Raw genomic sequence first — 253988 nt, forward strand, 5'->3', positions numbered from 1 at the left:
AGCTGTGGCACTGGGATAAGAGATGTAAGCAGGCCACAAGGAGTGATGATGGCTCTTCTTTCCTGCCATAGCATGGCACAGAGAAAGGAACCCCCTGCCTATTCCAAGGAAGGTAAGAATGCCAAACCCTCGGCTTCTGCTTTTTACCTAGTCTCTTAGCAATTCCATTAACTGGGAGAGGACAAAAGATGCAAACGAAATAAAAGTAAGAGAACAAACATTTCAAGGCTCCAAGTGGCAAAACCACGCACCATTTCCCTTTTTGATATAACATGACATCTAGCCTGGAAGTTTCTACATAGATAAGACTTGGCTGCTTAAAAATAATGATGATGAAATGAAACTACTCTGTCCCCCCTTAGAATTCTTAAAAGCGAAGGATTTTTCTGTAACCGACAGCATTACAGCATCTTTGGGTCTTGCAGTAAAAGTGTGTTTTCCCCCACCCACAATTCCAAAGTGGCAGTTAATGAGAAAATAACCAACTTCATGTGGAGATGTATGAAAAAGGTACCTCATCCGGCAGGAAAGGGGAAATGCTTCAAGGTCACAGAAATGACGCAGTATATGTTATATATTACATAAAAATTGTGCCAAAATGTTTTTCCTCTTTTTTGATTGTAAAAATCTGCTCTCGGCGGGTTTCCCCCAGTTGTCTTTGTCAAAGAAGGGATTTCCCCCCATTTTTCCTTCCATGCTCCCATACCACACATGGGGCCAGAGCAGAGCTGAGTACCATATATCTATATATATTATATAGATATAGATATATTTAAAACCCAGACAGAAAAGTCCCTTGGTTTGTTTTTCCTTTTTTTCAAGTGAGTAAATCAATTCTCTGTTTTGTTTTTAGGATTTCATATTTACAGCATTTCAATGGGTATCACATCCCCCGCTTCCCAACCCGCCCGCCGCCCGCCCCAGAGATATGGTGTCTCTAGGTGAGACTGGTTGCTTCCCCAACTCTCCCAGGCTGAGAGTTGGTGAGAAAAGTCGGAGTTGTGCTTGAAGAGGGAGATTTGCTATTTCTTTTTCCTTTGGGTGGAAAAAAAAGTGCAGTCTGGGTTAGTGTTTTTGTTGCTGTTTTTGTTTGTTCTGTTTGTCATTTTTCTGAAGGACAATCCATCCAGTCTGGGGGGGCGGGGGAGAGTTCAACACTCCTACTTTCTCCCATGTAGTCCCAAATGTGTTCTGACGGCAGCCATATTTGCATTGCAGGATACTCCTGACGTTTGCGTCTTCGTGGGCAGGAATGAAACGGAAGGAAGGTGAGAGCAGTCTTGCATCACTTTCTAAATATTTGGAGCTGGAACTTAGCAGGCCGTGGGGGCGACTGGTGGAACTGAGTGGAACGGGAAGAGATGCTCCCTCCGCTGTCACCCCACCCCATCCCTCAGCACCTCTTACTTATTGTGCAATTTTATGTCAGGCTCGGTGGCCCTAAAGCAACTAGGAGGGGAAAGGCCACTATGTGTGGCCATACAAATGAAAAGAAATCTAAAGACAGCCACACCTCAGTGCTACTTCCTCCTTCCCCAGAAGCAACGGTGCTTTTCAAACATTCCTATGTGGGCTTTAATTTTTAAAAAAATAGAGAGAGAGGAAAGAATAAAAGCAAACCTTTCCTGCCAATTTGAAAGAGCTGAAGAACTTGATGCAAACCCTGTTGATAAACTGTGACAGTCAACAAATACTGGAAGGCAGGTTCTCAGCATAGCGTTATCTGAACAGCTCTTTCTTCTCCCCCCACCCTCATACCTTTCTCTGTCTTTTTTCTCTCTTTTTTGGCAACAGTTGAATCTAAACCCCGACTAGGCAGAGTGCCACATGGCCCTATTTGTCCCTCGTACTTTTCTGCAAAACAGGCCAATTAAGCTATGGGAAGGCGAGGGGTGGAGAGCAGGCTCTGAGCCAGGGCGCAGGGCAGGGCATTTCCCCAGGTGCCACAGTCTCTGAATGTGGAACCCTCATGGCTTTGATTTTCGTAACATTAAAAAAAGTCAACTTTTTAACTTTCCCACCCTAATTTCTTGGTTCATCCTCTGCCCCCCCCCAATTATCTAGAAGGTATTGTCAAAATAAGTCTGATCCTTTTGCCTAGATTCAGCTCTCTTTCCTCCATTGCATTTATTTGCCTGGAGAAGAAAAACGGACATAACCAGATAGGCCACATGCCAGTTTCTGTCTGGAAATCTAATTGGATGGAAGGAAAGATGGACAAAATGGCTGCCCCTCCCTTCTCCTCGGAGAAGCCCTCTGCCTCACTCAGCTCTTTCTTCCACCTTCCCTCCTCCATTCATTCCCCAGCCCTGTGCCATTCTCTTCTTCCCCACCCTTTCTTCCAGGAAAAAATTTAAATGTTCAGGTCACGGCAACAGTGCCGTATTGGGGTTTTTTTTGGGGGGGTGTTATGGTCCCTCAGTCCCTTCTCAGCCCCTCAGAGACTGGTCACCAGCTGCATTTGGCCATCTCCCTCCACTGCTGGGTTTTCTAAGCTTCCTGGGACCAAGTAGCCATCATTGCTGGGTCTCCGGACTTGGTAGTAGGCCTGGAGCTGGTTGCGCGGCACCAAGGCTGGCCGATTGGTATAGTAGATTTCATTGATGGCTTGGGCATGAGGAATCACTTCCCCAACTGCCTCAGGGCTGCTGTCCGGGTATGGGGAGTCCCTCAGGTTGGTCATACTGGTGTATAAAGAGTCCCTGTTGGGGGAAGGGGCTTGGCCATCGCCCCCCTCTGTCAGGTCAGCTGTGCAGCTCTCCGACTCCTCCAGGTCACTCTGGTAGAGGATGGATTGTGCCCTCTGAAGCAAGAGCGGCTCCTCTAAGGCCTTATACATGAGTTCAATTTCCATGTTCTCCTCATGGGTCAAGGAAGGGGCGTCAGGCACAATGGCGTCATCCTCATTGTTGGTACCCCCTCCCCCTGCAACTATGTTGGGAGGGGGAGGGGGCCCAGGGGGGTTGGAGGTCTCGGCAGAACCCCCTCCCCCCTTGACCACACCACTGCCTCCCCCTCTCAAGTTGTTATGCACCAACTCGGAGATGATCATTTTTTCAAAGGCGGCGGCATCACTCAGGTTGCGTCGGCAGTCGGCCATCTTGGTGCCATCGGTCGGGAAGTCGCCACTGCGGAGGGAGTAGCTGTTATTGAAGTTGCCATTGAGCGGGAGGGTGTCCATGCCACAGGCGTCTCGGCTGTTGTTCAGGGGGTGCTCTGTAAAGGTGGGCACATATATGGGTATTAGTGGGAGGAGGTGGGGGGGGGAGGTCATGAACAACTCATGCTTATGCCACAGAGCAGAAGCCATTACTTGAGAACTAAGTTCTACATGGGCAGATGGTCTGCTCAAGTGGTGTGTGTGTGTGCGCCGAGGAAAAGAGCGGATAAGAAGTGTGTGTATGAAATATGTAGGGTTGTTACATGGGGAGAACTGGCTTGTGTGTATGGGAAATGATGGCAGCAACAAAAATGGAGGTAGAAGCTAAGAGAGTTGAACCTGAAGCTGAGGCTGCATGAGTGGGTAATTTATTTAACTGAATTGAAAGGGTCAGTGCACATTTCAAGCAAGGCTTATTCGAGAGTTCCTATATTGACAAGGTACTCTCTAAGACTTGATTCACACAAATAATAATAACAACAACAACTGTGGGATGAGCTATTGTTTCGGTTTGCTACTATGTTATGTATTTTTGTGTTTTTATATTGTAAACCACCCCATAATCCTCTGATGAAGGGCGGTATAGAAATCTAATAAAAACGAAATAATAACAGTAACAAGGCAATGACCACGTGCATCAGAAATCCCCTTCATTCCTTTTTTTGGAATCCCAGGGAAGGGAGGCAGAGCCTTTTCCACCAGGGCCCAGTTCAGATCAAGAAGACGGGCTCCCAGCAATTGGCCACTAGCCGAGCTGCTCTTCAAGCTTTAGTTCTTCTCCAGGGAGCAGATGAAGGTGCCACAGCTATATACAGAATCCTAGCATTTGCCTTTGCCAGCAGGATAGCACAGCCAGCCAGAATGGGGCAGCGTTGTTTGTGCAGCTGCAGCTGCAGCAGCAGCAGCAGCAGCAGCAACAGCCCCTTATCTTCCTTCTCTTCTTGTCAGCACAGGGTTAGCCAGACAGTGCTCCTTTCTACTGGACTCGAAAACAAGCATAGGAGGACTCTGATGCACATGGTAAGATGGGGCTTGGGTCTGGGGTGCTTTGGGGTTTGTTTGTTTTAAAAAGAACATATAGAACTATTGTCCTTGAATAAGATGTATAATCTTTGGGGTACTCTTCTGTTAAATTTAATCTATTTTTTCCAACAAGCATCAGATTGCAGTTCACTTCTCTTTTTTATTGTCTAGTGTGGAAATAAGCGCAGGTTTCAACTACATGTGAGTTAGGTATGCATGTGTGAAAGTACTGACACTCGTGTGGGAAAGAGGAATGCGTGCTTACTGGTTTGTTGAGTAAGATAGCAAGAGTGCAACTAAGGCATAACCTCTAAGGTAACACGTTGGCATGGCTGCTGAGCCGCACACAGCCACATGCATAACAAGGAGCACACAAGTTATCTGATCTGCCAATGGAAGAAGCCTGCGGTCTCCCCCCAGCAAAGGGTGACCTCTGGAGCTGGAGGGACCATTTGTCAGAGATGGTACAGTCAGCCCATTAGAGCACGGGGTGCACACTAAGTTAAGGGCCCATGGTTTCAACCCAGCATGCAGGGATGGGAAGGTTGGGTATCGCTGAGCTCTGCAGATGCATTTAGCTCCATCTAGTGCCCACAGCCAGAATTGCGCAAACCATGCTGCACCACCACCCGCCGAGAAATGGGAACATGAGTTAAGGGAGGAGTTCCCTCCAAAAAGCCAGCACTCCTATTCTCCCTACACACCCACTACTCGGCTCACGTCTGTGCTGCACCCACCCCCAGCCTGCCAGTCAAACTAGCAATGAAGGAAACATTACTGCGAAATGGAACTGGAAAGGAGGGACGTACTGGACTCTCGGAAGCTCCCTGCAGGCAGCATCAGTTGGGAGAGGAAGAGAAAAGAGAGAAAGAGCATTATCCAGGTGGCTGGGGCCAGTAATGCAAAATAAGACATGGCCCAAATCCTCCCTGTGGGCATAGCTCAGCGGCACAGCACCAGCTGTTTACTCCCTGGCATCTCTAGGTAGGGCTGGGACCCTGGGGAGCCACGGCCAATCAGTGTAGATAATACTGAGCAAGAGGGACCAATGGTCTGTCTCAGTACAAGGCAGGCTCTTATGCACTGGGAGAGTAAAGGAGGAGCTCCTCCACTGCCAGTTCTCCTGACCCATTCCTCCCAGCGCTTGAGGCTTGAGGAATTACATTTTTCACCAGATTCAAAAGCAGAAATCTCAGGTGTTCTTTTTGCTTTCTACCTACCCCATCCCTCGCTTTCAATAAGGAAAATGTGGAGTTCTGGGCTTGTGTGTGCAAATGGAACCCTAATTCAGTCTGGGGCATCAATCTATAGGAGAAAGTATGCTGTCCTGGGTGACGACGCCCTTACCTGGGGAGTTGAAGACAGGTGGTGAGGCAGGGTTGAAGCCCACAGACTCAGCAATGAGTGTGTTGTAAGGACTGGTCCCGCCCCGTGTCTGCAGCACGGGGTTGGTCAGCAGGTGGTTCCCCATTGTGCCTGCAAAAAGTAGTATAGGAAAAGGTGTTAGCACCGTGGAGGTAGCAAGTGACTTGAGCCTCCACATCTGGGGTTGGGGGAAAGGCTGGAGATGGGGAGGAGACTGAGTAGCTTGGCTCCATCATGACCATGTGAGCAGAACTACATTGGAGGCCACCAGAGGTAGGCAAGGAGAAAAGGTGACTCACTGGGAGAAACTGATACAGAGTTTGGTAGGGATCTCTTTCATCTGCTTGGTTGTAGAGAGTGGGGTCGGGGAGCAGCTTTGTGACTGCTCAGTTAAGGGTGGGGCAGGACTCTGGCTCACAAAGGAGATGCAAGAAGTGATTAAAAATAAAGAGTGACTGCTCACCTCGATTAAGGGTGGGAGTGCTGTTGAGATCACCCGCCATAAAGCTGGACTCAGTTTGCTTCCTTACAGTATCATTCCACATTCTCCGGATTCGGCTCTGAAAAGACAGTCCCACTCTGGATTCAGTAGGGCAGCTAGACCCCCAGGGGTATTGTGGCCTAAAAATGTCCCAGCCTCTCCTGTTCTCCAGACCAGTAATAGCAGCACCCCCCAGTCCAGTCTGCCCAATGGTACCTGCGTCCCAGTGTAGTAACGGTTGTTGCTGCGGATGGCTGAGGTCTTGAGGGAGCCCAGTGTGGCCCCTGGCGGGCTCCGTAGGCAACAGGATGCATGTCGCAGGCATTTGCTGAATTCCCGGTGAACCTGGCGCATTGTAGGGAGGAGAGTCAAGGCAGGGGAAAAGACGTGAATGGTCTGGGCTGCAGCATGGTTATTCAGGCTGGTTCTGCCCTCTTAGCTAAGCCTTTTCATCACAATCTTTACCTTCACTAGGGCAGCAATGTTCCATGAATTAATTACTTAAATTTATGAGTTTAAAACATTTACTTAAAAAGGGTCACAATTAATCAGGCAGATATTTTCTAAAGATGCAAATGCTTATTAAAAACTGCAGGTGGCAAGCATCATCTTAAAGGGGCACTCTCCCCTTTCCTCTCACGCACAGGAGGGAATGATTCTTCTAAGATGATGCCTGCTATGATACATGGGTATGTTATTTACAAACAAAAAGACCCGTCTTCCTTCAGAAACTATTTTCTTTACTTCTATGCAAACTTAGTTGATTAATTAACTAATTAATGGACTAAAACTTGTTTAATTGACTCAGTGTTTCTTGTTTTTTAATCAGGCAATAGTCCTATGCAATTCCTTTCAATTTGGACCCAAAGTCCTTGCAGAGTCGATGGTTCTCTTCTCTTTAAGGCCCCTGCATCCCCAACATGCAAGCAAGGTCGACAGCTCTGCCCAATGACCCTGGTCTCCTAAATCCCTCAGCCAGCACCTTAGAATACCAGCTCCCATTGTTCTCTACAACTTTAAGTAAAAAGTGTTGTCCTTCACTTCTGGACTACAGATACTCACCTTTTTCTGCAGTGCACAATGAAACACAAAGATGAACATGCCCTGGAAAGCATTGAAGGTGGTGAAGAGATAGGCCATGACAACAGACTCCTTGTTGATGAAGAGGAGACCAAATGCCCAGGTGAGGCCCAGGAGAAAAAGGAGAGTGATTGCCCCGAGTGCCCAAGACCTGTAGAAGGAGACACTAGTGAGTTCAGGGAATTGGGAGTCCTCACCAGCGCAAAACTAGTCTCACATCTCCCTGCTGTTATGCTATAGATGCCTCTGTACAACTTCTGACACCAAAGAAACAGTCTACAGCGCAAGACATGAACCAAACAGAACTTGGTAAGACAATGTTAGGGGGATGGAGAGAGAAAGATGGGCATGTCAGTCAGCATGTGGGAGATTCTCCCATAGTTTGCTAGTGAGGGAGTTGTGTGTCTTAAGAATTACCAGCCAAATTGTTACTACAGACCTTCAGTTATTCTTGCCCCAGAAATGTTGACTAAACTGCCTCCTTTACACCTAACCTTTGTTGTTACCCAAGGCTTCCATTCACTGAATACAAACACAAATCACGGGACTTGTGTACTACCTGCCATTTCCTAACAACACCCCATAGTCCCAAATGTTAGTTTGGTAGTTGCTCGACCATTCGTTTATTTGTTTTTTGTTATCTCTCTCTTAAAGCTTCATAAGCACTTCCACACTTGAGTGTGCTCAGACTCTAAAGGGGCTTTTCAAAATGAAAGGCTGTGAAATGGCATGGCCATATATTTGTCGCTCGTCAGCCGTGAGATCAAAGGCACTCTCTAGTAGGTGCCCAAGAGACGGACGCTAGACATACTTCCAAGCAAACATGGTTAGGATTGGCTCAGGAGTATCCTCTTACTGTCAGTGCTCCCAATCTTTGCTCTTTGAGTGGAAAGAAGTGATCAGCTGTCTATTTGTCTTTTTCATCCAAAGTACAAAACTAAAACCACAAAGTGTTGCTGTGTTTATTTCTGACTGAGATTTGGCAACTAAAATAAACACAGAAAGAGAGCAGGAAGCAGGCTACAAAACCACACCAGCCTGTAAACAAATGCACCGGAACTCTTTGGTAAATTAACTAAAAAGAGCAGGAAAAGCAAGCATGTAAAAACTGGGCTGGTAGATAGAAGTAATGGCTATATTGCCAGAAACAGTGTTAATTAGCAAAATTAAGGCTGCAATCAAAAATATGGTTATTTTGAAATATAGCCAACTTAAATCAGTAAGGCTTACTCCATGTTTACATAGTTAGGGTATAATAAATTTTGTAAGAGGTAACCTGCAAATTAGGATCAAAATACATGTGGCTTGGAGTTCTGTTACTTTAATTTTTCTTTTTAACAAAGAGCAACCGTTTGTGTGCATGTGCATACAGAGGGCTGTGTGATTTGGATCAGGGCAATAGCACAGAGAAAGCATGGTCTACCCTTCCCCCCCCCCTTCCTTGGTTCCATGAGGTTCATACTTTCTTAGTTCAGTATTCATTCATGTTTGAGCTTCCCAGCTCTCTCTTTTTATTTTTTACTCCTCTGGATCCTTGAGAGGTTCATCAGCCTCCTCTGTCCACAGCACTTGCTCCAGCTACTTGGGTTAAGTATTGTTCTGGGTCAGTTGGGCAAGGTAAAGGTAGTTTATAAGGCTGTTAGGATTAACTGAACTGCATTTCTCTGCTTAGTAGACTTTAAGCTATGAGTATTTTTTTTACCTTAACTCAGCATTAACCAGGGTGTTCTCACCCCTCCCCACCTCTAGATTATTTTGTATGAATGAGAGTACGAAGATGTGAACTTGTGAGTAACACGTGGCTTTTGACAGACTGGCATTTGCAAGCTATTTGCAGCACTGAGCTTGACAAATTCCCTCAAAGTGTCAGAACTCTAACCTCATTTGCTGCTTGACTCAGACAGCTCCACTGTGCTGACTGAACGAAGCAGCCTCACTCTATTCATCTGAGAGGGGGACAATTCCTTTCCTGAATGTAAGGACACTCTCTTAAAATGAGAGGATGCTGGTTTCACAGGAGCCTTTGCAGCATGGTGGGTCGTGAGAAAGAGAAAGGAAAAGAAAGAAAGATCTACTCGACATAAAGATGGCCAGCAGTCCAAAGCCTTTGGTGAAGAGATCAAACAAGTGCTTCATAATGTTACCCAGTGCTGAGTGAGTCAACCCATATCCCAGCATTCTGAAAGGATCATATGAGCCCATAAAGCACTATGCTTTGACCTCTAGCCTGTTTACTCCCAGCTGTAGGTCAGGAGTGAGAGACTGCTGAGACAGACAGATGGGGTCCGCTATATTATGGTCTGGGCAAGAGGCTAGTCCCTTTAAAAGCCAAGTTGTCTGTTTTCTCTGCTCTGGCTTTGTCCCACTAAGCTGTTTTAGAAGAACCAAATACAAGGCACCACAGGAATCAGAAGGCACTGGAGGTGTGCTATTAAGGTAGGGAGAAGTTTGGATCTAAGCCAAAGGATCAAAAGGAATCGAAACATAAACTCACTTGATGTTGTCCAGTCGGCTGGAGTCAGGCTTGAGGACCGACGTGTTGCGGATCATCTTGTGCAGAGTGATCATGAGGAACACTAGGTTGATCTGGGGGGATGTGTACAGATGGATGTGAGCAGGGGAAATGGAGTCCTCTGCAAAAAAAGCCCCTCCCACTTTCCCCTGCTAGTGACTTTCCCCAGATGCAGGGGGAAGCTTTTGTTAGTGTCAGTGTCTGTGTGTGATGGGGAGGAATGAGCAACATGACATCCCAGGCTAGGACATGCCATTTTAGGATAGGAACTTAATCTTTGCAAATTTCTTCAGTGAGGGGCCTTAGAAATAAGTTTTGGGGTGTGAGGAATTAAAATCTGCTATTCTTTTTGTGATTGGACAACATTCAGCTTGGTAAGACTACACTTGATGAAGAAGCAAATAAACTGCTGTCAGAAAACCAAATAATTTCTATTTTACCTTCTGAAAATGTCAGGTAATGTAAATAATAATAATAATAATAATAATAATAATAATAATATACTGCAAGTACTTGGCAATCACTTTCAATGATTTCTACACAATTTTACACACATTCTACTTACCAAGAAAACCTAAATTATATTAATTCAACCAAAATGTATTTTAAATTCCCAAGTCATGTTGCAACTTTTAAGCACACCTCATATTTGAAATTTGAAAGCTGAAAACACACCCTACACCCAGGCACTCTTCTTAACTCTGGGAAGAAAAAGGGAGGTCTGATGATGGGTTGAGGAGTAGAGCAAGGACTCCGGTTCTTTCCTCAACTTTGGGACTCTGATTCTTTGACTGATAAGGAAAATCCTTGAGTGTCTATTCCCAAACAATCCCTAGTGACTCACCACAATGACAAAAGAGACGGGCCCAATGAAGCTCCAGATGAAGTAGTTATCAACTCGAAGCCAACATCTGCCAAAAGAGAGCAGGGAAGTGTCAGATGGAAGCAGGAAAAACACCTCAAGGCTTGATTGCCTGAGTGCATATTGGCACAAAATGACACTCACCCAGAAATGTGCTGTCAAAACCTTGCCTGTTCTTTGCTCATTCTTCTGCCCTGCCCCTCTGTCATAACATCCATTAAAGGACTTCTCATCCCGTATTTTTCAAGTCACCCAAACCCGCCTCTAATCTTGTTTTGCCAGTTCTGTTGCCAACCTTTTCAGCCTCATGGGCAAATTTGGGTTTCTGAGCGAGTACTGTGGGCACCATCCCCTCTGGCCACATCTTTCCTTACTCCCTTGGTTCAGCCTGCCCTGCCTCCCCCAAGAGAGAGAGAGGAAGTCTGAGTAAGTCAGCTATATTAGAAAATATAAGCCTGAAAAAGAGCATAGAACTAAAAGAGGAAGGGGGAGAGACTGTCACTCTTCCAACTTCCTACTATGTGCTTTTCAAGAGAGAAGAAGGTAATAATCCTCACCACCTCATGATCAAGGGGGCAGGGCAACTCAGAGGCTTCATGGGTGTCAGGGGAAGATTGCCAGTGTGCCCCTAAGTGTCACAATGGCAACCTCTACTGTGGCGCTCCCCCCCCCACAGTTAGTGTAGAGTTGTGTGTGCAGTGTACTAGCCTCACACACACACCCCCCAAAGTTATGCCTCAACCTCCTGTTTGTATCATTGCCATGCACCCTCCACTAACCTCTCCCTTCCATGTACTCACGCTTTCTCGGTGCCATAACTGCGGTAGTCAATGGCGGCAGCAATACCCACTACCAGGGCAGGGAAGCAATAGCCCCCCAAGTAGTAGTACTTCTTGCGGGAGTATTCACTCTCAAAAACCTCAACCAGCATGAGGTAAAGGTGGATGGCTTCCAGGCACATCCAGGAGAATGCTGCCAGGAAGAAGTAGTGCAGCAGCCCTGCAAAGATGGGGCAGGCAATCTGGGATGGAAGGGGAGAGACAGAAAAATTCCCATCAGCACAATGCCTCTTTTTGTAATGCATTTATTGAATGAATTTTAAATAATATCCTGTTTTTCTGATTGATAAAAAAAATTAGCACACAATACAGTTGTTGTTTTTAAAAGGCAGTGATGATTGGAAAAGGTGCTGCACTTTTAAAAGTTGTGTAGTGACCACAAGGGAAAAATGCCCACCCTTGTCCCCTGCAAAGGCACACAGTTTTGTCCCTGGGTCTGCAGCACCTCCTCTTGACAACTGGGCATGCCTGTGACACCTGGCTGTTCCCAGCAGCAGTGGTGACTTAAGCAGAGGGGAACAACTGTGTTAACTGTCCACTTCCCAGGTGCTGCTTCTGTCACGAAACAAGCACATGCCCATGCCTTGTAATCTGAGTCTACTCTAGAGTGAGACTGAAACTTCCTGCAGATATCCCATTCCTGTTACCCCCTCCCCTCTGTGGCTGCACTGACCTGGCAAAGTCAAATGTTCCCCAGTGGGATCTCCATCCTGTCCTATTGTACCACATGCCCCTTGCACCCAACTCCCTCCATGCAGAGGAATATGCCATGGTGATTTTGGTGTTGCTCTGAGGGGAGATTGCCACGCACCTCATACTGTGTCTTATCAATGCCGATGAGAAAGAGGAGTTCAGTGATGAAGAGATTTATGCAGAGGTTCTTGTGGATGGTGTTGCGGTCAGTCTGCAGCCCACGCAGGAAGCAGAAAGTGGAGATGCAAATGGCCAAGCAGACCAGGGAAATCACAATGCCCACCCACGTGATGACAGACAACAGCAGCTCATTGATGCGGCCCTGGTACTGAAAGGAAAAGCGGAATGAGGCTGGATGTGCACAGCTTTCCTCTCCTGTTATGTACTCTCCCCTGTTGTAGAGTTGAAATTTTAGGTTGACTGTAATACAGGTCGCACTTAATTTACTGTCCTCTGCCAATGGACTGTCTCCATCTGATAAATTGCCGCCCTCCAAGTAACTGTTAATCCAGTGCATCTTTATTACGAACAGGGAAAGAACCAACTCCCAGCGTTTCATGTAAGAATAATGACCACCCTGATTTTCTAGGTTACCCATATGTACAAGACGATACCGGGTGCATAATGAACTGGAAGGGGGACCTTGACAATGGCTGGGGATGGTGGCAGAAAACCAGTTCTCTCTGCCCCCCAACCATTCTGGAGCATCTTCCCTCACCCCCCATCAGTGGGAATGATATTCTTACAATTTCACGGTGTGCCATGAGCACAGCAAAGTTGGTGAGATGGCTGCATGCACAGGTGGTGTGGGTCTTGTTGGTCTCCACCAGCCGACAGCCCTGCGTGGACCAGTAACCCATCATGGAGCGCTCTGAGTAGTTCCAGAAAGAGCAATTGGCATTGAAGTGGTTCTTGTCCTATATGGAAAAAAATATGCCTGTAAGAATCGTCAATTATGTGGGGTGAAGCCAGAACAGTAGAGGGGCCCTAGGCTTTGAGAAGATGGGATACAGGAAAATGGTTCGCTCTGGAGAGAATGGGAGTGAATTGGTACACAATCAAAACATCAGTGTCAATGCACTTACAAAGCATAGAGTTTCCAATGTTGGGAGTATGAGTGCAGAAATGGGATACACACCACCAAGGGACATGCCCTAGGATGTGGCAAAAATGGGATGAGCACATTGGTTCCAGATGTCATGTAAGTCTCACCTCCAGGTGGGAGAGGGTAAAGATGACGGGGTCCATCAAGAAGACGCGGCTAGATTCCTTGTTGATGGAGGCAGCAATAACTTGTGAGTTGACAACAAGTGAGGGGCTAATTGAACCAACCTCACTACCCAGCTTGATGGTGGCATTCTCGGTAGAGAGGAAAAACCCCAAATTGTTGTAGAGAATGAAGACAACTTTGACCACTCCTGAAGAGAGAAGAAAGGGAATCAGGGTCATGATATTGGACCACAAAAAGAGGCAAATGTGGTTCTCATCACATTAGAGAAAAGGTCTTTGAGATGCTGGCTTCCCTTTCCCTCCCCGAATTTCATTCCCTGCTCACCATTACGACTGTTTTGCTTGATAGTGTTGGCTGACAGTTGGATGGAATTCCTGGTGGTATACTCATGTGGGAAAACAATATCTGGCACTTGGCCTTCTGTATTCAACACTGACACCTCCAGCACTGCAATGAGGAGGAAGAGCGAGATGAATACAAGCAGGAAACATAGGCACAATATTCTGAACAATTTTTAATTATCCTCTTTTTAATTTGATTCCCCCCACCCCAATAAGACAGAGCATATAACTTTCATGTTTCCTCATCTCTGGACTACCTGAGCAGACATGGAGCAAGCCCGTTTCAAATTATACATCTGTCCTCCAAATGCTCTGTGGACACCAAATTGCCATCCCTATTTTGTGGCTGCTAACACTATATTTGGCGATAGTGTTTCTTTTGTTTTGCCCACATCTCTATGGTGAAGTAATGTGATAAATGCAAAAATTCTGTGGAGGCATCTGTACCACGCCTGCCTGTTTCTTGCTTTGATTTGTTATTTCCACTCACTTATGAATTGCTGTTCTCATTCTTTGTCTAAATAGCCTGAGCTATTTTGGAATTTTATTGCTTGCACTGCTGCTCTGGGGTCACTTAATCCAAGCAGCAGTGACACACAGAAGAGGATTTTCAGAACACTAGGCTTTAATTTATTGTTTTAAGAGCTTTGGGTTAGGTTTCCTACCAGAAATGAAAGGCCTCCCCCCCCCCAAGAAGATGCTTGAGAAAGCTGTCATTTTATAGTGCTGTAGAACATGACTACTAGAATTATCCACACAAAAGAGAATTAGCTTGCACAATCATAATTGTCTAGATTCTTTGACAGTTCTGACCAAGCTAGTAACACCTGGTAGGATGCTCACTTGTAATAAAATGGTTTGGATGATTCTGTTGAAAGGTTTGGCAATAGTTGTACTAATGGATTCTGTCTCATTAGTGGTTATCCAAGGCATAAAACACGGGTGGGTTTTTCCTCCTTCAATAGTGCAGCCTAACGTGCTTAATTGGTTCCCTGATGTAATTTTATAGTTTTTGCCTCACCCTTACCTTCTGCCATAAGCAGTTCCTTCTTCTTGTGCAAGAGCCAAACAATTTAGAGTGAACATCAACAGATACTGACATGTATTATTAAGCAGTACAGTGCCTCTCAGTATGTGGGACTTTCAGTGTGTGCACAGCCATAGAAGAGAACTGCATTGGAAATCCAGCAGGAACAAGAGGCCCACACAAGACCGGTGCTTATATAAATGTGGGCAAGAAATGCACTAGGAATTAATGGGTGTGTGTGGGGAGGGCATCCATCTCTCCCTTGCATTACTCACCCATCTACTCTATCCCTTTTTGCCGCCCCTAATTCCAACCTTCTCTTCCCTCCATGTGCTCCAACTCCTCCTGCCCTGTTCTTCTCTACTTGCTTCAGCATCTCTAACTGCACCTCTTCACTCTGCTGCCCAGGAGAACTGTCTTCAATGTAGCACTAGGGGTATAGGGTTGGATTTCTTCAGTGAAGCTCTGCCATCTTGAAGGTTCTCCAGGTACAACAGTATGGTTTGGTGTTGTCACAGCAGGCAAGGAGAAAGGGATTGGGAATACATTGCTCTCCAGATGTTACACTACACAACAGATTTTCATGGTACATTTGCATGGTAGCAGTAGACGTGCTTTAAGGACAATCCCAGTGCTTATAAATAAGGGCTTTTTTCATTCTTAAATGACAGCTCTTCCCTTTACTACCAGTAGTTGATATTTCTCCCTCTCTACATTTAGAAGGCTCAGGCAGTGTGTCTGCTCCCATTCAATGCAAAATTTTGAAGCAAAATACTGGGGGTCTCTGAGTAGGGACCGCAGCCTCTCCTTGCCCCCCCCATCCCCTCTATTCCTTTCCTTCCCCTTTAGTTCTTCTATGTGAGCCCAGCATCAAAGACTTACCCACATTATTCTTGGCAGTGACAAAACGGGCTGGCTCTTTGACATTGTCAGCCAGTAGGAAGGCTCCCTCCTCCAGGATGTCAAGGAGCATTGTGGCTGTGTGCACCTGCTCTGTGGCATTCATGTCCTTCCATGACTCTAGAGCTTCAGGTCGCAGCAGGTTGTCCACCGTCTCCACCACAGCCTAGAATGACATAAAGCTATGAGAGAGGATGGAAGCACCCTTCCCTTCCTCTAGCTTCCCACTGTCTAATAAACCAGCTACAGATGCCTCCTCTCACAGAGAGAAAACATTCATGTGTCTTTGTGTGGTGGCATTGCTGTCACCACCTGAAAATTCTTTCCAGGCTGCTTTGAGTATAATTTTACAAGGAGTATTGGGATTTTTTAAAAAAACCAATTTTGTGCATGTATTTGTTACTCCTTTGTTGTATAGATATTAGACATTCTCCCTCCAAGCAGCCCTTCCGTTGTAAGGGGGTATGGTATTTTCCAAATATTCCATAGCTGGGGAAAAGCAATTCTTCCCCTGAACAGCACAGCCATTGCAATCAACTGCCTTTGGTAATGCAGTTATGTGTATTGCACAGGCACCTACTAGAAATTGCCTTTGTTGAGCTCAATGATGAGCAGAACAATCCCATATCTAAATGTCTATGCCATTTGTAACTGTTTTAGGTTGCTTTTCTCCCTTCACATTTTAGAGTCTGAACACTTCTCCATTGTATTATTTCTTCACTAGAGCATGTATTTATCGCCCATGTGCCCACAGAAATGCCCTGTCATTTCGTGCTTTCCCTTTTTAAAATGTAGCTGAATTTATTATGTACTTGATGACTATTTAGGGAAGTTATGGAAAACAGCTGAAATGATGAAGCTATCCAATTATAGCAGAGTAAAAGAAAACAACAAATGGATAGTACTGTTGAAAAACTGCTATTATTCGTACATTATTGGAACCAGAAATATAATGATAATGTACCATGATTTCCTTTAGTATTATGAGAGTTGTCTTTATGTGGTGTTCTTAGAGTAAAATAAAAAAATTAATATTGTTTTGTTATGTTCTTTGAATCTATGTGTCCCCGTCCCCCCCCCCCGCCTCCAGTTATGGAATGGGCATCTGTCATGATTTTTAAAGGAAGGTGGAGGTGGGTTTTTCCAGGGAAAGTGTTAGGACCATAAAATAAAAAAAATGCTCAGAAACAGAGCTTTAAAGTGCAGACCTGTGCCTAATAATACAGCACAAAAGGAAGTCTGGATGAACTCATACTCTAAAATGGCCCTTCATTGTGACAGCTCCCATGCATTAAAGAGGCGCAGATTGGGCCCATTGCTGTTGAGGTCCTGCGCCATCTGTGTTTGGGGAGTTTCCACTGGTTAATACCAGCCCACCCATCACCTGGACAGGGGCTCTGGGACATGCCTTGCCCATGAGGCTTCCCCATTGGAGCCAAACAGGTCTGGGCAGAGGGACAGCTCTGCTCCACTCAAGCATGTTTGACTGAGGACCTGGATTGCTCTGAGATTCAAAACTGTGAAAAACTTTGCTTCTTGGGCAGCAGCTCCTATCTGGGTTTCAACCACAGGACCTGTTAATCACACTCACCTTAATATAGTCCTTACATGTCCTTTCTCTCTTGTGCATCTGCAGGGTGATGCATCCATGCCCAAAGTGAGCAATGGTCCAGGTGGACAAAGAGAGAGAAAATGATTAGAACATAATTTCTGCAAGAAGGGTCCACAGGGATAGGTTCAATGGGGATCTTAAGCACATTTGCTCTGCATGAAGTCACCCATCAACAGGCAAAGAGATAACAAAGACATATCCTGAATGAAAGTGTGGATCCAAAGCAACATCTTATTGGACAATTAGATAAGATTTATTTACATTTACTAGAAAGACGGTTTGAGTGGCTGTTCAGCAGCAGCGTTTGGTGGACTGCACCTCAACAGTAGCCATTTTCAGCATAAGCGGAATAGTCTCACATCAGACTATTTATTAAGAAGTGCGTATAGGGAACTATGTTATTAGGATTGCATCACACAGCATAAAATAGGGCATCCATTACAGAACTAGAATATTTCACTAAGCTCAAAGATCTCAGCTTTCATTTCTAGCTCCCTGAATGCAGGTTCATGGTTTCTAGCTCCAACCCTTCACTCTCGCTGGCATCCTTCTGCCTCAACATGCATGGCTCCCAATGCCCAGAAGCACCAATTTTCCTTTACCACTCCTTGTCCCCCAACACCATGGTTGCCATATTTTTTCCTATCGGACTCTTGTACTTTTAACAGCTGCACAACAAGCAGAAATCCAACCAGTGACGCCTTCACCATGCATAAAGCTTTATGTGATAAATTTCTATCCCCCCTCCCAAGATCATTTTTTTTGCTTGATTTTTTTTGGGGGGGGGGGTCAGGCTCCCTGCCTGCCAGCCCTAGAACCACTATCTAAGCCAGTGGATTTCAACCAGTGTGCTGTGGCACCCTGGGGTGCCTTGAATGATGGTCAGGGATGTCGCAGGCAACATTGGCCTTTGCCCCTCTTTCCTTCCCTCCCTCCTCTGATACCCTCTTGTATATCTGCCTCTCAAAGTCTCGCACAGCTGTTTGTTGCAGCAGCCCTGGTTACAAGCTCCCCAGGTGAATGGTTCCTCTGGGGCTGGCCAGTGGAACTCAAAAAGGTTGGAAACCTCTGATCTAAGCCATTAAATTACTATGCACCTTGTTGTAGTTCTTGCCAGCTGACTCTCTCTCAATAGGGCGTAACGCTTGAAGTTGTGCATCCAGAATGTCGAGGAGCTGCTCCATTAGTTTGACAGAGGAGCTGACATCTCCGGCGTAGATGGCACCACGCGTATGCCGGGCTAGTTCACTGGCAATATTGGCTGCATTCTCTCCACTCTTGATCTGCCAAAGGAGGGGAAAGGAATGCAGACTGGCCTCAGTCAGGTAAAAGGAGTTGTGCATGCATGAAGCCCAAATGTGAACTGTCTGAGTGAAGACCACTGTAATGGGAAGGGGAAAGCAATACCTTCTGTGCCACTTGGTTGACCCAAGGACTTGTGCAGTTGCTGAGATCAGGCCCCCGTGGGTTCCAGTTTCCCTCCGAAGCAAGACACTGGAAGGAAGCAATACCTGTGCATGGGAAAGCAGGGGGAGAATTCAGTCAGCTTCCAGCTGCTTGGTTTTCCCCTTCCATCCCCACCCCCACCCTATCCTAACACTAGACCAGAGATTAAGGGTCTCGGAGAGCAATCATAACCTTAGTAGTGAATGAAGGGCTCTCTTCCTAGACAGCCCAGTTCTCACATCTAATATAGCAAGGAGTGCAGAGCAGGGATAAATGACTTAGTACTGTGGCAATAACAAGATGAGTTCTGTTAGCAGGGGATGGCAGGTCTAATTCATCCCACTGAAAACTGCCAGCTCTGAGTTCACATTGCAGAAAGTTGTGTGAATGAATTAAGTCATAGCAACAGTTCAAGCTGTCACACTTTCCTTGCGCTGAGTGCTGTGGGGTCACAAGCAATATCCTGTAAGCCCCATTTGCTCCTTGCACCATTGGCGAGAATACACTCCGCCGGAGTCCCGGCTTCTCCCATTTGAAACTGGGCACATCTTGATGCCTCTAGGACTCAAATGGAGCCAGCTTTAGAGTAAAGGCCTCATTACCTCGTGTGCCCTTAGGGCAAGGCCTTTCGACCAGCATGCCTTGCTGTGTGGCTGGCCACTGGACACGCCGCACCTCCTTGGCCTCACAGAAGAGCTCTGGAGAGACGTGCTGATTATTTGCTGGTGGACGCCGGGTGCTGGGCATTATGGCGGTGACTGGGTGAAGCTCTGTACCCTTCTGGTTTATGGCACCTATGGGGTGGGTGGTGAGGGGCACCTGCCGTGTTGTTGTTGTAGCAGCAGGTGAGACTGTGCTGGTGATGGTGGTGGGACGAACGGTGGTTGTAGTGCTGAGTGGTGTCGAGGTGACAGGGCCTGTGTGTAGAAAGGCAATTAGATTTCCACCCACATACAAAATATCCCCACAGGTTCAGCCATCACATGCTGTACACAGAGTAAAATTACCTTTTCTTATCCAAGGTAGAAAAACCAAAGAGTGGACTTACTATAAGGCAGGTTCCTATGCTCTTAGGTAGCATTGGTTTTTGATTTGCATTAAAGCAAAGGTCTCTAACAAGCTTGATAAGTCCCTACTAAATTCTTCACATCCCTGAAAGTATATATCTGTCAGGTCCTTCCTGAAGGGATGGGATACAAAGGGCTAAATCCTCACTTGCCATTTTAAATGTTAAAAGAAGTATTCATGAGCATGATGCTGAATGGCATTTCCTCAGGACCAAATATTTTTAATTAATCAAATGCTCAATTTCAATGGAATTGTTTCTATCTGGGAAGTTTAGCAAAATTCTGTTCACTCTGAAAGTAATCACCTTTTGTTCTTTCTCTTTAACCTGACCAGGATTGGTACCTTGGCCAAACTCTTAAATCTCCAGCTAAAGTAGAAGAAAAGGCAGATACAGGTTCTTCTAACTTTTCCATTCCAGAGCCCTGTTGTGCATACACACTCCAGCATCAGTTGTGCTTCCTGGCACAACTGGAGACCCATTTAAAGGGGGCAGGCAGCAGGTCTAAGGAGGTGGTGGGTGGCAGGAGCTTTCTTTTGCCTTTCTTTTGCTTCAACCCCAGGTTTAAAGGGCAACCTCTGGTGACCAAGGTAAAAGAAGGCTAGTTTACATTTCGCTCTTCCCCACCCCAGCCCTGCAAGTAACCTGTACAGTGGTGCCTCGCAAGATGAATTTAATTCGTTCTGTGAGTCAATTCGTTTTGCGAAAAATTCGTCTAGCGAATCCCTTAGGAAGGCATTGAATTTTTATTTTCTTTTGCCCATAGGAATGCATTAATTGAATTTCAATGCATTCCTATGGGGAAACAAATTTGTCTAGCGAGGCAACCTCCGCTCGAAAAATCTCTTCGTTAAATGAAAAATTCGTCTTACAGGGCATTCGTCTAGTGAGGCACCACTGTACATGCAAAGGTAACCTTATTCAAGTTTAACAGTTAGTGTTGCACTGGCAGCAGCTGTGCAATGGGGGCGAACAGAGAAACAAATTAGCTGCATATTGCACTAAACAAATCTGAATCTGCCACCGCACCTGGGCATGACTGATCTTGAGTTTCCTGTATTCAAAATAAGCACAGATTCCCCCCACCCCCTTCGGTCCAGCTTCAAGGAATTAGTTTTCGTAGACCCCAGGCTTCTGCCAAATATTGCACATCAGACAATCCATCTCTGTCAATTTAAACTCCACGTGATGCTAACTGTCAGAATTTCAGGCACACATTAATTCTTTTGGGGTCACAGAGAGTTTGAATTGAACTGAACAGATTCTCTGATGCTTACTGTATGACTGGAACTAAAATACCTGCTTGTGGCAAAATGGCAAAAATGAAATATATTTTCAAAAGCCAGCTTTGGAACTGAAGCCTTGCTTTGTAAGATGAACTTGCCATTATATAGTTAGATGTTTCCTGAAATGTGATGGATGGCAGAGTTATTGAACAGTAGAAGTTGGGAGAGACAATGGCTCAATAACTTGAGATTGCTCGCAGTGGTTAGCTCAAGTGAAAATGTATTACTCTTATGCAGTACATTTGGGATTGCCTATACATAATCTTTAGTATAATGTATATATTTTAAATATACATGTATTTAAGAAGTAATTTCAAGTGACTGCTGTATTTGCAGAAATGTACAATTAAAAATGGGCATTATGCAAATGAACACTGCTTTTTTTTGTCCCCTAATGTATTTGACAACCCAATGGAAAATAGGAGGAGAAGCCAAGGGCCCATGATTTCAAGTCAGTGACGATTTCTCTACCCCACCCCATGTTCAGGTGCAAGGATTATGTCTCACCAGTACTTGGGTCAGGTGGGCCAAACTCAAGTGAGTAGCGCAAGACAAAGTAGTTGTTCCACACATAAAGTTGGTTGTCACGGGGGTTGTAGTCAATGGAGGAGATGAACTGGTAGGGGTTTGGGAAGGTCAACGAGATGGGTTCCTCCCGGTTCATATTGGTGTTGAACGCATAGTCAACACGGTTACCAGCTGCTTCACTGTCATCGTCCACGTAAACTGTCCGCACCACATAGAGGACTCCACATACCATGAAGGCATTGGATGCTGAGCGTTTGTCATAGCCGGTCTCCCACGTGCCCTCAAAGCGTAGCGTGTAAGGATTCAGTTGGCTCACCACTAAACGACCATTGTTGCCTTCAGTGGCATAGATGACCCATAGCCCATTTTCATCCACTGCCAGGTCAATGTCAGTCTTGCCGCCCCAACGGTAGGGTGAGGTGTCATGGTAGTTGGCTGTGTTGATGACTGTCTCTCCACTCTTAATGCGCGTCCGCAGATCATACTTGATAATGTTGCGTGTCCGCTCCTTGTTGTAGAAGACTGCTCCATCGTATACCACAAAACCTGTGCCATCAACCCTGTTGGGCAGGCGGTAAGTGGTGGTGTGCCGGGCACCCACATAATCCTCCCACGAGGCATACTCTGTCAGTGTGTCTGTCCGGTATGGGATCCATGGCATGACGTATATTCTGTCTCCGGCTTGCAGGGGGTCCTTGCACCAGGCTCCAGACTGGTGTTCTGATTCATGGGCCGACGTAGGTTCCAGGATCTTGTGCAGTGTCCCCGGGCAAACGAATACTAGGGAGGGGATGTAAGGGAGGAAAGGGTGATTGGGTAAAAGGGGGGAAATCCAGAAAGAATGTGATAGAGCAAGAGGGGGGGGGAAGAAAGAGAGAGAAAGAGAAAGAGAGAAGAAAGGATAAATTTGTAAAAGGCTGTTGGCAGGAGAAGTGAAATCCGCGCTGAGTTTTGAGAGCAGCTGCAATCATGAGACTTTTATCTGTTATTGAGCAGAGACGGCTCAGTGACAAGTTAAATAAATACTGGGGGCAGGGGAGCATCAGAGGAAAGAAACAATTTCTCCGGATCAAATTAAAAAGGGAATTTAGGGGTTCCAAACCTTCCCTCCCTTCCTTTTGCTACATTCTCTGGCATTAAGCAGAGGATGTCAGATTGTTTCCCTGCAGAGATCTGAGTGGCAGCATCTGGGAAACCCATGAATCTGAGCAGTTGCTAAACTGACAATTCTAGCCCCTACTCTATGGCCACATGTTCTGCATCACCTTCTAGAAGTCAACACAGCAACAGTTTAACAGCTATGGGAAAGCAATTGGCACCAGCTAAACCCTGCATGATCTAAATCAGATGCTCTACATTGGAGCTATTGGGGCAATACCACCTAATGGTATGGAAATCAGATTTTCAAAAATGAAGGGCTCAGTATGGAGCTGTGAGGCTGTTTGTTGTATGGGATCCATAGAGTAGTGTATGCTTATCTGGTCTGAGGGGCTGGTGGAACCGAGTATTCTATGACATAGCTGCCAAGTTTTCGCTTTTCTCACGAGGAAGCCTATTCAGCATAAGGGAAAATCCCTGTAAAAAAGGGATAACTTGGCAGCTATGTTCTATGAGTCTCTCTAGAGGAGGGACATGTTTGTTGTTTACTCAACTGGACTCCTACAGAGTTTCTGTTCCACTTGGATCTAGAAGCAGCTGGGGTTGCTTGTCCTATGGAGCTCCTTTAGAGCTGCAAAGGAGTACCTTTAAGGCTGGTAAGATGATCCAAAAGCTATCCTGTTCCATGTTCAAAGGGAATTACTGTTTCACTGTGGATCAAGGCTAATTTATGCCAGCCGCCATGCAGCACTTAAATTCCAGTTGTGTTAGCACTGAGACAGATGGAAATTGGTCCCTATTTTTGCATCTGACTCTTATAGTTCTAATTTCTCTCAGGGATTTCTAATTCAATTTTAGAAACTTAAAGTGTTCTTGAAATAGCTGCTTCAACCCTTCCAACTTTCATGGAACGGATTAGACTTTTTTTTTTTTGCAACTTTAGAACAGCTTCGTGGGAATGCCTTCCCATGGGGGGTGGAGGTGGAAAAGGTGACGGGCTTTCCTCTACTGGTATCAAAACACTGTTCAACGGGACATTGGGGAATGAAAAACAAGCATAAGAAAGATCCAATGTTTGGCCAGTTAAAATCCCCCTGAATATGAAAGATTGGGTGTTTCCTCTTCCTGCTGAAAGAGACTATTTTTCAATCCCTGGGGACAGAGAGCTGTAGATTAGCTGAGGGACTGGCTCCCTTCTGAAAAGAAGAACTAAAGGTATTGTAGCAGAAGGATGAAGTAACCAACAGCTTCTGCTTCCCCCATATCCTGAGTGCCACTGGAGCAACTTATCAGCCAGGTTTGATTCACATCAGCAAAGGACATGAGACTAGTGCACATGGCAGGGGGTGGAAGGAGTGATGTGACAGTGGGAGGGAGACCTGGGCAGATGGGAAAGGAACACCCTCCCTTCCACCCACAACCACCCAGTTGGCAGCCTGGAATCTTGGGAAAAGCCGGGAGGAAAAAGTTTGAAAGGAAGACAAATCAGGCTAGGCATTCTGCAAGTGTCTGCCTCCGGTTAGCTGGAGCAAGGCTGGGAGGAAAAAAGCATTTAGTGGTGGAAGGAGCAGGTGGGGTGGGGTGAGGAGAGCAGCATCGTAGCAGAGAATTCACCTTGTCTATTACAGAACAGTGTCACTGAGCGGCCATAGAGGAGCCATAGGAGCCATCACACTAAATCCAGGCTGTGGGCTTTAAAAGGCTGCACAGTGTGCTTGTTAACCACACCTCATGATATAGAGGCCAGTAAATTGAGTTTGCTGTCATAGTACAAGGGCCAGCGGGGTGGGCTGGAACCTGATCCCAAGCAACCCAGTTTCTGCTGGGGGCTGGCTTACTGCTTCTGCATGTGGGATCAAATATACTTCGCACCGAAGTGTCAGCAGGGTTTTACTTGGGCCTTGTATCAACTCCAGAATGTCTGGGATATTCTGTGAATGCAGAAGTGAATTCTCTGCTCTGGCTTTACTAAATAACGCACAGTTGCTATGATGTGCCACATGACTCTGGACACAGCTTGCACTGAAGCTAATTTGGGTTGGGCATAATTTAGAGATTGGGCTGGGGTCAGTACCATCAAACCCTGTCACAACACACCTGGAAGTGGATGAGGTGTGCCAAGGGTTCCAAAATTAATGGCAAATCAGGACGGGAATTGTCTGGCACCAGCCATGGGGGAGGAGAACAGAACTTTTTGCAATGCCAAGCCCCCACGGAGCATTTATTAATAACCCCCCCCTGCTCTCCCAGATCCAGACAGAACCTTTATGCTGCCATACCAGTACAAGTGGCCAGAGATGTGTTTCTCATCCACTTTTGCTTAAGTGAAGGGAGATGACAAGGCAAACTTGGGTCTCATGACTCTGGCACAATCTACACTACAGTTAAGCAAGCTTAAGTCCCATAGAAACCAGTGGGATTTATGTGGGCTTAAGTGTATGCTAGATTGCTCCCATTGTTTCCAATGGTCACAGTCCTTGGGTAACCTCAGAGGGAGAAAGCAGGGCTGAGTCAGCAACCTGAGGAGTTCACTCTTATTCACAGTGTTTTGGTCTCCATGGAGATGGCATGTTGCATCCTTCTTAGTAATAATAAATGACTGATTTATTATCATTGTCATTGTTGGAAAATTCTGCATTCTAACTTTCGTGGTGATGGGGGAGTACTGGCATATGGGAGGGATAAGAGATGATTCACAGAGATGGAGAATTGTTGGTCTAGAAGCCAGGAGTTCTTTGCTTCTAAACACCTTCTAACTAATGGACATTATTTGCCCTCCTGAGAGCTAGAGGCAGAACTCAGGAATCCTGGCTCAGAGACAGAAGTCCTTTGAGGCTTGCATTACACATTACAATTTTAGCGGTGCATCTTACAGATCCAAACTGAGTATCTGATAAAACCCTAACCTTTGAAAAGCTTGGGGGTCTTTTTTTTGTCCTCATATGTTCCACTATGGGGCCGTAATGCAAGGAGCTGCCTAGCCTTCCCTCCTTTAACTTGTTTTAAAGAATGCATGGATGAAATAGGCCAAGGAGAAAGGGTTGTAAATTGTCTTTCTCCCTTTAATTAGGAAGAAAGAGAGCTTATCAATCCTAGTATACTAGGTGTGCAGAGATCATCTATTTAGTCCCCTTGCATAAAACAGTACGGCTATCTGATATGGTCTGTGGTGCAGAGGGATGTAAAGTGATGGATGGGTTCACTAGTGAATGACAGTGAGTCAGGGGGAAGGGGAGCTGCCTAGCCTAAATGTTAATGACAAGGTCTGTTAAAGATCCCTGTAGTGTTTTCTGGTGTGACTCATCAGACAAGAACAGCTTAATGTGGAGCAGTTGGATTTTGTAGTGCTGCAAGGTGTCCCTTGTGTTAGCTATTTATCTCTGTCTAGTCCATAGTTCTCAAACTTTGTCATAGTGAGTCTCTTTTAAGTCAAAATCAAAAGCGTTCAAGACTCACTAAGTGGCCGTCTCAAAGGTTTTATTTTTATTGGCACCAGTCTCAAGCTGTAGCTCTTAAGACTGTGCCAGTGTCACTTCACAGTGGCTGGATGCACATGTCACTTTCATGTTTGTGACACCTGTATCTTTCCTCACACACAACCCCCCGGCCCCATTTCTGCACCTTTCCAAAGGCCACATTCCACAAGCCAATAACAGGGCAAAGTTCTTGGCTTTGGTGGCATTTGAGGCCAGAAGATGGTCTACACCTGGAGTGAAATACAGTACTGTTGAACAAGCTGCCCATGGGTGTGAAGGAAACTCCAGATCAATGCTGGGAAAAGAGAGGATTTCATGACCAAGTTGGTCAAAGTGGCTGGCCTGCTAACTTTATCACTCTCTTAGCATGACCCCTCATTTCTTTTCCTTCTGAAATGAAGGTCATTCCTTTTCCTTATTGGGAAGAGGAAGTGTTTGAATCCCCAGGTCAGTAGAGCTCCCCTCCCTATTTCCCGGGGGATCAAAGCTGCCACATGGCCAGGGACGCATCTTATATCATGCCCATACCCATCCAATTCTCCCTGCAAATTGATGGTCATGCTTCAGGGAAACAGCTCGGAACTGAAAAAGTCATCATCAAGCCAGGGTGTGGAGCCTGAACCTGTGAGCTCCGGTAGTCATGGTTTGCCAGTAAAAGATTTTTTAAAAATTGTCCAGTAGCACCTTAGAGACCAACCAAGTTTGTTCTGGGTATAAGCTGGGTATCTGAAGAAGTGTGCATGCACACGAAAGCTTATACCCAGAACAAACTTAGTTGGTCTCTAAGGTGCCACTGGACAATTTTTTAATTTTTTATTTATTTCGACTGCGTCAGACCAACACGGCTACCTACCTGAATCTAGAATCATGGTTTGTCAGTTTATTATTTCACTTCCTACAGCCCTCTATGGTTCTTTCTATCTAGTCTCACAGGCTTCTTTATCTATAGATATCCACCCGAGTGGCAAATACAGGGGGTGCAACCACCATCCTAGTAACCTAGATGTAGCTCACCTAAATACTGTGCCATGAATTGCAGAGTTTTCTCATTTCTCTCTCAAGGTCAAGCTGTCTATTGCTTTGGTTGGGAAGGAGCCGCATTAGAGTGAATAGGCTGTCTGGAGCCACTCTCTGATTAGCTTCCTCAAAGTGTACTCTTAGGACCAGTTAAGGACAGCAGTGGCAGTCTCCAGAATGGAAACAGCAATGTTTGCCATAATTCAATGCATGTGCCCAGAGGCTGCATATAGAGTTGCCAAAGGGTGAAGGCCTAGTCAGTGGACACCCAGGATGTGCTCATGGAGATGGATCCACATTCCTATTTCTGTAGATGCTTTCAGGAGCATGTGAACTTTATTTTAAATGGTACTATCTACCAGACTGCTGAAGCACTCAAGGTGGCTAGTGTTGTCTTATGGATTTGTATGTGTGTAGATGGCATTTGTTTGCTCCTGAATGTGTGTTAAATGCATCTGTGTTTGTGCTATCGTGTGCATGTGTTTAATCATATATCCCTATCTTTTTCTGAATGTAGAGCTATCAATATGTTCATGTGGACTTTTCTATGCATTACTTTCGGTTCCTTGGGTGACTGTTCCTGCTGTGTGATTTGTGTGTCTCTATTGCACACATACACCTCTGTGCTATTTTTATGTGCATGCCACCCTCTCTTGCCTAAGAATGATGAACTGAGGACAATGATGGGCAGGTGGATGGGGGCAAAATCCAAGAGATTTCAGCTTTCTAATCCTCCCTAACGCCTGCCTGCTCTGAACACCTTGCCTGACAATGTCGCTACAAAGCAGCTTCATGGAGTCTCACAGGTTCGGCTCAGCCCAGCTTCCCTTCTGGGTTGGTGGGGTGGGATGGATGACTCCTGGCAGCGGGGAGGAGAAACACACCATTAAAGAATGAAGCGCTGGCGAGGGGGGGACAGCACAAAGCGTTAACTGGTTCCGATCCCTCATGGATGGGGCAGTGTCGACTCAGCCTTCTAAGTCGGGATGGGGGCAACTGTGCTCTGGGGTTGGGGGAGAAGATGTCAGAAACAGAGAAGGAAACAATCAGTAAAAATCCACATCCAAAACCATGGAAACCTGTGGAAAAGAAAAGTATAAGTATATGCCTCCATCCCCAATCTTGGGAAAAAATTCCAAACCAATGCAGGGGGAAAAAATCAACAGTGCTTTTAGAACAAACTAAACAGAGAGAAAGAGAGAGAGAGAGCGAAAGAAAGAAAGAAAGAAAAAGAGAGAGACATGGGTTGGGTGGAATCAAGCCTGGCTTTTGAGTTTTACTACTTTGAAATTAATTAATTTGCTCGATTCCTAGCGCTAACCTGACAGCTTGTCCCTTGTTAAGACAGGCTCATTGCAGTTGTGAGTCCTGATACTTACATTAGGTATATAACCTCCAGATCTAGCCAAGACATTCAAATTAAAAATACATTGACTGATCCCCACTTCTTTCATGCACCACCCCCCATCTTCCCCCAATAACAGACAGATAGTCAATGATCATGACTGCAGCTTTCTTTAAAAAAAAACAGGCAGAAAAGGGGGGAAAGATCCACAAATAAAATCACCCAGGATTGAGCAGGAATTTAAAAAGAAAAGAAAAAGAAACAGTAAGCAAGAAAATTAAAAATTCCCACATCAAAGTGGTTAGTATATTGGTATAATTAATGTATATGTATTCTAGAAAATGTTATTTTCTATGGGTTTATCTGATTCTCACATTATCATGATAGTAGAGCAGAGAAAAAGAGTTAAGAAAAGAGAAACAGGCCCCTCAAGACATGTCAGAACATTAGGCCTACTTGGAGATTGGGGGTGTATGGAATGACTCAATTGAAAAATTAGCTGGGGGATTCTCTCCAAAGAACTGCCTAAGCTTAGGGTAAAATTCCCACTAAAAGATGGTTCACAAGTGGAATAACTGATGCTCAGTTTTATCCACACATTTGTTTCTCTTTGATTTTCAGACAGTAGTAGATAACAAAGCTACCCTGGTTAAAAGTGGCACCACTCAGCATGTACAATTGAATGGTCCTCACATAAAAGTGAGTCCACAAACAATAATGTATTAAATATGGTGAGAGGCTCAAAAGAGGACCCCTGCTCTATTCAATAACTGATAAAAAGGTGTTTTGTTCTGTGCCTTACACCCTGATCCTGAACACATAGCTTTGGGAGTGGTGCCCCACTGATTACAGTGTATAGGATCTAAGGTGTACATTTCCACTGCAATCTTACAGGCTGCTTAAAGCCAGAATGGCGCCTTGATAAAAATTAAAACATAGTTCTAAGTATGTAACTATCTCAAAAAATGTGGAGGAAGGCCTGGAAGTATCATTTGAAAGTCCCCAAAATTAAAAAAAATTTTTTAAAATAAAAACACACCCTCCCCATTGTTCTTCTGTACTGTGGCAAATTTTTATATGTAAATCCCATAAAATTTCGAGCATTTATTTTTTAAAAATCAGGAATTGGGATTAGAAAAAAAGAAAAAGAAAAAGAAAGAGAGAAGTTGTGGTTGAGGTAGGCCAAGGTACCCAGTTGGTTGCCATGGAAACACGAAGAAAGGAGCAGAGAGAATCAGTTGAATGATAAAAGATGCAGAGAACGGGTTGGAAAAAGTGTATTTCCCCTGAAGGAAGCAAAACCAGAGAGAGGACCCAGACATTAATGGTGCTTCCACTCCACATGTGAGCAAGGAAAAATGGAAAAGGTTTGGAAGGGCAGTTGTTAGATGGGTTACTTTATATCCTTTATTTGCTGAGTGTTGTTTAGTTATTGGAAGCTTTGTTTCTGGACAGGGAGGGGGATGCCAATTGGAATTAGTGAGACCAAAGAGAGAAGAGGTGGGAAAACCAAGGGGAGGGGAGGTGGGAGGTTAGGGGGAGGAGGATTGAGGAGAAAAGGTAAAGGAAGGTCACATTAAATATGGCCACAGAGAAAAAACAAGGTGCTGGGTTAGGGGTGGGGTCAGTGGTAATGTTGTTGTTTACCTTTCTGTTCCACTTCTACTTTATGCATCGGAAGGGAGAGAAGAAAAATATATTGAAAAAAAAAGGTGCAAGAAGGAAAAAAAGAGAAAAGAGATTAAATTGCTTTTGTTTCTCCCCGCACCCTAAAGAAACCATTTTTCTTTCTTTCTTAAACTGTAAATCTCCCCTCCCCTCCCCCCACCAGCCCAACAAACACCAGCCCCTCCCGCTTTGGAATCATTTCAAGGCAGAGAGCGTGTTGGGTTTGGTGGTGGTAGTTGTACTTTTTCATTTCTTTTTCGTCTGATCAGTTTGAGGTTTACAGTTTTTGGAGGGTTTTTTGTTGTTGTTTTTAATTTTGTGCTGGCGACATTGCCCTTCAGAAGAAAAGTCAGAAATCAAAACCACCAGAAAGGACGACAAAGGAACAAAACACAAAAGGGGGTTGGTTGCTGGCTCAAAGCATTTTGGCGGGGAGGAAGGTGGGGTTGGGGGAAAGGTAGGGTCAAGGAGAGCAAGCAGAAAAGGGAGAAAGGAAAAGAGCAAGAGTTTGAAAAGAAAAATATCCAAGAATACCATTTTTCCCCTAAGCAAGGCTGACCTATCATGACCATAAGTGCATTGCCTATCCAGCTCATTGCCACATCAATCAGCCCATTTATCTATCTGTAAATCCTCCCGTGCTTCTATTCCTTTGCTCCAACTCATAATTACTATATTCATAAATACACGTCCTTATCTCACTACCTTCTTTTACCCTAGTTTTACCCTTCCGCTGTTGATGTTACCCTTCTTTTACCCTTCTTTTACCCTTCCGCTGTTGATGTTAAAGCTGATGTATAAGGTTCTGCCTTAAACAGAGCCAGTCCAACACTGACTAGCAGCAGCTCTACAGGGCCACTAAGGGGGGGGGGGAGTCAATGTGAGGCCTAAAAACCAGGGACTTCAAGGACATATTCATAAAATTCCCATCTTCCCCGACCACTGGTCCTGTTAGCTAGGGATCATGGGAGTTGTAGGCCAAAACACCTGGAGGGCCGAAGTTTGGGGATGCCTGACCTAGAACTTTATGAATCCAGAACAAATAATGAACTCTGACCCAGCTGCTTTTACATGCAGATTATGTCCTCAATAAGATAGCTTTTCAAATCACATCGTCTTCTTCAAAAATAAAATATGCCACTACGTAAGACACTGGAAGTAGTCCTTTGCTTTGCTCTCTCTGAGTGTGTACAATTATTTATTTGGAACAAAATGAGTGTCTTTTCCTTTTCTATGACACTAGTCCTGTTCCAACACCTGTATCTTTACAACTATACAAATACCATGAAGACAAGCGGAGTGGGAGTCAATTTTCCTAATTCTTACAGCAATTTCCCCTACATCCCATTCAAATCCCAAATAGTGAAATCAACTAGAACATGTTGCAAAGTTTTTGGTCTAGTCAATTTTACCCCTAAGGTAAATTGTCCTTTTATTCTTTTTTAAAGGGCTAGATTAGTTCCCCCCCTTTATTATTAATTATTGTTGTGGGTGTTGTTATGGTTATCTTTATTATTTTATGGTACATTTTAAAGAGCTATAAAAATCTGCAAAGCTGATTTGACTAGGGACCGTGGTGAAGCACAAAAAACGACATATACAGCTCTGCAACACTGCCTACCGATGGGCGGGGTATAAATAATAAATTATTATTATTATCATGTCATATATGTGATTGGAAGGATCAGGATGCTTTCTATGAGCAAAAATCAAGCTTTGGTGGGACTAGACAGAGCTACTAGAACTGACCAAAAGTGGTAGAGACTGAGGGATGGACTGATTGATAATTTAAACAGCAGCTCTGCTGATCCCAGTAACTTTGAATTGTGTCCTCCACATTGTGTCATGGTAATACTGTAGGAACAAAATTTGGCAGAGGCACAAAAAAGGAGATGTTAGAAACAACATGTCTCCACTCTCTGCAGCAATTGTTACAATACAAAGTAAGAAGCAAAATTAAGGATGTGAAAGCATAGCGTTCCCAAACCTGTGCAGCTGCAGGCACAACAATCACACTAACCACAGTGATCTATGTCTCTGCAATCCAGGTTGTATGGAACAGCTGTGCATTGGTGTGTAGAATGGGTAACATGGGTTTCCTCCAGTAAGCTAGCCTGAGAAGGGGTATAAAAGTATGTCAGATGTAAATATGACTTTAGAAGAAGATTACAGAAATTCATAGAGGATAAAGAAATGGCTATTGGCCATCATAACTAAAATAAATCTCCAGGTTCAATGGTGGTGAGCCACCAAGTACAAGTTGCTAGGCAAAGAGCTGTTGCCTTCAAGCCCTTCTTATGGGCATTCTGGTAGCATCTGGCCTAAGTAGAAAATGCTTTAGGATGGTAGACTAAATGGAACATTGGTCTGGCCTGGACTTAACTAACCTGGCATACTAGCAGAAAGCAGCATAAGGGTTTCTGCTAGTGCAATAAGGCTTCCCTCCTCTCCTGTTTGATGTTTTATTGTATTTTTAATATTTTGTTGAAAGCCATCCAGTGGCTGGGGAAACCCAGCCAGATTGGCAGGGTATGCATGCATGCATGCATGTATGTATAAATCACTCATGAAATTTTGCGAAGAAAACTTCCTAACAATCAATTTTTCCAATACCAAAATAATCCCTTTTGGCAAGACAAAACCAAACCCATCATGGTACCTCGAGGGTCACACCATTGACCAATGCTCAGTTTTTAAATACTTGGGCATCACTTTTCACTATAGATTATCTTGGACAGCCCATTTAAACATGACCATCGGTGCTTTGGTTAAATTTTTCTTCGGAAATGGTGGACAACGGGTGGCGCCGACCAGAAAGATCTACATCAGCAAAGTACCCCCAATGCTGCTATACGTGGTGGAAATATGGGGCTGGAACATGAATGTATTTCAGCATCTGGAGTCTCTGCAAAATCTCCTAGCAAGAAAGATCTTAGGCCTCCCTAATGGGTCCATGGCCGCCCAATTGAGACTAGAATTGGGATTACCATCTATAGTAGCTAAAGCCCATACCAGATTAATTATCTATTACAAATCCCTTGCAGAAATTCAAAACTCCCGACTAGTTAAACAAGCTTTTACAGCCCTTACCGGCAGCAGTACCTGGTCTAAGGTCATGGAATTCATCTGTGACCGCTACTCCCTTCCAGACTTTGCTGCCCTGACCTCATGGGATAACGATAAAATCCGCAGTTGGATCCTAGCTAGGGGTGAAGCTTTCGATCTAGCACAATCTAAAGCAGCCAAACTCTCCACGTGGCTTCCCCACGTGAAGGCAGTTAGATCTCTGGCCCACTATCTGAGCAAATTGACAAACCCCACGCTAAGAAGGACCTTCACACTAGCTCGATTCCACGTCATCCCCACAGCATTCTTACATGGCGTTTTTTCCAACACACCATTGAACCTTCGACTCTGCCCATGCAATGAGAGAAAGATTGAGGACTATATACACTTTTTCTTTTACTGTCCTTTATATGCCTCAGTAAGATCCAGGCTTCTCTCTTTAATCCTGACGACCATCGCATGGGACATCGACCGCATGAAGTACTTATTGGTGGACGCCAACCCCTTGGTTTCACACGATGTGGTCATCTACATTTTACAGCCCCTGAAACTCAGGGCCACCTTTTCGGCTAACTTGCCCAACCCTAGTCCTATGTAAATTCCTGTTATACTCACAGTCAACACGCCTTGCTTTGTCTTTTACCTTACCAGCCGCACTCAGCTGGATTTTATATTTAATGTTGTAGTTGTATTTGTTGTATTCTATGTTGTTGTGCGACAGTTGCTTGTTTGATCTTTTATATGTGCTATGGCTATATGGCTAATGCAATAAACTTTTGATTGATTGATTGATTGTATGTATAAATAACCCCTCCATGCTTTCCCCCAATCTGCTCGGGGGGGGGGGCAGGAGAACCCTCAGGGCACCACATAAGCGCTTGCACTGATGAATGGTCAGAAAAGCACAGTGCTGAATTCCTCCCTATATTCCTTCAGGTCTCTGCTTATGCTCTTATGTAAGAAGATTATAGTGGAGCTCCTGCTGATTTGGGAAGGTGAAGTGTTAACAATAGTAGTACAAGTGGGCAGGATTGTTGGAGGCTGATTTAGAAGAGAATCATAGAATCCTAGTTGAAAATTTCCTCAGAATTCATGAAAAAAGCAAACTTTAATAAGATCAGAAAAATTGGCACACCCCAAGGAGGAAATGGAATGATTGCCCAGTGCACAAAAGAGCATTCCAATAAATTCCTTGTACATTAATACAAATTTTACTGTGTGCATACAATCCACCAACCAATCATCAGAGGTAAGCAAAATAATCAACATCCTCACTATTATTTTGCTATTGATAACTTCCTGTTATGGTTCATCGATGAGTCCCTCTTAGAACATTGAAGAAAACTCAGGATTTTATATATGGTGTTTTATATTGGAAACTTCAGGGAACACTGCATGGCCCCAGATGACTGGAAAAGAGATATAAAGAGGATAGACCATTTGACTCTCATGGTATCCTCAAACTCTGCCTCCTAATCCTCTTTTGAGGGTGTTGTGTGTATTCATTATGAAGGGTTAACCTCATCTTTCATTTGCAGGGAAGCAGAGGATTTCTCGCACTCAGGGTTACCATTAAATGATACCTAGCAGCTAAGAAATAAAATGTATTATTTAAAATACTTAAAATGTTTTAAATAAATTCGTGATTTGAGTATTCAGTTTCTGAAGGACTTTGTGACTTTGGTGACCTCTTAACATTAAAATGAATCCAGATAGAATATTTTTCTTGTCCGAGTCAGTGAGGCCCTGGAAAGTTAGAAAAGGGGTTGATGCCAGGAGTCAGAATAAACATACAAGTGATATCAGATTTGTGCTGACGTGTACATAATTTGGACTGAGTAAAGGAATGAAAAATTAAATAGACAAGCCGTTTTGTGGCTCAGAAGACCAGAACTTCATTTCATGATTTACCAGAGTGTCACCATATAACCATCATTTATGAGCATATGTGGAATTGAGCTTTCCATGTATGTAAAGGAGATAATGGCTCTGGATTGCTTTAGGGGGTATGTATGAAAATGAATCTTTATAAGACTATGATTTATTGAGATACTGAATCAAGCAGGGTCATGGATGTCAGAACAGGCTGTTTTCTGGACTAATTTGAAAACAGATTGTCCATGTCAGGCCTGTATAACATGAGGGCTTAGGAAACAAGTGGAAAATAAAAGAAAGGCCTGTTTAAAAAGAAAGGAATCCACTGCACTTCAGTTGATGTTTGGCTAGGTTTGTGGTCTCTTAAATCATCTAAGAGAAAATAGGTTTTAGAATCCTAACCTTCTTTAACTGGATGTCCCAGTTAAAGAATGGGGCCTGACCCACCATGCAAACCTAGGAGATGGGTGAAACAAGTTATGCACAAATTTAATCGAAGCAAAAAGAAAAGGGGGAAAATCATTCTACTGCATTTTTAAGCATTCTTCCCCCAAATGAATGAACAACTCTCTATATCTGGAATTAGCTGCATATAAAGCACACAAATTCATACAAATGAACAAACAGACCAGTCTCCTGTAGGCTGGGTGTCCACAAGAGGCTCTCTTCATTTATAATTGGGGGAAAACTGAGGTCCACATATGCATCTTGTCTTATGTGAGTTGCAGAATCAGTGACAAAACCCCAGACAGTTTGCTGGCCCTGTCAGCAAGAGAATTTTCAAGCTAGCTGGGCCCAGAGGCTGCTCTGTGAGAGCCACTTCCCAGCAGGCCATACGCCACCGTGGCTCCCTAGTTGGAAGCGTAGTCAGCAGAGGAGATGGAGGAGAAAGAGTGGGGAGGAAACCAAGGGAAGAGAGGGACCACATCCACAAAAGATGATGAATGTAGTCAAGGAAACAGGGCCACAGCAACATGGGCAGGGACAGTTAGGGCCTCCAATTATGCCAACACTGAAGGTGGGCAGAGGAAAAAATACTGAAGTTTGAATAAATGTTTATCATATAAACAAAGACAAAAACTCTTTAAATAGTCTAGTATTCATTGAGTGTCAAATTGTTGCCCATATATGTTTATGTAGCCACTTTGTAACACTCCCAAGGAAAGAGACTATGTCTTCCTTTTGAAATTTATTCCAACGCTTAGCTGCTCTACTGCCCTCCTTAAAACCATTCATTTTTTGCCTACCCACACTGGCAGTAGCAACTGCTATTTGACATCTTGAATTTAAATATTTGAAGACTATTAAGAATGTTCCATTTAATCTTTTCTTCTTGCGGCTCCTATATGCAACTCCTTCGCACTTCCTTATATCTTCCACTCTTTATTATTCTCCTTGGTTGCTGAACAGCTTCTCGTTTTTTCTCATCTTCCTTTCAAAGTAGCACCCAAAATGGAACACAGATTTCCTGCCGTAGCCTAATCAGTGCCAAACTACACTATGCCTCAGTATGGTTTTGCAGCACTAATGACTTGCTGTTTCCCCCTAGCTGGGCCCAGCGATGTCTATGGGCATCTCTATCTACACCTCTGTATTTAAACCAATTTCAAGCCTTTTCAAACTTCATGGCTTCCAACCAAGAAATCTTCAGAAATGCAGCTCTCCAAAATGATGGGGAGCTTCTAACAAGGCATTCTCAGGAACCTTATAAAATGATGACATTTCACAAAGTCGTTGTGAGAGAAGTCATGATGATTAAAACTGTTTAAGAATCTGATCCCAAACTAGTTTGCACTGGGCTAGACAGCAGCCAACAGTTTCCCCCTCTGACAGCTATATGAAAGGTTTTGCACTTTTGTATTGTTTTGAAGACCTGCAAAACCTGCCTGACTAGTGGCACAGGTGGACAAAAGAAATACAGTCATACCTCGGTTTAAGTACGCCTCGGTTTGAGTACTTTCAGTTTAAGTACTCTGTGGACCCGTCTGGAACGGATTAATCCACTTTCCATTACTTTCAATGGGAAAGTTCGCTTCAGGTTAAGTATGCTTCAGGTTAAGTACGGACTTTCAGAACCAATTAAACTCATACTTCGGGTTAAGTACGCTTCAGGTTGAGTACTCCGTGGACCCATCTGGAACGGATTAATCCACTTTCCATTACTTTCAATTGGAAAGTTCGCTTCAGGTTAAGTACGCTTCAGTTTAAGTACTCTGTGGACCGTCTGGAACGGATTAATCCACTTTCCATTACTTTCAGTCGGAAAGTTCGCTTCAGGTTAAGTACGCTTCAGCTTAAGTACAGACTTCCGGAACCAATTGTGTACTTAAACCGAGGTACCACTGTATGTGCACAACAGAGGAAGCAATAACTGTCTCAAACCACCCTGCCAGAGTCAGTGGTGGACAGTACTGATTGGCATAATTTCACCAAGGCTTCTCCCTCTACCCCTCAGGGAAGTTTTGCAATTAAAAACAAAACAAAACTGTGGTTTTTTTCAAGCAAGCCAAACACATACATGTGCTTATGGTACTTTTTTATTTAAAAAGTGGACGATCTGACTAAAGCATGACAAGAGGGTCAGGATACACCATTTGGCTTGATAGAATACATATATGTCTCTTATGCAAACTGAAAAATGAGGAGGAACCTAAGCTCACCTCAAGGATAAAGAACCTCCTATGAGGTTCCTATTATATCTTAGCTTCACCCTAAAAATGATCTGTCTGTTTCCAACCTCGTAGTGTATAAGTGCTGACAATGTGGACCTTTTCTAAATCTGTACAATCTAAATCTGCACAGCATGGATACAGTTAGTAAGATCTATTTAGGCTGCAGTCAGGCTTGGGGGACTGGCCCCCAAATATCTGTTTGGATCTTGGAGTTTCCATTCAAGCAATTTGGCTTGATAGAATACATATATGTCTCTTATGCAAACTGAAAAATGAGGAGGAACCTAAGCTCACCTCAAGGATAAAGAACCTCCTATGAGGTTCCTATTATATCTTAGCTTCACCCTAAAAATGATCTGTCTGTTTCCAACCTCGTAGTGTATAAGTGCTGACAATGTGGACCTTTTCTAAATCTGTACAATCTAAATCTGCACAGCATGGATACAGTTAGTAAGATCTATTTAGGCTGCAGTCAGGCTTGGGGGACTGGCCCCCAAATATCTGTTTGGATCTTGGAGTTTCCATTCAAGCACCTACACTCAGATTTATCAAGTGACTGGTCTGCCTATGTCCCCACTACTTTGCCTAATTTCCAGAAGTGTTTGCCTGGCAAAGCCCATTAAACTCCACTCACTCCTAGGAGAGAATCCAGGCACTAAAAGCAACCCTTTCCCAGTGTGAGTGGTGATACCCCTGGTAACAAGAACAACCCTGGCCTAAGAAAAAGCAAAGAGAGCAAGCAGCAGAAAACAGAGTGAAAGAAGAGAAGGGAAAGCTGGGGAAAGGAGCTGGCAGGAGAGAGGGGAGAGGGAGGTTGCATTTTGAAAAATATTGACACAATAATAACAATTCACTTTAAAAAAAATCCAAAACCAAAAATCAGACACATTAAATGAATAGTTTTGTTTTTCCACATGTCAGATTGGACCCTGAGGAAGGAAGATCAGTGTCTGGTTAGAGTGGAGGCAGCTGCAAAGGAAGGAAGCAAAAGGGTCTGGCAACATAGGCCCCTCCCCCTCTGTCATCCCTTTGTGATCCACCCCTCTCCCAGTGGGTCTCCAGCTTCCTGTGCTTTCCCCTTCCATCACCTGCCCCAGCCCTGACCCCCAATGACTACAGCACTGGATCAAACCACTCTCCTGCTTAAAGAAGCATGGTAGGGCAGCCAACAGGGAGCAGCAGAAACACAGAGGCAGAGTGAGGTATGACTGTAGCAAGAGCTGAGTTCAGGGCCTGCTACATATCCAGCACAAACCATTGTGGATGAAATGCCCAGCAGTGATACTTTTCAGTGAAAGAGGTCCAACCACAGTTGTCATGACTGCCACCCTGGTTCAGCATTAAAGCAGGATACATCCAGGATGGGTGATGCTTTCTCCTATCTGATGTGAGTTGCTAATTAAAGGTGAGAACTACTGCAAAATTCCTCCTCAGTTCAACCATTGCCAATCTGAGAATGGGCTAACTGTTTCCTGTTTCTGGCTCCATTTCACCTGCATACTGAAACCCAGGAGTCCTGACTCAGGGGCAGGGAGAGCATTTGATGTAACTAAGACTGATGTCAAATATTTACCAGTGTTGAGGAAATAATGTATTTCTTAATGTGTGGTAAAACTAGAAAGAAGGTTTCTGTCTCTTCTGGAGAAGAAAGAAGCTATGCAAATAAGCTGGAAAGAATGTAGCCTTAGTAGATTTGAATCAAAAGGATATAGGAGCACACTGTGAGCTTAACTATCCTATCACACTGACAGAAAAGCATTCTTATCTCAGCTATGCATATAATGAATAGTGAAAAAGATCCTGGATTATAAGTGAAGACACAATGGCTTTGCTCAGACATTTGTCCACAGTTTCATGGTTTACAAAGCTGTACACAAGCACTGTGAATGTGTCCTCCTTCTCCATCCTGGCTTATTAGCCTAGTTGTTTACTGAACATTAAGCCAGAGTTCCCTGTATTGGACATATCCGGGAATTACGGCTTAATGCAAGCCAGGATTCCCACACCAGAGCCATTACTTGAAGATACAAGGGTAGGGTAGGAGTGAGTGACAATAGCACCCATCCATAGATTCACAAACTATGGCTTATGAAACCATGGGTGAATGGCAGGATGTGACCAATGAAAGTTCTTATGAGTCTGGGAAAGAGGGTTTACATGTATAACTGCATATATATGAACAAATATAGCTGGGCATGTTAATACAGAGGATGCAAGCAAGCACAAACTCTGCTTACGTATCTGGCAATGTATACAAATGTCCTCCTGGCTTAGATCCAGAGATGTCTTGTTGAGAACAGAAAAGGCATTTCTGCTTGTGCAAGGCAGCCCTGTTAAATTCTTCTAATTTCCCCATCCACAACAATACTCCATCATGTACCTTTCCAGAAGGTCCCTCAGTCCTCAGGAGAAGCTTTTCAAGAGTTGAAAGGGGGGAGGGGGAAATGCCAAGAAAGCCACATTGCATGAGCGGTGTTTTGTTCACCTATGTTTGACTGCAACCATGTATATGTGCATGTGAGTAATATATGTACATGCACACATACATCCACACATGTATATATAACTGTGTGAGAGAGGAAGAGAGAGAATGCTCAGGTGCAGGAGTATGCTCACCTGCAAAACTAGTCAAACATGCAGACATGGAAGTCCATAACTTTTCATGTGGTTCTGGGGATCAGCATGTGCATGTCTATGGGAACATAAGAATGAGCTTGCCAATATGCTGATATGCATCCTGTACTGAGAAGGGCACCCTCAGTGTCAACAGCTCTGCCATAGTCAGTTACACTTCCAGCCATTTGCCATGATAGCTGATCCCAACATCCTCCATGCCATCCCTGCCTCCCCCTCCCCCCCAGACACTTTCACGATGCAGGTGATATCCTGGTCAGCCTTTTAGTGCCCTTTGCTGGTTTGGGGTATCCCCAGTGCTGTTAAACTGTGAGGGGTCAGGACTGGTTGCACCCTGAGATGAGTGTTGATTTGTTTCGAAGCCAACCTGGTAGCTAGAAGGAAAAGGGGCAGGAATGAAGGTTAAAAGGTTAAGAGGCCACGCCTGCCCTGCTCTGCTCCACTTCGTCTGTGAGGAGAAACCAAAGGGGCATTAGCGGAGAGGGGAAGGGGACACACCCTGTGAGGCTGACCCACCCACATGGACCCTAGACCCAGCGGAGAGTGTGCAAGACACCAAAGGCAAGGAACAAACCTCCCCAAAACTCCAAGCAACACAAGAGAAGGAAAGGAGGAGGGCATATGAGCTGCTGACCCAGGGAAGAGAGACACCACAAACCTAGCCCTTCAGTAGATTGCATTTAGGCTTACCAGATCAAAATACTATTGATAAGGGGTACCATCAATAAGGAGAAAGGGATTTCAGCTATGATTTGTGGGGCTGTTTGGAAATGGGGAGTAATCTTTTCGAATAAAGGCTGTAATTGTAAATAAGAGGCACCTTTGCAACCCCCCTAACATAGCAGTTTGCTAACATACGAAACCAGATTAGGGAGTGGCAGCCATAGCACCAGGCTTGTTCCATCAATAGGAATGAAGCAGATTGGCTCCAGGAGATAAAGGGCCTTCACCACATTAACAATTTTCCTGCTACTTGCACTCTGTAGTGACCAACTCCTTGCGTTCACCTCAGAAGCCAGAAAAATCAAATTCAGTGCTGCACTCAGTTTATGAACAGAAGACTTGAACAAACAAAATTCCCATATTGTTTTGAGAAAAATAATTGCATATCAACTGCTGTCTTCGGAGAGGGTTTCTTAGGATTGTCTCCCACCACATGCCATTTTCCTTCTTTCCAAGGAATAATGCTGGTGCTAAACTCCATTTCAGGTGCCTTGGTATGGATGCAGATGGGTTTGTGCTTAAAAACATGGGAACTGTGGCACAAGCACATTCAGAACGCACATGCCCACACTCAAAAAAAACATGCACACACTGAAGGACAGAGCCATCAATATCCCTGTGCTCATGAATTCATCCACACCATGTGAGCATTCATAAAGATACTTCTATAACAGAGGTGTACACACACACACGGAGAGAGAGAGAGTACATACAAGACCTACCCACAAACATTCGAAACATGAACTGTTGCCCTAGCCCCGTAATAATAGCCACAGCTTTTAGAATGCTGTGCTTTTTGTTGGGAAGAGATATCAACTCTGCTACCAACTGCCTGATGCAAAGGCTCACAGAACCACCCCAAAGCACATTTCAGGGCACTGAAACATGAATGTGTACACACACACAAGTGCTTGTGCATATGCACTGCACACAAGCATGAAGATGGCCATACATCTGAGTGTGCATACAAATACACTGTGCCATTCATATGGGTATACAGACCATATATGCACAGACGCAATGCATATATACCTGGACATGTTAAGTACTAATATACATACAGTATCTATTGTCCACATTTGATGCACTGAGTATGTACATATACTAAGGATGAGCCAAATGCTATAGAATCACACATATCCTCATCAATCACAAACAAGCAAGCATACAGTGCACACAAATAGCATGTATTTCAAGCACCGACACCTTGCATACACAATCATGTGGGGGTTCAAACACACTGCGATAATATCTCTCCTGAGGGTCTGTGCTACTGTGGAGGTTTTGTATTTCTCAAAATTTCAAGGATTTTGGTTGTTGTTGAGGAGAGATGCTGAAATAGTCCTGTTACTGGTGCAGCTACCCTGGCTAAAATCAGCATCAGGTGCTGAAATGGAGGAAGGTTATGGATGGTCCAGCTTGTGCCTTTTTGGGGTTCTCTTTCCTTAGGGCTCAGGTACAGAAAGAAAAGAAAGAGAAACTAAGGCAATGATCAGCCAAACATAGCGAGCTAGTGGCAGAACTGCAAACCAGGAATCATTTTGCCCAGTTATCAAGGTCCAAACCACTTGAATTAATTCTTTTCTCAGAACCCTGGCATTTTAGTCCACTTCTGCTCTAGCCATTGGAAACCCTTCTCCAGCACAACAGACAAAAATGTCAGGGTTCTCTGTTAGTTCCCAGTCTAGCTGGTGTCTCCTCTAACTGCATCCTATTCCCATGTCTGGGTGTGTATTAGGGGACCAGCCTGTGGAGTCTCTCTCCTTCCTGGGTCAGGTGGGAATCTTATTTGGAGCAATAACTGAAATAAGATGAAGCATCAGAGTTCAATGAGAAATGGACTCACTGTAGGGGACACAGTCATACTGGACCTCCAGGTACTTGTAGGTGCCAGGGCAAGGGTCTGGAAAAGCATCTGAGCCAGCCACTACGACACACTGTGTCCGATTATTGCACCTGAAAGAGAAGAAAGAAGGGCAGGTTGTTAAACTACTGACACAAACTGCAGTTTTAAAGGAAACCACTAGGTGGCACTGATTGATACTTAGTATTGCAAATACTGTACTTCCTAGAATCTTTGAAAAACTGCTGCACCACTATTTTCTTTGGGATGCAGATTATAATCTCAGGTATGAAGCTGATGCAAGCAGTGACCAGGCACAACTACTAGTCGGATAATCCAAATACACTGGCAGGAAGCCCTTTACTAACCCCATTCCAGGATTTGTTCACAGAAGACTTGCTGGATGTCAGACACAGCTCTGTGCCTGTGTTAGCTCTGGTTATGGGGCCAGAGACTGTCACCAACATTTGATTGTTGTGATACTGTATTGTATTATATTACAGTATCAGTATATATTAGTATCAGTATATTTTTTATTATATTGTATTATTTTTATAGTACTCTTTTAACCTAGGAACTTTTAACCTGACAGACTTATTTATGTGCAAACATGGCTCCTCAAATTCAAACTAAACTCACAACCTGCAGTTTTTGTACATGTCCATAACCTTATGGGTGTCTGCAGACACCAATGTGAGTGCTAACCATGTTCCTCTGTTTGTCTAAAGACGACATCAAATTCATTTTTGTTCAAGCGCCCAAGGTGACAACTCCCGTACAATCACTGAGGATTTACAGACCTTCGGACCTGGATGTGGTCTTGCAGCAGTGAGACGTGGTTAGGCCACTCCCTCCCCTGGCACCAGGTAATGGGTCTCTCCAGCCCAGTAACACCCCATCCTGGAAGAAAATCCTGTACTTGCACACCTCTGCGAGTCAATCCTTGGCTGTGTGGCGGGGGGGGGGGGAGGAGAGAATATTATAACCTGGCCCCTGCATAATCAGAAATCCCTATGTGGTGGTTATTTTTATATTCTCTTAGCATACTGACCCAGATCACAACTGGCAGTTTAAGCAGACAGTCCTCTCAACAGCCAGTTGCAGAATTGTTAGCCTCTCACCCTTGCTTAGGTCCAGAAGTAGAGCTAAGAAGCACTGCCCCCCATTTCCCACTTCGTTAGCTCCTGCCACCTGCTCTCCCTTGAAAGGCTGATGCAACAGGCAAGGGAGATTGGAAGGGGGACTCCCAGGGGCTGTCGGCTGCCAAAGCAACTGGAGCCCGTATCAACTCAGGCCCCTGGGGCAGGACAGCCACCACCTGCTTCACTGAAGCGGAGTTTGTCAGCAAAGTGGAATGGATGAGAGTTGAGGTGCTGGGGCTTCCAGCTCTGTATAGCCCCACCCAATAGCTAGTCACTTTCTCAGATGGTGCTGTGCAGAATGCCCATCCACTGCATAGCTTATCTTTGAGCTATGTGCTCAAAAAAAGTTGGGCTGCTGTGCTCCTTGCTGGGTCCCCGGGCTGTTGAGCTGTGAACGAAGCTATGGTTTGGCTTAGCATGTTATCTGAGCCCGGGCTCAGGGGTTGTCTCACTCCAGACAAACCAGGAGCTGCAACCAAGGTTTGCTCTTGAATTTGTGGCACGTGCTCGTGTTCATTCAGCACACTAAGCCAAACCATAACTTTGCTCACAGTAGCAAGAGGACTGGGAGAGGAGCCATAGTTTGGCTAAGCATTATGCGCAAACACCACCCATTATGTTTTGAATTCTTATATTTATTATTATTCATTTGCTACAATGCAAGCAACTTTGGGTACAATCTGGTAACAAAAAACAAAAAACAAATGAACACATTCTGTTGACAGGAAAGGAGAAGCAGGCAGTATTTGATGGGCAGGCAGGGAGGCTGAGGTTTGGGAAGTTAAGAGAGCCCTAAAGTACAATGGCTGAAGGATGAGGGAGACAAAGCAGGCAGTGGGCAGACAAGCAAGAATGGGAGAGAAACAGGTCAGGGGAGGCACACACAGAGACTAATGCAGGTAAGAGGCAGAGGAGATATAAAGGGAAAGGAAACGAACAAAGGAGAAAACTGCACCCAGGATTTAGAGATAGGCAAAACATCATACTGTTGGCAGGTTAAAAAATCAAAGGGAGGGAACATTGGAGACTGGGAAACTGTCAGGGAGGAAAGGCCAAAAAGCTCATGAGTGGGAGGTTTCATACATTGATCTGAACAAAACAGGTCCTATCTTGAAGGCTTATCCAAGCTACCGTATTTTTCACTCCATACAAAGGAGGGGAAACTGTGTGTGCGTCTTATGGAGTGAAGGCACTGGACAGCAGCGGGATCCCTCGGCTGCCGCTGTAGTCACAAGCAGAGGGATGCCTCTGCCACTAGAGCCATGGCTCCCGGCGGCAGCGGAGGACTGAGCAGGCCGAAAGCAGCCCTCCCAACCGCGGCTCTTGTGCCTGCCCCAGTGAGAGGCGGCGGTGGGACAAGCGCCCCGAAAGGGCTCCTTTCAGGGCGCTCGTCCCTATGCTGCCTCTGCTGCTGGCAAGTGCTGCATAGGAGCAGCGGTTGGGAGAGGCAGAGCTGGAGTCCAGGGCAGGTCACCTGGTGAGCTCTGAGTGGGATCAAACCTCCGTGGCATTTCTCGCTCCAGATAAATCCATGTCCTCAGAAATGACTACGGCACTCTGAGCATTCTCAGAGGCAGGGTTTGTTGTTTCATACATCTCTAATTCTTAAACCCCTCTCTGTAAATGGGGTGGGGAGCACAATCTGGGCTTCTTTGGAGAGCTAGCAGACTTGAACCAAAGAGTGGGGATTGCAGGGAAAGAGCAGATTTTGGCTAAACATCAAGGGGACTTTCCTAATGGGAAGAGCTCTCAGTCAGTGGGGCAGCCTTGCCTGAGGGGGTCGTGAGTGCTCCCTCTCCCTTCCTCTCCTTTGCTAGAGCTACTTAAGCAGAAACTGGGCAACCAGCCACCAGGGATGCCAAAGTCCAACTTGCACCCTGCGCTGAGGTGGGGGTCGGACTGGATGACCTCCCAGACCCCCTTCAGACTTTCACATTCTTTGATTCTACGTTCTGGGACTCAGCCACAGCAGTGGTGTGGTTGCCAGCACAAACTAAGCCCCTTTTTGAGATGCTGGGAATAGGCAGCAGGCGAGGAGGTATTGCAAAGGAAAGGTGTTTCCTCTGGCAGAAGGAACCTGCAGCCAGGTACTCCCCTGTCACCCCGTCCTCCGGAGGGGCAGCTTCGACACCCGGAGCCACTGGGAGTGAGAGGCTGGAGCGTGCTGCAATCCAGACATGCAAAAGGCACCGGGGGGGGGGGTCCAGAATAAGACACTGGGAGGTGTGTGGGGGTGGGGGGAGGCTGACACCAGTTTGAAGAAGGCACAGAGGCGGCAGCGATGGAGTGTGAAAGGTCAGCAGGAGGCAGACGCTCCACAGACAGTACTTGAAGGAGTACCCCCTCCAAAAAAGTGACCCCCCCAAATCCTTCCTCAGAATTATTTTTTTCTTGTTTTCCGCCTCTAAAAACTAGATGCGTCTTAGGGTCAGGTGCGTCTTATGGAGTGAAAAATGGTACATTTGTTTGGTGTTTGTCTAGCAGCACCTGTGACATCTACCTAACCTTCTTTTTAGCATTTACCTACTGTGCACCCAGCACCTTCATTAAAATATATAGTACCTTTGGCACCACTTAAAGGTTTTTGCAATCTTAAGCAGTAATATAAATACTTTGGGTTCATCTTTTGGCTCACAGAAAGTTCTGTCCATGAAACAGAAGACTATGAGTCCTCAAAAACAAGGAAACTTCAGCTGTCTAAACACCAATATTACATGGGCAACAGTGAACAAAAAATAAATGTTTTGTAAGCGTGGGTTGTGCTTATGGACAGTATCTGACATGAATGGCCATTATTACTCCTCAACTAACCGAATGTGTGATAGAATTTGAGGTAAGATTAGAGGAATGAAGCTAACCATTATCAAACCAATCCCAACTGGGAATTTTCACTTCTACTGCACTGCAAAGAGTGTATTCTCCTTAGCACTGGAAATGGCAGAAAAATTGCCTATTTAGTATGGCTCAGCTTCTGAAGAGAGAGAAAGTAAAATAATTGCGGCATAAGATGAACATGTTTATTATGTTTGGAGGCATCATGACTATAAAATAAGTCATCTTGCCATACCTGCACTGGATCAAAGTTTATGCTAACCTGCCTGAGCTGTCCTTGTTACCCGTTCTATAACTCTCCCTTCAAACTCTTAGCTGGCTTCATGGCAAATATCACATCAAAAACCTAGAGACTTGGCTAATTGTGCTAAAAAGATTTTAGCACACCTTTGGCCACACTCTTTTCTGCCACTTTCTCATTGTTTTACCCATATATTAATTACCGTATTTACTCGAGTCTAATGCGCCATTGAATCTAATGCACACCTCAATTTTCAGAACCTTGAAACAAAAAAAGTATTTGCTGGTGAATGTAAATGTTCCATCAAATCTAATGTGCACCTTAATTTTAGCAACATAATTTGGCCAAAAAAGGTGAGCATTGGATTCAAGTAAATATGGTACCGTAGTTCAATATCAACATAGAAACTTCAGAATGCTAGTAATTTAGGAACATGGCATCTACGCGATCAGATCTTCATTGTGTTAAACATAATTTGGGGGGGGTTCAACCTTTTTTTATATAATCATGCATTTATTCATTTTAAAAGTGTGCAAAGGCTTAAACCTGCTTAGAAGTCACACCCTCTGACCTGCAAGACCTTCCTACAAAAGTTCATCTAGCATGGACTGTACTACTTGTGACAGCACCCCTTGGACTTTGCCATTTCAGAATGCAGGGGGAGGAAAGGGGAAGAGGAACTGCAAGTTTGGTTGTTTCCCCACAACAAAAATTCCACACATGGAGAAGGATGGCACACTCAGGAAAATAATTCCAGGCCAGGCTTTTGCCTTATGCATTTATTTTCTATGTGAAAGGGTTTAAAAATCATAATAATGCTGGAGCATTCAAGCATGTAATTGCCAACCCACAATTTGAAGTGGTACAGCCTAGGAAGAAACATATCATATGGTAATTCTGAACAATTAGTTTGGTTTTGAATCTTAGCTGTATGGTCCCTGGTTGTGGTTGCTCCATAATTAGGGATAGCAAAAAGGTACATATTCAAATATTTTTCTTATTACTCCACTTGTTCCAAGGCACTGAAAGGAATTTATAGGACTAAGCCGGGCCTGGACAACTATTAGCCTGTCAAAGAAAACATGACTCCCCAGCCATACATGACAACCTATCAGGGAGGCTCATTAAATTTCCTGCTTTTGCTGCTTTCCTGGAAACAAAAGCTATAGGACTGACATACAAGCACCTTGTAGACCACAACAAATGGGCGGTTTATCTTGACATAAACTCTTGATATAAATTCTTAAGAAGAGCCCTGCTGGATCAGAGTAACAGTCCATCTAATCCAACATCCTGTTTCCTAGAGTGGCCAACTAGATGTCACTGGGAAGCTCACAAGCAGAACACAAGGACAACAAGTTGCTTTGGGGCTTCCCAAAGGTATCTTGTTGGCCATAGGGGGGAACAGCGCTGGTCTGGATGGAACAGTTGTCTGATCCATCAGGCATCATTTGTGGGCCTTGTTTCAGTCAGGGGTTAAAATGCCCTGGCTTCAGGTCTGCACCACCTATGAGTTCCTCACCACAACCTATGAGCCCCCCCCCCCCAAATTTACAACTCATTTGTTGACTTCAGCAGGTCTCCTCTGTGGTGTAAATGGACTGTAGATGGGTGTTTAGGCAGCAGATATAGCTGCTTAGCAGCAGAAACTCTGCTTGTATAATTAGTAGATAATATTTGGTAACAGAAATGAAAATCCAAACAGTATGTAAATACCTTGCTAATGGTATTGGTAACAAATTAAACATTGAATATTGTTTAAAACATTAGTGAGTTTTGCTGCTAAGGGCAATTAGATTTAGCTTGCATTTAAAAAATCTGCTAGCAATCCTCAAAGCTCTCGGGGATTCTTGATTGCCCACTGCTGCTGCTGTTGAAGAAACTCACCAATGGATTTTGATAGAAGCATAAAAGGAGAAATAGCTTAGCGAGCACCCAGTCACTAGCAAAAGTGAGTAGGAGTAAAGGAAGACACTCACCAGCCTACAGGGTCTCTGCCAATCTAGAAAGGTGAAGCGCTGTGTGAAAATAGGTGAGATGGAATTTTTGGAGTGGGATGTTCAAGATGCCACAGCTGCTTAAGTCTAATAATATAGGTGTGTGTGAGAGAGGCAGATGTTTCTGTGTAAGGCATACAGGTAAAAATCAATCCAGATACTGCACCAGAACTGGTGATTAATGTGGGGATAAAGAATCAAGCATCATAGTTCTTCATTCCAGAACAATGAAGACCAGTGTTTACTTTCTAAATACAGAGGCTCCAGGCATCAAGCTGCCTGAAAGCCAGGCCCATACTCCCAAATGTGTAGAGAGCACATGCTCAGAGTCACTGTTTTCCATGTTATAATGACTATATTTGCTCCACGGCTGAGCCCTGGCTCCAAAAACATGTTTTCTGGAACTGAACCCTAATGAAATATGGCTTAGATTAAGCCATGAAAAACCCTCTTTTGGAGAAAAACCTATGTATTAATTGACTGGTTTTGCAGACCAGTTTACCACATGCCCAGATGGTCAATATGCAATTCTGTGCAAAATGTTACACTAAGTGAGTGGCAAACCTGTGCGCAAGAGCAGTCACAACTTAATTCAAAGCAGGCTAAGCAAAACAAAAACCTTCTCGGTAGTGGCGCCCACCCACCAGAAGTCAAGGAAATAAACAACTATCTGACTTTTAGAAGACATCTGAAGGCAGACCTGTTTAGGGAAATTGTTAATGTTTGATATTTTATTGTGCTTTTAATTTTCTGTTGGGAGTCGCCCAACAGAATAATAATAATAATAATAATAATAATAATAATAATAGTAATAATAATAAGACATACCACTATGAAGCAAGCCCCCTAAAAGCATTGTATGAATCAGTACCTGAGAAATGTAGTGTGCTTTCACTAGCTCTAGTCTTTTGTTTTTGGCAAATGTCCCCAGCAAGTTTTTACAAGAGGGGAGGGGAAAATGAATTGATTCCATATCATGTCATTGTAGAATTATGTATTTATTGCAACTTCTAACCCCACCCCCTTCAAAGGTAACAATCTGGTTTATATTGCACCCTATTCTCTGTTATTCTTCTGTTTTACATACTTACCAAGTCTCTACATGCACATTTCCCATGGAGTTTGTCTGCTCCTGCACTTAGGCTGCAATCCCAGAGGGTCAGACAAGAGCACAACATCCACACTGCTTCCCCATTTTTGGAGGGTTTTTATGGGTGGCCTGCCAGAACTCCTAAACTGTATCCTAAATTCTCGGCTTAGAAAGCACTTTGATGGACTTGTGCAAGGAGCTGTTTTAAGGGACATGCATGTTTCTTTTGCATGTGCACTGGTAACAGTTTCCCTTAGGCAGGACCAACACATAAACCACAAATGGCTTCCTACTCAAAACGAGAAGCTAAGAATCGTACCATATGAAGGATGCACCTGTTGCTGCCCTGACAGAAGCAGCGTCCATATTTAGCAGAAATGCTCCACATGCAAGGTTTTTAAAAAACAACAACATGAGGACTTCAGTAAAACCGTGTAGAAGAAATAAAATTAAAGAGCTGATTCTCAAAGAGTTCCACAGCAAATGAGTCTACACTGAAGGCTACACTTACATACTTTGCAACCAGTTCTAAACCACGCTTTGTTTCTGTGGAGGCAAAATGAATGACAAATGCAGCCCAATTCGTTTCTCACTTGTCTCATGACAAGTTGCCCGCCTTGCATTTCAGCTGCATTAAACAGTCATGGAATCCACCGCAAACAGTGGCACCTCCTCGCTGGGGTGTCACAGCGGTAGAGTGCCTGAAAAACTGCCTGTAGATGCACTTAATTGTATTCTAAGTGCTTGAGTAACATTATTTACTATATCCTACTAACTAACAATAAATGAAATCATTTTTTAAATGGCTAGTGACAGTACTGCTATTAGAACTTTAAATAATTCAGGTAACCAATCCTGCTCAGCAGGGAAGTAAAATTCACAGGAGCGCATGGCGCACTAAGCAAAAGTGAGAGATGAATCCTATGGGTGGGATGGACTACCAAGGAACCAAGCCTGCCTTCTTTCAAGGTGACTTTAGCACAAAGTAACAACAGCAACCAGGGCAGTCTCGAGCAGGTCGCGCGCCCTGGCACTGAGGGGCGGAGATCGCTCCGGCACCCCCGCCCTCGCAGGGTGCAGCATGGCTTCTGTGCGCCCCGCACCACCGGGGCACTGCCCGGCGCCCCGCACCACCGGGACTCTACCTAGAGCCGGCCCTGACAACAACAACCCAACCTTTCCTGGGTGGTGCTTATTCAGCAAATGTATTTTTGCAGGGTTGGTTGAAGTGAAAGTATGATTCATGTTAAATCTCAGATATTATACTGCTTAACCAAAAGATTCTGGGGTAAGGGTTTCAACACTATTTCTTTCATGTTTGGAAAAAACTTCGCCTTTTGAATTCCTGTCCGTAACATAGCAGTAAATGGCCTGGAGACCAGCAAAATATGGCAACTCAGTTAGGTAAATGGTGCCTCTGTTTTAGTAGTATTTGGTAAGGGATAGAGAGAGAGATTTTCTAGACTCAGGGATGACCGCTGTGAAAAGGTTTGAAGAATACTCAGTCTAAGCCTCTCAGTTCTGTGACATAACATTAAGCTCAGGCTGTGACATGAATGATATATTGGGAAATACATTCCCTATGCATTACAGTGGATGTTAGTGTGGTTTGCACACACTAAGAAAAACTTTAGAAAAACACTCATCCAGTGGAGCAGAGCTGCTGGCATTACCCGCCTGACAGCAACATGGATGGTGCTTACTGGGAGGGATAAGGCAGCAGCGAGGCTAGGGTTGCATGGGCATACAGGCAGTGAATGTCGTACTCCTGCCAATGTACCCACATGGCCCTGATATGGCTGCTGTCTTATCCCTCCCCCCCCCCCAGCGGTAAAGGGGAGGCCACTGCTGTGGCTCTGCCCCACCAGGCAAGCTGCTTCTGGAAGTCTCAAGGGAGTTGTTGATGAGGAAAGAACGAACCAGACAGTAGACTACTGGATGGTAATCTGGGCCAGATGCAGATTGGGACAGCTAGTAATTAATTATTGTTGTTCTTATTAGTATTATTGTTTTATTGTTACAGGCCTTTATATCCTGCCCTTCCTCTGTTCAATCCGAAATGGCAGCTCAAAGGACGACATAATGGGTTAAGAAACTTACTGGAGCTCAGTGGCCACAACCCCATATTTTTTTAAAAAACAAACAAACCAAGAGTGACTTTGGAGGAACACAACAGGCCTGGGAGCAATTTGAAGGTGAAGGAAGTTAGAGAAAGGAAATGCCTCCTCAACCCCCCACTGAAATACAGAGTCTCTTACCTTTGGGACATGATTTTGAAGGCATCTGGAAGATAGCACTGGACATTCTCCATCTGGAAGGGATCAGCATCACAGATCTTGTCGTCCGTACGCCCATAGTTGGCATTTTCCACCATGATAACATCACTGCCTGGGCAGCGCAGCTCAATGGGGTAGCCCTCACATGCCAGTTCCCGCCGAACCAGACCAAAGGGTAAGCCAGCACGGCTTAGACCTGCTGAGATAGGAGATGAGAAGGTCAGGACTACAGGCTTATTATGCCACTCGATCAAGCAATTCCAGTTCATCTCCTGGTGGACTACTGCAATTTCCTACCAATCCTTAGGTATGCACAGCACACACCATGAGACTAAAGCATGGAAAGCAGGACTCCAGGGTTGTTTTTCCAACTCTGCAGTCCTGTACAAAGAGAACCTAGTAAATCAGGATTTCCTATTTTTCTGTTGCATTTTCAACACATGCTGCAAGACCTATAACATGTTTATCTACTTCTGAGTCTCTGTTTTCCACGTCAATCTTTGGAGAACAACAGCAGGGGTTCTGGTTTCCCTTCTACCTTCACTGTGGCATCTCTGGTGTATGTTTTTTATGTGGAAGAATGCTTGTCCGGACACAACCCAAGAAGAGGAGAGAGGGAGAGGGAGAGGGAGAGGGAGAGGAGAGAGAGAGAGAGAGAGAGAGAGAGCTGCCCCCCCCCCCCAATTTGCTGAGCTGAGCTGCATATTCAGAGTAAGCTCTACAGACTTAGGCAGATGTGCCTTTAAAAACCCAGACATGTTTTTCATAAAGCTCTTGGCTCCCTGCACCACCCGTGACCCACTTTAGAGACAGCAGCTGAGGAAAGGGTCTGGGAAATGTGCTGAGAAAAATTCTTTGCAATCCTTTTGAATCCTGCAAGGTTTTGCGAGACTGGAGAGGTGGAGATGGGAAGTAAACAAGGGGTGGGGGGAACCAACTGAGATCTGAACATGGATATTAGGGAGGTTTCTAGACAGATTCATGGTAGAGCTTTATTCTCCTTTCTATTATGGGAAGGATACTGCATGATTGCCGGGCTGAGAGCTCACACTCCTGGATCCCTCTGAACAAGGAAGAGGAGAACAAGGACAACTGGGATCCATCCGCACAGCCAGGGCCAGCCCACAACATTTTACTGCCTGAGGCAAAGCAGCAAATGCCCCACCCCCGCTAGTCAAGGGCATTTTGGCATCTGAGGCAGAAAATCCCACAAGCACATTTCCCCCTCCCCCTCCCTAGCAGTAAAAATAATAATATTATAATAATGCATTAAATAACTAACACTTTGCTGCCTTTTCATGACATCCCAAATCAGCAGCCTGAGACAGCCCCCCCTTCCCATTCTGTCTAATGGTAGAGTCAGTACTGTGGGTACAAATTAACCTATCCGTCTTTAGCAGTGCAAATCTAAGCATGTTTAACCAGAAGCAAATCCCACTGAACTCAATGGAAGTTACAGCACAATACTTTACATGCCCACCCAAGAGTTCAATGGAGCTTACTCCTAGGTAAGGAGATGCTAGATTGCAACCTTGGTCTGTGCATTTATTTAAGATTGCGGCCTAACAACACAATCCTCTACTCAGATGTAAACCCTGTTGAATTCAATTGAGCCTAAATTGTCTCATTTTTTAAAATAGTTGTTCTAACAGTTCAAGAGGATTCTCCTTCTCCTTTCCAACTAGCATAAAGACTGGGCTGCAGTGTGCTTGGTGTCTCCTCAGAAATCTCACACCTCACTAAAGAAAACACTCTTTCCACTCCTTCAATTAAAAATGATGCTATTCCCAAAGAAAGTTCCCTCAAGCCTCTTAACACACTGGCCATAGGAGGGGCAGGGCTTCATCTCACAGCTTTTCTACCTCAGTGTTGGCAGCTCCATGTTGGTGAAGTCAAGGCATGGATGGGGGCTTGTTTCCCTGGCAAATGCTCTTATAGGTCAATGCTCAAAAGCTCAGAGTGGTTAAATGAGCACAGCTGTGAGGGGAGTGACTGCAAAGGCGGTTGAAGGGAATCAGGAAGCTGCTCTGTGCTCTATCCTGGCCTCTCCTCATCGCCCACTTACATGGAGTGGGGCTTCCACATGCTCCGCCTCCTATGAAGGATCCTGCCCCATCCTGGACTAAGCTTTCTACTGTGGGAGGAGCAGCAGGAGTACCAGCAAGTGAGTTGGAGGGAATGGTAGGAAACAGAAAACTAGGTAGACAGAAAACAGGGGCAGCGAACCCAGTGGCAGGAGCGAGCAGGGGAAGACAAGTGGGGCATGTGTGCCAATCAACTGCCTTTGATGATTCGCCACCTGAGACAAATAAAAGTCTTGGGGCCAGGCTTCCCTACAGCTGGGTCTTTGAGACTGCATGCTACAAACATCAGTTTGGGAAGGACAGCTACCTGCAACGACTGCATTATGGTTTCCTACCCTAGTAGTATGTTCTCCAGCTACTACCCGTGTTTCTCACAAAATAAGACACCGTCTTATATTTATTTTTCCTCCAAAAAAAACACCACGGCTTATTTTCAGGGGGTGTCTTATTTTTTAATTAAGCTTTTTTATTTTTTATTAAGCTTTCAGAGAGTTTTGCTGGGTTGGGGCTCGGCGCGGCGCGCGCTGCTGCCCTTGCCGGGTCCCGCTCAGTCGGGGCTTTGCGCAGCACGCGCTGCAGAAGCGCCATGCAGATCTGCTCCCACCACTACCAGTACCCCAGTACGTCTTATTTTTGGGGTATGTTTTATATTATATTTTATTGCCTTGAGAAAATCGTGCCATGGTTTATTTTATAGGCATGTCTTATTTTGTGAGAAACACGGTACTAGCTGGAGCTGGCTGAAAATTGCATACTTAATGGCCTGCTGCTGCTTCTGCCCTCCTCCCCCCAACAGCTGCATTTCTCTATCTGCATGGCTCCCTCCTTATGCTAAACTGGGAAGAAATGCCCCCCTCATTTTCTAGAAGCATTGCCTGCAGTAGAAGCAGCAACACCACACCCCTCATTCACTATTAACCAAGGGGTTGAAGTAGCAGGGCCTGGAACCTGGCAGAAGGGCCAGGATGGCAGTGAAACAGCAGCCACATACCTGAACAGCATAGGTGTGAACTGGCAACTATGTTCAGGCTGTCTGGCATGCCTTTCAGGGCCAATGCCCTGAAACAAACGTTCCGTTTGGCCTGTGCTCCATTTGCTTTGACGTGTTCTTTCTGCCATTATAATCTGTGTGACATTGGGTAGCACATCAGCTTTGCCTCTCCCAAATGGGGACGGTGGGAAGGAGCGGATACACTGCTAGAAGAAAACTGCAAGGGGAGTCGCTCGGTTGTATGTGTGGGTACACTGTGGCCCCCCACATGGCGGCACCTAAGCCTTCCTTGCGGGCTTCACATAGCCTCTTAGCTTGTCGCAGCTAATCAGCCAAGAGACCTGTACCTTCAGCTGCAAAGGGCAGGAGTCAGAGCCCCTAGTGGGGAACATACATTAGTGGCACTCAGGGCTTTAAAGGCAGGCTAGAGAGGGGACTGGGAAGCAAGAATGTCATAGCTGCTCTTTGTGTAATTTTTCCTTCCCCCTTGCTGGGTTAATGGAAGGACCCTGTGGAGGGAGTCTGTAATTAAACCATTAGCTGAGTAACTAACTAGTAACAGCCCGAGTGCTGGTGGTTGTTTTAGGCGGTGTTGGTGGGGGAGCCCAGCAGACGACAGAAGGTACGAGCTGAGAGAGCAAGAAAGGGCAGCTGAGAGTGGATACATGAATGGAGGACAGTAAATGAAGAAGGGACAGCAGACCTTGGCAGTAAGTATTGTAGAAACCAAAATATGGCTGCCAAAAGCCATGGATTTCCCACACTGGCAGCCTCAGGATAGGCTCATGAACAAAGCCCCAAGAGTCTCCCAGCTGCATCTGGATGTGTTTGCAATGAGCTGGGGCTATGGCACCTATTTGGTTTCAGGGCAGACAGCTGGTTGCAGCTAATTGTAGGTGTGATCCGAGACTTTCCTAAACATATTGAGTAATTCACAGGGGCACAGTGTTGCGGGGAAAGCTTTGCTTACAGCTCCTTATTTTATTAGCTGCCACAGCTACCAACCTCTTGCTTCTTCTCAATAGGGTCTGAAGAGGACAATGACATTATATCCCCTCTATGCCCTTTCATCAGTTGTCGGTCTGTCTGCTCCTCCACACACCACTCCACTTTAGCAGCTGGGCAAAACTGGCTATTCTTGGGACTGAGGAGGTAAGTTTACTTTGGAAAGTACCAGGACAGATTCCTTGTATGTGGACAAACGAAGGAAGGGAACTGGGCAGAGGGGATGGTGGAGAAGCTGTAATTATCAGGGGTAAAATATTTAACACATAAAGCATAAACCTCCTACTCAGACTGAAGGAGATGCTCTTACAATGGGCAATTATCAGCTACTATGCCCACTGATTCTCAAAAGTGGATTACAGGAATCTTGCAAACAGGTATACCAGGCAGGCAGCACTGGGTGGCAGAAGCAATTGGGAATTTAGCAGGATAAAATGAGAAAAATAATGGGAATGAAAATATTTTTTCCCAATATGTTTCAGAATGACCAGCCCAGTGCTCCTCCTGGGGTACCAGTAGCCTCTTCATCCTGGCTCTAACCACATAAGCAGGCTGTCTACTGATGGGCATCATGATGGGAATTAGGCCCTCCCTACCCAAACTGTCAAGCTCAGCCATACAATGAACTATGGGTTAGTGCAGAAAACTGGCTTTGTTTAAAGCCACCCCCTGCCTATTGAAACCCATGTGGCTGATACTTTGAAGCTGGACCCAAGTGCTATGCAGTTGCCCTAGGAAGGGAACACAAAGGGGCCTGAGAGATGAAACGCCAGAAGCAGCAGCCACAGTAGTGCCTTGAAGTGGGAAGCATGGGACAGAAAAGCACTGATTAAAGAGAGGCCAGGTGCATTATGGGAGATTCACCAGTGACTTTGACTGCGAGAGTTTCCTCCTGAAAGAAGGGGGGAGATCAAACACTCCTCTCATACAGCAATCTCCAATAGTATGGCCAGGTATGATGTGGGCATGGGTAGAAAATGTGGGGATGAATATGAGGAACAGGAACCCTGGGTTGGATATTAAGTATACCAGTGTTCCCATGTTCTCTGCAGTCTTACAGTGCTTCAGAAAGATTTTTCTTTACGTTTATGATTCCAGTATTTAGTTACCTGTGCCTGGAAGGCTCAAGGTAGGTAGAAATTATGGATATACAGAGACCTCAAACTGAAGTGTTTTCATCTTTTGGGAAGATGGATAGATCAACAACAACAACAACAACAACAACAACAACAACAACAATGTGATCTTAAAGACTTCAAATGATCTTGGAAGAGCCTTAACAAATTGTGCCTATCATATGTAAAAGGCCACATTCTCTACGATGGGCATTAAGATTAAAAAATAATGGTTCCTTGAGTTCACCATCAAAAGGCTGAGGCTAGACAGCAAAGGCATGTAGAAAAGCAGACCCATAGCCTGTGAGTACAGTGGTACCTACAGTGGACGCTTCAGGTTACAGACTCTGCTAACCCAGAAATAGTACCTCGGGGTAAGAACTTTGCTTCAGGAAATTGTGCGGCAGTGGCACAGCGGCAGCAGGAGGCTCCATTAGCTAAAGTGGTACCTCAGGTTAAGAACAGTTTCAGGTTAAGAACGGCCCTCCAGAACAAATTAAGTTCTTAACCTGAGGTACCACTGTATTCCACATTTTGCTACTGCACTGTCCAGGCACAGATATTGGTGCTGAACTCAAATGCCAGCATGTTCACAATCTCCAAGTTACAGAGATCAAGAGCTATTTTAGCAGAGTCTACTCTCTCCAAACCCAGGGGTGGTAAGATAAATGCACACAGGCATGAATAAGGATGCTGAGTCTAAATCAAATCGTTGATTTATGTGTATGAGCTCCCACCACTGATAAACTTGTAACATTCAGGTTGAACAGAGACCCAAGAGCTTAGTATGATCTAGGATCCAGGCCACAGAACTATAGGCCTTAGTTACAGAAAACAAGGTCATTTCACTTCCCACAGTTCTCTTCATTTCTTGACTACATCCAAATGCACTGTAGTGCAAGGGTAGTTGGCAAAGGCAATTTATGTAAGTCATGAGGAGCAGAAGAAAAGAATGCAGAGCAAGCAAATATGTGCAAATTTGCACAATCCATATACAGTAGATCCTCATAGGATTCAGATTTTATTTGTGCATTTTTGCAAGCTTTTCTTTTTTTAAAAAAGCATAGGATATACGAAATTTTGGGCTCCCCCTCACAATTTTTTAAACTCTTCCCTGTACCTTTGTCACAGCATTAGTTTGAGCATCTTCAGAAAGACTACTTTACATTTCTTTGCATTTTTAAGCACTGTTTACATGTGCTGGGGCTTTGTGCATTTGAGTTTAAGGTGGCCTATGGTAGGATACATAGATTAGATGAGAGATTATGGGTATGGTCAAGTGCAATTCTCACATGAGTGCAGGTAGCTGTGCCTAAGTACAGCTGCCTTCTAGTGGGTACAATAGGCAGTACTCAATTGCCCATCTGCCTGTCAACCAAAAATCTCAGGACAAACCGAAAAGGATGCTGGCAGTTTTGTGTCTTCCCTTGGGATGCAGCCTGGTAGGCTAACAGTCTATGAAACCCCAGTGTTTTTCCTTGGGAAAGGAGATACTTTGATCTGAAAGACTACTGAAAGGCCAAAGCTAAGCACACCCTTTAATTTCATATCCAAATTGCCTCTCCTGCAAGAGACTCAAGACCTCCAACCAACACCATTTTCCTCCAAGTCAGATTCACCAAGACTAAAATTAGAATGTGGGACAGATGGTGCTGTATGGATCCGATTAAAAAAAAAAAATTCATCTCCTCATACCCCCCCCCAAAACCCCTTAGAGGTGGCAGAGTATTTGGGAGACATCTGCTCTCAAGGGGGTGGGGATAAGTCATAAGTTCCTGGATAATGTGTAAAACGTGCAGGGGAAAGCAAGAAAAGAATAATAGAATGAATTAGATGATAAGTAAACAAAAATTAACACAACAAGAGGGAAGAAGTAAAATATCGAGATCACGCACGGGTGAGGGGGAGATGTGGGAATTTATACTTTTATTTTCTAACTGTGTTGTTATTGTATACACAGTAAAGGGAAATTAAGAACAATGATGTATAGTTTAATACTAATTGGGGCAATTTGTGTAACAGATCAAGGTTAGAAAATGTATTTGGATCTTGAATTTGATTGTTGTATTTTTGTATGTGATAGTTGCATATGGTTTGTTTTTGTGGCTTTGAAATAATAATAATAATAATAATAATAATAATAATAATAATAATAATAGAAACTTTTGCAAGATTCAAAGAGTGATCCTGTACAATGATCCTGCAGGGCAAGGGGACAAGCCATCACTATGGTGGTGAAATGGCTGCTATACAATGGACTCACTCAGCCCTGGAGGGGGGAACACACAGATAGGAAACTATCCAAAATAGAAAAAACCAGAAAAATTTCCGGCATCCCATGAAACTGATTGGTTTGCAGGACAAAGACAAACTTCTTCACACAGTATGCCATCCAATTGTGGAATTTGTTGCCATAATATGTTATAATGCATTATAACTTTTTTTAAAAAAATAAAATGATATGTTGGTGTTGGGGGGGGGGTTGCAACTTGTCCCTTTTTAAAAGGCACATCTGTGATTGGAGCGTTCCATTCTCAAAGAAAATGATGAACATTCTGTTTTAAAAAATGAACTGACCACCTTCAATGCTAATTCACATGTAACCAGTCCCTGTTAACAAATTCTTCTTCCTCCTGGGCTGCACCTAGAGTCAACATTTCTTGTCCAGCAAAACTAAACAGGACAAGCTGAGGCTGACAAATTTATGCCAGGAATGCAACTATATACCTAAAGGGCTAAGAGGCATGTGGTTTCACTGCACGGAATGCTGTGGCTGGGTGTCCATGACCGAAAGATATATGGAATCGGAAAGCTGGAAAGGTAAAAAAAGGCTATCTAGTCCCAACATTCTGCCCAAATGCAGGAACTTCTATCTATGTGTCCTAGTCTCACTCCTATCATTCTGCTCTGAATAGTGTCCTACAAAGCAAAAGCTAGTGAACCCCACAGACCAGGGGTGGGGAACCTCCAGCCTGCAGGCAAAACGTGATCCTGCAAAGGTACAACTGGGAGCTTAAAGAAACTTCCTGATAGTTCCTTTGCTGGAGGTCATATCCCTCCCAACACTGCTCTGTGCAGCAGCTTCTTTCCACCTCCAACACCTGAGGTAGAAAGGAGAAGCACAAGGAGGCTTGCAAAGCATATGGCTAGCAACACCCCTTGCGCAGAGGTTCTCAATCTTCGGGTTTTGACAGGTGGCCTTTATATGATGTTATAATTATGTAATGTGATTGACAGGTGGGTTGCCCCTGTCAAAGTTGCCCCGCAAAGGCTCCCCACTCCTGTCACGAACCATGTGCTTGCAGAACAAATAGCTCATGACAATTCAAGCAAGTAAGCCAAGCTATGCACTGCACAATGCAAGGGAAAGGAAAGGAAAGGAAAGGAAAGGAAAGGAAGAAGTAATATACTTAGTATGTTACTAAGTAACTGGGGGAGGCTTTTGAAGATAGGAGTTATGTGGGGTATTGTTGAAGGAAATGAAGAAAATTGGGCTGGGAGTGGAAACTACAGATTATTTGGTCTGGGGAATTGACTTGCTTTGCCACCCCCAAGTGTTCTTGCTTTGTACTTGGACTTGGACTTGAAATTGGTGGCACTTGCTTTTGAGCAAACAGCATGGATAGGATAATGATGAATTTTATAATTATTTATTACTTTATGTACCACTTACAAGTCAAGATGGCTGCACCAGTAAGATGCATTCAGGATCAGGATGCACAAGTAATTGCTCATGGGTAAATGCAACAAAAAAGCAAAGTGCAGGGAGGGCAAAGCATGCAACCTCCCCACAGGACAGGCAGTAGCTTATGGCAAATATTTATTTATATCTTTAATTAAATTTTTTTACAGCCCTTCATCTGAAGATCACAGGGTGGTTCACAAGATAAAAATACAAAATGTAAACACAAAATACATAATAAAGCAAGAGCAAAACCGATCAATAACACCACTTCCACTTATATTTAGACTTGCCTCAGTTTGTGTTTTAGAGGCCCATATATTTGGCCCTCTGGAGGTAGACAGCTTAGTAGTGTGGATTATGTTTGATCCGTCTAATGATCAGAAATAAAATGTTCCCTAAAAGGCAATTCAGGTGATGTTCCAAGATACTATGACCCTTGACTTGGGAAAAGGGAGAGGCACTATTTGCCGAGATGCTGCTTATCAACATTTAGCAGCTGAACGTAAGACAGAGCAGACAGGTGAGTCACCTTAGGTGAGATGCATTGTATTTCATAAATTATGACAGATATTATGAAATCTGCATTTAATATGCATCTGAAATTTCAGTGACAGCTCTCCGACAAAAGCTGTAGCAGCTTCAGTTTATGTGTCAGGTGGTGAACCTTTTTCAGCCTGAGGGCTGCCTTCCTTTTTAGGCAACCTTCTGGGGAGAAACATGCCCACTGGTGGGCTGGGACACAGGCAAAAAGTGGGCAGAGCAAATGATGTGTCTCTTTAGCTATGTAGAGTAGGCCATATTCCAGCCACATAAAAGTCAGAGACTTCTATACCTCCCACATTACTCTCCATCCAGACAAGGAAGAGGCAATTTCACCTTTCAAGCATGCATTCCAGCCAGGAAAAGGCCCTCAAGGAGGATGCAGTGCAGGTGTGGCTTAAGGAGGGCCTGAGGCGAGTCTTGAGGGGCATAGAGATTGCTGGAGGGCCACATTCGACCCCCTGTTTTACATGGTTCCTAATTTTAACTTGTTCATATCATGTCCTATTCCAAAAGTTTAGGAAGAATCCGATCAAGATTCACAAGCACACCAAAATATAGCCAGTCATAATCCCAGGGTTCCTTCTGCACTTTCAGGGGCATGGCCCTCTACTTATTGGGAAGGTTTAACATGAAGCACTTTTTGGTTACGCACCAATATATATCTATGACAAGGCCAGGAATTGTAATTGCAAAGCACCGTACATTTCTAAATAAAGTACTTCTGTTTCCAGTACTTAATTAGAAAATATTTTGACATGCTCAACAGAAGCAGTTAAATACTGTTCTAAAAATTATCTTACTGCTTATTCTGGAAAAAAATATATAAAAGTTTTATTCCGGGAACTGCAGGATTGCTTACTTCTATTTTGTATCAAATGAGAGTTTCATTTTGTTTTCTCCTGTGGCCACAAGACAAAAGCTTATGACTGAATTAATCACAAGGCCTGGACTCACTCAGGAAGAAGTCTTGCCTTCCAAGGGCTGCCTCTCTTGAACTCCCCTTACCTTGGGTGGCTGAGGTGACAAGGACAGTGGTGATGCAGAGACTCCAGAGGGCATGGATGAGCCGGGCCATGCTGCACTCGATGCTGGAGCTGTCAGCAACCTGGAGCCACTCTGGTCATCCCAGAGTGGAGGACACAACAGCAGGCCTGGTGGAAGAAAGAAGAGGAGTCTTGAGTCCGGTTAGCAGCAGAAGCATTTTTTACCCCTTATTTTGCCCCCGGTAAAAGTAACAACTCTTTTGCATTCTCTTCCCTGCTCTAGGGCCCATACGTTGTTGCCCCAATCAGCCCACCACCACTCAGTGTATTTCCTAGGAAGCCCCTACATCTCAACACGTCTACCTATGCCCATACAATCATGGAAACCTTTTCTCTAGAAGCAGGGATTCTAACAGAAAGGGGCATAAGGTGCTGAAGTTGCCACTTCCACCACAAAGTTTAAATCATTTAACTTTTAAAGGAAGGGAATTATTTATATATCAGTTATTATCTGCCCTTCACTGTAAGGCCCCAGGACAGGAGACAACAGAATATACAGCTATAAAAACAAAAGTTTTTTCTATGAAAAGAATTACAAGTAAGTAAAACTGTTCCAGCCAAAACCAAAAGAGGTGGGTCCCACAAAACAAAATACTTTTAACTGTCAAAGGCCAGGGTAAAGAGGTTCATTTTGGCATGCAACAGGAGCTGCAAAACAGACCTGCCCAAAACTGTCTCCCTATTCCTGTTCTGCACTGTACCTTAAAACCCAGAGTCCTCCATACCCAGGCTCTGTTCAGGTACTCCCCTTACCCCCACTAATTTTAGTAGCTGGTACATGTGAAATCATCCTCCACTCTAATCCTACCCTACTTTTCTCAGAGCCCCACTTACCCTGCAGCTGCAGCCCACCTCTCTATGCTTGCAATGTCTGCAAAGCCATGCACACTTTCCCACATGAGCAAAAAAGATGTCCACTATGAACTGGGGCTCATTTAAACCACAATAACAGAGAGATGGAGACAGAAATATGATGTCCTTTCTGGAATCTTCCAAAGTGGTGGCTTCAAAAACTTTGTATTAAAGCCAGCCTTGCTGCAAAGGTTACACAAGCCTACATACAGTACAAACCTTTCAGTCCAAGAAGAGGAAGCACAAAGAGCTGCACAGGAACAGTAAAGAACCAATGGAAGTTTATGATTGCAACACGAGAGGGGTGGCCTATCTAGAGGGGGTATGTCTTGGGAAGGAGGTATGACTGGCTAGAGAGGGCCTGAGGTTCCTCACCTGGGCCTAAAACACTGGACCCAATGAGTGATCATTGGAGCCAGGGCAGGAGGAGGTTAATGGCCACTAGGCCCATCAGGGCAGTGTTTAAAGTGGGGGCACAATTCAAATCACCCTGACAGCTACACTTACATTCTTATTAGTTCAGGAAAATAACACTGCCTCATTAACCATAAAAAGGCATTTTTGTTACTTATTTTAACACAGTGTTTTCCAAGCCTATTCTCTTTCAACTTGTTTTGTCTTAGAACCCTATAGCCGTTCTTTTTGTGCCCAATAGTGCTTTCTTTTTCCTCTAGAACCCATAACATGACTTTGTCTCTGCCTGCCTGTCTGTCTCTCTGCAGCTCCCTCTCAAAGCTATGCTCAGTCCTCTTGTTCTCCAACCCAGAGATCTCTCTGCACTCCTTCTGAAAATTTGCATCCCTGGACAAAACAACAGTGCTTTCAGGAAGTGCCCCCCCCAGGGTACAAAGGCAACAGGTCTCTGCCTTGTTGTTTATCCAAAACATACTGTATATGGAATATGGAGGTATTATTATTACTTCTATTACTATTTGTTGGTCACTTTCCTCACAAAGGTGACACAAAGATGCTTACATTATAACTGTTGTTCATCTATTCTAGATTTTAGAAAATGGTTTGTCTGCCTGTTTGTTATCTTATGTGTTTGTTCACCTCTCGAGATATCATCGCTAAACTTGATACAAGAGTTCCCAAAAGGGGGTGAGGGCAGGTTTCATTGCCATTTGGACGCAACCGTTTTGAATCAAGATGATGGAACAAATTGTGACTTTGACATGGTTTTGCCCATTTTTTGGCTGCCTCTCAAGTTATCGTTACAAAACTTGGTATGATGGTTCCCAAGATGAGAGCGGCTATCTTCATCATAGTTTGGATGCCGGGTGCCATTTTGAATCAAGATGGTGGGAAACATGTGACTTGGGCATGAGTTCACCTGATTTTTGGTGTGATGGGTCCAAACTCAGAAATCACAGTACCCATTTTTAAATCACTTTTTTTTGGGGGGGGGTTTCTATCATCCTCCATAAACTAAATTCTTTTTAAAGAATGGCTAAATTCTTTTTAAAGCTACCTAAGATAATGACATCCATCACAGGTTAATTGAACAAACACTTCCTTTTATCTGTTCTGAATCTCCCGCCAATCAATTTCATTGGGTGACTCCCAAATTCAACTATGATGAGGAAACCTATTACTTTCTCCACACCATAATTTTCTAAGCTTCTATAAGGTCCCCCTTTGTCATCTTTTCTTCTTTTTTCTAAATGGAAAAAAAACCAAACAACCCCAGATACTTGAGCTATCATAGGAAAGAGGTTCTGATCCCTTGGTCATTTGGCTTTTCATTTTCAGTTTCATTATCTTTGTTTGAGATGAATGACCAGAACTAAGCACAGTATTTCAAGTTTGACAGTGCCACAGATTTAGACATTATGATACTTGCTGTTTTATTTTCACTTTTTTCCTTGTAATTTTAAATACGGAATTTGCCTTGTTCACAATTGGTGCAGCCTACGTTTATGTTTCTCTTTCCTGCAAAGTCACGGTTAGTTCATGTGTTGTAAAAGACTAGGGTTTTTTTAATCCCATTGTGCATAATTTTTCATTAACTTACATTGAATGTTACATGCCAATATCCATCCGCCCAGTTTAGAGACATCCTTTTAGATTCCCCACCCCCTCAGTCTGTCTGGGATCCTACCGTCCTGAATAATTTGGTATATTCCATGGTTGCTACCTCACCTGTGACTCCAGATAATTTTTGGAAAGTTGAAACCCCCCTTTTTTCTCCCTGCACCCCAAAGTACTCATTCTGCGCCATATCTGTAACTCCTTTTTTCACTGAGCATCTGTTGTTGTGTTTCTGTCAACTTCCCCTACTTTTCTACTCCTTGTTGAGTTTTGTTATAACAATATACAGTGCTAGCAATTCACACACTGAGGGAACATCAGATGCAGGCAGGCTGAGCCATGCATGACCTCAACATGATGGAAAAAGTGGTACCAATTCCATCATGTGGCTCTGAATCCAGGGAGAACAGCAACACAAAATATGATATGTGCATTCTCCCATCACCACCAGTGGTGAGCCTGCATAGGCCATGGTTGCTTCCATAGGCCTCAAACAGGCCTTTGGAATCTCCCCCAGGGCCACGTTCTGGCCTTGCGGCCTTATGTTCTGCAGGTCCCAACTCAATATAGAATGCAGTAACAGGCAATGGCAGCAAAGGCTTTAAACTTACTATGCACGGTTATATTTTCCCTCATAACTAGCACATAACCCAGTGGGATAAGCCAGCACTGGAGAGGACTGAGTATAGAGTGAGCCTAGCATGCATTATCCTTGGAAGTACTGAGGTCATGCTGAAATAAAGGAAGAAATGTTCATCACCCTCCACACTAATAAATTGGGGACAGAAATCAGAAGTCCCAGCTCACACTTTCTTGCATGAATACTGAACAGTGTTCCTCTTTCATCAAAGGCCGTGAGTCTCAATCTCATGTGAGGTGGATATTGCTCTGGCCACTAGTTTACACAAGTTGCCATGGAAACAGGCCTGAAATCCAGAGTGTGCCCACAGCCAGAAGGCCTTTCTGGTGTTGTTTCAGTCAAAGGGAAATATTAAAGCGACACTTGAGCAGTGCCTACCCAAGGCTCATATATTTCTCTTGGCCCGTACCCCTGGGACCTGAAATTTAATGTGTGGTGATAACAGAGGGCCTGAACCAGGCGTGTTCCAGCTCTGGGGGGAATGGCATATATAGAGATGTTTTGCTCCATTATTGGGCTGTCCTGTAGTCTCTATTCACCAAAAGAAGGGTGTAAACATGGGATTAAGTATTTTTGACACAGAAGAAACAACAACCCACTCCCCAGCCATAATCCCCATAGCCAAGCCTGATAACAGGCCCCTGCTGGCAGACAGATGCTCTGACAGCTGCTACTCGCCCCCCAGCTGAGCTGCAATGGGGCCTTTGCTGAATTAAACACAATAGCTTCTCCATCTTCTGACCCAGCCCCTGTGCTCTGACCTATAATGCCAATCTCATTTGTAGGTTAAGGACAAGGAAATGTCCACTCACAATGGCAATGGGTACACTGTATTGCCAAGCTAAGAAAAATATCCACTGCCTTGTACAGAAATTTTTGGTTTGCACAGCTTGACCTGAAAGAGGAACGTCATCTTGTAGGAGCGTCAGGGAAAAGGCTTGGGAACCAGAATTTAGAGAAGTGGGGATAGAAGCTGTCAGGACTCCTGGGGTTCTAGACACCAGACCCGGCCCATCCCAAGTTGTTTGCACACACCCTCTATGTTTTGAGTTCTGCACATGTGATATGAAAAAGCATGTCACTTTTCTAGAGGGAGCCACAATGAAGGACTCTGCATTTTTAATGGAATGCAAGGGAACAAGAAAACAAACGTGCTGTTTCCAGTGGTCCCTGCCTCCCATGCCCCCTGCTGTTGAATTCTCCCTAGTGCTGCAGATGGGTGCTTGCAATCACAGCAGGAGGAGTGTTTCCTCCTGAGCATTTTGACTCCTGAAAGTTTCCCCAACTTGGAAGGGGATGCTGACAGCTACTGCACAGAGGGAAGAGAGATACAGCTGTCCCACTCTTGGCTTCCTTGCCTGGTTCTCTGGCAACAAGACAGTGATTCCCCATGGAAGCTGAGGGCACAACATGAGCAAGCAGTTGTAAATTTCCTCATAGAATAAAAGAGTATGGCTTAGCTCAGAGCGGGACAAGAGATGGGGTGAAATAGGACCATATATTTCACAGCCAGGGAACACTGTGTCCTGAACAAGAGCCATTCTCTCCACGTTCCCTACACCGCCCAAATTTAATATGGGATGCAGGCAGAACAATGGCTGATGCAGAAATAATCCCCACTCCAGTGGCGCCTTCCATACTCCATTGCAGGGACTAATAACACCTTGGACTAATAAAACTGCAAATGGGTCTCCAGCCTGAGAACGCCTGCTATGGAGGGGCACAACTGAGTCTCAAGGAGGCAGGACCATACGAAAACAAGCATTCAACAACAACAGCAACAACAACTGTGCAAAATATACAATACAGATGCTCAAGCTAAACTTTTGCAGCACAATGTATTCTACTAAACCTTGCCCACAGGAAACTACATCTTTTTTAAATTGTGCAATGGATGGATGAGAGTGCCCACCACTCTCCCTATTTCCTAAAGCAAAGCAGTCTCTTGACTGAAGCCTCATATACTCATATATATATATATTTGTCTTACTCTGTAAGACTGGTAATACACCATGGGTAGGCACAATAGTTATAACCTGCATGGCAGAGTTGGCTAACTTTTGCACAAATTTTGGCAGTGGCAAAAAAGGGGGGAGACAATTAAAGCGGAGGAGGAAGCGGAGGAGGAGGAGGAGGAGGAGGAGGAGGAGGAGGAGGAGGAGGAGGAGGAGGAGAAGAAGAAGAAGAAGAAGAAGAAGAAGAAGAAGAAGAAGAAGAAGAAGAAGAAGAAGAAGAAGAAGAAGAAGAAGAAGAAGAAGAAGAGTAGTAGTTTGGATTTGGTGTCTCGCTTTATCACTACCCAAAGGAGTCTCAAAGCAGCTAACATTCTCCTTTCCCTTCCTCCCCCACAACAAACACTCTGTGAGGTGAGTGAGGCTGAGAGACTTCAGAGAAGTGTGACTAGCCCAAGGTCACCCAGCAACTGCATGTGGAGGAGCGGAGACACGAACCCGCTTCACCAGAACTCTGGTAGGCAGAGAAGATACAAACTGAACTACATATGAGGTGTGAGGGGGCCACACCAACCATTGGTGTGCAGCCTCCAGGAGGTTTGGTCACGGATGAATGTGGCCCTCAGGCTAAAAAAAGGTTAGCTGCAAGCCGTACAACAGTGTTTCTGTGAACAAAGAGGTTCACATACTATCAGTGTTGACAGAAGAGCACCATGTAACCATGCTTACTGGTATTTATTCCTGTAAAGGAGCGTGTCCACAACCAACTAGTGACTCTGATTGTCATCAGTATTCAATAACTGTTAGCATTCTTATGACCATGTACCATGTGGAGTTAGCACTTACCCGATTTACTACTCTGGAAAGAAGTATTATTGATCATCATGATGGCCACAATTTGTGCAGCACTTTTATTAAAGTGCAGAGCACTTTATAAACTTTTTTTTGTTCACTCCCATTTGAATATACAATCAATAAGGAAAATACCTGCAGCTGCATCTGATTCGTGCCTCTCTCAGGCCTGGTCCCCCTTTTCCCTACTTCACATCATCATTCCCTTGCTTCTTGCAACACAATACTCCCCAGCAATTGTGTCAGCACAAACTGATGGGAGAGATTATCCCCTGCAGAGCCTTTCATGTTAATTTCCTGCTTCACCATGCAAACTGACCCAAAGCATCCCAGCTTAAGCTAGAGATTTAACAAGCAGGCTGAAAGCTGCCCCCATGCTGCCCCTTCCCACTACTGAGAGAATGCTGTCCAACTCCAGCCTCAGCAGGGTCCCAAGTCTTTGTCCTGCAGCACTTCACCTTGTTTGCTCTGGGCTTTGTGAAGCAGGGCCAGGAGTATGCTTCCCCAGGCAGGGCTGTGTGCATTAAAGACACTTCAAAAACCCTCCCTAATTATGGATTTATCATCTCTCCACAAGGCTGCTCTCTCACTCTTCCTCTCTTGGGAAAAGACGCCGCTTCTTAAGAAACTGCCTAATTACATCTAAAACTGCCAAATTATTGCATTACCCCCAAGAGGGCGGCGATGTACATATCTCTGTAATGTACACCAGGGTGAGACAGCAGCCAGATGTAGGCCTGGAAGAGATTATTACACAAGGGAAGCAAAAGGGCATTTGTAGCGTGTCTGTAGCTGGTGCAGTGTGATCCAGTGACTGAACACTGGAGTTGGAACAAAAACAATGGGCCTTTAATTCTCAGCTTTGGGAGAGGAGTAGGGTCTGGATGGCGAAAGCAGAAAAAGGCTAGGTAGGAAGATGGACCCACGGATGCGATGCCTGTTTATTGCTGCATGGCCATTAGGGAAGCCTTCTCTCTCACCATCTTGCAGACAGGAGGCTCAAGCCATTTGCTTTCCATGATACAGCCCTTGCAAGGAAGTCCCTGGGAGGAGAGGGGGAAACCGTAGCTCAGTGACAGAGCACATGCTCCGCACATAGAAGGTCCCAATCCCAGGCAAAGAACAAAGTAAAGAGGACTAGGTAGCAGATGATCAAAAAGGCCTTTGACCGAGACCCCGGAGAGCTGCTGCCGTTCAAAGCAGACAACGCTGGCCTAGATGGGCAAATATACTGACATTTTAAAAGGCAGGGGCTTATGTTCATAAGCATGACTGAAATGCAGCAGCATGTGAAGAGACCTCTTTGCTTTCAAGTCTCAAGTTCTTAGGCAGCTCTGTAGGCAGCAAAGGGTCCCAGAACATGAATTCAGTTGGCCGGCCTCTCTCCAGCTTGGCTGGCAGCTTAACCTCAGCTACCATGTTTGGAGCACCTGTCTAGCCCAACACCTATTTCCACACAGGATTAGCATCCTCTCTTTTTACATCCCTTATCCAATCTAACTTCAGCGGAGGTATTTAAGCAGAGGCTGAACAGCCACCTGTCATGGATACTGTAGCAGCTTCCTGCACTGCAGGTCCTGTGCTGAGCAGTGGGTTGGAGTAGATGTCCTCCCCAGCTTCTTCCAGCACTATAATTCTATGTGACTTGGTGCCTCTGCAATCTAGTCAAGAGCCTACTGCTGACCACAAGCTGACCATCTGTTAGGTCAATTGCCCACGTGTCTAAATAAAAGGGTGGTGACAATGCACAACTGCTGGGTGGCTTCTCCACACTTTGCCTTGAGGCCAATCAATTTCCATTTTAATGAAAAATCTCCTAAGCAGGCCATGCTAGAGTCACAATATGGTGCAGTCAATGTCGAGGAGTTGAGTTGTGCTGCTTATCAGGAATAGATCCCAAGGCTCGTGATAGTTACCTTGCTGAAGCTAAGCAGCTCTTGAAATTGTTCAGTACTTTGGTGCCTGTGCACACTGCCTTGATGTATTCCATCATGGAAGAAAAGCAAGAGATAAATATCACACGCGCTAGCCATAGGTGCAATCACATTTCATTGCTCCAAACTGCAGCAATGACCCACAACCCAAGTAAAGAACTGCATTTCCCCAGCAACTTTGGAGCTGCAAGAAAATCTTCTTTCTTCTTTAGCGATTACTCATAGATGAATAACATTGTCTTCCATGAACAGTCATAACAGTGAGTCCATAACTGACTGAGGGGGCCAATTCTGGATCTACACGTCCTTCCACAGTGGGGACATAGGTTTCTGAGAGGGAGTTGATCATGGTGAGGGTTTGCCTTCCTCTTAGCTTGTTTCTCCCTTTCATCCTGAGTTCGTGCTTCTTCAAAGTCCATGTCAGCTTTGGTAAAGGCCGTTCTCCAATTGGAGCACTCGCAGGGCAGTGTTTCCCAATTGTTGGTGTTTATACAGTACTGTACTACATTTTTAAAGATTTGCCTTGAGGGAGTCTTTAAATCTCTTTTGTTGACCACCAGCATTAAGTTTGGAATAGAGTAGTTGCTTTGGAAGACGATAATCAGGCATCCAAAAAATATGACCAGTGCATTGAAGTTGATGTTGAAGAATCGTTGCTAGTGATCTTTTTTTTAATATAAATATTTTTATTAGATTTTATCAAACATTTAAGAAAAAACATCACAGATTAACATTTTAACAAAACAAACATAAAAAGATACAAAGCAATAAACAACAATAAACACATCCCATCTCATCTCATCTTTTAAGTCATTGTCTCTTTTACTTCCCCAACTCCCTTCTAACTGATTTTCATTTTAAAATCATCTATAACAGTTTCTAACTCATTGCCTTTAATTTTCATCATCATATTTTTCTTGAATTCCTCTTAACTTCCATCTTTTATTTAAAAACTCTCTTCTTCTACTTGTAATCTTTTACTTTTTTCCCTAATGCCTTAACTTCAATATTTCCCTAGATGTTCAGTCTTTTATTACTCAAAAATGGTTCCCTATATACTCTTTGAATTTTTTCCAGTCCTCCTCCATTCTCTCATCCGCTTGGTCTCGGAGTCTTCCTGTCAATTCTGCAAGTTCCATAAAGTCCAACATTTTCATTTGCCATTCTTGTACAGAGGGCAATTCTTCTTTCTTCCAATATTTCGCAATTAATATCCTCGCTGCTGTGGTGGCGTACATGAACAGAGTGACATCTTTCTTTGGGAGTTCTTCCCCAACTATACCAAGTAAAAAGTGCTAGTGATCTTTGCTTCTTCCAGTACACTGACATTTGTTCACCTGTCTTCCCAAGTGATATATAATTTTTTTTCAGAGACACCATTGATGGAATCTTTTGAGGAGTTGGAGATGGCGTCCATGTTTCACAAGCGTACAGTAAGATTAGTAGTACAATAGCTTTGTAAACAAGCATTTTGGTTTCCCTGCAAATGGAGCTGCAATAAAATGTATTATCCTTGAAAGAAAGGTGCTTCCCAGTAGGAAGATAGTTGCATTTTGTGTATCAAATGAACTACCACTGCACATTGGTTGTGGAATAAACTGATCAAAGTCCTACTTTCAACCTATTTATTCAAGCTGTAAACTATTTTGTGCACAGAATGGCTCAATTTTTAAAGCAAAACCTGGCAGTAGGGGATATCCGTGTTTTAAATATCAACCTGCTACCATAAAAGCAATGATACGTGGTGGCTCTATGGCTAGCATTGTTTTAGGACTATGCTTAGAAGCAGCAAGTTAACTCAGCTGTCATATTTGATTCTTCAAATGGCTGCATTACATGTTTCTAGATTGGGGAAAATGGGGAAAGATACAACAAACTAATTATTAAGCACCCTAAAGTCATTTGACAGGGGGACAATATTTTCCCCATTCTATCAAGTCCCACCTCCCTCTTATAGTCTACTTCAGGGGTGGCCACCTCCCAAGAGACTCTGATCTACTCACAGAGTTAATAACTGGGAGTGATCTACCCCCTTTTGGGGGGTTCAGGTCAAAGCTGTTGAGTTTTTTTAAGGAAGGGAAGCCCTGTTTTTTGGGGGGGTTAGGTCAAACTTGTTGAGCTTCTTTTAGGAGGGAGGGAGGCCCATTTCAGCTGTTTTTTAGAGAGGAGGAAAATTTTGGGTGAGCTTTTTTTAGGGGTGCCAGTGATCTAGCAGTGATCTACCACAGACATCCAGTGATCTACCTGTTGGACGTGCCTGGTCTACTTTAGAACAACAGCAACTCACAATGGCCCGAGCAAAGAGCTGCAAAAAAGAAAAGAAAAGAAAAAAGACAGTCCTCTGGAACGCTAACTGAGGCCAGCTCGAGTGCCTTTATTGGCATTCAGAGGTCTGGATTCCTCTTCCAAATACAAAGGTGCCCTGGCAACTCCTGGCATTAAGCTGCTTCCCCCAGTATGTCCTGTGCTTTGCATAAGGAGAATCACAGTTTTTATTAGGAGGAAATACAGAGCCCTCACGGACAGACAGCTGGCACAGAACTCGGGGTTTCTGCATTCTGTTTCCAGCTGCAGAAGAGAAACAGGAGAAACTGGTACAGTACGGAGGGTGTATTCCTGCTGCAATATGTGGCTATTTCCTCAGCTTGCAACTCATTCAATTCACCTCATCGTTCAGCATCTGAGGCCACTTTCCGAAATGACACCAGGGGCGTTTCAAGATGATTGAAACCCCCACATTTTATACTTACTGCTGCCAACAGCAGCTGGTGCAGAGGTGCGCTGGGAGGTAAGAGGCCACTGCGACTTGCGAGGACCCACCATCACATGCGAGATGCAAGGCTGCAGGGGTGGGGCAGCACTCCACATGCTTTACATAGTCATTCATTCATTATTTAAAACTATTTAAAAAATGTAAATAGCTGCCGACTGGGTAGCAGTGCTCTGCACCAGCTGCTGTCAGTGCCCATGACCAGCCTGGTTGCTCTTAGCCAGTCCGCAGTCCTGCACACTGTGACTTCGGCCTCCCCCTGACTCCACGGCCATCTTGTATCATCTCTTGCCAGAAAGAGCACTGGCTCCTCTCCCAGTGGAAGCCTCTACCTGACTCTTGCCTCCTGCCCAGCACATCACTGCGTTGGCCGGCACCAACACAAGTGCTATTGTTCCGGCAACAGCAGTGCTTTATCCACTCCAGACATAGTGTAGGTGGCAAGATAATTGTGGGGTCAGGAGAGGGAATCTCCCCCCCCCCCAAGCAAAGGGAGATACACGCTTCAGCACAGAATAGGGTGATTGACAACAAAATTAGGATTAAGACAAAGCTGTATTTCCAAATAGCAGGACATTGCAATAAAGGATAACATTGGTGGTCAGCACAAATTTGTGCTTTGCTTTTCAGGAGTAACAGAAAAGCTCCCAGGCCATAGGAGTAGTTGGAGAATGTTCAGCCTAAAGAATAATATATATATATATATATATATATATATATATATATATATATATATATATAATTTAAAAAAGGAAATAATTTCAGCTGTGAGGCAGAGTCAGGACACATGTCACAACCTGAACCCAGCAGGTGTCCATGATTTTCAGGCAACCTCATTCTGCACTAAGCTCACATAATGACTGCAGTGGATAGAACGCTGGGATGAGGACCAAGGAAGCCTAAGCTCGCATCTCCACTTAGCTATGAGGATAAAACTGTGGGGCAGGCATGTACTCAGCCCCAACTTCTTAGATGGGCAGGATTTGCACATCAAATTTGCAAATGACATCAAACTGGGAGCAGCAGCTTATGCTGCAGCAGAAGACAGAATCAGGATTCAAGATTACCTAAACAGATTGGAGAACTGGGCCCAAACTAACAAAATGAATTTTAATAGGGACAAATACAAGGTTCTTCACTTGTAAGGTTCTGCAAATGTAAGGTTCTGTGGTCGAAGTACACACACACACTTTTTATGTCTGCCAATTTGTCCAAACCAGCAAATTGAACTTGCCCTGCAAACCAGGATTGGAAATCAGGGGTTGATCCTGGTTTGCAGCAGGGAAAGGATAAGCGATAGTTTGATGATTCAGACAAAATGGCAAAAAAACCTCTAAAGCTTGTCTCAGCCTTGTGTTATCCATTAGGAAGGGGCACTTGGCAGAACAGGAAGGGGAAGTCACCATGGCATTGTTGGTGAGTGCTTTTGCGGATGGCTGTGGAGAAAATACAGCCGCTGTCTATATTTAAATAGATGAGCCTATGCAAATGAGCAGTGGCTGCAGATGCTCTCTCCTTCTTCCCCTCCCACAAGAGTAGTGACATTTTGTACTCCTATAGAGTCCCTTCAGGGCAGGGAAGGTTCCTAGGTTTGTTTTCCCCACATCACAAGGTACATTCTCCACCCTTTCTATGCAAAAGAAAATTAAAAAACCCGTTCATCTACTCATCTGTTAAGTTTGCATACTACAATGATCCCAGGCTGCCTCTGTGCATATCTGGTCTTCCTGTTCTAGACAAACTGAGCTCTTTTAATCACACTTATTTAAATCCTCTAAAACCCTTTAATCATTTTTGGCAACTTCTCTATATTTCCTCTCACTTGATTACAGTTTTCTCTCCCCCATATTGGGACCCTGGATTGTCCCCAGAGTCTCACTGATGGAGCATGTGCCTCTCACCTGATGGAAGGATATAAAGCTGCCTTTTTATCTCAAACTAGGGTGATTACTAGAAAAGTATCTCACCCCACTCCCAGCCCTTCATTCATTCCCTGAAAGCCAATTTTAACAAAATGTGTCTGGGGACAGATCTAGGAACAATATGGGTGCCTCCTGAATATTGAAGAGTATTGTGGCTTCAGAACAGTAAGACAGGAGCAAGGAATCTGTGGTTCTCTAGTTGCTGGACCACAAGTCCCATCGTCCCTGACCATTGACCATACCGAGCCAATGGAGGCCCTCTAACACCTGAAGGGCCTCGGGTTCCTCATCCCTGAAACAAGCAATTAAGGCAGGTTCCTACCAGATTCAGTGTTTACAAATTGTAATTGAGAAGCACAAAGCACAGAAGGGAATAGAAAGAAATGTGACAACCAAGGAGGAGGGCAGAGAGGAACCTAAAATCCACATTTGAAATCTATTGAGGGGAATCTTCACAGAAGCTTAGCTGAGGGGGGAAATACAGATCTGGAATGGCATTTGGGCTAGTCTGCACCAGGAATTAATTGGACTATCTCTCCAAGAGATAACCACACACACACCCAATTCAGAGAGATGTCCGTGTTGCTGAAAAACTCTAGCCTCTCTGCATTCTCTGCCACAGTGGAGACACGGTGACCCTAAGAAAGTGTTTTTGTCCTCGACTACCTGGATTGGGAGAACTTTGGGGCAGAGACTACCTTTGGTTCTGCATTTGCTCACTGCCTAGCACAGCAGGGCCCTGAGCACAAACAGGGTTGCTCTGTAATAGAAACAGTAATGTCACCATCATGCTGGGACTAATTCTCGCTCCTTCTGACTCTATTTGCACAGGGCTGTGCATGGATCAATATAAGCCAATGCACTTGCCAGCTGATAAATTATCCTCACACAGCTTAGAGCCACGGCTAAGGTGTAACCCTTTATCTACCTGGCATGTAGGTCTTAAATTGGATGCAGGTCATCAAGCCTTTAGCAAGGAGATAAGGCTTCAAAGTAAAGGCAGATCACAGTTGTCATCCACAGAGTACTGGGCTTCCTCAAGCTGTGCTTTCCATCCTTGCTGGATTTCATTGGGCAATACAAGGGAGCAAGAGGAAAACAAGCAGGCCAGAGCTTAGCTCTTAGTTGTTACCTGTCGACAGAATAGAGACACTGACATCAGGGTCATATGGATAAAGGTCTCCCCCCCCCACTCACTGCACAGGGACACACACGGGTGGCGCTGTGGGTTAAACCACAGAGCCTAGGGCTTGCCGATCAGAAGGTCAGCGGTTCGAATCCCCACGACGGGGTGAGCTCTCAAAGCACATAAAAGTGCAAGTAGATAAATAGGAACCGCTACAGTGGGAAGGTAAACGGCGTTTCCATGTGCTGCTCTGGTTTGCCAGCAGTGGCTTTGTCATGCTGGCCACATGACCTGGAAGCTGTACGCCGGCTCCCTCGGCCAATAACGAAAGATGAGTGCCACAACCCCAGAGTCAGTCACGACTGGACCTAATGGTCAGGGGTCCATTTACCTTTACTTTACCCACCCACTGCAATGTGTGTCAATGAGAGCTGTATGTTTATATTTTTACTAGGATTCCACAGAATGCGCAAGTATGTACACAATGTGTGCTCTTCTGCCTAACCTTGATCAGAGAGCAGAATCAACATGCATCTTGGTTAAAATCATCATTGTTCTGGAGGAAAGCTAGAAGATTTGATGCCAATGTGATTTGGGGGTGGGGGGAGCTTAGAAATCAGAATGCAAATAACAAGATTCCCTACATTCTTATGGTTTTAAGATTTCTTTTAAGATTACTTGGGCAAAGCACTCCATAGTATGGATCACCCTGAATCCCATTCTTGCATTTTGCCAGTCAACTGACAGACTGAAATACATGGGCAAAAGTGAAGTGTTCAGGCTGAGTCTTCTCTTGGACCATTCACGAATAATTATTGCTGGAATACACACACACTTACTGTGTCAGGCTAATGGTCTCTCTAGCTTCATTTTCATTCCTCATACTTAAACAGGTGTATAGCAGCAAATGGGGTTGCCAATAATCTGGTACAAGGGGTACTGATATACTGGACTCTCAGCCAACAGAAAGGTAAGACTCTGAGCTTTCTTTTTTTAAGGCAATTCTCTAGCCCTTCTAGAAAGAAAGTTAGGAAGCAAAATGTACAGGTAACCTTCTAAACAATTCTTGTGACATAAGCCAGCTTGGCTGCTCCTGCCAGTCAATGGTTTTAGCCAATGAGTGAAATCAGAACTGAGATTGACAAGTGAGTTGTTTGGACAGCAGGCCATAGGAATTCTTGGGATCCTCAAGAGCTACTGTTTTCCCCTCCCATTTACTGTAGTGCACTTTTCCCGTTTCATTCTTATTTTCAAGTAGTCCATGATATCTCCATAGTTTGCCCTTCCCCCCCCCCCAGCAACCAGGATGCATCTTTCCTGTGATGGGTTCGTCTGAGATCAAGTACTCCTTATAAGTTATTATCTGCAAATACTACTGCACAATAGGTGGGTGTGGGTATTAAAATAATAGCCCTTAAAGCCAGACATCCATTAAGGACTTAAAGCCAGACATCCATTAAGAATTCACTGTGCAGTTAACATACACAGAAGCTTCATGTTAGGTGGGGCTTGCTTCCAGGTACGTGGTTACAGAACTGCAGCCTAGGCTTTGGGTTGGCATTGGGGAAAGCCGGGTTCTTGTGACCTTAACAGCTGTGTGGCAGGCAGAAATTCAACAGCTTAAGACTTTTCTGCTATGGGAATATAATTATGGGGGAGAGCCTCCCCTATCCTCATTCTGCTTGTCAAGACATTTTATTATGTGCATGACCACTGATTTATTTTTGGACCCTCCACTCACCTGCAAAGGATAATACAAATTTGCATATGACACAGCACATGCAAATGTTATGCAAATCTTTTGTGTCCTCTCTTGTGAGTGGGTCAGAGGGCCCAATCCACATTCAGTGTACTGGTTCCAAAGAACCCAGCTGGCACCCCTGACAGCAAAGGATACTAACTGAATTGTTTAGTCCTTATCAATCAATGGCAGATTCTGACAGCCTAATGTTTAGGGTCAGCATCTGCAACAAAATGAGTGGCCTAACCATCGTAGTTAACAGCTGCTGATACCATCTTCCACAACTCTGTCTTGGCCCCTTTTTAACCAATTATACAATTGCCTGTCACCAGATCTGGTGGATAGATATTAAATGAAAAAGGAAACCACTCAGTTCCATGCATAATGTTGCATGTCGCCAAAATCTCCTATAAGCTTAGTTGTCTCTATTCTAAACAAAAGGGGTGTCCTTTAGCTTTCACTTCTTGGTGTGAGCATATATTTTTGTTGCTCTTGCCTGATTTATTCCCAATTCTGTTATACCCTTTTTCTTTCATTTTTTTAAAGCAGAGCGGCTGAGTTGCGCACCATCTCAAAATACTCCAATTCAGCAAGATACCGTAACCACATAGCACAGCAGGGACACATCTATACAGCTGATGCAGGCACAGATCCACATTTGGATGCATATTTTAAAATCTCCTGCAATGTTCAGTTGGGCCCCACTGGATGTGGAAAGGAATAGACATCCATATCCAGGATCACTAGGTTTTGAGTGAGGCTAATGGCCAGAGCTGGATCAGAGCAATAAGGATATTTTCTGCATTGTTTTCTAGCCCATTTTTTATTAACACAAGCCCTAACACTCTATTTCCCATTTTGTTTTTGTTTTTTTAAATAATTTTTATTAAGGGTTTTCGGTGGCAAAAATACATTGTGCAATGCTACCACGTTATGGAAATTATTCCAAGATCTATTCATTGAATACCGATAGCTCATTAAGAAGCCCAATAGGGTGGGAGATAATTTGTTCTTGTTGTTCCTAACTTTACACACTGGGACTCAAGACTTGTAAGGACCAAACTAGACATGAAATGAAGTTGCACTTCTCTTTCCCCTAATGGATTGGATTTATTTATTTATTTTAAAAAAGGAAGAGGTGCCTCTGAGGCTGTGATCAGGAGACAAAGGAGTTGGGAGAGAAAAAGAGAGAAAGAGAGTTGCTTAACCTTTTCCCTTCAGGCTCTATCGTATCAATTGTGGAGAAAACAAAGCCTAATGGAAGAGCAATTTATTCATTTGTCCAATATATTTATGAGGCGCCCTAGAAAATAACTTTTCTAGGCATCACAGAGGATTATAAAATGTAAGAATAACAACCTACAGCAGCCCAAAAACTCATGGTCACAGGTATTCTTTTTTAAAAAATTCTTCACAGGTAGGTCTTCACAGGTTCACTTCTAGGTTTGTGGTTATCAATATGGGGGACTATGACATCAAGAGAGTCCCCAACTGCCCCACATGGTTTCCTACATACACTCTATAACATCTGGGAGTGCTTTGGTTTATCTATCCCAGCACTCAATTATTTAATGCCTCTCTCCCTCCACACACCATGGATTCAAATCCCTCTTTAAAACATTCCTCTTCCATAGAAGTCATTAGCTCAGCCTTTCCCAAACTTCAGATGTTTTGGAGTACAATTTCCTGTCAGTGGCTGGGGCTGGAGGGCATCAGTATGGGGGAAGCCAGTGCTAGTTCATCCCTTTAGCTTTCATCTCCCAATAAAACTAACCCTAAGCAAGTGCAACCGCCCTTGCACGTTTCCTCCAGTTACGCTTGGCTCTGTCACTATCTCCTCCCACGGTTCTCACTCCCTTGGTTGAAATTTAGACGTGGTGGAGCAAGGACTGTGAACATTGATGGCTATGTTAACGTACATGGTGGACAAAGCTAGTCTGGCCTCGGTTTCTTCTTGCTCTGGTAACGTCCACATCAGATTTCTGCAATGTGTTGTATACGGGGATGCCTTTGAAGATTGCTTAGAAATGGCACTTAGTGCAGAATGCAATCGTCAGGTTAACAACAGGGACCGCAGAAGTTGTAAAAGCACCCCCCTGACTGATGATGCATTTCCAAGCTAAATTCAAAATCCTGGTTCTTACCTAGATTTATACGGCTTAGGGCAGGCATCCCCAAACTGCAGCCCTCCAGATGTTTTGGCCTACAACTCCCATGATCCCTAGCTAACAGGACCAGTGGTCAGGGATGATGGGAATTGTAGTCCAAAACATCTGGAGGGCCAAAGTTTGGGGATGCCTGGCTTAGGATATGGGGACCACATCAATCTGCCCACATGCTAATATCACATTTAGTGGCTCTTTTCTGGCTGACTCGCCTTCAGTGATTATTAGGAGGGGTCTGCTGGTGACCTAACAGGGAGAAGACCTTCTCGGTTGTGGTGCTTGCCTGGTAGTGGAGGCCAGTTCATTAGAGTCAACAGGGCACTGCCAGTTTCTTCCTCCAGTGTCAGGTTTGCCCTTGTAGAACTCAGCAGGGAGTGGGACAAAATGAGAATTTGTTGGCTCCACCTATGATTGGCTCCACCTACTGTTGCCTGCCCTGCCTTCTGCCCCACCAGTCTCAGTGGGCACAACTGTTTCCCGGGCATCAACTCTTATGTCTTTTTGGCACAAGTCAAAGATAACCCATGCCTTTGAACATCTCTGCTGAATTTGGCTTTTATCTGCTACGTGCTGCAGGTTTATGTTTTTTACAGCTCTGCAATTTTATTGTGGTTAGTTGTATTATTGATTTTATTCTTTTAATTGTTCTCACTTTGTAATCCACCCTGGAAGAGATAATGTGAAATGGTGGCAGACTGGCGAACACGTGCACCTACATGTACACTGGACCCAAAATCTTTAGGGGCAAGATTAAAGATTCCTTATGTGGCAATTTATATATAAACTGCCCCAGGTCTTGTACTGACAGGCAAATGACACTATTAGCCCTGCGATGTTTTCTTGAGAAATCAGAACCCAAAGTGTGGCTTCCTTGATCTTTGGAACCCATGCAATTAAACCTGGCTGCCAGAACTCTGATCCAGTCAATCTGCCCATCAGGCTTCTCTTTTGCCACTACTAGAGTTGCCTGACAGATGAAATGAGGAATGCACCTTAAACACTGAACTCGTTGAGATCCATCCAAAGTATTTAGGATTCATTCACTCTGACTACTCAGGGCCCTTAGGAATAGCTTGCTCGCTTCAGATGAAGCATTTTAAGAAACCAATTTACTGCAAAATAAGGATGCTGTTTACAAAAGAAGAAGTGGAATATGCTGGAGCAAAAGGAAAGCAAAGGGTCTGCAAAACACACACAAGGAAAATACAACTCCTAGTTTAACACTTAGATTGCATTATATTCCTAATCCTGAATTCAAACTAGTGTGCCCCCTCCAAATATTGTTGGGCTAAACTCCCAATACCCTGTAAGTAGTTTCTGCATGAATAAAGCCTTTAAACTCCAGAAACTGTAACTCATTATTCCAATCTAATTCACCCAGGCTGCAAGGTATGCTAACAAAATGGAGGCATGTTAATGAGTGGCTCTGATATTTAGAAACTGGGTGTATGTCTTGAAGGAGTGGATTCATAGTTTGGGGATACTCCTGCAGAGGTGGTTTTGATGTGTGATGTCTGGGGCCCAGCTATTTGTCAGAGTGCCCCCTCCCACATCTGCTTGCCCAGATCCTGGGGCCCTGCTCATTGTTCCTTGTTGTGGTGCCCCACCTGTGGAATTTTCTCCCTCAGGAAGATGACATTTTTGTTGGCATTCCATTGCCAAATAAAACACTATCTGTTCTCCTGGGCTTTTGGAGGAAACTAATTGAGATTTCAAAGACCCTGTCTTATTTGATGCTGCTCTGTTTCATGATGACTGGTTCTATTGCTGATTGTGTTTTAATTGTTGTTTATACTGTTTTCATATCATGTTGGAAACCACCTTGTGATCACTTGTATGATGGAGGGTGGTACAGATGAGACCAATAGTGGGACCAACAGTCAATAAAGCAGTCACTGCAAGTGCTGTAGAGGGAAATGAGGGGCAGATGGGCCCCATCAACCTGGAAAGGTAGCCCATCTGGGAGAAGAATGATGTTTTGTATGCCTCCTTCTGGCAATTCCTGCAGACAAGAGGGGTGATTCTGTCATCTGGGCAGCCCAGAACCTCCATATACACTGCCCTGGAGAACTATAGCAATTGTCTAAATAAATACCGTAAATACAATTTAGCTAAGCACAATTATGCACATTTGGAGAGCAATATGGCTTCCAAAAATATATAATCAGAGAAGACATACAGTTGTGCAACTCACACAGTAGTTTACACAGGTATAAACTTGTTTCCAGACAATGAGATCTCTCTCTGTGTGTTTTTTAAAGTTATTTGTGAAGTGACCCTAATTGGTTTGAGCATGAGTTTTTGTATGGGATAGAGGGCCTTTGACCGTCAATTACCATCTGTGCCCTCAAGCATGATGATTTATCACTATGCTCAGGGTTCATCAGCATGAATTATTCTGTCCCTGGGTAATTCATTTGCTCACATGCACAATGCTGATTCCTCTTGGAATCTAGACACACTCCCTGTGAAAGCAGGCTCCTTAGGGAAATTAAAAGGAGTGAAGGTTGCTTTATATGGTCACCCGATCAGATTGTCTGCCAAGGTGTGCATTGTGTGGTTCTTTTATGGACTTTGGTGACTCCCATGAACACGGAGGAATTCACACACTGTCGCTGTAGAGCAGATGATCTCTTGACTGTGAGATTTAGGGTGGCCACTTACTTATGCATTGCCAGAAAAGAGAAAATGCATCACCGAAGCATGACTTACATTAAATGTCCACAGGCTGGTTTCTATTGATGCAAACGCAAAACTAATTGCCATAATCTAAACAGAGACCCACATTTCACCATAGTGCAGGAGTTTGTGACCAGGTGACCTCAGTCTGCTACTCATGTCCTAACTGCTGATATGGCTCTTCGGAGCCCTGTTGCTCTCTCTTCTTAAGAGCTCTTTAAAATGGACTGCCCTCCAGACAGAGGATGCATTCAAAGAAAGGACTGCCAGTTCTTCAAATAGAGAAGTAAGGTAGGCCACCCAATGTGAGATGCTACGATGAGCGACCAGTTTCTTGTCAGGCTCGGAGTGCTCCTCCTTCTTCACCTATGGACTGCACTGGAGATAGAACCAAATCACTCCTCCAGTTCCTTGAAGTTGCAACAACCCCTTTAGTGTACGAAGATTTACTTAATTACACCAGTAGTGTAATTAACTGTATGTCATGATAGTTAGATCTTGCGTGCAATGCAGGAGGCATATCCAATCTATCCATATAGCTCCTCAAGGGCGTTTTTGATAAGCAGGCAGGCCCTGCCATAATTCCAATGTTTACACATGCTGACACCAAGAAGCGTGTATGTTTGTGTTTATACAAGCACAAACTGATAGGGCAGCCACATCAAGGATGGATACCTGTTGTGCTCAGCACGGCTGCTCTTCCATCTTTTGTTTAGAACAGGTGGGAAAATCTTGTCGAGGTGTTTTATTAGCTCGCAGATTTTGCAGCAAGAGAGCCAACAGGCTATGGCTTATGCCAGCAACACAGAAGGAATTTCTAAGAGGTACTAGGTGGAAAATGAGCCTACTTGAAATGAGGCTGCACTTTAAATTTTAATACTGTATTTTAATCTGTATTTTAATTAATTGTTTTTATGTTTTATTGTGGTTCTGTTGGTGTCAGCCGCCCTGAGCCCGGTTTTTGACTGGGGAGGGCGGGGTATAAATAAAAATTTATTATTATTATTATTATTATTATTTTGTTTCTGACTCAAGATTTCTGCCAGCCCTTCAGGGTCTTGCTTGTGATGACAGAAGAACTGCAAGGCTAGATGGCACCAGTGTAACAAACTCAGCAAGTTTGGATACGGACATTGTCCTGGAGTCATTGGTCCTGATCCAACACCATCTTAGGCACGCTTAAGCTCATTATATTCAGTGGGCTTAAACATGCCTAACCGAGTGTAGGATTTAGGCATTTGTACGACAGCAGTCAAGCTGATCCTGTCTTGGCACGTTGGGGAGAGAGATCATCGTTTATCCTCTAGAAACGCTATCTGCTCTGACATCAACTTTAACGATGGCTTGTTGCATACTCAACTTTAATACATAAATGTGTCCAGGTCCCCCCAAAATTATAGAAAAACCACCTGTATGCCAGGAAGACACCACTAACAAGGAGGAAAAGAGAACAAAAACCCCAGGTGCTTGAAAAGGGGATATTACAGGTTCTACGTCTTTCATAATGATCCTTCCTTGGGGGTAGGTTTTAAGTAGGAATTCTCACCAAGTACATAAACCACTACAGTAACTCATTTGGTAAATTAGTTGCTATAATGGTTTATGAACTTGGTGAGAATTGCTACTTAAAACCTACCCTCGAGGAAGGATCATTCTGAAATGCTTGGAGCCTGTAATAAACCTTTTTTTCCCAAACACCTGGAGTTTTCCCTCCTGTTTTCTCACCAAATTTATTTCCTGCCAAAACTATCTGCAGATTGTTTTTATTTTTACTGATGTGGAAACTACACTAGTAGTTTGTATGGAGATGTCTTCATTCAGCAGCCCATTCACACAGAGCGTTGTGATCACATGAGAGGCACTTGTTTGATTCTTGGTGCTGAGGAAAGACATGCTGGAACAAGGTCAAGCAAAGCCTTCAAAATGAGGTTGTTGTGGGAATACAGGCATGGTTTGAGCAGCCATGATATACTCCTGAAACTTCTTGTTGCACAGCTGGGTTGGCATCCGTTTGTCTCAGGGGACAATGAAGGAATGTGCCTTTGCGGGTACAGTCAAAGTGATGGAAGGTTGCAATGCCTGTTGTGGCTGTAGAGACCAATACAGATGAAGAGACAGATGAAGAGATCTGGTTCTGCTGCTGCAGATGTATCATGGTGTGTCTGCACTCCTGCATCTCTGCACTGCTTCCAGTAGTCATTCTTCTTCTGGTCACTGTTATGGATGCATGGCCTGTCTGCCTCTAGGTACTGCAATTGTCTGCAAGGCATTCCCACAAGGCATGGTTGATGTTGCCAGCCTTCACATGACATTTTCAGACGTCTTTGTAACACAGAGTTGGTCTGCCAATGGGCCTGGTGCCAGAAACCATCTCCCAGCAGAGCATGTCCTTGGGGACCCTGCAATCTTCCATCCTGCCGACATGACCAAGTCAGCATAGGTGTCACTGAGACAGGAGTGTGGACATGCACAATGCACCTTAAACAAAACGCCTGAGAAAAATTGCCTCCTGTGAATGCGGGCACAATAATATATGGTGTCAAGTAATTCTCCTTATGGTGCCCTTCAGATCTTGCTGGACTGCAGTTTCCATCATCCTTGACCATTGACCATGCTAGGTGGGACTGATGGGACCATGTTGGCCATCTTTGCCCTTGAGGCTATCGAACAGACATGAATATATTACTATGGTATTGCTCATACATGTCATAAGAATGGCCGTACACAGTATTAGGGGGTATGGTATTTTTTTCCTAAGTAGGGCAGATTTCAGTGAAGTCATATGGCAATATCCCAGAGATTCCCTCAGAGGAAGAAGGCATACTCTCTGTACAAAGAACAGAGGCACTTCTGTGAGGGGGGAGAATGGACCCTCCTTCCATATGAAGAAAGAGGACAGCAGTGAGGGTATCATTCCCCTGCTAGGGGCTTAAAAGTTGTTGAACCAGTGCTAACAGTTCATTTGAACAAACAGCTTAGACATCAAGAGAAAGATGCCTGACTGGCAATGGCCAAGGATTGGAACGCAAGTGTGCTGTTTGGTGTTGTTCACATCTCATTTTGACGGCTCCCTGGCACAATATATGCCAAACCTTAAGCACAGGTTTGGCATGCGCTGTGCAAATACAGCTATCAAAATGTGCTAATTCTAATTCTAGAACAAATAACATCTTCATTACAACAGCCCAGGAACAGTCTATGTGTATGAGGAGCACAAAAATAAAAAGATAGATGAGTGGGAAAGATGTAATCCCAGAAAGCAGGATGTGTAGCCAAGCTCCGGAGAAGGTTTGCCAACTCATAAGTGGATGTATTAATCTGGTCAGAAATAAGTGTAAAGTGCAGCATTTTAATGCTGGTAGTATCTTACACTGAGAACAACTGAAAGGGTGAGAATCACAGAGCAGCAATATGCAATTTTTGCAAGCCACGAGTGTCTAGAGCAGGCATCCCCAAACTTCGGCCCTCCAGATGTTTTGGACTACAATTCCCATCTTCCCCAACCACTGGTCCTGTTAGCTAGGGATCATGGGAGTTGTAGGCCAAAACATCTGGAGGGCCGCAGTTTGGGGATGCCTGGTCTAGAGGAATGGGGAGAGGAAAACATAGTGCAAAATATGGGCTTCTCCAATGGTTGGTCTTCATGTTTTCTTTTGATTGTGTGATAAAGGAAGAGCAGTAAATGAGATACTCATTTCATTTCATGGCCAAATAATGAAAGTGCAAGATGCGAAGTATGAACAGCCACATCAACAACGGAACTACAATCAAGTGCACAAAGAGGCTATATATACACAAACTCCACTATCCAGGTTATGGTTTGTTGTTTTTCTTGCTGATGGCAGCAGCTTGGGAGGCTGATGCAGTATCCCCCCTCAAAGAAACTGTAACTTGTTCTTAGAGAAGAACTACTGCTCCATAAGAATGGATTGCACAAAAAGCAAACAAATAAAAACATTGTCATGCAAGTACCTTGCTTTGATTCAATAGCACTTTCCATCTGCAGCTAAATCAGAGCTTCAGCTAAGCAATCTTGCTATTTTGTATTCTTCATATATGCTTGACTCTGTGTTCTGTTCCCTTTTCTCTTAAAAAAAAATCCATTTTTAAATATAAAAAAGGTTTGTTGTTTGTTACTCAGAAGCTTGGGCCTAAACCCAAATAAGACTCAAACTACCAGTACTTGGTTCTGTTTTACTTAAATAATAAGCCATTAGGAAGATGGACATTGGAGAGCCACAACATGTAAAATTAGAAGCCAGCCATGTAGTCTTCACCCTGCTTGCAGGTGCCATGTTTGCATCAACCAGCTATTCCTACCTGAAATTAAAATTACGCATGGGGCAATTGGGTAGCAGGTCCACAGACAGAGCTGGTGGTGTAAACAGTGGCTGCAGCTCCAGCGATGACTGAGATGACAGCAGAATTGCCGATTAGCTTACTGGCATGTTAAAAACCATCTCAAGGACTGGATCAGAGTGGGAGAGGCATAATCTGACTAAGCACAATGAGACCGAGAATCAGGATTTCCCCTGAACTTTCTGTAGGTGGGCAGGTGGGTTGGGGAAAATATTTGAGGGCTAGTGGAGAAGGGAGGCTGGATTCTTAGCCCTTGCATGGCGTGTGTGACTTATTTCTTTATATATTGCATTTATATCCCACCTTTTTCTCCAGGGAGCTCAAGATGCGTCGTCCCCACTTCCTCGTTTAGTCCCCACAACAACCCTGCGAGGTAGGCTGAGAGCCAGTGACTGGCTCAAGGTCACCCAGGGAGCTTCATGGCTAAGTGGGGATTTGAACCCTGGTTTCCCAGGTCCTAGTCAAAACTCTAACTGCTACACCACACTAGCTTGCATGTGTGTATGGCTTGCCCTTCTTGGAATGTGGATTTTTATTCTACCCCCAAGAAACTAACAAGGCATTTCCCTGATGATGAGAGATGCTTCTTTCACCCATAAGATGTTGTGAGTGTCCCAAAGGGTGCTTTTTAAAACTGCACTGAGGAGATCAGACCACTAGCATAGATCTGTCTTGACTCTGGTAATGCCAATTTCCAAGTGGCTCGTGGGGGGGGGGGCATAGGAATCATACACAAGCAAAGTTTGATCCTTTCTGGATTAGTGCTTTGGTGGGTTAGAGGAAGGATGGAAATTCTGGCTCTCAGGATTCTGACTACCCTCCTTGCGCGTTTTTGCCTGGCCTGCGTGTCCCCCGAACCCCAATAATGCATTTTGCGGTTCTGGATGGCGTGTACGCAGAAACTAGCCTACTCTAGAGGCAAAAGTGGGCAGAGCAATGGGCATAAATTTAACTTTGTATAAAGGTTAAATTTACACCCATTGCTCTGCTCACTTTTGCCTCTGGCCATGCCCAGCACTGAGATCTGGCCCCTGGAAGGTTGCCCAGGAGGGAATGTGACCCTTGGGCAGAGAACGGATTCTCCATCCCTGGGCCACAGCAACCAGAACCTTTGCAGATGCAGAGCAGTCCTTTCTCTAAGCCAGGGCCTATCCAGAGGCAAAGGCACGACTGGGAGAAAAGCAGGCTCCTCCAGCAAGCAATGCAAGTCCATATATAGCAGTTCGATCTGTAAGAGGTGTCCCTTCCACTCAAGGTTTGTTGTATTATTATTATTATTATTATTATTATTATTATTATTTCAATTAAGCTTCCTATTTGCTTCCATGGCCAATTCAAGGTGCTGGCTTTTACCTTTAGTTCATAGGAGCCAACTCCTAGGGGCTGAGGGGGTTTTACCCCCCCTCCCAATAAGATATTTGAGGGGGCCAGGCCCCCCAAAGGTTGATGGTCATTGCCATTCAAATGGAGCGTGTGCACCAACCACATCATGTGATCGATTATGCAAGGCGGGGCCTACCTGCCCCCCCAATATTTTATTCAAGTTGCCACCCCTGCTTCAGTGACCTGGGTTCAAGTTTTCTTAAGGACCGTCTCCTCCCATAGAAACCCACCTGTTCCCTCTGGCCTTCTGTTGAGGCCCTGCTTGGTATTCACCCGCCATCTGACGTGAAGTGAACCACAGCCTTTTCATCCATAGCTCCCAGCCTCTGGAGTAGAGATGGGTGACTTATGGCCCTCCAGATGCTGTGGGACTCCAACTCCCATGAGTCCCCGGCCAGCAGGGCCAACAGTCAGGAATGGTGGGAGTTATATACATTCCCCAACCCTTCTCTGGAGGTTCTTCCTCAGGAAGGTAATGTCACCTCATTGCTTCTCCTCTCCCTCTTATTGCATTTGAGGTGGGGCTCTTAGCCGGATTCTGATGCTGTTAAGTTTTTTTCTCCTCCTCCTCCTCCTCCTCCCATGCCTCCTTGCTGGTTTTTGGTATTTAAGCTCTTGCTGCTATCGTAGTTGTTGCTTTAATGTTAGTGGTTCAATTGTTGATTTTATGTTTATATCTGACTTTTAATTTTGTTAGTTCCCGTGAGTGCTTTTGTTAAAGGAGAAAGGCGGTGCAGAAGTGGTTTAAAATAAATAAAATATAACAAATGGCTGCCTCCCTGCAGCCAGCAGAATGGGATTTTGTTTAAAGGCAGCCCAGGAGATAAAAGTAATCTTGCCCACATGCATGGGAGCTGAGTGACTCACGGTCCCTCCGAGATACATGAAGGGCCCTTCCTGGCAGACATTTGCGTTGGGAAATTCACACACACTGAGATCCAGAAAGGGAATCTGGAGATTTAATTGCAGTCTGTGGGCAAGGTTTGAAGTCACCATTGTCTCGGTCTCTCTGCAAGCTCAGGCTGTGGTGTCATTGCAACAGTGTCTCACACTGGGATGGCTCCCCTCCTAGGTGGAAGCTTTGCAGCTCTGCTCTGCTACATAAGAATCAGGAAATTGTTTTGCTGTGTTCTTTTTAATCCACTGCTTCATAATGCCTGGTGTTGCTACTTTGCCCCTTGAGCTTTTCCTTTCCGCTTCTATTGTGTTAATTTTTAATGAGATTTTAGGTAGTAAATAAAGGACAAAAGAGAGGGATGGTCTCAAATCAATTAACCCCAGGCTTAAAAATGGCTCCAGCAGGTCAGGATTTAGGAGTGCCAGTATGGGAGCGAAGACGGCAGTGGCGCTGCAGGTAGAAATTGGGGGGCAGAGGCAGTAGGTGGTTAGGTGGGACTGGGCGGGGACAGGACAGGATGCTTGCAAAGTTTCAAAGTGAGGGTGAAGCTTATTGCTGTTTGCCTCTACCATTTCTTTCTATATGCCTTCTTTAGAGTCTCTGTACCTCTCTGCATAAACCCCCACATTTCTAGTCCTTATGCTGAAAACTGTCCAAGCCTCCACTTCTGTCCCTACTCACTCCCAATGTGCACTCTCTCTACAACCCCCAGATGTTTCCAAGCCCACTTAAACTCTTTTTCTCCTTTCCATTTCTACAAAAATGGAAGTCCGCCTCCTTTGTTGCTTCCAGCAGCGGACACCCAGACACCTCCAGGAGCTCTAGCTGAAGCTAGCAGAGAGGAGCACCACTGATGGAGGGCAGGTGATCTTCACTTTGACAGAGATCCAAGCTCTGTCTAAGCGAGTGGGAAGCTACTCCCAGTGGGTCTCCCACAGGCTTTTAAGTCTTGAAAGACAGTATTTCAGGGTAGGGCGCGGGCAGTGTTCAAAAATTAGCCAAACACAAGGCGCATTTTGCACCTGACTATCGGCCACTTGCAACCAAGTGAAGATGTCGCAGTGCCAAGGTGGCGCCTGTCATCTCCACCATCTGGAGATGCATGCCTGGGGATCCTTGGATCTGGACTGTTTTCACACACTAATACCACATGCTGTAGGAATAGGCCACACATATATGTGGACTTTCCCTGGATAGAGTGACTTTTCTTCTTTAAGTTCTCAAAATTCTTAACCCAGCTGAAGGTTGTCATCTGAACATTTGAAAAATAAGACTTTAGAGCAGGCATCCCCAAACTGCAGCCCTCCAGATGTTTTGGCCTACAACTCCCATGATCCCTAGCTAACAGGACCAGTGGTTGGGGAAGATGAGAATTGTAGTGGATGCCTGCTTTAGAGCTATCTTGCTCAAAAATGGCAACTCAGCATACTGTTTTGGCAATTGTAACCTTGGTTTAAAGAGCCATTTGGCACCCAGCTTATATATCTGAATTTCTAACACTGGCACTGAGGCCTTGGATCCAGGGGGATCCAGTGCCCTGTAGATCTCCTGAGGCCTTCTGCTGTGCTAGCCCTGGAGCTGGCAGAGTGTAAAATGGAAAATAAAACAACAACAACCCTGCCCCCATCTCCTTCTGTCCTGACTACCAAGAGCTAGCAGGTCTTAGGATGTGGCAGCGACTTCAGTACTCCTATCTTCTTTTGCCCTGGTTAGGATTGCTCTGTAATCCTAAGCACCCTTTACATGGGAGTAAACCCAACTGAATGACGTAGGGCAGGGCATAGGCAACCTTGGCTCTCCAGATGTTTTGGAACTACAACTCCCATGATCCCTGACCACTGGCACTGTTAGCTAGGGATCATGGGAGTTGTAGTTCCAAAACATCTGGAGAGCCAAGGTACTTCTGAGTATGCATGCCTAAGACCGTGGGATCAGTCATGAAGGGGATGGATAGCCCCTTAACTTAATGTAATGTTGTTAATCCCAAGCACCCAGTGCCCAAAGCTATACTCCCAAAGAACACTAGAAATAGTAATAGTAAATAATAATAATAATAATAATAATAATAATAATAACAACAACGCACAAGAAGTTTGGTTTAAATAGCATAGGTAATAGCTGTTGAAATAACCATCATTGGTGGATTTGTCTATATATTTTTTAAAAACAATCTAAGATAATGACCACCATCACATCTTGTGTAGTGGATTTCATAACTTAATTATGCACTGGGTGAAGTACTTCATTTTGTCTGTCCTAATATTTTGAGAGAGGGAGACGGGGGCTACTCTCTCCACACCATTCATAATTATATAATGTCAAGTCCATGCTCAGTCATCTTTTTTTTTATAAAAAAAGCAAAAACTAAAAAAAAAAACCAGACTCTTTAGCCTTTCCTCGGAGAAAGGGTATTCCAATGCATTGACTGATTTATTGAATTGCCACTTTCCCAGCTCTCTGTTATCCTTTTCAAGATGGAGTGACCAGAACTGCATATACTGTGGCAACACTTTATGTAGGGGAGCTGGGCGTCTTCCTGCCCACATTGCTTCCTTTACCAGAAACAGGCCTCCTCCACCTTCCCTTTTCCTCTTCATCAGTCCACTTCCCCAGCAATGCCTTTTACTCAACCGCCTTAAGACTCCTGCCGCTTGCACACTCCGGTGCCTCTCCTCTGTTTAACCCCCATTTCCGCAACAGGCCTATTGGGGCAGTCAGTCCCCTCAACAATTAGAATTGCATGAGGGAGAGCAGGGACAGAGTAGGGATGGCCCCTCCCCTTCCATGGATGCCCTGCTCCCTAGCCCTGCTGACCTCCATGCACTGGAAGCCAAAATTACACTGGGAGCATCCCCAAATGCAGCAAGGCTCTCCACTGCAGGCATCTGTCTTCCAATGTGTGGAGGGCAGCATAGCCAGGTGTGGGGACATGATAGAGGGGGGGGCAGCCAGCACATCCATGCTCTCTCCCTCATACAGTGTGAATCACATGGGGAGGGGAAAACTGAACACCTGAAAGAAGCTTATATATTTATAATATCCCTTACTTTTCTCTCGCATCCCACCATCCTGCCTCACGTAGGTTGTAAACGCAGATTACCTCAGCTCACTGAAGACACTTTAAAAAAAACGTTGTTCACTGGTAATAGCAGGAGGGTGCCAGAAACTAGGGGCTCAGGCTTAAAATAAGGCAAGGCCAGGTCTATTTCCTTGCACGTTTCAGTTCTGCAGCCTCTCCATTTTCTGTGGCACTCATGAAGGCTGATTCTCTGTTTGTTGGAACCACTGCCTGAAGGAGCGTTTCTCACTAACAGGTCGAAATGGAGCTGGGACACAACAGATGCTAAATTTCCTTGTCAGCCCGGTGGTACCATTGTTGTGGGTGATATGGTGCTACCGCAGATTAGTTCTTGCGCCAAGAAAATGCATTTGCTCATAGCTCATTTGCATGGAGGCACTAGAATCGTAAATCCACAGAAGACCTACAGCTCCCTGAAAGCTGGAACTGAGTGATCTGGCACTGTCTGGGAAAGGGGTGGCTGGGGGAAGGCAGGATGGGGGGATAGTATTCTCTTTGCTTGAAACATACTTTGCATACAGAGTGAGGGCCAGGTAGGAAGCAGCAGCATAATGCATTTCTTAAAGTGCTTGAGTCACTCTAGATACAATCGTGCTTACCATCATTTTTCTAGTTCTTATAATATCCTTGTTACAGAGCTCTCCAAGGGGAAGGGCCATAGTTCAATGCATGCAGAATGTCTGAAATCCTGGAGAGCTGCTGTCAGTCAGTACAGACAATATTGAGCTAGATCAGCCTTTCTCAGCCCCAGATGTCATTGGACTACAACTCCCTTCATCTCTAGCTAGCAGGACCAGTCGTCAAGGATGATGGGAGTTGTGGTCCAACATCATCTGGGGACCAAAGGTTAAGAAAGGCCAAGCTAGGTGGACCAGGCAGCTTCTTTTGTTCCTAAAAGACCTACATTGGCTCCCTACATTGGCTTCCAAGCACAACTCAAAGTGTTGGTGCTGACCTTTAAAGCCCTGAACAGCTTTGGCTCAGTATGCCTGAAGGAGCGTCCCTGCCCCCATCATTCAGCCTGGACGCTGAGGCGCAGCTCCGAAGGCCTTCTGGCAGTTCCCTTACTGCGGGAAATGAAGTTACGGGGAACCAGGCAAAGGGCCTTCTTGGTAGTCATGCCTGCCTTATGGAATGTCCTCCAGTCAGATGTCAAAGAGATAATTAGACAACCTTTCATAGACAACTGTATTGGTACACTTTTTAATGTGTGGTGTTCTGATGTGTTGTTGCTGGGGCAACCCAGTCAGATGGGTAGGGGAGGAGGAGGAGGAGGAGGAGGTGGTGGTGGTGGTTTCCCTCAGCTCAGCTGATGTTCTCCCAACCTTGCATACAGTCCTCCTTAAGCCTCAACACAGACCTTTCTACATTGTTAGGTTATTTCAAGGTCTGCTGTTCTTTGAGTGTGAGTCTGAGTCTGGGTTGACGGCACACTGTATTATTTCTTTGAGAGGAGGCTGAAGCCAAAGGGCTCTAGATTCTCAGCAGTGCATTGTATTCCTGTCATGCCTGGGAACATAGGGAAGGCCAAGTCCACCAGCTCTCGAGAGACACTAAAGAATGAAAAATACTTCCTGTGTCTGCCTGCTATGAGAAAGAACTCACAGAGTTCTCGCCGCTGATGCCCAGTTTACTGGAGCGCAGAGTACATGTGTGAGAGAGAGTCCTGCAGCAGGAAAGGTGTGATGGATGGCAAGGGCAAAATGTTCTGAGACAGAAAAAAGAGCAAAAATGTACAAATATTAATGACTGAAACAGGGGTGGCTAACCTGGGGCCCTCCAGGTGTGGTTGGAGAACAACTCCAATCATTCCTGACCCTTGGATGTGCTGGCAGGTTCCCCATCCCTGCAGCAGACCACAGAATGACAGGAGAGGAGCCACAAGCTCAGTGGTTACTATGCAGAAGGTTCAATCCTTTCCAAAGGGGGCAGGGACCATGTGAGCAGGGGGCAAGACCTATGCCTGAGACCCTGGAGATCTGTTGCCAATAGAATAAAACAATAGTATGCTAGATAAATAAACAGTCTGGCATGATATAAGGTAGCTCCCTATGTTCCTAGATTTAAAGAAACAAAAGCCTAGATCACGTTCCCTCGCCATAACCACCCAACCACCAGACCCTCACAAATAAGCCTACACACTCTGGATTGCTGTGCACCACTAGCAGAAACCAGGAACCCTGCAGGATGGATTGTGGAAATGCAAACAGGTCTGTGGGATCCAAGCGACTGAACCAGGCTATGTGCTGCAAGGAGAAGCAGCTTCTCTGGGCCCAACCCACAGGCCTGTCTTGCCTAGGAGAAGGCTTCTTCCTAACCACAAATATGACACGGTGAGTTAGTTCCCTGGAAACTTTGGGGAATTTCCTGAAAAAATGGCTCTAGTTCTACAATTGCAATGTTCAGGGAAAGAAGGGAGGCCCTGGGAAAAGGCATGAGCCGCACCTGAAGCAACAACTAGATGGCAACAAAATTTCGCAGCGCAGCCTTGCAAATAATTACAGAGAAGTTACTATTATATATTCACTGAGCCTTTCTTTCTTTTTTCTTAAGTCAAACAGGGCAAGCTCTTTAATCTCCCCACATAAGATAAACGATCCATTCCTGTAATCACAGCAATTGCTTACCTTTGCACTTTTTCTACTGTGAATTCATCCCTTCTCCTACATAGGTGATCAAGAAACAATATGCTGTATGTGGGCTTCACCCAGTGCCTTGTCGGAGGCCAGAAGACTCCCTTAAGCTATTCCTATTGGGCAGACCATGCCCAAATATAGCCAACTGATGCCAGCGCCCTCTTTGCAGCTGCAACACATTCGTGGCTCGGTTTTCCAACGCAGAGATTAATCAAGATGCATTTTGTTTTTACGTCCCCCCTGCCGCTGCATGCAAATATTTCGAACTGTAGGGCTTGCTCTCAAACCTTAAAATTAGCATCCATTACAATGCAGCTGCCACCCCTGAAGAGCCCCTGCTTTTCCCTTGGCAGTAACCAAACAGTATATTTCCTGATCTGACATTCCTCAAGATATCTGACATTCCTAACCATGCAGTTTCCATGGTGCCTTCCATTCTGCTCTGCCCAGTTGCCACCAGACAGTGTCAGGACACCCAGTCAGCCTCTGCATCATGGAGGGGCGATCAGACATGAACCTGAGCACAGCTTCCAAGCTCAGGGAGAGGCGATGTGCAGATGGAGAGTGGCAGGTGAACACAACAATCCCTTTGAAGAGGAAATAGCTGCCTCATGCACTATTTTTTTAAATGTGATAATATGGTGTTTCAAACAAGACACTTAAAATTTTAAAAGATGAAGATGGTGATCTCGTATATCACACAGGCACACTCATCAGCGAGCCAGGACTGGCTGCAGTTCCTTTACTTCTGAGTGTACATTCTGGCAAAGCTGGTGCTTCAATGGTGCAATGTGCTAAATAGTTCTTAAAACAGGGTCCAGAAAAGACTTACAGCATAATCTTATGAATGCTGATTGAAACGTTAAGTCCCTCTGAGTTTAATGGGGCTTTCTCCCCAAAGTAAGCATGTTTAAGACAGCAGCTCTAAAGTTAATTCCAGTGAGGTGCTGGAGACCAACTTGCACAAAAGCTCTGCTCATGAGCAATCGGTTTGCATGAGCAGTGCCATGCCTGAACCGAGATGAGATCGTTGACCCACCTTCTGTGAAATGGAGAATGGCAGCTTGAAATTTATCGGATAACAGAAGGAGGGGCACAGGATCTTGCATACCTTTGCTGGCATGACACACCAGCTCCAATGAGCAGACCACTCCCCGCAAGCAACGCTTTTGCAGAAAATGGCTCCCAACTTCTTGTTGAACCAGACATGAGAGACAAAACAAACCATTGGCAGCTCTGCCACATCACTGTTTCTGGATTGTACCATTTCAGGCGGCGAGTGAGGGATTGAGTAGAACCCCCCTCCCTGATGTAAATAAAACCTTGCTGTAAATGCTAAATTAATGTGTCCAAAGGAAGGCTAGAGCCTAACATGCTGAAAGGATGGGTGTTTCCATTTTGCTTTGTTCTTGGTTTTTACTCATTGTTGGGTGCTTTTTTGAGTATGTATATTCCACCCCTCCATTTGCTGTCTGAAGTGGTTCTGTCCATCTTGCCTCTTATGAAAGCCTACACAAGGGCAGCCAGTCATAGAAGTTACAGAAGAACTCAGGCTTCCTGAATGCATGAATGCCAGCCTTGAAAAACAAACTACCTAATGGCAATGAAGTCTCCCATCCATCTCTGGCTGACCCTTCCATAGAATCCATTACCACTTACTGCTGGGAATTAGGGCAAGATGGCACTTGATGCAGTAGCTGTTGGTGGGGTACAGCAGTGCTGTGGGATCGCTGCTACTCACCGGGATAGCATGGTGACGGTGAGGTCAGAGTGACACAGGTGCACCCAAGATGGCAATCCCAATGGTGTGCCCATGCTGCTCCTACCTCGCTGCCATTCTGATGTACCTCCACACCATTCCAGTAAGCAGCAGTGTGGCCACGGTTGGGAGGCCAACTCCACCCTACAAACCACCCTTGAGCTGATGGCAGTAGATCCACTTCTTAAAATACAGATTGCTGCCAAACACATGTAAAGTAAGAGGTGCGGGAGACATAGCTGCCAAGTTATCCCTTTTTTTAAGGGATTTTCCCTTATGCTGAATAGGCTTCCTCGCGAGAAAAGGGAAAACTTGGCAGCTATGGCGGGAGATGATCGTTTTGAGCTGAACAATGGCTCTGGGAGGTTAGGGGGCCCTCCAGAGCAGGGCATACGGAATTCCCATTACGCCAGCAGAACTACATGCATGGATATAGCCCTCGTGACTGGAAATGTGCTCTGCTTAGAGAAAAGCAGCAGGGGAGGGCTGCAGAGGGAAACAAGAATGGGAAGGAGTCAACACTACCCTCCCCCAGCTGCTCTTTCACTTAAAAAAACAACAACCCACATCCGCTCCCATCTCCTGAGAACTATATTTGAAGACACAGAAGCATAATTATGCCAGAATAAATCAGGTGTTAGTATGTATGATAGCATAAGGACACATTTGTGTGGATTATTTCCCCAGTGTGAGGGAGCCATCATAGGACTGTCAGTCTTTGGTGGGGGATCCTGGCTTGGCAACTTTGAAATTGTATTTTTAATGCCATGTATGCCTCATTATGGAGCTAAAAATAGTCCCATAATGAGAAACCAGTTGAGGCTAAGGAAAATATCCTATTTGTAACACCTTTGCTAACAGGCTGGGAAGGAGCCAAAATTACTCAATCCAAAAACCTGGAGGAAGAACCACCAATTTATTAGTAATCACTTCTATTTGACTGTAAGCATGTAGAGCACATTATTATTATTATTATTATTATTATTATTATTATTAGCTCATTCTCACAAAAACCATTTCATTTATTTACTTAAAATATTTCTGAATTGCTCTTCTCCCAAATTGATTCCAAAGTAGCATACAACAGGTGGCATATAACCATATGAGGGGTGTGTGCTTTTATTCCCAGTTTACTGGAACAGAGTTGACTGCATTGCAGGGGGTTGGACTAGGTGACTCTCTGTGTCCCTACCAAATCTACAGTTCTATGATTCTATGTGGCTAAGAGTAGATTGTCCAATGTTTCCCAGCTGGGTTCATGCTTAAAGCATTAAAAATGTCCCAAGCAACCCCAGGTCCAAACCTAGTCTCTGTTCAATAGACATCCATCAGACTTCTCCTTTCCAGGAGATTTTGGTCATGAAGGGACTTTAACACATAAATAACTCTTTATCTATCTGTCTAACTCTATATCTGTCTGTCTAGCTGTCTACCTGCACCACAATTTTAAAATTTTAAAATAATATTAATAACAAGATAAACAAACAGAGCTTTATTAATTTACTTTAAAATATGCATAACCTGCCTTTCAGTTTTAATTGGCAAGGAGGCTGTGGATAGATGACACTCATGCCCTGTATTGCCAGGCTCACCTAACTCAGCATTTACTATTACTCTGACCAACTGCAGCTTTCTACTCTTTTGCTACCTGAGATACTTTAACCAGGTATGTCAGAGACTGAACCTGGTACCTTCTATGCCAGGCATCCCCAAACTTCGGCCCTCCAGATTATTTGGACTACAATTCCCATCTTCCCCAACCACTGGTCCTGTTAGCTAGGGCTCAAGGGAGTTGTAGGCCAAAACATCTGGAGGGCCGCAGTTTGGGGATGCCTGTTCTATGCCCATCACATTAAACTATATTATTCCCACTATCTCAAAGACATGGCCCAGATGGCCATTACAACAGGGGATGATAACATGTGCCTCTAACTCCCATCCAACCCAATCAGTAAAGGCCAATGAACAGGGATGATGGCAGCTGTCAACATCTGGGGGTCCCACAGGTATCCCATCCCTGCCCCAGGACATCAGGTTGCAACAACAGGGGCTGTAGCCTGTGAGAGGGAAGGAAGGGAAGCAAACCAGCCCAATGAATCCCTTGTATAATATAATGGCTGTGTAAATTAACACAAGAACCTTGGACTTGGGCCAGTATCTTATGGGCAATCTTATGGGCAACCCACGCAAGCTTTCAAGCACTGGAGTTGTGTGCTACTGCTAGTCTGTCCCCACCAAGATTCTACTTCTGTGTCCAATACACAACCTTCAGGTGGAGATCAGAGGAAAGGCCTCCTGATACCCACAATCCCACTCCCCCATCTGCAGCCACCACTCCCACCCACCTTCCCCAACTCCCTCAGAGTATACCTACACGTACCCTGTAGTATTTCACAAAATATTCCTTGTTCTCCCACTAATGGCCAATTGCCTTAGTCCTACTCTGCCCTCTCATTACACATTGCTGGAGGTTTGCTTCTGCTTCCTATAGGGTGTGTTCATGGACTCTGCCGTAACCTGCCTTGCCCTGGTTTCTGAAGCAGGTGTGTTAGTAAAGTGACCAGAAATAAGTACTTCCTTTTTTAAAACAACAGCAACAACAAGAAGAATAATCTCACAATGGTTCTTTTGCCTGTGTTTATCATGGAATACCCAAAACTCAAACGCACTGAGCAACATTTACTCTCTTGGTATGAGATTAGACCAAAGAACAGAAGGGAAGCAGTGCAGAGGAATTTTGTGCATTGACTTCAATGAAGAGAAGAATCAAGATACATTGATCCCCACTCAGATATTTAATGTCTAGAGACACAGAGGAGGGAGCTGAGAGACCTAACAGGATTATGGTACCTGCATTCACACACTGACTTTTTTAAAGACATCACCAACATCTCTCTTGAAAGGGAAAATAAAGATTTATTTTTTTAAGAAGGTCAGAGTTTTACCAGGGAGAGGAGCTTGAAAACAGAATAAGGAGAGCTGGTGCACAGGCTTAGAAACCTACAATAACTTATTGGTCCAAGCTTACTTTTACCTGGTAACATAGCACTGGGGATGCTGTTAATGCTTGGATATGCCCACAAGACCTACAAATGTATTAAAGAAGCAAATTATTGACTACTCTTGTGTATTTGCATATTCATTTTGCCACTCTGCTTATAAAATCTAGCTAGATGTGTTTGCAAATTCCTCCCCCTGCTTCGCTTTTCAAAGAACCACCAAAATGAGGCTTCAGAAAGTATCATCCGATGATAGCTATCTTAGTGCTCTGCCAGCTGTGGGAGTATGCCCTATGAATGGTTTCTTTCAGCAAAGTGATTGATAGCTGTTTTGCCTTAGCTGTTATTAGGAATTTACATCTTTTCTTAGCATTGCTGCTACTTAGGAACCTTTTTAAAACACACACACACAAAATAAACTGCTTTGTTATTTCCGAGCTGTATTATCGAGTTAGCCTCTGGATACATGGGGGCTGCAACCAAAACTAGAAGAGGAATGTCCTCGTTTTGGAGAAAAGGTGAAAGAAGACTTCTGAAAAACAGTTGTTGGCTCAATTTCCTAGACAGAAAAAAATAGCTATTGTCTGTGCCGGTCAAGCTGCTTTAATGACCTGCCTGATTAGGCTGCACACACAATTCTGCCCTTTACGCAGACCCAGTGAGGCTTTTGAAGTACGCCACTGATGTGCAGACCTACAGTAGGAAAGAGCACTAGATAATTGTTCCATATGAAAGCAATGAAGCACTGGAAGAAGGAGAAACAAATCAGTGTCATCATTTAATACTGTAGAATCAGACTACCTCACCAGTGCAGTGTGTGCAAAACCCTCTAAGACTCTCGCCACGCATGTGTGGGAGTCGGCGAAAACAAGTAAGCATTGAAAAATGGCTGGCACAAATATAACCTTACCCATAGAACCTATCATTCTTTGGAAACACTTGTATAAAATTTCACTTCTCAATAAAGGCAACAGATTTCAGTGCTTCACTCTCAAATTCAAAGGCATTTTACCAGCAGGACTAAGCTTACTCCCACTGGGGTGTTAATTCTCATAATTTTGTCATCTGGTACTTTAGTGTTCAAGCCCCACTAGCTGTGGAGAAAAGCAGGAATACTGTCATTCTGAAGGCTCAGAAACAAGGGAACAGAAATAATCTGAACAGTTGCATGATGATTATTTTTTTAAGTGTGACTGCTTGGAGACCATAGCTCAGTGGCACAGCACAGGCTTTTTGTGTGCCTTAGGTCCCTGGCTCACCCCCTGGAAGGATCTCAAGTAGCAGTGCTGCGGAAGACCCCTGCCTAAGGCGTTGTGGAGTTACTGGCAGTCTGAGTAGAGCAGAAACAGCCCGTGTGATGCCCGCCATCTTCCTGGGAGGAGCATAGAGGGAAAAACACCATGCTACACCTGCAGCAGCACAACCCAACGTCGTCTCCTGCCCCAGTTGCAACAAAACATGTCTCTCCCGTATCTGTCTCTACAGCCACAGCAGGTGCTGTAATTCTCCAACTGCTTGACTTCAACCGTCAAAGGCACACTCCTCCGTTGTCTCCCAAGACAGATGAATGCTAACAAGGGGGCCTCCAAATGTGGTTGGGCTACAGCTCCCGTCATCCCTGACCACTAGCCATGTTGGCTGGGGCTCACAGGAGATGCAGTCCAACAATATCTGGAGCACATCGTCCCTAGAGCAGCAGGAGCTGGTGCGGTGCGGCAGAGAGGCGGAACTACCCTCCCAAGACCAGTGTCACTGCACCTCATTTGGATGGGGCTGGGGCAGCATGGATGCATTATGGGAGCAGCAGATTGTCTGGCCGCCACCGTGCCCCTTCCCCATCCAGGTAAGCTGTAGACACCTGTGTCAGGAGGGCAGCTCCACATATTTGCCTGCACCGCACTGGCCATTGCTGTTGTGGAGTACTACCGGTAAGTAGATGGGCAGATGGCCAAAGTCCCTATAAGGCAACTTCATGTGAGTGACACACTTGTGGTGAGTCGGGAGGTTGCATGTGGATCTTCTTTGGTCTGTGTGGCGTGTCAAGCTGTTCTTCGGTTTTTCTGTGGAAAGGAAATGGGAATCAGCACCTGCTTGAAGGAAACTGGTTGGGCGCAGGCCCTTCCTTCCTGTGTGTTATCCAGTCATTCCTGGGAGTGGCCCTTCCTCTCTCTCTCTCTCTATGACTCTACCTGTGGCAGGTGCTGGTGTTGACATGCTAGCAGTAGGGCCGCAGCATTTAATTGATTTAAAACTATTTTGATTGACTAAAAAGATGCCCTGATTAATCAGGCAAGTGGGGGGGTGTTTAAATTAAAAAAAAAACACGCAACCAACACATTTCTTTTTAATTGAATGTAATTATAAGACACGCAGGTGGGTAGCATCACACACACACATTTATATATATCATCCCCGTTCCCCATACAGGAAGGAAGCAGCAACTGACAGGACAATGGGAGGGACAAAGCAATGGGGAGCACAGCATGGTGACAGTGCAGCAACAGGAGTATTGGGTTGGCTAGACACCTGCACTAGGCCAAGCTACCCACTGCCTTGCCCTTCTCCTTCCCGGTAAGCTGCAGTGGCTTGCAGTGTTGAGAAGCCAGGAGAACAACACAGCCACACACCTGCACTGCGCCACCAGCCGTGAGTGCGTAAAGGAGTGCCTCTTTTAAAAAATGACACCTGATACGACATATACAGTACATATATGTCTAACAAGCACCGAGGATCTGCATTTTGTTTGTTTGCTTGCTTTGGGGCAATTCCTTTACTCACATGCAAATTTAACTGGTCAATCCGGGATTAATCAACTAATGTTTCCTTAAGCAGGCAACAGTCCTAGTATTTGGAGTAGAAGGGAAGAGGCATTTTGTTTATAGTCTTCACTCCTTGCCACCTCAAACCCCACAGGCAGGCAAAACGGATGCATGCAGCTGGCAGCTCTTCCAGGTAAGAGCCCCAAGGGGAGAGGGTTTTGGCTAGACTTACATTTACCTTGCTTTGAGCTTTAGGCCATTATTGTGACAAGGAGCAAGGGAAAGAACTATAGCTCAGTTGTAGAGTTCCTGCATGCAGAAGGTCCCAGGTTTGATCTCCGGGTAGGATGGGGAACATATTGTGCCTCAATCCCTGCAGAGCTGCTGCTGGTCAATGCGGACAGGACTCGCCTAGATGGATCAGAGGCCTGGTTTGGTACAAGGCAGCTTCCTATGTTCTACAAAGGTCTGGAATGGATTGATTTGGATTCCAAGCAGAAAGAAATCTGCCTAGTTTAGTGGCCATCTGCTGGAATGACACTACTGTACAGTATGTAGTGATCTGTGCCATAGAGGTGGTCCTCGATCTCCAAACCAGGGCAGATATAGCTGCCTGGGCACACATAGGGGCTATGAACACAACCTCAGAGACCAAGACAAGGCCTTTGCCACATTATCTCCCCTCCCTCCCCACCCAGGTCTTCTGGTTTGGGCCTTGTAGGACACTTCTGATCACCCTAATGTGACAGGGTAGGTGTCAGCTGCCATCGTAAGAGATTTACAGAGGTAATGATGGAACGGTTTCATGCTGGAAGAACAACCCACAGGTGGATGAGCTGCTTCATAAAGCAGACACATGTGTGTGCTCAGTATAAATTTGCCTTGCTCAGACTCCATTAATGCATGCCCTGACCACTGGGCACACCTTCAATTTCTCACAAATACCTTCATGTAAGCAACTAGACACGAAGTAAGTTTCTCTTATGCTCCTTTGTTTTTTTTATATATACAGCCCCCAAAGATACTAATATACTTCAGCCACACACCTGGTAAGTGCCTCTTTCCCTGTATCCATCTTCATGCAGCTTGTTACACTTAGGATCCTATCATAATCTTACACAGACACACATTTATACACCTTTGAGCTGACAATTTCTACTTCTCACAGCCATCCTTTAGGGAAAGAGCCACAGCTCAGTGGTAGAGCATCTGCTTGGAGAGCAGAAGGTTCATGGTTCAACCCCTGGCATCTCCAGGTAGGGATGGGATGGGAATGTTCCATATCTGAAACCCTGCAGAGCCACTGCCAGTCAGGGTAGTCAATAGTGAGGTAGGTGGATCAAGAGTCTGACTTGGTATAAGGCCGTTTCCTATGTTCTGATCAGCAACAGACATATAAAGAAGTTTGCATTCCTCACCCCCACCCCATACACACGCACACATCTCTTAAGCTGGCAAGTGCGCAAATTACCACATCACCCAGATATCATCACACGTGCACCCAAGCAGAGAAAACCAAATAGCAAGCATGCACACACAGAAATATCTCCAGATCAGACACAAACAATACAGGCGAGTGCATCCATTTTGAAATTAACTGAAGTGCTTGCAAAGTCTCTGTGTATTTTAATTTGTGAGCATGGTCACATGCCTGCCTGCCTTTGTATGTGGGAGGCCTGTGTCCGTCTAGCTCAGGCATCCCCAAACAGCGGCCCTCCAGATGTTTTGGCCTACAACTCCCATGATCCCTAGCTAACAGGACCAGCGATCGGGGAAGATGGGAACTGTAGTCCAAAACATCTGGAGGGCCAAAGTTTGGAGGTACCTGGTCTAGCTGAATCAGAACACTATTCATAGCATTACATGTGCTCACACATATTGAGTCACTGCTGTTCTTCGTAGAAGCTGAATTATTATTTGCCACGACCTACCTGTCCATAGGCCTGGCCACGGTGCCTGGTAGCAGACTTGCAGGCTCATGGAGCCAGTGGTCCCCAAGGAGCAACTTAGGAGATGCACAGGGCAAAGGAAATTAGATAGCCTGGCTGCATGGACTGTGAAATGAATCTTGTCCATCCCCCCGAGATCCCAGTGTCAGATTCCCACTCATCAGCACTTTCCTGTCAATGAAGGTCAGGACACAGCTGGGAGCTACGCCACCTCTAATGCATTGACCTGATCTGGGCACAGGGAAGCAATCAGAACAGAGGGAGAGGTGGCAGCTCTCCTCGCAGGTAATGGTTCCCTGCCCAAATCTTGGGCAACCATCTCCTATCCCAACTCCATCCGGCAGGCCAAATTGGGCATCATGTGAGGTATCCATGAGCAGGGAAACCTACTGAGCCTTTGGTTTGAAACTTAGAAGCAGCCATGGGGGGGCCCAGTTTGGCTTAGGGCTGCAGAACTGGAAGAGGCAACCCTTCCGCAATGCCAACTTAAATCGCTCCCTCTAAGACAAACAAAGAGGTATAATGCCTTAACAGCAATACCTTGAGCCATGGCACTCCAATTGTAACTGAGCTGCTTCCAAGTTACTTAGATCCAAAACACACTTCCCCAACTTTCTCCAATATAATTTTGAGAACTCTCACAACTCCTAGCCATCAAGGCCAATGGCCCTGCCATCTGGGGCTGATGGAAGCAGTAGTTTAAAAACAAGTGGAGGGCACCATGTTGGGGAAGGCTGATCTAAAAGAAAAACCTGCTCACAGATCCACGGGCAGCATGGCCCAGAATCACAGCCTTTTCATAGTGATGCCTTGGTCTCAGGGCTCCAAAGCTTGGACTACTGCAATGCGCTCTACGTGGGGCTACCTTTGAAGGTGACCCGGAAACTGCAATTAATCCAGAATGCGGCAGCTAGACTGGTGACTGGGAGTGGCCGCCGGGACCACATAACACCGGTCCTGAGAGATCTACACTGGCTCCCAGTATGTTTCTGAGCACAATTCAAAGTGTTGGTATTGACCTTTAAAGCCCTAAACAGCCTCGGTCCTGTATACCTGAAGGAGCGTCTCCACCCCCATTGTTCAGCCCGGGCACTGAGATCCAGCGCCGAGAGCCTTCTAGCGGTTCCCTCGTTGCGAGAACCAGGGAAACAGCGGAGGACCTTCTCAGTAGTGGCACCCGCCCTGTGGAATGCCCTCCCAGCAATAAGCAACTATTTTACTTTTAAAAGACAACTGAAGGCGGCCCTGTTTAGGGAAGTTTTTAATGTTTGATGCTGTATTGTTTTTAATATTCGGTTGGAAGCTGCCCAGTGTGGCTGTGGAAACCCAGCCAGATGGGCGGGGTATAAATAAATTATTATTATTATTATTATTATTATTATTATTATTATTATTAAGCAGCAAAAGTTATCCGATGCCACCCGGTCACATTCTCATGAAGGTTGCTTTGCTCTGAGGTCTGATGATGCATCTCCAGCCTAGCCTATAGCAATAACAGTGCTTCACATGCTTTCAAATGTTCAAAGGACTTTGGAGAGCATTATCTTGCACCAGCCCTATAAGGCAGGTCAGTATAGTTATCCACTTACTGCAGATGGGGCTGACAGGAGCAGGAGAGAGAGAATGGCTTGCCTAAGAACACCCTGCTGAGTTAATAGCAGGGGTGAGATTTGAACTGGGGGGCCTGCCAGTTCACCATTCAGGCATTTTACCCATCATGCTACACTGGCTTTTTGTGTGGGGACGAGGCTAACAAAGCCCCTGAGAAGACAATGGGAATAACCTGGCTCTCTGGAGCCATTTCCTTTGGGTAGTGAGAGTGCAGACAAATGTTAGACCCAGATACCCAGAATAAGCAGCCCTTTACATGCAAGGCGTCATCTCAGCAGGGTGAGGAGCAGGATTAGCCGCACGTGCATACAATTAAGACACGAGACTCTGACAGCGTGGCACTCCACTCCACTGGAGCAGACTCCCTCCTCCTAGCATGGGGGGGGGTCAAACCAGGAGCCCAGACTCCTACATGAAACAGCTTCCAGAGGTGTTTCTGAGGTTCCTAGACACTCCACTGTTTTCCAGAGAGAAAACAGCTAGTGTCAGGTGTAGCAACATGGAGAATGCACAGGAGAGAGAGAGAGAGAGAGAGAGAGAGAGAGAGAGAGAGAGAGAGAGAGAGAGAGAGAGAGAGAGAGAGAGAGAGAGAGAGAGAGAGAGAGAGAGAGAGAGAGACCCAGCTAGTAAAGATCACAGGACAGAAGGAGGCTGAATCTTTGTTAGAACTGTAAGGGCAGGGAATTATAGCCCAAAGTCTGGTAAGAGAGGAAGCATGCATGCACACACACACACACACACACACGGATGGGAGGGAGGGAGGGAGGCAAGAATCCAGGGTAAACCAAACCTTGAACCTCTCCAATGACTATGGATTCTGGATCCCACCTTGTTATATCTTCTCTGCCTCTCATTAATTCTTACTGGGGGGAAGATCCAATTAGTTTCCTTTCCTGGCTTCTAAATGATTTTTCATCCCTGTAATTAATGGGCAAGTCGGAGCGGAGCCGCATGGCAGGCAAATTGCCGGTTCAGGGGAGCGGGGGTAATTTTCTAGATATGATAATGAGGGTTGCTTTCTTGCTTTTAAATAACGAATTCATTATTGGGGTGGGGGTGGGGGTGGGGTAGCAATGGGGAAACATCCAGAGCTTTGGGTTCCTCTTCCTTTGTTGCTTGTTGAGGAGACTCTAATTAGTGAATGGTGCCATCATATCTGAAGGCACTGTAACCACAACTGCCCTGGCATATTTAGGTCAATGGTAAGATTCAAACTCTTTGCCCGCTAGCTAGCTTCAGGAGCTGCTGTACCAATTGCCAACAGCAGTAGGTTGTTTTCCAGTTCTGTGTCGCTCTACATTAATGCACAGTCACATGATTTGTAACTCTGGCCTATGGGGTACATGATGAAAAGGGGCAGAGAGAGTGTTATTCATTCTCTCATTCTCTCTCTCTCTCACACACACACAGCATTCCTAGCTTTGTGACAAATGTCCTTTTTTATGCTCAAGTAAAGACAACCACAGACTCATTCACAAGCCTAACTACAAACCTTGTTTACATCTCTCGGTAGTGGAAAGCTGCAAGCACTGGCCTGTTGTAACTATCGGAGCGTTTTCACTTGGGGGAGAGTTAGGGTCATTTATGATTTATGTAGCACCAAACCTCCTACCCTACCAACCCTTTTTAAAATAAAAATAAAAATAGCAGGTCTCTGCTGAAGCAGCTCACAATCTAACGAAGGCCCTTTTATCAGGAATTTCATGACACAGAACGTATGAGAATTTCCTTTGTTGCCACTGGCTTTCCAACCATGACTTTTGCCAGAGATGCACTTCTTGCTCACTGCTTTGTGTCAGAATGAAAAGGTGATAGTTGTTGGGCACTCTGATTCATCGAAAACCGGTTGGGGATTCAGGTGGGCGATTGGTAGCTATAAATGACCCAAGAGCCCATTGGCACACATTGTAGAGCATTGCTTGTAAACTTCATAGAGCATACAGCGTATTTTAATGATCTGAGATTGTGTTCCACGCTCTAGCCGTAACCGTGCACAAAAATCACCCCCCTGCCTTCTTTTATAATCCAGCTGACTTGGGGCCAGAAGCAGTTGCTTCTTTAACCTGCATAGCGCCTGGCCCCCAAAGAGCAGGAGTAAAGTGTCAATAAAGTGAAACGGAAGGTCAATACTGTTTGAAAGCTCTGCAATGGACAGAAGGAGACACTTTCATTTAAAGCTGCCCAGCATGCTTGGGGAGGATGGGCTGGCAGTCCAGCTAGGAAGGAGGAAGCCATGAGCCTTACATCATCCACAGGGCATCACAAGTGTGTGTGAAAGCTCTGCCATTCACTACCCAGCATCTTGCACAAGCTGTCCAAACAAATGCATGGCTAAAGTATCATGAGTCTGGCCTAAATATTATGTTAGCATTTGTAAGCTGCTTTGAGCAACTCCTTTGCGGTGGGGCAACAGCAGGGTATAATTTAATTTAAAAGTAACTGTTCGTGGATTGTTGCTATATGTGAGAAAGTAAATTACAGCAAAGCGTAACGCCCTCCAACCATCATCAGACTGGGAAGATTTAACTAACCCGGCTGCTTTCACTGAGCAGCCTGGGGGCTGCCTCTAAGCTACAACCCACAGCTGTTTCTCCCCTGTACACCCCTGTTCCTGAGACCCAGTGGCATAGCATGGGATGCCAGCACCCAGGGCAAGGAAAGTATTCTGCCCCCTAATTGCAGCCCCTAACTCCATGCTACTGGACGGAGCTGCGGAAGAGCAGCAGGACCTGCGTGTGCACCTCCTTGGGCTGGGGCTCCACCACAAAGCTTGCTGTCTACCCACCTCTCCCACTGGTGGGGGATGCTACACGGCCGAGGGATGTAAGAGCTCGCCCTCTTCCAGCTGCTGCTTGGCATGCTGCTCAGGTGAGGAATGCGGGATGGGGAGCACCTCCGGCTGGGATGGCAGTTGCAGAGGTGCACCCCCCCCCAAAAAAAATTGCATCCAGACACACACTATGCCTCTGCCGATACCCATTCTTTTCTCTCAACTTACAAAGGAACATAGGAAACTGCCTTATGCAGAGTCATACCATTGGTCCATCTAGCTCTGTATTGCCAACCTTGTATGGTAATGGCATTCCAGGAAGGTTTCCCTCCCAAGCCCTACCTGGAGGTGTTGGGGACTGAAGAGAGATCTTTTGCATGCAAAGCAGATACTCCACCTGTGAGCTACGGCACTTTCCAAAGTACCAAAAGGGGTTTAAGCCAGCAGATCGAGGGGTTTTGATCTATACACAGCCAGCTTAAAGAGGAGGCTTCTTTTCTGGGAGATTAAGGGGATGTGTGGTAGCAGATCACAACTCCTTGCTGAGCAAGAGAAAAGTGAAAAATCCCTCCCCCTTGCCTTTTCATTAAGAAGAATTTAGCTGTAACTGTCATCTATGGCCCAATTAAATATGTTCTTCATCCAAATTAGCCCTCAGACTTTCCTATCGCTGTGGAATATCACTTCACTGAAATATTACTTCATTGGTGAGTGGGCTGGAAGAGATGACATCTCTGCTTCTGCTTGTGCCTTGCAAAACAACATCAAAACTGGAGTTACGTGAAATACATTCAACAAACACACAAGACATAACTGGCTGTGCATTCACATAAATAATGCTCTTCTATATTTTTCACAATATCAAATATTTCTCTGGTACATAATCAACACATAAAGTTCAACGAAATAAACAGAAGTCCCAATAGATCAATTCATTCATAAAGTCCAAATATTTGCTAGTTTCTATTCCTCATATGTCTTTGTATATTCATAAAATCCAAAAAATCCAAATGGGAGCTTGCTACAGTTCCACAGAATCTTTACAAGGATTTCCAGAATAATAGACTGGCAGGCTTTAATGGTAGAATACATGCAATTGGCGAAAACAACAGGTAGAATAAGAGGTCATATGAAACAAGCAGTCAATAAGGATTGGGGAGCATTCAAAGAATATCTGAAAGAAACCCCGTTGGCTGAACTAGACTGAACCTTGTAAAATAGATTGTTAAATATAAGACTAAGTGATGGAAATATGTAAAGTATACACAAACTGTGCGAAAATATCAAGTTAATAGATAAAATACAGCAAGTTTAAATGGAAGCCATTTTTAAAATATGGTAAATAGAGTATAAGTTTGAAAATTACAGAATAATTCGTTTCTATGTTTGTCCTTTGTTATTTGTTATTGTGATGTGAAGTTTATGTTTGTAGCTGTGAAATATGTATGTATATGTTGTGTTTTATAAGTTTTAAATAATAAAGATATACATTTTAAAAGGGGTGGGGATTTCCGGAATAATGGCCTTGCTTTGCCCTCCTGGGCTTCGTCAGTTGTACATGTTCTAAATAATATAAATGAATACAATGTCGTATTTCAACACATTTTAACAAATAAGGATAATATAAACAATACGACATTGTATTCGTTGAACTTTTTGTGTTGATTATGTACGAGAGAAATATTTGATATTGTAAAAAATATAGAAGAGCATTATTTATGCGAATGCACAACTGGTTACATCTTGTCTACTTGTGCCTCAGCACGTGAATGATATTATTGACAGTAAGGGGGTGATCTTATTAAGAATGACAGGATCCCATTGAAAGTCAGGAACACATTGCAACAGACTCTTCCCAGAATTGCCCTCTCTGACATCCAGCCAAAGTCCAAGCAAGCTGGAAAATAGCTGCACATCTGCAGAGTTCCAGCCTTTTGCGACAGATACAGCCAAAGAGGCTGGCACTGTGGTCCAAGAGGCTAAATCAGTTTGCAAAACCCAAGCCTTGGAAAGTGTCCATCTCTGGAAAGGTTAACCCAAGGATGAGAAAACTGATATTGACTTCAAAATCTGCACCTCACACCAGGGAAACGACAATATTATGTAATTGGCTTGCTCAAACCCCAGTCTCAATTGGGGGGGGGCAGCTTCTGTTGTGTGCCAAAAGGCACCCTTTTTCAGGGTCGGCTCAACTGGCAAACCACTTAGGGGCAGAAACAGAAAGAGGCAGTACATCTTGGCACAGGACTGAGATGGGAAGAAGTGGTGTGAGAGCAATGTCTTAGACTGGCTTGACTCTATGTGAGCATGCAGTCCTGCAAGCACATGGCTTTCCATCCCTTTCCCCTGTTGCTGGGAGGAGTCAGAGGTACACATGTGGAAGCTTGAAGCTCTTACACTGCTAGCACCATTGCTTCCTCAAGGCTCACCTCCCCATTTATATGTTTGCAAACTTCAGATATGGAGGACATTAGTTCATTGTGTCCTTTGGTAAGGACTTTACAAGAAGCCCCTCCCACACAAACATACATATGCAACCAGAGTTACGTTTGCAAGTCTTTTTTGAAGACAAAAGGCTAGGATGACAAAGACCAAAAACTTTCCCTATCAGAAAAGGTCTGGCATCCTTTTGTAGTTTAAGACAGGGTGGATAAAAATCAATGATTTTTTTAAAAAAATCAAAAAAATCGGATTTTTTTGATTTAAATCGGATTTTTTTTATTTAAATCGATTTTTTTGATTTAAATTGGATTTTTTTAAATGAAATGCTTTTTGAGGAAAACATATTACCATCCAAAGGTTATTCCATCATGAAATAAAGATTAGTTTTTTAATTATGTAGTATAAGGTTGTATATGTTTAATTTTTGGGGTAAATAAATTCCATTAATCCATTCACCTCTTCCAGAGGTTTTTGTAAGATTATTGGGCAGTTTCTCTGCCTACAAGATATTATCACAGGTGCTTGGTTTACTTTTGCAGTTCTCAAAACTGAATTTGACTCAACAGAGATCACATGCCTCTTCTTCACAGCAAAAATGTTATAACATGAACAGAGTTGAGAAAAAGACCTTAATCCTATTGTTCTACAAACCTATGAATACAGAAGCAACCCCTTCAGTGCTAAGTTTCAAGAAGTTCAGTGAATAGAATAGAAACAATATTTTTCTGATTGTTTGGAGTGGACAGTAAGTTTTTCATGTGTAGGCTGGGCTGACAGTCTAAGTTTCTTAAAATATATATATTTTGTTTTTGTTTAGCCAAATTAGTTAACAAACATGGATGTTTGTTTAAGCAAATAACATTTGCTGAAATGTTATTGTTTCAGTTGAATAAATCTATTTAAATTGTTATTATTAAGGTAATGATTATTTTTCTCCTTCCTAAGTACAACAGTAAAGTTGTCCAAATATGAATGATTAACCTATTAAACTGGGGATAAAAAAACTAATATGAAAAGTTGTTATTCTAAAAATCTTCACCTACTTGCATAATAAAGTTATACCAGCAAGAATTAGTCTTTATGATTTAAATCAACTATGATTTAAATCAAGCCTTACTGACTAGTGATTTAAATCGTGATTTAAATCGTGATTTAAATCAGTTTGATTTAAATCAAATCCACCCTGGTTTAAGACCATGCCTCAAGACTGAAAACTCTCATTCAAAACAGGGAGCTGGACATAGCAAGATGGATGATTTATTCACCATCCCAGATGTGGGGAAACTTTGGCCGTCTATGTGTTGCTGAACTACAGCTCCCATCATCCACAGCCATGGGCTATGCTTGCTGGTGGGACTGATGGGAGTTGTTGCTCAGCAGCATTTGAAGGCTCAAAGGTTCCCAACACTTGCCCTAGACCAGGCATCCCCAAACTGCGGCCCTCCAGATGTTTGGGCCTACAACTCCCATGATCCCTAGCTAATAGGACCAGTGGTCAGGGAAGATGGGAATTGTAGTCCAAAACATCTGGAGGGACGGAGTTTGGGGGTGCCTGCCCTAGACTAACCTTCTCCACTCTTGAGGAGTAGCAGCAGCAGCAGCTCCCCAGGGCTTGCATATCAGGAGCTTCTTGATGCTTCTAACCAGAGATGCCGATGATTGAACCTGGGACCTGGATGCAAAGGATCACATGCTGACTTAAGGTCCCATCTCCATCTCCTCCTCTTCTAAATATCATACTAATGAAAAGAGAGAGCATTACTTGCCAAAGCAGCCTGTGATTTCTTGCAGCGCTCACACATTTGAGGTAGTTTGCAGCCACAGCCCAACATAGTGGAGTTAGGAGAAACCAACTGCAGAAATACGTTTCCCAGCAATCTTGCCATGATCAGAAGCTTGCTGTACGACAAAATTAGTGAAAACTCCAAGTTGAAGCTGGGTAGCTACTATAATTAAGAGTAGATCAAATAGTATGCTTGAAACAGAAACTATTGCTCTGGAGCAAATTCCTAACCACAGATAGCAGCTGGGGCAAGGGAGTTAAGAAGTCCTGAAAGCCAAGGCCGTTCTGTGGGAGGTTAGCAGTGGGGGGATGTAGAGGGGCTAGGAAAGCAAAGGACTCGGAGTCTCAAAAGGTTCTCTTCTCCGCTCTGCCTCTCTGAGCACATTCAGCCCTGTCTGCAAGGTGAGTTGGGATCCCCTGGTGACAGGCAAGCAGGAGCTAATTAATGCTCATTAATCCACAAGGCTCCTGCAGGGACCGGTCCTGGGAGCACTTAGTCAATGTTTACAGCTTGGCTTTACAGTTTTCAGTCAATGACCCTCTCAGTCTCACATGTGCGAGTGGAGTGAAATGTGTGTGTGTCACCTGCAGTCCTGGTGATTGGGAGGCGATGCTCTGTTCACTGACGGGCCAGCACTGAGGGGCAATGGGCAAGGAAGCCAAGGCTCCTGAGTCTTACGATCCATGATGCCATGTGGCACGGGAGTACTGTGGGGGGCAAGCTCCCCCATACAGCAAATGGCTTCATGGACAGGCCACTTTCAGGATGGCAGGTCGATCCCCCACCCCCGTTTCTCAAAAGTAGGCCTGCAGGAAAATAGTGCCTCTCTTGTTTACAGACTGGCAACTAATGGTGCCAGCTGTAAACTGTTGATCCATAGGTTAGGCCTTCCAGATGTGTTCTGGGCTACGGCTCCCAGCCTCCTATTCGCTGATGGGAGCCAGAGAGTCCAGCACAATCTGAGGAGCAAAACATTGGCAAACCCTGCAAAAAAAAAACCCCTACAGTTGCATCACAAGGTATCAAAGTGGTGAAGAGCAGAGTTTCCAGCTCTGTTGTTCTTGTTCCAACTTACACCCTTTTAGGACAAAAGAAAGTTTGTGTACATCACACAACAAGTGTGCTCTTCCTTGTTTTCCAGCCCCCAGCAGCAGGAAGGGAATGTGCTGCTTTGTCGGAAACTCAATTAGGACACTTCCCCCCCACCAAACGCTCTGAGACCCTGACCAAATTAAACTGGAGCTCTTCTCCCCAGCTTGGCTCCAACCAATTATCGCCATAATCACGTCTGCGCCCAGTTATCCTATCAATTAGCCGCAGCCTTTGCAGAGAAGCGGGTGGGAGGTATGGATGGGAAGATTGCTGAGGAAGAGAAAGGGATGGATTGGAAGGAAGGTGGAAAAGTTAGGTGGAGAGGGGGAAGAGAACGGAAAAAAATGGTAAATGAGAGGCAATTGTTTGTGCTTTTCAATAATTACCTATCAGATTGGCTTTACAATTGTCAGCATCAATGCTAAGATGCCACTAACATGCTGTGTGATTGGGGCAGGTATTTATACAAAAGAACCCATGCAACCCTGATGGGTATCTATCTGTCTTGGAGGAATATATACAGTACTGGCAACTTTTGTTCTCTGGTCAGACTCATTTGTATATTAAAATACAGAGATAGCCTAAACCTTTTAGAAGAACATGTTTCTTGAGTTAACTAACAACCAGAGTGCTGGATATAAGATTTTGAGCTAGGCAGAGCTCTTTTGGGGGCAGAGCTTTGACTCAAAGCAACAACAACAACAACAACAACAATAATAATAATAATAAAGAATTAAGTCACTTCTCTGAGCTGAGGTTGATGCAGTGGACTAGGGATGTAGTGTGGTGTAGTGGCTAGAGTGCTGGACTAGGAACAAGGAGACCCAGGTTCAAATCCTAACTCAGATGTCAAACTCACCTGGCCTGCCCTCTCTCCTCAGCCTAACTTAACTCTCAGAGTTGTAATGATAACACAGTATGGCAATGACCATATGTGCTGCTTGAAAGAAGGGCAGGGAATAAAAGCAGTAACGGTAAAGGGACCCCTGACCGTTAGGTCCAGTCACAGACGACTCTGGGGTTGTGGCGCTCATCTTGCTTTACTGGCCGAGGGAGCCAGCGTACAGCTTCTGGGTCATGTGGCCAGCATGACAAAGCCGCTTCTGGCGAACCAGAGCAGCGCATGGAAATGCCGCTTACCTTCCCGCCGGAGCGGTACCTATTTATCTACTTGCACTTGTAGTCTTCCCTAAAATAAAGGAATGGGTTGGCCTAATTCAGGAGTGGGTAACTTGAGGCCTGGGGGACATTTGCAGCCCTTAAGGCTTCTCCAGACAGACAGACAGACAGACAGACAGACAGACAGACAGACAGACAGACACACACACACACCATTCCCAGGCCACATCCTTCACTGGTCCTGCTCTGTGCCCTCCTTGACTGCTTTTGCCTGGCTGGCACCTTTCCTTTAACTGAGATAATGCCTGTTGCTTGCCTGGATAAAAATACTGTGAGAGATGGAGGGTATGTGTAGAAACCTCTAACTTTTGCATGGCTGGAATGTACCCTACAGTGCAAAAGCAAAAGTTGCATTTATTGCTCTGTGCACTTTTTATCTCCCTTCCTGCTGCTTTGGAGGAATGTGCCTTCCTACCACCTCCTTGGCATAAATAGAGGCTGTTAACTACAGCCTTGTGAGTAAGTCCAGAAGTTACTGGCCTGCAAAGAAACGCTTTTAGCCTGCTGTAGGCTGGCAAAGGAGGGATAGAGCTCCATCTCTCCTGCAACAGCCCACTGTATGACTGGGCTGTGCATGCGGGAGGGGGCTTCCATCCTCTTACTGCCCGCATGGTTTCTATCCAAGATGCAGAGGAGGGACAGAGTGCTCCATTCCTCCTCCGCTAACCAGCCTTACTCTTCTGCTTGCCTGCAATTCCTATGACTTTAAAAACATGGTTAATAAGATTACCAGCACACAACCTTCACAAGGTAGGTTACACATCCACTTACCGTTTTACCTGCAAATAAAATACTAAACATTTTTATAAGATGCCAATTTGGGGCGCAGTGGGATGATCAAGATATTGGCTCCTTTTTCCTAACACCTTATGTATTCCTATTTTTTATTTTTATTCTAATTTCAGTCCCTATTCATGAAGAGTTCTTAAAAGCTCACTCATTTTAAAAAATACAGATTCAGAAATATATCTTCCCTTCATCTAAGAAAGGGCCAGAGATACAGAGAAGAATTCTGGAATGTACAGTATCTTACTGCTATAAGAGAGTTTTCATTTAAAGATGGAAAGCTGCCTTCATATGCACACAGTTTAGCTACCGATGTTCAAGTGAGGCACATCTAAAGCAGTACTTCAACAACCATCATCCCAGACTACTGGTCATGCTAGCTGGGGCTGATGGGAGCTGGAGTTCAGCAAGGTCTGGTGGGCTGTTTACCTTCCCGCTGTAGTGGTTCCTATTTATCTACTTGCATTTTGACGTGCTTTCGAACTGCTAGGTTGGCAAGAGCTGGGACCAAGCAACGGGAGCTCACCCCGTCACAGAGATTCGAACCGCTGACCTTCTGATCAGTAAGCCCTAGGCTCAGTGGTTTAACCCACAGCACCACCTGGGTCCCCCCAGGTATATCTAAGGGTATAGTAAGTTTCTTTTTCATTACTCACCCACCATAAGACACTGAAGAAAATAAGGAGCAATGTGTTGAAAGACAACCCCTTAACCATGATATGAGCCCATTTGAGCTCCAAAGATTGGGTGTCATCCCAAGGCAGATTATGGAACAACGCCAAAGAGTTGGGAATGTGTCTCACTGTCTCAGGCCTATACCAAGACACTTAGCTGCCTGAGGCAAAGGGCAAGATGGCCTCCCCTATTCTACATACAGAAGTCAACCAGACTGGCAGTGGAATCTCACTGACAATGAGATAACATCCTCCACTGTACCTCAGGGCAGCAGACTAACTTATAGGGTGCAGGGAAGGCCACACCACACTCACAAATCTGTTGTGCCACACACACACCCAACTCCACTTGTGTCCATCACCTGAGGCAGCCACTCACTCTGCTTAATGACAAGGCTGACCTTGCACTTTCTTAATATGTCTGTAAGAATCAGTGTAACGGGGGGACTTGGGTAGGAAGTGCGGCTAGTGAGAAGTAAAGGAAAAGTGTGACTCTTTTAAATTATAGGCCAGTTAGCTCAATGCCTTCTCCTGGTGGAAATCATTAATAAAGGAAAAATTATTAAGCATATAGTCATGCTGGAGAAAAATCAGCATGGCTTCTGAAAAAGCTAATCCTGTTGCCACTACAGTATCTTTGTTGGGCTCTTGAGTTCAGATCCAACCCTACCATTAGCCAGTCTCAGACAGACAGTGAGTTTTTGCACTCTCTCCCCCCCCCCCAAAAAACCCCACCAATGAGTGACTGAGCTGCTGTCAGTCACAGTGCTGCTGAGCATGCAGCTCCAGGTGTAACTGAGCTGGACTGTCACCTCTCCCTTTCATTGTGTGGCTACAAGCTGCAACAGAGCTGGACTCAGCTAGGCTCAGCTGGCCTGGTCCCGTCCCCCCGCCCTTCAGGTCCAGGGCAAAAAGTCTCAAGTCTCACTCAAGCCAAGAGAGCGAGTGGCAAGGAGAAATTGGCTGCTGAGTGACTGTGAACAAACTGGAGTGGCTTCCTATCACTCAGAAAAAAGCTACCATAAGTTGATGCCATCGCCTCACTCTGCTTTCCTATCTGTTAGAAAAGATGAAAGGGTGGAGCAGCATGGCCCAACTCTCTTTTCCTCTGTGCCCTCAACCATTACCCAGTGATTTAAGAGAGTAAACATGCATAGGATTAGTCTGCAAGCCTGGGTAGAACAGACAATTTGAAATTTAAAGCATTCAGTTCTTAAAGGAAAGCTCTTTTAAGACAATTATCTATATTGCTCACTTATATAACACTGCAATCCTACCAAATCAACTTTGGGTTATATGTTTATTCCCCATGACTGTCTCACGCTTGGGGTTACCCAGTAAATTTGATGGACAACTAATTCTCCTTCATGTAACGCATCAGCTTATTGCAATTTTGTGCCACGTGATGAGGTGATATAGGAGGCTCATAGGATAGGGCTGATCCTGTGTCCAAACTTAGTACTGTACAGTGGTACCTTGGTTTAAGAACAGCCCTGTTGACGAACTACTCAGAATACGAACTCCACAAAACCGGAAGTGGTGTTCCGGTTAGCGAACTTTACCTCAGTCTACAAACGGAAGCCAAACAGTGGAAGGGCACCAGCGGCGGAAGGCCTCATTAGGGAAAGCGCACCTCAGTTTAAGAACAGCTTTGGGTTAAGAACGGACTTCCGGAACAGATAAGTTTGTACCGGTAAACCGAGGTACCACTGTAGTCGTGGAATAAGAGAAGTCCACTTAGGAACTGGCAACTGGGTAAAGAACAGGAAGCAGAAGGTAGGAATAGATTGTTATTTCCCACCATAGAATTGTGTAAGAAATAAGAGTCCCCCAAGGATCTATATTGGAGCTGGTGCTTTTCAACTTGTTCCTAAACGTTCTGAAGTTAGGAGTGAGCAGTGAGGTGGCCAAGTTTGCTGATGAAACCAAATCATTTAGGATGTGATTAGCTCCAAATGTTTCTCTCCAAAACAAGTGAATGGGCAATAACATGGCAAATGTGGTTCCATGTGAGTTAGTGTAAATGTGTTGTTGGGACGATACTGTGGCAAGAGATTTCCACCCAAAGTGGTGCGTAAATCCACTAAATAGATGGGACGAAAAGATATCCCTAATTTCCCACAGGAGGGAAAGCTGGACCAGGAGGCCTTTGTTCTGATCCAGGTGTCTCATGTTCATTATCACATTGTATTGATTTTCTAACACTTTATATCCCTCATTTCTTCCTTCAAGGTGGTATACATGTAGCTCCTCGGTGATCTCCCACCTAAGTACAGGCTAGACCCAGGCCTGCTTAGCTTCAGCAAGATGGGAGCCTCATCTGCCTTCAGACCATACCATGAGAGTCACAAGTTTGGTAGGCTTAATTCCTAATTGGCCTTATATTTAAATATCTCTTCTATTATGCTCCATTTCTTTGGTATGTCAGTGGGCCAACTGGCTGCAGTACAGTACTTCCTACAACAAGAAAGGTAGCTTCACCATACTGTCATACAGACTAGAAACAGCTTGTGACAGATAACAACTTTTGAGACCATCTCCAAGCATCCTCCAAAGCTTGGATCATCTTGGATCAGCAATGACCATAGGTACCATATCCCTCTATTCTGCTCCTCCTCCTCCTTTGAACGACTGCATCAAACCCTTTCTACAACTCCAGGGTGTCCATCACTATTCCCTCTCCCCTTCTTTTTGATGGAGATCCCAAAGCAAGCAGGAAGGACTGAATTTAGAATTCCACTCTAAATGTGTTTCACCCGTATCCTACAGTTCAGTCATCATTAGGGGCCTCCATCAGGCCAGTTTTGACTCGGCTGAACCAGGTGCATTTTTAAACTCAATATCACTGCTAGATGAGAAGCAATTTCACATTTGCATGCATGATAATCAACACATGCAAATAAGCAATAGTATAATTCTTTTCTTCTTCTTCTTAGAGCAGTAACAACATTAACTAATCATCCTTTTGCAGGAAGTTAACCTCTTGCTTGCCTGAAGAGATGCAAAGATACATAGGTATTGGCAGATCCGGTTTGCCAAAAGGGAAACTGACACCAAAAGCACATAGTGAAACTCTCTCATGCTCCTTGTATTTATGTGTGAATATCATTAATATGATAAAAAGTGTAAATATGGGATAGAAAGTGCTACAGAAGCCTTATTCATTTGAATGAAGATCCTAACCAACTTGTCAAGCAGTGAAGTGGAAGATCTAACTTAACCACTATCCTTTCCATGGCCAGCCATAAATATATTTAGTGGTACCTGACGCAGTGAAATGCATCGTTGTAGGAAGGTGATATAGACTCTCTCCGATTTCATTTATTTGTTGCATTTATATAGCAGCCCATCGATAAATATTCGCTGGGTGACTTACAAATCAATGTTAAAAATACAATATATAAGAATTAAAATTAACATTACAAAACAAAAGACGGGTTAAAAAAACTTTCATTGCAAAAGGCCCAGCACGAAACAGTTCAGATTCAAAATTCAATGAAAATCCTTGGGTGAATAAAAAGGTATTCTTCACCATAAAGAAGGCACCAGGTGAGCCTCTCTGAGAATATTCCATAGCTAGGGGGCTTTTGCTGAGGAGCTACTCTCCCTGACAGTCCCCCCTCCATTTAACTTGGTGGGGGCCCCCAGACTAGAGATACAAGGAGCATCTTGAGGTTCAGGTAGGCATTTATGAGTGTCTTCGAGAAGGCCCCCTCTTGATCTGAGGGGGCCATGGGTGAGAAACAGCTCAAGGGTGGCACCATGACCTCGCCACCACTTCTCCTTCCAGAAGACTTTTGCTGCAGTTCTGCTCCACCAGGGCAGGCAGCCATGGTCAAGAGCTGCCCCCACAATACTCTGAACAGCACCCCAAGCATTGCCGGCAGCTGCTTCCATTTAAATTTCCCACAATGCCCCCGACACGGTGTTACACTGGTAAATTGCAGGAAATTAAAATTGTTGACTCAAGCCTGCAAAAAAACAAAAATAAAAAGGTTTGGAATTGTTTTTGTTTTTGTGGAGTACAAAGGTCCATGGTGGGTCCTGCCAGGGCATGGGACTTCTCCAGCAGCTGCCTGAGGGTGCCAGAAGCCAACACCAGCCTTGCTGAAAGATCTGGGGTGGAGCACACTACCGCAATGGTTGAAAACTACGAGAGAAGGCTAAAAATGAAGACTATGAGAACAGATGATCTGGCTATGGATAGGTTGGTCTTAGATACTGTCTGGTGATAAGAGACAGGACAGGGGAGGAGAGGAGGATGAGGCTATCCCCTCCCTCCCATTTGGCTGCATCACCTCCAAGCAGATTGCCATCCCTTAATCATCCCAAGCATATTATTCTAATCCCCAAACACTTGCTGACACCGGGCAAAAGGAAAGACTCCTCTGCTGTGCTGATCACAGCAAAGTGCATGACAAGAGAGACAGTGTATACACGTGAGTGAGGGAGGGCATGTACACAGGCACATGTATGTTGAAGAGAACATGGGTGGAGTTGCACATTTATGTGTGTGCGTGTGCGCTCACACACAATCATGTAGGCATGCGTGTGAGCAGATGAGGAGTCACTAATATATTCAGTGCCACTGCAGAAGGCCCTCGGGGAAAATATCCCCACCCCCATGCTGAACACAAGACAGGTAGCGCAGCTTCAGAAATTGGCTGCAGACGCCCACACGCTCCCCAGCTAAATAATAATCATTAAAATAAAAACCTCTTATATATACAATCTAAGAAAAAAACCACCCACACATTGTAGGAACGGAGGAAGAGAAAATACTTTATTATTATTATTATTTGAATAATTGCTCCCTACCCCTCCCCTGCCTGCATCCCATGGTCTGTCTGCACAACAAGCCATCAAATGCCAGACTGCTGTCTCCATTCTCTTAGAAAGTCAAACTCCTTAACTCAAAGGAAACACTTGGTGGCTTGCAAATGGCTGACATCTCTGTAGGAATCTGCATCCCACATGATCAGGCATGGAAGGGAATTCTTCTTGTCACACCAGTCATTCTGGAGGGACACACACACACACACACACACAACCCCCTGGGCTTATAGGAGCTGCTGAGGTTTCTCAGGGAAGGTTGTGCCTATGCAGGGAGATGCTGATTTAGATTTGGTTGAAGAGCTCCCTGCTCAGAGGCATTTTTGTGCTGCTATGTCAGTTTCAGAAGATGGCCTTCTTTAAAAATAACAGGATACTGGCTCCGGGCAAATGCCACAGGCTCACGTAAGCAAAGGCCCTGTCACAGGGGCTGCAGCACAAAGGTGCTTGGCAAAAGGCTACACACCTCCGGCTGGCGTTCATCAGCACAGTTTCCATTCATTTAAGAGAGGCAATGCTGATTTATATCGGCCGGGGGGACCCAGCTGTATTGGCTCCTGAAAATGGGGCCAGGGTCCATTCACTGAGCTACAAAATGAACTACACCTACCACATACAGCACACTCCACAGCTGCAACAAAAATGGAGGCATGGTTTTAAGAAGCAGGAAGAGGGCAAAATGTATCCATAACAGATGGAGGAGGACACTTACTTCAGGCCTACATTTTTCTCACCCCCACCCACACGTATATATTCATATACTTGGGTTATGGAACTCCTCCCTACTAGAACAAAGGAAATCTTGGGGGAATCCATTTTTGGACCATATTACTAAAGTGAAAGAATCTGCTGCTTTCCAGATGGGAGTTAGCAAATAGGGGCTTTGGAAAGGACTTTTTCCCCACAATCCAAACACTATTTTCAATTCCAAAAAGAAACTGCACACCTCCAGGGGAAATAAATAGCATCCATGGAAACACCCTCCAGTGCTACAAAATTCAAGGGGGGGAATGAAATCTTCCTGGCCTCTGGATGCTAAGTTGGATGATTATCACTGGAAAGTATCTAAAAAAATATCATTTTTCATGTATTTATTGTTTGTCTCCAAAGTACATAGCACTTATTATCCACTAGATGCAGGATACATCCTAGCTGAATTGGAAAATTTATAATATGGGGCCATATATCCCCATCCGCCATGCAAACAACAGAATCCTGCATTTAGTGCCCTTTACACACAGCCCCCTGGACTCATTTGATAGAATGGGGCCTATGCCCAGCAAAGCACCTTCAAAAGTAGCTGCAGTACTTAGGGTACAATTAAGCCCTGGCAAATGCAGAAATTAAAATCATGCACGACACTCTGTGGTTTGTAAGGAGGGTGGGCATATGCTTGCGCATATTACAGGACAAAGGAGATTCACTCATCTTCCTCCATTAGATTTCTGGTGGGTAAAAAGTACTATGTGCTTTGTAGGCAGCTGATAAATACATGGGGCTTCCAAAAACCAGGGATGTGCTCCCAAAAACACTGTAAAGGTATAAACAATCTCCCTTCCTCTAATCATACTAGGATGTTTGTCGGCTGCTTTCAATGAGTTTGCGGATTTGAAAAGGGCTAGGATTATTACTTGAATTTCAGTTGCACCTAGATTATTTTTCCAATTGGTGCTATATTATCACAGCAAGAGACCATCTTTGATCTCAAGGAATATACATCCTGAGTAGAGGGGGAAAGAAGGAAAGGAAATATGACCAATTTTATATCAATTACAGATATTTTCTGACATAATGAGGCCCAACCTAAAATTTTGCCCCTCTAGCTTATCAGAATCACTGAACATGAATAACGGCAGGCACTGTAGAGCCTTACAGGCCCATGGCATGGAATTCATGGCTGGAACTACCCATCCCAATTCAGATTGGCATTCCTGCCCCAGAAGGTCTCCAGGTATATAGGACAAGCCATCAGCTCAGGACCGCAACACCTCAAGGACCACCCCTCCCCATATGAAACAACCCAGACCCTGTGATCATCATCTGAGGCCCTTCTTTGTGTACCCCCTCCATGAGAGGCCCAGAAGGTGGTAACATGAGAATGAGCTTTTTCTGCAGTGTCTCCCCATTTGTGGAATGTTCTTCCTAGGGAGGCTTGCCTGGCACTTTCATTACAAATCTTGAGATGCCAGGCAAAAATATTCCTCTTCTCCTAGGCCTTTGGCTAATTAAACAATTATGCCCCTTTAAATTGGGTGTGTGTGTTGTTTTGTTTGTTATTGTGGTATGTATGCTTGTATTAATATGATGTGTATTTTTGTGTTTTCATATTGTAATTTGGTCTGTGGTGAAGGGCAGTTAGAAATTAAAGAAATAACAAAAATAATATGATCCTACCTCTCTGTTCCATCACTTTCTCAAATAAGGCCAATGCAAGCAAGACATGAGTAAAGAGTAGCAGCTCAGCAGCCTAACATCCAAAGGAGGAGGTAAAAAACCAAACCCTGTTACTATTTGGGGGGCACCTAGAACGAAGGTCTCATTCCCACAAGAACATAAGAGAGTCCTGCTTCATCAGACCGAAGACCCATCTACTCCAGCTTCCTGTTGTCCCATAATAACCACAACAGCCCACTCCAGCTCCTAGTTTTCAGAGCATGCTGCCTCTGAACCTGCAATGACTGGTACCCATTAATATAGTTTTCCTCTTGATGCTCACTCAATGTTTGGGACTTTCTGAACAATGCTTGCAAAGTACTGCCCAAGCCTTTGTTCCAAAAACATGCCCCGTCACCCCACATACAACATCATACAGCTCAGGGTTTAACCAGTTTTTAATAATACAGGGTGAAGCTCTGGATCTTATGAAAAATGTAGTAACTTTTTCTCACCCCCACAGGGACTCCATACAGCCAATCGATTCACACTAGAGGGAAGAACTTCCAGGTTAGGAGTCACAACTCCCAGGTATACTTAAACCCCAATGCATCTAATGTTTGAAATTAAAGAGTGGCAACAGCAACAGCCTGCCTGTTAAGAAATTCCCAGGTGTTCTGGATTCCAAATCTCCGAAACCCAAACAAACATTCCACAATTTTCCTCAATATGTCTTCCGAGACAGACAGATGTCATCCAGCCTATGAAGCCTAGCCCATGATCTTTCTTGTTCCAGGAGGGTTTTAGAAGGGGTGTTTGTCTTTATTTGTTTTCCAGTATCTTTTCCCGAGTTTGTTATTTGTTTGTTTCTTGTTTTGCTACACAAATGTTCTGAAAGCTTCTAAAGCATCTCCTGAACTGCATTTCCTCTACTACCCTAGGAATGCTCAAACAGCAGTGAACTGGTGCCTCTCTTTACCAATATTCTCAGGGATTCAGCTGCATAGATATTTGATATACTGTACAATATGTTGTGAGACACTCTCAAACTGGAGACTTGCAGGTGGAGAATTGCAAGTAGCTTCTATCGGTCCAAGCAATGATTTCCCTGTTTTGTGAAGAGATGGTTAAAGCTGAGGAGCAGGACTGGAAACGGAGGAAGCTGCCTTATACTGAGACAGACCATTGGGGTGGGGGTTCATCTTGCTCAGTACTGTCTACACTGGATGGCAGGAGTTCTCTGGGGTTTTTCCGACCTGGAAATGCCACAGATTGAACCAGAGGCCTTCTGCTTGCAAGGCAGATGCTCTACCATTGAACTATGGCTCTACCCCAGGCAAAAGAAAAAAAGGGGGGGTTGGAAAATCAGAGCAGAATTAAAACCTTTAGCAGTGTGCTCAACAACCTTGTCTTTCTTCCTCCCCAAGTGCCAAAATGAGAGGGTTTCATCAAGCCAGGCCAACTTCTGTCTCCTGCTGGCAATTCCTTCCTTTCAACACAACCCTCATATTTTGTTATCCCCAAAGATGTTTTACAGCTCCTCGTTTGACTCACCTTTGCCAAGAGAGACAGCACTGTGAAGAGACATTCATAGGGTGTGGGGTGGGGGATATACCATTCACAATCACTGCTGAAAGCAGAAAGTAACCACAGGAAATTGGTCTGGGAGGGAGGGCCTTATGGACAATAAATTTGGGGAGAGGCAGAAAAGAGGGGAGGATGGAGCGATTACTAACAGGTTCTTTATCTGATCATCCATTCCCCCTTCATCCATCCATCTGTTCATCCTTCATCTCTTTCACCCTCCCCCACTTTCCACGTCTGTATCTGTCAATCTCTTCTCACTCGCCTTTTGCTAATCGTTCTGTGTCTACACACACACACAGAGAGAGACCCTTCTCGATCCATCTTATTTCCCAATGGGAAATAAATAAATAAATCTTTCCCCAGCCTGTTTATTTCCCAACTGAGGTAAGAGCTCCCAGCATCCTGTCATAATAAGGCTGGACCTGTTCACCTCCCTCCACCTTCCACCCCTTTGGAAGAATTTGAAATCTAACTGGGTTTGCAGCAATCATCAATCTAACCATTCTGCTTTTTCCACCATACTGGTTTTGGGAAATAATGCTAGTTTAAAAGAATCTAATCTCCTGTCCTTCTGAAATTGGAGGCAGCCTAGACCAGAAAGCTCTTGGCAGTCAAAAATGTGAATAACCAACACTTGTGGAGAATGGTTGAGGGGGGTGGGATGCTATAGGATTGTGGATGCAGTAAATTAAGAATATCATTTTCGTGTGCATGCACACGAAAGCTCATACCAAAATAAAAACTTAGTTGGTCTTTAAGGTGCTACTGAAGGAATTTTTTAATTAAGAATATCAGGTACATTTCTTCTTGATTATCTCCCTCCCCAAATTCTCTGCAAGCTCTTTCCTTCACATGGGTCAATGGGATTTGGGGAAGACATTATACAAGGTGCCCATTGATTCAGAGAACATCCTGACTAGAGGGAGCAGAATGAGATCAGGGGCCCCGGTGCCACAGAATCGGACTCCCAGACAAATTCCCAGCTCAGGGGATCCACTAGCCGCCCCGAAGGTGGGCTGCTTCCAGAAGGGCCTGGCCTGAGGTGAAGTAAGGGGCACATCAGCCCGCCCCCAGAGCGAGATGCTCGTCGGCTGCGGGGGCGGGGTGGGCATGGGGGGGATGGATGGCAAAGCCCAAGAGCAATCGCAGCAAGCCAATGCGCGCGCCCCCCCGCCTGATTAACCATTCCGCCTGCATCCTCCTCCCATCTTGAAATTGTACGTGGGAAAAAGGATATGCGCGCGCGCGCACGTGTGTGTATGTGTGTCCGCCACCTCCTCCGCCACCTCCTATAAAGCGTGTCTGTTACATAAAGACACGTATCAGGGAAATTTGGAGGAGGGGAAAAACATTACAGGGGACGGCAAAGGGGCAGCTACTACCGTACCATGAACCTGTCCTGGTTCCGGCTTTCTCCCCCTCCTCCTGCAGCAAAATTGACCGGAATGGAGGGGTGGGGAGGCAAGGATAAGAACAGAGACAAGATCTGGAGAAAAAGCCCTTCCCTCCTCTTTGTGCATTACGGTATTTGGAGGGTAATGGCTCTTTTTCTCAACCCCCCCAACTCCACCCCCGCCACATATATACAAAAGGCGTGCTGTGTGTGTGTGTGTGTAGCGGGGGGAGGAATACTGCAGTAACCGCGGCGAGGGGAAGGGAAGGGGTGTTTTTTTTAATTTTATTTTTGCAGATGGCTTTGTCTTGAGCAATACGCAGACCCAGCGGAGGACAAGCGGCCGCCTCATCCGTGGGCGGAAAAAGGACCCCCGCATTTGCAGAGCCTGTCCGATCACAAAATCCCCGGAGAAAATGCGGGGGGGGGGGGAGAGAGAGAGAGAGCGAGAGGAGGAGGAAATGGTCCCTTTCCTCCCAGCCTCGTAGTCCAGTCAGCATCATCCCCCCCCCTCCCCCGTCCAAGTCTCTGTAGCGCAAAGAAAGCCTGTCTGTGAGAAACGCTAACCAAACATCAGGTCCACTAACATAGACCCAAACCACCCGGGAGCGGGCAGATCTCAAGGCGAGGACAGCTCAGGTTTCCAAACAAATAATAAAAAAGATTGCACCTCCTACTTCCTCTCACACACCACCACCCCAATTTAAAATGAAACCTGTGCCAAAGCCACCAGCACCTCCCGCCTCTCAAATAAAGCCTCGCCATCAGTCCGATTTAGCCAGGTGTCCGAAGCCAACAAGGGTCATCGATGAGAAATCGGGGGTGGGGGTGGAGATAGGAAAAGCTCGCCAGCCCACCCACCCACCCCCCTGGCCACCAGCACGCCAACCCCACGCGCAATCCCCTGACAAGCCTCGTCTTTACCTTCTGCGATCCAGCCCCGTCGGGTTCCTCCATTCAGGGATCCCTAATCCATCCCGCCGCCAGGACGGCAGGGCTTGAGCCCCCTCAGGTATTCGGAAACACGAGGCTATCGGATGCCTGATGCGCGATCTCGATCTTCTTCCGATTGCTCCCCCTTGGGGCGTCGATTTCAGAGAAACGTGGAAAGGGGGGGCGCGCGCACACACCCCACACTCACACACAAAACACGACGCGTCCTGATCTCGGATTGTCTTGGAGGGACGGCGAGTTAAAGAGCAGGGACAAGGGGAGAGAGATGGGGCGTTCTGTTATAAATCAAGCGCCGTCCCTTTTTGTTGGCGTTTTTTGTGGGGTTTAATTTTTTTTTGTTTGCAGCCGCCCCCTCCCAAAATAGCAGAAGGGAGGGGGGAGGAGGAGGGAGGCAGTCAGAGAAGGGGCCAAATCAAAACCCTCCTTCCCCCGATAAGATGTCACTGGCGGACGCCTCCAGCAGGCGAACCGCCTCGCCTAGCAATGCGAAAGGAAGTCTTAAAATATATCCATCCGTGGAAAGCAGTCCGGGCATTTTGGAGACGGTGGAGGCAAACGAAGCGAGAGCCACCCCCACCCCCGATCTCTCTCTCTCTCTCTCTCTCTCTCTCTCTCTCTCTCTCTCTCTCTCACACACACACACACACACACACACACACAGGCGCGCGCGCGCTGGCGGCGGGGTGGGGGCTCCGTCTGCCTGATCGTCGCTCAGCTCCTCTCCTGCGCTTCCCCCGCCTCGGTGCACACAAACAGGCACACGCGCGCTCCCCGCCAACCCCGGGCGGTGAGGGGGGGGGGGAGACTCGGTGCTCCTCAGGAGGTCGGGCCGCGGGGCCTCGCCTTGCGCCCTTGAGCGTCCCAGCGGCCCCCGGTGCCTCTCCGCGGCGTGAGGGCTTCGGCTGTCTCGGCTGCCGCCGGATTCCCCTTCGCCAAAGGAACCGTTTGCTCTCCTCTGGCTGGGGCGCCCCCTCCCGGCAGACTCGCTCGGCAAAGGAAGGTGAAGGCGCGCAGAGGGGGCGCCTGGCTAGAGGCGCTCGGCGGCGGTGGCGGCGAGCCCCCTTCCTTAGTCCGGCGCCCTCGGCTAGATGCTGGGCCTCAGAGTCAGGAGCCTCCAGCGAGAACGCCCGGGGGGTGGCGGGAGAAGCTTGCTACTTTGCGCACCCGGGACCGGCAAGCGGCGGCGGCGGGCCAGCCAGTTCCACTCCGAGCTAGGGAAGGCAGGAACGGAAAAGCGGAGCGGGTTCCAGAAGGGACGGATACACCTGGGAGGCCGAGGGGAGGTGCACACGCACGCATCGCACAGGGAGGAAAATCTGGAGCGGAACCGAGGAGGGGGGATTCAGACGAGAAGGAACGATCTTGAGGAGATCCGGCCGGGAATGGCGCGGCGGGGAGGGGAGGAAGCCCGGAGAACAGGGCAAAGAAATGGGGGAACGGAGGGAAGGTCCGCTGCAGGGATGAGGAGGGATAAGCCCAGCCAGGCCAAAAACGCGGCACTGGAGAGGTGTGGAAACGGGAAGTGAGCGGGGGAAGGAGGGGAGGGGAAAGTGGACTTCTGCCTCGCGCTGCCGGCGAAGGGACCGTGGCTTAGGTCAGGTGTGAAGCAGCAGAGCCGGAGTGGGCTGGCACCGTGACACTGGACTTTCATGATTTAAAAGGCGGGGCGGGGAAAAGAGAGAGACGGACTTTCTCTTTAGGACTGGAGCCAGCCATGTGAATGCTAACTTCTACGGTAGCAGATCATAAGAACTGGGTTTACCCTGGCTAGACTTAGAGGACACTCTGGCAAATGTGCTTGGCAGGGAAGGTGGCAGGTTCAAAATATGGTCTGGGCTTGTTCCTTTACCTGGCTGAAACACCTAAGTAGGTAGCAAGAGAATGAAAGGCCTGTTCCGGATTCTAAGCTGTGAGACTCTTGAGTGAGAGACAGGGACAAAGGAAAACCCTCCGAATTGCTTTGTGCTGCAGTATTGCATGGCAGTTAGTGGAGGGTTGATGCATATTGTGCCTGCTTGTCAGCAGAACAGGAGCGCTGGCAGACCAAATGAATAATTCCATGTTCCACACTTTTCTCCAAGAATCCAAAGGTGTTTGGCCTAATGCTGGACTCACAGCTTCTTAATTCCTGCATAAAGGTATCACCACTGCAGAGACTTGTGACTTAGCTTGCCATTTTGTAATGCAGAATAGTTTTGGTGGTTGCTTGCATGTTTCGCAAGTCCATCCCTGATAGTCCCTCTATATCAGGGGAAAGGAATTTGTGGTCCCTCTAGAACCTTGTTGGATTTCATTTCCTGTCATTCCGGACTGTTGTCCATGCTGACTGGGGTTTATGGAAACTCGCATTAAACAATGCTTGTGGGGGCACTGACTCCCCAAACCTTAAGTCCTCTGGACAGAAATGGGAAGGTGCTATGTATCTCATAGTATGCAGAGAGTCCCAGAGTTCAATCCCTGGCATATTCAGTGCCATTTTGTATACATTGTTGATACCAAGTGACAAAACAAGATGCTCCCAGGAGCTCTCTGAGAAAGGTGAAGTTATTAACCTCTGAGTGTGAAGTGAGTGTCTTACCTGCCCTTTTATAAATTGCCTCTCTCAAGATAAAGCACAGATTTGAGAAACACGTAACTAGTAATTTTTGTGGGGAAATATGCTCCAGTCCAATTGATAGGCAGGAGCTATTGTATCTGCCATACCCAGCAGCAATTGCTTAGCTATCCCAGTTCTGCTTCCAGGACTACTTAAAATGGCAATGCTGACGAGTGAGTCCGCATCTGAGGCACATGCTCCACCACTGGGCATGTCTTACTTGCCATTTACTCCAGGAAAGCGCCTCGAGCCATTTTGGGTGGAGCAAATGCAGTGGTGGTAGGAGCAGCAATATTAGAAGAGGTGTGACTCACCAGATGTTGTTGGACTAGAACTCCCATCACCCCTGACCACTGCCCATGCTGTCTGGGGTTGAAAGGAGTTGAGAGTCCAACGCCGTCTAGAGGGCCCTAGGCTCCCCATCCCTGTATTAGTAAACAAAGCTACCACACTATGCCTTTTTATGTGGAAAGAAGTCTCACGGTGTATGTTCCCAGGTGTATCTCCGCAGGGTTGCAGAATTAGAAGCAAAGAAATGAAAAGGGCAAAGTGGTTTCCGAGGGCTAAGCGTCATCTCACATAAATGAGTTGTAAGAAATATTGTTATTTGTAACTAGAAGATGACAAAATAGGGAGAATTTTGAAATTAATACCACTATCCATTTCCCTGTCTTGTATAGTGCGACTCATTATCTTTCTCCCGCCCCCCCCCCCCACCAATATTGTTTAGAGGCATTTTACTTGTGTTTCTAATCAGGGCTTATCTGCTTTAGAAGTTTCAGCAAACCTCTACAAAGAAGTGGCATATGGAAGCTGAATCTGGTTTTCTGAGGCAGCTCTTTGTGTTTGTAAAACCCATTTAACCCAGCCCACATGCACTTGTCACACACACACACATACACACACACAGGCACAAAATCCTTCTTTAAACGTTCCATCCAATAGCACGAATAAATAAAAGATCAGACAGCCCATCTCTCTTACATGCTTTCCAAAACTAAAATGTTTGAAAACATTTATTATCTCCACTTTAAGACTACAATCTCATGCACATTTACTTGGGAATATGTCTACAGTAATTGAACTCACTATGATTTGCTTCTGAGTAAAGATGCACAGGACTGGGGCTGCCTGTATTTCCCTTGCCAACCTAAATGATTCCGTTTTTTATCATCGTTGTTCATTCCTACCAAGAGAAAACCAGACCATTTTTTCCCTCCTGCTTGCTGGAGGCAAAGTCCTTTTCTCTCTATGGTCCAGTGCTTACAAATCCGGTCCAGGTTTTCCCCTAAACCAATCCCCTTTTTGTGTCATTTGGATTCACCTTTTCAAGCTTTTCTCTGCTGCCACAAGGGTTAGAAATTCATTTTGTTTAAAAAATGAATCCAAGATGCTCACATAATACACTTTGTCCTCCAAAGATCTGGGCTAAGTCATGGTTATGTAGTCTTGGGGAATCAATTCTTCTATGCTAGTATTTCCCAGAATAAATACCAGGTTTGCTAAAGGAAGATGTAACACATCTGTAGTGTAATCTGGAGAAGGAAAGGAGAATGCACAACAGCTGTATGTGCAGTTACCTGGAAGACCCAGCAAATCCAGCCCTGCTACTACTTTGCCTAAGGAAGGAGCTATTGTGACATGTGCCACCAGTTTCAACTTACCTTTTTCCTCCCAAGATGTAGCTGGTGGCAGTTTCCAGGGGAAATTCACCAGTGGAATCCAGGTATTACTTCTATAGCCTTGTGAGGTTTCTGCTGAGGGTACACAGTGTATTCTGTAGTGGGAAGAGGGGACAGGAGCTTTATCGACAATCTACCCTGATCCTCAAAGGCTTTCCTATTTTGCAGATCGACAGGCAGAGTGCATTGATGATTAAGGCCAATGTGAGTAAATATGCCACAGCCTTTGAAGGGAATAAGTTATTGGCAGTACATATTGGCTGTGTGGTATCACTTTGCAGGCTATTGCAGTGGCTCAGCCAAGCAGATCACTCCTTAGAGTTGACATTGGTCCAGTCAGAGAGGAGCAAGAGTGTTTTGTCAACCCTGGATTGCAAAACACAAGGCCTCTCTAACCCTTGTCACACACCCATTCTCAGACTAATTCCTCCCTCCTCTCTGTCTCTTTCCCACCCCCTACATGCCTCTCTCCAGCTTCCAGGATTCTCTTTGGCTTTGGAGACAGCCTCTTCACACACATTCCTCAATCTAGGGCAGGAGTGGAGAAACATTTTGAGACCACCGGTCACATTCCCTTATGGGAGTTGCATGTTTATGGTGGGTGGAACCAGAGGTCTTCAAGGTCTGCTGGTGCAATGGGAATTTTTGTCCCTTCTCCTCCTCTCTCATGGCCCCCTCCAATTGGCTGGTGTGTGTGTGTCAGGGGAAAGCCCAGAAGAGCATGCGAGTTGGGGAGAGGGGAGATCATTTTGCCTGGCAAGCTGAAATGCTTGTGCTGACGGGACAATCTCCTGAGTGCTATGTTGAATTCCTCCCAGTGGCAAAAGTGGGCAGAACAATAGAAGGGGTCTTTGTAGGGTAGGTTAAATTCTGGGCCTGCAAAAGTCAGAGGTCTCTACATCTGGGCAAGCAAGAGGCAAATGATTCAAAAGCACATCCCAGTTAGACCAAAAGCACTCAATGAGGGCTTAGAGGAGGACTAGCTAGAGAGGCCTGGAGTATTTGGCCCCTAAGCCTGAGGTTCCCCACCCCTGTCCAAGGGGCGGGCTGCCTCTACAGATGCATAAGGCATGACCTCCGCCTTTCTGTCACAGCTGTTACCACTCAAGTTACTCAAAGAATGTTGTTACAAAAAGAACATATTGGATGAAGTTCAATGTTGCGTTCTTCCAATCTTTCCATCTGCACAAACATCTCTGCTTGCCAGATGGAATGATCCTATCTCTCTGCTCCCCTCGTGTGCAGTTCTGGGGTTCTCCCCCAGAACCAATGTTGGGGGGGGGGGATGCCTGGGAAAGAATAGAGGGGAAAGGGAAAGCCCTGTTTCCCAAGCGGAAGTCCTTGTGCAAGACATCCGCTGATGGGGCTCATTAGGAGAATCTTGCCCAATGTTTTTAAGAATAATGCCGAAGGATTGGGTGTCCTCCTTGCTTTTTAAACAAATATTTGGATTTCTCAACACTTCTACGTTCATTTCTCAAACTTAGTATCCTTCTGTTGATTGGTTTCTGCCCTTGGCTGCTGAACTTGAGCTTCTACTGAGGGGCCAAGCTGCTCTTCTGCCAAGTCCATGTTGTTGAACAACCCTCTAAACAAGTCTTCCAGCAATGTAAAACAGATGGATTAAATGAGCATTTTGATTATTTATTTAAGGCATTTATATAACACTTAATCATTAGCATTTCTAAGGAGTGTACATAAACCATGTGGAGAATAAAGCAGCAGGAATTCACCACAAAATCAAACTAAAAGCTGAAAACAAGCAAATATGCACATTAATTTTTTCCTTCACCAAATACCTCCAACTCCAGGAACAGCATCCCATAGTGTTGCTTAAGCGGGGTTATTTTTGCAGATCATTATCCCACTGTTTTCTCATGGACTTTTGAGAGGGCTCTTGGGGTGCATACATGTTCATTAACACTTTATTCATCCTTGAGGGGATGCGGGTGGCACTGGGGTCTAAACCACTGAGCCTCTTGGACCTACTGATTGGAAGGTTGGCAGTTTGAATTCACACGGGGTGAGATCCCATTGCTTTGTTCCAGCTTCTGCCAACCTAGCAGTTCAAAAGCACACCAGTGCAAGCAGATAAATAGGTACTGCTGCTGAGGGAAGGTAAACAATGTTTCCTTGCGCTCTGGCTTCTGTCACAGTGTTCCATTGCATCAGAAGTGGTTTAGTCATGCTGGCCACATGACCCGGAAAGCTGTCTGTGGACAAACTCTGACTCCCTTGGCCTGAAACAAGATGAGCACCACACCCCATAGGCACCTTTGACTGGACTTAACCATTAAGGGGTCCTTTACCTTTATACCTTTCATTAATCCTAGAATACAATACTGTACTAGTTTTCCATAAGCCACACCTTTGCTTAGCCTTTCCTTAACCTTTCCAACTATCAAACACTTGATGCAGGTTCCTCCTCAGTGCAATTTGAATGCTCAAACATGGATCAGAGTGTAAAGTTTAAAATGGTTAACTGGTGGGGCAAGTTTTAATTAGCAGAATGTGAGTTGAGAGCACAGGGGTGGGTGGGAGGGGGAGCACCTATGTAGGTTCTGCTGTTTTAGCACAACTTATAAAGAAAAAAATAAGAATCTCTTGGCTAACAAATTTATTATGGTATGATTTATTATGGTAATAAAACAGCCTGGATTGCAACCAGAGCATAGGTGGTGGAAATCTTGCTCTGAGACTGACTGAACACTGGTTAGAGCTCGTAACTGCACCATCATGTGACAGTGAGGATAGCAAATAAGACATACTTTGCTGCCTCTGTTGCATCCTTGAGGTGCTCTGGAGGTGGTTGTTCCTGGAAGACACGCCACTGGACCCTTGAAGGCGCACTGTGACACATATTTGTGTAAGAATTTGAAGGTACAGTGGCTCACCTTTGGAGCAATCTTGACCCCATGGCTTGGGCAGTTCCTAGCAAGGCATGCAATATCATATCTTTCCTTGTTATGTAGGATTGGTTTATGTGACCTGATATCATCAGAAAATGCTTGCAGTAAACGTGCTCTACTATTTGCTCTCCTGATGACTGTCCCTCCTGGCTAATTGAATGTAGCCATCAGGGTATTGTCAGTTTACCCTGGAGGGAGGTGATCCAGCTATGTGAATATATCAATCTGATCTACTGATTGGTGATGTATTTTGTATTTGTTGTATGACTGTAATTTTATTGTTGAACTGATACCATTCACTGCCATGACAATTTATTTTCTTAATCTTGAGGGTGCATAGAATGATTTATTTATTTATTTATTTATTTGCAAATAAAAACACATAAATAAATGTAAGCTTGTTCCACAATCTGCATGTTAGCCTTCTGGTTGTTTTTTGCTGCAGCGGACTCACATGGCTACCCCTCTGGAAATGTAAAGGGTGGGGGACGTAAATGATGACCTTTCCTTCTTGCAATCTTTGTTTATTCAATTGTTACCTCTCTCATGCTTCCATCAATATCTCAAAAACATCTGTATTGAGGTTTTTTGGTAATATGCACATTTATTTAAATTCGATCAATTAATTAACTGATCGGGTAAAGGTCTGATTATTGTAATGAACTAACAGTTCTCTAACAGGCTGACAGCCCTAATTATAAGTCTTAAAACACTGGAAAGTATTGATGTGGCACAGTGGCCTGCCTTAGAAATGTGGAGGCTGAAACGGTGCTGGTAAGCGATCCAGAAAAGGCTACTACACAGCAACAGTCTGGAAATTTCGGGAGAGAACATTCAGGTAGGAAATGAGCAAATGCACCACGTGAGATATGGTCTTATGAGACTAGTGCAATTCTTGCGTAATGGTGAAGGGCCAAACAGAAAGGGGGTCTCAAAGAAAGGGCATGAATCTAATAGCCAAGATTGTCTTATGAGCCTATGGAAGACCTGATGAGCACTATTTTCACATTCTTAATCTGAATGTTCGTTATGTGTGAATATTGCCTCCATTCTTATTTCATTGGTGTTATCACCAATGACATTCAATTAAGTCCCTGTGCAAGTGGAAATGAGTTCCACAAGCGCAATGGAACTTCTCCCACCCATGCCCCCCTCCCCCACCAATCTACTTTGGAAGGTGGGTGGAAATCCAAGCAGAAGAGGGAGGAATGGCAATTTCTGTTTCACTCATGGAAGTTCTTCCACGCATGCAATGATGCAATGATTTAGCTGGCTACAACATCAGATTTTCATAGTTGTTGAACCAAATATAAAAGTGTCATAATTACATTATCCCCACCTGAAAAAAAGAGAACTTGAGGACAGGAGGAGGATGGTGAATTGGAGGTCTCTACTTTTTCATCTGAGGCTAAAGGGGTTGTGCAAACCACATGGCTCCCGAAATATAGCCGGAGGGACCCTCAATGTGTGGCTTCAGTAACAGAATCAACTAGGACAGAAAGCAAAGATCTACTATTGTAATTAACTTAGATTAATCACCTGAAGAAATATGCCATTACAGTGTATCACAGCCTTGCTCATTGCCGTTGCCATTGCTGAGATCTGGCCAGTATAATTGTGACTTGAAAAGCTTGATTGTTGGCTACCAGGGGTGCCAACTTGAATAAAATATTGGGGGGACTCAGGTAAGCCCCATCCCACATAATCAATCACAAGACATGGCGTGCATGCACTATTTGAATTGCCATCCCTATTAAGGTGGGAGGGGGGAGCCCCAAATAATCTAAAAAGTTTTTAAAACATTCTAAGAACAGCTAAAAACTTGATCTCAGCCAGTGATGTCAAGGTTGCCAGGAACAGTGTCTTTCAGCCATCAAATGCCTGGATAAATAGTAATGTTTTTAAATTCCTCCTGAAAGTTAATAATGAGGGATACATACACACCCCACTAGGGAGAGCATTCTACAAATGGGGAACTGCCGCTGAAAAGTGAGTCATGGCCAACCAGGGCAGCCTCCAATGGCAGTGCCACCAACAAGGCCTCACCCGCTGATCACAGGGTTCGAGATGATTCATACTGGGGAAAACACTCTCTTACCAGTCTTGAGTGCTCATGAAGTGGATGGAGGCAGAGGAAAGGGCCAAAACTACAGGCAAAAGTGATTGCATTCCCAGTTGGGGTTTCTTTTGCATTGTGGTGCAGAAAGCTGTACAGGATATAAGTTATGTAGCAGGAACTCTCGGGTATAGATGGAGCTGTTTATGTTGGGTGGGTGACTGCCTCCCTATGAGCACGTAGAATCCCTCCAGGACTGGAAAAGCAATTCCTCTTTGGATGGAGTCCCAGGGGGTGTGCTGAAATGATGGAGTATTGAGTTTTTAATTGAGTATTCAGTTAGCCAGTTAATCGGTGGTGGTGGCAACAACAACAACTTGAACCAATTTCTGGAGAGGCAGACATATTGGTCTGTTGCAAAAAAAAAAAAATCAACAAACATTCTGGTGCCACCTAAAAGACTAACACTTTTATTATGGCACAAGCTTTAATGGACGAGAGTCCACTTCATCAGATGCATCTGATGTACTGGACTCTAGTCCACTAAATTGCATGTCATCATAAAACTGTTATTTGTTCAGGGCGGATTTCAGCATGGAGCTATGGCAATCGTTCTGTCAGTGCAAACATTTCAGCTTGCCAGACTGTTCAATCCTCCTCTTCTCTACGCTGTGTGTGGTTCTGGGGGTTCACCCTACCCCACCCCAGAGCCAATTTGGGGGGCACAAGCAGGGCGGGACAGAGGAGAGCAAGCTTTGTGCAAGCTTGTGCTAGTGGGAATTGCTAGTGGAATCCCACCTGAAGCAGACCCTCCAAGTGTCCCTATTTTCCAAGGACATACCTGATTTAGAGAAGCCATCAGAATTTCTGATTTGATCCCAGAATGTCCCACTTTTCCTTAGGACGCCCCTATTTTCATTGGATAAATATTGGAGGGTATGGAGTTATCTGAACCCCGATCCATCTGAAGGCAATCCTGTAAAATGAAGGTGTTTTTTTTTTAGTGTTTAATGTTTTGTTATGTTTTTATATATGCTGGAAGCTGCCCAGAGTGGCTGGGGCAACCCAGAAAGTTGTGTGAGGTATAAATAGTAAAATTATCATTATGGAATGGAATGTCACCATTTTCATAGAAAAAATGTTGGAGGGTATGCTGAAGGTGCCACAAAATACTTTTTGTTGAGCTTGAACCAGTTGACAGTAGCCATAGGAGCAGTAACTCAGCTCTATGGAGGGACTTTGCACACACCCCTCTTAAGTGTTGAAGGTGTCTTATCAGTTTTGAATCAGCACTATGAATATGGCTGGAGAACTGCATTTATGAGAATATTATGCCAATGCCCTGCATTCTGTCTATTGCTGTTTGACTTGTACTGCTGTTCTGCTAGTTTATAAGTCTGCCTGTAGCAGCTTATTTAGAGGATAGATTTGCTTGAAAGAGGTCAGGTGCATAGAAGCTAAAGTAAAGGCACACAGCCTAAAACTACATTCTCTAACACACTGTTGAAAGAGTGGTTTTCAGTAAGGCTGACCACATATTTATTGCCAATGACTGATGGACTTATCGCACCACTATACATTAACAAGGTCCATTAACAAGGAAATAAGTTTGGCATAACCAACTGATCAGGACCTTTATGTCCATATGGGTCCAGGGAACAGATATTTCTTTCTAGAAGAATGATCAGGTAAAAAAGGTAAAGGACCCCTGACAGTTAAGTCCAGTTATGAACGACTCTGCGGTTGTGGCACTCATCTCGCTTTATTGACCGAGGGAGCCATCGTTTTTCCAGGTCATGTGGCCAGCATGACTAAGCCACTTCTGGCAAAACCAGAGCAGCACACGGAAACACCGTTAACTTCCTGCCTATTCATCTACTTGCACTTTGATGTGCTTTCGAACTGCTAGGTTGGCAGGAGCAGAGACCAAACAACGGGAGCTCACCAAGCCCAAGGCTCAGTGGTTTACATCACAGTGCCACCCGCGAATGATCAGGTACTGTAACTCTAATTCCAGTTTTGCTTTGTTGTTGTTGTTGTTTAGTCGTTTAGTCGTGTCCGACTCTTCGTGACCCCATGGACCATAGCACGCCAGTTAACAGCTTGTCGATCAGAAGGTCAACGGTTCGAATCCCTGCGACGGGGTGAGCTCCCGTTGCTCGGTCCCTGCTCCTGCCAACCTAGCAGTTCGAAAGCACAAAGTGCAAGTAGATAAATAGGTTCCACTCCGGCAGGAAGGTAAACGGCGTTTCCGTGCACTGCTCTGGTTCACCAGAAGTGGCTTAGTCATGCTGGCCACATGACCCGGAAGCTGTATGCCGGTTCCCTCAGCCAGTAAAGTGAGATGAGCACCGCAACCCCAGAGTCATCCGCAACTGGACCTAATGGTCAGGGGTCCCTTTACCTTTACCTTACCAAGATGCTGTAATCCTACGTGCACTTACTTTGAAGTAATTTGCACTGAAATTAACACTGTTTGCTTCAAAGTAATCATGGATAGGATCAAGATGACTAGTCAAGAACTAGGTAGCCCTCTGTGCGCCATTAATTTATGGCAAATAAACCACTTTACCTCCCCCCCCTTCTTTCTAAATAAAGCTTAATTTTGTTCAACAGGGTTCCCCCTCCTATCCTACAGAAACATCGATACCCACAAAAGCTGCTGGGAACTATCATAGAATCATAGAGTTGGAAGAGACCACAAGGGCCATCCAGTCCAACCCCCTGCCAAGCAGGAAACACCATCAAAGCATTCCTGACAGATGGCTGTCAAGCCTCTGCTTAAAGACCTCCAAAGAAGGAGACTCCACCACACTCCTTGGCAGCAAATTCCACTGCTGAACAGCTCTTACTGTCAGGAAGTTCTTCCTAATGTTTAGGTGGAATTTTCTTTCTTGTAGTTTGAATCCGTTGCTCCGTGTCCGCTTCTCTGGAGCAGCAGAAAACAACCTTTCTCCCTCCTTTATATGACATCCTTTTATATATTTGAACATGGTTATCATATCACCCCTTAACCTTCTCTTCTCCAGGCTAAACATACCCAGCTCCCTAAGCCGTTCCTCATAAGGCATCGTTTCCAGGCCTTTGACCATTTTGGTTGCCCTCTTCTGGACACGTTCCAGCTTATCAGTATCCTTCTTGAACTGTGGTGCCCAGAACTGGACACAATACTCCAGGTGAGGTCTGACCAGAGCAGAATACAGTGGTACTATTACTTCCCTTGATCTAGATGCTATACTCCTATTGATGCAGCCCAGAATTGCATTGGCTTTTTTAGCTGCTGCATCACACTGCTGACTCATGTCAAGTTTGTGGTCAACCAAAACTCCTAGATCCTTTTCACATGTACTGCTCTCAAGCCAGGTGTCTCCCATCCTGTATTTGTGCCTTTCATTTTTTTGCCCAAGTGTAGTACTTTACATTTCTCCTTGTTAAAATTCATCTTGTTTGCTTCGGCCCAGTTGTCTAATCTGTTAAGGTCATTCTGAAGTGTGATCCTGTCCTCTGGGGTGTTAGCCACCCCTCCCAATTTGGTGTCATCTGCAAACTTGCTCAGGATTCCCTCAAGCCCATCATCCAAGTCATTGATAAAGATGTTGAACAAGACTGGGCCCAAGACAGAACCCTGTGGCACCCCACTAGTCACTACTCTCCAGGATGAGGAGGAGCCATTGATGAGCACCCTTTGGGTTCGGTCAGTAAGCCAGCTACAAATCCACTGAATGGTAGCATTGTCTAGCCCACATTTTACCAGCTTCTTTACAAGAATATCATGGGGCACCTTGTCAAAGGCCTTGCTGAAATCAAGATAGGCTACATCCACAGCGTTCCCTTCATCTACCAGGCTTGTAATTCTGTCAAAAAATGAGATCAGATTAGTCTGACATGACTTATTTTTCAGGAACCCATGCTAACTATGTTAGTTCTGAGCATAAATGAGGGTTTAACAGTATAGTTGGGATTCCACAAGAGCTGAACATGAGAGTCTGCATAACTCTTCATCACATTTACCCTTGACTGTTGTTGGAACCCCAGGATGCCTTTTCCTTCTGGTTTTAAATGGTTAAGAATGGACAAAACGGTTATCTAGTGTGAAAAGGCACCATGGAGAAGTCCTGTGAGTTTGCATGTGATGCACAAAGAGCAGACTCTGGTACCTTAACCTAGGCTTCCTCCTGCTCCTTCTACAGTGGTCATCTTCTGTTGCAAACCCGCGCTGGAATGCACAAGCCTCTCCCTGAATCTCACCCAAACACTTCATCAATGATAACGAACCCTCTAAAAATCAATGATAAAATGGGCCCACTGACCCTCCACCTGCCTCAGCAAAAATGTAGGCTTTGCAACATTCCTTATTAGAATGCACACTGAGCAATCCACTTGTTCCCGCTCCCTCCCTAACACATGCATAAAAATGCTTATTTCTAAAAAAATAATAATCCATTAATAGGCTTACAATGACAGAGTGACCCAGATACCTCTTCACCCTCCAATTCAGGATACAGCACACTTTTTGAGTCCACAGGGATGATCATCAATAAGCAGGACTACTCAGCTGCAACCGGGGCACATGCATGAGTCACTGCTTTATGCCAGATGCTCCTCCTGGCAGTGACCACATCCCTGGCCCCAGTTCACCATCTCTAAAAGAAAAAGTGCATGAGCAGACGAGCAGTCCTATCTGGAGCACACTAAACTGCACCCCAATCAGCAGTCCCCAGTATCCAGAAGGGGCTGCCATTTTGCCACATAGCAGCTGACAGGTTTGTGAGTTACCAGACATACTTTACTATATATGTGTGTGCACATGCTTCCTTCTGGGTTTGGGGGGGGGGGTATTTTTAGATTGAGAACACAGAATGTATAGTTTACAACTCAGCATGTCTAAATTCTCTCTCTTTCTCTCTCTCTCTCTCTCTCACTCACTCACTCACTCACTCACTCACTCACCCTCTCCTTCCTTGGAACAGAGAAGTGACAAAGTGAGGGCAACACATTGGACAGAACTGGCCAAAGTGGAAGCTCAAGTCCAAAGCATGGATTCAATAAGGCCCTTTGCAGTTTCCAGCGAAATGTGGGGTGTTTGACTTGGAACAGAAGGACATGCCTCCTTTCCCCCTTACCTCTGTTAATGTCTGAGGATCCCTTGAGTTGAAGCTGGCTAGGCAGGGTGTGGGAAGGAGAGATGCCCCCTGTTCCTTAAGTGCTGAGAGGCCTGGGGTTAAAAGTTAGGAATTTTAGGGAGTTCTGAGGTTGGTTTTGTTCTTTTGTTCCACCCAGACCTCAGTATTCCTTCCTGCCTTGTTCCCATTCCTGTCTTTCTCCAGAGTGGCCAATCAGAATTGACCTTTGTCCCCCCCCATCCGCCACCAACACCCTGAAGCAAATTAGCCACTGTATTAATTTCACAGGCAAAGATCTGCAAATACCTAATCAAGCCAGGTGCTTCGAAGTGCTGCAGTTGAGAGTTAGCTGGTGAGGCTCCATGAAGTCCATGCCATTCAGGGGGCTGGACAGAAATGAGCCTGTTCAGGTGCTTAAAGAATCTCTTAGTGGACCACAAGCAACAATGTGATGCAGCAGCAAAAAACTTATTGCTATTCTAGACTGCATCAACAGAATTATAGAGTCCAGATCAAGGGAAGTACTGAGCCTAGGGCTTGCTGATTGGAAGGTCGGCGGTTTGAATCCCTGCCAACCTAGCAGTTCGAAAGCACGTCAAAGTGCAAGTAGATAAATAGGTACCGCTGTGGCGGGAAGGTAAACGGCATTTCTGTGCGCTGCTCTGGTTTCGCCAGAAGCGGTTTAGTCTTGCTGGCCACATGACCCGGAAAACCTGTCTGCGGACAAACGTCCTCTCCCTCAACTAGTAAAGCAAGATGAGTGCCACAACCCCAGAGTCGTTTGCGACTGGACTTAACGGTCAGGGGTCCTTTACCTTTTTATTCTGCCTTAGTCAGAACACACTTGGAATATAGTGTCCAATTCTGGGCACCACAATTTAAGAAGGATGTTAACAAGCTGGAACATGTGCAGAGGAGAGCAACCAAGATTATCAAGGGTCTGGAAACTAAGTCTTATGAGGAGTGATTGAAGGAGCTGGGTATGTTTAGCCTGGAAAAGAGGAGACTGAGAGGAGATACAATAGCCATCTTCAAATATCTTAAGGGCTGTCACATGGAGGAGGGAGCATGCTTGTTCTCTTCTGCTCCGGAAGGTAGGACTTGAACCCATGGCTTCAAGTTACAAGAAATGAGATTCTGACTTAGCATTTGGAAAAACTTTCTGACAGTAAGAGCTGTTCAGCAGTGGAACAGACTCCCACAAGAGGTGGTGGACTCTTCTTCCTTGGAGGTTTTTAAGCAGAGGTCATCTGTCATGGATGCTTTAGCTGAGATTCCTGCATTGCAGGGGGTTGGACTAGTTGACCTTTGGGGGTCACTTCCAACTCTAAGATTCTAAGATTCTATGGTTCTATGTGAGGGGGCACACAAACCACATATAGGAGGTGCCTGAGCCTGGGAGCTCTGCCCCTAGCACCCCTGTGCAGACGACAACTACTACTACCACCACTACTACCCTGTTTCTCATATTTTAAGACATACCCATAAAATAAGCCATAGCAGGATTTTTAAGCATTCAAGGAATATAAGTCATACCCCGAAAATAAGACATAGTGATAGGCGCAGCAGCAATGCCGGCCGTGGCAGGAGGAGGAGGAAAAAAATAAGACATCCCTTGAAAATAAGCCATAGTGTGTTTTTTTGAGGAAAAAATAAATATAAGACATGTCTTATAATATGAGAAACACGGTACTACCATCACTACTACTATGATACTACTAGAATGATGCAGAGTTGTTAGTGAACACAAGGCTCACATATGCGATACATGTATTAAGAGTCTTCTAATAGCTACCACTGTAGCTCATGACAACGTGGAACAGAACTGGGTAACCTGAAGGTTGGGGAAATAAAGCACATAAATCTGGCTATGATAAAAAGGCCAGGAAAATCGAGTCTGGTCTCCAATAAACTCCTGCATAATGCTACTAAGGACAAATTGATAGTGGCACCTGGCAAGATAACTGAGCCAGTGGAATAATCCAGGTCATGCATTGTGCAGACAGAGAATGGACAGTTAGCTCATACCTGTCAGCACGTTCACTTTCTGCCGGAGAGTGTGGCATCTGTTATTTCCCCCTTTACTTTAATTTGAATCACATATGCAATTTAATCGTCTTTTTGTTGTTGTTCTGATTTGTTTAAAGTGCTTCAAGGTGGTCTTTTTTCACATTTTCTAAACAAGCTAGCCCTATGTTCATATTGTTCATGGGGAACATGCCTACCATAGAAATGCAACTTCCATGTTTAAGGACAGTACAGTACTCTGTATTTTTCCACTCTGTTACATCCAAGCAGGCTCACTGCATGGCCTTCCAGTTTCTCCTTTACTGCTGCGAATTGCTGGGGGAGTAGAAGCCTTGTGTGCTGCTGCTGCTGCTGCTGCTGTGCTCAGTAAGAACAAACAGAGACAGGGAACAAAGGGAAGAAAAATAGTGATAACTTGAAATTTGGGGTAGACAGACACCAGTAGGGTGAAGAAACAGAGAAGTGGAGGTGACAGAGAAAGTGCAAAATGGGAGGACAGACCAAGAGAGAGAAAAGGGAAAGTTAAGAGATATGGGGTGCAAAGTTATGGTGGTGATGCAGGGAGAGGAGAAAGCTATGGGGTGCAGATGAAAAGGAGGGTTCAGAAGAATCTATGCCTGGGATAACAGAAGGGATAGAGAGACTCTAACAGCACAAAGAGAGGAAATAATACTTAGGGTGTGTGCAGAGGAGAAGAAAGAGGGCAACAGAGACCTGGTGGCAAAAAGAACAGAGCAAAAATAAATAATATGCTATGACAGGCATCCCCAAACTGCGGCCCTCCAGATGTTTTGGCCTACAACTCCCATGATCCCTAACTACCAGGACCAGTAGTCGGGGAAGATGGGAATTGTAGTCCAAAACATCTGGAGGGTCGAAGTTTGGGGATGCCTGTGCTATGAGGTACAGAAAGAAATCTAAGGGACGCAGGTGGTGCTTTGGGTTAAACCACAGAGCCTAGGGCTTGCCAATCAGAAGGTCGGTGGTTTGAATCCCCACAATGGGGTGAGCTCCCGTTGCTTGGTCCCAGCTCCTGCCCACCTAGCAGTTTGAAAGCACGTCAAAGTGCAAGTAGATAAATAGGTACCGCTACAGCGGGAAGGTAAACGGCGTTTCCGTGCGCTGCTCTGGTTCGCCAGAAGCAGCTTAGTCATGGTGGCCACATGACCCGGAAGCTGTACGCCAGCTCCCTCAGCCAGTAATGCAAGATGAGTGCCACAACCCCAGAGTCGTCCGCGACTGGACCTAATGGTCAGGGGTCCCTTTACCTTTACCTTACAGAAAGAAATGGGCTTGGCAGTGGTGGTGGGGAGACAGAGAATAGGTTAAAAAGAAAACATTTAAAATGTAGCAAAAATAATTCCTGGCAATTACTGTGGCGATGTGGGCCCCTTGCGTTAATCAGGAAATGTCAATGTCTCCCTCGGAGTGATCTGGCTTGTATGCACCTGTTGAAGGCAGATACAGCAGGCAGGAGTCAGCAACTCCTCCCCTTCCTTTTCAGGGCTGCAAACTTTGTGCTGCTCCTTTGCCACTCTCTTGATAAAGGGAAAGAAAGGAGGAGTGCTGCCCAGAAGAGGGAGAGGGAAGGATGGGAGGAGGCTGACTGGCAGGCACCCCACTGCAAGTAGAGCCCCACATCCCCTGGCTTCGTGGGGGATTGTGAGAACTCCCAGAGTGACCCACTCGCCCAAACATTCTCTCTCATGATCTTCCAGAATGTGCTCACAGCAGCAGGAAGCTTGCCCTTGCTTTACCAGACCAATTTTTTTTTTTAAAAAAACTGCTCGGCAAATTGCAAAAAAAAAAAAAGGCTCATTGATTTCAACAGGAAAATGAAGCACATGCTCGGCATCAGTCTCCCTTTGAAGACACGAAAGTGCTTGACTTTGGTTGGATTGCATCCTCACTCTGTTTCTTGACCCTTCTTTTGTATCGGTGTGTAATGCAAGATGAAACTGTTTTTTAAAAAAGAACATATTGCAGCTATTTTTTAACTTCTTAGGTACAATGTAAGCTTGTGCTTATTTTAAATCTTCTGTTGCCTTTTGTTCATTGCATACAGTTGACATCCTTAATTCTTATGAAAAATGCACCATTTATTGAGATCAAGGTGTTTGTGGTGGTTGATTCTCTGTTTTAAACTCACCTGTAAAATCTGTCCTTTTCATAAGATGTTTCCTTATTTAAGGAAGCTGTTCAGTTTAGGCAAAAACCTCTTAACTTAAAACTAACACTTTTCATGTAACTAAAACTGTATCTTATCCTACCAGTTTCTAGACCTACTCTACAGAGGACGGTCCTCAGTTCTGAAGGGCTGTCAGGCGAAGGCCCTCTGAGTGGTCCTGTCCAAATCTGGTTTAGAGCTAGAGGGAGAGTATCAGGGAAGGACTTGATGCTGCCCATCCACAGTGAACACCTGAACAGCAGACTGAACAGCCAGACACAGGCCATGGCCTTCCCCCACGATGGTGAGATTTATTGTTTTTCTACTTAAACTGTAAGAATTATTTATAAATTTAAATCAATGCCTATAAATGACCAAATGTAAATTTGATGCAAACCTTTGCCCTCCTTTGCCCTCTTTTTTCACATGCCCTACACATCAGCATTTGAGCTTGACCACATGGCTACTGACGTCTCTGTTGGTTTTAAGGAAATAATTGGTTTTCTATAGGCTTCTTTGAAACTCCTCAGAAAGGTGGCAGCCCCACCTTGTGAGAAAGACAGCCTCTGCTTCCACTGATGGCAAGGCTGCCCTTTCTAAAAGGGATAGCTGGCACAGGTATCGCTGGTGTCAACTTTGAATCCCTCCCCACTCTACAATAATCATGTTATTTTCAAGATTTGAAAGGAGATTTTGGAAAAGGTGATATCCTGTATGCAAGTTCATCTTGCTCTATAAAAGTAGCAAACATCAACCACCCCAGCCCCTGTGCTCCACTCTGAAGAAGCTTTCCCCCTTATTCTCTTTCTTTCTTTCTTTCTTGTGCACTTTATGACCTACTTTTATTTTAGGATGGAGGCAAACAGGCTCCCCCCTCAGCAAGCTCTCCTGCATGCCCCAAGGGCCTTGTCTCCCTCCATGTTGTCAGAACTATTACCCACATAGGAAGCTGCCTTACACCATGTCAGACTATTTGTCCATTTAGTCCAGTATTCCCTCCAATTGGCAGCAGTTCTCCAGAGTCTCAAGCACAAGTCTTTCAAATTATCATTTGTATTTAGCGAAAGATAACCAAGGCAGACAAATAAGCCTCTGAGTTGCTGGATTCTTAGGACTTGTTGGGCAGGGTGAGGTGTTGTATGTAAGGTGCACAGCATTTATTTTGTGGCTGTAAGGCATCGCCCAGAGATTAATTTCCTTCCTTTGTGGTTTCATGACAACTGACTTCTACGTCGGGTTTCCCCCACTGCCATTAAAGTGCTCACTAAAGTGTTTTTGTTATAAGTGAGCATTTCCACAGCATGAATCAAACAATTAAAACTGAGTCCTCTGAGGGCAGGATGGATCCAGCAATAATATATCAATTTTTAAGAAAAAGATGTTCTTGGAATGAACTGGTTTGGTTTAGCAAAATTCACTGAATTAGCTCAAAATCTCTGAACTACACCTGAAAATAGTCCCCAGAATTGTCCAGTGCACTGAGCATGAATTAAGTTCATTGAATTATTTCTAGTTCATCGTCAAGTTCATTCTCTCGCATGTGTTTTTGACTTTGGAGGCCTTTAAGATTAAAGATAGTAATTGGTGGGGGGGGGGGAAACCAAACATTTCACATTCTGCTGTGTGTGTGTGCCTTGATGCTTCCTTAGTCTTAATTATAGACTTTAAACATGGTTTATACTTCAGCATAGTAGCTTGTAACATTCTGAAGTCTGGGTGCAGGGAGGGATGCGAAGAATCATTTGGAAGAATTTGAATCGAACTGCGAAGTGAATGTGAACTGAACCAGTTTATTTTATAAAGGAACAAAAGTGAACTGGAATTAGTTCCTTTTGGGACTTGTCAACCTTGAACTAGAACTAGTTCCTTTTTAAAATGAACTTCCCCAGTTCTGCAATGGATACACGAGGCTCAAGACCAAGCAAAAAGGGTAGTGGAGAGAGAGAGAGATCACTTCCCTTCTCATCTGTCCCACATGCCGTGATGGGAGTGGTTGTGCACCTTTATAGATCAGTAATGTGAGAAACCACATGGCGAATAATGGACTATGATTCACTTTAAGAGACATATTAGGGAAACACATTCGCCCTTAGTAGCTTATCATGTATTTTTCTCTCCAGTACTCTCAAATATACTGTTGTGAGCTCAGCTGGCTTGATCACTGTGAATGAGTGGTCAAGTCCTTGATAAAGGAATGTTAATGTTCTTTAATGATTGTGGATGGTCTCCTGAATAAGCAATTCCATTTCACAGGTGGGGTCTGAGAGGAGCTTTCTCTGCACCTCTCTACAGGCACTAGTGCAGCTTCCCACTGTTTCTCTGGATCTGCTGCCTATTTTTAGGCGTTTGATTGCTTCCAGTAGGTGCTGCTAATATTATTTGTAGATAAAACAAATATCACAAGGCAGCAGAAATCTCCTTTACTCTCTCATCCAAATGAAGTGGAATTCTTTCCACCTTATGCTGAATCCGACCAGGGTTTAAGGAGTCTTCCGTAGCCCTACCTAGAGATGGGAAGGAGACCTTCAGCACTCAAAGCATACCATTTATGATTCAGCTAGTATCTGGAGTGGATTTGAATTGATTTTATATGTGTGCTGTTGTTATTTTCAGCTATTTATATGGAAAGACCTACTTGCTTTTTTATTTTAAAGGTTGCTTTAACTGTTTTTATATATGTAACTGTTTTATATATACACCAATTATATTGTAAATCGCTTCAGGATGCGTCATGGGAAGGGACTCAAAAATGAAATAAATAAATAATAGCTTTGACCTTTCCTAAGTGAGATTGTAATAATACAATCACTTCCCTGGTCTATTCCCCACCCCCACCCCATCCGCCGCAATATATAGTTTAGAATATTTGTGGAGTAAAAGTTCCGCTCTCAGGCGGAAAAGGAGGGGGTGATATGTCATGGTTGCTTAATGTTAAGTTGCACTGGTTTCTCCCTCACGCCCACCTCCCCTGCATAGATTGAAACAGATCAGTAAAGATTAATTAGTAAAGATTTGCTTCCACCTCCTTAACTGAAATCGCAACTCCCTATTAGGATATGAAAACTTACTTTATGGCTTTGCGTTCGTGTTGCACCTACAAGGTGATGATGTGGAGGTACATGACATGGGATGCTTCAGGACGGGGGTGGGGGGAGGGCTTAAGTTGCAAATGAGACATTGAGGTATTGCAAATGCTTTGATGGCAGCAGACTTTTTTCACTTACTGAATTTCCTCTGGAGAGGGTAAATCCAGATTAAAGAGGGGGTGGCGGGGGTGGAATACAGGCTGGTGTCTTGATGTCAGTGACGTCATGTGTACACTGCAAAAACTAGCAGGCATGAGGAGTACTGATCCCACAATAAACATCTACCCAGAAGCACCCTAGGAAACATGCTCTGCAATATGACTGGGAGGCACATGTTGCCTTGTGACAGGTGTGCAGATGCATGTAGTACATGTAAATGTTGCATTGCTCAAAGATGCAGGATGGTGGGTAGGTGACATTCCATGGAGGTGCAATGTAGGTTAGATAGATAACATTACCCAGTTTCAGAAGAACGATCCTTGCTATTCTCCACCAGGTATATCTATGAACATTTCCCCCTTCCAATTGACTTTTATTTCATGAGGCAGAGAGTGTTATTTATTTTTATTTTGTTAAAAAAAACTGCTGATCTGTCTCCTTTTTGGTAATTGTTTTATATTGTTTAACAGAACTGTAATGTCATGTATGCGGCAAAGTGCCCTGTGTTATGGGGTTGTTGTTTTTTACACCAGGAGGATGAGATACAAATGTTTGAATAAAACGATATGGAAAAAAATTGCAAGGCTTTGCAGAAGAGTATATAGTTCAGGTATTGCCTTCTGCTTATGACTTTAATGAATTAATATCGCACACAGATGTACTGTTTGCAGAGAGCCAGAAATGCAGCCTTGCAGACCCTGCAGATTCGGGGAGGGGAGGCAAATCCATGAGAAGCAGCCTCTATTTCTTTTTAATTAAACTCTTCAATCAACCCCCCTTTTTTTCCTTTTCCCTACTCCCAAGGCTCTTCCATTAGTGTTTCCCTCCCTGCCTTACTAATGGCCTTGCAGGCCCTTCCCTGTTATAACTCTCCCTGCCGCCCCACCTCTGGGTTTTGCCACTCTCCCCTCCTACAACTGTATTTCCCAGCCCACGCTGCTCAGAGCATGATTTACGAGAAGGCAACGCCAATTCCAGTCTGGCAGGAGAGTCGGGTACCACATTGGCTGAGAGAATGGCGCCGGTGCCAGGCCAGGGGGGAGCCCAGAGGGTGCAGCTTCCCAGAAAGAAGGTCGAGTGTGGAGGGAGGGGGACTGGTTGGCCAAACGCAGTAGCACCAGCGGCAGCAGCAGCCACAAGCTCTGCAGGAGCAGAGAAAACTGAGCGATGGCATCAGGTCCAGCATTCCTTCCATCCCGCCCATCTGTCTGATACAGGAGCAGAAGGGGAATCCTGAATGCAAGCAAACAAACAGACAAAAACACGACAACAAGGCGGCAGGCAAGTTCCCTTCTGCCCTGAGTGCTTGTTTCTCTCCTGAAAGGCACTCTTAACATATAGGTGGTGCCTTGCACTGTTGAGCTGCTATGCCGTGACAGAGACACAGATTTCACAAGCTGCCCCCGTTTCTTCAGCGCCGTACTTAATTGCTCATTCACTCCCATGGAGACACATTTATCTTAAAGCATCAGTAGAGGCAAAAGATGCAGAGGGTGACAAACAGAGACTCCTCCTCTCTCGGCAAGCATAAAGGAGACATTGCAGAGCTGAGATTCGCGTCAGGGCTCCCTCCCTGTTGCTCTCATGTAGGATGATGCTCCCTCCAGCTCAGAGAACCGATGCCCCTGGGAATGCACTGCACGTCTGCACAAACACAGCCCACTGCAGGGCAGGAAACTGTCCATCCTTGAGACAAGGTTCTGCCACCTGTGGGCATGAGGAGGAGCTAGTGTGCCTTTCTCGGCTGAGAGCCCTTCATATTCTCTTGTTTCTCTCCTGCCTCTGGAGCTGCCCCGCTGCCTCACAATGCGTCCATCAATTGTATGCCACCAGAGGAAGCACAAAGGTAGGGCACAGCCAGTAGACACAGGTTCAAATCTCACCCACGCAGCCATGAAGCTCACAGCCTCTCAGATTAGCCTTCCTCACAGGTTTGTTGTGAATACAGAATTGGGGGTGAGAGTGGGAGGACCATGTGCATCCACCCTAGACTCCTTGGAGGAAAATGAAATAAAAATGTAATGCTCTATAAAGCACGGAGGGTTGGGAGGCATAACTCAGTGGCAGACAACTGCCTTTAAACATAGAAGGTCCCAGGTTTTATCCACAACATCTCCAGTTAAGGTGGGGAGATCTAAGACTTGGGGGCTGATTGTGGTTGCCCAGGCCTCTCTAACTGACTCTAACTCTCCCCCTTTCCCAGGACACTCCCCCTCTCCCCAGGCTGCACCCCCTCATTGCCCTGCTTCGGCACACTCCTTGGGTATTTTTGCCTGGCTGGAATGTGTCCTTGAATTCCGATCATGTCTCTTGCTTGCCTGGATGAAGGATAGAGGTGTGTAGAAACTAGCTTGCTGTACAGTATAATGGTCATTCCTCCACACACTTTTGCCCCTGGCCCTGCCCACCCCTGGCATGTGGCCTCTGGAAGGTTGCTCAGAAGGGAAGGCAGCTGCCCTCAGGCTGAGAAAGGTCCCTCATCCCTGAGTTAAAGGGAGCAGAACAGGAAAAAAGCCCTGCCTGAGGCAGCTGCCAGTAAGCAGGCAAGGAGAAGCAATGGCCTGGCTCACCATAGCCTGTTTCCTGCCTGTGTTTGAATACTAAGCCGACTAGAGATCAGGCATCTTTGAAAGCTGAAACCCATCCTGATTAGGGTTTGTTGGGATGCATGGCGGAGACTGCAAGCATGCTTAGGTCCCTCTCAGCCCAGTGGAAAGCCTGACTGGGAGCAATGAACCAGCACACCTGATCCTCAGGATTACAGAGGTCTGGACTGGATCCAAGACTCCCTCTGGTGACTCCTGCGTCTTTTAAGATGGCCAGTACTGTCTCCTTCACATGCAGGTCTACAGCTGCATTGCTGCTCCTCCTGGATATGGACATCTTGCACGCCTTCCCTTTTCCCTGCTGGCGCAGGTGATGAGTAGTACCTTCTGCAGAAAACTGCCCTCTCTCTCCCTCTCTCCCTCTCTCTCTCTCTCTCTCTCTCTCTCTCTCTCTCTCTCCCTCTCTCCCTCTCTCCCTCTCTTCGAAGGGCTCCCTGAACTAGGGCTATCCCTGATGGCTGAAGCCCAGGATGTCTCTCCAGGGATGCAATCCTGCTTTTTGCATTAATAATTTACACCATGTTGTTCAGCTAATAATGGCCTTTCCTTGTGATTAGCTCACTTAATGGGCTAAAATTGGCAAGAGAACAATGGGGCTTTAATCTTCCTGGGGAGCGTGGTGTGTGGGGGAGGTGGGAGGAGAAGGAATACATTTCCTAGATCTTCTGCACTTGTGGAATATCTTGTTGCCCCTGTCTCTGGCAAGAGGAGAGGGGCAAATGGGCTTGCAGGTGCCAGAGACCCCTCCTCCAAACATATCATCCTAAGCCTGTGTGTGTTCCAAGTCCTCTGGCTGTAGGAAAATGCCCTGCAATACAGTGGTACCTCGCAAGACGAATGCCCTGCAAGACGAATTTTTCGCAAGACGAATGCGTCTTGTGATCTGATAGTGACTCGCAAGACAAATTCATTTTGCGACAAATTCATCTTGCGAATCACGGTTTCCCATAGGAATGCATTGAAATTTAATTAATGCGTTCCTATGGGCAAAAAAAGAAATTTCAATGCATTCCTATGGGAAACTGCGATTCGCAAGACGAATTTTTCGCAAAACGAATTGACTCGCGGAACGGATTAAATTCGTCTTGCGAGGCACCACTGTATATTTCTCTGATTACAGGTATGAAGCATGAAGAGCTCCTGGCTAGGTTGTGGCATGCATTGCCCATACCTGCCTCCCATCCTTCTCAATCACTTCTCAATCAGCGTTTTGATACCACCCTCTACTGGCTCCTGGAAGGGGGGCAACATTTGTTTGCCAAAGGTATCTGGTGTGGCGACCGCCTTAAGAACCATAGGAGGAGGCAGTTGTTTCTTAGGGGGCCATTGCCACCTGGGGAAACTCGTTTCGGAGAGGCGGTGGCCACAATCATTTTGAAAGGGCAAGGCCTGCACTCCCTGGTAAACACAAATGCCGCCTGAAGTCCCGAGTGGCTTTGCATTGGCTTTATCCGTCAGTGTGTGCTTGAATTCCTGATCTCCACTTCCCGGTCTCTCTGTTCCTCTGACCTGCCTGTCTCTAGCTTCATTGCTACTCCCTGCTTTCTGCTCCGCTTGACAGACTCCTTGGCTGTGACCTTGGCTCTGCTTGACTCTGACTTTGGCTCCCCCTCTTGCATTGGTTTCTGTGTTTGAACTGTCTTCCTGGCTCCTGACCCTGTTTCTCTGCACAGTCCTCAAAGAGGATCACAGCGGACACACAATGGCACCAGCCCTGAATAGGAGTCCCAGGTCCCACTTTGATTAGACTATCTCGGCTCAGTTTTTTTCTCCTGAGGTGGGGGCAGAAACAAGAAGGCACCAGCCACCTGCCCACCCCAGAAGCTCCCTTCTCCTAAGCCAGGGGTGAGCAGACTTCAGCCGTTGATTTTGTACTACGTCCAAACAATGCTACAGTAGTGTAGCAGGCCAGGAGCAGATAGAATCATGGAATTGTAAAGTTGGAAGGGACCCCGAGGTTCATCTAGTCCAACCCCCTGCAATGCAGGAATGCGGTATGCAGCTGTCCCATATGGCGTTCAAACTTGCGACCTTGGTGTTATCAGCACCATGCTCTAACCAACAGAGCTGTAGAATTAAAGAATGGGGTGCCTCTGAGCCCAGACCAGGAAACTGTTTTTAGTACTAGAATTGAGCTCACAGTCTTTTCACATAAATATCCACTCCTGGTTCCCCTCCCCAAGCTTTATTTGCTTCAGCAGCCTAATTTAGGACACACACACACACACACATATTTATGTTGTTGCTAATCTACTGGAAATTACCCAGAGATCTGACACCAGTTGCTGGAAACTGCAGGAGGGGGAAGTCTGCTTGAGCTCAGGTTCCACTTGCTGGTTTCCCACAGGCATCTAGTTGGCCCCCATGAGAACCGAATGCTTAACTAGATGGGCCATTGGTCTGATCTGGCAGGTTCTTCTTGTGCTCTTAACTGTGTCCACCCCTGTTCTAAGCTACTAAACCCATTTCCTCATTTTCTGCTGTAACCAACTAACGCTATTTCCCTGCACAATGTCTTCCCTAATGCTATTGCCACAACTGTAGGCATGTTTGCCTGGTTGTATATCCCAAGGGTGGGAAAGAACTGGCCTGGGCAGTGGGGTGGCGGGGGTTGTAGTAAGTGGAAAGGAGAGGATACAAGCAAGAAATGCAAGGAAAGACACTCTCCTCCAGGTCCTGCTCCTCACCCTCCTTGAGTGCTTGTGCCTAGCTGAAATGTTTCCTTGAGCTCTTGCTTGCCTGCCTGGAGAAGTGGGGGTCTATTCGTTTATTAGCAATTTCTAGGATTGTATGGTTGGAATGTAGGCAATTGAACTACAATACTGTGCATTGAAAGCAAATCCAGTGCATATTTAAAACACGTTACTTTCCCCAAAGAATCCTGGAAACTGTAGTTTGTTAAGGATGCTGGGAGTTCTGTCTCTGTGAGGGCGGGGAACTACAGCTCCCAAGATGCTTCGTGGGAAGTACTGTGCTTTCAATGTGTGTTGGATGTGCTTCAAATGTTTGGTGTGGATCTGCCTAGTCACATCTGCTGCTTCACCCACTTTTGCTCCACACACACACACACACACACACACACACACACACACCACTGATACGCAGCTCCTGAAAGGTTGTCAATGAGGAAACAGCCTGTGGGCTGAACAACTTCCTCCACCTTGATACATCCCACTGAACTGAGAAGGATTGGGGAGGACTTACTTCTAACATGCTGAGAATTTAGTTGTAACTCTTTCTTTTTACATCACAAAAAGATCCCTTGCAGCATGAGGAGAGTGAGAGATTTTTGTGATATAAAAAGAGACTCTCCCCTCCCGCAGAGTCTCTCCCCCTACCTCTTACTTAACTGTAGATCCCAATCATGAACCCAGTGATTCAGTTGTCACTGTTACCTCTGCTAGCTGGCAGATAATTCTCACTGCCCCAGAGTCTAACGCTAGCACAACTGTAAATAAGTGAAGCAGTCTCCTCTTTTAAGTAACTTCTATGGTAAGTAACACAAGCTGAGAAAGCACTGTGTTTGTGCAAAACTCAGCAGACAATCCCATAATAACCTATTGAGGCCAGGACTCAATGGCCACTGTAATGGCAAACTATTTATGCTGGCTAAATAGTGATTTGAAGGAAGCTGAAAGGAGAGGACATAAGAAAGAAATGCACGGAGAAAACAGCTGCTTCAACTGCATGGCTGCAACAAGCCCCTCAGAAAACAGTATATTTGAGCTGATGCCTTACTGGTGGAGAAATATGGGATGTGTCTCCTTCCCCAGTACAGACAAACCCCAGTTCCAAAGTGGTTCAGATTACTTGCGCCACAAATCCATCTAGCCTCAAATAAATATTCTTTTGCCAGGGCAGTCTTGGAAGAAGCACCCTAAGCTCCACAGACTCAAAAGATGTAGTCCACCCATTTCTTCAAAGGTCTTTCCTTCAGCTCCAGCTTCATAGACTCCCATGGGCCAGACACGGCCCTCTCCTCTTCCCACTGCAGGGCCCTCCCTGATTTCAAGGGAACCGCAAACTCTTCCGAGACTCTGACCTACATTCTTTCATTCCAAGGACATCTTTGGAAGGCACCAGTGCACTTAGCTTTCACATCTCACATTACTTAGCACCAGGCGCCATCTTTCCTCATATCTCCAACACCCTTCTTAATTACTCTTCATACCATCATTTCTCATGGAAATCCATTTCTCTCAAGGCAAATGTGAAGGTGAAAGGTTACAAAGTATTGAAACAAAACTCCCATCCTCAAGGGGAGGGGAAAGAAGGTATTCCCCATCAGGTCTGACCTTCCTCCTCACTGAGTTTAACACAGAAACACACAAACACAAGCACTTTTTCTCAGAGTAAACTTAATTTTGAGATTTGGAGTCGGCAGGTTAAAATTAGCTCAGTTTGTTAATAAGTCCTGTACCTAGATTGCTAAAGGACTGAGGAAATGTGAATTCTTGAGGGAGAAACTATTCAGGCACCTCTTCCATTGATATATAAATATATAATATATTTGAATGGCATTTGTTGCCAGTTATTGGCACCACGATATTTACAGAAATGACCTTCCCATCTTTCCTTGATGAAACATTGCTTCGTGCTCAACATTATTGAAGTCCTGAAAGCAGGAATGGGACACATCTCCTTTGGATATGTCTCCAGGTAAACAGCAATTCACACAGATCTACAGTCAAGGAGGTCCATGCTGCTGCCAACTTCAACCTGGAGCTGTGGCAGCCACCTGTGAAGCCAGGATTGGAGCCAAGCAGCTGTCATTGCCTCTGGGTTATTGCTAAATAGATTCCTGCCAATGCTATGTACCCCATGCCCTTGTAACAAAGCCGCCTGGATTCCCTGCATTGCACAGCAGCTGCCTCTGCTTGATTAAGGCTTCCAGTGGCATATGCTGATAGGGGTGGTGGTAACCAGGGAAAGATCAAGCCAAGGAAGGTATGGCCGTCAACCCAACACAACTGGACTCTTCTGTTTTTAGGACATTGCCATTCATAGGTAGGTCTTTCCCACTCGATCTTGGCAGCCCAAGAGACCAGGCTAGTAGCTAAAGCCAAAGGGAGGCAGGAAAAGAACTAGCAGCCTATTATGGTCTTCCATCATAAGCAACAATGGTTTCACCACCAGTTATGAAAATGAACGGACCATTGTTACAGCTAAAAGAAACCCAACAGGGGGAGAAATGACAATAATGAAAGAAAGGAAACATTTGAATAGGAAGCAAATAACTCAAATGTGAATAAACTGAAAATCAATTGGAACACTGCTACCCAGCATAAATGTTTGAAAAGTACAAATTTGGGAATTGTGTTTCTTTTGTTGTTTAGAATTCAGATATTTTCAAATGAGCGGCATATACCATTCAAACTGCATATTTAATTATTCCCTAGAGTGAATCTGGTAACCTCTAGATTAGATTACTGCAATGCGTTATATGTAGGGCTCCCTCTGAAGATGGTTCGGAAACTTCAGCTGGTGCAGAATTCAGTGGCCAGCTTACTCATTGGGACAAGACAGTTTGAGGATATTACACTGATCCTGCTTAAATGGCTCAGGACCACCATACCTTAAGGACTGCCTCTGCCCATATATACTGACCTGGACCCTGTGATCATCATCTGAGGCTCTTGTTCATGTGCCTCCTCCATGAGAGGACTGGAGGATGGCAACACAAGAATGGGCCTTTTCTATGGTGCCTCCCCATTTGTGGAATGCTCTCCCCCTCGAGGACCGCCTGCCCGCAACTGCCTTCCATATATTTAGGTGCCAGGTGAAAAAGTTTTTCTATAACCAGCCCTTTGACTGATTACCATTTTCTGTCCTTTTAAATGTGTTTGTGGGAGGGGGCTATTGGTTTCTGTTTTATTATGTATTTTGTGTCCTCATTTTGTATTTTTATGTTGTAAACTGCCCTGTGATCTTTCAATTAAGGGTGGTATTTAAATTTAATAATAAAAATCAATTCCAGTTCCGCCAGAACTGTGCGGCTGGTCAGTTATGGAGGAGAAGCTGCTGGGTATTCTGGAAAAGAGACATGAAGAAGGAGATATTGTAGTTAATCTAAGAGAAGAATCTTCAGGCTATGAGCATTACTACACTACAAATATATATTGGCTTTGTATCAGTTGAATTATCAAGGCTTACCCCCCAAAGAATCCTGGGAACAGTAGTCTGGTGAGGGAGTGTAGTGGAGCACTTTTTATTTTTATTTTTTAATTATTATTTGTCTAGCTCTCTAGCCCCATCACAGAATACAGTTGCCTGACTTCCTTGGGGAGATGGAATGACTATTAGAGCAGTCAGTCTTTCTGTTTTCCAGACAGTTTTTCTGCTTTTATGATTAATTTTAATTGATTTTATCCACCATATACTTTTTGTATTTTTTTATGCTTAGAAACTTTGGTGATTAAATGGTATTTTAAGAGCTGAAATAAAATTAAAAACAAAGAGTGGCACAAGAAACAAGAAGCAGTGCTGGCCAGGAGCAGCTAAGAATTCTCTGAGCTCAAGGGTCTCTTTTGGACACTTGATTCCCTGTGCTGCTGTGTTCACAAAGGCATTGTAAGAAACCAGTGGCAGGCAGCTGAATGTCTTACTGAACAGAAGAGAAGAACATGAGCTGCTTTATTCTTAAGTGCCACCTCTCCTCAAAGTGGACTACTCAACTGAGTCTTCATCTAGGGTAGTTTCAGGCATTCTGATTCCCTGGAGACATTCTGACCTCATCGTTCCCCCTCAACACGACTCCTCCAGGCTGCTGTATCCCAGGATACCCATAACCGGTGCTCTTAGTTCCTGGTCTACTACCACCCATCACATCAGGAGCCAAAACAGGGCTGTAGCGTGGAGGAGCCTATATCCTCATGTGCCTCTCTGTTATAACAAGTAGTAAAAGCAGGCATCCCCAAACTGCGGCCCTCCAGATGTTTTGGCCTACAACTCCCATGATCCCTAGCTAACAGGACCAGTGGTCAGGGATGATGGGGATTGTAGTCCCCATCTCCCACAAGCTGCATCCAATGATCGTAGAACGACAGGAAAGCCCTGAATGTACGTAATTATGCCACATCACATGGTTATTTTTGAAGCATAATCAGAGAGTCTGGTTAAGCCAAGGGTGGGGAATCTGGCCCTCCCAACCCTTACTGGCCCCAGGCAGCATGGCCAAAACTCAGGGCTGGCAGGAGTTGTAGTGCAGTGGCATCTGGAGGGCCACTATTTTCCCATCCCTGGATTCAGCTACAGTCCTAGAGAAATAAATAATAATAATAATAATAATAATAATAATAATAATTTATTATTTATACCCTGCCCATCTGGCTGGGTTTCCCCAGCCACTCTAGAAGGCTTCCAACAGAAAATTAAATTACAGTAATCTATTAAACATTAAAAGGGACCCAGGTGGCGCTGTGGGTTAAACCACAGAGCCTAGGGCTTGCTGATCAGAAGGTCGGCGGTTTGAATCCCTGCGACGGGGTGAGCTCCCGTTGCTTGGTCCCAGCTCCTGCCAACCTAGCAGTTTGAAAGCACGTCAAAATGCAAGTAGATAAATAGGAACCGCTACAGCAGGAAGGTAAACGGCGTTTCCATGTGCTGCTCTGGTTTGCCAGAAGCGGCTTTGTCATGCTGGCCACATGACCTGGAAGCTATACGTCGGCTCCCTCGGCCAATAATGCGAGATGAGCGCACAACCCCAGAGTCAGTCACGACTGGACCTAATGGTCAGGGGTCCCTTTACCTTTTTATTAAACATTAAAAGCCTCTCTAAACAGGGCTGTCTTCAGATGTCTTCTAAAAGTCTGGTAGTTATTTTTCTCTTTGACATCAGATGGGAGGACGTTCCACAGGGTGGGCGCCACTCTGCCTGGTTCCCTGTAACTTGGCTTCTAGCAACAAGGGAACTGCCAGAAGGCCCTCGGTGCTGGACCTCAGTGTCCGGGCAGAACGATGGGGGTGGAGATGCTCCTTCAGGTATACTGGACCGAGGCCATTTAGGGCTTTAAAGGTCAGCACCAACACTTTGAATTGTGCTCAGAAACGAACTGGGAGCCAATGGAGATCTTTCAAGATATGTGGTCTGTTCTTTCCGTATACAGTGGTACCTCCGGTTACCTTCGTTTCCTGCTTGGCAGGGGTTTGGACTGAATGGCCCTTGTGGTCTCTTCCAACTCTATGATTCTATGATTCTACGAACTTAATTCGTTCCGGAGGCCCATTCTCAACCCAAAACCGCTCGTAACATGAGGCACACTTTTGCTAATGGCGCCTCCCGCTGCTGCTGCGCTGCCGGCACGCGACTTCTGCTCGCATCCTGGGGCAAAGTTCGCAACCGGGAGCATCTACTTCTGGGTTAGCGGAGCTCGTAACCTGCAGCGTTCGCAAGGGGGATGGTATATAACACGAGGTTCCACTGTAGCTGCCATCTTCCTAGTGCCACAGCTACAAAGTAGCCAGTTTGATTAGGGGGGGGGAGGATGCAAAAATTGGATAACTAACCTCATTGGAGAATATAAGTCAGGCAGGGACACAGGACACTTAGAAGGCTCATGTGTAACATGAATTTTGACAATAAAACTGGGAATGAAAGGAAATGATGAGCCATTAGACTGTATTATAATCCAGGGATGGGGCCCTCCAGATGTTGTTAGGCTGCAACTTCCATCATCCCTAATCGTTGGCCATGCTGACTGGGGCTGATGGGAACTGAAGTTCTACTACATCTGGAGACCACAGGTCCATGCCCCCCCTCTTGTGAACTAACACTTTTCATGGAGATCTGCTGAGGCTATGACAGCTGGTGATGGGTTTTTTTGTTTTTTGTTTTTTTCTTTAAAAAACAATCATTTCATAAAGGCTGAAGGAGAACTCAGGAACCCACAGCTGTTGTATCTAGAGGCACACCATTATGCATGGTGGCAAAAATAGTTTGGGAAGCTCAAGCTCATCAATTTCATTTTGAGATAATTTCACAAACAGGTGGCTCTGCTGACGAAAAGAAGACAGGACACCACTCAAGGCACCAGAATAAGCAACTGAGCGCTCCAACAACATCTATTAAGAGGCAGAAATACCAAGTTTAAAGGCCAAGTTTACACAAGCAGCTCTGCTATGGAATACATTGTTTGCAATGGCTGCAACTTGCTGATATGATGAACAGAGGCAGCCATGCGGAAGGCCCATGGCGCATACAGAACTCTATTTGCATTGAGTTTTAGCATGAAGTACAAATACTCAAGAGGTTAGAGAACTTGCGATAGTATGACATCATCACATATAGATATGGAACTATAATATTAATTATTGTATAAAGAAACAGTTGCCAATGTGGCACCTGTAGGAGCAGTGACATCCTTGACATCTTCCCCTGCTCTCAACAAAGCCCCTTGAGCCCCCTCACTCACTGCGATCTTGGTCGTGAGGGTGATTACCTTTTTTCTTCAAGAAGTACATAAGAACTGAAGGAAGAAGTTGGAAGAGTGATGCTCTTTCCTACTTCGTTTTTCACTTCCAGGGCCTTTTCAAGGCTGAGATGAATTCTGCTGGATCTTAGTTTTACACAGATTCCTTAGGAAAGTAAAGTGACAGGTGCACAGTTTCTTTCTGCGTCTTTGGGGTGAAGGCAGTTCTGGAGAAGGTGACCACAGTACTTGCTTACAAACCCCAAGGTGCCCAAGTGGCTAAAAATATAGAAATGCAGGTGAAATGGAGGATTGCTCAGGGAGAGAAAGGTGGGTTGCTTAGAAATCCAGTTCGTTATTTATTCATTTATTTATTTATTTAATAAAATGTATTGCACTGCTTGATTGTTAAAACAAAAACCTCAATGTGGTTTATAAGATAATGAATAATTGTTTGCAGAGGTGCAGCTATCTCTAGCCCAGACAAGAACGTAGGGGATGATACATTTTAAACACGAACAAAGTGCAAAAATGGTAGCTACTAGTGGTATCTGGCTGTGCTAGAAAGGCAGGATAAAGGAGTGTGGAGGTTTTGTAATGATTCTAAAACTGCCAGCTATTTTCAGGATGCAACCATCCCAGCAAAATCTAATTGGGTTGTGAAAAATGTAGAAAATGGGATCAGGAAACAGGATGCTTTTATTTCAAAGAGAAAGTCTGCGTTCTTTGGCACACAAAAAGAGCATTGCGTGCGAGTACTTCAACTTAATGTGCTGCTGTTGATGGACAAGGCCCCATAGCTCTGTGACAGAGTAATCGTTTTGCACACACAAGGCCCCAGTTTCAGCCTCAGCACCTTCAGTTCTGGTGGGGAGGAGGACCACAGGAACCTGGACTGGGGAAGCCCCTTTCTGCCTGAGACCTTTGAAATCCAGAGCCAGTTAGATGTTGTTTTTATTATGGGATTTTTTTTACGGCAGCAAACATCTTTTTAAAGACAACAACAACAACAACAACAACAACAACAACAACAACAACAACAACAACAGATAAACAATAAAGCAATCACAAAAGTGGCAATCAATAAAGTAGTACATCAAAGAAAGCAACTTTTTAAAAAAATCTCACTGAAGGGTGACTAATGGCTCACTGCAACAAAATGTCTTTCAGACTATAGTGCACCCCAAGTTCATACAGGCAGAGATGCCCACTCAACATCTGCATGTGTCTCCCAAACCAATTATCCCTCAGTGAATTGGCAGGGGAAAAAAGTGAAGACCAACAAAAACAGTGTTGTGCAGACCCTGAGGGGCAAGGTGTTCCAACAAGTAGTTGCTAGGTAGACCAAGAGTCTATCTCAGAATAAAGTGGATTCATATGGGTTGCTTGGCCTAGCGACTCATTCCTCAGTCTAGATAACTCTAAGCTCTTTAGGGTGTTTGCAATGCTCTCCTGTTGAGGTGAACTTAACATGCACCTGTGATGTTTGCATAATGCACACCTGGAAATAGATGGAAACCATCTGTTTTGCAGGATCAGACCGTCTTGAATTAGAATCCACATTAACTCCAGGCTTCTGCCCCCGTTGCTAGAAGCAACGGAGGGAATGAGCTGACCATAGCTCAGTGTCATCCTTTTGCCTTCACTCAAAGACAGCAGGAGCCCAGCAGGCCCCTTACAAGTCCAGGAACCCTAAATCCCCACCAGTCCCTGCTATGGCAACGGGAGGGCATGAAATCCATAGGTTTCAAAGAATCCTGAGCTTCAAAACCAAAGGTGTCGTTTTTGACCTTTAAAGGCTCTTCAAGACCTGGCATCCTCACACCTCTCAGGGTTCCACTCTCAGAGATTTTGAAGGTGGCAGGAAAACTCTGGGCCTTTCCCCAAATAGCTCCAAGGCTCTGGAAAGAATTGCAAGTGGAGGTGAGTCAGTATGCCTCCCTGTTAAGATTTAGAAAGCTCTTTGTATAGCTTATTTATTCAGGCAAGCTTTGGTGAATTGAACAGGTGAAAATGATCTAATAATGCTATCTGTGAGAAGGAGAGGAATTTGTGCTGCTAATGTTTTATGGTTGCCGTTGCTTTTGTTATGCTGTGTTATATCATCACCTATTTTATATTTTTGTAAGCCGCCTTTAGCATTTATGGACGGGCTTTGAATAGATATAGGTATATATTTTAATCACCCTGAGACCATACAGGTATCAAGAGAAATAAGGAGTCTTGCACATGCATCTAACATGTCATTCATGGAGTTTGTATTTGCATATTCATAAGCTTGTATATGCAACCTTGTGCACATGGCAAGCTTCTTTGCCTGGCAGCATCCTCTGTGTATATATGTACAAGGGAGCAGAGTTTGTTTCCATGTGCAGGAACGGTATGTGTGTCACGCCCTCAACCACCACACAAGAATGCATGGCTGTCGATGGCAGAGGCTCCCCTAGGAAATAGGAATTGGATTCTAATGATGTCAACATAGTATGAATAACATGAGACACAGGGAGGCAGGGAAAAAAGGGATGTGATACCCTGATGTGTCCCTCCCACCCCCACCCTGGCACCGTGACGACCGTTGCTAGGAAGCAGAGAAAATTTAATTTTGCAACATTAATCTGCCGTCTTGAGAGAACCTCCTTCTGGATCGGGAAGGAGGGAAGACAAAGGGGGGCAGTCATAGCGACAGCTAGGACACCGGGTCTGCAGTGATTCCTTCCAGTGCTAGAAATGTGGGGCTTCTGAGACTGCCTGGGTTCAAAACTAAACATTAACAGCTCACTCTTCTGGAGAAGTGTTGGGTTTTGTAGACTTAGAGGAGACGGCTGGGAAGTCTAGATTTCCCATCTCTAAGGAGGGGGGGGAGGGAGAGAGAGGGGGGGTCTAATGGTTAACACTAGGGGATTTGAATGCCAAGGGTCCTGGAATCTAACCATGGAAGCAGAGTCGGGTTTGTGTGGATAACCCATAGTAGACCCAGACATACTCCTCTGGTGCTCTCTTACCATCTTTTGAAAGACAGACAAGTCATAGCTCAGTGGTAGAACACACAGCTTGCATGCAGAACGTTCCAGGTTCAATCCTGGCATCTCCAGGTAGAGCTAGGAAAGCCCCCTGTCTGAAACCATTTAGAGCCGCTGCTGATCTGCATAGGCAATACTGAGCTAGTTGGACCACTGGACTTGCCTGGTATAATAAGGCAGCTGCCTATTTTTCCAAGACTGGGTCAGTCACAGTCTGAAGGACATTCATCACAAACCATGAAAAGCTCCTGTAGGGTCTGGGTTTAATTCCAACCACATGAGTCATTAAATCCTTCTATCTCCTAGTCAAGTGCCTTTAAGAGCACAGGATTCATAACTACTGTACATAAATACCCAGTGTGACCAGTGTTGACTGCAGGTCAAAATCAAAGATTTGCGCACTCAGGAAAGCTGAAGTCTGCAGGCTTGCTATAAGCAAAATACTTTATGCAAATTAAACAGCTTATGAACATTTGATTTACACAACTTTGGTTTCCAGCATACAGTTGTCGTTGGATCAAGACGCTAATTTTTTCAGCAGCAGCACTTGGTTCCAAGAAGAAGACGGGAGGGGAAGTTTGCACACATTTCAGACAGGTTTGGCACCACTTGGATTTAAAATGCACAGTAAAGAAAACATATTCATAGCTCCATAGTTTGCTGTCTCTCCTCCAAAAAGACAGAGGCATCCACATGGAGCAACCGACTCATAGATTGTGGTATGGAATCTGCATTGAGAAGGGGAAGGGGATGCATCACTCCACCATCACCTGCAAACATGTACTGTGTACTCTAAAGCTCACACACCCCAGGCAATTCCTTGGGGAAGGGCTATTTTCTATGCAAAACATCCCAGGCATCTTCAGGTAGGGCTGGGGGAGATTCTTGCCTGAAACCCTGGAGAACAGCAGACAATCAGTGCAGACAATGCTGAGCTGGAACTTGTTCTAAGGCACTAGATTCAGGTAGGTAGTCGTGTTGGTCTAACACAGTCATTTCCTCTAAGGCAGCTTCCTGTCGTCCTCCTAAATCCCTTCAACTGCCCCTTTAGGACACTTACAGATGTAATGTATTTTGTGAGTGACTGGCACTCTGAATCACAGCACTAGCCACCCATAAGCCACATGTTGAAGGTGCCAATCAGCACAAGTGACAAAGCTCACATCTAGCAAAAGGCCTACACATTAGTAAGCACCCAAGCCTGTGGCAGTATTGCTTCTAAGGAAGGCCCAGCTAGAGGCTGAAAGCCTTCTCAGGAAAGTCAGCTGACTGCTGGGGGTCACATCCACACCATACAAGTAAAGCAAGTAAACCCTGAGGTTTTCAGAAATATGGGAAGGGGGACTCATGCTTTCGAAAACATGACCAAGGGGGCAAAAAAACAGCATGGGATATTCAGCATCAGCTGGAAAACAAAAAGAGAAAATTTGGGCTTAGGGTGAGTGGGGGGAAGGCAATGAAATGTCCTGCTGAAGCTCCTCACATTTTATAGTATTACAACTGGCCGTGCCACATGTTGCTGTGGCTCAGTCTGTTAAATGGAGCCTCAGAGTCCCCCTTCAAACTCCCCTCACCCCCCTCATCCCTGTGATTGGGCCCACCCTGTCCCGACCCATGACCTATTCAGGCATCCCCCACGCCCCATGCAGGCAAGTCCCTACTTCCACTCAGCCTAGTGTGGAAAGCGGCCTAGTCTGCAAAGCCAACCCAAAATACTGTGGAGAGGGAAGCTTTCCTAGGTGCAGTACCAGTGTAGCCGTTGCTAGAGGGCGCTGTGTTGCAATTTCTCCTGTACTCCCAGCATGCACTTTCGTATGATTTGTGAGTTCTGAAACACGGGGTTTTGGGGGTTTTACGTGGCCCAGGTGTGACATCTGTCTACGCAACCTGTATAGGAACCTCCGCACAGTGGAATGGAACGTTGTGTCCAAATTTGAACGGAATCGGTCAAGCGGTTTCTGAGAAAGGTGTTGTGTCACCTACATGCACCTTTTACATTTTTATATACCGTGTTTCTCACATTTTAAGACGTGCCTATAAAATAAGCCATGGCACGATTTTCTCAAGGCAATAAAATATAAGGCATCCCCCCAAAATAAGACATGCTGGGGTACCGGTACTATACCGTGCTGGGAGCAGGTCCGGATGGCGCTTCCGTAAGGAACAGGAAAAGGAAGATGCCTGTCCTTGCCGGAAGCGTGAAGCTCAAATGGAGCGGGAGCCGGCAGAAGCTGCAGCATGCCCTGCGCCGAGCCCCGAAATGTGAGAAACACGGTATATAGATGGAGGAAGGTATGGTTGTCTGGAAACTTGAGCAGGAGCAGTCCTGCTGGGAGGTGAGGAGACACTTCAACAATTTATTTCAGGTCACCCTTGTTGTACCTAGAAGGCTTAGGGGAATGCCTTATTTCCACTCCGAGCTCTGTTGCTGCCTGCCTGGGGGTCTTTTTTTCCCTCTTTGCCTCAATTTCTTCATAGAAGAGTGCCCCTTCCCTTCTGTACTCTTGTTTGTCTGGCTTCTACTTCAGTGGGTGCTTTGAAACTCATTCACACCTGTCTCTGAAAAGCTCTGGAGGAAGCCAGGGAGACAGTCAATTCTTCCAGCTTTAGCTTTTTTTTAAAAAAAATTCCCTGGTAGAAAGAGGAAGTTCTGTCCCCTGCCGCCTGCTGGTGAAAGGCAAACAGCTGGTTTCAGTGGCACAATGGACCATTCACTGAGACGGCCTCAGCTTCTCAATTCTGAGCCGTTGTTCCCTGACCATTCCTTTCCTGTCCCTGACCTTCCTGCTTTGTTTGAGCCAAGGCAAGGGTCTGCCCCCACCTTGGCCCCAGAAAAGGAAGAATATGTGCATTTCCATCACCAAACGGGAGCCAGCAAAGGCAGGTGCACCCTTAGGTGTCAGCCAGAGAATCTGGATCCCTGTACACCTGAGCATGCTGCTGAGCCATGGCTAAGGTACAAACACTTGCTTGTTATTTGAGGGTTGCAAAGATTGATTTATTAGACAAGGCACACCACTGTGTTTCCATGGACTTAAAGGACCAGTCTGTTGTGGTAGGGCTCCAGGTGCTGATTCATTATTAGAGTGAAGCCGGAGGTTTTTCCCTTTGTTTTTGTAGTGTTGCATATGTCAAGACAGACTGTGTGCTAAGCACTGCCACAACAGTAATCATGAACCCCACAGAAAGCTAAATAAATTGTGCAGAGAGTCCTGTAGGATCATTGCACCTAGATGTAGTGTAGGGGATCTCCCATATAGCATGTGTAAACATTGTGTCATGTATCTGAGTGATTACCGTACTAAGGGCTGGTAAACAGAAAGAGGGTCCTGTTCTGGACTGAGTTTTATCAATTAATTTATTTATAGGCCACTTTGGGGGAGGACCCCTTCCAAGGCATAATATAGGAAAACAGACCATGTTATATAAATCTAGACCCATAAAAGGTATAGGCAGCATCCGCTGTTGCTTACAGGTGGTTTATGCTTGTAGGGTTAGGGCCAAGTTCCAGGAACCAGTGTGATACTGGACTGCTGGAGGTCAGAACCTATAAGGCCCATTCTAGAGGAGAAAGGCAACATAAAATATGAGGCCAAGAAGGAACTGAGTTCAGCAAGCGTGATGGGCACAAAGATAGAATACATTGTTTGCATGCAAATGATGCAAAAACTACATCCTGCACCAGACATGCTCCACACACACCTGGACTGCTTTTACCTGGCTGGAATGTGCCCTTGATCTGTGTGCTGGTGCCTCTTGCTTGCCTGGATGGAAGATAGAGAACCTGTGATCACAGGCCCACCATCCAGGTAAAGCACATTGTGTCCTGTCCCGTACCCTCCTCAACCCCCCCCCCCAATAAAAATCCTGGGGACAGAAGTTTGTCAAATGAGCTGACAGTTCTGTAGCTCTGTAAGGGGGTAAACTACAGTTCTCATGTGCTTTAAATGGACGGTGTGGGTGTGCACAGACACCTATGACCTTTCTATGGCTGAAAAGTAGCCTACTATAGAAGCTATAGAAAACCACATTCATTGCTCTGCCCACTTTTGCCTCTGCCTCCCCTCATGACTGGATGCACAGTAGCCCCTGCAAGGTTGCCCAGAAGGGAATGCAGCTCTCGGGCTGAAAAAAGGTTCCCTTGCCCCTCTTAGATATTCCTCACCTCCCAAGACTCTTACATTCTAAGGACCACATGGTCTGAGAACCCTGCAGTCCCCTATCCTATTTTGCTGTTCTTAGCAGCTGTTCTCCCCCTTGTATATTTGTGCATTTGGGTTTCCTTGCATCTGGTTAACACACTGCGCATTAGTCTTTGTTGAGCTTTTATTTTTGCCATTTTCAGCTCAGTTCTCCGCTTCATCAAGATCATCTGCGCAAGTCCACCCACACATTTGCAGTCTTTCCCAGTTTATTTATCTGCCACTGGTTTTAAGATGCTCAAGATGAACAATTCAGATGGGATGTTTCACCACCGCCAGGCTTCCATTTTGGCAAGAAAAGAACATACCAAATCCCCAGCAGAGACAATGGCCCTCCCATTCTTTTGGCTTTCCAATCAGCATTGTAACTAGAATAGAATGAGGGCTGAGAAGATAATTTCCGAGAAGTCCTGGGTGTGGTGTCCCTTCCACCCCCATCAGGACCTTGTAAGAGCAGAGTGGAAGACATCTCTGTAGAATCTCAACCACATACAGATTGGCCAACCACCCTAGAAAGAGCATGCATGCATCATCATGTTTCTTGCCCATCATAGGTTATATAAGGCAGCATAAGGAAGAACTTGCCCACACTTTGATCTCTTTGGCCTGGCTTTAAGTGGATTGTCACAAGCCTTGTGGCGATATATTAGTGGGAGTGGTCTGAGGGGAAGGAGGACGGGGGGGGGGAATGGGGACCTGCAGGAATTGGACCCCAGTGGGCTGGGGGGTGATGGTTCAGACCCCAGAAAGAAACCAAATGGACTGCCATTCATTCATGCATTTTATTTGTATGCCACTTTCCCACACAAATCATGTTCAAAGCAGCTTAGAACAAAGAAACAAGGCTGCATTTCAAGCAAACACTACAAAAACAATTTCATAATAACATAGCAAAACAAAAATATAGTAACTTTTTTTAAAAAAAACAAACAAACACACATTTCAATGCCTGCAGATTGATCAGACAGCAACTCCACCTCCAGTGCCAATAATGTGGAAATGATTGTGCTGATGCAAAGAGATTCAGCAAACCCAGCCTACTCAAAGCACTGCCCACTTGCTTGCCAGCCAGGTGAATGACTGTGCCCACCCTGCTCTTCAAAAGGAGAGCCTTAGGGCATGTCAAGTGTTGGGACAATGTCTTAGCTTGTGGTTTGCCATGTATCTTAACCTGACCGATGTGCTGTGTAACCTCTGTACCACAGTGTTCTATGCATGAAAACCTTTGGCAAAAACAGCATTGAGAGTCCAAGTACTGCGTCCACTAGTGATAGCCAGGATGGGGTGGTTTTTACCCACATGGAGCAATGCATTCAGTGCTGGGGAGCCTAAGGGGCTGGATTCTAGACTGCTTGATCCAATGAGCTGGCCGTGCTCAATCATTTCCCTGAAAGTCATGGTTCTTTCCTGCACTCTGGCTTTTTTTGCCACATCTCCTCCCTTTTGCAAAGTAGGAAAGAAAGAGCCCATACTGCCCCCTCCCCTCCCCTCCCAGTAAAGCAAGACCTTCATTCAAGCTAGGATTGATGGGCATGACCTCTCTAAACAAAGGAACCAGGATCACACCTGCTAGTAAATCAGAGGTGCAAGTCCAACTAAAATGTACCCTGAAATGTAAAAGTCAAACCTGTCTTTTGTAAAAGAAAATGATGGAATGAAAACAGGAACCAAAAGAACTGTAAGCAAGATACCAGCCACCTCCAGTGTTTCACTCATTCAAATGAGCTTTTTCTGTAAAAAGATGGAATATGCTTTTCTTCAGAAACAGAGCAGCTGGGTATGTATGTACAGTATGTGGTTAGGAACATAGGAAGCTACCTTATAGCAAGTGAGACAGTATGTCCAAATATCCCAGGATTGTCTGCTCTGACTGGCAGAGGTCCTCCAGAGTCTCAGAGCTTGCTTCCCACTCCTTTTTTTCTTTTTCTATTGGAGGGTGGGAGTTTCTCACCAACCACTAACAGATACAGGTTCCCTGCCACCTGAAGCACCTATATCCCTGGCACAATACTCAAATGGAGACACCTATCTTACTCCCTGCAGCACAGTGCCCCCTAGTGCCCCCTTCTGTTCTGCAACATCATCAAAGGCACGCCACAAATTGGGCTTTGAAATAAGAAAACACCAAAAAGGAATGAGGGTAGAGCCTGCATGGCAAGAAAGAGGTAAGAGATATATTGTGCTCCAAGCGCAATTGAGGAAAATGCAAGAATGCAAGCTGACATTTTGAAGAACATAACAGACGGTATCAGTATTGCCGCCGGCTCCTCCATCTTCTTGTTTTTCTCTTCCTCCACCCTTACAGGTTTTAACAATTTCCCTTTCTCTGTAATGCTGACCAACCAGGAGACCAGCACAAGCTGAACACCAGCATAATTTGGGTATGTGTGTTCAAATTCAAACCAGGTGTGCATTTGATCCTTGTGACAGTGGCCCACGAGGTTTGTATCTGATGCCTGCCCCTCCTTGCATTTTTCAAATGTATACAGGAAAGTGGCTAGAAAATAACTCAGGGGGCTAGTGAATGAGAGACCATGAAGTCCAGAGAAGTTTCCAGAGAACCTACAAAATGGATTTCACACTTCTAACAGGCCCTTCTGACATTTCAGAGGTGCCTCCCGCAGCTACTTCTGTTTTAAACAACAACACATGGTAAAAACATGTAGGATTTTCCCTAGCACACACTGTAGTGGCACATGTATACCTTGCTGTGCCAAATAACTATATAATAATAATACCAATTCAAGTATTTTATGCTTATGTAGCCAAAACATAATAATGATGCCCAAGAGAGAACAGCAGATTTGGGGGTAACATCAATATATGCACAAGTTAAAAAAGAAAACTGAAGGGAAAAATGCTAGGGAGGTGAACCCCTACTAAAGAGCCTCATAATGAATTTCTGATATGCAATTTTGGGAGACGGGGGGAAGAGAGAAAAAGCCCTGAGAACTGGATAAGAGGAGGAATAGAAGGGAATGTCTGCAATAGAAACACAGGTGTGTGTGTGTGTGAGTGTGTGGATGTGTGACAGAAAGAACTATATTGTTGTCTGGATAGGTCAGTTCCTGATTCACACTGACAAGCTATTTTTCAGTGTCCCCTGGGATGGAAGAGAAAGCTACCCAAAGGCATCAATGGAGAAATCAAATAATTTAATGTAACAGGGACCAGACCTTCTACTCCATCTCTTCCCCTCCAAAGAAAAAAAGAAATGAAAAGGATAAGAAGCACCAAATGGAGAGAGAAGACCCAAACATGTGCATGTTCACTGGGCATGGAATACTGAGTTGTGGGGAGAGAGAAATAAGGGGAGGGGAAGCCGAATGACTAGAACCTGAACAAAACCATTCCCCAGTGAAACATTTTGTTTATTATTATTATTATTATTATTATTATTATTGAGAAACTATAGCCCAGTTTTCAATCAAAAATATTCTCCAAGTGGGGCATCAATTATAAAATTAATATATGAATAAAACCCTAAGACTACCCAAGGACAGGAGCTGGCACTAAAACAATAATAAAACAAGAACATTTTGCTGCAGCCTCCCCCAATCTAAATCTAGATTTGAATCCTGACGCATCTTAATTTGACTAAGAAGAGGCCACCTATGGAGTTCTCTGCAATACAGCGTCCCCTGCCTTAGAGGTGTGGCACAACAGTTTCCTAGGGGGTAGCCAAGCCTTCCCCTGGTCTCCTCCTGTGCCAGACAAGACCAACAATGACTGAAAGAGGAGAGTGCCCCCTATTGAGCTTTTCTGCCCTGCATGGAGTCATCCCCATGCCCCTCTCTCCATTTCTATTTATACCAGCACCTGGGGAGGTTTCTAATCGGCTAGAAATCTGGTCTGCCTTCATTGTAATAACTTTAAACCAGGTTGCTTTTCTGTACCAATTACAGGTTAGTAAGGCTGGTTGCCACAGCAACAGCAGCTGTGAGCCCCCCCAAGGCGCCGCTCGATACCTTGATTCCTTTATAAAAGGGGGGGAAAGACAAAAAGGTGGGAAATATATATATAACCCTCTGCCTAGACTTAAAGGGCCAGAGGCAGCTAAGGCCTTGCTACTGTGGTAACCAAGATTGTGCAAGTGTGAAGCTAAAGAGGCTTACTTCTGGACTGGTTGGGACCTACACACACACACACACACACACACACACACACACACACTTCCACCTTTTGCTCTCTAGAAGAGCATCAGAAAGTACGAGTCTGAGGCTGGAACAAAAGGGAGCCAACACCTAATTGCTACTAGGGTTGCCAGCTTTTCAGCTGACTTCTGCAACTATGACTTTAACAGCAGCTTAACTTGCAGACAGTAACGAGTGATCATGTTTACCCTCGTGCCATGAAACAAACTTTTGCTTGCTTATTTATCTGCATCAAGTTGCTCTTAATGCACATAGCAGGCCAGGATGCTTTTTGTTAACCTCTGGTCACTTGGCAACTCTAATGCCTACTCAACATCCTCGTCAAACCCTCAAGCCACTTACTCCTGTTGGTGTTCCCTGAATTCTGCTGCCTCCCCAACAGCATGGTCCACCCACCTGTCTAGAAGGCAGGCAAACTGTTCCTCGATTCCTCCTCCTCAGTGCTGGGGAACCCTTTTCAGCTTGAGGGTTGCATTTCCTTGTGAGAAACCTTCCAATGGCCAGCAAAATGGGAATGGTAGGAGGGAAACATGGGCTGAACATTGGATGTGACTCTTACTTTATAGGCTAAATATTCCAGTCAGACAAAAACCAGCAACTGCATGCGCACACACCCTTTCCACCAGCCAAGCAAGAGGCATTCTCACAGTTCAAATATTCGTTCCAGCCAGGCAAAAGCACTTGAGGGACTGCAGTAGGGCCTGGGAGAGGTGTGGCTAGGAGAGAAGAGGTGGGGCCTAGGGAAAGTCTGAATGGGCAAGTAGAGAGTACCTGGTCTTCCAAGAAGGAAGAAGCAAAGGAAGGCACTTTATGGTTAGGAAGGAGTCATGCTCCCTGTTTATTACCGTATTTCTCCATTTTCCATCCACCACTTCCTGAGGTACAGGTAGGTAGCCGTGTTGGTCTGGGTCGAAGTAAAATAAAAAAATTCCTTCAGTAGCACCTTAAAGACCAACTAAGTTTTTATTTTGGTATGAGCTTTCGTGTGCATGCACACTTCTTCAGATGTACAGGTAGGTAACTGTGTTGGTCTGATGTAGTCAAACAAAAAAATTAAAAAAAATTCCTTTTTCCTGCAAGACCAATTGCAGTCGTTAACAGTCGTCAACAGGTTTACCACTCCTATCAGCCAATCACCCATTCCCACCACCCTTCTGAGCAATACCCCTCCCCACCCTCTGACTATACATAAGAGTCTGGTGACTTCTGTTTCAGTGTGCATGCAGAAGAAAGCTCATACCTATGACAAACTTAGTTGGTCTCTAAGGTGCTACTGGAAGGAATTTTTTTTTGTTTGTTTCCACTTCCTGAGGTGTGAGCTACTGTAAAGGGACAGTGCCTGCTTCCTTTCTCTCCTCAGCGCCTCTTGCCCCTAATGTGGGTGTAGCAGGCTCACCAGACTGTGCTGCCAGCACAAAACCTGCTCCAATGAATGCCACACGTGGCAGCTGCCTGACACTGGCATTTGCTCAGTGGATAGGGAGGGATTACAGCAGCCCAGCATTAGTTTTCCTAGCAGATGGCATTTATAAAAGCTATGGACTAAATGTGTGTGTGTGTGTGTGTGTGTGTGAGAGAGAGAGAGAGAGAGAGAGAGAGAGAGAGAGAGAGAGAGAGAGAGAGAGAGAGAGAGAGGGAGAAGGATAAAGCCCCAGGGCTATGATTGCAAGAAGGAGAATTTGCAAGAGCTGTGAGGGACTGTAACAGTACAGAACCAAAGATGTGCTGGTAAATCTAGGTGTGGAGGATGGGGAAAGTGTTGAAATTAAGGGGCACTGAAGAGGATCTGTTTCCTCTTTGTCCTACAACTAATTTCACAGCGAATAATCTCCTGCTATCTGGTGCCTGCCATCAAGGGGCTGGGGGTGGGGATCTGCTTCTGCTTCTGCCTAAGCCAAGGCCAACTTGTTCCTTAGCTAAGTACTCTTATGGCACTTGCTATAGTATGTGGGTGTCAAGAACAGGGGTCAGCAACCTTTTTCAGCCGTGGACTGGTCCACCATCCCTCATACCATGTGGTGGGCCGGACTATATTTTGAAGAAAAAAATGAACTATTCCTATGCCCCACAAATAACCCAGAGATGCATTTTAAATAAAAGGACACATTCTACTCAAAAACATGCTGATTCCCGGGCCAGATTTAGAAGGCGATTGGGCCGCATCCGGCCCACGGGCCTTAGGTTGCCTACCCCTGGTCAAGAACAAGCAGGGAAAGTCTCTGGGCAGATTAATTAATCTGGAGTAAAGAGTGTAATCCTGTCTGTGTGTCCCTGTGAGCTTTTTAGGGAAGTTCAAGGAGTCAAACAGGTCTTGGTGTTATTCTTTATTTTCTGGATGTATTTGAAGGCTGCCTCACAAAGCAGCTGCCACAGAAGAACAGATGCATTATACATCAGAGTGGAATACCTTATTTTAGATCTAGATAATAACATAAGGATGCCAATAAACAAATATAAACAACTCAGAATCATAAAGCCAGATGCCCAGGAAAACTATCTGGGAAAGACAGCATGGAAAACAAGAAATTTTGTAAGACTATACCATAGAGGCCAAGAATAATTCATTCATAAGGGAGTTCAATAACCATTGGACCCCCATCAAGATGGCCCTGTCCCTTATCTCTGCCAGCCAAATTGATCTTACAGACAGGCATACCAGCAGGACCTCAGAAGCTGATCTTAAAGTAGGATTATTCAGGGTCAATACTTGCTTTTTGGATTGGGTCTGGAAACACACTGGTGCAAAATTGTGTGTCACATGTTCTGACTTTCCAGCCCTCAGCAACATCCAGTACTTCAGCAAAAAAGAAAAAGGGGGGTGGGATCTACTTTCACAACCATATATTATGATTGAATGGAGCTTTGCATTTCCTGTTCCAGTAATGAGAATGTAAAACCTCATTTGGGTAGGTGTCCATTTGCTTGAAAGAGAGGTTCTGCTCTGCTTTCTGCCTCTCATTAACAACATACACACATGTGCAGAATAGTGTGAGAGGTTCTCAAAGGTGCTTCTTATCATGTAATGTGTGAAAGCACCTAGGTCCTAGGTAATTCATTGACTATCTGAGGATGGAACATCAGAGGACTGGGGATTAGGATTTGGAGGTAAAATCAACCAAGGGAGATTAGCAGCCCAAGGCTAGGAGAGCAGAGGTGAATGGCAGTAACCAATGGGCATTGGCAGCTATGTATGAGAGATTAGATCCCTGATGACAGAAAGTCTTATAAGGATTCACACAGATAGAGGGATAACTGGCAAACTGAACTGGAGAAAATGCTTGAGCTAGCAAGAAGCCCACTTGCTATAACTGCACATGATTAATTGGACTTGGATGATGTAGCTATCTATGGCACATGGTGCAGCAAATGCAGTTCCTGGTAATGACGCATGGAGGGAAATCGGAAGAATGTATTCTTGACAAGCTCATGTTGCTTAGGCAGTTCTAGAACAAGCAGGTTTTCCTGAAAGTGTCTGTCCCACGTTTCTTTGATGTCAGGAGTGCAGGGTTAGGGTGGGGGGTGCTTATGTGACTGATTCATAGCATCCAATCCTTGCATAGGCAGCACACACACATACACACACGGACCTCAATTCCCTAGTCATCTGCATTGCACAGTTTCAGAATAATGCAGACCTGTAATGGGGAAAGGAGATACACTCTCTCTGCATAACAAGGTACTGGCTCTTCTGCTCCTTCCTGTTTTGCACCAGAATATAAAAGTGGGCACTTTAGAACCTGTCAAACTATGAAATGAGAGGTGGCAGCAGAACTGAAACCTGCCTGGATAGTGTGATAGCTACTTTTTTCTGTCAAAGAAGTTTCCCTAGTTCCAAGAGAAAGGACTGCTCTAACCATCTCTCCCATCTATTTTCTTGCTGGAAGGGATGCAAAATGTGACCTACAAGGTGTGCACAATCCAAGCTGGTGGGATCGAACAAAGGAACAGAGTATGTATGAGCACCTAAGTCCGGGAATTTGTTTCCTGTTCTGGAACTGAGCCTCACACATTTCTTTCACATACACTTGGGTTTGCATTCCATTTCCTGTGCACTCATGGTGCTTCCAGTGCTGAGTTCTTAATGTTAATCTTATGTATTTTCTAAAATGCATATATATCCTGTACTTTGGTCTCTTGTTTCTCAAAACAGCTTTACACTGATTGGAGTCCTTAAGGAATTCCTAGTTCATCCCTAGCCAAGGTGTGAACACCTTTGCATAGGGTAAAGACATCTGTACCCCTCCATGTCCCCTGGTGTGTACACAAACAGAAAATAATTGAAGCCATGGCAATGTGAACAGCTATGGGGGTGGGGGGAGATGTGAAACACATCAGGGGGGAAAACAACTTCATGGTGCTCTAAAGCAATAATATAAACACACCCTCAGAAAGCCTTTGTGCTTCCCCTACCCCTGCAAGCCTTTTATAATAATAATATAATAATAATAATAATAATAATAATAATAATAATAATAATAATTTATTATTTATACCCCGCCCATCTGGCTGGGTTTCCCCAGCCACTCTGGGCGGCTTCCAACCAAATATTAAAAAAAACAATACAGCATCAAACATTAAAAACTTCCCTAAACAGGGCCACCTTCAGTTGTCTTTTAAAAGTAAAATAATTGCTTATTGCCTTGACATCTGCTGGGAGGGCGTTCCACAGGGCGGGTGCCACTACGGAGAAGGCCCTCTATCTGGTTCCCTTTTGGCTTCAGCAGCTTGTTTTTGTTTTTGTTTTGTTTGTTTTGGTTGGTGGAATGGACTCTCAGTGTGGTGCTACTATTGTTCAATAAGTGAGAGTCAGAAACTCTTGCTGATCTACTGCAAAGCACCCTGAAATCTACCAGTAGGTTTCCCTGGGTTAGAGTAGGCAGGGTTTGGAATCAAAACCAGATTTACTGTATCTTATTCTTAACTCACTACTCTGAATGGGAAATTGACTGCTCTCTGGGGCAGAGTGAGCAGATAGTGGACTCCCCCAACCCATCTGTCCCAGAAGACTCCCTCTGTTTTCTGGTCTTCAGCCTTTTCAATATTTCAAGCCTTCTATCTTTTAGGGGAACTTTCCACCATAGCTGTCAAGTTCTCCCATTTTTTAAGGGAAATTCCCTTATGCTGAATAGGCTTCCTCACGAGAAAATGGAAAACTTGACAGCTATGCTTTCCACACTGCTGCCTACAGGAGAACCTTTGGATATCACAGAGGATTCCAGGGTGTGTTCTAATCTAAGATGTACCCTCAGCTGGGAGTGAGCAAATCTTCCCATTTAGGTTTCTCTTTTTCTAATTATTCCAATCATAGTTCACCACATGTCTACAACTAAAAAAAAAATGTCATCCCTAAATTCCTCAGCATTTTTTAGAGTGCATTGCTCCTAATGTACACATTTTAGCATGCAATTTCCCCTAATAGAATGCATTTGTATGTGTCATTTTCATTAATATATGAATTTGTAGACACATTCCCCCCAATATACATGTCACTGGCCATTCTTACTGAGCTTCTTTCTTGGTCTGCGTGTGAACCAAATGCTGCCTTTCAATGAATTTTGTCTGTCATTACTGGACTTTCTCATTGAGGAACCAATAAGCTGCCCAGAAACTCGCAGGTCCCCAAAACAGTTAAAGCCACCAGACTAACAGATACATACTGGGCTGACAATATCACACCTGAAGTTGCAAAGCACAACCCCCTTTAATTTTTAGCCTTCTGCAAATATCTTTATTGCTTACTCACCTGGGTGGGGTAAAGAGAGGGCAAATAGGAAGGTTTGAAACTGACATTGTGAGCTGGATGGAGAGATGTCCAAAGTAAAATTCCTTGGCTCTCCTGGAGCTTAGCGGTTTAGTCTATAGAATTATTTGTGAATTGTTTCTATATGAGTGGTCAGGTTTCAGATGGGTGACATATGCATTGCAAAAAATAATAATATTCACAACAAAAATGGCTCCTGATCACCATTCAGTCCAGGTCGGGAGCGGGGAAGGAAGGAAAAGAATTTGTCAACAACGTTGTTGGTGTCCTGTGAATCTGTCCCAGTCCTTGAACAATCCAATCCTTGCCTCTATAGGCAGTGGCAATGTGTCCTCAATTTCCCTCTGTGCAGACACACTGCTCTGCTCGCTAACGCCTTGCTAGCTAAACCACACTGGAGTGGCATTTGTCTTGAGCCAGACAACTTCTGCATCATCTTGTCCCCTCTAGTCTTCCAATTTCCCTCCTGCCACCCTTGATTTCATACTGTGAGCTTTGTGGTGCAGGACCAAGTCTTGCCATTTCACTTTGTCGTGAGGCAAATGTTTGGGCAGAGCAGTGACTTGGTTCAGTCCAGAAAATGAAGAAATTGCCAGCATTGCCCCACTGCAGAACTTAACAAATCATTTTGCAAAGGAAGGAATGAAATAAGTAAACAAACATGCAGGCAGAGTAGGTTATTCCTTCTGTTTAAGTACTGTACTTAAATCCTTCCTGCTCTCCAACGAAGTGACTGATGGAATGAGAAGCACTGGCTAGGGCTGTTGGGATTTAGAGTCCAATAGCATGTGGCAGGTTCCCCACTCCTGCATAAACCATCCTCTTCTCACACACCTGCTTGACATAATACTTCAAAACAAAGTTCTAGGTGTGGGGATCTCTTTAACACATTCTGCAGTGAAGACTGATGCAAATAATTCAGTTGGCTTCCCTGCAATTTCCCCATCTTCCTTTAATATTCCTCTTACACCTTTATCTTCCAAGGATTCTATTGCCTCTAGCTGGTTTCCTGATCATTGTGTATTTAAATACATGTTTATTATTAGTTTAATTTGTTTAGCGATTTTCTTCCCTGATTTATTCTTGGCTTGCCTTGTCTTATCATAAATGATGTGCCAGAGCTTGGCTCTTTCAGTTCTCCCCTCTTTGGACAAGACTTCTCTTTAGTGGATATCTGGTTGCCTTTTACAGCCTCAGTGACTTTGTGTTTAACCATACTGGCATCCATTTGGACTTCAAGAAATGCTAATTAGGACAAATAATGATGGCATCTAACTGTCCTGGCTGCATATATATGGAGCATATTGGGGGGGGGGCATTTGTCTTCCCACCCACCCCAAATATGGCAGACCAGTGCAGCTCACATTAAAAACTAAGGCATTGTGGTAAAGTAACAACCCTTGGAGGGTGACAGATTCATCCCTGCTCTGAGAGTAGATACAATTCACAGATCACCACTCTCTGTAAGATTGGGTTCCCTTGCTTTCTATTATTGTTCCTTACCAGCATCTTCCATACCCAGAAGCAGAAGGCTCTGTAACATGATAATGCCACATATATCTGCATTGCTGAGGATTTTCCAGATCTGCTTTCTTTTGCTCTCTGATGAGACCTGTGACAGTTTGATGGGATCTTCTTGACGCTTGAGAGCACATGGGAGCACATTGTCAGGAACCATTCGGGCTGAGTTGTTAGCCCTTTTTTGGTCAACATAAACAGGAAAAGTCGCAAAAGGGCGAGCCCTTTGCCTGCTGTTGCATTGAACAAACATGTGCAATGGTGATTCTAACCCACATTAGTGACTGTGACAGCAGGGCAAGAAGGTGCCAGTTATTCTGGTTTAATTAATCTGAAGAGTGTTGTGCATTGATGAGCATGACCCAGATCCCCACCTTTTTACCCAATAGTGCCATCAGGGCAGGAAGGACTTTGGGGCAGAAGTCTAGGGCCAAGTTCAGCAGAATGAGGAGGGGAATGGTGCGTGTGCGTGTGTGTCCCCCAAATGTAGCAAAGCTGGATGACCACATTTTGAAATAAGTCCATTAAATCCAGGGTCTAAAATTATCTAACTATGTCACTCTTCCCCCACTACATACTTAATCTTCATGCTATATGGGGAGCCCCAGAGTGACTGAGCGAGTCTGTCTTGCCTTATGATTCTGCATATATGTGTGTGTGTGTGTGTGTCGGGTGGGGGGGGTGAGAGAGGGGAAAGGATTGGCTGCCTGCCACCCTTGCTGATAGATGGGGTGAGGGCCAGGTACAGCAGCTGCATGCTTGAACAGCTATGGGAGGTTTTCTCACACCAGCCCCACAAACCCGTCACTCAACCCATCGATCAGGTGCCAAGGGCGGGGGCTCGAGGGGCTTCAACTGAGCCTGGCAGGCCTCCTCTTTTTTTAAAAGCACTGAATAGTGGGAGTTGAATGCAGCCCCTTGGCCCTGACAGCTGTGCAGCTGGCAGCTTCATGAAGACATCACCAAGAGGGAAACACAGACAGACACCAGGGCAAGGCGGGATGAGGCATTCTGTTGCTGCTGCTGCCGCCTGTGTCTAGTCCCTTACTAGCTCCTCGTTGTTTCCCTCTGAACCAGGGAGATCCATACTCCTTGACAGAGCAGCATGCTGTGTAGCACTCTGTGCAATGATGTGAAGGGCATGGCTGCCTTTCTCAATGGATCATACTGTGAAACATCAGGGCCTTACTGAGTTATGGCTTGGTATGCTGAAGTTTCCTTCCTTCCTCATATCATTCAGGACCCCCTTCCACACATTCAATGAGTAAATCACCATTTAGGGTGAATGGGGCACTGCCCCATCATCCTCATCCAGCCTGTCTGAGGGGACTCTCAGTGTGTACTAGAATAATTGTAGGTACACCTGCACATACATCTTCCTGTGCAGGTGCTTAAGTGCATATCTAGGTGTAGGAAATTCAGCCCTTTCAGATGACCTCCTTATTGAGCATTTATCCTGATTTGGTTGCAGGAAGATTAGATGATGTTAGCCATTTAATGAGCATTCTTTCTGATTTGTGAAGAAGTTACATGTGTTGCATTAAAGCAAGTGATATCTCACACTTTCTTGTGCATTTCCCCATCACTTTCCTTAAGGCAAAAAGTCCAATTTGGAGGGGGGGCGGGTTCACTGTGCAAGACATCCCAAACAACTATAATTGCTTGACCTGAATTTGCTGGGATGTGATTAAACCCCACCCGAAAATAGCAACAGTCTGGAAGCGCCCAGGGTGTCAGAAAAGAAGGCATGTTGTCTTTGAGGATTTGGCACATCAATATCATTCATTCCCTCATATGGGCTGTGCCACCTGTGCAGAGATCACAGTTCTCTGCATCTGTCTTGTGGATGGGCAGGAGATTGGCGCAATCAATGCACGGTTGCTGGGTGGCTGCAAAGATTTCTGTGCACAAATGAGCCAAGGACTGAGGAGTGGCAAGTCCTTTGTAGACAGGACTTTAGAGTGCTAGGAAATGTTCGCACAACCATGCTGAGGTGAGCTTACAGTGGGAATCTTCTCCCTGCAGAGTACAGTAGTACTGTTAGATAATTAGGCTCTGCTTTTACTGTGTATGGCGGGGGGTGCTCGTGGGTGTGCTCTTTACATGTTAATGTGTATTTAAAATATGGAAAGCCAGCCCTGCTGCATTAGAGGGATCTCCTTGCTCAGTAACATTACTAGGTATTTAAGGGACTCAAGGCACAGGCCCATGAAACAAACTTGAATGAATTTGGATATGCTTTTTAATCTTTGTGTATGCCTCTAGGAAACTAAAAAGGTGGGAAGCTGGGGTCTCATGAGAACTGCACCCAGTTGCTTTTAAGCAAAGTAAAAATAAAAAGTTTTTAAAGGAGAGGAAGGGGCATGTCTGGGACCTGCTGCAAAATATTCCAGGCCCTCCCTAATAACAAGAACTTGCTGAATGGTACCTTGGATTTCTGCCACAAAATTCTGCATTGATGGCACCACTGATACCACAGCATAGCCTCTAAAGGTCCTTGTATGAAATTACAAAGCCCAAACAACTTATATCCAGGGTGCCTTAGGGACCACCTGAACCCTCATATCCCAGCTTGATCACTGAGATTATCTGTGGAAATGTCCCTGGTTGTCACCCAAGTTGGTGAAGCTTATCTGACATTGACACAAAACTGAGCTCTCTGTGTTATTGGCCAACTCCTATGGAATGCTTTTCAGCAGGCACATTCTGTTTGAGCCTTTGAACATTTGCTGAAAAATTTCCCTTGCCACCAAGCTTATGCAGACAATTAAGAAAAACATTTTCTGAAATATTCAGCTAGTGATCTGTTTTAATTTTTGTGTGGTTTTTATTGTACTATCATTGTTGTACATTACTTTGATAATTTATGAAACTGCAGTATACAAATACTTTTACAAATAAGTAAATGAAATCAATCACTGGTGTGAAGGACTCTGATGTCTCTCTCCCCAACCCCCTCTGCTACACACAAATAAGGACATTCTGTAGTTCTCTGGTAATTCCATCCCTACAGATTATTATATGATCCCCTCTATTCTCTTTGAAAACTCTTTATATAGTGGCTTGTTGATGACAGCAGGGGGAAGTGGACTTTCTGGGTTGTTAGCTCAGAAAATCCTCCCATAGAAAGGATGTGAGCCAGAGATCAGTGTTTGAAATCAACTCATATCAGATGCTGTCACTGGATTCCTACTATGCCCACTACTGGTCAGAAGTTGGAACTGAAGCAGTCATAGTCAGGTTTGACTTTCTGCAACCAAAGCTGGGAGAACAATGGGATTGACATACCGGTAGCTCGGAGTTCCTTCTTTCCTTGCACACTTTCACCAAGTTCTATTTTTTGCTTAACCGAAGAAAGCTCCATGGGTGACTGTGTACCACACCAAACCCTTCCACCCTCTGTGGGCTTCAGTTGCCACTCTGGCCACACACACACACTTCCAAGGATCAGTGCTTTTAACAGCTGTATCTCCGTGCCAGGAAAGCTGTGCTTGTTCCCCATCTGCCCAGCTGTTGATGGCACAGGATGTTTGCCAGGGGGAAAGATTGGACACCCCAACAACGGTTGCAAGCGGCGCCCCCTTGGCTCAGTGCCCAGTGGGAAACCTCTGATCTTATTCTCACAAGTTGCCAACCAGATGCCTGTGGGAAACCCACAAGCGGAATTTGAGCATGACAGCACTCCTGTCATTTCCAGCAACTGGTATTTGGAAGCATGGCTGCCTCTAACTGTTGGGGGAGAGCATAGCCATCACGGCTAGTAACCTTTAAAGGCCCTTTTCCTCCATGAATTGGTCTAATCCTCTTTTAAAGCCATCTAGGCTGGCAGCCAACATTGCCTCCTCCATTGTTCCAAAGTTTAACTATGTGCTGTGTGAAGATGTGCTTTCTTTTATCGGTCCTGAATCTTCTGACATTCAATCCCTCGATTTATTAAAACCAGGAGAGAAGATTTTTAAAAAGCTCTTTGCATAAAATATAGAGTAAGTCTTGGGACCTCAAAGGCCCTTAGAGGAGCAAAAGGGAGGAAGAGCTGGAAAATTCCAGCAGGAAAGCAGGCTGGCCCTAATATTCATCCATGATGGCCTGAGGCACTTCATCACTCACATATAGGACATCCAAGGCACTTTGCTCTGTTTTAACCAGAGAAAGCAAATTTCACTGTACTTGTAGGTCAGCTCTCCTAACCCACTGAGGATGGATGCAGGAGGTCAAGAGTGAAGGAAGGCCTAATGTTGCACAACAGTGAAAAGAAGCTTCTAGATTTCCAGGCTTCTTGCCTCTCGGCTTCCCCCCCAGAACTGGCGGAGCAACGCCGGACTCCTCCTGGCTCCTCCCTCGCCTCTCCCGCTCCAGCCTCTTTCCTTTCTATTGAGAGAGAGAGAGAGAGGCCGCTCTTCTCACATTCAACAAAACCAGATCCAATTGCGTTTCTCCCAAGGATATTTCCTTCTCTCCCCCCCCCCCGGTCAAACACACACACACACACACAACCGTCCCGCCCCCCCTCCACACACAAAAAAACCTGAGTTGCAATGAAATCATATCAAATCAAAAACGAAATTAAAGCCTGGCTAATACAGCGGTGACGGCAGCCCCAGGGTGGGCAAGTTTATTTATTTCTCTTTGGAAATGAATTTCAGCTCCTCTTCCCGCCTCCCCCCACCCCCTCCAGGAGGTGTCGTTCACTGTGTCTCATCCATCATCAGCAGGAGCATGACGGCTGGCGGGTGGTGTGTGGGCACACGCCAAGCCCAGGGGCTTTGGAGCTGCCTCCTCGTGTGTCGTCCCCCCTGCGCTCCCCACAGCTGTATTTCTGTCGCGGGGAGGGGCTGGGGAGGATGACAAACATTTCACCGAAACGGATGCAAAGGGCTGGATGCAAAGGGTGGAATTATTATATACCTTTCTTGCCCGTAATACAGTATATAGATTAGGATTAGGGGATGTAAATCGATGCAACTGTTTGCACCCCAAAGCTCGTGGCCAGGATCCGGGCAGGCGCTGCAAAAAGGGGAAGGAGTCTTCTTGACCCCTTTTGTGGTCCAATCCTCTCATGCAGCAGTCTCACAATTGCGCGTTTGCTAAGAGGTATTTGTGGGCGAGGAGGTGAGAGAGACAGCTATACTAACAAATGAATACCTCTTAAATAAAATTTAAAAATCAAGAAATAGGGCTCCTTCATTAGCAGTCAGAACAAGCACAATTCAACCAAAAATGTGTTTTCACCAAGTGTGAACAAGCCGGCTGTGAGGCGATTCTGACATAGCACTTTTCTTCCAGTTGACAAATACACATGAAAAACTTTACACAGACATGCTAAAAACTCCTATGGGTTATGCAGAGGCACAGGAAATGAAGGTTTTGCCTTAATGTTTTTAATTTTGATCATGCCATAACCCAGAGAAGTGTAGCTTCCCCCCCATCCATTACAGGCCAATATTTTTGATTTATTGTAAAATGCTTAGTACATGTTAAGTGCTCTCGAAACAATAAATGATGCTAAGGATGATGAACATATATCTGTGGAGAAATGTGTACGAACAACATTGTGTTTGAAGACAAAATCCACCATGGATTTCCCTAGCTCCCCCCAGGGAAAAAAAATCTTTGAGCAGGAGTGGGCAGAAATCCAAACAGACAATAGTCTTATCTTGATTACATCGTAATATAGATTGTTTTATTCTAATCTAGGTGTCTCTGATGTAATGTTTTTCCTCTGTGTGAGCTGTTACAATTTGAAAACATTGTACTAAAATTGGCCTTGTGTTTGCGGATGGATAATACGTATTTGTGTGCATATTGTTTTTCATTCCTGCTAAAGAGCTGCTTTCCCCATGCATACACTTGCCCTCCCCCTTCCTGCACTCCCAGCCTCTCATCCCCACCCTTGCCCACTCAATCGGTGTGCAGTTTGTGGTTACACCACTTGTTTATTGTTTGGTCTGTCCGCCGGACTGGGTTTCAGGAGGCTGTGATACCCGGCTGTGTGTGACAGAAAGTGATGGCGGCATATTGCAGTAATTGCATATGGTCTCATTAGGCAGTGCTGCTTGTGCACGCCAAGGTCTGATCGTGCCTCCCTCTTCAGACTTCTAGCGGGGGAAATGATGTGCTAAAGATTTTTCTACTTTCAGTTAGAAGCGGTCCTTGCAGCCTGAGGCTAGAGGCTTTGTAAAGAGGACTGGAAGGCTGACTTGCAGCACTGGGGCCTTCTTTATTCCCTTCCCAAATGCACGGGCAGCAATATTGTGGAGCTTTGAAGGGACTCTTATGCCCCATCCCTGAAGCTGCAGCACGCTGGTGGTACTTTATTTAGCAACCCATCTCCCCCCCCCCATGCCACAGTTCTGACCCATGCTTTTCAGCAGCCCTTTTGGAGATTAGAAATGACTAGAATTTGGCTGCACAACCAAAATCTTAAGGCCAGTTCAGACTCCCACTGGGCAGATGGAAACCTACCTGAAATGGCCATGATTATGATCAGCCCATTCTGTACAAGTGCCACCGTACACAGGATTGCATTATCACCATATCACTCATGTTAAAGCTTCCATGTAGGATAGCCTGCAATCGTACTGCTACAGGCATTTTACCATTGAGCATGACAGGCTGCTTTAGCATACAGTCTGCACCTCAACAACAACAAAACTGAATGGTTGATGCAGCTTGCTTTTTGTGGTTTGCACATATAAGGGGATCAGGGCTGTTCTCAGAGGTCAGCATCATCAGCCACCTGCTGAGACCCACTCACCACAAGGGGATCCATCCCCAGAAACTCCCAACCTTGCTACTGCTACTCCTTACTGTTGCTGCCTGATCACCTGCCCTCTCTCAGTGAGTGAGCAGTGCCAGGACCAAGGAGAAGGGGCAGCAGCCCCCACTCGCCTTACTCTTCCAATTGGATAGTGTGCAGATTGGATCTAGAGGAATATATGACAAGTCCTGCTGGATCAGGCCAAAAGTCCATCTAGACCAGTGGTTCTCTGAGCCACACTTTCAGAATAAAAAATTGCACACTGAATTTTTTATTGATACGAAATATGTTGGGAAAGAAAAAGAAGCAACTAGCAGTGCTTGATTTATAACACAGAACACAACTATTTTATAATATGTTCATGAGACATCCAGAAAGTATAAAACAACGTAGCTACAAAAGAACATAAATCATTCCCAAAATAGAATTAAAAACGAACCTCTTACGTGTGTACCTTAAGTATGTATACAAACTTAATAAGAGGTGTGAGCTTGCTTTTTCCGGGTGATCTCATTTATATTAGGTCTAATCATGGGCTTAGCCTGGATTTGGGTTGGGGGGGGGGCAGAACAGAGCTCTTTGTGACACGATTGGTCAGTTAGTAAAGTATATTTTTTATTTACAGTACTTGATTTTGGGGGAAAGCTGCTATTACTGTATCTGTTTTATTTTTAGCTGTTCTTATTGTATTTTGTACATCACCTTGAGACACGGATGGTAGGCAATTAATAAATCTTCATAATAATCCCTGGCATCTCCAGTTGGGTTGAGAAAGACTCCCTGCCTGCAGCCCTGCCAGTCAGTGTAGACAACACTGAGCCTAAACACTGAGGGGGCTTCCTCCTACGTTCCCTCTTCCACACAACTATTAAAAGCATTGCCCTAACACTTAAAGATTGGCCATCCTTGGAGTCCTGCGACAAACACTAATTATGTGCACTTATTTGTAAATTAGTATTGCTTGCTTGCACCCTTCCTACGTTTTTGACTGCAGAGTTATTTGCATGACTCCACCCTCACATCAACAACTTTTAATTCCCAGTCCCTCTGACCCCCAACAGTGCACACACCCTCCCATCATCTTGAATTTGCTGCATGCTAGGTAAAGCATTGCTCAGTAATATCTAGTTAGGGAAACAAAATCAGTGTGAAACCAAATATTATAGAAGGAGGAAAGGGGAAAGGGGACAAATGTTCATCCAGCCAAAGCCCCTCCTGGGAAGGGAAAGGGCATGACATTTTCCTTTAATGCCCTGGACGAAGGACATTTTTACAGAGCCCTTTCCTAGCGGCAAATGAGACTTTAGGTTAGGTTGGCTGGAATGCAGAAGGCAGAGGGGTTGTGCCTGAACAATGCATCATGCCCAAGGGTCGGATTTATGTGCTTTAACTGTCCAATCTCTCATTTTTTTGAGAATGCCTCATGCCCTGGTGATGTGGCTCAGCTGGCAGCCCAGGAGCCTCTGGGCTCTGAGGTTATGGGTTCAGATCATTCCTCAGGATGCTGGCTGATGCTAGAGTGGGCACCAGCAGCCCTTTCAATGGGATAGGCAGGAAAGTCTACTTGTGTTGCTGCGATCAGAATGTACAACTGCCCAGCTAATGAAGGGAATACAGCAGGGTTTCCTTGATTAACTGGGAGCAGATCACACAGGTCTCTTGCCTGCATCCAAATATACAAGATTGGGCTTTCTGGATGTCACTTGTTTCAAGAGATGAGATGGGTGAAATGCTGTAAAGGGCATGTCATTCTGAGAGGGTCATAAAAGGCTTGGTGGGTGGGAGATGCTGGAAGCCAGGTTTAAATAAACATGTCAGATAATATTATGCTATCAGTGTCAAAGTATAAACAGACAGATTCAAAAATGGGCAAAGTCTTCTCTGACTGAAGTTCAGCTCCCTGCACCCATAATCTATTGCAATGGTTTCCAGTCTGTCTGACATGGGACACACCTTCAACCCAGCTTGCAGTTTGGAAAACCCCCATTTAATTTACTGCTGCATTAGTGGTGGGGTTGATAGAAATGCTGTGTACCACCAACCCACCTTAGATGTTGACACAAACCACACTTGTGGATCCAAATCCACAACTGAAGGTCAGTATCTATAAATTCTAAGAAGGAATTCCAGGGATTCACTTCCCTCCCCCAAGTTCAGGAGTCACTAACTATTTTTGGATCAGTGGATACATTTGGGATTTTGATAAGGTGCAGTAGCACTTGCCAGAAAATGGCTGCCGTGGGGGTGCTACATAACATAAAATGGCTGCCACATTTAAAATAGCAGAAAACGAGACAGGGCCACAGAATGGTGTGGCCATGCCCTCCCATCAATATAAACAATATACCTATATCAGCTACCTCTGTGCCCTCTCAAAAGAGAATGTATTTTCACTTCTTATCAGAAGGGAGGAAGGGTATCTGGTCCTGTCATCCAATGAAATCTGGGCAAGTTTAAGGGGGTAAAATCAGTGTAGGAGAGGCTGAGCCAATGCAAATGGGAAATGGGCAGAAAAAGCAAACAGTCACTCATGCAGTCTGGAATTTGAGGGAAAATTTGCTGAGCTTTTTCATGGACACCTTAGGAGGCACTGGTAGGTACACTGGTGCCGGCATGTGTCATGCTGGTGATAGGTCACCAACAAAGGATAACTAGGAGGGATAGATTAAACTGGAAGAGGGTGCCAGCCAGGATTCCTGGGTTCACCCGTCTCTCAAAGGCTGGGAAAGAGGGGGCCAATATGGCAAACACATAGCCATTATGTCAGTAACAAGCCTATGGCACATGGCTCTGAGTGGTGAGGCTGCACAATGCCAGCATGGATGATTAGGATATAAAGGCTGTGTTAATCCCATTGAATCACAGACAGGGTAGCTGTCAGTGTGCAGGGGCCTGCTGAGTTAATGGGCTGCCAAGGAAGCCCCAGGCGCCAGCCTGTTCAGGAGGGCGGAGTGGAGAGAGGCAAATGCAGATGGATGGGCAAGGGGTGAAAAGAGTGGAGACAGAGGCAACCGTGGAGTGAGAGGAGGTGGGAGTGGGTGGGACACTGGGCTGTTGTAACCCTTCATTGCGGGTGATCTCATCCTGTTAGCAAGGAATTAGAACCCTCATTAATGCATCAATTAGACATATTAGCACAGGGGCTGGGGCTAAAAAACGCTGCCCTCCTGCTGTGCCATGTTATTAATCCCTTAGAGAAATGGCCTAGAGGGGACTCTCCTGCTGTTAGGGCATGCCCTGTCTCCCTCTGGTGACTGCCAGGAATTACCATCCCTGGCTTGCTGTGCATGCTCTCTCTCTCTCTCTCTCTCTCTCTCTCTCTCTCTCTCTCTCTCTCTCTCTCTCTCTCTCTCTCTCTTACACACACACACACACACACACACACACAGTACACTAAACCACCAATCCAAGGGTTATGACTTGAAGCCCTCTCTCTCCTCCACTCCCTACTTGACTATTGGTGATTTGTTTCCAAGATTTCATTTAGCTTGCTTCTGTTCTGAAAAGAAAAGGTCTGAAGGATTCCCCTTCTACATAATGTTTACCATATTTCCAGGTAATCTTAGATCTGGGAGATGGGCAAGGTAAGAGATTTCTAGGAGTGTTGAACCTTTTTTTCTGCCAAGGGTTGCATTTACTCTCTGTGTGTGTTTGCGCGTGCACAAGCAGTGGGAAAGGTAATCCCATCTCCTTCTCTCCTTCTGCCCCTCAGCAGGGTCAAAAACTATTTCACACATGACTTCATGCTTGGTTTTTCTGGGTAGATTTACACAACCATTTGTTTGTACCACGTGCGACTTTTTGCAGTCTAATGGAAAGATCTCAACCAGAACCACAAGGCGATTACAAGAAATCACTTGTGATGCAAACAAGTAGTTGTGTGAATCCACCCCAAAAACAACAACCGGTCAGTAGGTTAATCAATGTGTCAGTGCTCTTGGATTGTGAGTTTGTTTGTGTTAGCCTGATAGCCCACAGTCTACATGTGTGTTGTACTAGTAACAAAAAGGAGACCCACATGAATCTCTACTCAGAGACCAGTAGCGGAAGGAAAACCTCACATTGTCAATACACTGAGAGCCTGAAAATCATCTAGTATCTTGCATAGAATCTTGTCCATGGACAGAGAGAAGTAGGAGACCATCAGGGAATAGTGCAGGAGATCTAGAGAAATAGAAGGGTCAGTTCTGCTTTTGAAGGGCTACAGTGCATAGAGCAGAAAGTCCCAAATGGTCTTGAGGATTTCAGACTTACATCTGCTGGGCTATGGGAGAGAGCTCCGAAGGGAAAGAGGGGAGCCGAGTCCTGTTCTCTCCAAGTTCCTCCAATGGGGAAAATAAGCCAATCCTGGATAAATATTGCTTTTCCTGTTTGTCTCCTTCTCTCTTCACTGACTCCCTTCCCTACCCCGCTATATACAGGACTTAGCCAATCCTATAGCAGGCCACAGCCAATTGACCTCTTCTCAGAGAGTCACCCCTCTCAATTTTCCAGCCCACTAATCATGACTGTTCCAGATCAGCCAGGGCCCCAGACCTGTAACAATCAGCACTTGGCATGTGGCTGGTAGGGTGCTGCTCTGTAAAGAAGCAGTGAGGGGGGAGATTGGAGAAAGACTCCTGCCAGCTAATGCTGCCCAGATTCTTATGAAACGTTTGTCCTAGGAACCAGCCTTGACTGTGAATAGCTAACCGCCAGCAGATTCTGTGGGGTTGGAGGCAGCGGAGGAAGGGGAGAGAGTGGAGGAAATTGGTGACTCTGGTAGAGACTCCGTTGCTATTTCAGGGTAGGATTCAATCATATCCCAGTAAATTCAGCTTAAACAATGAAAGCTACTTCCCCAGAAGATTGGACTTTTAGCAATATGAACAGTGACAGGAAAATGCACTGGGAAGTGTGGCTTGACAGAACTTCATCTAACCCCTCTGCAATCAAATCAGAACAAATGCTCAATACATAACTGGTGTCATCTAACCTCCTTGCAAACAAACCAGGCTGGGTGCTCAATAAACAATTCATCTGGAAGCAACCTATGACTGGGCTCCAGGACAGGTGAAAAGGAGAAAACGGAAGAGGTGGGTGGAGAGCTGGGGGTGTCTAATGGTTCCAGGGAGAGCACCCCAAACCCAAGAGTTATGTATATCTGCTGGGAGCATCACCAAGCAGGGACGGAGGAAGGGGGTGTGATGAGTGCGGACCGCCCCGGGTGTCGCCACTGAGGGGGGTGTCAAAATGCTGGGCGGCACTCACCGCGGGGCCTGTAGTGCACCCGAGCCACGCATGTCTCCTGGGAGAGACGTGGCTTAGGCACGCGCAGGCTCCGTGCTGCCCAAACGGTCCACCCGCTGCCTCTCCCTCCCAGTTGTAGGGCAGCAGGGTGGGAGGAGGCAGGCAGACTCCAGAGGCCCCGCAGTGCGCCCCGCCCTTATGGGTGGCTCACCCCGCCCTCGCCCCACCCCTGGGCATGCCAAACCAGGCGCCTGAGCGGCTTTCTCCACCACTGTCACCAAGTGCAGACTCCTGGGTCTTAGACCCTCTCCTAATCGAGAGATAGCCCTCTCAGAGCTTGGGGCTTCAGCTTCATATCCCATCCTTCCCACTTAATACAGAGAGAGAGGGAGGGAGAAAGCTGATGCCGCAGTCTCTCTCCTCCCAATGCCTCCTTTGCGACTCCCTCTCTTCTATGCTCAGGGTAGCCCACTAGCCAGCTGTTGAGAGTGTCAGCTGTGTGTGAGGTCAGACAGAGGCCAGCCATGAGCCATGCTCCTTGCATCTGGGAGCAAGCACAACACTCGGAAGACGCAGCGTGGCGACACTGCAAACAAATGACTCTGATAGTGATGCAATGATCTCACTCTGTTCCTGGGCAATGTGTGCCGAGAACAGAGAAGGAGGGGCATCTGCCACAAGCAGCTTGACACGCAAGAGGGTGTATGCTCGTGTGTGTGTGTGTGTGTGTGTGTGTGTGTGTGTGTGTGTGTGTGAAGACAGGGAGTTTACAGACCCTGCCTCCTTTGCCTTGTGAACAATGCAGTTCTTCCATCCCCAGAGGGAGAGAGGGTCATGCCTCAAGGGGACAGATGGTTGCTGTGGGGGAGACTTGCCAAAGACCTTTCCTCCTTCCATCATGCCTGCAGGAGAGGCAGAGCTGACTCAGCCAGGGCTGCTCATCCCTAACCCGTGATGCGGCCCTGTCATTGCTCCAGCCCACTGCCAGGGGTAGGTAGAGATGAGCTCACCCTCACCTGTTTCAGAAGGGTTTGGCAAAGAATACTCCTATTAATAAGCTGTCAAACATTTTGCTTCTGTTTTGGATCTGCAAGTAACCCTTTTATGTCTGTTACTTCAAGAAAGACGAACTCAAGAGAAACTGTCTTTTGTTTACTGGCAGCTGCAAAAACACGAGATGCCAAAATACTGGAAAGAAACTCAGTTGTCCCTTATACATTTGCAGCTTGTAAAAATACAGGCTGTGGATGTTGTAATGAAGTTACATAGGCAGTTAGGCAATTAGAGTTTGGGAAAGGTTCTTTTAAAAAGTCAGATAGACAAGATACTATCAAATTATGTAAATCCTTGAGTGTTGTTTTAATCTTAAACTGTTCTTCACCTAAGCATTTATGTATGTAACAAAAATGAACAAAAAGTATAAAGCAAAGGGACCTGATACAATATGTAAACAGGTGTTTTTAATACAATAAAAGGGTAAGCAGGTGATTATTGCTAATATGAACTGCTGCCAAAGCATAGGGTGAGTCTGAAATCCTGTTGTCTCTGCCAAGAGTCCCAGGACAAGACAGGGCAGGACTGCCTGACAGCTCACCCTTAAATGGGGTCATCTCTTTAATATATTTTTTATTTGGGTCCCAGGCAAGCCACAGTCACAAGCGAGAAGGGGGAAGTATCTGTCCCTGTATCCCTTCCACCTACTTCATCAGAACGCTTTTCTGGACTGACAAAGGCCCTCCACCTTCCAGAATTCCACTAATTCTGGAATCAGCAAGAATCTGCAGCCAGCTTTGCATGAACAAATAAATCACTTTATTTTAAGGAAATCTTAGAGTCTGCTTTCCTCCTTTTCTGGTGTGTGTGTGTGTGTGTGTGTGTGTGCGTGCTAGGATGTTTGCAGATACAGTATACAAAATTTATGAGCCTGCTGTGGAAATGGGCTCCTTGCACTTGCTTCACACAGACAATATTTTTACCCAGACTGGGCTCAGAGAGGGACCTCTTACTCTAGTGTGGTCACAGAACTAGGAAGACAACAGTCGCACACAGTTCCCAGCTTCCGGCTTGATTTGGAATGTTCATTTTACACTTTGTAAAAGGTAAAAGTGCAAGACACCTGCCTGCCAGCGAATGGTGTGTGCGGTGTCTGCTGGATTTGGATTCTGTGGGGGAGCTTCAAAAGCCCTTTGAAGGGGCAATTTGCTAAAACCTGAGGTGTGTTTTGTGAGGAGCAATTTTTATTTTTGGTGGGAACAAGCACAATGTTTCCAGGTGTGTGCATGAGAGTGAGAGAGAAAGAGACAGAGAGGTTTGAAAGCACTAGTTAACCACCAAAAAACTCAAAGGACACATGAAGCATAGAGATAATTGTTGATGTTTCTTTAGGTAAGGGAAATACAGACTGATGGGGGAAAGGACTGCAACAGCCACTGGCCATTAAACTGTATGACCACAGACACAGTCATACAGGAGGACTCCCCTGCTCAGCGCCTGAAGGCCCCAGTCCTGCCACTCACCACCTGGCCTGGGCGGGGCCTGAGGCCTATAAGAACTGCTGCTGCTGCTGCTGCTGCCAGCCAGGAGGACTCCCCTGCTCAGCGCCTGAAGGCCCCAGTCCTGCCACTCACCACCTGGCCTGGGCGGGGCCTGAGGCCTATAAGAACTGCTGCTGCTGCTGCTGCCAGCCAGGAGGACTCCCCTGCTCAGCACCTGAAGGCCCCAGTCCTGCCACTCACCACCTGGCCTGGGCGGGGCCTGAGGCCTATAAGAACTGCTGCTGCTGCTGCTGCTGCCAGCCAGGAGGACTCCCCTGCTCAGCGCCTGAAGGCCCCAGTCCTGCCACTCACCACCTGGCCCAGGGCGGGGCCAAGGCCTATAAGAACTGCTGCTGCTGCTGCTGCCAGCCAGGAGGACTCCCCTGCTCAGCGCCTGAAGGCCCCAGTCCTGCCACTCACCACCTGGCCTGGGCGGGGCCTGAGGCCTATAAGAACTGCTGCTGCTGCTGCTGCCAGCCAGGAGGACTCCCCTGCTCAGCACCTGAAGGCCCCAGTCCTGCCACTCACCACCTGGCCTGGGCGGGGCCTGAGGCCTATAAGAACTGCTGCTGCTGCTGCTGCTGCCAGCCAGGAGGACTCCCCTGCTCAGCGCCTGAAGGCCCCAGTCCTGCCACTCACCACCTGGCCTGGGCGGGGCCTGAGGCCTATAAGAACTGCTGCTGCTGCTGCTGCCAGCCAGGAGGACTCCCCTGCTCAGCACCTGAAGGCCCCAGTCCTGCCACTCACCACCTGGCCCAGGGCAGGGCCTGATGGGCTTTATAAAGGACTGTTGCCGCCGCTGCTGCTGAGCAGAGAGGGCTCCATTTTGTTTTGTTTTGTTTGTTTAAATTCCTGTTATTTTTTACCTATGTTATTTAAACTGTATTAAGGATGTATTCTTAGTTTTAGATATTGATTTATGTTGAAATTGTTTTCTATTCGGTTGTGTATTTTTTGATGTGGTTTATGTATTGTTTGTGACTTTTGTAATTGTGCTATTGCTGTATTGTTTTGATATTCGACTGGAAGCCGCCCAGAGTGGCTGGGGGGACTCAGCCAGATGGGCGGGGTACAAATAAAAAATTATTATTAATATTATTATTATTATTACTCTGCCCCCGCATCTCTCATGGGCTCCTTTGGGTAGGATACAAATTGAATTAGTAATAATAGTAGTATTAAAGTTCTACACACCTGGCATTGGCAAGGAGAGTGACTCCCAGTTCAATTCAGTACCAGAAATGCCAGTAAGTCCTGTGTTGAAACTCTCCTCCACACTGAGGGCTGACAAGGAATTATAGTAAAATGCAATGGAGCAGTAGTTGCCAATTGGTGGCCCACATGGCTATTGCAAACTTGATCCTTTCTTGAGAGAAAGCAGGACATGTAATGTACATAGTGACTATGACAGCTACAGAAATTAGGCAGGTGCTCGTTCCTAAATAATTCTTACAGAGGTAATAAAATGTTGTTAACAAGACCAGAAGTTCACTATTGTCCATGAAACAGCACTAATGGTAAACACTTTTGCCCATTTTGTTGCACAATCTGACATTTGCTGGTACAAATTTGCTGGATGGACTTGGCTGATTATTTGGAAAGCACTAAGGTTTCTGAGATTTCCAAGAAGTATCTGTGATGAAAGACCAAGTTCTTTTCTCACTTCTTTGTCTCCGAACTTTGTTCCATTTTCTCTTTCAAAATGTCTGTAGCACATGTCACCAGCCAAATAACAGAGCCAGCACAGCATAGCAATCTAAATAGCATAGCATGGTTACTGGGCCATGTTAAAGATCTTGTTAACATATAAAGCCCTGAATAACTCAGAGCTGAAAGATCATCTGCCCCTGTATAGACCTGTAAGATCTCTTAGATCGTCTGGAGAACATACCATACCCTACAGAATATCATAGGATGGTGACCCGAAAACAGGCATTTTCTGGTATTGCCCCTGTATTATGGAATACCCTTCCCTCTGCCATATATATAAAGAAGCAACCATCAGTTTCTTCAACTGAAGATATTTTTACCTGGACTTTTCCTGACCCATAAGATCCAACCCTGTTTGATGTGTTTTAATGTCTTGAATTCCTCTTTTATTTGTTTTTATATGCCTTTTATACTGCTGCTTTATTTGCTTTAGGCTGTCTTTTTTGTTTGAATGATATTCAAACTAACTACCTGCGGCCTTTTAGAAGTGGGTGGGATGTTTTAATGTATTTATTTCCTCTTGGTTTTTAATGTATCTATGTGGGGATTATTGTCTGGTTGGTTGTCTGGTTTTAAGTCGCTTTGGGTTGCCCTAGGCAAGATAAGGTCACTAATTTTAACAACATATTGTACACTGCTTAGAGATTTTTAAAAATATTATGGAGTTTAAAAATGCTTTTGAACAAGCCAGCAAACAAATTAATAAATATAAACATAAGCAGTGGTTTGGGAAGAAAGTAAACACTTGAGTTTCCAGAGAGCTGAGAAGAGAGAGGAAGTATGTGTAGCTGAACAAACAGATGGGATATACCTGTTCGTCAAATTTTTTCGTGCTTGAGTTGACCAATCAATTAACTTTAGTCTTTGGAAAATAGTAAGTGCAGCATGTAAGGTCCATTTTCCTAATCTGATTGCCTTGCTCTAATTATTCCCTACGGCTACAAGCCAATGGACTGGTGAAATTGACTAACCCATAGGATCACTGGTGTAGTCCATTTCTCCCTAAAGGGTGCAGTTTCCCAAGAGAGGTCAACCAGAAACAACAGCCATTTCAGATCCAACGCTTAAACCAGGAAGCACCCACCAGCGAGGGTAGGGCTGCCAACCAGGAATATCAAACAATCAGCTGCTTCTTTTTTATCTTTTTCTTTTTTGTCTCTGGGCCCGCTGCCAGAATTTTTTGTGCAAAAGCCAGAAGTTTGGGTTCACTGCCAGAATATTTTGAATAAAAATCAGTAGGATTGCATTTAACGTGCATGCTTGAACGGAGTGACCCGAGTGTGAGCACTAAGGAGCTAGACAGCTGAGCTCAAGCCCAAGCATACCACTTCACATGACAGACGGCAGAACATATGAGTGTGCTTCCTCCATAACTGACCCCACAGACTCTCTGGAACAAAGCAGGACCGGGAGATAGTGGCATACCAAACAGCAACTTGGCAATGGCAGCTATAGGGAGTGCTGATGCACGTACTTCCCTACACAACTCTACCATGCAACACACACATGCTCAGCTCACTGTATCTGCTAGGGCAGGGTTGGGGAACTGCAGGCCTGGGAACCAATTATGGCCCTCCAGGTCTCTATTGGCCCTTGGAAGTCTCCCCAGGCCACACCTGGCTGTGTTTTTACCTGGCTGGAATATGTCTTGGGATATGCCTCTTGCTTGTCTGGATGGAGGAGAGAGAGGCCAACTGCACAGAGGTAAAATTTGCATTTGTGGCTCTGTCCACTTTTGCCTCTGGACCCACCTGCCATTGGCATGTAGAACCCAGAAGGTTGCCCAGAAGGAACTGTTGTTCTTGGGCTGCAAGTCTCTACTCCTTACTCTGAGGATGTTACAAGGTATCAGATGTTGGCAATCCTAAACAAAGGAGCTGTGCAGAGCAAGGGGGTTGTGAAGTAAAAAGTTGCCCAAAGGCCTCTGGGGGTACCCAGGTGTCCCAAACTCTTCAGAGGGGGAGGGGTGCCTGCCATGTTGGTGGCAAGGAAAAAATAGGTTGTATAAAAGGAGAATTCCCTGGATACCACGATCCAGATTTGTGGCAAGCACTATTTGGTGAGAGAACCCTAGCAAAATATGCAGCAAAGTAAAGCATGGATATATAGACTGTCAGGCATTTAAAATATGTCCTTCTAAGTTCCTTCCAAAGCTCCCCTCTTCACCTAGCATAGAAAAAGGCCACACGTTTGGTATGTTCAACATTGGTTTACTTACAAACTCTTCAAAAGGCAGGTTCATGTGCTTTTCCATACTACAGTCAGGTAACATAGGCAGTGAAACCTGGCTTAGTTACAGTGGTAAAGGTTCCTAAATTATTGGCATAGGAACACAAGAAAGCCTTGTTAGAGCCATGCGGTCTGAGCTTGGAGCAACCAGCTCAGACTTCTTTACATGCTGAGCTTCTCAGGTAGACCAAAGAGGAGTAACAATAGGTCTGATTATCTAGTTCCTCGGAAAGTGAGGTAAGTCCGGCAGGGCAGCTTACTCTATGGTCTTAACCCCTTCATACATTAATTTGACAAGCATGCTGGTTATACGAGGGTGGCTATCCCACACTGTGAATTTAAAAGGTGCCCAAAGGCCCCTGGGAGTACCCAGGTGCCCAAAACTTTGGCAGGGGTGTCTGCCAGATTGAAAACAGCATACAAAAATATCTTTTCTTCCCAATGCAAAATGAAAGCATGACCTTAGATGGACTTGGAGGCCCTGGGGACATGCCAGGGTTGAGGAGAACGGAAGAGACGCATAAGAAACTTGCATGCCTACTGAAAAATCTGAGTCCCAATCTCATGAGATACCTCTCCCCAATATTAGGCCAATAGCCCTGCCTAACGGGGAGGAGGAAGAGACAAGAATGTTTTTGCATGGCAGAAGATTGCAGAGAAGTTGCAAATAACCTTGCACCCCACCACCCCTTTATAGAAGGACATGCAGATAAGCACCGTCTTTTTGCTTCTTATTCTTTTTTAAAGCAGCAACTCTTAAAACCAACCCTCTCAGGACAGGGCATATATATTTTTAGAACTTTTTTATGGGCACTACCCAAGTGGACGACCCTCACAGTGAAATGTATACAGGCCTTCTACAACATCAGCTGAAGGCCAGCTTTTCCAAAGGACAGCTTGAAGCAGCGCCAAAAACCTACAAAACTGATTTGACCAAAGATCATGGAAGGACACACAAAAAATGAGCATGTGTGCCATGGGCAATGACACCTCTGCAACACCGCCTCCAGCTCTTTGAAAAGCTAGCTGCTACGCGCAGCCTCAGTCCTTTGTAGCTTGCTGTCCTCACTGCTGACTGCCAACAGCCTGACAACCCACCCTCAAAGTTCCTGGGGCCCACCATTTCGAAAACAGTGGGACTGACAGCAGTTTGGATTTGTGCTCCAAATGTGACTTTTGCAGGTTCCCTGCCAATCTGTTGTCTCCAGGTGACATTATGACATGCAGGACAGAATAGTGGGTCAGGGTGGGCAGGTGAGGATGGAGTGTATAGGCTAAAATGGTGCCAAAGTCAGGGGTGCCTGGATTTGTATTTAGGCAGAAGCATATTTGCTGATATATTGTCCTTTGCAGGGGTGAAGGAGGTAGGGATGGGCAAGGCTGGGTGGACATTGATGTATTTATTAAATTTATATCCCACCTTTCCTTCCAAAGGAGCTCAGGAGGGAAGCTTTTAATGTTTAATAGATTATTGTACTTTAATACTTCTGTTGGAAGCCGCCCAGAGTGGCTGGGGAAACCCAGCCAGATGGGCGGGGTATAAATAATAAATTATTATTATTATTATTAATTATTATTATTATTATTATTATTATTATTAAATACATACACAATGGGTTTTTGTTTAAAGGCGTTCTCAAACAGTAATAGTTTAAAACATGATTTCACCCATGAATTTCATCTCAGGCTTGCCACCGGGGCTGGATTTAGATGAAGAGAGGCCCTAGGCTACTCCACTTGTGAGGCCCCTCCCCATCCCCCACCCTCACAACTAGAAGAAAATGGCAGTGTTATCAACAAAAGTGAGTGAAGCCAAGGATGATGACGAGTATTTAAAATTCTGCAATTCACAATTTCTCCTCTAAAGGACATAAGATATGATTGTTAAATACCATGGTGATTTTTAAAAATGCATCAAATTAACACTGAAAAACTTTTGCAATAACCGAACTTTGTAAATTTTTTGTGGAATAAGCATTATTTTTTAGGAAAATGAAGTTGGACTGTTATTCTTTAAAAAACCGAACGCCTGGCCAGGGCAAAGGCCTCTTATATACCTGCTGGGATTGACAAGGCATCTGACCCTCACCTGAATCTCATAACTCTCCTGATAGGTCATTTGGTCTACAGAGCCACAGTGTGGAAATAAAGCAGCATTTCTCAACCGCTGTTCCGCGGCACACTAGAGACGCTGGCTGGTGTGCCGCGACGTGCGGCAACGAGAAGGGCGATTTGCATTGTCACGTGCCTGGCGGCCACCAATAAACACCACTGACCCGCCGGAAAGGAAGCCGGCCGGGTCACGATGCGGAGCGAGCGCAGCTCTCAACAGCCACCACCACGGGAGGGTGGTTTTAGACAAACTTAAAGAAGCTGGCTGGATGAGCTCAACCTGAAACTTGCTGAGCAAAGGATTGTGCTGGCAGAGAAATCAGCGGCTTGTGAAGCCTTATTACAGGAGATTGCAACCAACACAGCAATTGGCAAGTGTTTCTTACAGTCATAATTATATAGTCAATATAGGGCGGCACAGAGTTAAATTTTTTAACTTTTTTAATGGTGGTGTGCCTCGTGATTTTTTTCATGGAACAAGTGTGCCTTGGCCCAAAAAAGGTTGAGAAACACTGAAATAAAGGATGAGATTGCCCACCAGATACCAGGCACTCTGCTATTCAAATTAGGCCTCGGTGTTTTTGTTACAATCCCCTTCTCAATTAAGTCATCAATTTTAATCTAGAATTTAATTTCTCAAAACTTTCTTATTTGTTAATTTGAGCAAGTACACTACTGCTCTCACTTCATTACAAACAGTATTTCTACCTGTAACACACTTGATCAAACCTGCTCCTCTTCCTTTCACAGATATTTTGTTGCCATTTGCAACTGTAGCTGCCTCTGATTAGTTATCATTTAACTCTTTGGGGAAATAATTAGCATCACACGTCATGTGCATGGAAGTTGCCGAACCAATTAACCAGAAGGATTACTGTTAATAGCACCAGTTTTCTCTATAACTTGATATTGCTGGATAGTTTTGATGAACTGCAAAAGCATTTTTAGTTTGCTTTCGGTTGTCATCCTGGAACTTTTCTTTATTAGTGCCACTTTGTTTTGTATGATTGCTTGGTCTGAATTTTGGAGCTTTATAATTTAGGAAGACATAGGAAGAACTGGTTGGCAAGTCTTATCAGTCGATGTATGAGCAGATTTTATTTGCTGTTATTCTGGGGTTCTGGTGCACCAGGGCTTACACCACTGTAATAGAGCTGACCAGGATGCCAGAAGGGATACAATTTATGAGCTTTCTCCATTATCTGCACAGCAGGGTCTCATAGTTGCTGGGCCTGAGTTGCCCTGCCCTCACATGAAGTCTTGGGTTTGCAATTTTGGGAGAGGGCAGGCTGGCGAGGCCCCTTAGATTTAGAGGCCTGAGTTGCCCTGCCCTCACATGAAGTCTTGGGTTTGCAATTTTGAGAGATGGGAGGTTGCCTGCTGGGGAGCGGGCAGGCTGGCGAGGCCCCCTAGATTTACAGGCCCAAGTTGCCCTGCCTTCGCATGAAGTCTTGGGTTTGCAATTTTGGGAGAGGGGAGAATGCCCACTGGGGAGCGGGCTGGCGAGGCCCCCTAGATTTAGAGGCCCTAGGCTTCAGCCTACTTAGCCTACACATAAATCTGGCACTGCTTGCCAGGGTCAGTATTCTTCAGCCACCAAATGGTACACAGGAAAGTTTTCACATTCCTCCTGAAAGCTGATCATGATGGAGACGGATCCAACTCACTTAAGGAGGCATCCCACAACTGGGTACCACCACTGAAAAGACCCTGCCACCAACTGGACAGTCCCTGGTAGCAGCAGCACCAACATCAGCTCACCTGCTGACTGTAGAGACCAAAATGGCCGGTATTAGGAAAGGTCCTTTTTTATGTACTTGGGTCCCAAGCTATTAAAAAAATTATATGCTGGTACTAACACCTTGATTGGGTCAGTTAGCTCACTGGCAGGCTTTGCAGTGCTTTCAGGACTGGTGTCACATGGTCCCATTGGGCTGTCCCACTTAGCAGGCCATCTTCAAGGGCAGTTCCACATAGCGCACATTACAGTAGACTGGGTGGGAAGTCATTAGAGCATGGGCAACTGAAGTCAGGATATCCCAGTCCCAGGATGGCTGTAGATGGGGAACCAGCCTGAGCTGGGAAAAAGCACTCCAAGCCACAGGAGCTGCTTGAGACTCCAGTGACAAGTCCAACCCACCCTCACATTATTTACCACCCATCCAACTTCATGAATGGATTCCACCCTCTCAACAGCTCACTGTTCCACCTCTCACCAAGAGGTTGGGTTAGCCACATACACCCTCTCGCTGCAGTCAGGGACTGCTGAGACAGGCCTTGTCGGCCACTCTAGGAAGCCAAGCTCTTTGGGCAAAGCCAAACTGCCCTGAAAATGTACCACAAGTAGAGACTGTAGGCAATCAATAGATGTTAAAATTCACCACTCGATCTCTACCTGGGCAGATGATCCAAGCATCTCCTCTCTCTGCTGATGCTGGGGATAGGTGCATGCTCTGCAAAGCCAAAGAAGGGCAAGGGCTCAAGGGTGTGCATGCCAAAAGCTTGTGGCAACAGCTTCCATTTTCCTTTGTGCTTTGTTGCTTAGCAGCCTTGGCAGGTTTCGCCTCTTTCAAGGCTGCTTGTGAATTACTGTGTTAAAGATGGAAAAGCAGCAGAAGGAGAAAAGATCTGCATGCAAATTTGAATCTGGACCTGGAAGGAAATATAACTCTGTTTCTAGATCACAATCTATATCCAGCCACTGCTGGTCATTGGGGAGTTGGTGAATGTGGGGATGGGCTTGGCTTCTGGAGAGGGTAGCACTGGATGTTCCCGTAGTAGTTCTGGATTATATGATAATAACACTTCTGTATCTCTCATGCCATTTTAAAAGATATTGAAACAGGAAGTTCACTGTCCACCCACAATGCAACCACAAAGCAGTTCATGAGTTCCTGCTTCGGTTTGGGGTGCCTCAGACCATTCCCTATTTGCCTCTGACAAATGCACAATCTCTTCAAACCATTCACTTTGGTTTAATATCTGGGATTCATCCAAATCCACTACCCACCCATTGTATTAATTAACACATTTTTGTATAGTTTAGTTGTTACTGCTGATATACTTAGTCAGTTGTTGTTGTTGTTGTTATGTTATGTTTTTACTGTATACTGTAAATCACCCTGTGATCTTTGGATGAAGGGCAGTATATAAATTTAATAAATAATAATAATAGTTGGTATACAATTACTAACAGTGTTTGAAATAAAGCCAGTCCACTTCACTTTAAATGTGTTTTTGTGTGAGAGAATGTTACTAAAATGGTATGCTTAAACATATTACTATTCATTTCATATTTGAAATCATTATTTCCCCCCATTTCATTATATTAACATTATGTGTCCGGATCATACTTACTGGGGGTCCACTAACTGGGAATAGCTAGTGTCTATTTTGACACACAACTATTTTTTAAAAAGCAATTAGTTTGGTAGCTGTGCAGAGAGGATGCTATAAAGAGATGAAAGATTTGCCTTGAAATTTGGATTAAAAAATTAACTCTGGATTTTAATTTAGATTGTTCATCATTTAAGCCTATAATGGATCGTTCTTTGGATCATTGTCTGCATCCACATCCAAGAACTATTTCCACCCTGCTCCTCCTGTTCACAGAAGCTGTCACTGCAGGATGCAGTGGGTTGGCACTAAGAAACTGACAACCAATCTCTGCTTGCTTCTGGTACGCTAATCACACAGAGATAGTTACTAGTACCAAAACACTTACTTAGGCACCCATTCTGTTAGTACATTGGCTGCAAACACACCACACATTTAAAGCACATTTTCTACCCCACCACCATCCTAGGAAGTGGCTGGAGCAGGGAGTAAACCATAATAGTATTGCCATTATACACAAAAGCTCCTACTGTTGCTTTTAGACCAGTTCCAGCAGCTACTGGTTGACTGACTTCTGGCATGACTGCAATCATGATTTCATATGTGTGAAAATATGTCATGCAAATTGGCCATCCACAAAACTTGTTTGTAGCTCATTATGATGTACTTCTGTTCACGATGTTATTAATAACTTGCTTCTGTTAACTATACAAAAAACCCATGTTGACTATATAAGGGGAAAATTTTTCCCCTTCTGTTCCCTTCACCTATCTTCCTACAGTCAATGTTGCAAGGCCAGTGCAAACACAGATTTAGTTGGTTGGCTATGCTGGTTAAGTTCCTTCATGGGAGCAATTTGTGGTTCTCATTCACTGTTATGCTATGTGCATTGCTTGTGCAAGCAGTTACTCTCCCATTGGGAGCTTTGCAAACTGTGGTTTCCCACATATTTTCAGTTCCACACTGAGACCACATTAGCATAAGAGATTGCCCAAGAACTATTGGTTCTTAGAAAGGATGTCGTGTTGGAATTCTAGAGAAATGAGGGTAGAGGAATAATCTTGCTAAACACACACACACACACACACACTTTCAGGTCCCTTAGATGTGGGGTTGAACTATGATCTGCTTCTGGGTCCCTCCTGTCCTGCTGGCTCAAACGGATGCATCCTTCCTCTAAGGGAGGATTGTAGCTGAGGTTGGCTTCTCCTATGACAATGCAACGAAGCAAGTGTGAAAGTAGCCTGTTCTAGTAATATTAAGGGCAAGCAAAACTAAGTTAGCTAGAGATGTGTTTTTAATTAAAGAGTCCTTTGTTTTACTGCCCCAAAAGCTTTCCCGCCTCTTGTAAACAAACTCTTTGCTTGAGAAAAAATTTCTGTTCTGTGAATACGCAGGAAGTAGTTGGCCTGCCAGGAGCCTGTTATTGGTTGCCTAGTGCTGCTCTGCTCAGGTAAATGTTTAAAGAAAAAGTCTCTATTTAAAATTAGAAACATGTGCAGAAAATACATTCAGAGTCATCGCCAAGTTACTGATTTTACTGACCACTAATGGGAAAACTCCTTTCAAAATGGAGAGAATGGCCAAGCTAAGAGTATGTCCACATTAGCAGCTTAAAACGCAGCAAGGTCATTCCCCACTTCCCCCCTGCTGCATTTTAAGCTGTATTTGCGCAATGTTTTTTGCATAAGCCAGAAAGTGCTAGGACTGGAGAGGGAAAAGGAAGAGCTGTTCATGAAATTCACAAGCCAAGCCCATGACTTCACTTGATTTAGGCAAATAATCTCCCCACTCCCACCAGACTTCAAAATGATAGCTAAGAGGGTCATCTCACAAAGTAGGGGTCTGGCTCGCCATCAGTTGAGCACTGAGGACAGATACTTGGAGGATGGAGATCTGAGAAATGTTACACTCTCACATAATATAGTGATTTCCTGCTGTTTTGAGTGTGTTCCATTTAACCAAGGACCAACTTTTATTTTAGTTTTGCTCTGCAGATGTTGCCAAAAATGGCCTCTCTATGAAGTGATATTCGGAGAGGCCTATCATGTGGTGTGGTGCAAGAGATATGAAAGCCTGAGGAGGAAATAGAGGGGGATGGGATGAAAATATTTGTTCAAGGTGTGAAATGGAAAAACTCAAAACCTGGGGTGAGAAAACTGTTGTATAAAACATTTTCTCTTTCAGAATGAGGAGTGAAATATATTTCTTAAGGCAGAGCTTGAAAATAATACTCTTACAGCTAATTCTCTCTGTTGCAAATGTGTTCTTAGAACCAATATTTTATTTTATTTGTTTTAGTTATTTATTTAAATATTTGTATATTGCTGGTCATAAAAAAATATCAAAGCAATCTTCAGCAAACCTACTTATATACAATAAAAAGCCATGAACAAATTTAAAATCAGAGATCAACTAACAATTACAGATAGATATTTTCTTAATTGCCTGCATAAGCTTGCTGGCATAGAAAATTTATCAGCAGGCATTTACAGACTAAAACAGAAGGCGCCTGCTGAATCTCAATTGGCAGAGCATTCCACAGGACTGGGGTGATGACACTAAAGGCTCAGTTTCTTGCTGCTGTCAGATGAGCCTCGCCAAGTCGGGGGACGACCAACAATGCTCCTGCTAATGTTCTCACTTATCAAATTGGGATATGAGACTGTCAGCCGTCCGTAAAGTACCCTGTACCTAAGTTCCTCAGGGCTTTGTAAATTAATACAGCCTAGCTCAGTAATAGATGAGCAGCCAGTGCAGATGTTTTATAATCTGCAAAGGTAGCATAGGATTTGTCCTTTTTATGTTATTGCAGAATGAGCACAATGAGTCAATAAATGTTCTTTTTATTTTGTTGATGTGTTTTGCATTTTTTTTATGTGTATGCATTTATGATTGTAAGTCATTTTGAGACATTTTTGTAGTAAGCAATGAGTAAACGTAACAACAATAACAACAACAACAGAGATTCAGCAGGTGGGTGCCTTCTGTGCCAACTTTTAAACGCCTGCTTAAAACTTCTCTGTTCCGCCAGACCATGACCTATACCGGCAATTAAAAGGACATCCCCTACAATGGTCTACTTATGTTTGTTATTTATTTTTTTTAGTTTTTAACTTGTTCTTAACTTAATGTGGTTCCATTGTCTGGTTTTATGTTGTAAACTGCTGTGATACATCTTTATGATACAGAGGCATATCAATATTTTTATAAATAAATAAATACAGTAAAATGATACAACTCCTAACTTTGTGCTACCATTGACCATGCTAGCTAGAGAGCCGGAGTCCAAAAACACCTGGATGCCTACCACCTTGGCTATCCATAAGTGAAAGAATAGGGTTTTCCATTCTTGAATGCAATGTATAGAGTCTCCTCAAAACTTTCTGGGCCACCTACTGGTATTTATTTATACAGCACCAAATCTCACCAGGTTAACACTGCTTGTTATGTAACATCATCACTTTAGGGTTGCTGCTTTCACCCCAACCCCTTGAAGTAAGGTTTTAAAAGTCTCACTGCACCATGCAGACACCGATTCTTTGTTTCGTTACAGTAATTCCCTCCTCACCACCACCCTTTCATGGTGCCTCTGGAAGGAAGTCGCTTCACCCTGCTACATTGCTCTGGTGTGAGTAAAACAGTACCTGGAACCAAGGGCAACAAGGTCCCATGATTTGCTGAAAAGTGGCTTGGTCACATTTCTGACCAAAAAATGTGGAAGACTGTAAATCAAGACTAACACTGAGTAGAATCAGCCAGGGCAGTCCAGCGCTGAACTAATGCAGAGCTTGTGTGCATGTCAAGACTAAAAGGCATTAGCAGATCTACAGGAAGTCCAGGGCGTAGATTGCAAGGCAGGGAGGCTACAGCTGAATAAAGGATAGTGTTGAAGAAGGGGGAGGGATTCAGGTCTGGAATCACGGGGAGCAGCTGGCTTGGAGTGAGAGCATTTGCAGCATTGGATCTGCTTGGGCTTGGGAGGGGCAGAGGTTGGAAGTAAACAAGGACAAATTGTAGCACAAGGCTAGCATGGAAGAGTGGAAGAGAAAGCAGAATGCTGTACCAGCTTCATCCCCCAGACAGTGTTTACCTTGAGCAAACATCCCCCATCCCTGGGGAAATAACCAGAGCAGGGAGGGCCCAGCACAGCTCAGAGCCAGCAAAGCCCCTAATCCCCCAGCACACGGTGCACAGGTGCCGAAGGCGGGAAGGAAGGAACCAGGCTAAGCCTTAGCAAATGACAACTGCATGTGTGTGTGTGTTAATGATGCATGAACACTGAATTAAGCTCTGTGGGGCCAATGACGATCTGTTCTATAGGAATTTGCTAAAGTGGGGTTGTCAGCTCCACAGGGCAATATGGAGGCATGAGGTCAGTGTTAGTTCTATGACCATAGCTGCCAAGTTCTCCCTTTTTTAAGGGATATTCCCTTATGCTGAATAGGCTTCCTCGCGAGAAAAGGGAAAACTTGGCAGCTATGTCTACGACATCTGTTGAGCAAGTGTATCTGTTTGTGTGGTTCTGTGGTATTGTCCGTTGTTCACCCCAAAGAGTTTAAGGAAACTCCATATGGGGCTATGTATGCACCTACTTTCTAGCGGGAGGGACAGCAAGAGCAGATGAACTTTGCAGAAAGGAAGGAGTGATCAGCTCAGGTCTGAAGAAGCAGGGAGCAGCTGGTATGGTAAAGGAAGATAAGCCATAGCATATAATCAGGGTGAGTAAAAGCTATAAATGTAAGGGCTCGATGATTGGAACTGATGTAGACAGTGCAGAGACCTACAGCATAGGAGCAGGAGAGAACAATGAATTTAGCAGAACAGGGGAGGTGGGGAGACTTGGCAGCCAGACCAGCAAGGAGGAGGTTACTGTAATATAGATAAGAGGTGACTGGAGCATAGACAAGGTTTAACCACTAGCTCTAGAAAGAAAGAGAAAGGCTGTTCATGGAGTGGCTGAAAAGGGAGAAGTAGCAGGATTTGCGACAACTTGGATGTGAGAAAATGACAAAGTAGAGTCAAAGATGACCCCAAGGTTGCAAGTGGGTGGATAACAGTATCTCCAGCTGTGCCAGACAAGAGTAGGAGCAGGGAAGGTTTGGGTGGAAAGATTAAGAGCCCTGGGCTCACAGGTCTGGTTAATATATAAGACATAGTCTGGTATAAGCTGCATTCAGAGTAGAAGTATGCTTTGATTTATTTGGCCTGAGCACTAAGGTGAATGCAACACTTCTGCCCTGCCTGCTACATCCTTAGCTCAGGTTAAGCTTCCTGCTTTCCAGGTGGCACAAACTCATATCAATTTGCAAAGATTATGTCCCCCTTTGCTGGGAAGTAGCAAATGACCACCAGACCTGACCTAATAAGTGCTAATCCCTTGACCTCTCTGCTGGTTCACGCTAAACTTTGATGAGAATGTCCTGATTTAAAAACAAAAACCTGGAAGCTGCTTCTAAAAACCATACTGATATGTGATCTCATCTTATCCTGGAATATCTCTTTCATAAAAGCACATTTCCTGACACCTTTGCCCTCCTACAGTCTTGGGGCTACTTCCAGACGACCTATTTCTTGAGCATTCATCCTGATTTGCTTGCACAAAGCTTAGACAGAGGTTAGTTTATGGTCTTTATTAGCATTCGTCTTTATTAACATTCGTCTTGCGGGATGTTTCAATGCATTTCCCTGTCACTTTTCTAACTGCAAAAAGTCTGTTGTATTTTTTAGAGTGCTTTTGTTGTACTTTGGGAGAAAGCACTATAATCCATTTTAATTTTGAAAACCTAAACAGTGACAGTCTGGGTGCATGTATCCACGCTTTGAGAGGGTGGCCTACTTGGCTCCTGAAGCCCCTTAAAAGAAGGCAGGGTCAGAACTCAGCATTTTCTTGCACACAGGTGGGCCAAGTTCGGGGTGTTATGTACTGAAGTCACTGTATATAGTTTTCCCTCAGGTCCGAGGCAGTTGTTTAGTGCGGAACAGCTTTTGTTGGCGGACCGGAGTGAAGACTTGGCCTTGTGAGATGGTGAAGGGGGTGTGTCAGACGGAGCTGACAGGCATACCTTCTTGATGTTTCCCTTTTTGGAACACCGCCGACAGATGGCGTCCCTGAATCGGCACTTAGCACGGGAATGGTGGCCTCCACAACTGGCACAAGCTGATTCTTCTTTGGGCTTTGATTTAAATTTTTCGCGCTCTCGCTTGGTTTGGTGCATGTTGTCGTCTTCATCTGAAGAGGAAGTCTCGTGGCTGCTGACCTCGTGGTGCTCCTTATTTGGCTTCTTAGCGGAGTGTGGGCTGCTGGCCTTGTGGATCTCCTGGGCAGAGAGTTCAGCAGCTTCTGCGGCCGCGGCCTCCTCCATGGCCTTCTGTAGCGTGAAGTCTGGCTTAGCGAGAAGACGCTGCTGCAGACGGATGTCCTGGATTCCACAGATGACTCGATCCATCACGGTGTCATAAAGGTCCCGGCACTCACAATGTATGGCGGCCTTCCTGAGAGCAGTGATGTAATCGCTGATGGACTCCCCCTCGGCCTGGTTCCTGTGGTAGAATGCGTGGGGGCAGCAATTTTAGACGGCTTGAGCGCATAGTGGGTACAGAGCTTCCCTTAGAGCGTGCCCCATGGCATTGCCTTGACGGCTAGAAGTGCGACCAAGGCGTGGGCTGTCTCAAATACCTCGGAACCACATAGACTGAGGAAGAGACCCCGCTTCCGATCATCGGACACTGCTGTCAGTGCATTTGCTTCGTGGAAGCAAGCAAACCGAGCGAGGTACATGTCCCATGATTCAGATGCTGGTGCGAACGGCGGTAGAGGCACAAATGAAGCCATGATTCCGATGCCGATGTGGATGGCGATGGAGGGTGCACAGTGCTCTAGCCAGAACAGTCAGCTCTGAATGTGATTTCGCTCAGTGATTTAGCTCAGTGATCAGCTCATTGCATGTCCGATTCTGGCTGTGCTCTGCTGTCCTTCAATCCCACCTTCGTCGCCAGTGTTAAGTTGTGGGTGAGCAACAGACAACACAGCGATTCTCCAAACAGCTTTTTATTTGAGTCAGAACAGAACTGAACTGAAGTGCTGAGCCAGCCTGCTTTTATTGAGTCTGGCTCAAACAATGTGGCAGTGGAAGACAGGAGTGCCTGGCGTGTTATGGTCCATGGGGTCACGAAGAGTCAGACACGACTAAACGACTAAACAACAACAACAAACAATGTAACAAAACATCATTCAAAATTCCCTCCTAAAGTTCCCTCCTAAAACAACCGCCTTGGACCTGAGGGAAAACTATATACAGTACTGTATAGTAACTTCAATACATAACACAGCCCAAGCATCTCCAAGCAGCAAGTCTGGGAAAAAGCTTGACCCTTGAGAGCCTTGGCAGACAGTGGCTAAAATCCCAGGCACAGCTTCGCTGCTTTGGTCATGTGATCTGGAACGATACTAATAAATACCGGCTTTCCTAGAGATCAGAATAGATGGTGAGAGCATATAGAAAACCACTCTTATTCTCTTATGAAATTAGCTTGAAGTGCTTGTATCCCTGTTGGTTCCACAAATGTTTATAATTATGGGTACCCCCCTCCCACTCAGTTAATTTCAGTCTTACAGCAAAGGTAACAGGGTGTGAGATGAGGATAAGGATTACTTTTATTTAAATGTATATCCCCCCCGCCTCTGTTCCTACACCTGGAGTAAAGGCCTGGAGTAGCAAACAACAGGCAATAAAAAAAAAAAAAGCATATGAAAAACAATTCCAATACCGGACAGGGAAAGATCTTTACGTACAAGACTTGTTGCAAGAGAAAGGTTTTCAGTAGCCACCAAAAAGACAACAGATACGTTACTGCTGGGCAGTCTCTGATGCACTGATGGCAGCCACCGGTCCCTGCTAAACTATCCACCCAGTCTTATTATTCTTGCCAAGTAAAGTCATGCCCATGAGCAATTGTGTGAGCAGCTCTACCTCACTCCACCTCAGATACTGCCCTCCTGGTGCAGCTCTTGCTGATGAGGTGAAATTAATAATAAACAAAAAATCGAATATCCTATGCATGCAATCAGTTCCCACACTCAAATATGCCACTTTCCAGTAGCAGCAGAAAGGGAGGTTTTTATTGGATGCTGCCATAAACAGACCTGAGCAAAGGGCTGCAAAGGCACAATTTAGCAACTACTGATGAGCCCATCCTGGGTTCTCATAGTGAACTATATGGCTCACAAGGCACAGAAGGAGCAATTGGTTCCATTTCTGAAAATGATGTTTTAGATCTTTTGGAGCATAGGAAGGCCTTTACTTTTTCTCTCTCACTCTCTCCCTTTAATTCCTCTCCTGTGCTTTGATTGGGAATTGTCGGCATCTCACACCTCTGGGAGCTCATTATCTCACTAATTCAAATCAAATAGGCAGGGAAAAAACACAACGCAGAAATCCTAATCTATTTTTTTAAATAAAATAAAAAGAACCTCAAGCCCCTTAATGAGATTTTTACTCTTGGCAAAGTCCCTCAAGGACAAATTCACACACCATTGTGCTTTCAACGGGAATGAGACTGTTAAAACACAATCGTAATAATTAATAACAAATAGCAATAATTACTGAGCAGACCAATGATGGCAGATAGCCTATATTTTCAACATCAGTGACCATTTATGGCAGGGCTGCTAACACTCATCATTTTTTACTAAACCCCAGGAATTGATTAATAATTATAATTGGCTATTACGGAAATATGTAAGATTGCCGATAACTATATGCACAATGAAAATAATTACCACTTTCTTCTATGCCAATTAATTATGATAATCCATAATTGTATGTGTTGGTAATCATTATTAACACCTGTAGTGACTGAGGTTGTTGTGACAGGGATCACCAGGTGGTGCTGTTGCGACCTTCTTCTAGCTAAGGGTTCATGATTGTTAATGGGCAAGCAAGTTTCTACTCATGTGTGATGTCAGGTGGTTTGGGATTAGGCAGGGCAGGATTGACAGTTGTGCTAAAGATGCTGCAGAGCAGCTAAAGTTGTGAGGATTCAGCCTGGAGATCACAACTTTACACTGAATGCAGTGCCTATACAGTACTGGGAGAGGCTGGTGATGATCTCTCCACTCATTGCTTCTTGGGTCCTACTGCTTACTTTCCTCACCCAAAACTGAAGCACCACCTGCTTCAACAGAGGAGTAAAGAAAATGAGCAATGGTGTCTGGAAAGGAAAGAAGTGGGAAGTACTTCTGCAGCAATTTCCCCCACTACATTTACAGACAAAGGTGTGTTCTCCAGATGACACCATATTTTGCACTAAAGCTGACTTAACATAATTCTGAATCCTGCCTTGCATAATACAAAACCAGTTCCCATAACCGCCATCCATAACCAACTGCCACCACTGGAATAATCCAAATCTTACTACTTTTGCATAAAAGTAGAAAATCCAGTTTGCTGTTTCCAGGTTATGACCTTGCAGCCCTCAAGTAGGGAACGTGGCATTTCTTAAAGTCATTCTTATTAGCTGGGAGTTTCTCCAGTTCCACCTTTAGTTCTGTTGCTACCACTTAATGGGATTCTCTGCATGCAACTCCAAAGGAAAGGATGGTCCGTGCTCCCACTTTTCAGAATGCCCATTAGCCCAAACAGCATAAGAAGTAGGAAGCAGTTGCTTGTGTTTGGGGACTTCCCCTGGGTTTGTCCACCTCTGCATGTGGACAGACGACCAAAGGTCATATAATGATCAGAGCATAGCTGCCAAGTTTTCCCTTTTCTCGCGAGGAAGCCTATTCAGCATAAGGGAAAATCCCTTTAAAAAGGGGATAACTTGGCAGCTATGGATCAGAGGTCTATAGAGCTCTGAGCCAATCTTCCTAGATGAAACCAGCCAATAGCATCCTGTCCCTTGTGCAGCTAGCTACTGGTTGTAAGAGTCTCACCACCAATTGTTTCCTTGCTGAAAGGTGAAGAGGAACTATACCTTTGCTGAAGGACTGTAGCTCAGCAATAGAGCACAGGAGGTCCCAGTTCATGGTATCTCTAGGTAGGCCTGGGGAAACCTTGTGCCTGAAGCCCTGGAAAGCTACTGCCAGTGAGTATAGACCAGGCACCCCCAAACTTCGGCCCTCCAGATGTTTTGGACTACAATTCCCATCTTCCCCGACCACTGGTCCTGTTAGCTAGGGATCATGGGAGTTGTAGGCCAAAACATCTGGAGGGCCACAGTTTGGGGATGCCTGGTATAGACAATACTGAACTACATGGACCAGTGGTTTCACTCTGGATTCATCTATGCTGTTGCTTAATGTGGACAATAAGCTTACTGTGCCTCCATTAATTCTCTGATGTCCATATGATGTTCCCTTCCAAATCACTGCCACTCTTTCCCCTCCCTCAGTCTAGATTTTCTTATACATTTTCTTTTCCGGAGTATCTCTGGTATGAGAAAATCCAGAGAGATGGCCTGCCCAAGGACTAGCCCTAGGAAACACAAGAGACAGGAGCTTGTTTAAAACTATACACAAGTTCACTTTAATAAAGAATAGTTAATTCTAAACATTCCTCCCTCTTGCTCTACATGCAAACAATATATTTAGCCATAATTTCCTTGAACCACAGAAATTATCTAGTCCAACTCCCTTAGTCAATCCTAGTCAATCCTCGGCATCTCCAGGGAGAGCCGGGAATGCGCCCAGTATGAACCCCGCAGACCTGGTGCTAGTCACTGTGGGGAATATAGAAATAGATGGGCCAATGGTCTGTGTACACACCTCAGTCTTTGAAGCATTGCACTTTGGGATTGTCTAAAAGCACTTTTGGAGACATCACTTTTAAAGAGTGAAACATTAGTGAAACTTAGGCAACAACTCTCTAAAGATGGAAATATTACTGTGTAATATTCCTATGTATACAGATATACATAGGAAAAATATTATTAAAAAGCAACCTTGTTTATCATCAAACTGTTCCACCAAAAGTGCTAAATCCAGATTAAATGGGGAAGTAATACAGGGCAGCAATTTCATGAGGATGCTGCACTAAAGTTGCTCACATGAGCAGGATCAAGTCCACAATAAACGGCTGTGTTTAAGTGTCCTAAGCATCAGGACTTTTTTCAGAGTAAATATACAGAAGATCAGGCAGCAAATGCTGCAAACCAGGTATGTGTGGTCTTTGCGGGACAGACTCCAAGATGAAGTTAATGCTGCATTATAGGGGTGCTGTATCCAAGAGGGAACTGAATATCCCTCAAGGTCATATAGTGCAGAACACACATCATAGCGAGGGAGATCAGCTCATGGAGGCAGCAGCTGGGCTCCTTGGGATTTCTAAGGAGTAGGAAAATGGGCATGCAGGTGCAGCAGGACAGGAGAAAGGAACATCTAGTTAGGCTGGAGAAGGGGAACAGGAGAAGCGGAGCAGAGCAGCCATGCAGAGGAGTATAGGTCAAAAACAAGGGCCAAAGCACATGGCAGCAGAGCAAGCATCCGGGTCAGGAGTGCTGCCAAATGGCTATAATGTGAAAGGTGAGAGTGATTTAAGGTGCATTAGAGGTGGGCAGGAGGGTAGTGCTAAACAGCTGCATTTTAAAAGCCATTTTTCTCCGGATGAGGCTAAGAGATCAAAACCTTAAATATTTGTTGCTGCTGTTGTTGGAGAAGAAGCATAGACACAGGAAAGGTTCAGCAATAAAAGAATTCAATAAAATGTACACGTAACAAATGTGCATCACTAAAATTGGCAATGCATCCCTCTGCAACAACTTTGCAGCCTTACACGTTCGATTTAAGCTCCACCGAGTTCAGTTGCAGTTCTTCCCAAGTAACGTGCATAGGATTGCACCCTTGGTATGAATGGCTTGTATCCAGTGTTAGTCCTACTCAGAGTAAATCCACTGAAATTAATGGTCATGACTAGCTTAAGTTCATGAATTTCTGTGGGTCTACTCTGAGTGGAACTTAGTTGAATACAAGTCTCTGTTTCCGCCCTCCCCACTGTCTGAAAGCAATCAGTGCCCTAAATGTCCCTACTGCTCCAGGGAACTGTATGTAACACACTTGTGTCAAAAGAAAAATGGCAGGAAAACAGCCCCAAATGTCACACAGTGAAGGCCTGAGCGGGCTTTGTGCAAGAAGATAAGTGAAGCACTATTCTTGTAACCTACTTATTTGTTTCTCTAGGACAATAAGACACATGACTTCCAGCTTTCAGTACAAGATTAGTGGGGCAGGACTGGAGACCCAACCTACATGTTTCTGCAGAGCCACCCTATGCTCTACAAAGCACATACTGCAATTATTGGTATCCATGAGGCCTAATGTTGGTAGCAGTACTCAGACAGCCACTATGGCTATTCTTAGGGTAGAAAAGGAAAGCAGGCAAACAAACAAAAAACAACACTACTCTCACAATCCCAGCTGACAGTGTTGATGGGGAACTAGCTCCTCTCTCATCTTCCTGATGACATGTTTATTGAGCACGAAGTTTGCAGGGAGGTTAGACAACATCAGCTATTTATTGAGCATTCATTCTGATTTGTTTGCAGGGAAGTTAGACAATGTTGCATCAAGCATGTGTTACCCCCACCCCACAATGTTGTTCAGGGTATATGCACATATGTTTCTGTGTTTGCTATGTGGTGTGTTTGAATTCTGCTTGCTGCCAGATCGCCACACCACGAAACCAGGAGCCTCTCACATTAAATCCAGAACGAGACTAATGCAAATGTGCTGTAAATGTTGGGAACTGCTACAAGGAATGGACAGGCACTTGGGATGTCCCAACTATATTTTGTGTTTCTGTGGCATGTGTATTTGTATATATGTGGCAACTACCTTCCAGGACTAGGCATGTGCATATAGATGCATGTATATGTACAGCATGGGTGCACCCGCATGTACAGCATGGATATTAGGGTGATCCACGATTGCAGCATGCATCTCTCTCTGTGACTCGCTCTAGCGTGCTGGCAGTTCTGGGCTCTATGCACGCGCACGCATGCACACACATCTGCATACCCCTTACTCCAGAAGCCCATTAATAAAAAATGCACTCGCTGCCAGCCAGCCTTAGGCCCCAGCTCGACAGGAACGAGGCTGCTCATTAATATCTCATGGCACCCTTGCTGGTGAAGGGGAAGGACGCTGCGAAGGGGGAGGTCGGCAGCAGGTTAGGATGCTTACGCTCTGCTGAGCCTCATAAATATGGTAATAGCAGGACAGGGACATGGCTCTTGCTGGGAAGATCTGGCCTCACCAGCTTCTTCGGCCCCAACCACCCTCTTTCCTGTACAGACAGTGTGGGGAGACTCCAAATGGAACAGGTGGAACAGCCGCCTGCTAGATGCCTGTGGCCTCACGCAGGTACAAGAAGTCAGGCTGCTGGGATCAGTTCCAGGCCCCATGCAATGTGCCATCTCAGCATGTGGCAGTCCCTGTCCCCCTACCGCCTTCACTTGACTCCTGCCACTCTCTGGCCCTTGAGGGGCTGCTGGAGCTAAGCCCCAACTTTGCTTAGAATTATCTACTGGCTTTAGGTCTGGTTTACACTGGCTGGGGATTCTGATGCCAGGTTGGGATGCCAGGTTGATCCCATTATCTTCTCGCTCACTGCCTGGGCTACTTCTGGGCTACTTCCTATGTGTTATTCAGCATCAAATTAGCAAAAAGGCAATATGTGAATGAGCTGGCTTACCCAGTGGCTCAAGTACTGAAGCTGAAGTGCTACCGTAGCTATGCCACAGCTGCCACAGCCAACAGCAGTCAGATCTACATGTACATTCTCATGCTGTGAGCATTCACCTGCATTTGCATGCAAATTCATCCTCCGCAAAAATGGCAATCCTACATATTACCTCTCTAGCAACTGCACGTGGAGTGAATGAACCATATCAGGTAATTCTTCAGTAGGCAGGGCAACTGAGGCCTAGTGTCTAGAGCAGAGGTAGTCAATGCAGTACCTTCCAGATGTTGCTGGATTACAACTCCCATCATCCCTGCCCGCTAGTCATGCTGGCTGGTGCTGATGGGAGTTGGAGTCCAAGAACATCTGGAGTGCTCCAGCCTGGCTACTCCCAGTCTAGAGCAAAACATTTGGCTTAGGTGGCTTGCTGCAGCTCATAACAATGGGTCTCACATGACCAAGCTGGAGCTCTGGAAAGCAGCATAAACCTATGGGTATGTGATCGTGGAGGAGCAGGAGAAGGCTTTGTGAGAAATCTAAACACTAGGCTCTTGAAAGAACTGGGCAGATCCAAGGCATGGAAGCCGTTCCAACTCAGGAGCAGCCTCAGGAGAAAGCATGACAGACAGCTGCTATGGACTTGGGGATGATAAATGAAGGAGCCATGAGATGCTGAGAGCAAGCAGGGAGTGAGGAATGGCATGGCCACTGTAAAAGGAACCTGAGGCTGCTGCTCTGCACTGTCCTTCCTTACTGAAGCCTCCAAGTGAGCTAAGGTATATAGTGATCATTGCAGGAGGAGCAGGTGGGCAGGGGCATAACAGTCAAGGGAGCCTCAGCGTACTTTGGGCAGGAACCTATCCTTCTTCCATCCCTTTTAATTCCATAAGGAAATTTTCATGGATTTGTTCATTGCTTTGCTCAAGTTATTGATTGTCCCAAAGCAGAGGGCAGCTAGGCCTAAGTGTGTTTTGCAGGAGGAGGCCTGCAGAATCCAACCTTCCTCTGTGTGGGTCATGGTGGCTGAGCAAGCTGGATTCTCCCCAGCCCTCTGCTGTTCATTCCTCTGTTCACCTTGAGCTCACCTTGGAACGAGGGTTCTTTTGGATCAGGCATCCCCAAACTTCGGCCCTCCAGATGTTTTGGCCTACAATTCCCATCATCCCTGACCACTGGTCCTGTTAGCTAGGGATCATGGGAGTTGTAGGCCAAAACATCTGGGGGGGGCACAGTTTGGGGATGCCTGTTTTGGATCCTGACATTGCTTTAAAACTCATCTTGCATCTAGGGCCCAGATACCAAATGAGTTTTGAAGGTATAAATGCAGTGGTTCTCAAAGGGTGTGGCGTACCACGCTGGTATGGCAAGAAAGGATGGCAAGTGTGGCGGAAAGATTCAAGGGCAATCAAAGAAACATTTAAATATTTCAGTGTAGTACAGTATAGTGTCAAAATATTGTGGTTTTTTTGAATAAATTTTAGCTGCATTGTTTTATACTTTATAGCTATCCCATGATCATATTATAAAACAGTTGTGTTCTATGTTATAAATCAAGCACTGCTAGTTGTTTCTTTTCCTTTTCCAATGTATTTCTTAATCAATAAAAAAATTCAGTGTGGCGCAAGCAAATTTTTATTTGGAAAGTGTGGCCCAGAGAAAAAAGTTTGAGAACCAGTGTTGATGCCTCTCCAGACATCCTTTCTTTTGTGCATTCAGATTATTTGCGCTCATGGCGGCATCCAAGCAGTTGTACATGATCCTGCTTTCAATACTGCTTGTCCCAGCGAATGTTTTAAGGCAGACGTACTACTTTGTTTCTGATCAGTGCATGTTCCGTAACTCCCTCCTGAAATACTGTCATTTTTCATACCACAAATGTGGTGGTTTATTCTTTGCCCTGCTCTTGAGGCAGGACAGTGCAGGAGCGTCCAGGCAGCAACAATGTGGTACGGTAACACTGGGGAAGCACCACAGAACAACTAGTAAAGCAGAATGGTGTGTGGAAAATCCAGCATAAATTCACCACTAATGCACTATTATTGCGACAATGATCTGTTGCAGAAAACATCCACACACAAAAACCACCAGTCTGGAGAGGCCCTTAGTGAGGCTATTCCACTTGGCTTGAAAGTCCTATCAGCCAGAATACATAGAATTCATGATCGCTGGGCCCCTTGGAAGGTGGCAGAACACTCTGATTGACAGCGGGGAGTATCTGATGAAACCAAGCACATCGGGGAGAGAAGGAGCCAAGCAGGTAGCTAAAGAGAGTTCCCATGGGACATAGCATGAGTGGATCTGAGTATTGTTATGTTTATGTCACTGTGAACCACCCTGAAAAAGGCAGTGTAGAAATATATAATGAAAAAGGCAGTTTATAAATATTTTAAATAAAAAATGAAATAGCCTGAGTAAGAAAAGCAATGCAGAGCTGGAGATCACATGGAAACAGAGATTCATGTGCATATTAACACCCTGGTGTGTGCCCACAGCTCTAACTGCCCTCCTTAGCCAGGCACAGAGCTGCAGAGAGACCGGGAAACATGTGGGGCCTTGAATAGATGCAGGAGAGATAAATCACATGTATCCCCACAACTGCCTAAAACAGCAGCTAAGGGACTATCACAAAATGCCCCCCTCTAACTAAGGCATTTATTTAGTTCCAAGTGATCATCTGTGCATGGGGCATTACGTAGGCAGGCAGAGAAGATGACAGCACCCCCATCAACCATGTGGGGATGACCTAGTAAGTCCAGCCCATCACTGGCATCACAGTTCCCTGCTGTGCTGATTGTAACAAAAAGCAGATTTCAGGCTTGCTGGGTCCACTTTGTGTGCATTAGAGCCCTCAGACCCACTGACTGGAGCCAGGGCCCACTGACTAGAGCCTACATTACTTAGGAATGTAAAGAATATGCTGCCTCTGAGCAGCCGCTGAGTGAGCGCAGGAATTTGTTTTGAGTTGAGCTCATGGTCCTTCAGTATGAAAATACATTCTGAGGAAAGCCCTTTTCATTTTGGGCAATATGGTGGGGTGCGTTTTTTTAAGGTGGAGGAGAATAATTTTGTTGGTATTGAACAATTGGGAGATCTTGCTAATCTACTGTAGACCTTAAGCCACATTCACACCACACATTTAAAGCAGTATCATACCACTTTAAATTGCCATGGCTTCCCCCAAAGAATTCTGGGAGCTGTAGTTAAGGGTGTTGACCCCCTTCCAGAGCTACAATTTCCAGAGTGGTTTAACCATCAATCCCCCTTCACAGGGAACTATGGGGCAGGGGCGGAGGAAGGGGGTGTGGTGGGTGCGGACTGCCCCGGGTGTCACCACTGAGGGGGGTGACAAAATGCCGGGCGGCACTCACCGCTGGGCCTGCCCACACGGTCCACCCGCTGCCTCCCCCCTCCAGCTGTAGGGCGGTTGAGTGGGAGGAGGCAGGCAGACTCTGGAGGCCTTGTGGTTTGCCACGCTCCTATGGGTGGCTCGCCCTGCTCCTGGGTGCGCCGCTCCAGGCGCCCAAGCGGCTTCCTCTGTCCCTGCTATGGGGATTGTTGCTCTGTGAAGGGAATAGGGGGCTCCTAGCAACTCTCAGCATCCTTAACAAACTACAGCTCCCATAATTCTTTGGGGGAAGCCATGACTGTTTAAAGTGATTTCATAGTGCTATAAACATATGATGCGAATGTGACTTTTGTCTACCTTTTGCCCACCCGTGGATAGGGATGGATGGTTTCTTTGTTTCTTATTTTTCCAGTGTTAAGTTCAGTCCTTTGCATTTCTGCATCAGATTTTTTCATGGAAATTCATCAGCATTTTGGTGCAAATTTCCCATACATACATGCATGCATGCATGCAATTTCCTCTACTATTGCACATATTGGCATGTTATTTTTGTTAATATAAGCATTTGTATGCACAGTTTACCCTAGCATATGCATTTCTGTATACATCACTTGGCCGGTGAAGTGCACTGCAAAATTCAAAGTCAAATTTCAACAAAAGGCTTCGTTTTGCATATTGTTCCAGGAAGTGTGAATGAGACAGGCTCACCTTTAAATGTGAATTGAATTGAATTCCTTCTCCATCCCTACTCTTGGTTTCCATCACAGGAACCAACTCCAGGTTGGGCACCCACAATAATATAATTGTGGGGCTGGGCACCCACAAAGTCAATGAAAAAAGCTGACAAGTAGCAGCAGTGCTTCCTTCAAGAGGAAAGCAGTTCAGTTCTGCCCTCCACAACCAGCCAGTGAGGCACTTTTCCAGGGGGTGGAGCTCAGATGCGGAGAAGTCTTTCTGCCTCTGAGTCAGAGCCGCTCCCTATGGAAAAGGGTGCCTTGCTAACAGGGGGTAGAAGGAGGAAGAGGAGTTGCCGGTGGCCACCATTGCGACATGGACATGAAACATCACATGCACACATGCAGGCATGTGCATGTGATGTTGCATGCCTGCGTTGCAGCGGCAGGCACCCACAATCCTGAGGGCGAGATACTGTACAGACATGCGCAGAAGCGACTTCCGGTGCCAGCTATGCCCGATTTCCGGTGCCCAGACATGGGCAGAGTGGCGCCGGAAATCGGTTCTGTGCATGTCCAGACATGCACAGAAGCGACTTCTGGTGCCGGGCTGCCCGTGTCCGCATGTCTGGGCACCAGAAATCGCATGCGCAGAGGCGATTTCCAGCAGCACTCAGCAAGTGAGCGAGCGGCCAGCCAGGACATTTACAGGGTATTTTACAGTCCGGGGTTGCAGCGGGAAACAGATTTAAATTCGGGGGGTTTCCCGCCAAAAACGGGAGGGTTGACAGCTATGGCGAGATAGCACCCCTGGTTTCCATCCATTTGCAGACACAATCCTTGCCTCTCCTTCTTACATACCTTTATTAGGAAGCTTGCTTATACTGAGTCAGACCATTGGTCCATCTAGCTCAGTATTGCTTATATGGACTGTTAGTGGCTTTCAGGATTTTAGGCAGCAGCCTTTGCCAGTCATCCTTGGAGATGCTGGGGATTGAACCTGGTACCTTCTGCATGCAAGGCAAATGCTATACCATTGAGCTATGGTCCTTCACCTTATTTTCTCTCACACTTAGAGATACAGTAGCCCAAATACTTCCCATCCCTTGTGCTCTCTGTCTTCAGCTGGCCCTGTATGCTCTCAGCCAAAGTGATTCCTCAAGTCCAGCCAAGCATCTGTCAGCAAGCCTGGCCTCCACACCCTCCCTTGCCGCCTTCCTCCTTGCCCTGCCTGTCTGATCCAGACAGCAACCTCCTTGGGGCAGAGACTGTCTCTCTCTCGGGCTCTGCAGCACTGACAGCATTCAATAAATGATAAATAATCATGTCCTGGACTCAGCTTCCTAGGAGGGCCTGGAGCAGCTAAAGGGAAGCACAGCAGCCATCTGTGGCTCTGCTGAAAGACGTTGCTGCTCTCTTTAGCCTTCCCACCAACCTGCTTCATCCTCCCAGACACCCCCCCCCCCAAAAAAAAAGGCATTGCAAGCAGAGAGCAGAAATCTAGCCTGCCTTCTCAGCTGTCAGGCAGGTCTTAGCATCCTGGGGAGAAGATTTCGACAAAAATGGATCCTGGGGATTCCATACTTTGTGATGCTTAGCAACCACAGCTCAGACAGATTGGGCAGAGGAAGGTGAAAATTGTCCCTGAAACTGCAGTGTCTATATTAAACGGGTCTCTCTCTCTTTCTCTCTCTCCCATATTCCACATCCCCCAGAATACACTGATTTGTATTTTACACACATACTCGCCTTCACACAATGCTACAATCTCCCACGAGTAACAGATTTACACTATGTCAACATTGCAATATGGTGGGTAAATGCCCATGAGAAAGAATAGGTCGTCAATTGTGTTGCTGCAGTGCAATGCCAAAACTTTACCAGACTCTCCCCGAAAGCACAACCAGCTACTGCAAACAAGGTGTGGGACAAACAGATGCAAAAATGATATGAAAAAATACATAGGCAGCTGTCATTGTAGGGAATATTCTAGCTGCTTTGCTAGTCTGAAATAATGCAGAAGGAGCGGCTGGCAGCTCTCAGATGATCAAAGATCAAAGATCGGAGACACCAAAACCCTGCTCCTGGCCTTCTGATGTGCCAGAAATTGCTTCATAGGAATATTGGAAGCTGCCTCATTCCAAGCCAGATTATTGGTCCATCTAGTGTAGTATCCTTCTGCATACCAGTTGCTGTAAACTGCAGGAGGGGACAGTGCTCCTGAGCTTGGGTTGGGCTTAAGGGTTTCCCACAGGCATCTGGGTGGCTATAGGATGCTGGTCTAGATGGGTCACTGGTCTGATCCAGCAGGCTCTTCTTATATTCTCACTGACTGACAGTGGCTATCCAGGGTTTCCAGACAATGGTATTCCCCAGCCCTACATTGAAATGACAGGGACTGAACCTGCATGGGGGCACCAATGAAGGTTGGTGACTCCCACTTTAGGGAATGTTACACAGCAGCTTACCTCAGTCAGAAAGGAGCAGTTTTGAAAGAAGGGGGGGGATGAAACCCACCTATATCAGATACACACTGCTGTGAAAATCAGTGTTTGCACCTTTTGGTAATGGAGCCAGCAGGCCCACTAATTTCTATGTAAGCTGAGCAACTGGGACTTAATGTGAATATTGCAGCACAAACAAATGCATGTTTACTTGGCAGCAAAGTTACCATACTTTGTCCTGGTGTGTTTACTGGAGTTTACTCCTCCTAGGTAATGTGCATCAGACTGCAACCTTAGGGTGCATGCAGCCTCTACACACTAATGCATGGAACAAAAAACAAAAAGTTGTAAAGAAGCACCCTATATGTACATGCTCAATCATTTCCTTGCCCATATCCTTCTCCCCTAGTTTCTCTTCACTAGATGCAGGACTCCAAAACTGCCTCCGCAAACATACTTTTGCAACCTAAGAGGCAAGAGATCAAAAGCTGTGAGAAGTAGCAGGTGAGGAATGGATTAAGCATCTCTTTCTCCTCCTCCCCTCCTACTTGATCCCCTGCCCCTGCTTTTCCCTAAGAAGTTTTGGCTTTCATTACATGGGTGTGTGTCTGTGTGTAATGCACAGTTCCACCCTCAGAACCACAGCAGAACTTTTAGCACTTGTACATTAGGTACTCAAGTTGTCCATCATGCAAACACCCCTGTGTCAGAAAGCCAATTCAATTAAAAGCTTTCAACCCATTCCGATCCTTCTTGAGACTAAAGAAGTGAGTCACAGAAGGAATTTAGCTTTCCTCCACACACTCGTGATCTGTTCTGAGTGGCGGAGACTCAAGCATATACAGCTGCGCAAGGGGCCTGCCTGTGGTGGACACATACAAAAATCATTTTGTTATTCTAATTTGGCACTGTCCACAGCAGTGGGAAGGTGTTGTGGTAATGAAATCAAGCTGTGTGCTGGACAGTCTCTACTTTGAGCTTTATCTCTGCCATTTGCTCGGAGGGTGGCCTCAGGCGAACCACTTGCTCCCAGCCTTAGCAGTCCAAGGGATAATAATAGTTGCCTACTTTAAAGGGTTGCTATAATACTGGTTAAATAACATATGGGAAGCTCATCTAAAAATCAAGAATCGTATAATAAATACTAACAGTCCCTCGATACATCCTGTTTATTGTGCATTCATGGTTGTACTGGAGTAGTTATGCATAATTCCCTTTCAACCCTGTTTGCAGCTTGAAAAGTTTCAGGGTGGACATGTGTTCTGGTTTAATTTTTTGTCCCACTTTTGTTGCACTATACAAGTCACCGAAGACCAACTTCTCGTCATCGGCATCTCAAGGAATCTCAATGGCTAATGGTGAAAACAAGGCTGCTGGCAAAGAATTGTTGCCAGAGCAAATGAAGAAATGTCCCAATGCCTCCTATCCCCTCCTTCCATGCCTCCACTGCTACTAGAAACAATGACTATGCTCTGCCTCCACAGTCAGAGGCAGTAATGCTTCTGGATACCAGTTGCTGGAAACCACAGGAGGGGAGAGTCATTTTGTCTATTTTCCATTGGCATCTGGGTGGCCACAGCGAGAACAAGATGCTGGACTAGGTGGGTCACTGGCCTAATCCGGCAGGGTCGTCTTATGTTCCTGGACATGCCTTCCCTGCTTTCTTCCCCTGTGGCAAACAGTGTTGTTTGGGCTTGAAAAATATTAAAATTCCCACTGTATAATCAAGGGTTGGGGAAACTGTAACCTTCTATAAGTTGTTGGAATGCAACTCCCACCATGCCTCTGGACCATGTTGGTTGGGACTTATTGGGACTTGGAATCCAATGGCAACTGGAGACAAGGCACACATTCCCCATCTCTGCTCTGCCCCATTCATTCTGTGCTTCAATATGGCACTCTACCTTGGAATTCATATATCAGGGAATGATTCAGGGAATGAGTCAGGAGATGTGGTGATTATAGAAGTGAACAATCTTAAACAATGCGAAGCAAAAGTGACGTAAGGTGTTGTAAAAATGGCCCTCTTTGGGACTGTGCCATCAATGATGACCAACACTCAGGATAGATGACTTATCAATTCTGGTTTTTCTCAGTTTCTGATTTCTCTCAGTCTTACTCAGTTTGCAACATTTCTGCATTAAATCTATCATTATAATCATCATCATTTAGAAACAACCCCCATGCACACTTTTCTCTAATATATACATTTCTGTACACATGTTTCGGTGGGGAAACTGCATTGCAAAATTCAGAGCACAGTAGTGCAGATTTCAAAGAACAGTTGCATTTTAGTTTGTGAGTTGTTTCCAGAAAATGTGGATTAGGTAGCTTCCCATTCAAATGTGCACCATGCTGAATTTTTCCTCCCACCCTAGCGAATACACCCTTTATCTCTGGAAGCAGCCCTGAAGTTGCCAAGCTCCGAATGTAAATCACACCACCTCTCTGTTTTAATTCCTCAGTACAACCTGCATAGCTTCAATCTGTAGTCCCTTTCCGAGGTGTGAGTTTAAAGTGTCCAGTTGTCTGAGCAAATGCATGAGAATGAATACAGTTAAAACTGGCACAATAGTTAGGCACTTAAAAGTCTACTGATTTCAATAGGTCGAAGTCAAGAATATGCTTAAACACTTTTCTCTCATTAAAAGCAACAGGACTGAAACATGCTGAACTTAGTCTGGATTTTGCTCTGTATTTATGCAGCTTTCTGAAGCCAAGGAAAGTAGCCCATTTTTAGTATTATTCCATTTGAATGATTTTAATAGTGGCTTATGATGTGATTTTTTAAAAATAAAAATTCTCAGGGCTAGGATAGCAGGATCAAGCAGCTGGAGAGCCTCTTTTTATCTCTTTTTAGCCAGCAGGAAGCCACACTCTGGACTGACAATATTATACCTGAAGTCAAAACAGGAACATGCCTTAAAATGCTGTTATGTGTTTGCTGAGTGTTCTCTCGTCTTCTCCTTGACCACCAACTCTCCTTGCAGGGGACCTTCCCCCTTGCATCTGGCTTTCCTTCAGTCTCTCCTCCTCACCCACCAGTTATTGAGCTGACAGACAGGTCACCTGGGCTCAATCCCTAGCTCTTTTCCCGTCTGTCTCTACACAGGCTCAGAAAGCTCTTTGAGGCAGAGATTGTCTCTCACCTTTTGTCTGCAGCGCCTGCCAGAACAGTGTGTTGACCTCATTTGGGGAATATCAGTGCTACTGAGGACAGCGGATCACAGACTAAATATGAAATAACAGTGTGATGTGCAAGTTCAAAAAGACAAAAGGCTTTTTTTTGCTTACCTGGTATCACATCGTATCCAAGGCATCGGATATAGTTCTTCTCTACTGTCCTCAGTTGTGTTTTTCCCCCATCCTCCTTTACCACAGTTTAAGAAATGAATTGGCCACTAGCGACACTTTTCTTCCCCCTGGGCAAAAGAGATTTGGGTTGGTTATGCATACATCATGGGCCCAGGAAGATTCAGAGAGGTAGTCAGTGGGAATGCATACGTTTTAATGAAAAAAAGGTCCAGCACTAATTATAAATGTAGACCGGGGCCAACCAGTATCTTGCATTGTTTCATGGCCAGACCCTGCCTATAGCTAGAGCGGGATTGAGCAATTGCTAACATATGATCTAGAATGGCTCTAGATTATGGCATATTAAAAACAGGGCTCTGCCAGATGTTAAGCTGTTTCATTCTCCAGAGCAGAGTGGTGATTGCAGGGACATAAAACATTTTCTTAGGGGGAAACACCCAAATGAAGCAAATATGCACCTTGTGCACTGTGCTGCTTTCAGCACCATTTTGTGGGGGGTCTTCTTGCTAGGAATGGTGATATGGCCAAGCCCAACCAATCAGGGACCACATAGCAAACATGATATTAAAATGCTCTACAACCAATCAGATTTGGCTAACTCTCAGAAAGCCAAACAACAATGGTACTCTCAGAAAGCCAAACAACAATGCTTCCTGGATCAATACTGTCCTCACTCTGAATGGGCAAACAATCCCCTTTAGTTGATGAAAGTGGAATGTTTTTCTACTGTCTGAAGTTTCCATGAAAAGTCCCTCCCTTCTTACTCTCCTCTATTGAAAAATATAATAAAACACACAACCAGATGACCTGGAGCAGATGTGTAAACATTACAGTTGTCAGGATGGATTTTTCAGTCTTCCTGATAAACCACCAACCATTCTAGGCCAGTGGAAGATATTGACAGGCTTTCAAAATGGATACATAAGCAGCCAAGTTCATGAGTTTCATTGGCTTCAGGACAGGAGGTGTTTGTGGGTGTGGCCATTGGGAGGGTCTCCATGGCCACAGTTCTTCTCTGGAGCCGTAAGGACTGTGGTTGTTTCTGTAGGTCCTGGTGGCAAAAACACTGAAAACAGAGCACAGCTCTCCTCGGGGAAGGAGCCAGCTAAGGTTCTATTGGCTGTGTTCTGTCTGGCTATTTTTATCTTAACCCAATTTTAATGAATTTTACAAAGATTGTTTTATTGCATATTAACAGCCAAATGTCATGATGCATTCTCTTGGCTGGTGGCTATGCACAAAATGCAACCGGGGAGCGCTTGCTTTAAACATGTCTTCCAGAATCTTGTCATTATGTTGCATCTGCATCAGAAGAGGAATCCTACACCAGGGACCCTGATAATAAGGGGGATCGTCTCACTGGGCCATCTCAGGAAGCAGCCACAGAGGCAACCCCTGTTACAAAAAGTTTCTCAGACATAGAGGAGAGGATAAATTCCAAGGAGCCATGCCTTCTCTACCTCCTGTTCCGATAATGTTACGTTGCCAACAACCACAGATGTAGATGAATCCTCTATGGAAATTCCTTTAGTTCTGGGCATCCTGTGTTCACCACCATGCCAGATTCTGAGGCAGCAGCAGGGATGCCAGCCTTGCTCAGAAGCAGAGGCTGATCAATTCCAGGGAGGTTAAGGCTACAGTACATACATCCTGATGGCAATATTTCAGCTCTCAGTAGACTTCAGGCTGATATTGGAGCCATCCAGTCATCTGATCTTTGACTTAGACCCTACCTATTAGTCAGACTACATCTGCACCATATATGTAAAACCCTGGGAACGGAAGTTTGTTAAGGGTGATCAGAGGTGTTAGGAAACCCCTATACCTTTCACAAAGCTACAATTCCCAGAGTTCCCTGGGGGAAAGGACTGATTATTAAACCACTCTGGGAATTGTAGCTTTGTGAGGGGAACAGGGGTCTCCGAACATCTCTCAGCACCCTTAACTAACTAGTTCCTAGGATTCTTTTGGGGATGCCACACTTGTTAAAGAGGTATAATTGTGCTTTAAATGTATGGTGTGGATGTGGCCTTGGACTTGCCTCTAGCTTTACAGGGCACTGTGTCCCAGGCAGGGATGCCAACTTGGGGCCCCCACTCTGAGTACCCAAAGTCAGTACTGCACGGTAATTACTTCACAGCACACATGCTCTGGCTGCTGTTGACCTTGAATAATAAATATAATAATTTTATTTTCTTAAGCAGACTACTAGGGATGGATGCATTAGATTTGGTTTCTTATTTTTCCTATATTCAGTCCACCACACTTCTACATCAGTTTATGATTTCTTTTAAAGTTCTTACAAAAGTTCATAAGCATTTTATCGAGCATTTATCCCAATATATACATTTCGTATGCATTTATCCTAATATAAACATTTTTGCAAGCAATTTCCCTCCCCAAATATAATGCATTTTTGTATATTATTTCCACTAACATACAGGTACACACTTTCATATATGCATATTCATGCATATTTTGGTTGGAAAGTTGCATCACAAAATTTGGAGAAGTATGAATTTCAAAGGATAGCACGTAGACCAAACTGAAGTTCTCATGCGTCCCTGTTGGAGACAATTGAGCACTCTGTTTGAATGCAGGGAATGATTGCTAGCATAATGTACATGGAATCCATTGAGCACCCAGAAGTCCTACGGTATATATATTTGAAGTATTGTTCCTAAGCCAAAAATGCCATCTTCCCTCAGCATTTCCTTGGATATCATGCATTCCGAAACATTTTTGTATTACCTTTGCATACTCTTCGAGTCCATTTCAATTTATTTCCATATGTCTGAAACACAGCAGTAGCTGGGAGGGGGGCAGTCATTGATGTCTTCCCAGCAGAAGTGGTGCTGGGCTCGCTGGGACAGGGATAGTGCAGCGTGGTGGCAGTGAAGTTTGAGGAGCTCCAGGGTGGCCGCAGGGTAGTGGAGAGATGCTCTTATGATCCACTGTAACCCCTTAGAGGTTTTTGTGTTGTTGTTATTAGTAGAACTACAGCTTAAACAGCCCTCCTTATTTTGTATGCATACATTTATTTTCCTTACCCACCCCCCTCCCCAATATATAACACGTTGCAGTAATTTTTGACAATTCTATCCTGCCTTCCTATAAGAAAGAAAGAAAGAAAGAAAGAAAGAAAGAAAGAAAGAAAGACAGAAAGATCCAAGGCAGAAATTTCAATCCCATCTCTTTTCGATAAAGATGGAAGACCTTCCACCTTTCATGGCAAAGTTTGCAAAATCCACCTATTCATTTGCACAATACTAATCTTCCAGACGTTGAACAGAGAGTTTGTTCTGACATTTCAGAGCTGGTCTGGTTAATTCCCCTCTGTCCAGCAGCCAATTCTCCCCAGCCAATGGATTCCCCCACCCGTGTCACAGAGCCATCTTCCAGCAGAAGCCTCCTCTCATACTCACCCACTTTGGTCCTTGTAAAACCGGATCAAATCTCTTATTAAATCTTCTCTGGGAGAAAAGTCACTAGACATTATTGGGTTAAAAGTGTGCTTCTTCATCAGCTGTCACATCCAGGAACTGGGAACTGTCAGGCTTGGGGCCTAGCTTGTGACAGGCTGACACAGGGTCAGGTTCTGACAGAGGCCACGTGAGCCAGAGGAGGAAGGCCTAATCCTGAATAGGCTGAAGGTCATGAACCGGACAAGGTTATCAGGAAACCAAGGGCCGGAGGGAGCAGAAGACATAGTTATGGGCAGGCTGGAGGTCAAATACCCGTCTGGAGAGGTGTGATGAGGCATCTTTGAGGAGAACCTGCTTGCTACTCAGTGTGACAAGCTGCTCAGGCTGCTGGACTAGCCCAGAGGGAAGGGATTTATAGGACCCGGTGCCTCTCCGTTGCTTTGGGAGGTCAGCAGACAATCCTCAGGCTGTGGGGCAAGCAGTGAGCACTCAAGATACTGCTGCAGCTTAGAGGTCACCCTTGCCCCACGGAGCCTAGCCTGACTGACTGAATAAAGGCCCAGAATGCTTGTGGTGCAAGAGATTAAGGAGGCTGCCATTCAAGACCCACCCACCCCATAGCACTTAGAACACCAAAAGTGATTCTTCGGGGTGGATAGGTATGGACATATATTCCCTCTCTGTGATGAAACCATGAAGGGAAGTGTCTCTGAGGGACAAACTCCACGACTCTCCATAGTCTACAAGACTCAAGCTGTGCCTCCTTCATTTCCCCAAACTGAGCACTGAACTCACATCTGAGAGGTGAAGCATGCTACCAAAGTTGAAACAAAGGACAATGGCCTCCTGTGGTGCGCTTTGGTTCCTCTCTCCACAAACACACACATATGCACCTCACCACCACTTCAAATCCATCAGCTAACATATTCAGGAGCTCTCTCCCTTCCCCACCATTGGACCAAATATCTAATTGCATCACAGAAAGAGGAAGGAAGCAGATGGTTTGATATAGCTCCATTCTCCTCTGTCAAAGCAGCTGGTGTCTCCTTGCCCTTTTTGTTCCCTGTCCCAATTCCCTCCTAGCATGGGGGAAGTGGGGCCATCACCAACACCTCATCACACAGCACTGCCATCCTTTATTCATGGGCCTCAGACACATTAGCTGTCTTCAAGACCCCCCACCATGTCCCCAGGGAACCACAGCCACTCCCCCTTCAATTAAGTCAGTAACGTATAGTTAATAATTCAAGGAAGTTGTAAAATATTCAAAGCAGTCCCGGTGGACCTCTGGCACAGAGGAGCTGGGGGCTTATTCATGGCAGGTACCTTCTCCCATTTTAAGAAGCTGTGTCAGCTCCCTTGATCATGTCCCTCTTCAGAATGAATACCGTAGTTCAAAGGATATGTCCAGGAACCCACCTGAAGTTGCCACACACACCCGTAGATGTAGGGATGGAGGAGAAATTCAATTTTGTTTGCATTTTATTGAGAAACTATCTAATTCACACTCCTTGAAGCAACAATCTGCAAATGGAAAGACAGGTATCTTTCCCAACCCAAACATACAAGCAGAGACTCTTACTTGTAAGTAAGAAATAGATATTTATTCAGGCAAATCATGGTACAGGCTCAGTAGCAGACACAAGGCTCAGGCGTCATGGTTTAGGAGGTGAGGAACAGGTGCCAGAAGTTCAGAACTGGATGGAAACGATGAAGATGTTCCAACAGCATTTAAAGATGTGGTGTGCCCTGCAAATGTCAGGATTGCAAATGCACATGCCTTTGAGGGGAGGGGAGTCTGCTCCCATCTGAGAAGGCAGTCACTGGTCCAAGGTGACAAAACTGAACCTTCCTGTTCAGGCTCCTGTTTAGTTGCTGCTGCCTCCAGTTCCTCCTCCCTTAGCTGTTCCAAGCCCTCCCTAGCCTCCTCTGAGGCTCTCTGCTGGGGAGGAAAGTGTGGAGGGGAGCAGAGCCGGCATCCCCACTCCCCCGACTGAAGTGGCTGAAGTTAGGGTGAAAAGGGAATATTCCCCATTCCTCTGGCTTAGGTTCCCACCATTTAGCCCCCACCCCAATTTCTTCTTCTTACTCTTGTATCACCACCTGCCAATCCAATCCTGATTCCAACAGCATTTCGGAGCTTGTGATACTGACCCTGGCACTTCCATACAGGGAAACAAGCTATTGGTATGTAAATTGTCATGTGTGAGGACTGCACATCTGTTATTTTGCAGTATGCTCAATCTTGTCAGTTGCTTCCCAGGACATATAATTGTAGTGAAACAAAGATGCGTAAAACACAATGTTGATATGTGATTTGTAGCTTAATGACTGCAAACTGTAATACCAGAGCTTACTGCATAGCTTGACATTTATGTTGTGTTTTCACATTGACTCATGTTATGTTGTTGTTTCCCCTCCACGTAGTAAATTACTTGACAGTAGAAGTGAAAAAAATGGCACCTCTGAGCCCTGAAAATGGCACTGAACAGCTTAGCACTGCTCTTTCTAGCACTTTGAAATAATCAAATTATTAATGGAGTAAGAAAAGTTTATATACCAGAATGGATTAAAGTGGGATTGGGAGACCTTGCATATGTTCCTGGACTACAGCCCCATTCATCCCTGAGGACTGGCCATGCTGGCTGGGGACAATAGGAGCCAGAACCAAACAACATCTGGAGGGTTGTTAGGGATTAAAACTATTGGGTGGGATTCATTTAAGGAATCCCATCAGCACATGCCCTGTGTGAGACCTTCCATTTGCACAACAGGGCTTACCCCCTCCTTCCCCCTTAGTGCCCCCCTGGTGCTCCCTGAAAGCAACACCCCAAACCTGTCTCATACAGCCAAAGCTAGAAAGTTGAGGAAGACAGCTCTGAAGGTTGTCAGTCAGAAGAACATTTCTAGGGTTGCCATATTTCAAAAAGTAAAAACCAGGACACCCCAAAAGTTGTTGAAATCCTTTGAAATCCGGGCATATGGCAGCCCTATTTACACCCCTGAAGGTGGGGCACCTCAATTAGAAGAGAATGGTGCTTTTTGAGCTTAATACATAGCCTTTATACGGTAGTTTCAAAAAGGTTTCAAAAAGGTAGTTTCAAAAAACTAGTTTGGGTCCAGTTTCAATGATGCCAAGTTTTTAGGTTTCATGCTTGGACAATTCATATCTATGATATCGTGTAAACCAGGGGTAGTCAACCTTTTTATACCTACCGCCCACTAATGCATTTTTCCTGATGGTAAAATTTCCTTTCCGCCCACCAGTGTTCGTTGGAAGGAGGATTCGGCTTGTGCCGTAGAACCCTCTACCATCCACCTAGAATCCTGAAACGCCCACTAGTGGGTGGAAGGGACCAGGTTGACAATCCCTGGAATAAACCCTTCTTTCATGATCCACCAGGAGTCTACTGATGGTCCAAAACTAGCTAACATTGCCTATTTTCATGTTTTAGCATGCCTTTTCAGAACCCCCCCCCCCTTTCAACTGATCACTTAAAATAAAATGTCCTGTGTCTTGTCCAAAAATCACAACCCTCAGACATGCAATTCTTTCCATTTTTTGTACTGGGCAATTTATCACTTCTTTCTGAATATCTGTGATGCTATAGATATCAGCTCTTAATAATTCCAGCTCTTAATAATTCTGTTACCTATTTCATGATTAGCTTTTATTAATTCTATTAATCTTATAATAATCAGACAACCTGAATCTTTCAATTAATAACACCATTTTCAAAATGGGTACATTTAAAAGCCTTATAGGGCCACAGCTTCGTCATTCCTGGATTAAGTGAAGATTAGATCTCTTTGCCACAGGGCAAAGTATTAAGGTAATTTGTGAAACTCAGATATGTATAGAAATCTGATGCATTTCAAGAGTTTAGCTGAACTATCCTATACTTTACCTTAGACCAGGCAGAGAGATTAAATTACTGCAACGTGCTCTTTGTGCAGCTGCCCTTGAACCCAGTGCAGATGCTTCAGCTAGTGTAGAATATCTACACAGGCTTCCCATTTACTACTGAGCCAGGTTCAAGGTCCTTGTATTAATTTATGAAGCCCTGCACAACTTAGGTCCAACATATCTTAGGGACCATCTGAACCCCTATTTCCCTGCTCCATAGGAGCCAACTATCAACTTCAGCTTCTTTCAGTTTATCATTTTTTCACTCTTAAGTTCAGTTCCCCACTTTTCCATATCAGTTTGCATTTTTCTAAAAAGGCCCTCATGAGAATTCATCAGCATTTTACTGCAAATTTCTCCTAACCTACACATTTTTCTATGGAATTTTGTCTAGTATAATATAATTTGTCTAATATAATACAATTTGTCTAATATAATTTTGGGGAAAATTGCAAACCAGTTCCCCTAAATTTTTGCACATGTTCTTTTCACTGTGCATTTTTATGCATACCCTGTTTCTCTGAAAATAAGACGTAGACATAAAATAAGCCATAGCAGGATTTTTAAGCATTCAAGGAATATAAGCCATACCCCGAAAATAAGACATAGTGATAGGCGTGGCAGCAAGGCCGGCCGCGGCAGGAGGAAGAGGAGGGGGGAAAATAAGACATCCCCTGAAAATAAGCCATAGTGTGTGTTTTTTAAGGAAAAATAAATATAAGACGGTGTCTTGTTTTTGGAGAAACATGGTACTTAGTCTAGACATTTCTGTACACATTACTTGGGTGGAGAACTGCATTGCAAAATTAGGAGCATTGCAAGTTTTGAAGAATGGCTGTGTTTGGGGTGGAACTCAGTGTAGCACTAAGTGGGGTATACATACACAGAACAAAGTTTGCTCATGTAGCAAGACCTTCCTCTGCCGCTCACCTGTCCCCTGCCTGCCCACTAAACAGGCCCGGCTCTAGGTGTAGTCCTGGTGGCGCAGGGTGCCAGGCCGGCAGGGGGGGCGCTGCACGGCGAAGCCGTGTGAAAGCCGTGCTGCACGCTGCGAGGGCAGGGGCGTCGGAGCAATCTCCGTGCCTCAGCACCAGGGCGCCCGACCTGCTCGAGATGGCCCTGCCGCTAAACCTGTTCAGGGGTCCCCAAACCCCCCAGAACAGATTTGCGGAGCAGGGCCGTCTTAAGCATACCTGGCACCCTGGCACCGTGGTGTGACGGATCCCTCTGGCGCCCCCACCCCGCCCCGTTTCCCGGCACGGCGGGCGCAGCTCAGTGCACAGCTGCCGCCTGGAGGGCCGGAGCCCTGCGCAACCCAGCCTGGCCGTGGGGCCGGCCCTGGGCCAGGGGGTGCTGCCCGCCCCCGTTGCGACGCCCCTGCACGCAGCGGAGGCAGCCCCAGGCCCGCACGCCTCCGGAAAGCAGCCTGAAGCCGCTGAACAGCTGAGAGGCGCACCTGGGGCGGCCTCCACCACGCCTCTCAGCGGGCGCAGTGGCGCCCCTGGTGGCCTGGCGCCCTGGCACCCCGCGCCACCAGACCCAGGCCTAGAGACGGCCCTGTTGGGGAGAATGGTTTGGGGAGAAGTGGAGGAGAAAGTCCTGTTGCATGAATGGACCTCGTTCCGTACATGCAACAACTGAGTTAAAACCTGGCCCAAGTGCAGATTAGGAAGGTTTGCCTTTAATGCAAACTGAATTGACTATCTCCCCCATCCCTAGTCATTAGGTGGTTAGCTTTGATTGTTGCTGCTACTCTATTAATAAGATAAGTTGATGTTGCCAACAAGTAATCTGCTATTCTCAGATAGTGCAATTCTTCTTTAGGGAACTATATTTGTATATATTTTAGCATACAGCAAAATCAATTGATTTCTTGAGAATTCGCAAGGAAATTTGTTGCACACTAAGCCAGAACTGAATTAATCATTATGCTGCTTATGTTACTAAGTAATGTCCCAACCATACTGGGGTCTCTACTGGAATGCAATTATTTTTGTGTAGAGAATGGGTCTGTGTGGGGCCCTTTAAAATTCTTCTCAGTGACTGTTCCTTGACCACATGACAAGAGAATTGTGGCATTGTTCCCAGTTGTAGAGACATTTTAAAATATTGGTAGCTGCTCAGCATAAAAAGCAGAGTGACTGCTCTCTGTAGCACTCCAGATTTCAGGTAAAAGATTAGCAGGACAGGGAAAGAACTTCCATTGCTTTGTAATGGCTACTTCATTCTATTTGTTGCAGAGAATCATGCTGCAAATCTATCATGGCAATGTTGGGTCCCATGTCACAGTAGGCCAACACAGTGATATAACTAAGGTGGCAAATTTGGTTTTCAGCAATTAAAGAATGGAAGTCACAAAAGCCACAGACTTTGTATACCAATAAAAATGCAATAGTAAACCACAGTACTCAGATGAGAATTCAATTGTGAAATGAATTCACACTGAGTACTCAACTAGGTGTGACACTGGAGTCCCTGGTCTGATTTCCTGCATTAAGAATGTAGCATATAATAGCCTCACCATCCCTTAAATTCAGACTGGAGAGACTGAAGCATGGGGAAGCGGAGAGGTGACCCCCTTACTCCCAGCACTGTCCCATCACACACACGCACACCCAGTGAAAATTTCACCTATAACTCCTGTTTGACCCATTCTGGGAACTTAACATGTACACAAGCGAAGAGTCTGGGTTTTTATGCTTTCTAGCTTCTGCTGTAGCTGGCAAACTTCTTGTCTCAAAGAACAAAGGAACTGCTATTAGCTTAGTACAAATATTTTCCTTAGACAAGTATCTTCCACACATCAACCTTTAGAAAAAAAACTACTGCTAATTTGTGATCTTTGATTCTTAGCTAGATGATCATTCCAACCTGAGAAGCTTAGCTGTGAATTTACAAGGTCATAACAAGGCAATGCAAAATTCTGTACCAAGGCCACCATCCCAAAATCACAAGAGTGGAAATTATAAAAGGTGTTTCCGCAAAATATGACCAGGTGTACGTTGCAAGAAATGGAATCACATGCTGTGAATCTCAGGTTCAGTCCCCTGGGATTTAGCGTGCTATCTCCTTCCTTTTTTGGCAGAAGGTTGCAGTGCAGTGCCCTCTTTATTTTGTGCAGAGTCAGGTAGGGATTGTATAGAAGTGGGAATGCTCAGGAAAGAGACTCTCACCTGCTTCCTTGCCCCACTACTCTGCAACAGCCCTGCAGTGTTTTCCTATCTGGTAGATTCTGCCACCACTCACTTCATGGGTCACTTGCAGCCCCAGAAAAAGCAAAAAGTGAGGATGTCCCTTTAATGATTAGAGTTGGGGGTCCTGGCTCAGCACCTCTTGTTCCTCCAATCAGTCCCTCACAATTCACACAGATTGTAAAGCCAGCATTCCAGCCGCCTGTTTTTCCCTGAGAACAGAGCGAATTCTTGGCTTTACCCACTCCTGCCAACTGTTCGTTGATCACTTGCAGTTTTTATTAATCAATCAATTAATTATAATTGCTTGTTGTTGTTATTTCTTCATTGTATGTTCTTCCAAAATGAAAATCCTCATCTATTCAAAGCTGTTCTTCCCTTCAAAAGGTTTAGGCTGCTCTATTTAATTTCATCTTCGTGCACGTGGTCACTGAATGCACATTTGATGAGAGGCTGCTTTGCTCTTTACTCATGTTATTGCAATGAAGTAGCAACTACTCCATGCTTTGACTGAATGGATGTGAATTTTTCCTAGTGACTCACCTGTTGCTTTGCAGAGTTTCTTTAAAGCCACAAAGACCATCTATGGGCCAATAAATCATGGCATATGCCCCCTACGCTCAGCAGACGGTAACACACTTCTAAAAGATAAAGAAGCTATTGCACTGCGCTGGAAAGAACATTACCAACATCTCCTTAACCGCAACTCCCCCGTAGCTGCTGAGGTTCTCTCACAAATTCCGCAAAAACAAGTTAGAGATGAGCTTGCAGTATCTCCAAATCTGGGAGAGTTGTGTACAGCTATTAACCAAATGAAAAACAACAAAGCCAGTAGACCTGATGGGATACCTGCCAAAATCTTCAAAGTGAGTGGAATTGAACTTACACAACAACTTCACAAGTTCATCGAAAATATCTGGGAAATAGAAGAAATCCCAGCAGACTTTAGGGATGCCAAAATTATCAATCTCTTTAAAAAAAAGGTGACAGAACTGATTGTGGAAATTGAGGCATCTCTCTATTAGCTGCGGCCGGCAAAATTCTTGCAAGGATCTTAGCAAACCATCTGGTAACAATATCCGAGGTGACCCTTCCTGAATCCCAAAATGGTTTACGGCCTTCTAGGGCCGTAACAGTGGACATGATTTTCAACGCTCGACAGCCTCAAGAAAAATGCAAGCAAAACCAACCCCTGTATATGGAATTTATTGACCTGACTAAGGCTTTCGACACTGTAAATCGTAATGCCCTGTGGACTGTCCTTCTGAAAATTGGCTGCCCAGATAAATTTGTAAACATCATTCGGCTCCTCCATGATAATATGACAGCAACAATCACAGATAACAATGGCTCTCAAAGTGAACCATTCACTGTGGGATCAGGTGTTAAACAGGGTTGTGTTATTGCCCCAACTCTATTCATTATTTTCATTGCCATGATCCTACACTTTGTCGAAGGGAAACTCCCGACCAGAGTAGAAATCATATATCGAACAGATGGAAAGCTCTTCAATCTGAGCAGGCTGAAAGCAAAAAGTAAGGTTACCGTAACTTCTGTCATAGAGCTTCAGTATGCTGATGACAACGTAGTGTGCGCATGCTCAGAGGATGACCTCCAAACCACCCTAAATATTTTTGCAGAAGCTTACGAAAAGCTTGGCTTATCACTCAACATCCAAAAAACCAAAGTGCTGTACCAACAAGTACAAAATAACCCTTCTGCAGTGCCACAAATCCAACTCAATGGTGTAACATTGGAAAATGTTGATCACTTCTCCTACCTAGGCAGTTACCTTTCCACAAGGGCCAACATTGATGCCAAAATCCAGCATCGCCCAAGCTCTGCGAGTGCGGCTTTCTCCCGATTGAAGTGCAGAGTGTTTGAGGACCAGGACATTCGCAGGGAAACCAAAATGCTTGTTTACAAAGCTATTGTACTACCAACATTACTATATGCTTGTGAAACATGGAGCACTTATAAACACCATCTCCAGCTCCTCGAAAGATTCCATCAACGGTGTCTTGGAAAATTTTTACACATCACTTGGGAAGACAGGCGAACTAATATCAGTGTACTGGAAGAAGCAGAGATCACCAGTGTTGAAGCAATGATTCTTCAACATCAACTTTGTTGGACTGGTCATGTTGTGCGGATGCCTGATGATCGTCTTCCAAAGCAACTACTCTATTTCGAACTTAAAAATTGAAAGCGTAATGCTGGTGGTCAACAAAAGAGGTTTAAAGATTGTCTCAAGGCAAATCTTTTAAAATGTAGTATAAACACTGACAACTGGGAAACACTGGCCTGCGAGCGCTCCAGTTGGAGAACAGCCTTTTCCAAAAGTGTCATGGGCTTTGAAGAAACTCGATCTCAGGACGCAAGGGAGAAACGTGCTATGAGGAAGGCACGCTTGGCAAATCCACACCTTGATCAACTCCCGCCTGGAAACCAATGTCCCCACTGTGGAAGGATGTGTGGATCCAGAATTGGCCTCCACGGTCCCTTACCAGACCCATTGTTAAAACCGTGTTCATGGAAGACAATCTTACTCGGCTACGAGTGATCGCCAAAGAAGAAGAAGATGATTCTGGGGCAAACACACACTGTAGCTTAGCCCCTGTGAATCTAAGCTCTTGGGTTCTGTTGCCACCTACACCTGAAGCTGCCTCTTTAAATTAGATGCATTTCAGAATATTCTTTTCACATTAAAATTCAAACTTTGACAAATTCCTACTCAGCTGTCAAACAAAAAGAAAGATAAAATATTTATCTACACCTCACCATTTCTGGGACAACTGCGTTGGAGTGGAGAAAGATGAAGGGGAGATGAAGTAGCTATGTAGTACACAGCCAGGGTATATGCATCTGTTGGCAGAGCTGTGTTTTATATTTTAGCATGTGCATTTATTCCTGTGTACTCTGGGCATACCATGCCTGTACAGTTGAATATATTATCTGTAACTATATGTATCCTAGTTATTCTTTATGTATGTGTGCTTGTATTGATCAGCAATGGCATATTTTGTTGTGTATGTGTGTGCACACGCACATATGCGATGAGCTATGCATTGTGCCGGAATTAAGATTGCTGGAAGAAATATCAACAACCTCAGATATGCAGATGACACAACCTTGATGGCAGAAAGTGAGGAGGAATTAAAGAGCCATTTAATGAGGGTGAAAGAGGAGAGCGCAAAATATGGTCTGAAGCTCAACATCAAAAAAACCAAGATCATGGCCACTGGTCCCATCACCTCCTGGCAAATAGAAGGGGAAGAAATGGAGGCAGTGAGAGATTTTACCTTCTTGGGCTCCTTGATCACTGCAGATGGTGACAGCAGTCACGAAATTAAAAGACGCCTGCTTCTTGGGAGAAAAGCAATGACAAACCTAGACAGCATCTTAAAAAGCAGAGACATCACCTTGCCGACAAAGGTCCGTATAGTTAAAGCTATGGTTTTCCCAGTAGCGATGTATGGAAGTGAGAGCTGGACCATAAAGAAGGCTGATCGCCGAAGAATTGATGCTTTTGAATTATGGTGCTGGAGGAGACTCTTGAGAGTCCCATGGACTGCAAGAAGATCAAACCTATCAATTCTGAAGGAAATCAGCCCTGAGTGCTCACTGGAAGGACAGATCCTGAAGCTGAGGCTCCAATACTTTGGCCACCTCATGAGAAGAGAAGACTCCCTGGAAAAGACCCTGTTGTTGGGAAAGATTGAGGGCACTAGGAGAAGGGGACGACAGAGGACGAGATGGTTGGACAGTGTTCTCGAAGCTACGAACATGGGTTTGACCAAACTGCGGGAGGCGGTGGAGGACAGGAGTGCCTGGCGTGCTGTGGTCCATGGGGTCACAAAGAGTTGGACACGACTAAACGACTAAACAACAAACAATACATTGTGCGTACAAAGTAAGAGTAATTACGTGTCAGAAAGTGTTTTAGTACGAAATAAATGTTCTTAAATATGTAATTTTCCATATAATGTTTCTTTGTTTGCTGTCTCTTGACACAATCTATCTACAAAGCACCAAATGCAGTATTTGCACAAAGCATAATACAAGATGCACATTTGCATGTGCTACTGCAAGAGTGTGCATTGAGAACCTACATACCATACACCATTCCCAAGAGTGAAGGTATATAAGCCTTTTATATGAACTGCACAATACTACATGATGCACATTCCTTTATTATTTCCCCCTTACACTGCTGCATTAAGGAATTAGGTTGTATGGGTGCACTTGTCAATGTAATACACCGTTGCCAAGGGTGTAAAGGTTAATTACTATTCTGGCAGCAAGGATAATCATGAGACTGGACTAAGCCAAGCAGTTAGCATAGGGGTATCCTTGGAGAAAGTTGCCTGGGCACTTCTTGTGCTTTTAGCAGGGCACAACAGTGTCCTAACAAGCGCCGTAAGTAGTTGCTGCGCCTATAGCCCAGAATGGAGCTGATGAAATTACACATGGTTTTAATGGTTGTAATGGTATTGTTCTATTTTTTGTTTAAAGTATGGGTGTTTCTATTTAAACATTTGTGCAACTGGTTTATGAACTTGCAAACTGATTGGAAGTGGTATATAAACTAATAATAATAATGTGGTTTATACATTAATAGTTATAATAATAATAAACAATGTATACAATGTGTGCATGGAACTATTGAGATTTTACGATGCCTGAAATCACCAGCATCACATAGATAAAATTTAGGAGAATCTCAGGTCCCCCCCCCCCGCTTGGTTTTTGATGTTTTCTATGTAAAGTTGCAGCAGAAAACAAGAAAATATATGCTTATGGGCCATCCAAAAACCTATTTCTGCTCTTCCCCCCCCCCCCCGCCAGAATTTTCAGGATTTTTAAAAACATGATTTGTGGCTTGCCATTCCTGGTAGTTCTCTTCCCCCCCCGCTCCCCCTCCCAAATAAGAGTATGCACAAATGGGCAAAGTAGGAAGACAGGCAGGGTGGTTCATTACGCACAATGCAGGCTGTCATTAAACGCTTCTTTGCTATTTTTTTCCTGCTGAGAGTCAAGGTTTCTTGAGGAAAGCAATATATAAAGGGGGGAGGGAGAGAGAGAGAGAGAAATGAGATGGAATGGCAGTAGGAGAGGGAAGCCATCAACCACTTAATCGCTGGATCATAGAACTTGGCCCATCCATGGGGGGAAATGCAGGAAAAGACTGGGGGCACTGTTTGTCAAAAAAGGGGAGCAACCCACATCTTGCTGGGGTGAATGATGAAACCGCCACTGATTTCATAGAATCATAGAATCATAGAGTTGGAAGAGACCACAAGGGCCATCCAGTCCAACCCCCTGCCAAGCAGGAAACACCATCAAAGCATTCTTGACATATGACTGTCAAGCCTCTGCTTAAAGACCTCCAAAGAAGGAGACTCCACCACACTCCTTGGTAGCAAATTCCACTGCCGAACAGCTCTTACTGTCAGGAAGTTCTTCCTAATGTTTAGGTGGAATCTTCTTTCTTGAAGTTTGAATCCACTGCTCCATGTCCGCTTCTCTGGAGCAGCAGAAAACAATATTTCTCCCTCCTCCATATGATTTGAATGGATCAGAGCTGCACTCTAGTTAAATTATATTTTAACTGCATCTGCACTACAGCTTTATCACACATTTTGCATTTTATTCCACAAATAATACAATACGTAAGCAATACATCGGTTACAACATTGTTGATGGACATCCGATTATGTTATGCAAAACACTCCTCCTTTATTCCTGCATTGCAGGGGTTGGACTAGCTCACCCTTGGGGTCTCTTCTGACTACAATTCTGTGATGCAGAGTGAAACATTTTCTCTGTGATGTGTGGGATTATCTGTCATATCACCCTGGTGGAATCTACACACATATAAAAACCATTCTGAAAATTCTTTTTTTAAAAAAAAAAAACCACATTGAATTTTCCATAAGGCTCGCCATCTCCATCTAGTGTCACATTGTATATTGCACTTAAACAAACTTTAAAGGATTTATTTGCGACTGTATAGCTGAGTCCCCTTTCTTAGGGCTGGTTTATAAAGTGTTATTAGTCGGGTTTGGCTTTGCCCACCTCCCACCACTAGAGAACCTGTTGGGTTCATTTGCCTTCTACATCACACTGGAATTCTGCACTTCCTCTTCCTTGCCTCCATGTCCCTTAAATCTGCCATGTTGCTTCTTACCTTTTTCTAGAATGTTGTACAGGTACAAGCCACAGAAGCAAAAGCACACAGTAGCTGGTCCAGCACTAAATAACATCAGTCCAGCCTCATACCTCACCACCTTATTTCTGCCCTTCCCTCAGTACATCTACTATGAACAAATGGGCCCAGCATGTAGCTATGTTCATAAAGCCCATGCAACTTCACTTGATCTCCCTTATTCGGCAGTTCCTCATGACCAATGAAGGTTGGTCTATTGGGGCAAACGGGGCACTGCCCCACCCAACTCATTCTGCCCTTAGCCAATCCCCGCCTGCCTGCCTACCTTCTTACTTAGATCCTACCCAAAAGGTAGCACTGGCTATCACCATGTAGCGCTGTTAGAATTTCCTCCAAGGGCACATCCTGCATGGACCGAGGGAGAGGTTTTACATTCGTTTGCAAAGGAGTGTGAAAAATTGCCAGAAAGGGTGAAGGGGATGTTTTTCAGGGGTGTGTGAAAATGTTTGTTAAATCCCAACGTTGAGTCGGTACCGGTTTGTAACAATTAGAATGTAAGCTCTGCTCTGTGCAACTGTAACTTTATTTTTCTCCGAGTACAGGGTTTAACATAGAAATGGCTCTAGGAAGCCTTTTCTGATCAAAATGATGCTGCAGCGCTAAGTGGTAAATCTTCGGTACAATTAGCACCACAAATACAAAGAGTTTCTGGGTGTATGGCTTTTCTGAATACTGCCCCTCCAGAGGCATAGATGGTCTTATTTAGTAGCGTAGGGCAGTAAATGTCCTTCTGGCAATACTTTGGCCTACTTCTGTTAAGATTTTCCTCCCAGCAATCTCGCTGTTTAATTGATGCATACCAAGGAGCAAGTCTAGAAGTCCCGATAAATGCAAGTTCCTTCTAGGCTTTCATTTCAATTATTCTGGTTTTCAACTGCAATTTAGCTGATAGAAGCCTAGAAGAACCTGAACGCTGAAGTAACCACGAGAAGAAATAAGCTGGGTTGCTTTAGACACTGATAAGGATGTCTGTAGAAAACGAAAGCTTTGGGAGTTCGGTATCGTCCATAAACTAGAGTTTTAACTTGTCGTGCTAATCCTTGCGCTGGCAGCAATAGATAGGGCAGTTCACCTGACTCCGCTCTGCACAGTAGGACTAGAAACGGTAGGGGACAAACCCTACAAGTAGGGACTACGGCTGCAATCCTAGATACAGTATAGGAAATGACTCCTGAGCGACCATTTATCAAGTAGTTCGCTTCTATCAGCTGTAGCCTAAATAGTGGCTATTTCGAGCACTTTTAGCCTGCTCTTCATTAAAAATCCCAGAAAATCTAAAACTAACAACAGGAAAACTGCAGAATACTGGATACTTCTCAATGTTCTTAACCAATGACTCGGATAAATAAATAGGCCTTCAATAGGCATCTAAAAGCCCAGCAGGGTTGGCACCAGCCAAATCTCTGAAGATGACAAGTAGCCAATCCATAGTTGGGGTGCTGTGATTGATAATACCTTCTCTTGTGTTAACACATATCGCAGACTAGGTGGATATGGGGCTGTTAAGAGGGTTTCTCTACCAGATTTCAGAAACTGGGTGGGTTCATAGGAAATCCACCAGCTCCTTTGGTCATAAACTGTGTGCTGTCAACAATAAGTTTTTAATGTAAGAATTTAAGAAGAGCCTAGCTGCTGGATAAAGTCAAATGCCCATCTATTCCATCATCCTGCTTCCAGCACTGGCCAACTGGAGATCCCTGTGGGAAGCTCAGAAATAGGACAAGAGGGCAATAGTGTTCTCTCACACATGATCTGCAGCTAATACAGAACAGTCGTGATGACTATTAGCCATTGGTAGCCATGCCCTCCATGAATTTGTCAAAATACCCCCCTTTAAAGCCATCTGAGCCATCTAAACTGTTTTTAATATTTTTAAATTGCTGTAACCTGCTATGGGGCCTTATGGAAATTTTGTGATTTCCCCAGGAGGTTTCTTTTTCCATGGGAATATCATCTAATGAAGATATCTTCTTGCCACGAGAAGCCACACAAATTTGCACAACTGCAATGAAAATAGATAGTGAGGGTCAATGGAGTGTTAGTAAACTGCAACATCTTTTACCGGCATGAAATGCAGGGAAGATGAAAGCAATGCAAATCAGGCGTAATTACATTGGATTGGAAATGTAAATGAATCAAAGGTGAAATAGTTACCACTGAAATCAATATGGGAGTAAACTTAGATACAATTATACTTGGAAAAGATACACTCTTTATGACGTCTTTGCTTCCTGTTGTCTCCTTTGTTTCCACTTAGAATCTCCAGGACATTTAGAAATAAATGTACATTTTTAATTGCATTGTGATTGGTTTATGTGCTGCACTGGAGGTGCTGAGTTCAGATGAACTGCTAAATTAGAGATGCTTTGTATGAGAAGCCTAGGGAACAACATGGGCTGGGGTGTTGTTTGGGGGTGGTGGGGTTGCTGTTGTTGCTGTTGATTTTATGTATCGTTATTTTAGACCTTGTGGCTTACATGGAAATTGTTTAATACAGTTGTGTATTTTTTTACTATTTGATTTATTGTTTAGGACTATTTTTGTTATGTTGCTGTTATGTATATTTTCATATTATAATTACAGGTAGGTAGCCGTGTTGGTCTGACGTAGTCGAAACAAAATAAAAAAATTCCTTCCAGCAGCACCTTAAAGACCAACTAAGTTTTTATTTTGGTATGAGATTTCGTGTGCATGCACACTTCTTCATATTATAAGCTGTCTTGAGCATGGTTTGAACTGTGGAAGGGCAGCATACAAATAAAATGTGGGTGCAAAGACAGGGCTTTGCTAGCTGGTTTAACAGGTTTAATCAGAAGTAAGTCCCACTGAGTTGTAAAGTTCGTTCTGAGCTCTTTGCCCTGTTCAGGTGTCGGGGGGGGGGGGACGGGACCCACAGGTCAAATAATCTAGGAGAGACTATTGCATTTCCACAGATTGGACCATTCATTGAAGGGAACTACTAGAGTCAGTTTGTGTCGATTGGTAGTAAAGAAATGTTATTACAGCACAGTTGGTATGGGGAAAAACTATCACAAGGACCCACATAGTGCCAATGATCAAGAACTGTTGCTTGAGTTGTCAATAGATTTTCAATGTTGTAATGCAGCCTTCTTTAAGATATCAGCACCTCTAAGTTGAAAAATTGGAGCCTTCTGAAAATGCCAACAACTTCAGAATATTAAACCACATGAAGGGCAGCCCAAGAGATGAACTGCAAATGACTAACAGATCATGAAGCTCCTAATGCACTTGTGGATCCAGGTGTTTGAAGGTTTCCGTGACATTATTGCTTAGCAAAACATCTGCACACTTGCCAAGGAGCTACAAATTGAATGGGGACCACAAGGGGGTGACTGAAGCATCTGTCCAGTCTCCACTGGCTATTCCTTTCCAGCTGGCAGCTGGCATGGGCACAGGGTCCAATATTGCCAGTCAACTCTCCTGTGTGACCCAAAGACTCCTGACAGAGGAGAGGTGGAATGCAAATTGGCCTGCCATCCTTTGGAACCCAAGAATTGCTGAGGTCAAGCAATCTCTTAACAAAGCAGAGACAACAATCCAAGCTGAATGATAGTCACTGGGAGTCATCCCAGCCAGTCTTTATTTTGCTCAATAAATAGATGGTTGTTAGTCTCATTTGGTGCCTGAGATCTAAATGTCTTCCCTCAAAGTAGTGCTTCTGTTGCAGAGAAAATGCATATTCACAGCATGCAAATGTCAATGTCTGATTAGTATGAAAATATGGCTTCCCCCCTCCCTTCTAACCAACACATCCACTCAATTGTAACTGCTGCATGGAAGGTGGTTATTCAAATGTCATGGTGGGCGTCTATGGAATCTAGTTTGCGTCATCTCTAGTGCCTCTTGCCTTTTCCATGATGCCCTTACCGTGTTGTAAATTTCTTCATTTGTTCAATATTGGAAATAAATAAAAATTATTTAATTAATTATTTTGTGTCTTAGAAGGCAATGTGTCTTTCCAGCACAGGGGCATAATCATGTTTTCAAGACAAAGTAAAACACAGAAGAGGAATATGGCCACCCTCTCACATACATCCAGAATTTCCTGGACATATCCAGAATACTACTGTTTCTAGCAGTGCCTGTGTGGAAATTGGTGAAATGACTGGGAAAATCTGGACGTATGGCAGCCCATGTCAACAGCTTTGGGCAAAACTTTTAAAAAAATCACCCCTCCCCCCATGTCAACAACTTTGCCAAAAAAAAAACAAAAAAAAACAAAACCTCAACAACTTTTCTGTCTGGATTTTCACTGTTTGAAATATGGAAACCCTATCACAATGATGCTTATAAAGATAAGATCTACGGTAGTATTACCAGAGCTGGTCTAGAGATAGCATGGATATGGCAATTTAAAAAAAAGGCACATGCATTTTCAACTGATCAGAAAGGTCCTATGAGAGAGCAAGGGGAGAAAACCAAAGACAGCAATAATCTGGGCAATTCCCAATCCCTACTCAGAATATTTCAACCAAATTTATGCAGTGAAATGTGCAAAACAGTGGCGGCTTCTTGCCACAGTTTAACCAACCCCCAAAAGGAAACAAAGAGAAAGGGTACCGGTAAATGATAAAAGGGAGCTACAGCAAAGCCATCTTGTCTGGGTTTGACATAAAGAGGTGCTCTGTGGTCTAAAAATTAGGAGGGGTTTCCCTCAGCTGTGCAGGGACTGTATAAACTGTCTCATTAAAAAGGTTGTAACAAACCAGGCGGATGCTGAAAATGGAGGCTTTAGGAGATACATGAGTTCTACAGAGCTGCCTGGCACCAAATCATGAATTGAGCAGGCTCAAAGGCAGGTCAGGGTACTAAAGAGCACTTCATTTTTGCTGGGAATCTGCCTCAGGATTTGTTTTCAGTGCTAGACTTGAAAGATAGCAAGAAGTGCCACTGAACATATGCAGGATTGCCTTCCTCTCAACTCTGAAAGGCGGGCTGTTTTCATGTGGTAAGAGGGGTTTCCAACGTGTGGGGGCCCAAGTGTGGGGTGTGGGTGGGTATTCCACCCAGGCCTAAGCCCCAGCCCCTTGCAAAAGGTGCTGGAATAAACCAAAATTGAGCCAGGTATCATTGTGGTATGTTGCCCCTGTTCCTATTAAGTTCCCACCCTGGACTTGGTCTTCTGTGATCTGGCACCTGAACTGTTTTGACTGGTCTAATTCCCTCCTTTGTCAGCTGGCACTTCCACAGGGTATTTCCCACCCGGCGCTAATCTGCCCCACCCTCACCCCCTGAATTCTGGGATTCTCTTCAGTCTAAACCCCAGCTACCCCCCAAGAACCATGGTCTCCCCTTCTCTCCTCCCACCTCCCCAGGAAGTTACCCAGGGTCTGAAAGCTTCACATGAAACCTAATCGATGCCAGACGAGCTGGCTCCTTCCCTGCCAGGCAGCTGTGCAGCCAATTCCCGCACACTCGCCTGCATAGCAGAGGGGAGGGGGGCATCCCCCGCTGCCTACGGAGAGAGCCTGGCCGTGGGCTATTTGGAAGGAGTTAAACCCATGGGCAGGCTGAGCTGAAAGGGTCAATCTTTTGTCAGACGGGGAATAAGTCACTGCTGCTATTATCTGATGGAAAAGGTGGGGTGGCCTAGGGGCTAGAGCACAGCATTAAGGGACAGATGTTGCAAGTCCTTGTTCTCCTCCCCCCACCTCCCTCACCCGACTCCTTAGGATTACCATCTTGCCTTTCCAGGTACTCTTTGCCCCAAGGAGATGTCCCTCAAGCCCAGCCTTCTTGTAGGGTGATGTTCACAGCTCCAGCACCTCATAATGTGGACTACATTTCTTAATGTAACCCTTTTGGTGAGAATGTAAGACCTGCCAGATGCATTGCTTCAAAACTCCGTGCAACTCAGTCTCATGTCTCCGTGAGCGATAAAATAGCAATTTCATTTTAATGTTCATTTGCCTTATGCTAGACTATTGCCCCAAATTGCCTTCACAACTGCATATAAGAGAGGAGGTGCACCACACTTCACAATGACAGCACAATCCTAAGTGTGTCTTCCCAGAAGAAAGTCCTAGGTAAGCAGGTATAGGATCGCAGCCTGGTTGCCCTCCAAAGCTGAGAAATTCAGGGACATGCAAGGTATACTGAGTAGCTGGTGCACCCTGCTTAGAAAAAATCCACTGAGCCAGCAATCTGGAAGAAAAATATTGGTCCTGGCCCAGATTGAAGCAGCAGCACCACCATATGGTGCTTGGCCCATTTTCAAAAACCCAGCCTGTTACTTCTGTCAACAAAGTATGGAGCAATGACCACGAGCCAAGCACACGTACTGTTTAATGTCTGGAGGGTCATTCTAGGCTTCAGGAGGCCTAAGGTACTGTTTATATCTGGTACTTCCCAAGATATATGACTACTACTAATAATACCTAGCATTTATATAGCATTTTGGAAGGCTGACAATGCTTCATGTATATTATCTCAGCTAGGCTTGGGGCAACCTTGAAAAGTAAGCTGGGATTATTATCCCCGCATTATAGAAAATGATGAGGATGACAGATAGTATTTTGCAGAAGACCACCTGCTGAGTTCGTGATAAGGGTCAAATTTGAACTGGGGACTCCGTAACCAACTTCACCAAACATTTAAAGCACACTTGAAGCATATTTAAAGCATGCGGCTTCCCCCAAAGAATCCTGGCAACTGTAGCTTGTGAGGGGTGCCGGGAATTGCAGCTCTGTGAGAAGTGAAATACAGTTCCCAGGATTCTTTGAGTGAAGCAATGGGCTTTAAATGTATGGTGCGGATGCAGCCTTTGTTATTTGTTTTTTTGTTTGACTGACGGATTGAAAACCTTGTTGAGAGAGTATCACAGGATTCTTTGGTCCTCAGTCCCCCATGAAAGGGACTGTTTCTTGTGACATGTGGAGAAGCATTGTACTTGCAGGTTTGCCCCCTTCAAAGGGCAGGCTGAGGCATCTCCTGGTGAGTAGATCTGCTGATAAGTAAACAGACAGGCACACAGAAGACTGGGACCCCATGAAGTTCCTGCGGATTTACTCACAGAGATACACCTCATATATGCCTTTTGTCTGTCGTCTATTCCTGTTTCAGACTGCACAAAGAAGAGCGCAGGAACAGGGGAAGGAGAACCAATCGATGTAAAATGAAGCTGGGGCAATGGTGGGGAAGGCACCTCATACCCATAGGTCACATACACGCAGCAGTTCCTTATAGCCACATCCACACCATAGATTTAAAGCACATCCCCCTGCCACAAAGAATATTGGGAAGTGTAGTTTACCCCCACAGAGGTGCAATTTTTAGCACCCTAAACAAACTACACTTCCCAGTATTCTTTGGAGGAAGTCATGAGCTTTCCCATGTGCTGGGTGTGCCCCTGGCAAGGGCCTGTCCTGCTGGATGTATTATGGTGTGTGCTGATAGTATGGGTGACTGTTTGTCATTAAGCAATGTGAGCCTCCATGTTGCCGCTTAGTGATATATATTTTAAATATTTTGCAGAGAGCGCTCAGTGGGGATTCAGATACACATTTAAAACATCAAAATTAAAGGAATAGAGCAAGAATTATTAAAGTGGAAGGCATGGGGGAGGGCATTGATTGTCTTCCAAGTCTACAAGTTTATTATTGGAAAACAGCCCTGGTGTGTGAAATAAAGAAAATCATCGCCCATCTTCCAATTTCCCACAGGAAACGTGGTAATTTCTCAATAAGAAGACCACAAAGCGGAGGCTTTCACTAAAAAATAAAATAAAAAATTTGATAGGGAGAGATGCTTTCCTCCCACTCGTCTCCTTGTTTCCCAGAGTGTCTCAGCAGCACCCTCTTGTGTTCGACCACGGAAACTGGGTTTTGCCTCTTCATCGGTTGCCCCAGGAGCTTCTTATGCTTCGACTTTTTACATCAGCAAGAACGGTCAAGGAGAAACCCAGCCAAATACAGGTGTCACCAAAGCATCTAAAGGGGCACACCCAAGTCTGAAATGTGAAACTTGAAGAGCTCCTGAATCAAGCGACCCTTCTGAGATTTCAGCACATCAAGGAGAGATGTTTGGTTACTAGAGTCCGTGTCAGTCAAGAAGCTGAGACTGTGGCAGAGCGCTGTTACCTGGTACATAGACTGGAGACACAGCCTAAAAAGTGGGATCCTGCACAGCTGTCTTTGAGGCCTGTAGCAACAGCCCCATCTCATTAAATTCATTTCTGTTTCTTGCTGCAGTGTAATGGTCCTCTCCTAATAACAGGCTATCTGAGGATATTTTTCTCCCTTCGACACTGCCAGATCTCTCAGGAGTCTAGCGAGGCCATGGCTGAGATGTCAGGAAGATTGTGGGTGGGGACTTGCAGCTTGGAGACATACTGCTGGGCTCATCTGCAGAAGGCAAGGGCATCAATGAGCTGGAACTGGCAGCCCAAAGATGGAATAGCGGGAGATTAGATGGCATCGGAACAGCAACTGAGAGGCTGGTGCTGGGCTCTGGTGCCTTTTTACAACCAACTAGATCAGTGGTCATTTTTGTTTGTTCAGAGCAC

At 45.0% G+C, this 253988-nt stretch overlaps 1 protein-coding gene across 5 annotated transcripts; it reads right to left on the reverse strand.

The window, feature by feature from the left end:
- Positions 1 to 1083: 1083 nt before the first annotated feature.
- ADGRL1 (adhesion G protein-coupled receptor L1) lies at positions 1084 to 129472 on the reverse strand. Of its 5 annotated transcripts, none has more exons than XM_035104832.3 (23): positions 128847 to 129472; positions 62876 to 63021; positions 52430 to 52646; positions 42873 to 42982; positions 21432 to 22232; positions 19175 to 19489; positions 18534 to 18637; positions 18224 to 18409; positions 17106 to 17144; positions 15497 to 15680; positions 13571 to 13693; positions 13228 to 13433; positions 12762 to 12932; positions 12134 to 12343; positions 11284 to 11504; positions 10466 to 10532; positions 9604 to 9695; positions 7092 to 7260; positions 6246 to 6374; positions 6012 to 6108; positions 5531 to 5659; positions 4993 to 5010; positions 1084 to 3216 (listed from the first exon to the last, which is right to left on the reverse strand). In XM_035104832.3, exons 2-23 carry the CDS (start codon positions 62943 to 62945, stop codon positions 2438 to 2440), a joined length of 4437 nt encoding a protein of 1478 aa, XP_034960723.1. In that variant the 5' UTR covers positions 62946 to 63021; positions 128847 to 129472; the 3' UTR covers positions 1084 to 2437. The 5 variants fall into 5 exon arrangements, with proteins under 5 accessions (XP_034960723.1, XP_060127746.1, XP_088517820.1 ...); XM_060271763.2 differs by having other exon boundaries at positions 4962 to 5010; XM_088661694.1 differs by lacking the exon at positions 128847 to 129472 and adding an exon at positions 76795 to 76919.
- Between the last annotated feature and the right edge of the window lie 124516 nt (positions 129473 to 253988).

This window comes from Zootoca vivipara, chromosome 2, assembly GCF_965207765.1.
Source record: "Zootoca vivipara chromosome 2, rZooViv2.hap1.1, whole genome shotgun sequence".
NCBI classification, from domain to species: Eukaryota; Metazoa; Chordata; class Lepidosauria; order Squamata; family Lacertidae; genus Zootoca; species Zootoca vivipara.

What these genes read in the sequence shown, in the direction of transcription:
- ADGRL1 (XM_035104832.3), bottom strand. Translation starts at nt 62,945, where the DNA reads ATGGCCCGGCTCATCCATGCCCTCTGGAGTCTCTGCATCACCACTGTC. An exon ending in CACTGCCAAGAATAATGTGG is followed by an intron (nt 13,694 to 15,496) that starts GTAAGTCTTTGA and finishes TCCTCATTGCAG; the next exon opens with TGCTGGAGGTGTCAGTGTTG. An exon ending in CAAGCAAAACAGTCGTAATG is followed by an intron (nt 13,434 to 13,570) that starts GTGAGCAGGGAA and finishes TTCTCTCTTCAG; the next exon opens with GAGTGGTCAAAGTTGTCTTC.